This window comes from Armigeres subalbatus, chromosome 3 (assembly GCF_024139115.2).
Source record: "Armigeres subalbatus isolate Guangzhou_Male chromosome 3, GZ_Asu_2, whole genome shotgun sequence".
NCBI lineage: Eukaryota > Metazoa > Arthropoda > Insecta > Diptera > Culicidae > Armigeres > Armigeres subalbatus.
The window spans coordinates 331,516,276-331,804,633 of record NC_085141.1 but is presented as its reverse complement, the minus strand read 5'-3'; the positions used below and the strand labels follow the sequence as shown (position 1 = coordinate 331,804,633).

At 42.0% G+C, this 288,358-nt stretch overlaps 1 protein-coding gene across 5 annotated transcripts; it reads left to right on the top strand.

Moving 5' to 3' along the window:
• Positions 1 to 103,893: 103,893 nt before the first annotated feature.
• On the top strand, positions 103,894 to 280,036 carry LOC134221250 (synaptonemal complex protein 4). Of its 5 annotated transcripts, none has more exons than XR_009982290.1 (5): positions 103,894 to 105,888; positions 265,900 to 266,060; positions 278,770 to 279,094; positions 279,159 to 279,365; positions 279,509 to 280,036. XR_009982290.1 is itself a non-coding variant. In XM_062700442.1 (3 exons), the coding sequence occupies exons 1-3, from the start codon at positions 105,066 to 105,068 to the stop codon at positions 278,827 to 278,829; spliced, it is 1,044 nt and encodes a 347-aa protein (XP_062556426.1). In that variant the 5' UTR covers positions 103,894 to 105,065; the 3' UTR covers positions 278,830 to 279,462. The 5 variants fall into 5 exon arrangements, 1 of the variants encoding a protein (XP_062556426.1); XR_009982288.1 differs by having other exon boundaries at positions 279,146 to 279,365; XR_009982289.1 differs by having other exon boundaries at positions 279,143 to 279,365.
• The last annotated feature ends 8,322 nt before the right edge of the window (positions 280,037 to 288,358 follow it).

The window sequence follows — 288,358 nt, the reverse complement described above, 5'->3', positions numbered from 1 at the left end:
GCTAGGTGGATTAATCTGGGTTTTTCAGCTGTATGTCGCTTTCGGTCAAACCATTTTCGACCTGATAACAGTTTGCATCAATTCGGCTTAATGGGATTTGGTTAGATGACTTTTGGCTTGAAGGTCGGTTTCGACTTAAAAAGTAGAGAGGTTACGAAATTTCGGTCATTAGGCCAAACGGATATATATTTTTAACTAAATTACCCGTTCAGTTATTGACATTTGGCAGAATGACCTATTGGCCCAAACGATATTTTCGGCCAAATAGCCCATTCTGTCAAACGACCATTTCGACCAAACGGCATTTTCAGGCTGATGACCTTTTCGGTCAAACGATCATTTGGGCCAAACGACCTGTTAGGGTAAACGACTTTTCCAGCCAAATTACCAATTCGGTCGTATGTCGCTTTCGGCCAATGGAATTTCCCAAGAATTTCTTATGGACAATACACAAGTCGTTTGATAACTGCAACATGTTTTCGTTTCAGTTAGCACAGGCCGTTCGGTAACTGCGACGTATTCTAGACGTCAAATGATTGTCAGACGACATCAGATGCAACAGAAGTGCACCTGATTGTGCAGTGCAATGCAGCTATCATCGAATTTGAAATCGTTTTGAAGTTCAGCTGTCCGATTATTGCAAAAATGATGCAACTATCGAATTGCAGTAGCATTGCAGTTAAATGACTTCCAGTTATCGAACGTCTATTGTACAAAAAAGTAGAAGTCCAAAAAAATTGCGAACTATTTTCTGTTGAAATCCAAAGATTTTTTTTATTGAAATCTACATTTTGAGCAATCCTTCGCACAAAATTCGTAAGAAGTTTCTCTTTAACGTTCCGGAGAACTTCTCGTGAATATTCCAGAGAATTTTCCTTGAAAACTTCTTAGAGTCTCTCTCTGTTTTATTAGGCCGATACAAATATTTAAAATCTATTTTGTCTCCCCCCCTCGGATTTTTTTTGCCAAAAAATAATATTTTGAGGGGGCAACAAAATAAAATTCGGATAATTTTGAGAATTTTCAAAACATTCTTTAACAAATCCGAGGAGTTTTTTGATTTTTTTCATTTTAATATTTTTTTTTATTATCCCCCCCCCCCTTGACCTTTCGGAGACCAGTAGGACAAAAAGTAAATTAAATATTTGTAACGGCCTTATTGGCCATGTCAAACTAGTTGTCTTAATTATTCTAGACTGAGAAAGCCAACGTTAAAACATCCATTCTACCAGCCTCTCCTACAATTATGAAGAATTGTCTGTGTAAATTTCGAAGAATGCTCAACAGAATCTCAACAGGAACTTTCCGTGAATTTCCGAAGATTTTCCTGTAGAAGTTAAAAACAATTTCTCGTGGAAATTCTGAAGTTTCTCATGTAAATTGCGACGAATTTTATGTTGAAATTTCAAACAATTTTATTTAGGAATTCTAAAGAGCTTCTCTTGGATTTCTTCTTAGATTTCTCGAAACCTCAAAGTAGTTCTTTGAAAATAAAAATCTTGAAAGCATTCCGAAAAAATGCAAAAAAAAAATTTTTCTTGAGAAACGTAATAAAAAAAAATCGTGACGCCGAAAACGTCGCCGCCGCCGACCAAAATTCTGACAAACGCCGCCGCCAACGAGTATCGAACCGGCGCACACCTTTATTACAACACTATCGATTCCGCACTAAATAATTTTGTGGTCTTCGATGCAGACATTAGTTTAATCACTTAGCGTTCTCCAACATGTTCTCCATGATCAGCATCAACACTATCGATCGCACACTGGTTAAACAAATTTCTGCTACGCGAGTTAGGTTTTTTTCACTTCGCATTCTCCCGGACTAGCTGCCGTCCCACGATCGATTCCACATTCATATTGTGCAAATAGTAAAAAAAAATATCCCCAAATTTAAATTTGAATCTTGGAAACACTGAAGACGTTTTATTGAAGAAAACTACATACATATTTGTCGACCAAGAATGGGGTTATGTAGTAAGCGTTAATAGAAAAAAAATGTATAACCTAAAGTTTTGAAAACAACTTAACGATTTAGTTCAGCGGCGCAGCCAAAATTTTTGATAATATAAAGTCTGGTTTAAGTTTAAATTTGTTTCGAAATTCCGCGGAATTCCGTTATATTTCGTTAGAAGCTAGTTTTTTCTAGCGAAATTTTAGCAATTTTACGAAACGAAACGAAATCAAGAAAACAGATTTCGCCATGCTCAAATTCCGCGAAATTCCGCGGAATTTCGTTTCGAACCACCTGAAACGAAATTTTTCGAAATACCGCATATACTTATAACAGAGGATTGTTTCAATAACAGAATTGGGTATTATTAAGCTAATTTCTCCTGCTCGGGTAGCGGTATTGTGATAAATCCGGTCCAACCACCTAGGGCAATTGCGGATCAATCACACTCATCCATATTATTTTTTCTCAAGCACGTGTTTTCTGTTGTAGCTCATAGTATCGAAGTGTGTTTGTTTACCTGCCGATGATTGCTACAACGACTAAAATTGGGAGCATATGACTATTGCGTCTAAGTGTAGTAGTGATCGGCTTTGTCCCGCACACTCAAAGGACAATATGTGGCGGATCGTCGTCAAGTTCCCACCCAGTGAATATTTTTGCACATTTCACTAATATTCTATCTATCTCAAATAAAAAAAAAGAGCAATGGGTAATGTTTTTAACATAACCGCGAGTAGACGTAGGACTTGTATAATCGTAACGTATTTACATTTAACTTCTAACTTTTGGATCTATGGAGTTTGATCATAGGTATTGATATTGGAAACGACAACTTCCATGCTGTGTAGAATTATTAGCAAATTGTTTATTCAAAACTTCTGAAAATAAAACTAATAATTAAGTACATAATTAGAATGACTTTGTTTCAAACTTTTAAGCCCTTATTTGCTCAAGCAAATGTAGGGCATTTGTAGATTTCTTATTGATGATAGTATTTGAAGTTTAAAAATTCTATTAATAAAATTTTCAGACTTGGGCAAAATATGCTATTTTAGGGGAACTGTCCCATTTTACAAACAAAGAAATACAGCACCAATTTCGTTGCTTCTTTTTGCTAACACGCGTGCTTACTGCTGAAAAAAAATCACAAAAATAAGAAACAAGTCAAGGAGCAGTAACCCTACTGAAATATCCCTAGTAACATTTTGGTTTTACAATGGTTTTATAACACTCTTGTAGAGTAAATTATGGTCTTCAAGAGCGTTATAAAACTCAAAATGTTACTTAGGATAGGAGGTAATACTAATTTCTCAGAAAATGAAAAACAAAGAATAAGATAATGTTTATTTAAATATTCTTCTAGAAATTATTTTTTGCGGACTTTTTTAAAAACATTGACATGTAATACAATGAAACTTTCTAATCTAAAATGGATATTAACACTATTGCTGATTGTGCATCTTTAATTGCTAATGCCTTCTGTGAATAAATGAAAGTAATTATTTTAATCAAATTTTTATTTTTATCAGTGTAGTTAATTTTGTTGCAGGGGAAAGAACTGTTATAGTATAACAATGTTTTAATGTACGTGTCGTTTAGTACCAAGCACAACTTAACATATGGTCAGCCATATGCCATGAATGTGGCCCTCCTTAGCCGTGCGATAAGACGCGCGACTACTAAGCAAGACCAAACTGAGGGTGGCTGGTTTCGATTCCCGGTGCCGGTCTAGGCAATTTTCGGATTGGAAATTGTCTCGACTTTCCTGGGCATAAAAGTATCATCGTGTTAGCCTCATGATATACGAATGCAAAAATGGTAACCTGGCTTAGAAACTCGCAGTCAATAACTGTGGGAGTGCTTATTGAACACTAAGCTGCGAGGCGGCTCTGTCCCAGTGTGGGGATGTAATGCCAATAAGAAGAATAAGAAGAAGAAGAAGAAGAAGATGCCACGCATCGTACCCATTCCGGGATCATGTGGATTATGAAACCAATCACTTTTCGTGGATGAGCAGACCAAATCTCTCTAATTTTATTCTTCTTCATCGACCACCGCTGCCCTCGCTGCCTCCGCCATCATCGGCCTCTAGCCATGAACTCCGATGGGCGATTGCATCAATCGCAACCGACACCACTGCATTCGACCATCATCAAGCACAGAATGACAAAAAATGCGCCCACTTTTTCATGGCTGGCGACTGCATGCTGTGTAGGTAAACACAGCGAACAAACGAACGAAACGAAAAATACGCGAGCAAATCACGTCAGTACGCGCTGCTGTCACAACTTGTAATGATTCGTACACGGCAGGCACTGCTTCTTTGATACGTGAAGAAATTCTTGCGGTGGACCCAAAGCACCTATGCGACTACCACAGTATGCTGCTGGTAACAGTGTTCAAGTTGGCGCTTCGGTCGCTCGTGTGTGTGACATGTTGGATGCTTGATTTAACGAGGAGTGGAGTAAATGTTGGTCAAACTTCTTGACCGTGTGTACGCTGCATTACAATCTGAGGCTGCTCGCTACACGTTTAAACGGGATACGGGATACGGGATAGAACGTAGTAAAGTGAATATTTTTTCCGACACTTTATATGCCTAATTTTATCTACTACAATGTAGATAGTTATTAAAAATTACTTGCCATTTATTTGATGAATAAGCACCCAAAATCTGTTCTGACATTGTCCATTGAATACTGTAGAAGATGGTAGAAGGGAAGTAGAGCACCTTTGCTACCCAGAAGGTAGCGAAATCGAATCTGGAATCGGTCGAATATAATTTTCGCTGGGAAAGATTTTCAAAATCTTGGACAATAACTGCTAACTGTATTGGAAGACTGTTAGATATGCACTGGAACCCTTTTATCAATTAAGTACTAAGGGAATGCTAGCTGAAGCAAAAATCAAGCTTAAGTAGGAACGAAAAATAATGAAAAAGTGGTATGAGAAATTTAGACTCGAAAAGACGAAAAAGAGCAGCAGAAGGGAAAACTATCAGTAATGGCTAAAATTCACAATATAATGCTGCAATATAATGCTATTGTGCACACACAAACACACAGACAGAGAGACATTAGCTCTGGTCGTCGAGCTGAGTCGATTGATGCATAACATTATGGGTTTCCGAGGCGTCTATAAACATTTTATTTTCGGAGTAAATTGTTTTTACTGACTCAAACAAAATATATTTTAAGGCAGAGCTCTTTCTTTATTCAAGGTTCATCTAAGACTAAATTGCAATTCATTTTAATGCTACGAGGTTAGTTCTGGATAGGAACTGCAGTGTGGGAACAATCGGATGTTTATATGTTATTGAATTATGTCGAGTCTGTGATTTTAATGGTCTGTTGATAATTCGAGTTCAGCAATCAATATGGGTTACGAGAAAGTGATGATATGGCGTAACCCATGAATTAACGGAAATCTGGTGTGAATATGGGGTTTCGGTGATGTGGTGGCTCGTGCTTGCAGTTAATTATGAAGCGGGTCCTGTCGTTACTGATAGCCTTCCAGTACAACTTTGTTGTAAGAAAAAGGCAAAAAGATAACTTGTGCTATTCTTTACCTCGTAATTCATAGCCCTGTTCATCCTAGACAGCAAAATAAAATTTTCATAAAGAATTTGAAATTTCCATAAAAAATAGGAAATTTTCTATAAAGCAATCAGAGTGAAAGCAAAAAAATCATAAGGGTTGTGTACAAGACACGACCGCCCGACGTAAACTACGTAAAACAGTTTGGTGAAATGAAGAATCTAGTGCCAGTGCAAGAATACATATTTGCAGCAGCTCTCTACAATACGCGCTCGTTATTCTGCTACGAACGGCAACGTAATTTTTGAATTTTTCACCCGGTTTGGAAAGAAATAACATTTCCAATAGTTTGCCGTTGATAATGAATAGTTTTAATACAATTAGCAAATTGGTGGAAAGTTTCCGAATCTGTTAATAACAAAATCTCGAAAATCCGTCGAAAGATAAAGTCGCCATTACCGTTTGAAATCTTACATGATTTCGTGACGGTCCCCAATTTGGAAATTTTCATTTTGCACCCTGTATCCGAGGCTTCCCCTTAGATGTAGTTGACGTCAAAATGCGCGAACAAAAAACACGTCCGTACGTGCTGCTGTCTCGAACTGGAATGGGCCACGCGCTTTTTTTGACTTAAATTCGTTTATTTTTCAATTTTTGTATAGTACAGTATTTTAAAAACATTTCAAGTGGTTGGCCACAAGGCCCTTCAACTTTAGTCTCTTTTTTAAGGTTATTTTCAATAAAATTTCAAAAGATTATCTAGCTTGATTTACCATATCATCCTTTAGGAGGAATTGATTATTTCAGAAATTTGATAACCTAACTACTATGTACACTAATATTTACAATAAAAATTTGATAACCTAGATTGGAACTAGCGCCCTAATTGGAGCCTGATCCGAATGCAAGCAACGGACCCTAAACTTTTCTTTACACTCACCAAAGCGTTCATGTAAGGTTTTTATTCCGGCCAGACGGTGGACCTCGGATGTTCTTGTCCTGGGAGGGGTGTTGAGGATCATCCTCAGGAATTTGTTTTGGACCCGTTGAAGTTTGAGGTGGTGGGTTTTAGCGCAGCTCTCCCAGACCGGCATGCCATATTCGATCACAGGGAGGATGATTTGCTTGTAGACAGCAAGCTTATTTTTCAGGGACAATGACGACCGGCGGTTGATCAAAGGGTACAGTAGTTTCAACAAGACGTTACACTTTGTCACCGTTTTGTCAACCTGTTGCCTGAAAATAAGCTTGCTGTCGAGGGTCAAGCCAAGGTAGCCGGCCTCATTGGCCCATTCCACAGTCGTGCCATTGAGGATGATTTTACAGTCCCCAGGCGGAACAAGTTTAGGGGATTTGGAGTGGGGGAAATGATGACCTGGGTCTTCGCCGCGTTGATACAGATCTTCCAGCTGGTGAGGTACTCTGTCAGGGCATCCAGGCCTCGTTGGAGTTTTGCCACTAGCGCTCTGATCACTCTACCGTTGTAGACGATGGATGTGTCATCTGCGAACAGAGACAGAATGCCGCCTTCTGGAGGTTCTGGCATGTCGGAGGTGAACAGATTGAAAAGCAGGGGCCCGAGGATACTGCCCTGGGGAACGCCTGCGACGATGTTGTGCGCATTGGAACTCGCTCCGCTGATTGAGACCCGGAATGTCCTTGCCGACAGGTAATTGTTGATGATTTTCACCAGGTAGCTGGGAAGATTGTAGCGTTGTAGTTTGTACACCAGGCCATCATGCCATACATTGTCAAATGCCTTCTCGACATCGAGTAAGGCCATGGCGGATGTTTTCGAGACAAACTTGTTCCGTCTGAGGACGTTGGTAACTCGGGTCAGTTGGTGTACAGTTGACCTACCGCGTCGGAAATCAAACTGTTCCTCGAGCAAGATGTTGAGATTTTCAGCAGGCTCAAGTAACCGATGATGAATAGCTTTTTCGAATAGCTTGGATAACCCTGAGAGAAGGCTGATGGGTCGATAACTTTTGGGGAGGAAGGATCCTTCCCAGGCTTCCGGATGGGGATGACTTTCGCTGACTTCCAGGACGATGGGAAGTAGCTAAGCCGGAGACACTGATTAAAGATCAGCGAGAGGTGCTCAAAGAACGGAGCACTCATGTGTTTGAGCTCGAGATTCAGGATGCTGTCGAAGCCTGGGGCCTTCATGTTCTTCGACGATTTGATATAGGCCGTCAATTCGTCAGCTGAGATCTCCAACTCCTCCGAGAAGTCGTTGGGAATCAAATGGATGTTGTTAGCATGCTCGTTGACGGCTGCTTCGTGTGGACTGACGATGTTCTGCCCAAGATTGTGTGAGCTGACGAAGTGACGACCTATTTCAGCGACCTTCTCTGCAGGAGTTATCAAGCGATCCTTAGAGCCATTATTGTCTAGTGGGATCAAAGGTGGAATGGGCCGAGGCTTGGATTTTAGAATTTTGGTCATTTTCCAGAACGGCTTAGCATAATCTGGGAGAGTGCGGATCTTATTCGAGAAGTCGTTATTTTTAGGTCCACCATTCTGGCCTTGATAATTTTGTGATTCGATTGCAGCGTGCCTTAAGCCCAGGCAGTCCAGTGCGCTGAAACTGCCTGCGAGTGACATTCCGCAATCGAATCAAATCTTTGGTGAGTGTATCGATGTTTAAGGAGTTGCCTTACCTGTCGAGCCGTCGGTACGTGTTGCTCTCAGGCCGCCGTGATCGCCTCCTCGATAGCGCACAGCTGGCGGTCGATACTTTCCGGCGTCTCCGGACGCACCTCGTAGTCGACGGTGTTATCGACGCACTGCTGGAAACGCTGCCAGTTCACTCGGTGGTAGTTCCGCCGTAACTGCTGGTGCCGATTGACCGAGGAGCCCAGATCCGCCACCACCGGATAGTGATCCGAACTGAGCTCCTGGTATACAACCGGCTGCGAGACGTGGTCACTCAGGTTTGTTACGTAGAGGTCGAGCGTTGCGTGGGCACCGGACCGACTCAGCCGAGTGGGGAATCCGGGCTCAGGATCGTGTAGTGGCCTTCCGCCATGTCGTTGCTCCAGATGGTGCCGTTTCGATTGCCGCGACTGTTGCCCCAGGCTTGATGTTTGGCATTCAAGTCGCCGGCAATGATATACTGGCCTTGCCTCCGCGTCAGCTTGACGATGTCCCTCCGAAGGGCAGCCGATGATCCATCGCCGGCTTTGGCTTGCGTTGGACAGTACGCCGCGATGAGCGCGATTGTGCCGACCGAAGTGGTGATTTCGACACCGATGGCCTCAATGACACTGAGCTGGAAACTTGGAAGCAGACGACAGTTGATGTTGTAGCGAAGAGCGATGGCCACACCACCTCCCCTGGTCGGCCGGTCGAGTCGCACGATGCGGAAGTCCGGGATGTTGATGTTTACCTCCGGTTTTAGGTGCGTTTCGGTGATGAACGCCACGTCTATTTCCTTCTCCTCAAGGAAATCCTTCAGCTCGATTGTTTTGCTCTTTAGCGAGCAAGCGTTCCAGTTGACCAGGCCCACCCTAGCAGCCATTTTCAATGATGAACATGCCAAGTGTGAAGACCTGGTCGAATCAGGTTTGCAGCCGCGCAGTCGAGTGGCGAGCTGCGCGAAGATCGGCATCAGTTGCTCCGGAGTGTACAGCGGGGCAGATTCTTCCGGTGGGACGGCTTCGTTCTCCGACTGCCGACGGAACCCAGGAGGAGGAAGCGGGGGCCATTCGCTGGTGGATGGTGCCGACGATGCTGGAGCTTGAACCGATGCAGCTGCCGCTGCCAGTCGCTTGTGCGGCTGTAGCGGTGGGAGTATTGGAATCACACGACGGGGAGCCGGGATAGCTGGAAAGTTCACCTCGTTGATTACAGGAACACGGTTCTTCTTCGGAATGGTCCTGGTGGAAGCCTTCTTCCGGATTTCCAGGAACTCGGCTCGCTTTGGGCAGCCCTTTGTGGTGGCCCGATGTTTGTCGCCACAGTTGGCGCATTTGGGATCGGCCACCTCCATTTTGTCGCACTCGTCAGTCGGATGGGGTTCGCCACACTTGTTGCAGCGCGGCTTCATGCGGCAGTTCCTGGTGCCGTGCCCGAAATTGAAGCAGTTGGTGCATTGCGTGACATCGCGGTGCACTGGCCGATATCGCTCCCAGTCAACGACGGTGTAATTTATAACGCCAACCAGCTTCAGGTCCTTCCAGGTAGTGGAACCGTGCTCCAGATGGATCAGGTAAAGCTGGTCGCGATATTTCCTCGCCTTGTCGTGACGAGCGATCTTGTGGACGGCTACTGGCTTCAGTCCGCAACTTTCAAGCTCTGCTTGGAGCTCTTCCTCCTTCATGTCGTGAAGTCCTCGCAGCAAGGCCTTGAGCGGCTTCGTGCCGGGGTGGTCATGAGTGTAGTACTCATACTTGTGGACCTCGAGGAACTCCACGACGGATTGATGATGGTCCCTGTTGGCCGGCATCACTTTCACGCCCTCGCTGCAGAGCCGAAAAGTACATTTCAGCCCCTTAGCGATCAGCTGGCGAATTTTTGGTCGTAAATCCGGCGGATCGCCCTTCACAAACACGGGCGGGCACTTCTCCTTCCGCTCCGGTTGCACCTGCGGCAGCTGCGATTGCTGCTTCTTCCTCTTTTTCGGCGGATTGCCGGCGTCATCAAGCGGCAACGGCGAGAACACGTTGCTCTGCAAAAGCTGCTTGGAGGGGTTACCCGCGCCTCCAAGAGCAGTGCGCTTAGGCACTTTTCCAGCGACCGAATCGGCCACCGACTCTCCCATGACGGGTCCGGGAGAAAATAACGCCAACGCGACAAGCGAAAACGTAAACAGCGAACGAACGAGAAAAAACACTTCGAAAAAAATGCGCGAGCAAAAAACACGTCCGTACGTGTTGCTGTCTCGAACTGGAATCGCTAGCGGGGGGGGGCCACGCGCGCGCGGGAGAGCAGTTTTCTTACAATCAATAAAGATGGCTCATTAATCCCGCCTCTTTGTTGTCCGGTATGACTGCAAATATTGTGTAACCGTCACACACTCACCAAAGGGGCGTGGCTACAGGTTCAACTTTATTGATTACAAGAAAGCAGCTCTTCCGCGCGCGCGAGCCATTTCGTTCGAGAGCTCCTACCGTTCGCGGAGCTCCTACCGGAAAATTTTATTCCCGGCGAGGGTGTGGGTCGCGCGGTCGTCGTCATTAACATTAGCAGAGCTCAGTTTAAATGTTCTTGTATGATGTAGGAGGAATGACGGCTTTGGCAGGTTTTGTTCTATTATTTTGAAGGGGGGGGGATAATTGACCTAATTTTATGAAATTTGGAAACAATATTCTTTGATATGCAAAGAATGTTTAGGCCAAATTTGAGCATAATTAGCTACAGAAAACCCCCTGACAATAATAGAACAAAACCTGCCAAAGCCGTAATTTTCCTTACTAACGATTGGCTACCATCAATGAAAGTAGCTCTTAAGTCACTTGAGGCGAGATGAATTTTGGTCAAAGTAAAACTTAATTGCTTGGTGATAGCAGATTGTTTTCCGTCGGTAGTAGAATCACGAGAGCACGATTCAGAGAAAGACTTATAATTTTGGTAGATAGTCATCCATGCGAAAACATTTTTGCAGCTTCTCCGTTTTACGCGCGCTCGTGATTCTACATACATACAGTGATTCTACATACATACAGAAAACATACGATGATTCAACTCATCCATGAGTTTTTAGGTGCTGAATGCCACGCGCACGCAGGAGAGCAGTTTTCTTATAATCAATAAAGATGGCTCATTAGTCCCGCCTCTTTGTTGTCCGGTTTGACTGCAAATATTGTGTAACCGTCACACACCCCCCAAATGGGCGTGGCTACAGGTTCAACTTAATTGCTTACAAGAAAGCAGCTCTTCCGCGCGCGCGAGGCATTTGGTTCGAGATATCGCGGAGAGCAGACCGTGATACCATCTTCGGCATCGGCGGAGTTCCTACCGGAAATTTTATTCCCGGCGATGGTGTGGGTCGCGTGGTCGTCGTCATTAACATTAGCAGCGCTCAGATTAAATTTTCTTGTATGAAGTAGGAGGAATGACGGCTTTGGCAGGTTTTGTTCTATTATTGTCAGGGGGGTTTTTGTTGACCAAATTTTATTAAATTTGGCCACAATATTCTTTGATATGCAAAGAATGTTTATGTCAAATTTGAGCATAATTAGTTACAGAAAACCTCCTGACAATAATAGAACAAAACCTGCCAAAGCCGTAATTTCCCCTACTAACGATTGGCTACCATCAATGAGTCAAGTCACAACTTGCGGCGAGATGAATTTTGATCAAAGTAAAACTTAATTGCTTGGTGATAGCAGATTGTTTTCCGTCGTTAGTAGAATCACGAGAGCACGATTCAGAGAAACACTTATAATTTTGGTAGATAGTCATCCATGCGAAAACATTTTTGCAGCTTCTCCGTTTGACGCGCGCTCGTGATTCTACATACATACACAAAACATACGATGATTCAACTCATCCATGAGTTTTTAGGTGCTGAAATGTCTCGCGCGCGCGGGAGAGCAGTTTTCTTATAATCAATAAAGATGGCTCATTAGTCCCGCCTCTTTATTCTCCGGTATGGCTGCAAATATTGTGTAACCGTCACACACTCACCAAAGGGGCGTGGCTACAGGTTCAACTTTATTGATTACAAGAAAGCAGCTCTTCCGCGCGCGCGAGCTATTTCGTTCGAGATGTCGCGGAGAGCAGACCGTGATACCACCTTCGGCATCGGCGGAGCTCCTACCGGAAATTTTATTCCCGGCGATGGTGTGGGTCGCGCGGTCGTCGTCATCAACATTAGCAGCGCTCAGATTCAATTTTCTTGTCTGAAATAGGGGAATGACGGCTTTGGCAGGTTTTGTTCTATTATTGTCAGGGGGGTTTTTGTTGACCAAATTTTATTAAATTTGGCCACAATATTCTTTGATATGCTATGATATGATATGATATTTGATATGAAGTACTAACGATCAGCTACCATCAATGAAAGTGGCTCTTGGGAGCGTCCACAAATTGCGTAACGCTTAGAGGGGGAAGGGGGGTTGGGCGAAGTGTGACGACCCATACATAATTTTTAGATGCTTCATACAAAAAGTGTGACATAGGGGGGAGGGAGGGTTGAAAATGCCTAATTTTTGCGTTCCGTAATTAAAGGATCTCCCCTTAAGGTGACTCGGGGAGGCACTACACACCGTGTTATTTTTCCTATCTTTTGTCTTTTGTCTCTTTCTAACATTGTCACCTCGTAATTTTGGAGTGGCGTATTTCGGTTTTCAGTTGTTTGATGTAACTGTAAATGTATCAGCATGTAGATTTCGAGTAAGCACGCGCCGGTGATACTTTTTCAAAATCATATTTGTTGTAAGAAACAAATGTTTGCAGCTCCTCCGTTAGACGCGCGCTCGTGATTCTACATACATACAGAAAACATACGATCGTTCAACTCATCCATGAGTTTTTAGGTGCTGAAATGTCTCGCGCGCGCGGGAGAGCAGTTTTCTTATAATCAATAAAGATGGCTCATTAGTCCCGCCTCTTTGTTGTCCGGTATGGCTGCAAATATTGTGTAACCGTCACACACTCACCAAAGGGGCGTGGCTACAGGTTCAACTTTATTGATTACAAGAAAGCAGCTCTTCCGCGCGCGAGGTATTTCGTTCGTGATATCGCGGAGCGCAGACCGTGATAACACCTTCGGTATCGGCGGAGCTCCTACCGGAAATTTTATTCCCGGCGATGGTGTGGGTCGCGCGAATGTCGTCGTCAGCATCAACAACACTGAGATGGAATTTTTCTTGCGTGTTTCTCTACGATGGCGGCTATGGTGGTGTATATTTCTGTCGGTGGCGGAATCACGACCGTGCGTCAGGGACGCTACAAAAAATTTATTCGCATGGATAGCATCAATACCAGTGAAATTTCCCGTCAAGATTATAATTTTAGTAGATAGACTGTTACTTGTTTCAGGTTTAATTTCCATCCATGCGAATACATTTTCGCAGCTTCTCCTTCTGACGCACGCTCTTCGTTCCCACTGATGGCGTAGGTAGCGCTCGTAACAGGATCGTCGCGACAGAGAATCCAACGATGGCAATATGTTGCAGTGTAGCGGTAAAATCATAGAGCCAGCATCTGCATTTAAGTGAAATACTCTTGTGATATTCTGACTATCGAATGGTTGATGTTGTGTTGGTGATTAGAAATCCGCATGATCTGAAATCTGTCCTTTTCAGGGCATTAAATTTTTCATTGGAGGAATTTGGTTTGATTGAGAGTAAATTCATGAGATGGTTGCGTTAAATCGGCAGCAGTTACGCAAAAATTCATTAGATTCAATCCATCATTTTACTTCTGCAGAGTTAGTGATTAAAAATCCATCGAAAGATAAAGACGCTAATAGTTTGGAATCTATCCTAATTTCGTGACGATCTAGAATTTGAAAATTTCCATTTTACACCCCGTATCTGAGTCTTGCCCTTATCATCCTCCTAAACATAATGGTGGTCCTGAAAAGAACCGATTCATTTCCACTTATGTGCCTCAACAACACGGCGTCGATTGCCAGAATTCAAAGATGCTGTTGGGAACACGGAAGTAAAGATGTACTGCTGTTGCCACGACCGCCACCACCACCCAACGAAAAATTTCATCCGCATCATCACTCATAAAATTTAATCAACGAGCCCTCCCGTGCGAACGAAATCATCTGTGGAATGCATCACGCTTGAATTTGTAATGCTAAAACGCATCATTCCGCTCATTTGCCAAAACATCATTTTGGTTTAAAACGCATTCGAAATTATTTTGGGGCAGTTTATTGCTTATACATGAAAGAGTGTCTAATATTTTATGCGAGAAACGTCAATTCACTGTTTTTAACAAGGAGAACAAAAGAAAACATACGATGATTCAACTCATCCAGGAGTTTTAAGGTGCTGAGTTGGGTGCGTTTCAACTCACGCTTGATTAGAATCGTCCATGAGTTCTGAGTTTTTACCACCACAGACCAAACCACAGGCGTTATCGCTTGAACCGCCCTGGTCCGTTCTCCGTGACATCCAGAATGAAAATGACGCGCGCACGCGAAACACGGGGCTTTATATACACAGGGAAAACGAAGCAGTGGATCAAAAGGCCCGTACCTTACTGCAATCTGATGTCCGTGTTGGGGATTTATGAACGGAATTGAATTTTTCACCCGATTTGGAAAGAAATAACATTTTCAATAGTTTAACGTTGATAATCAATAGTATCAATAGAATTGGCAAATTGCTGGAGAGTTTCCGAATCCATTGATAAGCAAATCTCGAAAATCCATCGAAAGATAAAGACGCTATTAGCGTTTGAAATCTATCCAAATTTCGTGACGGTCTCGAATTTGGAAATTTTGGATTTACACCCTGTATCTGAGTCTTCCCCTTAGACGTAGTTTACGTCAAAAATAAAATATAAAATTTCAATGATATGGAAAAAAATTTCACTTAATAATGTAAAATTTTCATAAACAATTAAGAATTTTCCACAAAACAAAAATAAATTAGCATTTTTTAAAGCAGAAAAAGTAAGAAAAGCAGAATTAACACTTTTAAAAGCAGAAAAATAAAAAGAAATCAAAATGTTCCATTAAAAAAAATCCGTCAATAAATGAATATTGATTTTTTGTGGAAAGTTTTTTATGTTTCTGTGGAAAAAAATATTTGTTTTGTGAAAAACTTTTTTTTTTGTTTAAATTGCTAATATTGATTTATATATGGAAATTTTGTATTTTTTTTTCATTAGAACATTTTGATTTCTTAATTGTTAAAATTTTCTTTTTAGATTGCCATTCTTGCTTTTAAATGTGCTTATTTATTTTTCTTTTATGGAAATTTATTTATTGTTTATAGAAATTTTGCTTTAGTTATGGAAATTTTATATTTATTTATTGCTGATATCTCGATTTCTTTATTGGCAATAATCTATTTTTCTATGAAAAATCTCTAATTTTTTTTTTATTTCGGTGCTTTTTTTTTTAGTTGAGATGTAACAGTGAGATGGAAATGGCAACATTTCCCTTATATTAAGAAATAAAGTAGGAAAGATACGATTTCAACGCCAGTGACTGGTCCAGACGGAATGGGCATCAACCTTACCTTAATTGCACAGTCAGTCCGTGTTGGCACAAGTGGAAGAGAGCTGATCATCCGAACCCGGCGATAAAGCTTTTAGTTTTCCGGCCATCATCAAACACCGCCGGTATCCACCCAGTCCCAGTGGGTGGGTGGCTGGTGAATTGATGGAGAAAACGGGTGACTGTGTCGGCGTATCCGGCCCGGACGGACGGACCCCATGGATGATGGCAGATAAAGTTGATGGACTCAAGTGATGACACTGAAGCTGCTGATGGCGTTCACCGCCCGGGAAACAAAACGCGCAACAGATTGCCTCCTGGGACACGGTAGGAAACAAAGAAGGCGGCCGTGTTCCAGGGATGGGAAAGTCGGTGTAAAATCTCATCACGCTGTCTCATTATTCTTCATTAGGAGCCTTTTTCCTTTTGCTTTCGACGAGGCGTTTCAGTTTACTCGGACTCAAGCGTAACGGCGCTATATTGTAGGGACAAGGAGACTTCGCGGTGGGGTCTTGCTGAGAGCCGCGTAGTTTACAAGTGATTTAAACTTTTGCCTCGGTTCCACTGGAGATTGGATACTTAGGCGGGTTGGGTTGACCGAATGAGTACGTCTTGCAAAGGAGATGGGAAAATAAATTAGAATATTCTGTGGGGAATTTGAATTCGGTTTCAATTTGCCTGAGCCTAAATAAAACTCGGAACAAATCAAGTGAAATGTTGCTACGGACAACGCGACCAAATCGATTTTCGTTATTCATTCGGACTGGAGGTCTGCGTAATCACGGTTGTAGTGGTCGCAATTCTGCTAGATTCATTGTCACATGTCGTTATCCACAGGGATTTTTTTTCCATTTTTTGGTCCACATTAGTCTCTAAGCATTTTTCTTCTTGCATGAGTCAGAACATTATCTAGACCAATTTTCAACGGGTTATTGTCCGACAACCTTACTACACAACTGGCCCATCTTAGCTATCCGATTTTTGCGCTCAAGACAATGGATAGTTCTTCCAATAACGTATGTATTATTCGCCATCTCCCAGGTCCGTATTTGTGATAAACAAAAAAACACGTTCAGTATGTGCTTCCAGTTCTTTGCAAAAATCGATTTAAATATTGATTTGAATTCATTTCAAAATCTATATCAATGCCGCTTCGAATTCTTACACAGGATTGGCTTGAAATTCTACAAAGATTTGCTTTTGATTTATTTGATACACAATATTCGCTTCGAAACCTGACCAAGATTCGGTTTAAATCCAGCGCTTCGAAAATTAAAAGGAATACCTTTCGAATACTGAACGTGATTTGCTTCGAATCTGGAACGGATCCAAAAAGGTTTTTGCTTCAAACGATAAACCGGATTTATTTCGTATCATGAATCTGAAACAAAATAAAAATCCAGAACATAATTCGTTTCTGAGTAAGATTCGATCCAAATCGTACATGAGATTCACTTCAAATCCTGGGAATGATTCGCTTCCAATACTGGAATGGTAAAGAGGATTTGCCTCGAACCTTTCCCGGAATTCTTCCATAAGAAGATTATTTATATTCATATTCTGAACAGGATTCACTTCAAAACCTGAAAAGGGTTCGCTCCGATACTTGGATATTTGAATGGGACTCGTTTTGAATTTTGAACTACATTTGCATCGAAATAGAGCAGAATGCGCTTTGAAAGCAGGCTCACTCCAAATGGTGAACAACATGAACAACATCAAAGCGAACCCATTCGAATGCCATTCAGGGTGCAATGGGCGAATATTGTTCAGGAATTCTTTTCCAAGGTTTCGAAGATAATTCTGACAGAAATTGATTTTTTGTATATAGGGGGAAAGACGGCTTTGGCAGGATTTGTTCTATTATTGGCAGGGGGGTTTTTGTCGACCAAATTTTATGAAATTTGGCCACAATATTCTCTGATATGCAAAGAACGTTTAAGCCAAATTTGAGCCTAGTCAGTCATAAAAACCCTCCTGCCAATAATAGAACAAAACCTGCCAAAGCCATCATTCCCCCTAAGAGATAGAAGTTTTAAATTTAAGAATCATATGAACGTATCATAATTCGGAAAAAAAAGATATGCAAGACGAATTCCGTTCAGAATTCAAAGCAAATCTCATCCCGGACTAATTAATGGGATTCTTATGGATCTAAAATAAATCACGTTCCTAATTTTAATCGGGTTCCGTTTAGAATGCGAAATGAATCCCTTCAGAATATTTATCAAATTCAATTCAATACTGGAAGTTCAAGTTTCGCACAGCATTTAAAATGACGGTATTCGAGGCGGGTATTCCTCTGGGAATTCCTCCGGGAATTCCTCCGGAAGTTCCTCCGGAAGTTCCTCCGGGAATTCCTCCGGAAGTTCCTCCGGGAATTCCTCCGGAAGTTCCTCCGGGAATTCCTCGAGAAGTTCCTCCGAGAATTCCTCCGGAAGTTCCTCCGGGAATTCCTCCGGAAGTTCCTCCGGAAATTCCTCCGGAAGTTCCTCCGGGAATTCCTCCGGGAATTCCTCCGGAAGTTCCTCCGGAAGTTCCTCCAGGAATTCCTCCGGAAGTTCCTCCAGGAATTCCTCCGGAAGTTCCTCCGGGAATTCCTCCGGAAGTTCCTCCGGGAATTCCTCCGGAAGTTCCTCCGGAAGTTCCTCCGGAAGTTCCTCCGGGAATTCCTCCGGAAGTTCCTCCAGGAATTCCTCCGGAAGTTCCTCCAGGAATTCCTCCGGAAGTTCCTCCAGGAATTCCTGGAGGAAGTTCCTCCGGGAATTCCTGGAGGAAGTTCCTCCGGGAATTCCTCCAAAAGTTCCTCCGGGAATTCCTCCGGAAGTTCCTCCGGAAGTTCCTCCGGAAGTTCCTCCGGGAATTCCTCCGGAAGTTCCTCCGGGAATTCCTCCGGAAGTTCCTCCGGGAATTCCTCCGGAAGTTCCTCCGGGAATTCCTCCGGAAGTTCCTCCGGGAATTCCTCCGGAAATTCCTCCGGAAGTTCCTCCGGAAGTTCCTCCGGGAATTCCTCCGGAAGTTCCTCCGGGAATTCCTCCGGAAGTTCCTCCGGGAATTCCTCCGGAAGTTCCTCCGGAAGTTCCTCCGGGAATTCCTCCGGAAGTTCCTCCGGGAATTCCTCCGGAAGTCCCTCCGGAATTCCTCGGAAGTTCCTCCGGAATTCCTCCGGAAGTTCCTCCGGGAATTCCTCCGGAAGTTCCTCGGGAATTCCTCCGGAAGTTCCTCCGGAATTCCTCCAGAAGTTCCTCAGGAATTCCTCCAGAAGTTCCTACGGGAATTCCTCCGGAAGTTCCTACGAATTCCTCCGGAAGTTCCTCCAGGAATTCCTCCGGAAGTTCCTCGGAATTCCTCCGGAAGTTCCTCCGGGAATTCCTCCGGAAGTTCCTCCGGAATTCCTCGGAAGTTCCTCAGGAATTCCTCCGGAAGTTCCTCCGAATTCCTCCGGAAATTCCTCCTGGAACTCCTCCAGAAAATTCTTCCTGGAATTCCTCCGGAAGTTCCTCCGGGAATTCCTCCGGAAGTTCCTCCGAATTCCTCCGGAAGTTCCTCGGGAATTCCTCCGGAAGTTCCTCCGGGAATTCCTCTGAAGTTCCTCCGGGAATTCCTCCGGAAGTTCCTCCGGGAATTCCTCCGGAAGTTCCTCCGGGAATTCCTCCGGAAGTTCCTCCGGGAATTCCTCCGGAAGTTCCTCCGGGAATTCCTCCGGAAGTTCCTCCGGGAATTCCTCCGGAAGTTCCTCCGGTAATTCCTCCGGAAGTTCCTCCGGGAATTCCTCCGGAAGTTCCTCCGGGAATTCCTCCGGAAGTTCCTCCAGGAATTCCTCCGGAAGTTCCTCCAGGAATTCCTCCGGAAGTTCCTCCAGGAATTCCTCCGGAAGTTCCTCCGGGAATTCCTCCGGAAGTTCCTCCGGGAATTCGTCCGGAAGTTCCTACGGGAATTCCTCCGGAAGTTCCTCCGAGAATTCCTCCGGAAGTTCCTCCGAGAATTCCTCCGGAAGTTCCTCCGGAAGTTCCTCCGAAAGTTCCTTCGGTAGTTCTTCGGGAATTCCTTCGGAAGTTCCTCCGGAAATTCCTCAGGAAGTTCATGCGTGAATTCCTCCGGAAGTTCCTCCGAAAGTTCCTTCGGAAGTTTCTCCGAAAGTTCCTTCGGAAAATCCTCCGGGAATTCCTCCGGAAGTTCCTCCGGGAATTCCTCCGGAAGTTCCTCCGGGAATTCCTCCGGAAGTTCCTCCGGGAATTCCTCCGGAAGTTCCTCCAGGAATTCCTCCGGAAGTTCCTCCGGGAATTCCTCCGGAAGTTCCTCCGGAAGTTCCTCCGGGAATTCCTCCGGAAGTTCCTCCGGGAATTTCAGCGGAAGTTCCTCCGGGAATTCCTCCGGAAGTTCCTCCTTGAATTACTCAGGAAGCTCCTTAGGGAATTTTTCCGGTAGTTCTTCCGGGAGTTCCTCCGGAAGTTCCTCCGAATTCCTCCGGAAGTTCCTCCGGGAATTCCTCCGGAAGTTCCTCCGGAATTCCTCCGGAAGTTCCTCCGGAATTCCCCGGAAGTTCCTCCGGGAATTCCTCCGGAGGTTCCTCCGGAAATTCCATCGGAGGTTCCTCCGGAAATTCCTCCGGAGGTTCCTCCGGGAATTGCTCCGGAGGTTCCTCCGGGAATTGCTCCGGAGGTTCCTCCAGAGGTTCCTCCGGGAATTCCTCCGGAGGTTCCTCCGGGAATTCCTCCGGAGGTTCCTCCGGGAATTCCTCCGGAGGTTCCTCCGGGAATTCCTCCGGAGGTTCCTCCGGGAATTCCTCCGGAGGTTCCTCCGGGAATTCCTCCGGAGGTTCCTCCGGGAATTCCTCCGGAAGTTCCTCCGGGAATTCCTCCAGAAGTTCCTCCGGAAATTCCTCCGGAAGTTCCTCCGGAATTCCTCCGGAAGTTCCTCAGGAATTCCTCCGGAAGTTCCTCCGGGAATTCCTCCGGAAGTTCCTCAGGAATTCCTCCGGAAGTTCCTCAGGAATTCCTCCGGAAGTTCCTCCGGGAATTCCTCCGGAAGTTCCTCCGGGAATTCCTCCGGAAGTTCCTCCGAATTCCTCTGGAAGTTCCTCCGGGAATTCCTCCGGAAGTTCCTCCGGGAATTCCTCGGAAGTTCCTCCGGAATTCCTCCGGAAGTTCCTCCGGGAATTCCTCCGGAAGTTCCTCCGGAATTCCTCCGGAAGTTCCTCCGAATTCCTCCGGAAGTTCCTTCGGGAATTCCTCGGAAGTTCCTCCGGGAATTCCTCCGGAAGTTCCTCCGGAATTCCTCCGGGAATTCCTCGGAAGTTCCTCCGAATTCCTCCGGAAGTTCCTCCGGGAATTCCTCCGGAAGTTCCTCCGGAATTCCTCCGGAAGTTCCTCCGGGAATTCCTCCGGAAGTTCCTCCGGGAATTCCTCCGGAAGTTCCTCCGGAATTCCTCCGGAAGTTCCTCCAGGAATTCCTCCGGAAGTTCCTCCGGGAATTCCTCCGGAAGTTCCTCCGGGAATTCCTTCGGAAGTTCCTCCGAGAATTCCTCCGGAAGTTCCTCCGGGAATTCCTCCGGAAGTTCCTCCGGGAATTCCTCCGGAAGTTCCTCCGGCAATTCCTCCGGAAGTACCTCCGGCAATTCCTCCGGAAGTACCTCCGGGAATTCCTCCGGAAGTTCCTCCGGGAATTCCTCCGGAAGTTCCTCCGGGAATTCCTCCGGAAGTTCCTCCGGGAATTCCTCCGGAAGTTCCTCCGGAATTCCTCCAGGAATTCCTTCGCAAGTTCCTCCGGGAATTCCTTCTGAAGTTCCTCCGGGAATTCCTGGAGGAAGTTCCTCCGGCAATTCCTCCGGGAATTCCTCCGGAAGTTCCTCCGGGAATTCCTCCAGAAGTTCCTCCGGGAATTCCTCCGGAAGTTCCTCCAGGAATTCCTCCGGAAGTTCCTCCAGGAATTCCTCCGGAAGTTCCTCCAGGAATTCCTCCGGAAGTTCCTCCAGGAATTCCTTCGGAAGTTCCTCCAGGAATTCCTCCGGAAGTTCCTCCAGGAATTCCTCCGGAAGTTCCTCCAGGAATTACTCCAGAAGTTCCTCCGGTAATTCCTCCGGAAGTTCTTCCGAGCATTCCTCCGGAAGTTACTCCGGGAATTCCTTCGGAAGTTCCTCCGGGAATTCCTTCGGAAGTTCCTCCGGGAATTCCTTCGGAAGTTCCTCCGGGAATTCCTTCGGAAGTTCCTCCGGGAATTCCTTCGGAAGTTCCTCCGGGAGTTCCTCCGGGAATTCCTCCGGAAGTTCCTCCGGGAATTCCTCCGGAAGTTCCTCCGGAAGTTCTTCCGGGAATTCCTCCGGAAGTTTCTCCGGGAATTCCTCCGGAAGTTCCTCCGGAAATTCCTCCGGAAGTTCCTCCGGGAATTCCTTCGGAAGTTCCTCCGGGAATTCTTCTGGAAGTTTTTCGGAAAATTTGTGTAGAAATTCTTCCGGAATATCCTAATGACGAACTTCTCGAGGATTTTCTTCGAAAATTACCTCAACAATTGTCCCAGAAGTTTATTCCGAAATTTCCCAGGGAATTCCACCAGACATGCGTCTATGAACTCTTCCGTAAATTGCTTCGTATATTTGCGTTGTGTTGCGTTGCGTTGGGTTGCGTGGTAACGGAGTATTTCGTAGATTGCATACTGATAGCTGTCATGTATATTCTTTAACTTTCTTACCCCAATTGCTTATGGATTACTATTTGGGATATAATAGCAACCCAATTGGAGGTCCAAAATGATAAAGCATGAAAGCTACCATTGCCGGCCACGCCCATCTTCTCCGTTACTAGGGAAAGGAAGGAAATGATGATATGATATCTACTTAACGAGAGGCCAGCGACTCACCGATGCCCTCATAGATGTCAACGAGTTGGATGGTTGGTAGGGAATATAGTTTAGGAATATCATCATAAGCAAATGATATAAGTTTGTACAAACGTTGGGAGTGACAATGCTAAGAAATTTACGTCACTCCGTTCTCCATAGTGTTGCTTCTTCTTGGGGTGGGACAAGGTATTAGACTTGCCCTGGCTAATTAGCCTAGGATTAAGCGCCAATACTCGCTCTCTGAAACGAGAAAAAAAAAATTGCCCCACCCACCTCCCAATACATGTCAATAGTCACTTCCCTTATTGATTACAGAAGAAAGTTCGGCAAAGATAAAAATCATAATTTTTGTCAACAAAAAATACAGATGCGAATTTTAACATGATTTTTGAGCTGTACCACCAACAGGCGGTAGCGATGATTTTTTCCTAATGAATATGAATGAGTACTCTACGAGATGGACAAACACGTGCTTCCCATAAACATAATTGCCAAATAATAGTTATATTGATTATGTTTGTATAAGGGAAAACTAAGATACTAGCAAATAGTTGTGTGCCAAACCGCATCTTTCCAGTACGTATTTGTTAATGTGACCAGTTGACCGTATTTGTTAATGTGATGCGTTTCGCGGGACGCTGCATTTTTCAACTTCGTTTTACAAATTTATTACAATTCATACAGCCTTACAAATATTTTTCTAGTTTTTTGGACCAAAATCTATGCGAAATGCACTTTTTGAGGATCCATTTGCAAGCCAGTGGCGCAATCCAGATAGGCGTCCCGCGTTTCGCAGGACGCTTGCTGGTCACATTAGTATAATTTGTATAAAAGTGCAAAATTGTGAAAATATTGGCCATTAACATTTTTACGAGGGCACGGGGTGATCTCCATGGATGCTATACGGCTTATGAATCGCGGCCTTTCGTCGGACACATTATTTTGTCACTTACCTGGCATTACGCACCTCGACCCGAAACGAGCAAACCATGCAAATTGACATACGAAAGAGCTGTCGAAAGAAGATGCGCAACGACGCTTCTGGTTCTTCAGCCTGTCCATCCATTACTAAGTGCACCAGCCATTCAAGTACTCACTCGCTGACCGAATACCGAATCCGCCGCGTCCATCGACCGTCTAGATCGGCACACAATCTAACAAAACGGGCTCGCCTATTCCATTAGCTCACCGTTGATCGAATCCGACCCGCCGTAAAGGATGTATCGTGCAGTGCTGTACTCCCCTGATCGAACCGGTACCGCCTGATACACTGCTGTCCTCAACTTCTGCTAATGATGCTTGCGGTTCTCAGTATATAGGCTCCATGAAAAATCTTCCGGCTTTAATTAATACTAAGAAACACATTTTTAGCGGCAAAAAATCAGACGTCCTTCCGGAAATTGCTTCGTATATTTCTCCAGAAACTCGTTTCGAAAATTTCTCCAGAAATTCCTCAAGATCTTATACAGGAATTTCCTCCAGGAGCTGCTTTGGTAAATCTCTCTTTCAAGAAGGTTGCCTGAAGAAATTTTTATGGGGATTCCAAAGAAGTTCTTAAAAAAAATTCTAAAGCAATTCTGTGCAAAAGAATTTGCTGGTTGAGGCACCTGAAAAAATGATCGTATACATTTTCAAAGATTTTTCCGAAATAAATTTCTGGAAGATTTCTCGAAGAACTTCCTGAAAGAGTTTTTGACGTTGTCCTGGAGAAATTCTCAAAAGAGTTCCTTGTTTGAATCACCGATTTTTTTTTTTATAAATTCCTAAATTAGTTGTGTCCTAAAGCTCTACCTCCTTTACGGTTGCAAACGATAATGCATCGGTCAAAAATACGTGAACCGATGTTGTTTAAATTCTGGTTAATACTGTTACCAGTTAATGTAAAAATAGTATTTGTGTGTCAGTCAAAATTATATTTTTGTGTTCGAAACATTTTAAGACATGTATTGATCTGAGTAACTGCTGTTGCTGAAAAGGCAATATTTCTGAACGAATGAACCATCAGCTCAAAACGTCAAGCCCATATATTAACTGTCAAATGTTGAGTCAAATGCCCTGCGGTGTTTTGCTAGTGCGTTTGAATCCAAATTATACCACTTTTTCCGTACGTCAAACAAGACCGAAAATGTCACGGTAGCATTTTCAATCTATTTTTATATTACAAATTAAACAATGTTCTTTTCGACTTTTGAATAGGAACAAAATGTGACGCGTTAAGGATGATTAGCTTCAACGTTCCCTGAAAGAAAATCGAATATCAATTCTTCATTTTAGGACCCAATTTCGGCTGGATTTCCTGAAAAAATTTCAGGAGCCACTCTCGAAGGAATTTTCAAAAGGGTCTCTGAAGAAATTCCAGGCGGTGGTGCAAGGTCTATTCCAGGGTGTGAATCCATTTCAGGATTCGAAGCTATGCTCGTTCCAGAATCGAAGAGAAACCCCTTTTAGAATTTCTTCAGAATTTTCTTCTAATTTCCTTCCATTCAACGCCAATTTGGATCCAAATCCGAAGAGAGCTCGCTCTGGAATTTAGGTTATTCCCGTTTCGGATACGAAACTCATTTTGAAATTTAAGCTAATTATGTTCCGGTTTCGGAGCGAATCCATTTCCGGTTTTGAAGCGAATTCGGTTAGGAATTCGCAACAAATTCCATTTAGGATTCTCATCAAACACTTTTCATGTTGAGGATTTGGAGCGAATCTCGTTCCGGCTTCGCTATGAATCCAGTTTATGATTGAAGGTGCATCCTTTTCCGGATTCGAAGTAATGTTTTTTTTTTCTGATTTAGAGTAAATCCCGTTCAAGACTCGAAGCGAACTCAATTGATGATTCAGAGCGAATTTTGTTCAATGTGCGAGGCGATCCCGTCAGGGCGGAATTCGTTATAGATTCGAAACAAATATTATAAAGGACCTACTATTTTACTTCCTATCCTATGGAAGGCGTAATCAGACCTTTTCTCCCATCAGAAAATGTCATCGGCGCTGACTGGGAGCAACACAGTAATCGCTCAACAGTTTCAAATGCTAAACGTTTAATTCTACCCTCAAGTAATTTTTTTGAACAAGCCTGCGGTAAAATGGTTAGGACTTCCAGAGCGGGATTTTGTATTCTCCGTCGAATCGGCGTGGGAGCTTACTCAGTTCCGTGCTTGTTGCGCTCGATAACCTTCTGTTGCAAGCTTTTTCCCCGATTCTTAGCATCTGGGAAAACATAGAAAAAGCATACAATCTCCTTCCCACTCAGTTGTAAGTAGGAAGTTGCTGATGCACTACAACCCAAACGAGCGAACGCTAGTTTTCGCAGCTTTCCTCGATATTGGGCGGGTTAGATGGAGCGTTATGTGTCTGTCGTACCAGAGAAAACCTAGTCCAAAGCCAGCCCACATACAGGGAAAAGTGCTCCTTCAGCTGAAGATGTGTATGGCCATCACCTCAGCCCACAACTCATCCGGAACAATCACTATGGAACTTCGAGGGGACAGAAATGGTTGGCTAATATTTTTCATTCTTAGTTTTTTCTATTTTTTTCTTTGGGTACAGAATACTTGTGTCGAAAATTTTCCTAATGAGGGTGATTATGTGTCATAAAACTAAAATCTACCTGCACTACTATCCGTAGTGCTGCCTTTTGCATCGTTAATTCTGGTTCCGGTCTGGATGTCATCATTGAGAGTCGATTCACTGCACCTTACTTAGATCGAACCTTTTTCGCGAAAAACAAACGAGCTCATCTCGAAGAAGTAGCCGTAATGTAAATAGTGTCCAATGCGGTGCCCATAAATTGGTGCAGTTTCTAACTGGAGCCGCCGGGGATACCACAACAATGCGACCAGGAATACGGCGTGCACACACAGGATAGTTTTATTGAAGCGAAGTAGAAGTTTTGCATCCCACGCTGATGCTCCGACGTCGGTTAGAACTGAATTGACAACGGAATGGCACCGCATGCAGTAACGAAAGGGAACAAAGCTTCAGTGCAGGATGAACTTTGCTATTCAACGAAAAGTGGGTAATTCAGAGGATCAGGCAGCTTTACCGGAAGCAATTGACTAGGCGTGATGGAGACTACAGAATGCTGTTTTTCCGCTTCAGGAGAAAAAAGTTTTAACGAATTTATTCTCTTGTAAACCAAAGTGACAGTAATAACGTCGTTGAAGGTCATGTCGGTTGAGGATTGTCAATGTCGTCGTCATTAAAAAAGAACGGGTGATCCCGTTTACCATTGGATAGTGGTAGCTGGTAGACAAAAATAGTAACGAATGGAAAACATATGAAGAAAACACATCAAACGCGGATAAAAGACGGATAGGTTAAGAAATAAAAAAGCAAAAAGAGGTGGAGAAAATATTTTCCTAATATAAATCCGAAAAAAAATATTTTTTTTTGATCTTTATTAGGCCGATACAATTTTTTTTCACTTTTTGTCACCCCCCCCCCCCTTCTTAAAACAGCAAAATCTGCAGGGGGCGAAAAAAAACTCGCTTTATCAACACGTCAATCATACAGGTTTAATCACTCAATGTCCACTTCAGACAGTTAATTCAAGGTTTGCTTTCCGTTCTGAATTAGCTTCATTGCATTGTTTTGCTCTTTTGTTTTGGCAACAGAAGAAAGAGTGGATGAAAGAGAAGAGAGAAAAATAACTCAAAAGTAAGTTCAAAACTACTTAACTCTACGTACTTTTTTTTGAGACTTGAGCTACAAATAAGTTCGTCTCCATGGAGACATAAATATTCGGTTAAAGTAAACACAGCAACGATAAAACGTCAAAAGAGCAAGCTCGTGTTTGATAGCCAATGATCATGCATACTGAAGTTAGGAAATCCATATTTTGTGTGCGTCACTCATACATTCGAACGAGCTTCCTTAAGAACCAATATTTGTGTTTACATTCTCTTTTTACACTGATACGCTTGCAGTTGGTCTACTTCCTCACCTTAGTGTCATTGCTCATTGTTTCATACCATTCGGATAAGTTTGACAATCGTAAGCTTGCTGTGTGGAAAAGTTTAAAATAGTGAAAATGTCCGCAGGAGTCAACAACACCATGGTATGTGTAGTGTGCTTTAAAAAATTCACGTAAACTCAAATTCTTTTATAAAACAGGATTCCAAAACCCCCATTGCCGTGAGAGTCGAGCGTGAGGGCAAAACTTTGCTCCAGTCGGTGATATTAGTGGCCGTCGAAACCACTCTGACAGAAACGGTTGAGCAAGCCTTTGGAACGGCAACAAGCAAATTAGATGCGATCGATGTCATTTACGCTGGAAGTAAATCTTTTGACAGACAGGATTTGTTCACGGTCTCGTCCTTAATGACTATCAGAGATGCTGCTACGGCAATTGGTGCGTGTACCAAGGTTCTGTGCATTCTAAGAGCTGAAATTCCGTTGGTTAAGGCGAAAAAAACAAATGCGTTTGAGTTGCTGATGCAACGAGCATCTGTGACGACGTTTCCTGATAAAAAGACGGAGAGTGACGGTCGAGATTCCTTACACAATAAGATCGTTGACTACCTTCAGTCTCGAGGTGCTGGTTTCAAAGTTTTTCAGAAATCAGACATGGAGTTGTTTATGACCACTACGTTGTCCGTTCTATGGCGGCTTGACGGCCAGTGGTCTAAATTATTAGGAGCGGCAAAAGTGTCAAATCCTCCGGAAAACCTACACTTTCATCCAGATGACCAAGAATCCTTTCGAGTACTGTACCATGGTTCGCATAAGAAAAAGGCAGTTCCACTTCTGAAGACAGAAGATTTGATTGGAGATTTTGAAAAGCTAGATGAGCTTTGCACCAAATCATTCCTGAAATCTGATGGGTGGCAACAAGTGTTAACGGATTTGATACAACTGAAAGCTTCTTTGGCGGACTACATCCATTATCTGGGGAATGCCAATGATAAGTATATGGTTGCATCAGCGTCCACCATCAACGATAACCGTTCTCTTAAGTCAATTCCTCTGAATAGGAACCGTACAAGTCTTGTGCAATTGTTATATAAAACTCTTGAAGACCAATTGAACTCCGTGCCGGCTTACACCGAGCAAAATCTGATCTTTTTTGCACCAATTGAAAGACGTGCCAAACATAAGTACATAACAGGTTTGGTATTTGATTTTCCAATACAAATTTACAAGACATTCAAGCCAAATGCTTCGTTTGTATGGAAAACAACTCAAGAAGAGTCCGCATCTGCTGTGGTTATTTCTCGAATCGAACGTAACATTCATGAACGAGTTCCTGCCGACAAATCCGAAAGATTGTCACAGACATACGGAAACGTTTCTAGGTGGACTGCCGAAAAAGTTGGTGAGATCGTAAACGCAATTTCAGGTATCTCGTTTAATCGTTCTACTTGCTGAAATTTTAGTTTCAAATTGTATTTCAGAAGACGACGATCTCTCGCCGGAACACATTCGGGACAGCAACGAAGGGTTTCAATTTTTATTAGAGGAAGGCTTCTCTGTCCCTGAAGCAGTGCATATTGAACAACAAGCACAAGCAGCGAAGTTGAACCGATTTGCCAACTTCTGGGCCGCAGTGTCAAAGGTCCTGGCTAGCAACGATTATTCTGTCGCTGAAGAAAGGCGTCATGGCGAAACAACGTGGATATCACCGTTATGTGTTTCGATGCGGGACTTGATGTCCAAGTGCGAAACAAAAATGGAAGAAATGTTTCCTTCATCGAGCGCCAATTTTGTACCGTCTTACGAATATTTTCGTCTTCAGTTCGTCCCGAGGAACAATCACACACGAGTATCGAAACGCTACTATGGACGCTTTGACATTAAGTTTGGACTTCAAAAACGTACCTTACATAAAGCACACGTAGATCAGCATTATGGCGCTAAACAATTTGAATTTTTGAAAATTATGGCCGGTAAGAATTGATAAAATAGAACAGTGCAACCTGTACTATTTTCGATAGTCCAGATCTTTTCGTCATGGGGGATTTTCTCAAATTTTCTAAAAATTGCTTAAAAGTTTTAGTAAATTTGATTGACAAAAGCTCCCATCATACAGTGATCAAAACTACCGAAAGTACTTCCATGCACATTGCTTTTTTTATATTGTACATCCTCTCTACTCATAGGAAAATTTACTGAAGACTCCATCGTATTTTTCCTGGATGACAAAGCATCATTGGATTCGAAAATGCGCCGGTGAGCGCAACTCGGAGGCAACGACATGTCTTGATGGCAGGGCTCGATGAGAGAGGGCTCAATGCAATGGATCACGACAACATCCCACTAGCAACCCTATAACCAGAGACCGGCGGAGTGAAAAACTGTCGGAATGGCAACGTATGAAAATGCATGATATCGTGAAAATAAGACTGGCAGCGCTTGAACTTTTTGCTTGCTTCTTATGGATGCAAAAAGTAAACAAGTCGAAATGGAACCGCTTTTGACGGTTCGATTGGAAACAAGATGGCGTCTTTGCCGATCTCTCATTCTAGTATTTCTACATCCCACAGCATCTGATACCATCAGTTTCCATTAAGCTTTTTCCTCCAAAAGAGCTCTCTGAGTCTTGGTACAGCGGAAAACCGACGATTATACTGAAAGACGCAATATTTGAGGCATCCTCGGCATTCAGACATTCCGCCGAGTTGATAAAAAATATTGAAGACTCCGATACACAAAAACCCATTATGTTCATTGGAACTGATGGAGGGCCTGACCACAACGTTACATCAATTCAAGTGATGCTCAGTTACGTAGCTTTATTTCTGGAACTGGATCTTGATTTCCTTTGCACGGTCCGCACCCCTCCCAACTTCTCTGTAATAAACCCGGCTGAACGATTCATGAGTACTGCCAATATTGCCTTGGTTGGAGTGGCTTTGGCAAGGAATGATCTCGGTAAAAACGAAAGAAAAGTTCGTTCGTTGCTTTCTAAAAAGCAATGGCGTGATGCTCAAGCGAAGCATCCAGAAACGGATTACCGTCAGCTAGCAATTGATGGGACTAAAAATGCTCGTAATCTTCTCAGCACTCGTTTTGAAAGCCTGTCTTACAAAGGAGAACAAGTAAAAATCGGGGGTCTGATGTTTTGGTTGTGTTTTCGTAGTGTAGATGCAGTCTCGTTTCTTCTGCTTGTCGTTTATGAAACTGTCAGTGTGGAACGCACCTATCTCTTTCTTTCCCATGATTCTTCTTATGGCTGTCAGTGCGGAATTTCCTATGTTGGCTACGAAACGAACTGCGGTGGAGGTATACAAGTGTCAGTCCCGTGGTAAAAATGGGTTGCCCTGCCCTGCCCTGGGTGGGCATTTGTTACTTTTAGTCTTTTTGAACAGCAATAAGTCACAAAGTGATAGAAAAATAGCTTCAACCCTTATAAGGTATACGTCTGACGGTAGGGGTAAAAATTTACTTAAAAATTGAATATCTCTGGCGTTTTTGATCCGATTTGTATAAAAAAATTCTTAAAAGAACCGTTAGAACATTATGACAAGTGACTCAAAATTAGGATTGGCCACTTGATCCCGGAGTTATTCCGGATTGTACTGGGGTAGTTTTTTTTTTTACTGGGGGTACTGCCGACTGAATCTTTAGTCTATGCTGTTAAAATTACCTAATACTGTGATTTGTCAATTCGGGGATGTATATCGGACATGTTCTGCCCGTAATGGAACTTTTTCTAACCAGTCTAGGAATTATTCGCCCTTCCGGAACCGGCTATAAGGGATCTATATCCCGTGGAAGGCCGGCGAGTTAACGACTGCCCAGGGCTAACAGTGAGCGCAAGAGCCAGGCAGAGGCGGCCCGGGGAGCACCACCGACTGAACGCGATCGAGGATCGGCAAAGATTCGTCACCCGTTGGAGCAGCGACGAGCGCAGCAAAACTCCCTCGGAGGGTCCCCCAGTTACCCGGTCGCACTGGACGGCCTGAAGGGTACCCAGCAGAGGAATTGGCGTGCGGAGCGAACGAGTGTCTACTGTAGGCAAGGATGTTGTCGAGAAACGTGCGTGGTGCGGCGGCAGGTGACCGACCGCAGAAAGTGTTGTCGCTGTAGGGGGACGCCCCGACGGTATCGTGAGTACTAAACCCAATGTCTAGCTGTTAAGAAAATGTAAGAATAGAGGCATAGAGAAAAAGAAAAGTAGGAGGTAAGAAGAAAACATTTGAAGAAGGGGAAAACCCCAAATACATGTATTAAATCTAAATTTGTGGTTTTGTGATTTGTGATATTGGTGCTTTAGCCCTCCAGTTTTGTTGTTTTTAGTCGGCTTTGGTGGTTCTGTTCTACCCGCTACCGGAAACTCGCAATAAATTATTGGTGGAATCCCTGGAAGATTTTCTTGCGTGCGTGAAACACTTACAAAACGTCGTTAGCGAGAAAGTGACTAAAAACATGCTGGTGCTTTCTACCTTAATGGAGAAGATTATACCCTCAAGAATCCGGTAGTGAATTGTGCGAACGCTGGAGCATTCGTGAATTTGCTTTAGTGATTCTGAAACACTAATTATGGTAATCCTCCTAGGTTAGTGATGGAGATAACCCAAGTAAACCTCAATCATTGCGACACCCGAGTAGCAAACTTTTCATATACCAGTCACTGTGACTTATATGCGACCAAATCCAGTCACATTGAAGTTGTTGCAACACAATCAATCGGAATTGTGCTACTAGGGCACTGCTCAGCAACTGGTGTGGCAGTCTAAAACAGAATCTAACTGTGATGTCGTAATTATTCCAGTGCCTCGGTATTGAGTTCCTCACGATAACGGTACTTGGAGAGCGGATAAAGAACGGATAGCTGCGATACAAGTTATGGGCCGATATCCCATACAGGAAGTAGTCGATTGTTCACACGAGGGATTCTTAATCACCAAAATCAATGGTATATTTGTATGTAGCAGCTACGCACCTCTAGAGCGATTTCATCAGATGCTGAATATGCTCAACGACACGCTAATCGGCCGGAATCCAGTAGTTAACGCAGAAGATTTTAATACCTGGGCAGTAGAGTGGGGCAGTAGGCTAACCAACGAAAGAGGCTACAGTTTGCTGGAGGCTCTAGCAAGGCTGGAAGCTAGACTGTGAACGAAGGCAACATTAGCACATTCCACAAAGACGGTCAGGAATTTATAGTCGATATCACATTCTGTAGCTTGTGTCTGATGGGAGATTTAAACTGGAGTGTTAACGAGGATTATACTCACGGTGATCACCAGGCCATCCAGTACAGCGGCGGCCAGAGAAATCCTACGTCGATACATAGGATGAGATCTTGCGAGAGGATGTTGAAAACGAAGTACTTTGACAAGGACCTCCTAGTCGAAGCACTTCGTGCGGCAAGTGGAAACCTAAATGCAGATCAGTTAACAGAAACTGTAGCGAGGGCATGTGATGCATCAATGCCGAGAAGATTGGAACCACGCAATAGGCGACGTCCGGCTTACTGGTGGAACGAGTCACTCAGGGATCTTCGTTCTGCTTGTCTAAGGGCAAGAAGACGCGTTACGAGATCGCGAACAGAAGAGGATAGAGAACAGATAGTGGCCTTCGACTCCGTACGATGATGAAGACGACACTGTTGATACGGTGTCAGGCCATTTGGCCGAAGGTCATTAAGCCGAATGGCCATTAGGCCGAATTAGCAAAAAGAAGCAAAAAGTGACAAATGAGAAATTCTTTCTTCACCTTACCTCTTCTTCCTTCTCCCTTCTTGCATCTTCCTTCTTTTATCTGTCTTCTTTTTCGCTCTTCTTTCTTTCTTCTTCCTTCTTCTTTGTTACTTATTTCTTCTCCCTTCATCCTTATTTTTTCCTTCATTCTTCTTCTTTCTTTGTTCTTTCTTCTTCCTCTTCCTTTTTTCTTCTTCCATCTTCCTCTTCCTTCCTTTTTTTTCTTTTCCTCACCCTTCTTCTTTCCACTTTCTCCTTCTTTTTTCCTTCTTATTTCTTCTTTCTCCCTTCTTCTTTCTTTCTTCTTCTTTTTTTCTTTTATCCTTCTTTCTTTTTCTTCCTTGCTTGTTGTTTTTTTCGGCAGCTTTTTTATTTCTTCTTGTTTCATCCTTTTTTCTTCTTCCTTCTCAATTATTGCTTCTTTCTTCATTCTTCTTTCTTCTTCATTTTCCCTTCTTCGCTTGTTTCTCCCTTCTACCTTCTTCCTTTTTTCTTATTCCTTATTCTTCATTCCTTCTTCCTTCTTTCTCCTTACTTATTCTTTCTTCCTTCTTCCTTCTTCTTCCTTCTGCCTTCTTCCTTTTTCCTTCTTCTTTATTCCTTCCCCCTTCATTTTTCCTTCTTTCTTCTTCCTTTTTCCTTCTTCCTTTTTCTCTTTCCCTCTTCACACTTCCTTCTTCCTCTTCCTTCTTCCTTTTTCCTTTTTCCTTCTTCCTTCTTCCTTTTTCATTCTTCCTTCTTCCTTATTCTTTCTTCCTTCTTTTTTCTTCCTTCTTACTTCTACCTTCTTTCTTCTTTCTTCTTCCTTCTTCTTTCTTCCTCCTTCTTTCTCTCGTCTTCTTTCTTCCTTCATCTTTCTTCCTAATTTTTTTCTCCTTCTCCCTGCTTCTTTCTTTATTCTTCCTTCTTCTTTCTTCCTTCTTCTTTCTGCCTTCTTCCTTCTACCTTCTTCCTTCTTCCTCCTTTCTTCCTCCCTCTCCCTTCTTCCTTCTTCCTTCTACCTTCTTCCTTCTTCCTTTTTCCTTCTTTCTTCTTCCTTTTTCCTTTTTTGACCCAGCATCGTGGAATTCCCAATGTAACATTGACGACTGCTCTACTGGCATTCTCGGACATGTTTAGGACGGTGATGCAAAAATGCCTGGATGAAGGCAATTTTCCAGACAGATGGAATATACGGAAGCTGGTGCTGTTGCCAAAATCAACATCGTACAGGCCCATTTGCTTGTTGGACACCATCATAAAACTCTTGGAAAGGCTTATTCTCAACAGGCTATCAAAGTACACAGAAGACGAGCGTGGTCTATCTAATATGCAGTTCGGATTCCGGAAGGGTACATCGACGGTGGACGCCGTCATTCAGAGGGCCGAGATGGCCTCTAAGTAAAAAAGGAGATGTGGTCGGTACTGTGCTGTGCAATGTTGAAAACGCTGTTGACTCACTTTGCTGGCGGCACCACCAGGGAATCAATTTTAATAAGCGACAGAAGAGAACCAAAACAAAGCTTTGTTTTTTTTGGAGAAAACAATGACAAAGATCCGAAATTTGTTGTCAACAACAAAAAAGAAGACAATTTTGTTGCTAACTTTTCATCCCGTTATTTTGCATTATCGCTACAGCAAATCTCGGTTTAAGCTATCATAGTTTCTTCCTTTATGGAAATATTCGAGAATCTAACTATGATTATGAAATTAGCATCGTCTTTTTGTCTTGATGGGCTACAGCGTTTCAATGAACCTACGCCGAATGGAGTATCCTTCTCCACTGTACTCGATTCTGGGCCAATCGCTTCCAGTCGCCCTGAACATTGAGCGCCCTAAGATCCTCTTCAACTGCAAAAAAAAAACCATCGTGTACGCGGCCTATCTTCGTTTGACGTTCTTCCGGTGTCCAGACCACCGTAGTCTGCCGTGTTGTATAAGCTTAATAATATCCAGCCCTTTATACACCTGGTACAACTCGTGATTCATGCGACGCCGCCAGATACCGTTCTCCTGTTTATCGCCGAGTATTGTCCGCTGCACCTTACGCTCAAACACTCCGAAAGCTCTCCGATCAGCCTCCTTTAACGTCCATGTTTCATGGCCGTATAAAGCCACCGGAAGAATCAGAGTAGTATACAGCGCTAATTTTGTCTTCGTTTGCAAACTACGGGACTTATGCTGGTTACGAAGTCCGTAATGAGCCCTATTTGCAGCCGCAATACGCTTTGTCATCTCGCGGGTAACATCATTATCACACGTCACTAATGTTCCAAGATACACAAATGCTTCTACCACTTCAAATTTTTCACCATCCAGCACCATTTCGCTACCACCACCACTAATGAATCCACGTTGATTGCCAGCGACCATGTACTTCGTTTTGCTGGTATTGATCCTCGCTGCCTCCATCTTAGGCGCAAATCCAGATACTGTCGATATCGTCCGCAAATCCCAGGAGCATATGCGATCTTGTGATAATAGTACCGCTTCTTTGCACACCAACTCTCCTAATCGCTCCCTCGAGCGCTATATTGAACAGTAGATTCGAGAGTGCATCACTCTGCTTCAATCCATCTAAGGTAACAAATGACTTCGATATTTCATCCGCAACCCTTACACATGATTTCGATCCGTCCAACGTTATACGAATCAGCTGTATCAGTTTCGCCGGAAAACCACGTTCTAGCATAATTTGCCATAATTCATTCCGTTTCACTGAATCGTACGCCGCCTTGAAATCAATAAACAGATGATGTGTCTGCAAGTTGCACTCCCGGAATTTATCAAGGATTTGTCTCAGGGTAAGCATTTGATCCGTCGTTGATCGGCCCTCAATCTGTTGAACAGAATACGGGACATGATTTTGTACGCCGAATTAAGGAGGGTTATTCCTCGGTAATTGGCGCACTCCAGTCTGAGCCCTTTCTTGAAGAGAGGGCAAATGAGGCCGCCCAACCAGCTAGCAGGCAATTCCTCGTATTCTTGGAAATATCAGAGCATGCAACCCAAATGATACTTGTCATATTGTGTTTGAGTTCTGACAAAGGCTTGTTGCGAAGTGTGTTTGTCAATAACAAACTCTGTTGACGACAAAGCGTTTATTGTTAGGCGTTGCTCGAATATTGATTCCCTGGGCACCACCATAATTTTCTTAAAGTTCGCGGATGTTTCGACACTACCGTGGAAAACAAATTATCAACATCGATGCCACTTTACCAGAACGAAACAAAGAAAATCGAAGGCGTGTAGTTGTGTACTGCACGTGCATAATAAAGTTTATTGGCGGAAGCTCGTCGGGTTTCATAGTGCAATGTGAACTGACAAAAATCCCGTCATGGAAACGTAAGTCCCGGCCCAGCCCTGGAGCAATGAGAGAAGGCCTTGAAACGACAACGAAAATACGACAAAAGGACAAAGCTAATGATAATAATAAGAAAATAATAAAAGGACAGCAAAACGTTATCTTCTAGAAAATTAAGACATGATAAGAGCAGAATTATTAAATGAATTGATTTTGAAGACAAACATGAGAACACAATAAAAAGGACAATTTAATAACATGGGAATGCAAAAAAAAAACAGTATAGACAAAAACATATTCCCGCATCCGAACGGAGAACGGTTTCACATTTCCACTTACACGTGTGCATACTTTCATCACTTACCTTGGCTTCGAAGCGGGCTTCCACTCTATCAGCGGTAAAATTAGTCTCCTCCTGTCAAGACCACGAACCCTTCCCAGCAGCAATATGTAATCACATTTCTCGGCACACGGACGGGTAAAACCAGTTTTATCTTCCCCCACTGTTCAGAAGTGGTGTGCGGTGCGGAGATATGGTATGGCCCCGGCTTTGAGCTTGCAAATTTGTCCTCCTCATTGCATAATCCTCCGATTTCGGTGCCGGCGGATTTGGGAAAACCGAAATCGAGACGGACGCCCACCTGTCGAACAAAAGGTGAGACCGATTTCTTGTCGATGAATCTTTGCGATGTGTGTTGAGTATTCATACATTTGTGCACGTTTGATCCGGCTGGAGGAGTCTTTCATGGCTCAGCGGTAGGGAGAGGGACGACACGCCGAAGCAAACGTGGTTCGAATGTTTGTTCTTAGAATGTCACCTCACTTGGTGTTGCGAACCCGAAGCGGGATCACTGTGCTTATATTCAAATTGACTTATCAGGCTTGCAGATGATGACTATGAAAATGATCACATAAGCTCATGCTCCAGTTTAGGAACATAATACTAAGAAGAAAATAAATACGATTTTTCGGCTCATACAAACCTGAAAAGATCAAATCCTGATGATGACATTCTGCGTGGAAAATGTCATTTGAAGTAATGGGGTTTCGATTCTTCATATCGACGTCTTAAAAATAAACAAAATAAAGGAAAGCATATAAACTCGTTTCTCATTTGCTGCAAATGAGCTCACAAGGATATCGATGAGAGGGCTGCTTTACTTTTTTGTCACGAAAATGGCACCGCTCCCCTATGTCGAAAAAAGGACAGTTTGAGCCAGTTGACGATCTATCGAATGTCTTCATACACTTTGAGCAGGTGGTGCTCTTGTGGGTGGGTTTTTCAGTTCAATCAAATTACATTTTGCAGAATGCTGCAAAATGAATGATGATATGACACTCGAATGACACTTGATATGGTGTCCCAAAATGAAGCTATGGGAAAAAAGCACATGGGAGAATTAGAGCTCGTTGGTGAAAAGTTTGCCATCTATTTATTTGATTATTAAAACACTTTTTTGGAGAATTATAAATATTAACATTTTTTTATTTGATTTGAAGATTGAGTTATTGGTAGAGGGAAAAGAAATGTACTCCTCCTGGTCTCATTGCGACCATTGATTGATATGGGTACATGTTACGAAATAAAAAAGCAAATACCCTACGAAGGAAAAGCAGGCACGGCCATCTTAGGATGTCAGACAAGCGGACAAAATAACGTCGGGGATTTCAAAAACGCAATATGTGCAATTTTTGACGATTCGTGGAATTGATTGTGCTTAGCTTAGCTTAGACTGACTGTACATATCAATAGTTGCTAACCCGTGATTGGTCAGAACTGGTGCAAATTGCACTACCGTCCAAGTGAATAGTGGCTGGGATTTATCATCTATTCTTGAAGTGCACGTTTCAGCAGCTCGCAAATGTTGATCAATAACGGCGCCGGCCAAGTCCTTACAGTCAGTTGGGAAAGGAAAGGAATGTTAGTGTGTGGTTATTGTTGCTGCTAGAGACCGAGAATACCTCTGCATCTCCACAATTACCACAGGAAGGAAGTTGTGTTAGTTGGGTGGGGTAATCAGTAACATAGATCGGGATTTACCATGGAAAGTGATATGACCTATGCAACTTCTGCACAATAGTATTAGCATTTTCTTAATTTGTTCAATTGTTCATCCTTCGCGAGAATAAACAATCAATCGCTCTAAGTGAGCGATTGTTCATTTGAGTTTCGGATTAGGCGCACGCGTCTTCACTATCGTAAGGAAATTAAAATAGAAACCGAAATAAAATTGAAAATAAAGTAATATTCACGGCTGTTCAACCACATTGATAGTAATCGGAAAGCTAATTTCAATCAGCAACCTTTATTTTATCTCTATTTGAGGTTAAATAAGAATGTTCAGCCAGACATATTTTGTAAATTTACGTTTATTTTACATTACTTTCGCGCACGTGTGCGTGTCGTTTGCCGTGACCAGTATACCGTAATCAGGATTTCACTGGCATTAATCCTGATGTGCCGGTTGGCACTCGTATTGGGCTTATGCGTTTTGAACGGCACACGGTCGCTTCCCAGTCAACATAAAATCGTACGTGGTGCAATACTATGCCCTTGGACATAGTCGCTGGTGCCCGTTTTGACGATTCGTGGAATTGATTGTGACAGAAAAACAACAAAGTAAAATCCTATTAATGACTGTGTATTGTAACACTATTAAAATAAGATTTTTTTCAAACGATGATTTTGTTTGTTTTGTGGTGAAAAACAAATATAAATAATTATGCTTTTCTGACAAAATATCGTCATCCACAAAAAACAATTATGATTTCATTTCTACAAAATTTCCCAAGTGCGGTTTCTCCTACAGAGTAAGGGTATGCGATAATAAGCATATGTGGTATTTCGAAAAATTTCGTTTTAGTGCATTCGAAATGAAATTCCGCGAAATTTCGTGGAATTTGAGTATGGCTAAATCTGATTTTCTGATTTCGTTTCGGATCGGTAAATTTCAAAAATTTCGACAGAAAGATCATGCTTTCAACGAAATTAGGGTAAAATGCCCAATAGTGGACCCCCTAGTAGCGGAATTTTGCTCTTCCTGTCATAAGGCTTAAAAAATTTCAACATATAAACTCTGCTTGATATCTAACAACAAGCTCTGCATCCCCTCTTCACGATACATACATAAAATACCCAAATACACGACGTTATTCGTTGAAATTAACATTTTAAAGTCTAACTGAACTCGCCCTATAGTAGACCCCCTGGGGGTCCATAATAGGAAATTGCTTCCCTATAGTCGACACTTCATTTGATTTTCATGTCCCGTTTCGGAACGTTCTTCTTCCTTATTATGGACCGCCCAAAATATTCCTATAATGGACACTCTCGTGTTTATTTTTTATAGAATTGTAAAAAATCATCTAATTTTACTTTCCATAGCATTTCCCATGCATGTTATCAAATCATAGGACTGTAAGGTAGGTTCTCCCGATAGAATTTCATAGCAAAATGTTGACATTGTGCAGTAATAATGCAAAAATGTCTGTAGGGTCCACTATTGGTTGGGGGTCCACTATTGGGCACTTAACCCTAATCGGAATTTCAAAATGAATTTTTAATAATTCCAATTTACATATAAAAAAAATTCTGCTGCGCCGCTGAATAAAACCATTCAAACTCTACACAAAATTTTATACAAATAAATTCTTTCACTAAATATCACTACGTAATAGAATTTTGTATCTTCAACAGAAACGCATTTAGTTTTCCACTTGAAAATTTCTTCGATGTTTTGTTAAAAGTGTTCAAGTATAAAACGTAACCATATCTGTTAAATTAAAAAAAAATTGTTCAGTGAAGTAAAAATAATTTATGAATCTCATCGTTTTGGTATGCTTTATTTTTATTTATGTCAACTGATTTGTGTATGTAATATGTAATGTATTATGAAGCGATTGTTCGATTTGTGCTCTTCTAGTTGTGGAAGCTCTTCAATAAGCGAAATAATCTTCACTGGTCTACTGAGTATTGTCCGTTTTCCGTTGTCTTTTGAAAGTATTCAGTTTGAACAACAATGGTTGTATACTATTTCGCCGAAAAACATCTCGCGGAATTTTTTTTCGCGGTACGACATTTCGCGGAATGTATCAACTCTCCGAAACACATTTCGCGGAATGAAACTTTTTCCGAAAGACATTTCGCGGAATGTACCTTTTCACCGAAAATCATTCCGCGGAATGGCGGAATTCAATTAGAATAATTATCATTCAAATATTTAAGGTTTTCTGCTTAATTACATGAAATCCGGGCTAATTGTTTTTTGGATTTAATACAAAACCGAACCCAACCCCTACCCGAGAATTTTTGCATTCGTAAACCCGTACTCGACCCGAACCCATTATTATTTAATTATTTAAGCCCACACAAAAGTTTTCCCCGGAAAATTCATACTAGATTTTTTCTGGTTCTCTTTAAATTGAAAAAATGTAAGCCCAAACAACGAACTAGCCTCACAATTAACAAAACTGAATAAAATAATTTTCAGTATTTTATTTTTTAAACCCGTAACCGACACGAACCCTATATTGTACTAAATTTTCAAGCCCGAACTCGACCCAAACCCATCGGGTTCGGGTTCGATTCGGGTTGCGAGTTTCAAAATCTGAAACCCCACCATATCTACTGTCCGATATGAGGCGAAAGGAGTTCCTAATGTCTTCTTTCAAAGAACACGTCTTCCCGTTATAAGGCGAAGGGAGGGGCAACGCTTTCTTTAAATGGATGCATTTGTCCGGTAAAAGGCGAATGGAGTTGATAATGTTTTCTTTCAAAGAACGCGTCTGCCCGGCATAAGGCGAAGGGAGGGGTAACGCCTTCTTTAAATGGATGCATCTGCCTGGTATAAGGCGAAGGGAGGGTTAACGCTTTCATTAAATGGATGCATCTGCCTGGTATAAGGCGAAAGGAGTTGATAATGCCTTCTTTAAAAGAATGCGTCTGCCCGGTTTAAGGCGAAGGCAGAGGTAACGCCTTCTTTAAATGGATGCATCTGCCCTGTATAAGGCGAAGGGAGAGGTAACGCCTTCTTTAAATTGATGCATCTGCCCGCTATAAGGCGAAAGGAGTTGATAACGCCTTCTTTAAATGGATGCATCTGCCTGGTATAAGGCGAAGGGGGGGGGGGGGGGGGGGTAACGCCTTCTTTAAAAGAACGTATCTGCCCGGTATAAGCGAAAGGGAGGGGTAGCGTCTTCTATAAATTGATGCATCTGCCCGCTATAAGGCGAAATAAGTTTATAATGCCTTCTTCAAAAGAACGCGTCTGTCCGGAATAAGGCGATGGGAGGTGTAACGCCTTCTTGAAATTGATGCATCTGCCCAGTATAGAGCGAAGGCAGAGTTAACGCCTTCTTTAAATGGGTGCAGCTTCCCGGTATAAGACGAAATGAGTTGATAATACCTTATTCAAATGAACGCGCCTGCCCGGTATAAGGCGAAAGGAGGGGTAACGTCTTCTTTAAATGGGTGTATCTGCCCGGAATATGGGGCAATTGAAATTTTGAAAACAACTTCTAAATATTCAGGGAGGCCTTCCTTAGCCGTGCGGGAAGATGCGTGGCTGCCGAGCAAGACTATGCTGAAGGAGGCTGGGTTCAACTTCTGGTCCAGTGTAGGAAATATATCGAAAAAAATTGTTTCGGCTTTTTAGGTATAAAAGTTTGAACGTGTTTAACGAATGCAAAAAAAATGGTAACCTGGTTTAGAAACCTCGCAGGTAATAATTGTAGGAATGTAGAATGAACAAAGGCTATTATTATTAATATTCCGCGAAATGGTGCATTCCGCGAAATGGTACATTCCGCCAAAAGTCATTCGGCGAAAAGGTACAAACCGCCAAATGTCGTACTGCGAAAAGTTACAAACCGCTAAATGTTATTCCGTGAGATGTTCAACCGCGAAAATGAATTCCGCGAAATAGTTTTCGGTGAAATGTTATACAATCGAACAACAATTGTTTGAAAGCAATGAATTGGAGATGGTGACGTTTCAGAAGTTTTCCTAATTTAGTACATTGTTAGATCTTTGCAGATTTAAGAATGCTCCAGATTCAGGGCATTCTTTGATATCTCATTCATTTCGGATTCTGGAACTGATTCGTATCTTTCCGATTGAGATCATTGTCATGACCTAAACTTCTACCTTCAGATATTTTTAATTCCGAATATTGTGGAAATTTATAATTTGCTTACAATTTCTAATTTCTGTAGGATGATCCAGATTATTCAAATGCTTCAGAATCGTACCGGTTTTCCGTCACAATCGTGCTGGCACAGTGAGTTTTTCGTAGGGCAGTTTGAGCGCATTCCACGGATATTATCGCACCCAGCGCACCACAGAATTTGTGAAATGAAAAATGATGAAACGAAAAAAGGTTTTCATCTAGCAGTCAAGATTTTCGTTTATCTTCCAAGGCTAACTCCATACTGTACCGCTCATAAAAAAAGTCTACTCCTCCGCTTATTTTTAATCGCAACAAAAAATGAGCGCCAGATAGTCGCCTAAGAAAAACATACCGTCTGAAAAAAAGCTACTTTGATATTTTTGAAAATTTGGTTACAACGTTGTGGATTGTGGCGATGAATGCTTTGATAGCACGTGCTTTTTGTACTGTGGAGAATATTTCCCATCTATGAGAGCCTTGGAAACTGATTGCAAAAGTTGTCATTTTGTTGCAAGGCACAATAAAATAAGTGATGGATGAAAAATGCCCCTCACTATAAAAAATTAACAATGTAAAAAAATTACTCGATTAGTATTTCCAACAGACCTTTGTTAAAAAATAAGAAAAAGTCGAGTTTTGTATTGCAATCAACAGCTTTCGTACTGCTTAGATCTGCTGAAAAGACCATTTTGGAAAGTCTTACAGATTCAATAAATCTTCATGAATTTGGTCGAAAATTTACCTGGAGACTTTATTCAAGATGTTAATTGAAATGGAGGGAAGGCACTTTGAATCTGTAATACTTTTCAAAATGGTGAACAAATCTAATCAATATGAAATCTGTTGATTGCAGTTAAAAAATCGGCTTTATAATTTTCACTGAGGTCTGTTGGAAATTTTAAGTGATGAATATTTTCACGTTGTCTATCCATCGCCATCATACTTTTGAAAATGGTGGAAAGATCCAAAACGATCTGTTACTTACCTATGTACTTTTGTAAAATTAAGCTAGTTTCTCCCTATGGCATTTGGGTGACAATTATGTGGATTGAAATCAGTAGTGTTTTCAGTTTCAATTCAAATTTTCGATCACTGTTCTAGTTTGAATCTGGAGCAAAATAGAACGAACTAACCGCAAGTCGAGCACATCTGTATATGGCGGCCATATACAGATGAGCTCGACTTGCGGTTAGCAGCAGCCCAGCAGTGTACAACACATGTTTTTAAAATTTTCAAATTAATAATAATTTATTGTTGATGCCAAGAAAAGCGCCGTAATTGAAAGTGGTTTGATCCGTAGTTAAAATGACGCATTCATGCACCAAAATATTTGAAACTCGTGATTCATTCGTGGTTCAAATCTGCAGAAAATAGAACTGAGCGTTATGCCAGTTTTAAGTTTTGGACAGTTGACTGGTATAAAAAAAATCCAGAACAGCTGCTGGGCAAATAGGGTTTCTGTTCCTATATCAATAACAATAAGGCAATGTGCATATGAAGTGCATTGATTTCTCACCCATTGATCAAGAAACATGAGAATAATTATGCTCGCCTAACGTAATTTTTAATTGAAAACAATTTGGTAACTTCAAAAATTAATAGCATTTTGCTAAAAAACATCATCACCATCATGCACCTATTTCAATAACATTCAAAAACAGTTAATCCAATGCCTGTACCTATATCAATAATACTGTTTCCAACATAAAATACGCACACTATTACTTGTGTATATACGTAACGATATGATTGCAGTGATGCCGAATGGCGCAGTCGGTAGGATGTATTTTAAGTAAGTATTTTCCGTGTTATCATAAACGTACGGAATTATAAACGTTTTAAAAGCAAAACGCCCCAATCTGGATTCGAACTCGTGATCTCTGGAATGGAAAGCGGCTACTACACCACAGCACCATCAATACACATGTTGGCGAGTCTTGCGAGCGCCTGTTCAGGAGCGTTTTCGGTTACGACAATTGGCGCAGTCGGTAGCAGGTATTTCGAGTAGAGCTAATGGGTAATGTAGTATATATTGTTAGCACTTAATTATTGACAAAAAAATGTAGATGTAGTTCAGTGTGAATTTCGAACTAACTTCGAATCAATGTGGTGATGTGATGATGATGACATGAAAGCGATCAACAAAATGATTGATTGTGGTTTCCACTGTGTGTGTATTTGTACGATGCAATCAATTTGCGGATTATGTATCGTTCGAAAGAGAAGGTGGACGAAGGGTATACACTAGCGTGCATGAAATGGATTGTACCGAGCCGGTGACAAGCGTGGTGTCATCATCATCAATAGACACAGCCCGCTGTCATCATTGAAATGCAGTATGAAAAAAAATTATAGCCCGGGACATCCTGGCTACGAACTGGCGATGGGCTACACAATAGGATGGTAAGGTTATTTTTTTATAAAGTAAACAAAGTTAACGAAGAAACAAAATGCCCTATTTTATCACACTTTGTGGGCCAATGATGTTTGAAAAAATCAAACTGCTGTACCCGGCGGGCAAAATTGAAAAATCGTCTAGATAAAATGGACCCTGACTTAGTCCAACGGTACAAGTTTAGTACTAGGACACAAAATCCGGATGAAACAACGGAGGACTTCGTCTTAGCTTTGAAATTACAGGCGGAGTTTTGCGGGTTCGGTAATTTTAAAGAAATTGCTATTCTCGACCGCATTATTGCTGGTATAAATGATAAAAATTTACGACAAAGGCTTTTGGGTGAAGAAAAATTGAGTTTAACAATTGCGGAAAAGATCATTGCTACAATGCTACATGGGAGGTTGCGAGGGCAAACGCTGGAACAACTGTACACCAACATCCGATCCAGGGCCAAATTGCGGCAATTCAGAGAAGCCCGAGCGGCACATTTGGAACGACTTATGGAAAGTTGCGAAAAGTATTGGATTTAGCAGAGAAATACCAGCAGAATAATATCAATAGGGCCAGTCAAAAGCCGACTAGGGTTTAGGCCTTACGATCGTGAACAATGAGGGGTTGGCCAGCGTTCATATGGAACAAGGAACAGTGGGTACAATCAGGATGGATATAGGACGAGAATTAAACCGGATTATAAGCAAATAATTTGTAACTTCTGTGGAGTTAAGGGGCATATGAAAAAAATTGAAGAATCTTCATAGAGATACGGTCAATCTAGTGGAGTCTTACAGACCGGGGCCCAGTGCGGATCGCCATATAGCTGAGTTGATGGAACGAATGCGAACAAATGAGTCAGATGAAGAGGAAAGCGAATCAGGTGATTTGGAATGCATGGTGGTATCGTCTTTTAATAAAATTAGTGATCCTTGTTTAGTTCGGGTGGACGTGGAAGAAATTCCGATAGAAATGGAAATTGATTGTGGTTCGTCTGTATCCGTTATTAGTAAAACTCGATACTTTTCCAAATTTTCTAATCCCTTTCTAAAAAGTAAAAAGAAATGAATTGTAGTTAATGGATCAAAACTGAAAATTGAGGGTGAAGCAAAGGTCTTGGCTAAATTGAACGACAAAGAAGAGATTATGCAATTACTTTACTGAATTGCGAGAATGATTTGTATCCACTACTGAGCCGAACCGAACACAGCTCAAAACATTTTTGCGAATCTGTCTGGAAGTAAGATTTTTTGTGCCCTCGATTTGGAAGGAGCTTACACGCAATTAGAATTAACAGAAAAATCGAAAAAATTTGTGGTTATTAATACTATGAAAGGACTATACACTTATAACAGACTGCCTCAGGGAGCCTCTTCGAGCGCTTCTATCTTTCAGCAGATTATGGATAAGATATTAGAGGGAATTGAGAAGGTGTCATGCTATTTAGATGATGTGTTGATTGCCGGAAAAGACTTTGACGAATGTTACGGGAAACTTTTAGAGGTTTTGGGGAGATTAGCCAATGCTAACATAAAAGTAAATTTCCAGAAATGTAAATTCTTTGTATCAGAGCTCACGCATCTGGGTCATGTTATCAGTGAAAGAGGACTAAGACCATGTCCGGATAAAATTTCAACGATTAAAACAGCAAAGGCTCCCAAAAATGAATCCGAGTTGAAGTCATTTTTAGGGTTGTTAAATTATTATCATAAATTCATCCCACATCTATCTGCTAATTTACATCATTTGTATAACCTACTTCGAAATAATGTTAAATATGTCTGGGATGATAAATGTCAACAAGCCTTTGAGGAAAGCAAAAATTTGCTGCTAAATGCTGATTTTTTGGAATTCTTTGACCCTAAGAAGCCGATAATTATCATATCGGATGCATCCAGTTATGGTCTCGGAGGTTTTATATCACATTTAGTAAAAGACGAAGAAATATGTCAGACGAATATATGTCACTAGACTTCAAAGATTTATACTGGATTCATGGATATATGACTTTGAAATAATTTACAGACCTTCACATAAGCTGGGGAACGCGGATTTTTGTTCGATATTCCCTTTAAAGCAGGATGTTCCTGAAGAGCTTGATGCGGAGATTATCAAAAGCATCAATTTTAGCAAAAACATTCCTATTGATTTTAAAACAATAGCTGAGGGTACACAAAATGACGAAATCAAATCAAGGGATGCATGCGTAATGACTGGCCAGAAAAAATAAATAAACGATTCAGTGATGTTTATGCAAACCAACAGGATTTAGAAACAATCAACGATTGCCTACTCTATAAAAACAGAGTTATTATAGTCCCAAGAATTTATCAAAAACAAGTATTAAAGCTGCTGCATAATAATCAAGCAGGGGTAGTGAAAATTAAGCGATTATCAAGAAGTATGGTTTATTGGTTTGGGATCAATACTGACATTGAACAATTCGTAGCTTCTTGTGAGACTTGTAGTAGCATGGCGATTGTCTGTAAGCCAGAGACGTCATCTGAATGGATTAAAACCAATAGACCGTTAAGCAGACTGCAGGTGGATTTCTTTTATTTTGAACACCGTACTTATCTACTTATCGTTGACAGTTTCTCCAAATGGATTGAGATAGAAGAAATGAAACAAGGTACAGAAAGCAAGAAGGTTTTAAAAAAAATTACTCATGTCTTTGGCGCGTTTTGGTTTGCCAGATGTTTTAGTTTCCGACAACGGTCCGCCATTCAACTCCTATGAGTTTAAAACTTTTCTTGAGAGGCAAGGCATTAAGGTAATGAAAAGTCCACCGTACAATCCTTATAGTAACGGGCAGGCAGAAAGATTAGTCAGAACAGTAAAAAAAGTTTTAAAAAAGTTCCTATTGGAGCCAGAAATCATGGAGTTGGACCTGGAAGACCAGATAAACCTTTTCTTGTTCAATTTTAGAAACAACACTTTCCGTCTGAAAGGATATTTTCTTATTCACCGAAGACAATTTTAGATCTCATTAGCCCATAAAAGCATTGTAAACAACATTTAGTTGTACCACAACAAGATAATGAAGATGGAGGTTCTCTACGGACACGAGACATGGACGATGCTCGTAGAGGATCAACGCGCACTGGTAGTTGTAGAAAAGAAAGTGCTGCGTACCATCTATGGTGGTGTGCAGATGGCGGACGGTACGTGGAGGAGGCGAATGAACCACGATTTGCATCAGCTGTTGGGAGAACCATCCATCGTTCACACCGCGAAAATCGGAAGACTGCGGTGGGCCGGGCACATAGCCAGAATGTCGGACAGTAATTCGGTGAAAATGGTTCTCGACAACGATCCGACGGGAACAAGAAGGAGATGTGCACAGCGAGCAAGGTGGATCGATCAGATGGAGGACGACGTGCAGCCATAGACCGAGCTGAAAGGAGAAGACTTTTATGTGCAGAGTGGCCCTCCGGCTTTAGTCTGGTTTTGTTTTCGTGGGATGAATATCAGAGCTATGAGATGAAGTCCAGGAGCAGTAACCCTATTAAAATTACCTAAAAATGTACCATAGCAAGTAAGGATGATAGTGTTATGAAAAAAGAACGCCTAGTCTAAAAGATGAATGCATGTATTAGATAATTAGAAAATTAAATTAGTAAAAAAAAACTATTCAATGTTTTGCCGAAGTAAACGTTAATACATTTAGTTATTTTCTTGTTATCTCCCAGCGCTCCAGAGCTCCAAACTCGTATGAATAAAAATAGAACAGTCTTCTAACAACTTTATCCACATCTTAGTAGTTGTTCTGTCTCCCCGCATCGGTGCTGTGTATGTGCAACGGGTAACAAAACCAGAGAAAAGCCGTGAACAAACAAGGAACGGAACGCATCAGCAGATAGCTTCGGGCAAGAGCAGAACCAGAACGAAAGTGCCGCCGTCATCTGAATCCGCTTGGTTCGGTAGCGAAGCCAACGACAATCAGCCGAATGGTCGGTTGCTCCTTGGTTAATTCGCTGCTCCAAAGCGCGTTCTGATGTCTCCCGTATGGCATGGTAGGCAGTAGGTAGGCATGCGGAAATGGTTTCTAAAGCCACTGGCAGGCAGCAGCGCAAGGAAAAAGCACGTGGGTGTCCTTGCTGCCATTGGTGGTGGCTTGCGACGACGACGGTGACAGACCACAATTCTCCGTCGCTCACGAGTCGACGTCACTGTTTCGTCGCCGGACATGATGCTCTTTTCGTCGCTCCGGCTGAAGGAGCGCGAGAAAAGTTTTCCCAGAAAGCTTCCGAGTCTCTCTCCCGTTGGAGCCGAACGCAAACAACCCCCCATTTCGGCGGGATCGGAGCTTTCGGTGCTTACGTCAAACCTGGCAGACTTTTGCGTGCGTGGGTGGGTTTTAGGCGCACCCATCATCATCGTCATTGGCATTGCCATCCGCGTGCCAGAAGCTGGCTGCCATTCTGCCGGAACTCAAACTCCTCCAAATAGGAGAAGCGGCGGTGTGTAGGCCTTCAGAACAAATGTTTACCCCCTCGTTGGCGATGAATCGGGAAAGCTGAAGCGGGGTGGGGGTGTTGCGGAGGTGAGCACTTGTACAGAGCCGGTCAAAGACAATTTTGACGATTGTTGACAATGGAAGGCTATTTACATTTTGATGCAGTGAAATTTTAAGAACACAAACAATTATCGTTAAGGTGGAGGAGGAGTTTTCCACAGCAGCAGTAGAATCACTGTAAAGTGAAACTTTGTTCGATGATGCTGGGTTTGAATCTCGGCTCCGTCACCGTGTGCCCTCTGTCAACGAAAGATCGTATGCAATGCCCCAAAAAAGGTCAAAGTGGAGGGGATGTACATGCTTCCCCATAGAAGTTGTAAATGCATCATCTCCTGCTTAGCACCTAATGTGGTAGGCTTTGGTATCGTGTACGGTTTGATTGTTGTTCATTGTTAAAGTGATTTTATTTACATAGTTTTTATTCATACATTTTTGAGAATACCGTCTACAGGGTTGGTAGTCGGCCTGGGGGGGTGTGATTGGGCCATCGCTTTGAGTCTGTAGATCGGATAACCAAATCGTTCAAAAAGCTCTTTTAGATAGGATGGTCAAAATAACCCGGATAGCATAGCATTGTATAGTAGAGGCCTTGATAAAAGAAACGCGAATATGTATGTGCCGCCAATCGAACAGTTAAAAAACAGCAGCTAATCGAGCAAGAGACCTTATTGTAATACTGAAAACGGATAAATTCAATTTAATACCATTTATGAATGAACAAATTTTAAATGCATGTTACATTTCTTTTCAATAAATCGCATGGGTGTCTATACAATGCTCAAATGAGCAATCAACTGTATATTGTCGCAAATTGGTACTTGGAATTAATCTTCTTCTTCTTTCTTCTTCTTTTTTTGGCATTACATCCCCACACTGGGACAGAGCCACCTCGCAGCTTAGTGTTCATTAAGCACTTCCACAGTTATTAACTGCGAGGTTTCTAAGCCAGGTTACCATTTTTGCATTCGTACATCATGAGGCTAGCACGATGATACTTTTACGCCCAGGGAAGTCGAGACAATTTCCAATCCGAAAATTGCCTAGACCGGCACCGGAAATCGAACCCAGCCACCCTCAGCATGGTCTTGCTTTGTAGCCGCGCGTCTGACCGCACGGCTAAGGAGGGCCCCCCTTGGAATTAATACATTTTCCTAATACAGTAGAAGTTGTATACCTGGCCGCGTCCTTACAATCACGAAAGGAAGGAAAGGAACGTTAGTTCAACATCTACTAGTAAAGATACAGGAAACCCATACTACCTTAATAGCTGTCTCGGGAAAGACAGTTTGCGTTAGTTGGTAGGGGCCGTCCAGAAACCACGTGGTCATATATGGGGGGAGGGGGGGTGTTGCTCTCGAACCACGTGTTTTTTTTACACGAAAACTTTTGGTGAACAACAATAGCGGTGTAAAAAATACAAATCATTAAAATTTAATGATTTAATCATCAAACGCAAAGCGCATCTTAGGGCCGATGCCCACGTAGCGTCTTTTCAACTCAGCGTTAAGGTGACTCGGCGAGGCACTAAACACCGTGTTATTTCTCCTATCTTTCGTCTCTTTTTAGCATTATCACCTCGCAACTTTGGAGCGGCATATTTCGGTTTTCACTTGTTTGATGTAACTGTAAATGTATCAGCATGTAGATTGCGAGTAAGCACGCGCCGGTGATACTTTTGCAAAATCATATTTGTTGTAGAAAAAAAGTTAAGCATTCAATGATGGAAATGATGACGATTTGATGATTGTTAGTGCTTCCCGTGTCACCTTGAAAAGACGTAGGTGTGCATCGACAAAAATCGGTAACGCAGCGTCGGTCGCAACGCCGATGCATATCCGCGTTGTTTGACGTCTTAGCCTTAGATCTTATTTCCATAAAAAAAAATAAACGAAAAAGCAGGTTGCGATTTAGTCTCAATTTCCACAAAAAAAATTGGAAAGGAAAAAGGGAAAAATATTTTTAAAAAATTCCGCCGCAGATGTTTTTTTGCATCATGCCGCCGATATTTTCCATCAGCGGACTGCACCTACAATTTTGAAAAATGTTCATGTTTTTACAATAATCCAGAAAAAATCTAAAGAAAAAAACTTCAAAAGAATTTCTTGTGGATATTCAGGAAAATTCCAGTAAAGAAATTTCCTATAATGTGCTGGCATTCAGAATGATTTTTGAACAATTCTCTCTGAAAAATTTTGCTTGGAAATTTTTTACAAATTGTTGATGAAAAAAAAAACAAAACATCTCCATTTCCTTAAAACTCCGAAAAAAATTTCAAAATGTTCATATTTTCATTTTTATTTACATTCTAATGAATTTCTTCGACAAGTTCTTCCGAATCTTCACCAGAAATTCTTCTTCATTTCTAAAAGTTTTTCGAACATTTTAAGGAGTGCACTTCAAAATGTTCAGTCTCCAGTTAGCCTTGCGAGCAAAGGTGTAGGATTGCCAATCCGGAGATGACGAGTTCGATTCTCGTTCCTGTCTAGGATGTTTTCGAGTGGGAAACATTCTCGACACCCTAGGTATAGTGTATCCATCGTACTTGCTACACAAGATATATAATCGTTCAATGGCTGGCATATAAAAGCTTTCAATTTATAACTGAGGAAATGCTAATAGAATAAACTAAGTTGAAAAGCAGACCAACTTCCAGCTGGAATATGGTTCTAAATGTTTCAAGAAAAAATCTTCTAAATCAGCGATTCTCAACCTTTTTCTTGAGGGGTACCCCTTCGAACTTTTGCATTCATTGAGGTACCCCCTATTTTTTGCTGTAAATGAAAATAAGCGTAACCCATAAGATATATAAAAAAAGGAACCTGAAAACTGAAGGGAAATATGGCACTTCAAAAACTTATCTGAAATTTGAAATGAGGCTTCCGAGCCTCTTGAAAGGAGGCTTCCGGGCCTCTTGAAAGGAGGCTTCCGGGCCTCTTGAAAGGAGGCTTCCGGGCCTCTTGAAAGGAGGCTTCCGGGCCTCTTGAAAGGAGGCTTCCGGGCCTCTTGAAAGGAGGCTTCCGGGCCTCTTGAAAGGAGGCTCCCAGGCCTCTTGAAAGGAGGCTCCCAGGCCTCTTTAAAAGAGGCTTCCGGGCCTCTTGAAAGGAGGCTTCCGGGCCTCTTGAAAGGAGGCTTCCGGACCTCTTGAAAGGAGGCTTCCGGCCTCTTGACAGGAGGCTTCCGGCCTCTTGAAAGGAGGCTTCCGGGCCTCTTGAAAGGAGGCTTCCGGGCCTCTTGAAAGGAGGCTTCCGGGCCTCTTGAAAGGAGGCTTCCGGGCCTCTTGAGAGGAGGTTTTTGGGCCTTTTGAAAGGAGGCTTTCGGGCCTCTTGAAAGGAGGCGTCCTGGCCTCTTTAAAGGAGGCTTCCGGGCCGCGTTACGCATGGTAAAAATCTTTGATGCCTATCAAATGAAGTGCTTCCGATCCCTTAAATTGAAGATTTTAAATTCAGAACCATATTCTTAATATATTATTCAATATTTTGTTTCAATCAGGTAGATTGCATATGTAGTTTTTTCTGATATTTTGTCCAACAGCCCTTCATACACAGTGCTGGTTGTGGTGAGCAGGATTTAATAGGCTTTGATTTACTGATCACCGTGCATATTATACAATACAATACAAAGTTTAGGAATAATAAAATATACAATTATCAAATTTTTGTCGATAAACTTTTTTTGGATTTCTAATACATCCGCCATTACGCATTTTTGTCCTAGGTACCCCATGGTGTTGCCTGCACAAACTGATAGTCAGAATCTGGGAAACCGAACAGCTACCGGAGGAATGGAAGGAAGGGGCTATATGCCCCATCTACAAGAAAGGCGACAAACTGGAGTGTGAGAACTTTCGAGCGATCACCATCCTTAATGCCGCCTACAAAGTGATATCTCAGATCATCTTCCGTCATCTGTCACCATTAGTGAACGAGTTCGTGGGAAGTTATCAAGCCGGCTTCGTTGACGGCCGCTCGACAACGGACCATACGGCAAATCCTTCAAAAATGCCGTGAATACCAGGTCCCAACGCACCATCTGTTCGTTGATTTCAAGGCGGCATACGACAGTATAGACCGCGTAGAGCTATGGAAAATTATGGACGAGAACAGCTCCCCTGGGAAGCTTACCAGACTGATCAAAGCAACGGTGGATGGTGTGCAAAACTGTGTGAAGATTTCGGGCGAACACTCCAGTTCGTTCGAATCGCGCCGGGGACTAAGACAAGGTGATGGACTTTCGTGCCTGTTGTTCAACATTGCGCTAGAAGGTGTCATGCGGAGAGCCGGGTGTAACAGCCGAGGTACGATTTTCAACAGATCCAGTCAATTAATTTGCTTCGCGGATGACATGGACATTGTCGGCCGAACATTTGCAAAGGTGGCAGAACTGTACACCCGCCTGAAACGTGAAGCAACAAAAGTTGGACTGGTGGTGAATGCCTCAAAGACAAAGTACATGCTTGTGGGCGGAACCGAGCGCGACAGAGCCCGCCTGGGAAGCAGTGTTACGATAGACGGCGATACCTTTGAGGTGGTCGAGGAATTCGTCTACCTCGGATCCTTGCTAACGGCTGACAAAAACGTTAGTCGTGAAATACGAAGGCGAATCATCTGCGGAAGTCGGGCCTACTACGGGCTCCAGAAGAAACTGCGGCCGAAAAAGATTCGCCACCGCACCAAATGTGTCATGTACAAGACGCTTATAAGACCGGTTGTCCTCTACGGACATGGAACATGGACAATGCTCGAGGAGGACTTGCAAGCACGGGTGTTTAGGGTGCTTAGGACCATCTTTGGCGGTGTACAAGAAGACGGTGTTTGGCGGCGAAGAATGAACCATGAGCTCGCCCAACTCTACGGCGAACCCAGTATCCAGAAGGTAGCTAAAGCCGGAAGGGTACGATGGGCAGGACATGTTGCAAGAATGCCGGACAGCAACCCTGCAAAGATGGTGTTCGCTTCCGATCCGGCAGGTACGAGACGGCGTGGAGCGCAGCGAGCGAGATGGGCAGACCAGGTGCAGAACGACTTGGCGAGCGTGGGGCGTATCCGAGGATGGAGAGATGCGGCCTCGAACTGTGTATTGTGGCGTCAAATTGTTGATTCAGTGTTATCTGTTTATATGTAAACTAAATAAATGAACCCCCTGGTGTCAGCAAAGGTACCTCCAGGGGTACATGTACCCCAGGTTGAGAACCATTGACTGAAGCATATTCGAGATGTGGAATAGAAGTTCCTTGGCAAATTATTCGAAAGAACCATCAGAGTGACCGAGAAAATATTTTTAGTATGGCATCATTGGCTTCCACTAGTCGATATCAAAATAAAATTTCAATGAAGAATCAGAAATTTTGAGAGATGAGCCAGCTCTGGATTGAAAATCTCTTTAACAGAGAAAAAAAAAATTCCATAATAAAATGGGAAAATGGTAAATGCATCATGAAACAATCATGATTATCCTTAAACAATTGAAAAATGCTCCTTAAAAAAACTGATCATTTTTCCTTAAATTGTTGAACAAATTACCTTGCGATGTGCAGTTGTATGGGACGTCTGTTTGTCTGTGAGCAGTCTGGTGCACAATTTCTTTAACAATGCTTTGAATTGCTTGTAGGCTAAGATTACATTTTGTATAAGTTTATGGAGCATTTCATTTTTTTTACGGAGCACTGTTTTTAGTTTAAGGAGCATTTTCTCAGGTTAAGGAGCATTTTTTTTATTGGTTTAAGGAGTATTTCTTCTTTTTAGGGAGCATTCTCCATAGTTTTCGGAGCATTTTTCTGTTGAATAGGGTTACCAAGCAAAACAATCGGCTTCAAACTCCAGGGGCTATACAATGGTGCATAAGATTCTACTTTATGACAGCCAATTTCAAGGTACTTTTTCAACTATTTCACAATAATTCTTATATCATTATGCTGCGCAATTATCATTAGTTAAATAGCAAATCTTTGTTTTTCTAAGGAGCATTTTCAATTGTTTACGGTACATTTTTTTCGTTTCTACGGTACACTTTTCAAATGTTTACGGAGCATTTTATATATTTCAAGGTAATTTGTTCAATAATTTAAGGAAAAATGATCAGTTTTTTAAGGAGCATTTTTAAATGGAGCAGGTCAACGAGTTCCAAGATTCCCTTTACTTGGTATTCATTGACTACGAAAAAGCTTTCGACCGTCTCAATCACGAGAATATGTGGAGCGTCCGGAGACGCAAGGGGGTTCCTGAGAAAATCATCGGCTTCATCGAGGCACAGTACGAGGCCTTTTCGTGTACAGTGCTGCACAATGGGGTCCTGTCTGACCCTATCCGGGTCGTAGCTGGTGTATTCTATCACCGTTACTGTTCCTCATCGTAATCGATGAGATTCTGGTAGATGCGATTGACCGTGAACTAAACCGCGGGCTGTTATGGCAGCCTATAACCATGGAGCACCTAAACGACTTCGAATTGGCTTATGACGTTGCACTCCTCGCGCAACGGCGCTCTGATATGCAGAGTAAGCTCAACGACCTTGCCGAGCACTCCTCTTCAGCAGGCTTAGTCATCAACGTCAACAAAACCAAATCGTTGGATGTAAACACGGTGACTCCTTCCAGTTTCACAGTAGCCGGGCAACCAGTGGAGAATGTTGAAAGCTTCCAATATCTTGGTAGCCGAATGGCGTCAGACGGCGGTACCAAGATCGACATAGGCGCACGGATCAAGAAAGCAAGGGCTGGGGCAGAGGCCGAGGCCGATAGCAACAGAAATTCGGGATCGGAAGTGGGGCTGGGTCGGCCACACTCTACGTAGGGGCAGAAACGAAATCTGTAAACAAGCATTAGACTGGAACCCAGCGGGACATCGCAGCAGAGGCAGACCCAGAGGCTCATGGCGGCGAAGCCTCAACAAAGAAATAAAAGAAGTCGACCGAAATCTAACCTGGCAACAGGTTAAAGCGATAGCCGGGCCACGCTCAGGATGGAGATCTTTCAAGACGGCCCTTTGCACCACCAGAGGTGTACAGGATCCATAAGTAAGTAAGTAAATTTTTAAATTGTTTAAGGATAATTTCATCTGTTTTAATGGACAATTTTTGGGCTGCCATAATAAAATACAGAATTCCCACTACAAATAATGCAAAATTTCTATAACAAGTTGAAATTTTCCACAAAACAATAATAAATTAGCACTTGTAAAAGCAAAAATTGCAATTATGAAATAAGAATTTTCCATAAAGAAATCAAAATGTTCCATGAAAAAAATACAAAATTTTCATAAATAAATCAATATTAGCAATAAACAATTACAAAATTTTTCACAAAATAAATCTTTTTTTCCACAAAAATTTTTTTTTTTCCACAAAAACTCTACAAAATAAAAATGGGTTGAGATTTCCTTCCTGACGATTTAACTCGCGAACGGGTTGACTGATTTGCAAGATTTTTCCCTAATCGATTCGTTTTGGGATCCACAAGGTTTGTATATACAAAAAGTTGGGGAAATGTAAAAAGTCATTAAAATACAATTTTGGGTCAGCTGTTGAGGAAAACAAAACAAACGCACGGAAATTGATCTAGGGGTCGATGCTGCAATTAATAATTCATTGTGACATTTGCAACACCTGGGCAATGCTGGATTTCTTGCACATCAATCAAATTTCCATTAAATAGTAGTAAAAAGTAAAAAGCAATCAAATTGATAAAGTTTTCCATGAACGCTTTTAAAGAAGGGGTAATCTATGGAAAAATGCTCAATTCTATGCTTTTTATATTCTTTAATGGAAAATTTCTTTTTTTTAATGCTCTTTATTGATTTTCGTGGAAAGGTTTTATTTTTTTGTAAAAAAAATATTTATTTTGTAAAAAAATTTGTAATTATTTATTTCTAATATTGATTTATTTATGGAATGTTTGTATTTTTTCCGTGGAAAATTTTGATTTCTTTATGAAAAATTCTTCTTTTATATTTACAATTTTTGGTTTTAAAAGTGTTAATTTATTTTTGGTTTGCGGATTATTCTTACTTGTTTATGGAAATTTTGCATTATTTGTAGAAAATTTAATATTTTTTTATTGCTCATACCATGATTTCTTTAGTGGAAATTTCCTAATTGTTATGGAAAATTTTAAATTTTTTATAGGCTGTGTTTTTATTTCAGTCGATATCGTATCTTAGAGCATCGACTCATGGAAGGTCTATTGTAGCTTGTGAAAGTAATAAATAAAATAAATCGGCTCAATAGACCTGCTTGGATGCTTAGCGATACACGGATACATCGTTCAGGACTTGGTTGATCGGGTCGTTCCAAAACTCCAAACTGAAAATCTTCAAAAATATGACCACGTGGTTTCTGGATGGCCCCTTCCGCACGCGATGGCATATGAGCAAATCAAACCACACTGATATTATTTAATACGGGAGTTTGGCAGAAGGAAGGTCGTGCGATATATACCATCACAAATATTGCGCTTTCAAATCGACTTCTATAAAATACATTCTGCATGCTTGCCGTATCCTAACGGAACTATCAATTCTATAGGGGAAACTGGACACACATGATCCCCACTTTTTGTTTAGAATATTTCTCGAAGTAACATGCACAGATTTGCACGCTTCTTGATGGACTTGACAAAGAATTTAATAAGTTATTCAAAAACGTCATTGGAAGCAATTGTTTGTTCATGAATGTTACCAAAAAATCGATTTTGCCGAAAGATAGAAAATTTGGGATTTTCAAAACTTGCGGGAGACTTGATCCCCATTTAGGGGGAAATTGATCCCTTTATGAGCTGAACATGTTTAGGTTCTTCCAAGTCTAATGAAAGGTTGAATTGGACTAGCCTCAAATCCTAATAATTCTTCATAGTCTGCCGTAATATCAGTCGTGCGAAAATTAAATATTGTTGGTATTTAGCAAAGCAATTATTTTAATTCTCGAATAGAGTAATATTGACAGATAGAATGTCTGCTATAGCAACAAAATTGGCATGGTGATGATTATTTATCTGCTAACCATTCACTCCACTAAAAGATAGTGGTCATATCACGACAACCTTGATGTTCCCAAGAGGATCTCTCTTTGTGATTGATACAGTTATGATACCAAAAATGGTTGATCGATACATAAATATATTTAAAATTTTAGAATCTAATTATTCTATTAAATCTCTGAAAATTGGCCACACTGTAAATGCCATGGCCATCCCTGAGTAAGGTACACCGGGGCAAGTTGAAACGGTTTTTTCAAAGTTGAACTTTGAAGTGCTGTAAAAAAATCACCGTTTGATAAATTTTGAATCCGTTTGCGGTGTTTGCTAGTTTGGGCCAAAGATTATACATAAAAAAAAATAAGCAACCTTACCAAACTTTTTTATAAATATTTTGCATACTAAAATTATATATATCGGGGTAAGTTGAAACCATGCGCCGTATACATACATAAGCAAACTGTACCGTATCAAAAACAAAATATATGTACTCAAGTTACACGAGGTTGTAAAGGTGACTATACTGCCAAGATTCGCATAAGAGTCACATGTATATTTTTGACGATTTTGATTATCTTTCAGAACTTAGCTTAAAATTGTCTCCTAAAAACTGATAAAATAGTAAGCTTTGTTCTAGAAATTTGAAAATCAAATCCCACTTGTCTCATCTTTATATTTACTCGCATAAAAGTCACATTCCAGATTTTGATACTTTATACTCTTTTCTTTGAATTATACGCTTGATTATTTCGGCTGTGGCTTCTTCATAAATTCACATTAATTAACCAGCTTATCTCTCATAGACCCTCGATTGGAGAAAGGGGGGCTGGGGAAGTGAAAGGTGGAGTTAACGAAATGTTTACATGCTCTATGATTTATTTTTTGAGAGCCAGTGCTCACAGCGAGGCAGAGTAGATTAAGAATCTCAAAACTAAACCGTGCAACTTAAACATGGCCCCTTTTTATTCTATTCTTCAGTGGAGATTGTAGGAGGGACGGAATAGGCAGATATTTATTAAATTAATTTTCAGAGTTTTGGATCTTTCTATTAATTTTTGTTTTCCGAATGTATTTACGGACCATATTGAATTCTGGAAACTTTAATTGCGAGGATGACGTTTTGAATCGTTATTTCAACTTGCCCCGCACGACGCATTTCTATTTGCCCCGATGGGTTGAAAATGCGGAGCAATATCAAACTACCAAAATACAAAAATTAAAACGTATCTTCCATCGATTTTTCATAATCATTATGTTTATTCAACATTGAATGATTAATTACCGTGAAAATTTGATTAAAAAAAACACTTCCAAACATCATTTTGGGACCTGTTTCATTGGCACGTCAAAAAGTTGGTTCGAATTTTGCAAAGGGCGAAAAATAAACAATGGCAGGGATTGCTTTTAGTAGCTGCAATCTTCCGGGAATGGCTGTCAGAAGTTGCGTTTAGGGGAGTAATTTGTTGAAAAAAATAATCAGGGCATTCGGTCATTGCTGATCTAAATTACAGCTTCCGTTTCAACTTACCCCGCATTTCAACTTGCCCCGGTGTACCTTACCTGTTTTATGACCAATAAAAAAAGACTGTGATACCGCCATCGGGGGTGATAATGGGTCTGGGGTGAGAATGGGTCATCGTTCCCACCGGCAGTCTAGAGGTAGTAGAGCAAAATTGTTCGGAAAGGTCTCTTATATTTTGGTCTTCTTGCCCTCAGGTGCATTGAATCTATTCTACAAGCATTCTAAGTAGCTGAATTAGTGACCCATTCTCACCTCTATTTGACCCATTGCCTCTCTCGACGACGGTACAACGAGATCGCCAGACTACTACCAATACCACAACCGTGATCATACCAGGGTGATGACTTCATACATCAATATGGTACTATCACGCATCATCATTTTTGTAGTGCGTGTTATTATTACACAAATGCGATTTCTCTTAAATGATTGACCAAAAGATGTTGAATGAGCCTATTATTAAAAATTCTTTAAGAAGATTTACAAATAAATGGTGATTGTGAGCAAACTTCTCCTAGTTCAAACGAATAAAAATAATACCAGATCTAACAATACCGATTTTAAGCCCTGTGATTTGCTGAGTATTTTCAAAGCTTAATTAACACTCTTTTTCATTGAAAATAATGTTAAAATGCATTTAATAAAACTAATCAAAACTAAGTATGTTCAACTACACTTTGTTCTGAGTAATGAAATAAGGCTATTGAGAAATTCAAATTGCGCGTGTATTGTCTGGGTGACAAAATTGAAGAGAAATAAAATTTATTTATACTTTTTAACTACAACAGAATTTTAACAGATCAATTAGTTACAGACAATACAAGAATATGCGGTATACAACAAACGCCTTAATATATGCAATATCGGGATCAAGTGTGTCCAAACGGTGGGGGATCAAGTGTGTCCATGTTGAGTATTTATCTTGTTTTGTTTCTTGTATTCGATCGAAAATAAGCAATAGTTAATTGAATGAAATTATTCAATTCTACAATAATAAAACTTTGTCCAGTAAAAATTTGGTACGTTTTGGTTGGGCATATTCAAAGTTATTAAACTTTTCTCCTTTGAAGAAAAAAAGGATTGAGAATGCTCAAATAATAAAACCTCTCTAAAACCCATATACATAAAGTAACTAATATCAAATGTTACTCAGATTCAATAATCTATCTAACGGATTTGTTTGCACATATCACTGGTATAAAAATGAGATTAGTTTTTGAGAAAACAGGGGGGGGATCATGTGTCCCCGGGGATCATGTGTGTCCATTTCCCCTACTTTCACCTCTATTTCTATCATGAACATGTACGTCTAAGTTTGGAAAATGATATTAGCATTTCCATATCATTGTAAATCGTTTAACTTCACATAGAAGTAATACACTCAAATCATTAATTAGTGAACAATTATTTTCTTATTTCCTGGATTGGTTACGGATTCCCAGGACTTCTTAAAATAATTATGAATTCACTTCAATTAAAGTTAATGGCCTATGTTCCGGGTATGACATTAATTTGCAATGTGCCGACTTGGACAATAATTTGCAATGTTCTGAAAAATCAGATGTGAATATGTACATTATGTGGAAGATTTTGATTTGAAAAATGTATTGGGGTAACCACTTTCCCTTCGATGGGACTTTAACCCACGACCCTAAGAAAATCCACTGAATATTCTACTTGATTTTTTTTCTAAGTCGAAATAAATCCGATAGACTATTATTCAGAGTTGGATTACGTTGGCCCAACTAGATCCAATAGATCCACTACAGATTTGGAATTTTCTTGATGAAGATCATCAAATATACTGCCAAGTTGAAATTGACCGACAACCCAACTCCACAGTTTGCTTTTCTTGATCAAAATAAGAAGGCGATTCTGGCCATCGACGGTTCCCACTTCAGAAATGGATTCCGTTGTATCGGAATCAGATAGTTAGATGACCCAAATAAGTCCATTAATGTTTTCAAATTAACAAGAGATCCGCTTGAAAGTTGTTATTAATATTTTACATTTTTTTTTATAAATATTGTACAATCCACATTTACACTCCACAACTAGCTTAGTTTTTTTCAAGGTAAAATTCAAACTTTATTTATTATGCAAAATATTGCACGTTTACTTTCCAAGTAAGACAGGGGTGCCCAAAAAATCCGCCAAGGGCGCTAAGAGTCCACACTACGGCTCTGCCTGACACTAAAATAATTTTTAGATCAAATCATGCTTAGTTATTTTCGATAATCTTTTGTTTTATCGAATTGTATTGATACATATTCTGTAAAGTGATAATGTTTTTTTTTTCGAATCAACTTGCAATGCACGATGAAATGGGGTTAAAGTATACCAGTCCCAACAATATGTGCACACGGGGAAGGATCGTTTGGTCGAGAATTATTCGACCGAAAGCTAATTGGCCAAAAGTCATCCAGCTGAGTTCCATTTGGCCGAAACGATAATTGTCCCGAAGGGACATACGGCTGAAAAACATATCACATTTAGGCCCATTGTCACCCGCAATGACGTAACATGTATTTATCATTGGCCTATAAAAGGGTAATCCAACCCTGAGTACAATACACTGAATTTCTGCAAACTTTTTTCCTGCCTGAAATGTTTTACCCTCGCTATGATTGAATGAAACTTCTCAATGAATCTGAAGCCTCGTTGCAAAATCTCCCGTGCCGTGGCGTGCGATGGTGAGGGGAGGAAAGCTTCTCGACAGACACTCTATAACTAGTTTCAATAGGAATTCGAGACAAGAACGTGGGTGACGTTATTACGACTCTTTATGATGAGGAAACACAAAAAGGAACGATGTCTGAATCAGCCATCAACGAGTGTGATGGTAAGAGAAAGGAAAAACAAACCCAAGTGATTGTCGCAACATCATCAGCAACAGCAGCAGCATCGAGAAAAAAAATACGTGGGTGTACTTAAAACGGAATAATTGTAATTATCTCCAAACTTTTTGAAACAGTCTTCACGGTACAGGCAATCTGGTGGAGACTGTCTGAAATAATTCTAGGAACTTTTTTCAAATAGGCGTAACTGTATTTGACCTTGATATTTGAAGCGACTCATACTCTCTCTATTCAGCATATTTCGTTCAACTGACGTTACTACCAAATAGATCGCAATCTATTCTTTCTGTTGAATCAGTTAGGCCCATTTGAAAAAAGTTCCTAGAATTATTCCTTTGGTTGACAATGAGAACGGCTGTCTACGTTCTGGTCCGATAATGGTGGTCTGACTAAGCGTCTGCAATGCCTGGTAGGAGATTTTAACGAAAACCTCTTTTGAAATTGAAAACTAAGAGGTTATATGCTCGATAAGATTCTCGCCGTACATGGAATCAACGTTGGATCGAGTTTCGATTAATGGCTTCATTAATCTTTTGATCTTGTATCAAAAACCATTGCTTGTAACGTGCAAATCAATTGACAATTGGAAGAAAGACAATGTACGTACATGGTTGCGGGTAGAGACAGTGATAGTCCTAGTGGTGTTGGTGCTGAGGTAGTCCTAGATAGCGCTGTGTTTGAAGTTGTTGAAGAATATGTTTACCTTGGAATGTCTGTCACTATGAATGTTGCTATGAATAGGACCTTCTACGGTTTACGTAACCAGTTTAGGTCCCGCAAACTCTAAATTGTACCAGTGCAGTGGCTCTTTACGGACATGAAGTATGGACTTTAAAATAGGAGAACCGGAAAGTTTTCGTGGTTTTCAAGAAAAACTGAAAGATGCAGCCCAATGGGGTTGTACGCAAAGATGACGTAGGACTACGCAGCTGTATGTAATGAATTTATAAATCTTGCGTTGCTCGGGATCGGTACTTTTGCTTTTAAAATGTCAAATATTGCAGCACTTCACTTTACATTGATTTTAGTACAATTGGTCGGGGTTCTACCAAACCGCACCAAGCGGCTTTTTGACTGACTTGTAATATTTTGACCGTAAAAGGAAAGCCAAAACGAATGTGCACTTAAACTTTATTTTTGAACTTGAAACTAGAATAACAAACACTACGTATGAAAATTGATTAAACTAGTACACGAGATCGAAGGGTCGTGGTGCCCGTTGATTGACCGATATTGCACTAACTACCTCTCAACAAATCGATCGGTGGCTAGTGGTAATCATCTCGCATGCTGCCCACTGTGATCGGAACGAATTACTCTCCCACAGATGGTCAGCTCGTTTCCCAGCCCAGTATGAAGATGTGTAGGTAGCGACGTGAATATCGCTCTCCCTTCTATGGCTTGACCATAGTCGGTGCAGATGTGGATTTTCCCTCGTTTGTCGGGTGAAGATCACTGCGTCCAGATTTTAGGACTATTGTGATATACCCTTTTACTGTGAAATACGCAAGTTATCTCAGTAACATGTTTGTCACTAAGGTACCTTGGTATCGACTGAACTCAAGACCATCTATTATTGATGAATAGAGATCCTGAGTTACAGTATGTGACTCCCCCATTCTGGCGAGACTAGCTTTATGAAGCCAACCACGTCCTTGGGGGATAAGATCCATATGTCAGCAGGCCCTAAAAAGGGCTTGCTGAGAACTTTGAACCTACGTTGGGTGAGTGCACTGCAATAGCAGAGGATGTGTTCTGATGTTTCTCTCTCCTCGTCACAGAAGCGGCAATTTGAGGTTTGGATTGCTCCGATCTTTTGTAGATGGTATCTGCAGGGGCAGTGTCCAGTTATTAGACCGGTGTAGATGTTGAGATCCCTTTGTTGAGACCTAATAGTTGTTGGGTTTTCTTTGGGTTAATCGTTACGAGCCTTTTGGATTGGCTCGTATGGGGAAGTGCATTCCAGTTTGATGTGATTTGACTGACCATATATTTGTTCAGTTCCATTTTTACAGAGCAGTCTGAGATCCCGCAGAAGGGCTCAGGGCCAATGAACCTTTCATTAGATCCATTCCTGGCTAGTTCATCAGCAATCTCGTTTCCCTCTAGACCCGTATGTCCTGGGATCCAATATAGGTAGACTCGATTGCGTATGGATAAGTTTTTCAAAGCCAGAATGCATTCCCACACTAGCTTTGAGTTACAAGTGTAGTTATTAAGCGACTTAAGTGCCGCTTGGCTGTCAGAGAAAATACATATTTTTGCAAATCTATACTTTCTCCTCAGGCATAATAACACGCATTCTAATATTGCATATATTTCCGCCTGAAATACTGTCCTAAGTGGACAGAAATTTTTGTTGTAGGGCCATAGATTCCGGATCCTGTCAGATTATTCATTTTCGAACCATCTGTGAAGAAATTTATAGAGCCTGTTGGAACGTTGGGTCCACCTCCTTCCCACTCCTGGCGGGAAGGAATGAACACATCGTAAGGTAAGTCATAATTGACTACCGTTTCCATCCAGTCACTACAAATTCCTATTGCGGGATTTATGGCAAATTCATTTAATATGCTGAGGTGACCCGTAAGGTCTCCCGACAGCAGTGTTTTTGTTCTCTTTAACCTTAGAGCACTTTTTTCCGCTTCCAGCTTTATGAATTGATCTAACCGGGGCAGGTGAAGCATTGCGTCTAGGGCCAAAGTGGGTGTACTACGAACTGCACCAGTGATGGCTATGCAAGCGGTGCGTTGGATTTTGTTGAGCTTAGCCCTTGCAGCAGCCTCATTAGTTTTAGGCCACCAGACAAGGGAAGCGTAAGTTGTCCTGGGACGGACAATGGTTTTATATATCCACATGATCATACTTGGTTTTAGGCCCCATCTTTTACCAAGGGTTTTGGAACAAACCCAAAGTGTATTGAGACCTTTCTGCACAACTGATTGGAGATGAGAGTTCCAATTAAGCTTTGCGTCGAGTATGACACCTAGATATTTTACTTCACTTGAATAACCTAATTGTGTTTGATTCAAGAAAAGGGTTTCAGTTGTACCTTTCTCCGTTTGGTGAAAGGGATAATGGAAGTTTTTGTAGGATTTATGCCTAGTTGATACTTTTGACACCAGGAAAAAGTGTGATTTAGGGCAGATTGCATTCTTTCCACGATAACACTTTCGAATTTGCCTCGTACAATAATGACAACGTCATCAGCATATCCAACCACTTCGAAGCCTCTTCTCTCTAAGCTGTCTAGAAGCTCATCCACCACCAGTGACCACAACAAAGGAGAAAGCACTCCGCCTTGCGGACACCCCCTTGTTGCTTTAACAGTGATGTATGAACCGCTAAGCTCAGAGGAGATTTTCCGATTAGCTAGCATAGCATGTACCCAGGCAACAATGCATGGGTCGAATTTTCTCCTCAACATTGCTGACCCTATAGACGAATAAGAAGCGTTATCGAATGCGCCCTCAATATCAAGAAATGCTACAAGAGCAATTTCTTTTGCATTAAGTGTTTTTCGATTTTTTGAACTACCGTATGTAGTGCCGAGATCGTAGATTTTCCACTTTGATAAGCGAATTGGTTTTTTGACAAAGGCATTGCTTTCATAAATTTGTGATTTATGTACTCGCATAGTACCTTTTCCATAATTTTGAGCATTACAGAGGATAAACTTATCGGCCTGAATGCTTTGGGGTTGGTTTTATCTCTCTTGCCTGCCTTCGGAATGAAGACAGCCCGGATTTGACGCCAATCGTTAGGTATGTGCCCCAAAATCAGACTCGCCTTAAAAATCTCAACCAAGGGTGGAACCAGTGTTTTCTCCTCTTTTGGATTAACGCTGCAAATATTCCATCCATGCCAGGAGACTCAAATGGCTCGAAAGATCTCACAACCCTCTCAACCCTGGCCCGAGTGAAAGCTTCCTTTGAAACCTTTATTGCGTCTTTTTTTAGACCCAGAAACCCATGATTGGATCTCTTGTGGATCTGAGACAACAATTCCAGTGCCTTGGTCGCCGATCAGGGAAGTGGATCTTTAACAATTCGCTCAGTGTATCGCTAGGCTCTACAGTGAGCGAACCATCCGTCTTTCGGAGGCTACCCACACCATTGGAGTGGTCTTTTGAAAGAGTTTTTTGGAGTCTGGCCACTACGGGTGTATTCTCTATGCTTTCACACATTAGAATCCACGATTTCCGTTTGGCTGACCTTATTTCTTTGTTGTAGTTCGTCAGGGCCTTTCTGTATAGGCTCCAATCGCCGGTTCGCTTAGCACGATTGAACTCCCTACGCGCAGTTTTCCTAAGCTTCTCAAGAGTTTTATTCCACCATGGAACGTCTCTACTCGAACTAGTTGATTTAGTTGGACAGCTCTCTTGGTAGGCGTTAAGGATTTTGTTTTTAATGGATTTGGACGCATCTTCCAATTGTGTTATGGACTTGATGTGACTTTCTATGATGTACTCTTCGGATCGTAGGATAGCTGAGTAGGATTCCCAATCAGTTTTCTTAGGATCTTTAAACGTTTTTTCCATCGTTAGACCCCTTCCCATTCGAAGATGATGTGTTTATGGTCTGACATTGATATTTCTTCAGAAACATGCCAGTTTTTTATTTTATCAGAGATAGACCGACTACATAGAGTCAAGTCCAAAACTTCCTGACGAATGGAGTTTTCAAACGTGGGCTTGTCACCAACATTACAAATGTCAATGTTCTTGGAAGAGAGAAACTGTAACAGGTACTCACCTCTGGTGTTTATATTGGTACTTCCCCATACGGTGTGATGTGCATTTGCGTCGCACCCTATGACGAAGGGGATGTTGTGTCGGTGGCTGTAGGCTACGAGCGCAGCTATTTCTGGAGGAGGGATTTCGTCCACGTCACCTGGGAAGTATGCCGAGACCACCAAGATCTCTCTACTCCCTCTGGCGGAAGGTACCTCCATCCTGACCGCTACGATGTCCCTTTTTATGAATTCTGAAATTGGAAAGTATTTACAGTTGATATGTAATAAAATAGCCGCTCTAGGAGAAAGCTGGCTGTCATCATATACCAACTTACATGAGTGTTGTGGAATACCTTGTATTCTGGATTTATTGACCCATGGCTCTTGAATGAGGGCCACGGTTAAATTCTCTTTGGTGAACCTCCGACAGAGCACACCCGTGGCGCTCTCAGCATGGTGGAGGTTCACTTGCAGAACTTTAGTCGCCATTTCCGGGGTTCCCGCTTTTTTCCGGACGACGACTGTCCGGCTTTGGATGTTGCGGATCATCAGGATGTCGTTTGGTATTACAGTCTGGGTTTTCTCTCTTCCCTGTAGCAACCTGGCCCGCCAGTTTCGCCTCTGTGGTCAAACTGTCGCTTTTTGCACCCCCTTTGCCCTGTTTAGATAGATGTGGATGCCTGAGCGGGTGAATCCAGTGGATGTGTGCGATGTCCATTCGATCTTTGATGACTGCTTACTGGACGCATATGTGGAATGGTAATTACGCCAATAACCACAGACCTGAGGACAGATGCAGTATTTGCCACAAACATCCTGCCCTCCGCAGAAACAACCATTTCTGGACTTCGATAAGTACTGTATGTCGCTCCACCAGCCCTTCCTACTGATGGCAAATTATTGGACAAGTCCTCACCTGGACCCTCCGAATCGAGAGCCTTGTAAAGTGCATGTTTCGATGCCTAATGATGATGATGATTGTGGCTACGGTTGTAGCGCTTTCCGTAAGTCATCCGAACCGTCGTAGATGTTGAGCGCCAAAGTTACATGGAATAATAAAAAGACCCGGTAGCCGGCTTCTAACTGGTAAATGGTATTGGAAAGGTCCTTACCTGGACCCTTCAGACAAAAGGCCTTGAATTATAATTTCCAGCTTGACGAATCTGCTGCACAGCTACAGGAACGATGACCACGGTGATCCTTAAGGAAACCTCTAGCTCGATTGCGATGCTGCTGATGCAGCTGATTAATCGTCGACCGTTGCCGGAATTGGCAAAATACAAATTTCGCCGTGGGTCGAGTTAGCCGGACGTGGTTTGCAGAGTAACCACTCGCACTACTCCATCCTTCTCTGAATGCAGCTCCTTGACACGTGCAATAGGCCAACGCATTGGCGGCTAGTTCTCATCAACGATGATGACAAGCTTATTCGGATTGTTTAAGCAACTTACTTCGTGGCTGCAGGGATTGTAGGTACTCCACATGCCAACGTTTACAAACATCTTGGAATAATCTCTGGTTTTGCTGCCACGAGTGTAGCCATCTAGGACGGATTGAAGCGATGAACCGACGAGAAAATGATCCGGAGGGAGAGCGTGAAGGTCCGACGAATCGTCGGAGAGTTCCGTTAGAGGACGTAAATTGAGACAGGCTTCTATCTGGACGAGAAATGCCTCCATGTCGTCGAATGGTAACTTGCGATCTCCCAAAACTCTGGCAAAATGTTTCTGGGCCGTGTTGAGTGCCGAAATGATTCGGCACGCAATAATCTGCGAAGCTCGTTGGCTGCTCCCACGAAGTGGTCTGAAAAGCCTTCTGCGCACAGACCTCTGCGGGCAACAAAACGGCGGAAGTTTGAAAAAACTTAGCCGTACTTAGCTCAACGACTAGCTCCAAATGCACAGCTTTCGTGCTGAAGCAAATGAATACGGCGACGTAAACTTTTGGTGGTGACGAAGTTTAAGATAGATTGGTCCCCAGAATTCAATACCGACGATGGAAAACGGGCGAGAGGCGGTAGCTCGTTGTACTGGAAGCTCAGCCATAAATTACGACTTTTGGTTTTGCCCTGAATCATGTGACGCAACGATGGACGATGCGCCGAATAACGTTTCGGCCTCCCAGAATTCAGTATCGCAGGTGAATAGTGTATATAATAAGAAGTTGTGTCGCTGCGTGAAGCAAACGCTTGTGTTTGCATCGAACGAGAAGTGATGAAAACGTATGTGAACCTGCGAGCAGAATTTGGTGACAGGAATCGTAGGATTGTACAGAGCGACCAATTCGCCCACCGATACGAAGAACGCCATCGAAATCGATTGACGGGTTGAACCAACGTAGACGTGAGCGTGATGAGACCAACTGCTGTGCTTCAACTGCATTCAGCTTCAACTGCTCACCAGACGAATTTGATAATCGGGTGTACGCAGCGATTTACGCATCGGAGAAGAAATGCAGTTATATAGAAGTTGCCTCAGGAAGCACGACGAATCGTCCAATGCGAAGCGTGTTTAGTCGAGGGAGTTCGGTGTAATAGCTGACCCACTGTTTCTTCATCTCCTCTGGTAACTCCTTGTCCCAGTCATATTGATTATCATTCTCGTCTCTTAAGCCCCATAATGCCTGCATAAACATTTTAGCACAGACTACGACTGGCCCAACCAAACCAAGTGGGTCAAACAACTTTGCAATACAAGAGAGAGCAGAGCGTTTTGTGACGGTACCGGCTGGATCGACGATTGCTTTCGGAACGACGTATTTAAGCTGATCTGAATGGGGTTCCCAGAGCACGATTATCGTTCGGAACTCCTTGAAGAGCACTTGGAATGTTGCTGTCGGATGGTACTATTAAACCCCCAGCCAGTTCAACCCTGTATCCACATTCGAACTGCATAATGTAGAAGCAAGACGGCGACCACCATTCATCGTCCAGCTATTTTACTGTATCGCATATTGCTATCGTTGACCAGGGCGATGGATATGATGATAGCGTAGCAAAATATAAACACGGCGCTGGCACTGCGCCTACGACGATGGATCTAGCTGTGGCAGTGCGGACAAAGATGGGCTGTTCGTTTCGTTCCTAAACCGATCGCTGTGAAATGGATAAATAGGTAGTTCGTCCAAGGAGAAAACGATGACGTCACCCATTTGAACCTGCGGTGGTGATATGAGATGCTGATAACGGGAGACACATTGGAGCAGATGGGAGAATATCTGGACCCGAACGAATTCATCGCATGAAGCGATCCTGGGCTGATGATGACCTGCAGGCGAGAGGTGCTTCAGAAGATCACCAACCACTTACGAATGTGGAGACCGTGCGCGTTCTGTTTTAACCCGTTTTGTGTCTTTGTTAGAATTAAGAACCAAATGTTAGTATAAGCTTAAAAATAAATGTAGAACTGTGTGTAAAATAAATGTTTAAATGTTAGAAATGTGGAAATAAATGTGCGTAGTGTTAAAGCTAACTTCAGGAGTGTTTTGATGGCTACAAAAGGATTGTTAAATCTGGAATGTCCTGCCTAATTGTGCTTGGGGGAAATAATAGCATACATCGTACGTGGGCTAAGTGCATAACCAATATCGAGTGTTGGAGAGCTGTGGTGCTCATCTATCGAATGTTGAAGAAAGGTCAGTTCGCCAACAGTTGCTTTTCCATGTCCGTAGCTGCATTCCAGCAGTGTTGAACATTGACTCGAAGACATTGACATTCTCGAAGCTGGACTGCTTCAGCGTCTGATTTTGCTCCGGAAAAGAAATCATTCACGTAAAAATCGTCCCGGGTTGCTCTAGCTGCCAATGGATAGTTTTTCTCCTCGTCATCAGCTAGCTTCTTTATACTCGTGTGGCCAGATACGGAGCGGAAGCGGTTCCGTACGTCACTGTGAGCAGTATGTAAATTTGTATGGCATCCGAAGGTGAACCACGCCAGCAGAAAATCAAATAGAGCCGACTATCATCGGGAGAAAATGTGATTTGCCGATACATCTTGGCGACATCGGCGATGAGCATGATCGGATGTAGGCGAGAACGCATTATAATGAACCGCAAATCTTCTTGAACGACCGGTCCCATTAGCTTGACGTCATTAAAAGAAACTCCTTTCTGCAGGAAGCATCGAACACCACCCTAACTTTAGTGGTTTTGCTATCATCGCGAATGAGGGGGGACCCGTAGCGTAGTTGGCTACACGTTCGCCTTACAAGCGAATGATCATGGGTTCGATTCCCAGCCCCTCCACCAAACCCTCGTCAGTCGCCGGATGCGCAGTCCATGCGGTAGGGTATTGGGGAACGCGTCTTACCGTCACGGTTGCCTGATGACGACTGACAATTTGTTCTTCTCGGAGGCATTCCTCCAACGAACCCGGCTTTAATGGCAACTGAACAATGCAACGAACATTTCATTGGATGCACGACATGGACAAACGATCACAATGGACTCACGATGAGATGGACTGGCAACGACAACAATAATGGTAATGGAAATCTAAAAATAGATTCTGTGTGGATTCTGCTCAGCAGAATACCACAGTAGATCTCGGCACAGTAGCGGTTAAGTAACACAGAGTGCCTAACAAATAAAGAAAGGAATAAAAGAAAAAAAATATCATCGCGAACGACAGGATGATGAGAAAGAAAGTGCGCTGGTCCCAACGCTGTTTCCGATTCATCAACGCGCTTCATATGTCCATGCTTCTCATTCTCGTCCATGAACTTCCGAGATTCTGCTGCCAAATTGGGATCTCTACCTAGGCGAGCCTCGATTAGTCGGAAACGATGAAACGCTGCCCTTCTGTTGGAACCCAGTTTGTGTAACTTACTTATGGATTCTGTACACCTCCGGTGGTGCAAAGGGTCGACTTGAAAGATCTCCATCCTGAGCGATATCCAGCTATTGCTTTAACCTGTTGTTAACCGACTTCTTTTATATCTCGTTTAACTTTTCAAAAGGACCTAAGTAACATTTTTTTCATGATTTAATAATTGTGTTGGAAAATCGGGTGAAACAATGCCCTTCGCGTACCTCAAATAACTTTTGAGCTAGTTTTTGAGCTAAGCAGACCATTGTGACCTAAAGCTAGAAATTGTGCCCTAAAACGTGAAAATTGAGAGCTATTTCTTACGGCAAACTAAATAGCTGATTATTGTGAAGAAAATACTGCCGTATATGGGCAAATTTTAAGTCGGTTATTTCGCTTCCTATTCTCGGGTTGCGCCCGATAGTAGAACCAGAACAGGTACTACACAAAACCCGCTTTTCAACGTGGGTTTCTTCTTTGGTTCGGAAAATCGGCGACCACCCAATCTTGTGTGCAATAGTGAGCGGAAAACCTTTTTTGGCACACTCTAGTGCTCGAGCGGCTAGCGTGACGTTGCATACGCCCAGTAAGACCGCCATCGGAAAAATCGTGCAGACGAAACGTCGCAACCGTGCGGTGTGCAGTGTCATCGCGTCATCATCAACCGTTCGCCACCTCTGCGAATCGCCTCATTACACCGACCCCATTACACCGACCCTGCCACCTCGTGTTGAGAACCACCGTAGGGGTCGAATGACCGCAACAGGCGAATCATTGCAATAGGGGTAACGACCGAGTATTCGGCGAATGAATTTCGATCCATCGTCGCCACCGAGCTGCATGTCCGAAGTCGCGGAATCCCGACCCTCCGCAGAAATCGGCTGGTACCAGAAGCAAGGTTAGACCATTAATTTTTTTGAAAATATTGTCTAATCTATAAGATCTAAGCCGATAGGAGTGACGTCACCATAGGGACTTGTATGAATGAAAGCGTAGGCCTAACGGACAAAACCAAATTGAATACACGTAGAATGTACCATACTTATAGTTCCTATTGGCTTTGCTTGATAACGAAACCCGACCGTCATTTGAGGTGTTTTATTTAGTCGTCTATTTAAACATTCCAAAAATTCTATCCTTGCTCTCTCATTGAAGGTTCGGGTTCATTGATGAAGAACTCTTGAGGATTTAGCTACGTTTGGGATGGTGTTATTGTTCGCGTGTGTGTTTAACCCTTTCCCGCCCACGACTTTTTTCAAAGATTTCAATAGGAAGGAATCATCTTTGAGAAAAATGCTAGAACAAAAGTTATTTGGCATAGCCAAAATTAGTGGAAAACGAAAAAAAAAGTTTTTGATTGTAAATCAATAGTTAATTGATTGTTTTCAATAGTTTCACTATTTGTACTCAAAATTGATTATATTTCCAGTCTGATGGAACCATAAAGTTGTGTCAAATATTCCTTTTTGTTGTTGAAACAATTCGATGAAGGTTAGAAGGTGCAAAATTTGATGGTGCACCACAGACACCATGGGCGGGAGAGGGTTAAGCTTTCTATTAACCGCCCTTAGATAGGATCACAGCCGGGAAATTTAACAAGCCTCAGTGGTCTCTCCTGTCGGAGAGTGGCGCTTAAGCCGCTGTTGGTTGCATCGCTCAAGTTCATTCCTTTCATATGCAGAGTGTGGCCGACCCAGCTCCACTTCCGATCCCGAATTTCTGTTGCTGTCGGCCTCTGGTGACAACGACGATGCAGTTCGTGTTTTGAGATCCAGGCCACCAGGCTCGAATTATATACCGCAGGCATCTGTTGATGAACACCTGCAGCCGTTGAGTGTTCTCCACTGATGCAAACCATGTTTCGCTAGCGTATAACAGCACAGATTTCACGTTAGAGTTGAAAATTCGTATTTTGGTGCGTTCACTTATCTGCCTGTTTTTCCAGATATTTATTAAACCTGAAAAGGCAGCCCTTGCTTTTTTGATCCGTGCGCCTATGTCGATCTTGGTACCGTCGTCTGACTCCATTTGGCTACCAAGATATTGGAAGCCTTCAACATTCTCCACTGGTTGCTCGGCTACTGTGAAACTGAGAGGGGTCACCGTGTTTACATTCAACGATTTGGTTTTGTTGGCGTTGATGACTAAACCTGCCGAAGAGGAGCGCTCGGCAAGGTCGTTGAGCTCTGCATATCAGAACGCCGTTGCGCGAGTAGTGCAACGTCATCAGCCAATTCGAAGTCGTTTAAGTGCTCCATGGTTATAGGCTACCATAACAGCCCGCGGTTTGGTTCACGGTCAATCGCACCTACCAGAATCTCGTCAATTACGATGAGGAACAGTAACGGTGATAGAATACATCCTTGCCTCACACCAGCTACGACCCGGATAGGGTCGGACAAGACCCCATTGCGCAGCACTCTACACAAGAAGGCTGTGCCTCAATGAGGCCGATGATTTTCACAGGAACCCCCTTGCGTCTCAGGGCGCCCCACATATTCTCGTGATTGAGACGGTCGAAAGCTTTTCGTAGTCAATGAATACCAAGTAAAGGGACTCTTGGAATTCGTTGACCTGCTCCAGAATGATGTGGAGCGTGTCAATATGGTCCAGGTCCACACAGTATCTTCCGGCACGGAATCCGGCCTGCTGCCGCCTGAGAGTCGCATCGATCTTCTTCTGAATCCGGGCTAGGATCACTTTGCATAGAACTTTGAGAACGGTACTTTTACTTTTACTTGCTGCGATGTCCGGCTGGGTTCCAGTCTAATGCTTGTTTACAGATTTCGTTTCCGCCCCTACGTAGAGTGGGGCCGACCAAGTCCCACTTCCGATCCCGAATTTCTTTGAGAACGGTACACAGCAACATAATGCCTCGCCAGTTATCGCATACAGTCAGGTCACCATTAAGATACCTTGCATCCAGTCGACCGAGAAAGTTTCGATGTCCCAGATATTACGAAATAAACGATGCAGTAGTCGAGCGGATGTCATTTGTCATGTCAAGCTTTGAGCATCTCGGATGATATGCAATCGACCCCTGGGGCTTTTTTCGATTTCATGCTTTGGATGGCTGTTTGTGGGTTTCCAGTAGCCTTGCGAGCAAAGGCGTAGGATTGCCAATCCGGAGATGGCGAGTTCGATTCTCAGTCCGGTCGAGGATGTTCTCGGGTTGGAAACATTCTCGACACCTTGGGCATATCCTTGGGCCACACAAGATCCTAATAGAAAACTAAGTTGAAAAGCAGGCCAAGTTTCATTTGGAATGTAAAGCCATTGAAGAAGAAGAAGAAGATGGCTGATTGAATCTCTAGCAGTGATGGAGCTTCGGTATTGACGCGTGTTATAAGTCGGATCCTAGGCAGATCATGCCGAGGTGGTAGTGGTGGTGGCCTGGCTGGCAGTTGAAAAAGTTGTTCGAAGTGCTCGAACCAGTGTTTCAGCTGGTCAGTTGGGTTGGTGAATAACTGATTAATGATCATTCGCGTCTTTCGTAGGCATCGTTGCATTAATATTCGCCCCGCTGGTGGGTCGTGAGATATCGTAGAGGAGGCGAATGTCCCCGGTTGCTGCGACTCTCTCTCCTTCATCGGCCAGAGAGTCTGCCCACTAGGGTGTCCCAAAATTGGACAAAGTCTGGGATTTTGGGGGCTCAACCTTCAAATGAAAGCTTAGGGTAAAACAAAAGAAAAATTGTTCTACGACAACTCTGGGAAATGACTAATGCTAATTTCCATGTTATCGTGAAACATTGCACAGCTCACCAAACCATGAAACGATAGCTGAACCTACCTATGGGTAGTTTTGAAACCATATTCATCAATCTATTTGAGTACTCACCCAGACTAACTGAACAATTTGTAGTCAGTCATGTTACTGCTGGTCCATCGTTGGGTTTCCATTATAACACTCAAATAAGTATTAAAATAAATTTTATGCAACTCATATGAATGCTATATTGGTTATTAAAGCACTCATTTGGTTGGTATGGAAAAGTAGGCGTTTCTTTACTTAAACATGATCCAGGTATTATGATCCGAAATATCAAAAAGTCTTTTTCCAAGCTGCAGTAAATCGTGAATAACTTTTAAACGGATAGAGATAGGAGGTTGCTATTTTTAGCAAAATATTCGTTATAAAATTCCCCATCTTTCTATGTATATCTAGTTTCGAAAGCATTATGATGGATACCCGTTTTGGATGCATTAATAAAAAAATATTAAGAAAAATTTCTCATTTTTGGGCATTTAAAGCATCAGTGAAAAATATATAGACCTAAAACATGCGGTATCAAAGTTTTACCATAAAGTATAGACCCTAAGTTAAATGTAAAAAATATAAAATGGATGGGTTTCTTCGAATTTCTTTCCGATATACCGGTATTTTCGATGTTACCTATAAAAAATGCACTTTTTTCATAAAACGCGTCGGGGCCACCCCTAAACGTCATTTCCCAGAGTTGTCGTAGAACAATTTTTCTTTTGTTATACCTTAAGCTTTCATTTGAAGGTTGAGCCCCCAAAATCCCAGACTTGGTCCAATTTTGGGACACCCTACTGCCCACGCTCGCTTGTCCCGTCAACATGAGCGTTTTACTTCCTGCTCAAGAACCGAGTATCGTTGGCGGCTTTGGCTCCTCTGGTTTTAGATCGCTCTATCGCAGCTTTGGCTTCTCTTCACTCCTCTATCTTCCTGTACTATATTTCGGACCTTTTATTTAACTAATTGAAGATAAAAACATGAACTGCTCCTGGAATTCATCTCATGGCTCCTATATTCATCCCATCAAAAGCAAAGAAATGGAAAGCAATTTAATTTACTTCTTATTTATGTGATTTTTTCAGCAGTGAGCACGCATGTTGACAAAAAGAAGCGACAAAATTGGTGCTGTATTTCTTTGTTTCGCGATGAGATGAATATATGTTCAGTGAGATGGAGATCGGGACAGTTCCCCTATTTTATATTAAAACAGAAGTAATCGAAATTCATGAATAGTGCTCAAGATTGTATACGTATATTGATCCTAAGTTTGAGAGTTTGATCAATTTTCCGGTATTTGTTTCTTTTGCTCTGTTCTTCGAACGGAAAAAATGGCTTGGCATCGAGACTACTATTTTTAGCTGCATTTTTCATCAGAAATCAATGATTTAAAATAAGCTTAGTGCTGCGGATAGAGCCGCTATTCTGCTCTCAAGCGAGTAGAGGGATATTTTGAAATCAATCCCATAAGCAAAATTACTTTGCAGTTACTTGACTGTCAAACATTTCCCGCTCTTCGAATATCTCTTTCAACGCTGCATGAGGGCGCACCAATAATGCTCGAGACTCTACATGACTTTATGTAAATATTTATTTCAAAGAATACAAAACTCAAACCAAGTTTATTTTTATTTTTTCTCCAAATAAAAACAATACTTCTCGATATAGGATCTGAAACGAACATAACCACAATCTTCAATGTTTGGCTTCGGCACAATAGAGAATTTTGGCTTCAGTTTGCAAATCGATTATATTCGCTCCACCCAGATAATAAGAACATTTTACGATATCTTATGGATGCTTACTAAATCTGTATGATTGTTAAATATGCACTAAATCATTAAAAAATCTCAATAAATATTTTTTGCTTTTTCCGATTCACAAGAAAGGATTCAGCATTGCCAACTGATCTTACTTATCTAGAGTTTTATACCCACAAATTACCATAAATCCTTTTCTTAAACATTTCTCAGTAATCACTTCCATTGTATTGTGCCTCAAAGAGTCCGACAATAAGTTTTATTATCAGAATTCACTGTCCCCAATTAATAAAAAAAATGTGCCACTAAAAATCTTCTATTTATTGCTCACATGTTTCTGTGCCGAAACCCTGCATACGTTTACGTTTACGTAAATCAAATGGAGAAAAAGCCTTCGCGAACTAGCCAGACAACCTGTAATGAAGCCCAGTACTGCCGTAAACGGAAAAAGTGACGTATGCGCCAAATTACAACATACATGTTTTCCATTTTTCTGTGTGTTCGATGAGTACTACTCGCTAATACCATTTTTGGAAAATGGCGTATATGTCACTTTTAAGATTATGGCAGAGTAGCCATCATTCATAACCAGTTATGGCTCCGTTCTAGAACAACCCTACAATTCTCATTATGTGATACGGAAATGTATAATTAACTCGAAAAAAAATGTGACCACATTGTTTAATGAAGCTCGATCCGAATTGTAAGCTTGTTTATAAAACAATTTCCTCAGAAACTTACTGCTTCATCGCATAACAATCGCCCAGTTTCCACCATTGTGAAGTACTGAACTCTTTAGCAAATAGCACCGGATGCCTTATCAAAAACCACTCAACCGTCGGTGAAAAGCTCGCAATTGTCCGCAAACCGGAACCAGAGAATTCTAATCATGATGCCATCTAACAAACCAGCCCTGCCAACCGTAGCCACCTCCCGTCGGTATGGCAAAGGCCCACTCAATTCTGGGAAAAGGAACGACCACCCGGTAGTCATAAAAAGCAGTATGAACCAGTGCAGAACTTGACCATTCCATTCTCCACACCCGTGCGAGTGTACGCGTTGGGTTCGAAACGAATCTCGTTCAGCATTCGAATTAAATCATATTCAGGATTCGAAGCGAATCTATTTCAAGATTTGAAGCGAACCCTACTTAGGATTTAAAACGAACTCTGCACGGGATTCAAAGCTCATTCTGGTCGGGATTCGAAGCGAATTCTGGCCGGCATAATAAAGTGCCCAATTTGCGCGCGTCTTGTTCTAAGCTGCCGAGAATCGCATATCTGTCCCATCTTTGCTGGGTTTCCTATTCATATGGGACAAATATACGATTCACGGCAGTAAATGTCAATTTATGAGTTTTTTGCGACGCCGCACTCTAGACCAATTTTCATGCGATCGCATTGGTTTTCCTTGAACCTCATTCAAGTATTGTATTTACATGATTTTTCAACTTTCCCCGCCATATTTGCAAACTTTTTGTGTCTATAAAAACAGCAGGTCCCAAGACGACTAGGAAGGAAATCTTACAAATCAGCCCATTCGTTCATACGTTATATAGCCTCGAAGGAAATGCAAACTCGTTCTCATATAGGTATAGAGATGTTTAACTTTGGAGCTCTAGATCTCAGTTCCCGTGAATTGATTTCACTCAGCTCAGATGGACGGGGTTCAGCCAAACCGCACCAAGCGGCTTTTTAACTAACTTGTGAAATTTTGTTCGCAAAAGGAAACACGGAAAATATTGTATGTTGATTCATGCGTACATTTGTTGTAGAATATCCTCAGTTATGGCGTTGAACGATGTCCGATGCGATTTGAGATCAATTGAATGTGTTACACGATAACTTTGCCAGAAAAATTAGAAATTTTTCATTGGCGCTCGGTGCGATTTGGCAGAACCCCGACCAGATAGAATTTTAATTTCACCATGCCTGTAGGGCACTGCACGGAAAAATCTCTTCTCGTTCGTTTTTCATAAATTTTGACATTTACTGGCCTTGCTGTTTTCTAATTTCTTTGCAGCGAGAAAGAGACAAAGCAGCCCGTGCAGTGCCCTATGTTTAGACCATATTGATTCACAGGGTAGGAAAATAATGCGGAAAATAAACCAAAGTAAATTTCTTGGCAAAACATTGATTTTCAAATAGCTTAGCTTAGCTTAGACTGACTGTACATATCAATGGTTGCTATTCCGAACAAAACATTGATTTTCAAATATCTTAAAAACTACAACCCTTAGTGTACAGGTATCTATAGCAATTTTATTATTAGCACAATATACGACTTTTTGCTGAACATGTCTGAAACGTATAGAATTCAAGATATATCAAAAAAAAAATTTTTACAAAAAAACGTCTTTGTTTCATCGTTATATTTTTAAATTTTCAGTAATGTTCGATCACGGGTAATCGAGATCTAGAACTCCAAAGATGACCATTTTGTATGAAAAACGTCAAGTATTCAGGCACTTTATTATGTCGGCTGAATATTTATCAGACTCGCTTTTGGTCCTCAAACAAAAGACTGCAAACAATAACATTTCGAGAAGAAAAGGAAAGCTTTACGAGATCTTGTTCAAGCGCTGGAAAAAGACTTGTCAACGACAATATTTTGGACAAATGCATCTAGAAAAAGTTTGTACGATTTAATCTACGGTTTCTACCCTGCAATGGCAATAACACGTTTCCTACATAGGGTTATGCGCTAATTCGTCCATGGCGCTAGCATTCGTCATATCAAATTCTAAATCACTAAATACTCGCGAATCGTAAACTAAAATAATGAACCAACCATCTGGCGAGATAGAAAAAAGTGTACACTACGATCTGCATTCATTTAAATTACATTCCGGTGTTACTTACTTGAAATACAGATAAATTTAACTTTTCGGCAGTGACTTTTTCACAATTTCCTACGTTATCCGTGCGACGAAGGAAAATCCAGTTCGTTCACTGCTGTAGAAGACGCGCAACACCGTCACCAAAATCAACTTAATTCACTGCTTTTCACCGCACTTTTTCACATAAATTTCTCACTGCGCACTGAATAAAAGCAATGCTTATTGCTCAAGTGAAAAATAATTGAAAAATAACTAACGGAAGGCGTTCAAATGATCTGTTTTTTCAAACTTTAGAGCGTTTGAAATTTATTTTCTTCGTCGCCTTGTTTATAGTCGAAAAACGCGTTGCCAAACTGGCAGTTTGAACTGAAATAATCTTATGTTACACATCTGATAATACATCATGCAGTCAATAAAAGTGGGTTTTTCAATTATTTTCCGCTAGTGTAATAAAAGAAAAGTCTTCCAAATAAATATTTTTCATACACACTCGTCATTCACACTAAAATTTTCCACTATTCCAAAAGTTTGAAACAGGAGAAATAATTTCATAACAGAAATCAGTTGGCAGCACTACCCACGTACATGCTAAGCATGTGTGTTAGTTGTTTGACAGACTGAGGCATTTAACTGAATGGCAGCACAATCGAAACCATTTTTATGCGGTCGAAATGGGATTGCAATAGGAAATTTTTGTTAACTGGAACCGAAATAAACTTTTAAGTTTGACTTTCAAAATTGGCCGAAATGATAGTTATTCTGCATGAAGTCACAGATAAGTCGTCCAGTTATCCAAGAAATGGCTTGGCTTGAGCTCAGGAACAAAGATTTGCAGTCCTGTTTTAAATATGGTACATGCTCCTTGTGGTACAGAGAAAGAATACGTAGATGATCAATTTTCCGGTTTCAAATATGGTACATGCTCTCTGTAGTACAAAGAATAGAACGCGATCACTGCATATGTTCTTGGTCATCCAAGAAATCCCTGGAGTAAGGCCTTTCGATCTACACGTGTAACTGAAGATCAATTTTCCGGTTTCAAATATGGTACATGCTCTCTGTAGTACGAATAACAGAATGCCCTCACAGCATATGTGCTTGGTCATTCAAGAAATCCCTGGAGTAAGGCCTTTCGATCTACACGCGTAACTGAAGATCAATTTTCCGGTTTCAAATATGGTACATGCTCTCTGTAGTACAAAGAACAGAATGCTTTCACTGCATATGTTCTTGGTCATCCAAGAAATCCCTGGAGTAAGGCCTTTCGATCTACACGCGTAACTGAAGATCAATTTTCCGATTTCAAATATGGTACATGCTCTCTGTAGTACAAAGAACAGAATGCGTTCACTGCATATGTTCTTGGTCATCCAAGAAATCCCTGGACTAAGGCCTTTCGATCTACACGTGTAACTGAAGATCAATTTTCCGGTTTCAAATATGGTACATGCTCTCTGTAGTACGAATAACAGAATGCCCTCACAGCATATGTGCTTGGTCATTCAAGAAATCCCTAGAGTAAAGCAATTTGATCTTCACGCGTAGATGAAGATCAATGTTCCGATTTTAAATATGGTTCATGCTCTCTTCATATTGAATACATTTGTGTTGTGTATTTTAAACTTGAAAAACACACAAATAAAGGGATGATTCAAATATGACGTCCACTATTTTTTGAGATTTCTAGACCCCCTCCCTCGTCTGTCACGTTTTTTTTTGTATACCTTGTATATGCAGTGTCACAAAATCTTACAAACCCCTCCCCTCCTCAAACCTGTGACATCATTGTTGAACGACCTCAAAGAAAAAGAAACCCAACTTAGTTCACCGAATAGTGATACTGCCTTTCTCGCATTTCGTCAAGACACTAACCTTATATGTCGCTTATATGGCTCGGTTTAATGTTCCATTTTCGTAATAACTTTCAAACGCGATCAACTAGGCTTTGCCTTCTATCGAATAAAACTTGTTGCGAGAAAATCGGCTAAGGATTGCTATAAGAAAAGTTGTCTAATGTTTTTCTTAGCTTTTGTGCACACATACACAAACACATACACACATACACACATGCATACAGTTCGTTGAGTCGAATAGATTGGTATATAACACTATGGGTCTCCGAGCTTTCTACAAAAAGTTCGTTTTTGAAGTGAAATGGTAGCCTTTCGGTACAACTTTGTTGTACGAGAAAAGCAAAAATAATGGGTACATTATATATTCAAAACAAGCCTTTAGATCGTTATTTACGCGTGTCGATCTGAAATGATCCACTTCAGGTATTTCTTGGATATCCGCGAACGTCTTCCATATGCAGATTCTGTTATATGTACTACAATGGGTACATAACATTTAAAAAACAAGCCTGTAGCTCATTGGTTACGCGTGTAGACCTGAAGGTCTTCACTTCAGTTATTTTGTGGATAACCATGAAGATCTTCCATACGCAGATTTTATTATATGTACCACAATGGGTATATTGCATTTACAAAACAGGCCTGTAGATCATTGGTTACGCATGTAGATCTGAAGGCCTCCACTTCAGGTTTTTCTTGATAACCGTGAAGATCTTCCATACGCAGATTTTATTATATGTACCACAATGGGTACATAACATTTAAAAAACAAGCCTGTAGATCATTGGTTACGCGTGTAGATCTGAAGACCTCCACTTCAGGTATTTCTTGGATAACCGCGAACGTCTTCGATACGCAGATTATATCATATGTACCACAATGGATATATTACATTTACAAAACAGGCCTGTAGATCATTGGTTACGCGTGTAGATCTGAAGGCTTCCACTTCAGGTTTTTCTTGATAAGAAGTTTCGTGAAGATCTTCCATACGCAGATTCTGTTATATGTACTACAATGGGTAAACTACATTTACAAAACAGGCCTGTAGATCATCGGTTACGCGTGTAGACCTGAAGGCCTTCACTTCAGGGATTTCTTGGATAACCGTGAATATCTTCCATACGCAGATTCTGTTATATGTACCACAATGGGTATATTACATTTACAAAACAGGCCTGTAGATCATTGGATACGCGTGTAGATCTGAAGACCTCCACTTCCGGTATTTCTTGGATAACCGCGAACGTCTTCGATACGCAGATTCTGTTATATGTACCACAATGGGTACATTACATTAACAAAATAGGCCTGTAGATCATTGGTTACGCGTGTAGATCTGAAGGCCTTCACTGCCGGTATTTCTTGGTTAACCGCGAACGTCTTCCATACGCAGATGCTGTTATATGTACTACAATGGGTACATTACATTTACAAAACAGGCCTGTAGATCATTGGTTACGCGTGTAGACCTGAAGGCCTTCACTTCAGGGATTTCTTGGATAACCGTGAAGATCTTCCATACGCAGATTCTATCATATGTACCACAATGGATATATTACATTTACAAAACAGGCCTGTAGATCATTGGTTACGCGTGTAGACCTGAAGGCCTTCACTTCAGGAATTTCTTGGATAACCGTGAAGATCGTCCATACGCAGATTCTGTTATATGTACCACAATGGGTATATTACATTTACAAAACAGGCCTGTAGATCATTGGATACGCGTGTAGATCTGAAAACCTCCACTTCAGGTATTTCTTAGATAACCGCGAACGTCTTCGATACGCAGATGCTGTTATATGTACTACAATGGGTACATTACATTTACAAAATAGGCCTGTAGATCATTGGTTACGCGTGTAGACCTGAAGGCCTTCACTTCAGGGATTTCTTGGATAACCGTGAAGATCTTCCATACGCAGATTCTATCATATGTACCACAATGGATATATTACATTTACAAAACAGGCCTGTAGATCATTGGATACGCGTGTAGATCTGAAAACCTCCACTTCAGGTATTTCTTAGATAACCGCGAACGTCTTCGATACGCAGATTCTGTTATATGTACCACAATGGGTACATTACATTAACAAAATAGGCCTGTAGATCATTGGTTACGCGTGTAGATCTGAAGGCCTTCACTTCCGGTATTTCTTGGATAACCGCGAACGTCTTCCATACGCAGATTCTGTTATATATACTACAATGGAAACATTACATTTACAAAACAGGCCTGTAGATCATTGGTTACGCGTGTAGATCTGAAGACCTCCACTTCAGGTATTTCTTGGATAGCCGCGAACATCCTCCGTACACATATTCTATTCAATGTTTCGCAATGTTCACATATCATATTCAGAACAGGCCAATATTAATTGAATTTATGTTATTTTTATTTAACACGGTATGATACCGCATAAAAAACTAATTTGGTGTACTTGTAGAAATCGCACACCAATACCAACAGATTTATTTGACAGCAATCCATCGAGTTTTAGACTGGACGAATGAAAATTCTCATGGACGTAAACAGATTTTCATAAGACAAATTTGAAAAATTTGAAGGGTGTTTTTGATTGCCGATTCTCAATAAACTATGATTTGTTCAATGCGCTAATAGTACACAATGAAAACTAGGAACTCTAAAATACGTGTTGCATACAACTTAGTTAGAGTAAGTAGTTGGGCTGGCGTATAAATTAGATTTGAAAACCAAGCACTACCTACTACGACGGGAATTAGCTCACTACCCTATTCTCAAATATATTATATTAACAATATGGTTCACTTCGAGTTTTCCCATACAACGAAATGGCGAACAATTTGCCGGTGATAACAACATCATCTAGCGAGCAAAGAGGAATCTAAACATGTTTTTTTCTAGCTTGTGCTGGAAAATCCTCCTGCCATCTCACCGGAAGTAGTCATACAGTTGTTCGATGACATTTTACAGTATGGGGATGTCCATACATTTTTCAATAAATCGATTACCGGAATATCGACTTTGTTAAATGCAAACACTACTGTAAATATTTCGATGAAGCAGTGCAAAGCAGACAAACTACACCTTTGCTTCAATCGTTCAAGCTGTGAAAGCCGTTCCGCAAACATTAAAATGATTGTTCCACTGTAAACATTTCTATCATTTTCTTCAGTAAGAAATTTGATTAATTCCTTCTGAATATTATCGATATTATTCCAATGCATCATTCTTCTTCCTCTTCGGTGTCCTAAATTCCTACTGGAACTTGACACCTGCGTTTCAACTGATTATGAATTGAAAACTTTTTGCTGCCCACGATTGATTGAATGAATATGTATCTTGAGTGGAAAGCCATGAAGATGACACTCTTGATGACACTCATCCGACTGCGTTTTGTTATTGCCTGATTTTCTCAAAATTGCACGCGGCGAACCCTTCATGAAAGGTACCGCCGCGCTTTCTGCACCCCGTTTACTTGATTCTTATGGGTGAATAGCATTGCGGTGTTTGGCGCGGCCGTATCTTTCGACAGCCATTCGCCGCGTGAAGTTTTGTGCAAGTACCCATTCGGGAACATTGCAAACGCCGCGCATCCAGTAAATCTGACAATATGTCTTATCATAATGGGTATGATTATTTTGTTACATTTAGACATGGAAAGTGAATTGAACAAGTCGCTTGGATTAAACGCGTCCAAACACCATCGCTCAACTCACTTGAACGGACAGTAAGTTGAACATGTTCATGATATAGAAGGGACCATCGAGATAGGGAGAGATCGAGGAATGGAAGGAAAATTTAAATGGGTACTAGATCCAAAACAGCTTGTTGCTATGAAAACCGACAACAAAACAAATATCATTACTTATTGTTGATCTGTATTGTTATCGTCCAAATATGGTCTAGTAGCCTAAAAATTTGAATATATCGACATAAGGAGAGTGAATCCAGAACAAAATACGATTACAACACATCGGGAAAGAAAGATTTCGAGATAGGGAAGTTATCGGTATGTATACATAAGCATAGAAAGCCAAAATGTATGTAGATTGAAGGGACCGAGGAAACCATCGACATAGGGAGAGATATCGAGATATAGAACATCGAGATTTACAGAGTTGACTATATTTTGCATTCTTACTGTCAATTGTTGAGTTCATTCAGCGTCGCACTCTAGATCATTTTTAGCGCGATCGTATTGGGTTTCCTTACAACTCGCATCAAAATTGTATTTTCACAATTTCTCAACTTTCTCCTCAAAATTTAGTGATATTTTATAACACAGCAGTCCTCAAGACGAATCGATTAATGAGAAACCCGTACAAATCGGTCAACCCGATCGTGAGTTATATTGCCTCAGAGGAAATACAAACTCATTTTTATATAGAGAGATTGTACCACAAACGTAATTATGTTTGAATTGTGTTTATATCAGACTCTCATATCGGGCAGTTTGTTCACAAAAGTTCGTTTCTCTCTGTCAAATCATATTCAAAAATTGATAACAATTTGGGAATTTTCAAAAATGGGATTATGCATGCGAGTTAATTTGAAAAGAAATCATCATTGATTTCATAAAATGAAGATAATTCAACGCGGTGTGTGACAAAAAAAATGAGCATCGCTAATACTTTCACTACGTGAAAATATAGCTCTTATGGGCCAAACACAATGGATACGTTTGCGTGCGTTTTGGCAGTTTTCCCATGGGACACAAATAGCTTTTTTTTCTCCCTTAAATGGAACCTTTTAGTTGTAAAACAGTCAATTATTTACCACGTCATTACTAAATGAGTTTCCTCGATTTTTTCTTCCAATCATCATATAAAAATTAAGGAAGAATCGATTATTACCAAGTCTGAATAACTTGTTTATTGAAGCTCAAGCGTCGAAGAGCATAACGAAGCCAAACTCGATAAATGTATGTAATCCTCTGAAAATAGCTGAGAAACGCTTGGATGGAGATTATGCACTGGTTCGATATCTTTTTTACATATATACCCAATTCTTTCTCAACACCTGCCAAAATTGAAACTTGTATGCGAATGAATAAGTTTAACTGGTGTCATAAAATTATTCAAAACGATTGATCATGCTAAACAATAATCTACCATAGTAATATAAAAGCCTTCCTTAGCCATGCGGTGATTTCCCAAGCAACATTACAAGTTTTATTCCGTTCTAGGGATGGTTTTCAGGATCAATTTCATTTCATTTCATTTATTTAGTTAACATCTAAACAGATAACACTGAATCAACAATTTTACGCCACAATGCACGGTTCGAGGCCGCATCTCTCCATCCTCGGATACGCCCCGCGCTCGCCAAGTCGTTCTGCACCTGGTCTGCCCATCTCGCTCGCTGCGCTCCACGCCGTCTCGTACCTGCCGGATCGGAAGCGAACACCATCTTTGCAGGGTTGCTGTCCGGCATTCTTGCAACATGTCCTGCCCATCGTACCCTTCCGGCTTTAGCTACCTTCTGGATACTGGGTTCGCCGTAGAGTTGGGCGAGCTCATGGTTCATTCTTCGCCGCCACACACCGTCTTCTTGCACACCGCCAAAGATGGTCCTAAGCACCCGTCTCTCGAATACTCCGAGTGCTTGCAAGTCCTCCTCGAGCATTGTCCATGTTTCATGTCCGTAGAGGACAACCGGTCTTATAAGCGTCTTGTACATGACACATTTGGTGCGGTGGCGAGTCGATTTGTGACCGCAGTTTCTTCTGGAGCCCGTAGTAGGCCTGACTTCCACAGATGATGCGCCTTCGTATTTCACGACTAACGTTGTTGTCAGCCGTTAGCAAGGATCCGAGGTAGACGAATTCCTCGACCACCTCGAAGGTATCCCCGTCTATCGTAACACTGCTTCCCAGGCGGGCCCTGTCGCGCTCGGTTCCGCCCACAAGCATGTACTTTGTCTTTGACGCATTCACCACCAGTCCAACTTTTGTTGCTTCACGTTTCAGGCGGGTGTACAGTTCTGCCACCTTTGCAAATGTTCGGCTTTGAAATCAACGAACAGATGGTGCGTTGGGACCTGGTATTCACGGCATTTTTGGAGGATTTGCCGTACAGTAAAGATCTGGTCCGTTGTCGAGCGGCCGTCAACGAAGCCGGCTTGATAACTTCCCACGAACTCGTTCACTAATGGTGACAGACGACGGAAGATGATCTGGGATATCACTTTGTAGGCGGCATTAAGGATGGTGATCGCTCGAAAGTTTTCACACTCCAGTTTGTCGCCTTTCTTGTAGATGGGGCATATAACTCCTTCCTTCCACTCCTCCGGTAGCTGTTCGGTTTCCCAGATTCTGACTATCAGTTTGTGCAGGCAAGTGGCCAGCTTTTCCGGGCCCATCTTGATGAGCTCAGCTCCGATACCATCCTTACCAGCTGCTTTATTGGTCTTTAGCTGTTGAATGGCATCCTTAACTTCCCTCAAGGTGGGGGCTGGTTGGCTTCCATCGTCCGCTGAACTGACGTAGTCATCTCCTCCGCTGCCTTGACTTTCACTGCCTGTACTCTCAGCGCCATTCAGATGTTCCTCGTAGTGCTGCTTCCACCTTTCGATCACCACACGTTCGTCCGTCAAGATGCTCCCATCCTTATCCCGGCACATTTCGGCTCGCGGCACGAAGCCTTTGCGGGATGCGTTGAGCTTCTGATAGAACTTGCGTGTATCTTGAGAACGGCACAGCTGTTCCATCTCCTCGCACTCCGCTTCTTCCAGGCGGCGTTTCTTCTCCTGAAAAAGGCGGGTCTGCTGTCTCCGCTTCCGTCTATAACGTTACACGTTCTGCCGGGTACCTTGCTGCAGCGCGACCGCCCGCGCTGCGTCCTTCTCCTCCAGAATCTGTCTGCACTCTTCGTCGAACCAATCGTTCCGTCGACTTCGACCCATATACCCGACGTTGTTCTCCGCTGCGTCGTTAATGGCTGCTTTGACTGTATTCCAGCAGTCCTCAAGAGGGGCCCCATCGAGCTCACCCTCTTCCGGCAACGCTGTCTCGAGATGCTGCGCGTATGCAGTGGCGACATCAGGTTGCTTCAGTCGCTCTAGGTCGTACCGCGGCGGTCGTCGGTACCGAACATTGTTGATGACGGATAGTTTTGGGCGCAGTTTAACCATCACCAGATAGTGGTCAGAGTCGATGTTAGCGCCACGATATGTCCTGACGTCGATAATGTCGGAGAAGTGCCGTCCATCAATCAGAACGTGGTCGATTTGTGGATCAATTTATAAGATCTAATAATAAAACCCAATATTACACGACAACTTCCCGATGACCACTATAAGTGTAAAACATGACCAAGTGGCCCTCTCTAGATAACCACTATAAACCTATTATAAGAGTATTTAGGGAAAAAAGGGAATTTGGCTGCCGTAGCTGTAAAAAAAAAGCTTTAAAAAAAAAATATTAACAACACGCACTCTCAAAATAATGCAGTTTTGAGCATTCAATTTAAAATAATTGTAACAGCAAAATCCCTGATCTCCCTTGAATATATTGATATTTCTCCCTAATATATTTATAATGCAAATCAACTACCAAAAAAGTGTTTTACGTGGTGAAAACATTGTCTAATCTTGAATTATTGGAACAATTAATTGAGATGCGGTTTTCACTGAGTGAAAGCTGTTTAGTATTCCTTTTAGCTATGTAGGTTTTCTTTTAACCTGCGCTTGATGAGGAAGCGTTATTACCAGTACAACGAAAAAATAATTTTCCCCATACTAATTGGCATGCAAACTTGAAACGGCTTGTGCTAAATCAGTTTTAATCCAAATGAGCTCAAATTTTCAGAGGAGACTCAGAAAATGGTAAAGAATCAGATGAGCACTGTGGAGCAAAATCATTTTTTTTTGACAACACTAATGCTCATCTCACAAGTAGGTAAAATATTTTGATCATATCATCCTTGAAAATGTGATAAAAATCGTCACGTTTTCAAAAATCCTTAAGTCTTGAATGTCGGAATTCCATCGTTTTTCGAGCTCAAACAATCATTTTGTAAACTCTTATGCATCTATATATCTATAAATCATAAATCTATAAATCTCTACGAATTTTGTTAATTTACATTTAAATTCAAAAAGTGTAACAAAACATAGGTAAATTGATCAGGGTCACTTCCTTGCTGTTAAAAAATACCAGTGAGTTAAACCATTGCATAGCGGTAATGTTTGCTAGCCAAATGTTGAATTCAATAAATTCGGCTTCGTAAGTGTGTGTGTTTATAACGATCGTCATATGTTAATATATTATGCATCTCGAGATAAAATAGAATACTGCGGCTTCCTGCTGGTTGCTTTTCAGGTAATCACAACGGTCAATAAACACAACAGTGTCAATGAAAATCTCACCCACTGTATGCACTTGCCATGATAAACACTCTCCATGTACTCAGTGACTCCGGTTGCCTCTCACTAATACAATCGAACACTGCTGTCATTTCGCGAAAAGCACGTGGTTTTGTTTTGAGCGAGAAAATTCTGCCTATCTTTTAACACGGCGGCTATCTTGACGTTTACCTTCGCAGTCGAGCCTGCGAGTGTAAGACCGCCGCAGAATTCTAGGAAAAGATTAGCGCGACAATAGTATATTTGATAAAAGTGTTGCAGTCAAATCAGCAAACAGCAACATGGTTTGCATGGTGTGGTTCAGCAAAAGATATTTTAGTTACTAGATAAAGATTGTCGCTACTGTTCCCTTTGTTCTGCTGTCCGAAACATGTGTGGTACATACCTGTCAAATCGTATGGATTTTCCATCTTTGACATTTAGCTCCCCTATCCTCGCCAGCAAAAGATGTTCCGGACAGCGACGACAGCGACAATCTTTATCTAGTAACTAAAATATCTTTTGGTTCAGCGTGCGTCAATTTCGATATGGTGCACCGGCATGGTCCCACCGGATAAGTTCAACGAGCTATATCAAATTTATTATACATTTCCACAAAAATATGCCTACCACACTTCTACTACAACATTTGATTTTCCATTTGCATTCGATTGAACATAATCGATTAAGTTTGCAAAAAAAAACATCAAGCATCCCTATTTTTTTTTCATGATGGCATTTTGAAGTGTGTGTAAAACGATCGTCATATTTTGGGTAGTTCGATTTACGTGTGTATCGATCCTTCTGGACGCGAGTTGGCGCCACATGTGGTGTCGCCAAAATTTCGTGAGAGTGAATCATATTGTTAATATAGTATATTTGATATTCTGGATAGTGCCAATTGATATGCGTAGAATCACTATCCGCCAGACGAATTAACATTCAAAGTTTCTTTATCTTGATGTCGTTTATAGATTCAGTTGAATTCATTTCAATAGATTCTTTCAGTCATTCGTTCAATTCTGATGATTTAGGTACATATTTTTAAGAATAGTTCGTTTATATGATAGATTTAACAAGACCGACGGTGATGAACAAATGTTTAGGAAGTATGGTGATCTGGTGAAATCAATTACATCCGAATAGGGGAACTGTTCCGATCTCCATCTCACTGTACATATATCCATCTCATCGCTAAACAAAGAAATACGGCACCAAATTCGTCGCTTCTTGCCTTTCTCGTACAACTAAGTTGTACCGAAAGGCTATCATTTCACTCCAAATTCGAACTTTTGATACAAGTCCCGGAGACCCATAGTGTTATATACCATTCGACTCAGCTCGATGAGCTGAACAAATGTCTGTCTGTCCGTGTGTGCGTGTGTGTGTGTATGTGTGTGCGTGTGTGTGTGCACAAAATGCCATAAAAAACATTAGCCAAATTTTCACATAGAAACTCTTAACCGATTTTCTTGCAACAAGTTGCATCCGACAGAGACTAAAACGCTGTTGATCACTATTGAATTTCATAATAATTGAAAATTGCATCGCCCCGAGACATAGTCACATAGAACAATAATGTGTTATGAAAAATGCCTTGCATCTATGAATATTTCTCCCATTAAGAGTTTCATCGTACTATAAAGATGATCGTGTTGCACGCATTTAGGCGTAGGTATGCTCTTCGTTCAGTTTCATAGTGCTATGAAGTTGTCCGAAAGTCAAAATTCGAACATAGGAAATTCGATAAACTTTTGGCAGCGCCATCTGTCGTCTACTAGTGTAAATTTTCTATCATAACATTAGACGGTGTAACTGTTTTGCCTTTCTTGTACATTATCGAGGTGTAAGCGTAAAGGCTACATTTATTACCTTTTTGCGCGAGAAAGGCGCCATCACCGCTAGGTGGATTAATCTGGGTTTTTTGTCAACATGCGTGCTCACTGCTGAAAAAAATCACAAAACTAATAAACAAACCAAATTCCTTTCCATTGCTTTGTTTTTGATGGGATGGAAATAGGAGCTATGAGATGAAGTGGCGAACCGTTCCCCTACTTGCACGACACGTTGCAAGCTAGGATTATAAAAAAATCCAATCTAAATACTTCAATATCCTTTGGAGAACTCGGATCTGTAACCTGAAAAACCTCTAAATATGTTAATGCAACACTATATAAGGTTTGAGTCGTCATAAGCAAAGATTTAGAAACGATCAAAGTGTGTCCACATTTCCCGGAGAACTTGTATTTCGAATTGTTTCAAAATATGACAAAAAGGGAGAAATTGCACTTAGAGTACTGTTTTGACTCAAATTCCGAACACTCGCTTTTAAATTATCGTTTTGGCTTAATCGTGAATTTCTTTCCATACACGGAAGAATAAAAGTACCCAGCGTTGGGTTTTTATTTTAACTTACTTTTGAGTTATTTTTTCTCATCTCTTTCATCCACTCTTTCTTCTGTTCTGTCAAAAACAAAAGAGCGAAACAATCCAACGACGCCAGTTCAATACGGGAACCCAACTTTGAGTTTATTACCTTAACTCAAAATTGAGTAAATTAAACCTCCAGTTGGGTAAATAAATTTTCCATTGGGTAATTTTTTTAACATGGGAGTAAAGGCAAACTACTTCGATCCCATTTACTCAATTTTGGCTTCCCGTACGGATGTTCTAGGTTGGGTGAATTGAACTCACTATTGGGCAGTTTATTTCTTCCGTGTAGGATCTTGAATTCGTTTGTTTTCTTGATTCCTAATACGGCAAACCGATAACAGTTACAGTTTCAGAATGCCAAAACCTATGTGTTCGGAATATAAGTCATGTTCGGGGTTTGAGTCAAAACGGTACATTTCTATGGATCACAATTTAAGGTTCCCCCAAACACACGCGACGCGACAGTCACGATTCTGTCGCCATTGGTATGGAAGCGTAAACAGAACATTGCCTGCAGCGACCCAACGATAGAATCGCGGCGATTAGTTTTTGCCGTCACGGCGATGAAATCGCTTAGGTTTGGGGGAGCCTTTAAGGTCTAAGGGAGGGGGTTTTCCGTTAAAAAATCACTTGCACGGAAGAAAAAAAGTACCCAGCGTTGAGTTTTTTTAAAACCCATTTTTGATTTATTTTTTCTCTTCTCTTTCATCCACTCTTTCTTCTATTGTCAAAACCAAAAGAGCCAAACAATCCAACGACGCCAGTTCAATAAGAAAAGTCAATTTTGAGTTTTATTACCTGAGGTCGAAATTGAGTGAATTAAACTTACATTTGGGTAAATGAATAGTTCCTCCGGAAGTTCCTCCAGGTATTCCTCCGGAAGTTCCTCCTGGAATTCCTCCGGAAGTTCCTCCCGGAATTCCTCCGGAAGTTCCTCCCGGAAGTTCCTCCCGGAATTCCTCCGGAAGTTTCTCCCGGAATTCCTCCGGAAGTTTCTCCCGGAATTCCTCCGGAAGTTTCTCCCGGAATTCCTCCGGAAGTTTCTCCCGGAATTCCTCCGGAAGTTCCTCCCGGAATTCCTCCGGAAGTTCCTCCCGGAATTCCTCCGGAAGTTCCTCCCGGAATTCCTCCGGAAGTTCCTCCGGGAATTCCTCCGGAAGTTCCTCCGGGAATTCCTCCGGAAGTTCCTCCGGGAATTCCTCCGGAAGTTCCTCCGGGAATTCCTCCGTAAGTTCCTCCGAATTCCTCCGAAGTTCCTCCGGGAATTCCTCCGGAAGTTCCTCCGGGAATTCCTCCGGAAGTTCCTCCAGGAATTCCTCCGGAAGTTCCTCCTGGAATTCCTCCGAAGTTCCTCCAGAATTCCTCCGGAAGTTCCTCCTGGAATTCCTCCGAAGTTCCTCCCGGAATTCCTCCGGAAGTTCCTCCTGAATTCCTCCGGAAGTTCCTCCCGGAATTCCTCCGAAGTTCCTCCAGAATTCCTCCGGAAGTTCCTCCAGGAATTCCTCCGGAAGTTCCTCCCGGAATTCCTCCGAAGTTCCTCCTGAATTCCTCCGAAGTTCCTCCAGGAATTCCTCCGGAAGTTCCTCCAGGAATTCCTCCGAAGTTCCTCCAGGAATTCCTCCGGAAGTTCCTCCTGGAATTCCTCCGAAGTTCCTCCCGGAATTCCTCCGAAGTTCCTCCTGAATTCCTCCGGAAGTTCCTCCCGGAATTCCTCCGAAGTTCCTCCTGAATTCCTCCGGAAGTTCCTCCTGAATTCCTCCGGAAGTTCCTCCCGGAATTCCTCCGGAAGTTCCTCCTGAATTCCTCCGGAAGTTCCTCCTGAATTCCTCCGGAAGTTCCTCCCGGAATTCCTCCGGAAGTTCCTCCCGGAATTCCTCCGGAAGTTCCTCCGGAATTCCTCCGGAAGTTCCTCGGAATTCCTCCGGAAGTTCCTCCGGAATTCCTCCGGAAGTTCCTCCCGGAATTCCTCGGAAGTTCCTCCGGAATTCCTCCGGAAGTTCCTCCGGAATTCCTCCGGAAGTTCCTCCAGGAATTCCTCCGGAAGTTCCTCCTGAATTCCTCCGGAAGTTCCTCCCGGAATTCCTCCGGAAGTTCCTCCTGAATTCCTCCGAAGTTCCTCCAGAATTCCTCCGGAAGTTCCTCCTGAATTCCTCCGGAAGTTCCTCCGGAATTCCTCCGGAAGTTCCTCCCGGAATTCCTCCGAAGTTCCTCCTGAATTCCTCCGGAAGTTCCTCCCGGAATTCCTCCGGAAGTTCCTCCCGGAATTCCTCCGGAAGTTCCTCCTGAATTCCTCCGGAAGTTCCTCCCGGAATTCCTCCGGAAGTTCCTCCTGAATTCCTCCGGAAGTTCCTCCTGAATTCCTCCGGAAGTTCCTCCTGAATTCCTCCGAAGTTCCTCCTGAATTCCTCCGGAAGTTCCTCCCGGAATTCCTCCGGAAGTTCCTCCTGAATTCCTCCGGAAGTTCCTCCTGAATTCCTCCGGAAGTTCCTCCTGAATTCCTCCGAAGTTCCTCCGGAATTCCTCCGAAGTTCCTCCTGAATTCCTCCGGAAGTTCCTCCTGAATTCCTCCGGAAGTTCCTCCGGAATTCCTCCGAAGTTCCTCCGGGAATTCCTCCGGAAGTTCCTCCGGAATTCCTCCGGAAGTTCCTCCGGGAATTCCTCCGAAGTTCCTCCGGAATTCCTCCGGAAGTTCCTCCGGAATTCCTCCGGAAGTTCCTCCGAATTCCTCCGGAAGTTCCTCCGGGAATTCCTCCGGAAGTTCCTCCGGAATTCCTCCGAAGTTCCTCCGGAATTCCTCCGGAAGTTCCTCCGAATTCCTCCGAAGTTCCTCCGGGAATTCCTCCGGAAGTTCCTCCGGAATTCCTCCGGAAGTTCCTCCGGAATTCCTCCGGAAGTTCCTCCGGGAATTCCTCCGGAAGTTCCTCCGGAATTCCTCCGGAAGTTCCTCCGGGAATTCCTCCGAAGTTCCTCCGGGAATTCCTCCGGAAGTTCCTCCGGAATTCCTCCGGAAGTTCCTCCGAATTCCTCCGGAAGTTCCTCCGGGAATTCCTCCGAAGTTCCTCCGGGAATTCCTCCGGAAGTTCCTCCGGGAATTCCTCCGGAAGTTCCTCCGGGAATTCCTCCGGAAGTTCCTCCGGGAATTCCTCCGGAAGTTCCTCCGGGAATTCCTCCGGAAGTTCCTCCGGGAATTCCTCCGGAAGTTCCTCCGGGAATTCCTCCGGAAGTTCCTCCGGGAATTCCTCCGGAAGTTCCTCCGGGAATTCCTCCGGAAGTTCCTCCGGGAATTCCTCCGGGAATTCCTCCGGAAGTTCCTCCGGGAATTCCTCCGGAAGTTCTTCCGGGAATTCCTCCGGAAGTTCTTCCGGGAATTCTTCCGAAAGTTCCTCCGGGAATTCCTCCGGAAGTTCCTCCGGGAATTCCTCCGGAAGTTCCTCCGGGAATTCCTCCGGAAGTTCCTCCGGAAGCGCAACTTATTGCAAGTAAATTGATTATAACTTAACCCCAGACCCGATTTCAACCAAATTTGATACACACATTCCTTCAGGAGAATGTTCCGGAGGAACTTACGGAGGAATTCCCGGAGTAACTTTCGGAGGTATTCCCGGAAGAACTTGCGGAGAAATTTCCGGAGAAACTTCCGGAAGAGTTTCCGGTGGGTCTGCTGGAGGGATTCCCGGAAAGCTCCTCCAGCAACTCCTCCGGCAGTTCCTCCGGAAGTTGTTAAGATTTGATTTTTTTAATTGTCGAACAACAGCTGCATTGTTAAATCAAATTAGAATCGCGAACAAAGATTCCCTTTTTAGAAGTAGGCATTTGCCCGCAATATAGATGAATGTAATCTGTTATTTCGATGCAGGCGAATTTGGCCAGAATAAGGAAAACAGGCAACGGCAAATGCTGGGTAAAGCGTACCATTGGTACTTCGCGTACCTGAAGGAATAAAATAGACCCCATCTCGCGGTCCTTAGCCTCTTACCCAGCAACTCCTATCCCTACCTCCCCGCGGTGCTGGCCGGGATACGAGCAACCTTAGGGAAGATCGGGTAACCAACCCCGGTGGGAACTATGGTCGTATGCTGACAGGAAGGGGTTTGCCCTCTCCGGAGGTGCAAATCTTATTGAGCGTCTGTTCTCCATGTCAGGATCGGCTCACAACAGCGTCTGTTCTCCATGTTAGGGGCGGCTGATCATCGTCCGAGTGCCAGCGAGGGACTCTAAGTGAAACTGTGCACCATGGTCCACCGGAAATAAGGAGGAATGGTCCTCCGGAAATTTAGGGGTTTGGTGTCAGGCCCTGCAAGCCAGCCTTTAAAAATCATAAGCAACGAACAATCAACAAGAGAGTACGGACCGGAACCATCGGCGAAGACCACTGCGACGAAAAGGGACTAGCGATTGGAAACTCGGTTCGTGGAACTGCAAATCTCTCAACTTCATCGGGAGCACACGCATACTCGCCGATGTGCTCAAGGACCGTGGATTCGGCATCGTAGCGCTGCAGGAGGTTTGTTGGAAGGGATCAATGGTGCGAACGTTTAGAGGTAATCATACCATCTACCAGAGCTGCGGCAACACACGAGCTGGGAACAGCTTTCATAGTGATGGGCGATATGCAAAGGCGCGTGATCGGGTGGTGGCCGATCAACGAGAGAATGTGCAGGTTGAGGATCAAAGGCCGGTTCTTCAACTTCAGCATAATCAACGTCCATAGCCCACACTCCGGAAGCACTGATGATGATAAGGACGCATTCTACGCGCAGCTGGAACGTGAGTACGACAGCTGCCCAAGCAACGACGTCAAAATCATCATAGGAGATTTGAACGCTCAGGTTGGCCAAGAGGACGAGTTTAGACCGACTATTGGAAAGTTCAGCGCTCACCGGCTGACGAACGAAAACGGCCTACGACTAATTGATTTCGCCGCCTCCAAGAATATGGCCATTCGCAGCACCTACTTCCAACACAGCCTCCCGTATCGGTACACCTGGAGATCGCCACTGCAGACAGAATCACAAATCGACCACGTTCTGATTGATGGACGGCACTTCTCCGACATTATCGACGTCAGGACATATCGTGGCGCTAACATCGATTCTGACCACTATCTGGTGATGGTTAAACTGCGCCTAAAACTATCCGTCATCAACAATGTTCGGTACCGACGACCGCCGCGGTACGACCTAGAGCGACTGAAGCAACCTGATGTCGCCACTGCATACGCGCAGCATCTCGAGGCAGCGTTGCCGGAAGAGGGTGAGCTCGATGGGGCCCCTCTTGAGGACTGCTGGAATACAGTCAAAGCAGCCATTAACGACGCAGCGGAGAACAACGTCGGGTATATGGGTCGAAGTCGACGGAACGATTGGTTCGACGAAGAGTGCAGACAGATTCTGGAGGAGAAGGACGCAGCGCGGGCGGTCGTGCTGCAGCAAGGTACCCGGCAGAACGTGGAACGTTATAGACGGAAGCGGAGACAGCAGACCCGCCTTTTTCAGGAGAAGAAACGCCGCCTGGAAGAAGCGGAGTGCGAGGAGATGGAACAGCTGTGCCGTTCTCAAGATACACGCAAGTTCTATCAGAAGCTCAACGCATCCCGCAAAGGCTTCGTGCCGCGAGCCGAAATGTGCCGGGATAAGGATGGGAGCATCTTGACGGACGAACGTGTGGTGATCGAAAGGTGGAAGCAGCACTACGAGGAACATCTGAATGGCGCTGAGAGTACAGGCAGTGAAAGTCAAGGCAGCGGAGGAGATGACTACGTCAGTTCAGCGGATGATGGAAGCCAACCAGCCCCCACATTGAGGGAAGTTAAGGATGCCATTCAACAGCTAAAGACCAATAAAGCAGCTGGTAAGGATGGTATCGGAGCTGAGCTCATCAAGATGGGCCCGGAAAAGCTGGCCACTTGCCTGCACAAACTGATAGTCAGAATCTGGGAAACCGAACAGCTACCGGAGGAGTGGAAGGAAGGGGTTATATGCCCCATCTACAAGAAAGGCGACAAACTGGAGTGTGAGAACTTTCGAGCGATCACCATCCTTAATGCCGCCTACAAAGTGATATCCCAGATCATCTTCCGTCGTCTGTCACCATTAGTGAACGAGTTCGTGGGAAGTTATCAAGCCGGCTTCGTTGACGGCCGCTCGACAACGGACCAGATCTTTACTGTACGGCAAATCCTTCAAAAATGCCGTGAATACCAGGTCCCAACGCACCATCTGTTCGTTGATTTCAAGGCGGCATACGACAGTATAGACCGCGTAGAGCTATGGAAAATTATGGACGAGAACAGCTTCCCTGGAAAGCTTACCAGACTGATCAAAGCAACGGTTGATGGTGTGCAAAACTGTGTGAAGATCTCGGGCGAACACTCCAGTTCGTTCGAATCGCGCCGGGGACTAAGACAAGGTGATGGACTTTCGTGCCTGTTGTTCAACATTGCGCTAGAAGGTGTCATGCGGAGAGCCGGGTGTAACAGCCGGGTACGATTTTCAACAGATCCTGTCAATTTATTTGCTTCGCGGATGACATGGACATTGTCGGCCGAACATTTGCAAAGGTGGCAGAACTGTACACCCGCCTGAAACGTGAAGCAACAAAAGTTGGACTGGTGGTGAATGCGTCAAAGACAAAGTACATGCTTGTGGGTGGAACCGAGCGCGACAGGGTCCGCCTGGGAAGCAGTGTTACGATAGACGGGGATACCTTCGAGGTGGTCGAGGAATTCGTCTACCTCGGATCCTTGCTAACGGCTGACAACAACGTTAGTCGTGAAATACGAAGGCGCATCATCTGTGGAAGTCGGGCCTACTACGGGCTCCAGAAGAAACTGCGGTCGAAAAGATTCGTCACCGCACCAAATGTGTCATGTACAAGACGTTAATAAGACCGGTAGTCCTCTACGGACATGAAACATGGACAATGATCGAGGAGGACTTGCAAGAGAGACGGGTGCTTAGGACCATCTTTGGCGGTGTACAAGAAGACGGTGTGTGGCGGCGAAGAATGAACCACGAGCTCGCCCAGCTCTACGGCGAACTCAGTATCCAGAAGGTAGCTAAAGCCGGAAGGGTACGATGGGCAGGGCATGTTGCAAGAATGCCGGACAATAACCCTGCAAAGATGGTGTTCGCTTCCGATCCGGCAGGTACGAGACGACGTGGAGCGCAGCGAGCGAGATGGGCAGACCAGGTGCAGAACGACTTGGCGAGCGAGGGGCGTATTCGAGGATGGAGAGATGCGGCCTCGAACCGTGTATTGTGGCGTCAAATTGTTGATTCAGTGTTATCTGTATAGATGTAGACTAAATAAATGAAATGAATGAAATGAATGAAGGAAAACATATATGAGATCCCTAATAAAGCGATACGTATCGAAAGAATAATATTTCATCGAAAAACATGTTGTCGAATTCATTTTCGCGGAATAACATTTGGCGAAATGTATCTTTCGCGGTATGATACCTTTTTCGGAATGACTTTTGGCGGAATGTCGTTTTGCAGAAATTTATTATTTATGCAAATTGGCATCTTCTCACTTAAGTGTAGTCTAAAATTGCCGCAGTTTTGAAACATATAATTGTTCCATGCCAAGCCTTTATTAAACCTGCCAAGCGTGCTCCTTTAGTGAACGAATTATCTCCTCACTCCTTCCCTTATAAATAATCCTTCCCTTCATTAATAATCAATTTTCTCTTCCTTTCGCCCAACACCATTTTTTTAATAATTTCATTTTCATTTATTTAGTTTACATCTAAACAGATAACACTGAATCAACAATTTGACGCCACAATACACGGTTCGAGGCCGCATCTCTCCATCCTCGGATACGCCCCACGCTCGTCAAGTCGTTTTGCACCTGGTCTGCCCATCTCGCTCGCTGCGCTCCACGCCATCTCGTACCTGCCGGATCGGAAGCGAACACCATCTTTGCAGGGTTGCTGTCCGGCATTCTTGCAACATGCCCTGCCCATCGTACCCTTCCGGCTTTAGCTACCTTCTGGATACTGGGTTCGCCGTAGAGTTGGGCGAGCTCATGGTTCATTCTTGGCCGCCACACACCGTATTCTTGCACACCGTCAAAGATGGTCCTAAGCACCCGTCTCTCGAATACTCCGAGTGCTTGCAAGTCCTCCTCGAGCATTGTCCATGTTTCATGTCCGTAGAGGACAACCGGTCTTATAAGCGTCTTGTACATGACACATTTGGTGCGGTGGCGAATCTTTTTCGACCGCAGTTTCGCAGTTTTTTAATAAAGTCAAGTTTATTTAACATTTTTGTTTTGTACATTGGGTTTTCATGTCAAGAGTTTGGCCACTAAGCTCTTTATCTCCGGTTATAAGTATAATATTTGCTATTTTATTGTTTAGTTATTTGATTATTATAATTTAATTTCAATATAACATTTTATCAACGGGGGTCCCGTAGCGTAGTTGGCTACACGTTCGCCTTACAAGCGGATGGTCATGGGTTCAATTGCCAGCCCCTCCACCAAAACCATCGACAGTCGCCAGATGCGCAGCTCATACGGAGGCGTTTGGGGTGCGCGCCTGATGACGACTGACAACTTGTTCTTTTCGAGGGCATTCCACCAGGAACTTGCCCTGTTTTTCAACTTAGTTGTCTATTAGCATTTCCACAGTTATTAATTTCGATTAGTGCTTTCCTATGCCACCAGTTGCATGAGGCAAATACAATTAATACACTATGTTCAAGAAGCCGACCATGCTTCCCACCTGAAACCATCCTAGGCTGAACAGAGAAACGAACTCGCAATCTATAGATTGGTAATCCTTCCCCTATGCGTTCACTCGCATGGCTAACTGGATATCCATCGATTTATACCGCACTCAACAAGAGAGGGAAGCATTCGGGGAATTGTTATTCGTGGAAATTGCATTCTGGGAAATTGCATTCGGGGAATTGGTTTTCGGGGAATTGTAGTACAATCAGAATCATGACATTTTCACGATTTATGGAAATAATTTCCCAAATGTGCGTTGAAGTATTTTTTTTATTTACTGCACACATTTTTTTGTGCCAATAGAGAAAAAAATTGCGAAATGGCCATGTAATAGACAACCTGTAATGAAGCCCAGCAGCCATCATTCATAACCAGTTATGGCTCCGTTCTCGAATAATCATACAATGCTCATTATATGGCATGAAACTGCATAATTAACTCGGAAAAAATGTGACCGCATCGTTTAATGAAGCTCGGACCGAATTGCGAACTTGTTTGTGAAACAATTTCCTCGGAAACTATTACTGCTTCATCGCATAACCCTGGCAATGGTTTCCACCATTGTTAAATACCGAACGCCGCCCCGTTGCCTCTTTCGCCAGCAACACCGGATGCCAGTCAAAAACCACTCAACCGAAGGTGACAAGCTCGCAGTTCTCCGAAAACGGGAACCAGCTGATTCTAATCATGATGCCATCTAACCAGCCAGCCCTACCAACCATACCCACCGCCCATCGGTATGGCATGAGCCCTCTGAATTCTGGGAAACGCAACGAACACTCCACAGCCAAAAAAAAGCGGTATGAAAGCCCAGTGTAGGACTTACCCGTTCCACTCTCCACGCCAAACCGTGTACGGGTATATGCGTTCCATGTTGGCCTGGGATGGTGCGAATGTTTTGCGGCGAGCTTACGTCATGGCTCTTTCCCGATTCAAGAATGAAAACAGGTACCAGCCAGCAAAAGCGCCACCAAGAGACAGAGCCAGAGAAAGAGAGAGTGCGTGTGGGGGGATTTTCACCACCTGTTTATGCTTGAGAAAGCGGAAAAGTTACCTACCACAGTGGTCTCACGTCGGAGCTTTTCCGGGGGCGTTAGGGAGGTTAGGATTGGAACCGGGGTTGGAGGCCGTATGTGTAGCATCGCCCGGATGTTTTGTGACGTCGGCAGAGGAGATATAAGTATACAGAGCAAATTACGACAACGGCTACGGCTGCCGACGCCAGCCGAGATACGAGCTTCTTGATGGTGGTCCGGAGTCCTGAATGAAAATCGTTGGGCCTGCGCAGTTCCGCTGGCGAGGGGGCATCCCAACGAACGTGACGCGAGAGTGATGGTCGTGATTGAAGAAAGAGAAAGAGAAAGTGAGCGGAGAGCCAGAGCTCGCCGAAAGCTCGCGGGTGCATCCTTGGAAGGCGTTCGGTGGAAGGATTTTCTGCTGAGGCGAGGCAGGGCAAACGGGAGGAGAGGGGGTACACGACTAGGACCTAGGAAAAAGTGGCTCACGGTTGGAGTTCGCTCATTCGCGTTTCATCCCTTGACGAGGCAGTTAGTGTGTTGTACACGGTTCCCGAACGCGCGTCATGGCCAAAGCGGCCTCCCAGGGTGGTCCAACTTACCCCCTTATCATCATCATCCACAGCAACAGCAGCAACAATAATAACTACCACTGCAACAACAACAACAATTGCAACAGCTACCAAAACGGAGCCAAGTTGTGCTGAGTGATAGAAGAATAATACGGTTCGGACGTAGAAGGCCGCGGTCGAAATCAAAGCAGGCTCTCGATAAATCCGAATTCCGAACGGTCATTCGGCTTAGTTGGCAAGTGGTTCTGATCCGTTGAAATTGACTCAACGGTAATAGTTTGGTGAATGTGATGCAAAGTGTTAACTATAGAAGTGGTTATTTTCAGAATCCGTTCTGAAGTGAAAAAAAACAACACTCTGTGCTATAAAAAAAAACACCGGAATAAATTTACCAAGGCTCTCTGATGTGTGAAAACTGTAGCCACTAGGAATAAAGTTTTAGCGTTCCAGGATACTTTCCTTGTCCATAAATCCGCAACAGCATACGTGAAGCATCCCCCGGAGAGAACGAGAGACACCCGGAGTCTATTTTTATACACCGACAAGTCCAGTGTACGCACGACTTGACTGTGAGAAGAATCAAATCTTGAAGAAGATTGACGAAGCGCTGCGAAGAAGGGCTTACAAGTGTGAATGCAAAATCGCGAAAAAGTGAAACCAAGTGGAAACTGTGATCTTGGTGAAGATATTGTGATATCGGATAAAACCTATAAGTGCTTTTCGAATTCAGTCCGGATACTTCACCACGGCTAGTAGGAAAATCAGAAGCCACTGAAAACCCCAGCGCGCTCACGTTCCGTTGTCTTCACAGATTCCGCTCCGCTCACCGGCCCTCAATAGGTGAAAAGCAACGGCGAAAGGATAACAACTTACACAATCGATATCGAAAAAGGACAGTGGTGGAATCACACGGATGTGCTAAAAATAAACTGACAAAGTGAGTGTATGACTGCATACCACTGTAGTGTGAGAGTATCGAACAGCCAAGCGGAAACGGACAACCGTGGAAAAAAATAATAAAAAAGCATCCAAACAAGCCGACGAAGACGCGGTCGGACAGGTGATTTTTTTTATTTCGAACAAAGAAGGCTGTGAGGAATCAGTGAACCAAAAACCGAAGTTGGCTTTGAACCTGTTGATTATTAACTTGTTACGTGTGCGTGAGTGCGGTTTGCCCGTTTCGCCGTTTAGAAGTGCACACGCAAGGTCACCCGCGTACGTGCCACTACCTGCCACTGCTCCCCGCTATTTGTTCTCTACACCTCTCTATACTCCTTCGCGCCTTTCACTCTCTCACTATCCCTACCACCCGAACGACCTCTCAACCCCGCCAACCACAACCAACTAATAAGCTCAAAAACCACTGTACATAGTCCTTCCGGAAACACAAAACCCCGAAGCCCAAGCTTAGCCATGTTCCGTCGTCAAATCCTGCCAATCCTGGCATACATGAGCGTGCTTTCCAGCACCTATTCGCTGCACATGGCCCGCGATGCTTACATAAAAGCACCGCCTCCTCCTCCGGCTGCCGCTGCCCAGCTTCTGGAAGAATTGGACGATATGTCCGAGCTGCTGGCGGAAAACAGAATTCCCGCGGGGCCGCCACCTCCCATCGTAGTGTTGCCGCACATGAAGCAGCCCTCGCTATCTTCGGCGTCGGCTCACCATCACCAGCAGCACCAGCACCAACAGGTGCTACTTTCACCATCCCAGCAATCTCCCGAAAGGTCGCCCCATGGCGTCGGGGTCGTAATCAATCATCTAACCAGTAACGAACTGCCCGAACTGAGTTCGCCGCCGGTGCGCCATCCGGTGGGACCCTTAATCCAACCTCGCGGCCTACAGGAACTGTTCGGGGTGCAAACCAACTTCGACCTGCGCAATTCCCAACCGATGCAGAACCCCAACGTTGACGCCAACAACGACAACAACAACGATCTGGGCAGCGATGAGGATCAACCCCCGCAACAACAACAACAACAACAACAACAGCAACAGAGAAGCCCGAACAACAACAAACGATCATCGCACAGTAATAGCAACGGAGGGGGTGGTGGACGAGGAGGAAGTTCCATGGAAGCTACCGGCGGGGGCGGTGGAGGGGACAGCAGTAACAGCGGCGGCAGCAGCAGTAGTGGCGGAAGTGGCAATATGCCGTCGATTCCGCACGATATGGCCAGCCAACTGATGCTGCGCAGTGCCCGGGGCCAGCGGCAGTACGACGTCCCGCAAATCGGTGAGTGCTGTTTTTACAATTTATGTTTCTTTCCTAATTCAATAAATTATATAGGTGATAGACGAAATTAATCTCAATTATAACACGGTTTACGTAACAATTAAAGTAAATAACCTTAATGATTTTAGCGAGATAGTAATAATAATTCGCAAAATGTACAAACATTACGTTTTTTTAAACCTTACGAGGCATTCCTTGGACTTGGGGTCCATCCCGAAACACCGTGATCATTTTTTGCAGATTTTAGATCTCTTTAGACTGTAGTTATGTCGGCTTACCAGATGGTACCCTTTGGGAGGACATGTCCACATTTTCCATGTAATGTCCTCCTTTTGAGAAGGATTTACAAAGCAAAAGTATTACAGAAAAAGCTACCGCAAAAAAAATCTTCAGAATCAGTGTAATACGCTTTCTTAAGACTTCGATTCGGCCTACTACTCCCTTTACGACACTGATCTTGCTTTAAGATTGCTATAGCGAACAGTTAGGAAAAGATAATTTCCTAGTCCAATTTTGTAAAAATTATCACTTCTGAACGTTTTGGAGTTTCGTGGGTATTTTTTATTATTCTTTATTAAAGATAATTTCAGTCCAATACTGGTTAATGTCTGTTTCCTTAAGATTATTTACTGTTTGAACTCATATAAGATTCTTGTTTTTCAAAATATTCTAGTCAAATTTTATAATGCTAAAAATTCAAACCGAAAAAAAATTAAATTTCAATTCGTTAAATTTCCAATCAGTTAGAAAAACCTCAATTTCATTTTGTTCCAAAGCTTAAAAACAAATCTATGCTTCGTTTTGTTCTGATCCAACATTCGATATGAAAATGTATGGTATTACATCGGAAAATTTTACAAATATATGTAAAATATTAGGGGCCGTTAAAATATTACTTCCACAGTCTGAAGGGGGAAGGGCGTCCAAGATTTTGTGACAGTGCATACACTTGGTATACAGAAAAACGTGACAGAAGCGGGGGAGGGGGGGGGGGTTGAAAAATCTCAAAAAGTAAAGAACATCATATTTGAATCACCCCTTATAAAAAATTCTAAAATGTTAAATCACAGAATTTTTGTCCCCTTTCAACGAAAGTGACACAAAAAAACAGTAATATCTCTATTGTAGCACCCCCCTGGTGAATTTTGGGGTGATAAAATTGGGCATGTAACAAAATAGGAAAAAAAATATTTTCTATTTTTTAATTTATTTCCAAAATATGAATCAGTTTATGCCTTGGAAAGGCAAAATGCGTGAACGGTACCCTTTATTTCTAATCGAAAATGCTTACAGAAACATTTACAGGTACTCAGAAGTCATTCATAAGAAACCACAGGTGGTGAAAGTTATTTAATGAAAATCATTGTTGTTTGCGGTATTATTTACGAAAATAGAAAAAAACGACTAAAATTTTCAGAAATAAATTGGGGTGACAAAATCGGGGAGTGACAGAATCGGGTCAACACTGTAGTTACAAAATTATTAATCTCTGATTAATTTAAATTTTTCCCGAAATTATTTTCCTTTTCGGATGAAAAGTTTTAAGTTTTTCCAAAAACGTACAGATTCCGCCAGAATGGGATTCTGAATTACCATGGAAAATTGTCAAACATTTCCCAGAATGTTATTTGGAAATCCACCATAGAATTTTCCTTAATTTTTCTGAGAATTTTTTTTTATTATACCCGAGAAAATCTGAATTCCCTCGAGTATTTTTTATTCCCGAAATATTATTCTGAACTGTCATTAAACATTTTGCATTTTCACGGAATTTCTCATTTTTACCAGGAAACTTCTCATACTTCTCTCAGGGGAAGGCTACTAATTTTCTATTTTATTTTTAATGAAATTCTAAATTTCCCAAGAAAATTTAAAAAAAAATGCTCACATGAGATTTATCTGAATTTTCATTGAAATTTGTCACGTCTAAATTTACATTGAAAATTTCTATTTTTCTATCTGAATTCATTATAATTTGCACAAGAAATCGAAAAAAGTTTTTTGTTACACTCTCAGGAGCAAATGTTAACAAGATTAAGTAATAGGGAGGATATATTCCATGATAAATTCCTTTTCGGAAAGCTCCATTGCGGGGGCACTGCGCACTGGTAATGATGATACATTTCGACTTGTTTTACACTTTTACTTTATCTTTATCGTTTTCAATTGTAATTGAAACAAATTCTTCAAATTCTGCGTTTACTTCTTTGATTTGATGCTGTGATGATAAGCTGTTCTTGTAATACCTCGAATTATCTTGTTCATCAACTTAAGCGGCCACTTCATTCCACCGTCTCTTGACCTCTACATCACCCGAGTCACTCTTCAAGACTTTCTTGGCTTCGAATAATAAAGTTGGTTAAAATTTTCCGATGAGAAGCATATGAAGGCGATTTGGTGGATAGTGGCCTTTTCATTTAAATTCACCCTGTTGTCAAGATATCACTAAAGCAGTGGTCTCCAGCATGATTACTATCAATGGCCGAGCTGTTGAAGCAGGCCGCTGTATATCTGCAAAAACAAAAATCAGTTCATGTTCATATTACAAAATATTGTATATTTGAACTATATATTTTATTCCTGTGAATCTTTTTCAAATAAAATATATACTTGCAAGGACATTTCGTTCTACAGATGTTATCGCCGTAGCTGACTTTCAGTCTTCAATACACTTTGTGCAGTAGCGGACTTGACACGAAATTTCACCAAAGGATCGGCTCAGTTGGCAGAAAATATTTTATGCTGATTTACAAATGATCATATCTCGATCGATTCTGTAATTTCGATCTTATATTTTTTAATTGTTGCCGTTTATTGTGAACTGTAACTTGTCCTAGCGTCTTAGGGTCTGAGAAAAATCCCATATGGAATTCTCAGCAGCACCCGCTCGAGATTCTGTCGTTCGAGATTTTAAACAGAATCCGTATGGGATTTTGAACAGAATCCGTATGGGATTTTGAACAGAATCCGTATGGGATTCTGAACAGAATCCGTTTGGAATTCTATACAGAATCCGTTTGAGATTCTAAAAAGAATCCGTTCGTAATTCTGAACAGAAATCCGGTCGAGATTCGGAGCAGTATTCTTTCGGAAATGGTTTAGAATTTTGAATAGAGTCCGACTAGGATTCATTTTAAGATTCTGAAAACAATTCATTTGTGATTTTGAACAGAATCCGTTTGAAGGTTTTGAACAGAATCTGTTTGTGATTCTGAATAGAAATCGAATGGTATTTTGAACAGAATTCATATAATCATTTTGAGCTTTTAGTGGAATGTCTTTACTTGTTCATAAGACGGGTTCGTACAATTCCATTGAATTCCACCAGTCGAGTCAAATATGAGACACCGAAGACGGCCTTACTCTTGAGTTTGAAATACGTGTCTGCCAAAGGTACAATCAAGTGGTGGAATTTAATGGAATTGTACGAACTCGTCTTATGACAAACAAGCATAATCCATAGTTGCCAGTGGACGATCACATCTTGATGTGGATAGACGCGTGTGTTCACTCGGAGTTTAGCTTTGTTGTAGTTTTTATCGTGCGCGATATACGATACTGCCGATTACAATGTCTGGCATAGTCGCTGTGAAAAACACGCTGGCGTTTTTGTTTCCCGACGGTGCCTCTCAACCATCTTTGGCTGATATGGCCCGGTTCGTGAAAACACTGAAAAGTGATAAGCTGTCGATGGAAACAGCGTACAAAATAGCCGATGAGAAATCCGTATTTATTCGTTTCAAAAGTGCGGAGGCGATGGAATATGCTTTGCGAAACAATGATGAGATGCTACCGTTTCATTATGCCAATGGAAAGATGGTAACGGTGCATATGAACGTTGCCGGAGGAAATACTCGGTATGTGAGAGTTTTTGATCTGCCGCCGGAAATTTCGGATTCCGATTTATCATCCGTGATAGCAAGATTCGGTAAAGTTAAACGCGTAGTACGTGAGCGGTTCCCAGCAGAATATGAACTTGATATGTTCACTGGAGTCCGTGGCGTTTATATAGAAGTTGATAAGGAGATTCCGGAAATTCTATATTTTCGAAATCTGAAAGGAAGAATTTTCTACCAAGGGTTAAAACCAAAATGCTTCATTTGCAAAGCCGACTCGCATATGAGAAAGTCGTGCCCGGCGGTGCTAGAACGACGGAGCATGTTACAGCGAACGAACAAAGAGCTTGCTGATAATATAGCAAAACAAGCCACAAAAAAGGTAGAAGTTAGTGCTGTTGCAATTGATCCAGTTGCGCACGGCAGTGGAACACAAAAGACCAACAAATTGGAAAAGAATGCGAAAAAAATAATAGCAAAGCGACAACGTTCATCTGGCGCAGAGTGTGTAGATATCGAATCGAAGAGCGCAAACGAACCACCATCGAACGAGAAAACAAGCAGTTCTGTCATCGTTCCGAACGCAACGCCTGAGAGGACGAAGTGTAGAATCCCTTCATATGAATGGATAGAAGACGCAGACGAACGACGGGAGGTGATAGCATACGACAAGATCAGATTAGCCACGTTTAGGAATTTGAATGTGGATGAAATTGAATTTTATATTGATGATTAGATTAAAACGATTGTATTGTATTATTATTGTAATGCATTAGATTTGTGGCTCCGCAAAGTGTTTTGTTGCACGACTGAGCCTTTAAATAAACTACATGGTATAAAAAAAAAAATCCATAGTTGATAGTCTATGTATTTTCTGAATGTAAAATTCAGCAAAATTTGAGTTCAATTTCGCTAAAACCTAAACTGTCATATAATGCTTATCAAAGGGCCACCTGTAGTGTATTCTCAGAATTCCTTCGCGGGCGGCAGAAAAGGAAACATTTTGGGGATCACTGCACTAAAGTGTCGCTGGATCTGAGTGACAACTAGTCAAATTTAGTCAAAACTTTGCAGAACATTTGTGTGCCATGATAAATGACAGTTGTCTTTTTAGGCTTTTTTCCTTGAAGAGCTTCGAGCTGATAGACTCATTTGTTAAGAAAATTTGAGAGCATAGGCTGCAACTACAAATCACTTGTCAAATTTGTTTTCTAGCAGGCAAATCAAATTTCTAAATATTGGCGACATATGTTCAAGCCGTCACAATATAAAAAATTGCCAAACTCAACGATTTCGTAATTTTTTAAACTTAGAGCCACGTTGGAGATAATAATGATAAAATGCTGTTTCACATTTTCATTGTTGACATTGACAATAAATTCAGAAACTAGCGCATTGAAAGCTAAAATCATTGAAATGTTTCACCAGAAAAAACTTTTAAAAAATATTATTCAAATAATTCTTAATCACAGTATCTACTTTTGTTAGGTAAATTAGAAAGGGTTATTTAGGTTAATCAGGAAATAATTTTCGAGATACGATACCATTGCTCATATCGCTACTACAAAAATAATGTTCTAACAAAATTCTATACACTAGACGTTCAAGAGCTGAAATTCATTTAATTGTAATGTTTTTAAACTGCTTTTTGATAGTTGCAACAGTTTTGCAGTTATCGGACAGGGGTTCGCTAAACTTCAAAACGATCTGAAACTCAATTTCAGCTACATTGCGCTGCACATTCAACGTTTGAAGAAAGCTTTCCCAACAAACAAATTATGCTGATCAGTAGCATAGACACGGGAAAGATTTTGTTCGAACCATCTCAAATAAAAAAAATGAAATATTTGCTTTAGGCGCATTTCGAAAACTTATTAAACTATGATTGTTTTTCTGTCCCGCACTCACACAAAATGTATCTGGTCATCTGGTCATCTGGTATCAGGCCCAGGAATAAGCCTTCTCCATCTTCGGGGCCGATAACGGGATATTTTTCCGAACCGTCATCGGCCCGAGCTCGTAGAGAAGGATTCTCTCTCCCAAAAAGCCTTATTCCATGTTTACTTATGAAAAATGCCATAAACAAAGGGTCTATAAATGACAAGCAAACACTCCGGAGAAAAAATGAAAATAGACGTAAATTTTTGTTTTATCGATTTCTACAGTTTTATGGTTATTTTCGATGCAAATAGGATTATGGATGAATAAACAGGGTTGATTATGAGCTTTTAGATTTTTTTGCTGCACGAAATATCATAAACATGCGTAATGGGAATTGAAATTGTGATGCATTTTCTCGAACGGCATTTTGTCAATGTTTACGTTATGGATGTAGTCCCTTTTCACATTTTAAGCGAGATTTTATTCAATTGCAATAACGAATTAGGCCGATACAAATATTTAAAAATATTTTTACAATTACCCAAGTAACATTTTAAGTTTTATAATGCTTTTGAAGACCTTTATTTACTCTACAAGAGTGTTATAAAAATAGCATAAAACCAAAATGTTACTAGGGAATATCTGGGCTACAGTTCGTGTTTGAGTGATAAAACGGCCTACTTTTCCATACCAATGAAATGTGTGCTTTAATGACCATAATGCAACTCAAATGGGTTGCATAAAATCCATTATAGCACTCATTTGGGTGCTATAATGAAAAACCAACATCAGAATAGTAGTTACATGACCAAATATTGCTGAATCAGCCTGGGTAAGAGTACAAATAGTGTATTCTATGCGTCGTTGTTGCCGTTGAATAGTTTGATGGACATTACTTAAAAATTCTCCAAAGGCAAGTTCATCTGTCGCTTCACGGTATGTCGAGCTATGCAATGTAGCTCGATAACATGGAATCTGACTGTTCTCTGCAGCAACATGATTTATTGGCAATAATGATCATGTGAAGTAAATTAGATTGTACACTTTTGATACAAATTTATCATATTAAAGACCAATTTACGCCATTGCAAAAAAAAGCGTTTGCAACTTGTTGCAAAACTCGATTTTTTCAGCACTCGTACAACTCATGCTGAAAAAATCATCTTTTTGTCTCCCCCCCCCCCCTCGGGTTCTTTTGCCAAAAAATATTATTTTGAGAGGGCAACAAAATAAAATTCGGATAACTTTGAGGATTTTCAAAACATTCTTTAGCAAATCCGAGGAGTTTTTTGATTATTTTCATTTTAATATTTATTTTTTATTATCCCCCTCCCCCCCTTGACCTTTCGGAGACCAGTAGGACAAAATGTTAATTAAATATTTGTAACGACCTTTCTTCAAAATATAAAACTCGATGCTTGTATGTTTGTATGTATGTTCTGAATCCTTTGACTGATTTCAACCAAATTTGGAACAAATATTTTTTATCCCAAGGAAATATTATTAAAGGGATTAGGAGGTTCATTAAAAACAACACCGAAAACGAACAATTCGTTACAAGTGCGGTGTTTTTCATTTGTATCAAACAAAGCTGTATACCGTGTAACATGTGTTTGTGGGAATCGCGTGGGTCCGGCCTTGATCGATCGTTATTTCATGTTGCTGCCACGAGCCTTTCGGTCAACCATAGTATGGCTATTCTATCTAAAATTCACGATATTGTGAACGAGAATGGTCACTCTCTAGATCCCTGCCTTCTTAGCGCTCGTAATACAGGCCAGATTATCTTCAGGGTATCGACTCCTTTGACCTAGTCTGTCATTACGCTGACCGAAGGCATGACTGTTACACCATTGTCGATGGTCTTTCAGGTATTGGGTCCACAACTTTTTCTCATGTCTAGGCATACAGAAAAATGTCCAGTCCGACAGTCGCATTCCTTTGATGACAAATGAACTTCGCTCGTTAAGTAGGACTAGAAGGGACCTTCGGAAAAGGTTCACTAAATTCCGCTCACTTTCTACAGAACGCTACCATGTTAGTGTCAATTATCAGTACACAGCGCAAGCAACCAACCATGTTGTTCTTCATCAAAAAAAATATAACACCTACGACATATTATGTATCTTTCGGTTACTCTCTCATCATGATACAAAAACATCTTGCAGCAAACAATCATTGCCGGCACACCATTGTATTACGAGCATCTCATTTCATAATCGAAGAACACACTTAAACGGTGGCACACACACACACATGGGAAACTACTCTCAAGGAACTCCCGTGCAGTGGGCGTCTCGACTCGCAATTGTACTCGCAACTCGTGAACTAACATTTCATTTGTACTTCAAATCACTACCACTAATTCTACTATTTTCGAACACACGTCCAATCCACTGTGCATTTACAGTTGTGAAACAACCAGCATCAAAATCAGATTTAGTAACTAAAAAAAAACCCGTAGTAACAGCTCCAAATCATGGCTGAATATTTAATCTCAGTTAAATCAAACCTCTTGTGTACCTGTGACCTTTCGGATCCACAACGCCAAACTACTTGTAGGCCATCGACAATCGCTGAGCAAGAGACTCTTGGATGAACTGTGATCACTCCGATCCACAATAACACCGTTCTTTTTGCGGGCGTCCCACCAACGCAGAGGAAAAAACACTTGAATGCGGGCGTCCCACCACGCAGAATTGTGATCATTCACAATAACACCGTCTTTTTGCGGGCGTCCCACCAAGCAGAGAAAAAACACTTGAATGTGAACGTTCACCACGCAGAACTGTGATTCATCTACAGCTACACCAATCAAGCTCTCCTTATTGAACTCTGTCGCTCCCCGAGACAACGTACGCGAAAAGGATTCTTCTTTTTTTCATAGTTTTGTCTGTTATTCTTCTTCTTATCACAGTTGACCAACTTTTCATAGCGCTATAAGTGTTTCCAACTCACGAAAGTGTAATTTATGTTTCATAATAGTTTTCATATCGGAATAAAACACATTCATAACTATATAATATATCACGACTTTGAACGAATATTGATCAAAGGGGGGAAGTCTGCGATAATCAAAGGTAATTCAATTTTTTATTCAAGATGCTAGATGCATCTGATAGTTCTTGGTAGCGTTTGGCTGAATGCAGATGACGTTACATTTTCCCTTCGCAAGTCCCATCCCAAATTGCACCTTAAATTTTTCAAAGAATGGTTGAAAACATTCAAAAAGTACCCCGATCTTTCGAAACTTAGACAACCTCGTGGCCAACACTAGCCATTAACAAAGTGGAAAAATTCTGTAACGCATTCCAATCTATTGCACTTAGATTCAAAGAACAGTACGACTACGTGTTCTTGATAATTCAAACTATTGTTATAAAAAACATTTGAACATTATAGCATTTAATTTTAAAAATGGTCTTGTTTTGAAAATAAAAGCAGTTCTCATTGGTGTATTTAAGTCTATCGCCAATCAGTGCCATCTGTAAGTTGCATTCTGATTAATTAGGCAAATGAGTTGGATTTTTTATGTTTAAAGCATGATATTAAGCGCAAAATCGTTTCAATTTTGTAGTTCGCTTATTGTTTTCATGATTGTATCATGTTGCATTATTCAGTGGTGGGAGCGTTTTGCATCATTTTCTCCTGTACCAAACGTCAACATTCAAAATTTGCACAAACACTTTCGCAAGAGAAATAAGTATTGAGGTTATTTGACACTGAGGGACAAATTTGTCCCCCAAATAAGAGCGAGCAAACAAAACTGTTAAACCCAATGGGAAAAAATCGGTGTTGGGTCCGTGGACAACACCCTAAAAGCAGAATCCCATTCTCAAAGATACATTAATCGTCACTCTTCTTACCGATGCAAAAAGCTCCGGCTGCTTTTGCTTTTTCGGCCTCGTCCGAAATTGTTTTCTTTCACACACTTTTTCGAACTTGATGGGTGACTTCATGCGAAATATTTTTATGCACTTCTGGCAGGATCGCCAAATGTGCAATTCAACATCGCGCATATTTGTCACCCATCATTTTTGCACTGCTGCACTCGCGAGGAAGGTGGAATCGACTGACTACGAATGTGTATAAGCCATTTTACGAGACAGATTCGACCAGCTGATCGAAATTTTGAGTGGACGGCTCGGTCTTTGTTTTGGTAAATTTGCATATAAACCATCATCATCATCATTTCATTCCATTTTCGCAAATGTTCCTTGTAAAATGTAAATATTAGTGTTAGGTCTCCTGTCATCTGAGCTTTCTATAAAATGGCTTATACTCACGATTACTGACATGATCTGTCATTTGACACATGCATGCTAGGCCTGTTCATGATAATAGGCCTGTCCAATGCCACACAGTTGGAATCTCTGTTGATTTGTCTAACGTCCAGTCCACCCAGGAATGGCTCTGGTAGTGACGTGTTGATCACTGTACCAATCATGGGGTTATAATGGTATCTGAATGGCATATCGACTGTCAATTATACTTGATAGAATTTATCCACACCTATTGGTTTTTGATCACTTGAAAAACAACTAATTTGGAAGCATTTACGCATTCAAAATATATATTTTTTTAAATCACAATCTTCAAGCACTTATCATATCTTAGGTGCTATAGGTATTTAAAATCACATTCTTTTGGAAACGGAAATCCGAACAATTGGATCTGGACAAATTTTCACTAAGGGTGCCCTTTGCAAGCGACTATAAAACGAATTTGTTTCACCCCCACAATTACATAGAAAAAACCCACTAATCGATGAGCACGAAATCGTGTCGTGTTACAACTTTTTATCTACCCACCCGGGCGGCAAACGAGACTACTTCTTACACCCCTCCCCCTCCCGGAAAACATTCGCCCAAGATTTCGTTTTAATTGGGAAAACTTTCCGGGCGCGAAATTTGCAGAAAACAAGGCTTGACAGCAGCCGCGACAGCAAGCCGCATAGAAAACCCCCAGCTGATTAATCGTTACGCGGTTTCGCTTGACAACCATTAATTTCGCTACCGGCAATAGGTGCCTCGAGAGAAAATTCCACGAAATTTCGCTTGAACTCAAAAAAATAAAAAGAAAAAAATCTCAATTAGGCAACACAAACAGCGTGCGTGGAATCTCATTAGGGGTCTGTCAATTTGCCGCATGTTAGCTCGCGCGTGGGAAGTTTTCATGTAATGAAATTAATAATTAGCGTTCGACGTGCGCGCGCGCTCTTTTCAATGACAGCGGCAACTGGAATGTGTATCCTTGCCGGGAGTGACATACCGCGAACAAAGGCAGCGACGTTCCATTTGATGATGTTCTGTTCATTAGCAGGTCCTGTTTGGGCCAGGGGGTGTGCAGGGGAGTGGGATCGGCAAAAAGATGAATTGGTGACAAAGATAAGATTCTATTTCGGAAAAAGAAATTGGGGAAAGAAAATCTAGTCACTGAATCAAGTTTCATTCAAATTACAAAGGTATCGAATCTAAAAGAAATGTCTCCCCAACCTCTAGCTCTATAAATAGTAAACATTCCGAAGAAGTGCTTCAAAAATGTCCATCATTACCATCATCATCATCATCGTCAAAGATGTTCCACTTCAAAGACCAATTTCAATAGAATTGAGTTCCACGTTGCCTTATCTTTGTGCGTGTCAGGTCTGGCTAGTGGCGAACCAACGGAATTCGAAGTTAGCAAACATCGACCGTTTGTTTTGATCGTCGCCATTGGTGGCTCATTTGCGTCCTCCTCTTTGCACTGGCGTCACCAGACACTCTCCCTCAAGAAATATTCGAAATATTCTTCGGCGATTTGAAGAACACAGATATTTTGCATTGAAGCGCATCCCGGAATAATACAACTCCATTAGGGAAATAAACAACAATTTTTACTTGCTGTCAATTCTTTACTAACTTTCTACCAAAGAGGTATCGTTCCGTCCACAATCAGTAACTCAATACATCATATATACCTAGGTGATATACTAAGTGAATCTCGTTGAAAATTCGCAACGAATCCCGATCGGTTTTCAAAGCGAGCGAATCCCTTTGACGCGTTTTCGACGCGAAAGGAATTGCCTTCAAGTGTCGAAGCGATACTTATTCGGGGTTTGAAACGAATCCCCTTCATAACTCGAAGCGAATCCTGTCCAGGATTTAAAACGAAGATTTAAAGCAAATGCGGCCCAGGATTCGAAGTGAATCCGCCCAAGATTAGAAGCAAGTACGTCCCAGGTTTTGAAGCGAATTCAGCACAGGATGCGAAACAATTCCTAGTCAGGATTCGAAACAATTTTGTCCAGGTACGCAAATTATTTTAAGCTTTTAGTGGAATGTATTTACTTGTCATAATAGAGTTTGTACTATTCCAGGATTCGGGGCAAATCTGGCCAAGGATTCGATGCGACTAATGTTTTGGATTCGAAGAGAAACCAGCACTGATTACGAAATGATTTCTGGCGTTTTCTGGATTCAGATTCAGAACAATTTCTAGCCAGGTTTTAAAGAATTTTCCGACCAGGGTGCGAAGTGATTTCTGTCCAGGATTAAAAGTGAATTATAGTCAGGATTCGAAGCAAATTGTGCTCAAGATTCGAAGCGCATCCGTCTTTGGGCTTAGAGCGAATCAGACACAGGGTTTTGGAGCAAATCCGGCCACAGGATTCGAAGCGAATTCAGCCAAAGATTCGAAGCGAATCCAGCCCAGGGTTCGAAAAATGTTTGGTCAGTATTCGAAGGGAATCCGGCTTAGGATCTGAAACGAATCGGCCCCAGGATTCAAAGCGAATCAAGCCCAGGTTTCTAAACGTATTTATGCCCGATACGATGTCTGCTCAGGATTGAAAGCGAATCCGGCCCTGGATTCGAGAAAAAACGGCTCAGGATTCGAAGCGAATCCGTCTCAGAATTTGAAGCGAGTTCGGGCCGGGATTCGAAGCCAATCCTGTTCAGGATTCGAAGCGAATTCGGACCTGGTTGCGAAGCGAGTCTAGCCAGGATTGGAAACGTATTCTGTTCAAGATTTTACGCGCATTCGGCCCAAGATTCGAAACAAATCCGGCCCAGAATTCGAACTGAACTGAACGACTCAGGTCCGACTTAGAATTCGAAGCGAATCGATCCCAGGATTTGAAGCGAATTCGACTCAGAATGGTCCAGCATTCAAAACGAATTCTGTTCAGGATTTGTAGTGCATCCGGCCCAAGATTTTAAGCAAATAATGCCCAGGATTCGGAGCAAATACGATCCAGAATTCGAAACGAATCCGCCCAAGATTCGGAGCAAATACGACCCAGGATTTGAAGCGAATCCAGGTCCAGGCACAGCTTTCAAAACGATTTCTGGTCAGGATTCAAAGCAAATTTTGTCCAGGCTTCGAAGCGAATCTGGCCAAGGATTCGATGCGATTAATGTTTTGGATTTGAATCCCGCCCAGCTTAGGAAACGATTTCTGGCCAGGATTCGAAGCATTTTCTGGCCAGGATTCGAAGCAATTCAAAGTGAATTCTGTCTAGGTTTCAAAGCGACTTGTGGTCAGGATTCGGAACGAATCACGCCCAGAATTCGAAGCAAATTCTACTGAAGGATCAAAGCGCATCCATCTCTAGGTTCAAAGCGAATCAGGCACAGGATTCGAAGCGAATCCGGCCCAAGGTTCTTAGCAAATCCAGCCCAGGAATTTGAGGAATTTGAGTTTTCTAGCCAGGATTTGAAGCGATTTAAGGCCACGATTCAAAGATAATCAGGTTTCAACTCGAATCAGGCAAAGGATTCGAAGTGAATCCAGCCAGAGAACTCTGTTCAGAATTCAAGGGCGAATTATGCTCTGGATTCGTGGCAAATCCAGTCCATAATTCGAATTGAAGTAATCCAAGGATTCGAAGCATTTTCGGCCCTGTATTGGAATCGAAACCGGCCCAGATTTTGAAAAGCTTTTGCTCAGGATTCGATGCGAATCTGGTTCTGTATTCAGCCAAGAGCTCGAAGCAGATCCGGCCCAGAAGTCGAAGTGAATCCGACTCAGGATGGATGCCAAGCTAATCTGGCCCAGGATACGAAATGAATTCGGCTCAGAATTCGAAGCAAATCCTGCTCACATTTCTAAGCAAATTCATCCCAGATTTTGATACGATTTCTGCTCAGGATTGTAAGCAAATCCGGCCCAGGATTCGAAGCGAATTCGGCTCTGGATGCGAAGCGAATATAGTCATAATTCGAAACAAATTCTGTTCATGATTAAAAGCGAATCCGGCCCTGGATTCGATACGATTTTCTCTCAGGCTTGAAAGCGAATCTGGCCCAGAAAAAAACACGGCTCAGTATTCGAAATGAATCCATCCCAGAATTTGAAGCGAATTCGGACCTGGATGTGAAGATTTGTTCAGCATTTCACGCAAATCCGTCCCAGAATTTCGAAGCGAATTCGACTCAGATTCGACCGGTATTCGAAGCGAATTCATCCGTCCCAGGTTTCGAAGCAAATCTGGCCAGGATTCAGAACGAATTCTGTTCAGGATTTGACGCGAATCCGGCAAAGGATTCTTAGAAAATCCAGCCCAAGTTTCGATGCGAATCCGAGTCAGAACTCGAAGAGAATCCGTCCCAGGATTTGAAGTGAATGCAAATCAGGATTCAAAGAAGATCTGGCTTAGGATTCGAAGCGATATCGGCGAATATGGCCAGGATTCAAAGCAAATCTGGTCCAGGATTCGAAACAAATTCTGCTCAGAATTGAAAGCGAATCCGGCCCAGGATTTAAAAAAACGGCTCAGGATTCGAAGCGAATCCGTCCCAGAATTCGAAGCGAATTCGGGCCAGAATTCAAAGTAAACCCTGTTCAGGATTCGAAGCGAATTCAGACCTGGACGCGAAGCGAATCTAGCCAGGATTGGAAACGTATTCTGTTCAGTATTTCACGCGAATCCCTTGCCAGTATTCGAAACAATTCCGACCAAGAATTCGAAGCGAATGCGACTCAGGTCCGACCCGGAATTCGAAACGAATCCATCCCAGCATTTGAAGCGAATTGAACTGGATGCGAAGAGAATTTGACTAGGTTTGAAGCGAATTCTTTTTAAGATTCGAAGCAAATCTGGGCAGGAATGGAAACTAATTCTGTTTAGGATTTGATGCGAATCCGGCAAAGGATTAACAGCAAATACGGCCCAAGATACGAAGCAAATCAGGCCCAATTTTCGATGCGAATCCAGCTCAGGTCCGACTCAGAATTCGAAGCGAATCGGTCCCATTGTTTGAACCAAATGTGAATTATGATTCAAAGTAAATCCGGGTAGGGATTCGAAGCAAATCCTGCTCAGGATTCAAAGCGAATCCTGCTAAGGATACAAGGCGTATTCAGCTCTGAATTCGCTTTGAATTTGGGCCTGGATGCGGAGCTAATCAGGCCAGGATTCAAAACGAATTGTGCTCAGGACTTGAAACAAATCTGGCCACGAATTCGGATCAAATCCTGCTCAGGATTCGAAGCAAATTCGGCCCATATTTTTATACGATTTCTGCTCAGGATTGGATGTGAATCCGGTCCTGGATTCGAAGCAACGCTGGGTCCGGACACAACACGAATCTGTCCCAGAATTCAAAGCAAATCTGGCCAGGATTGGGAACGAATTCTGTACAGGGTTTGACGCGAATCCAGAAAAGGATTCGAAGCAAATCCGGGCCAAGATTCGAAGCGAATCAGTCCCAGGATTTGAAACAAATCAAACTCAGGATTCAAAGCGAATCCTGCTCTGGATTCGAAGTGAATTCGGCCCAGATTTCGATACGATTCCTGCTCAGGATTGGAAGCGAACCGGCCTGGGATTCAAAGCAAATCCGTTTCAGGACTCGATGCGAATCTGGTCAGGATTTGCGACGAATCCGACCCTGGATTCAAAATAAATCTGGCTCAGAATTCTAAGAGAATTCGGCCCAAATTTCGATACGATTTCTGCTCAGGATTGGAAGACTGAGACGGATCTCAGGATTGGAAGACTGAGACGGATCTCAGGATTCGAGGCAAATCCGGCTCAGGATTCGAGCTGGATTCGGCCCTGGATGCGAAGCGAATCTGGCAAGGATTTGAAGCAAATTTGGCCCAGAATCCGAAACGATTTCTGCTCAGGATTCGATGCGAGTCCGGTCCTGGATTCGAAGCAAACCTGGCTCAGGACTCAAAACGAATTCCAGGATTCGAAGCAAATCTGGCCAGAATTGGGAACGAATTCTGTACAGGGTTTGACGCGAATCCAGAAAAGAATTCGAACCAATCCGGGCCATATTTTGATACGATTTCTGGTCAGGATTGGAAGCGAACCGGCCTGGGATTCGAAGCTAATCAGTTGGACTCGATGCGAATCTGGTCAGGATTTGCGACGAATCCGACCATGGATTTGAAGTAAATCTGGCTCAGAATTCTAAGAGAATTCGGCCCAAATTTCGATACGATTTCTGCTCAAGATTGGAAGGGGATCCGTCTCAGGATTCGAGGCAAATCCGGCTCAGGATTAGAGCTGTATTCGGCCATGGATGCGAAGCGAATCTGGCACGGATTTGAAGCAAATTTTACCCAGCTCAGGATTCGATGCGAGTCCGGTCCTGGATTCGAAGCAAACCTGGCTCAGGACTTAAAACGAATCTGTCCCAGGATTCGAAGCAAATCTGGCCAGGATTGGCAACGAATTCTGTTCACGGTTTGACGCGAATCCAGAAAAGGATTCGAAGCAAATCCAGGCCAAGATTCGAAGCGAATCAGTCCCAGGATTTGAAACAAATCAAACTCAGGATTCAAAGCGAATCCTGCTCTGGATTCGAAGCGAATTCGGCCCATATTTCGATACGATTCCTGCTCAGGATTGGAAGCGAACCGGCCTGAGATTCGAAACAAATCCGTTTCAGGACTCGATGCGAATCTGGTTAGAATTTGAGACAAATCTGGTCATGATTTGAGACGAATCCGACCCTGGGTTCGAAATAAATCTGACTCAGAATTTGAGACGAATCCGACCCTGGGTTCGAAATAAATCTGACTAAGAGAATTTAGCCCAAATTTCTATACGGTTTCTCTTCAGGATTGGAAGCGGATCTGGTCCTGGAGTCGAAGCAAAACCGGCCCAGGATTCAAAGCAAATCCGGCTCGGGATTCGAAGCGAATATGGCAATAGCTGCGATGTGAATCTGGCCAGGATTAGAAACGAATTCTATTCACAATTTAACGTGAATCCGGGCTTGGATTCGAAGCAAATCCGGCCCAGAATTCGAAGCGAATCAGGGGCAAATTTGGCTCTGGATTCGTTACAGATTCAGTCTTGGATACGAATCTAATCTGGCCAGGATTTGAGACGAATTCTGCTCATGAGTTGAAGCAAATCCTTGCTTGAAATCGAAGCAAATTCTGCTCAGGGTTCGAAGCGAATTCGGCTCAAAATGCGAAGGGAGTTTGGCCCAGATTTTGATACGATTTCTGGTCAGGATTCGAAACGAATCGTGCCCTGGAGTGGAAGCAAATCCTGCTAAGGATTCGAGGGGATTTTGGCCGGGATTGGAACCGTATTCTGTACAGAATTTGAAGCGAATCTAGCCCAGGATTCGAAGCAAATCCGGCCCAGAACCCGAAGAGAATTAGGGCCAAGTTTCGGAGCGAATCCTACTCAGGTCCAACCCAGATTTAGAAACGAATCCATCCCAGAATTTGAAGCAAATCCGGCTAACGATTCGAAGCAAATCCGGCTCGCGATTCGAAGCGAATTTGGCCATAGCTGCGATGTGAATCTGCTCATCGTATTCTGCACAGAATTTGAAGCGAATCTAGCCCAGGATTCGAAGCAAATCCGGCCCAGAACCCGAAGAGAATTAGGGCCAAGTTTCGGAGCGAATCCTACTCAGGTCCAACCCAGATTTAGAAACAAATCCGGCTAACGATTCGAAGCAAATCCAGCCAAAATAATTTGAAAAGTTTTCTCCTCAGGATTCTAAGCAAATTCTGTTCAGGATTGAAATCCGGCCCAGAATTCGAAAAAAAAATCTGTTCAGCATTTGATGCAAATCCTACCCAGGATTTGAAGCAAATATGACCCAGATATCTAAGCGATTTAAAAGTAATTTAGCCCTGGTTTTTCAAGCAAACTATACTCACGATTCGAAACATTTCAGACGAACGTTTCGAAGCAAATCCTGCCCATAATTTGAAGTGAAACTGAACCAGGAGTCGCAACGAATCCCGCTCACAGTTCGAAGCGAATTCCGCTCAGCATTCGGAATGTTTCCTGCTCAGGGCTCGAGGCGAAGGATTTGGATTATTATTACAGAATCTGAGCAAAACTTTTCCCGGAATGTAAGCATTCTGAGCGAATCTTCAATAGGGTCCCCAAAGCATTCAAAAATACACACCTCAGAAGCTATTTACGATCAATCGTGATATTGTATCGAATGTTGTTGTACGCATCACTGATGCGAAACCTTCATTAATCCAAAATTGTTATCAATCCCTCCAGAAAATTGTTCTCTCTACACCACCGCCACTCTGCCTCATCGGAATGGCAATTTAATTAGTAAAATTGGTATTTCCCGGAAAGTGACCTGCAATGGAATGGGATCCGCGCTGTCATATTCTGCCGTAGTCACGGTGGAAGTAGGTGATTCCAATAATTCAGTGAATTTGTGACAAATTAAGTGTCAGAAAATGGTTTGTCGCGGGTAGGTGTGTTTGGCATTCGCTGTTGGCTACTGCTGCTGTGTTGTATTCGCACTGATTAGAACAAGGCATTCACCCACAGTTCCATTTGTTCGAGTGCCAGTGGGTGGACTGTTTGGGGAGGGCGATAATTGTCAGTTTGTTAATTAGGAATTTGATATATTGGATATGGGCACTTTGTGCGGGCTGGTTCGAACAATTCAACAGGTTTTAGTTCCGCTTCCGCCATTGAACTGGTGGCATTTGAGCAGGATGGAAAGAACGACACTCGATGCAGTAGACACTGTTTGTCGCCGGTGGAGGTCATCGTGGCATAATTCTCGGATATGCGCATGCCCTGAGCTGTACCAAGGCTACTCACGTCATCCCAGCCAGGACCAGTTGTTGCTGGTAGCTGGTTTCAGCTGGTGGAGCCCAGAATGCCATCAGGGTCACCGGTACCGGAAGACGTGCAGGCGACTACCCTATCGAGAGTGCGATGTGTTCTTCGGATGCTCTGCTCGCCCATATCGGAAACCTGTCCGAGCGAAAAGTTGATCGATCCCTGCGGTTTAGCCTTTGACTCTTGCACAAGTGGAAATGACAACTCGTTAATTCATTCCACTGCAGCTGCTCATCAGGATGTCAATTTGTGGAAAACTTTCCTCGAAGACTTCTCCCGTTCGGATATGCAATATTTCATACTCAGCTCCCATTTGCCGTACCGTTCAACTGCCGCAGCTGATATATGGACACATGTGTAAGGAAGATAGGGGTGTTGTGAACGATATAACCATATTGTGAATAACTTGATTCGCGTGCAAACATGTTAACTCGGCGAACTGTTTATTCAAACTTTTTATGATTATCAATTTTTATTTTTATCGAATAATCTTATTCGAACATTTTAAGTAGTGGGAGTCGACATCAACATTTATCGGCTTCAGTAGAATTGAATGTGTTTGAAAGTCAGATCCCAAAATCCGTATCCTTCTCTCGTACAAAACTTGGAAGTCACTCGATGTGTATGCCCTTAACTGTGCCACGGAATTGTGCAGTAAATTATATTGTCTCGCAGTCCTGTCAAGCGGTGTCACTCAATCAGGAAAGATGATCCTGCGGTTCATCCTCTGACCTCTTAACCAAGCCTTGTCGTCAACAACCACACCGTCAGTGGTGACAGGGTGCCATGTGTGGTCAGTTCGTCTCTTCGAGAATGCTACGCTAACATACTGATGATTGAAATAGCAACACAATCACGGAGGAACTCGTTGAAAATGCATACATTCCTGTCCGGACACGGTGATGATGATGATGATGAAACCACGACTGACTTTGACAAACACGTTTTCCGAAAAGAGCGGAATACGACAGCATCTCGCCACGTGGGTGTTTCCTCAAAACGGAATTGTGTATTTGGAAATCAGATCTGACAAATGAGATTTTGGTCTCTGCTATGAGGTCATTTTCTGTGTTAATGAATGTTTGTGGATGCTTTGCAGTCAAACCTCTACCCTCAATCAATTTCCAGATATAGGATACATGGGTCGAAGTTTCGCCTAATAGACAGCTTCGGTCATAATATCATCATAAATCATTCAAGATTTAAGTCACAAGCAATATTGTACTTTATCCTGAAGGGACGACGAAATTCTCCAAGACATTTCACAAAAATACTTGAGTTATGGTGAAGATGTTTGGATCGTAAATTATTGAATTGCGAGAGACAGACAAATGGTAGAACAATTTGACATCTTTGTAAACATGAACGAATGTTCATAAATATTGAATCTTCCTCCTATCTCCAACTTGTTGCAACGAATCGAGAATACAAGTGAGCTAAGTAGCAACTGTCTGTTTTCTGTTGAAATAAATAAAAGTAAATTAATCGACTTGAAGCAACTTTCCAGAAACGCTACAACCAACACGAAGTGGCTTGTAACCTTTAGCATTCTCTTAATAAGATTGTTGCACTTTTATCTACCGAAGCCATCTTCCTATACCTTCCATCCATCCATTCATTTATCCATCCATCCATCGGGTCTGCTGATGGATAAACTTTTCAAGTGACTTTGATAGAAAAGTACTTTGGCGAGTATCTTCTTGCTCGCAGTTCTCTTCTGCCGTTATAACCTTCCTGGGTCCCCGGTGGGACCGATTTCGACTTGATGCTCGTACTGGGGCGATTTCGAAGCCTTTCGGGGGCGGGAAGAAAATATTCATCAACAATCCTTCGAGTGTCTGCACGCGTTCCAGAACGGCACTCAAGTTCCCAGTCACCATCATCATACTCGTCGCCATGGTACCAAAGATGTGTGGGGTGGGCTGCTATGCTTTCGCCCTGGCAGCAGCGTGGGAGTTGTACACGTCGCCTGTGCCAAAAAGTCCGTAATGAAATATGGCATGGGTAATAAATTGCGAGGATAATGTGAGTGCAGAACGAGATCCAATTGCGCGCCATTATCCAGAAGGAACTTGGGACGGCCAGCAGCCGAGCGCTGCCTTCCAAAAACCTACCCGGCCATGATGCGACGACGTTGCGCTGTTGTCTGGCTGCTGCTGTTGTTGGCGCGGTGGTGTGCTATGAGCAAAAGTTTATCATTTGCTCGACATCAACGTCGTCGTTTCGGTGTGTGCTGAAGCCGTTAACATGTCGCTCAATTTCTCGGAATTCCTACAGTGGAACAGGGAGCATTTCCGTCGGTGCTCAGTGGTACAGGGATGGATTAGCTTCGGGGAATTCGCAAAAAGAAAATGACTCAGTTTTTATAAACTCATGATGTATTTGAGTGCAGTATTCTTTCGTTAATCCGACAAATTGCTCGATTGTTGGTCGCAACATGTCACTGCCTAACATCACCCAACTAGCGTAAGTTTTAATAGTAGGCCATGATGGCTTTTCTCTTCATCGTATCTGTTCGGCTTCGAAGACGTACGCGTGGAGTTGGTTGGTAAGAAAACGCCTCTAGTAGTCTAATTTGTACCTCAAAACAGCAGCTGGAGCATTTAGTGAACTTATAAAGTAGGCACAGGATTTTGTGGCCTTCTCCGAATTTTCCGTTGAAAAAAAATAAAATTATTTGAAAATACGCTTGTTTGACTTCAACTTGGTTTTGTATTCGATTTGAGAAGCAAAAGATTCTTTAAGTATTCTAGCAGCACAATTTTGACTGATTTGGTTGCAGCAACTCCTATATGACTATTTAGATTCAGTTTTATAGAGGCATAGAAAGTCATTTATGACAAGTGTGCTTCTCGGGAAGTATTAGATTGTTTTGAATGCTTCTGGGAAACCACTTACTTTGATTTTAGAAGATTACTGAATTTCGTGGACGTGATCTGAAGGTCAAGTTGAATTTATTTATGTTCACGAAATCGCATTATAGTGCTTAAATCTGTCTCGAGTTGCGATCCCGAAGATGCTCTTGAGTAACATCGGAGTTTGTTTACAATAAAGGCATGTACAAAATGCTCCAGAAGTACAAGTTTTGAAGGTTCTGGCATCCACAATTTAAAATACTCAGAGTGTGAAGCCAAAAATGTTTTGAAAGATAGAAGTTAAAAAAAATCCCTCAAAACACTAAAAATTGAATCAAAATATTTCAAAAAGTTTTCGAGATTATAGAAGTTAAGTAACAAACTGTCAATGATCAAGCAAAAAAAAAATGTCATTAAAACTTCAAATGTAACGACACTACAAATAATAAATTCTTATCAAATAATTTTGTAATTTTTTAATAAATCGGTGAAAAAATTTCAAAAATGTCATCGTTGATTTCATGATTTTGTCAAGAATTTTTATAATTTCAACAATAAATTTTAAAAACGTATTTGAACTTTTCGCAACTTTTAGTTTTAAAAACATAAACTAAAAGACCAAAAGTTTTACTTAGGACTTAAAAAAGTTCATCGAGTGTTTTATAACTTTGTTTTTCTTTGATGGTTTTCATGCTTTTAATGAAGCCGTGTTCATCCGTTAGGCAATAAGATTCACTCTTCGATTGTATGCTTTTCCATATACATACATGGACTTTTATGTATTTAATATTCTTTCGCTCATGCTTGTTTGCGCTCTAAAGAATGGCCTTCATATAGGGTAACGGTTCGGCACTTCATCTCGTAGGTCCCATTTCCATCCCATCAAATACAAAGCAATGAAAAGGAACTTGATTTGTTTTTTTATTTTTGTTATTTTTTTCAGCGGTGAACAGTGCTGAGCACGCATGTTAGCAACGAAAAGCGACATAATTGGGGCTGTATTTCTCTGTTTTGCGATGAAATGAATATATGTTCAGTGAGATGGAAAATGGAACAGTTCCCCTATGTTGCTTTCAAAACTGCTTTCGATTATCTACTCTGTCATATTTTGAGTAGCAAAAGATTCAAAGCAACAAAGGCGCAGAGTCCGAAGATGACAAGATCGATTTTCGATCCGATCTAGAATGTTTTAGGGTGGAAAACATTCTCGACACCCTGGGCATAGTGTATCCATAGTATTTGATACATACTAATGCAATGGCTGGCATAATAAGCTTTCAATTATATACTAAAGAAAAGCTAATTACTAAGTTGAAAAGCGGGCCAAGTTCCAGTTGGAAAATAAATATTGTAACACACTGGAGTTGGTTTTCACGCGGAGGATATGGGCCGCGTAAATTAAAACAACATAAAAAACTGCGTAACTCCCAAAATAGGTCTGAATAAACCGCGTAAATCCCGAAATTAGAGTGAAACAAAACGATTCGTGTAAAAAAACGCGTAAAAAACGACGTAAAAAAGAAAATTGGAAATCCATCGAGAAACGGCTGAGATATTAACGATCAAAGTCTATCATATTTTCGTGACGTTTTTCGATTTTTTGCAATCGTAAAGTGTACCCCAATATAGAAAAGACAGACGTAGTTCTACGTCAAAAAATCAACGAATTTTTTCAAAGTTTTTGCCTTTCCCGTACAGAGATCGAAGTGTGCCGCGCGCGACGGACGGACGTCAGAAGTTTTCACAGCGTGATTTTTTTCGTTTTGGCTGCCGATTACTCCCAAAAGTTAACTATAATTCTGAATTTTTTTTTAAACCGAGTTGTTTTAATGGAGAACTATGGAGAGGCATGATACCGCGAGTGGTCGTGTTTCTTGACGACATTTGTGTGTCCGGTGTTTTCCTTTAAAAATATCAGCTGGTTTGACCATTTAAGCAGCTTGCTAGTACAGAGCGGAGTGAAGAAGGGAAGATGGTAAAGCACAGCATGTTGGTCCTGCACTGAGGATAATCCGTACATATTTATTGGCGAAAACCCATAAATTTTCATTTTAAGATTTATATGTGCGCACATAACTATCCACTATCCCAGGGCGCACTTAAAACAAATAAGTGTAATATATATCATGAGCAGCTGCACATACCTTTCATTAGCGCAATACGATTTTTATTAGCCAAACAAATGAATCACAAGTGTGAAGTTAGCTGATCACATTCTATTAGTGTACAGTACACATATGTATTACGTGCAGATTATTCTGAGTGTGGGATCATTGCTCAGTGCTGGTGCTTATTTTGCGGATGTTTGGCAGGGGTGCCTCTTAGGTCCTTTATAGGGGGTTCTGATGCGGAAAACTGTTTTGATGAAAAACAGCGGATGGACCTACAAAAATTGTGAGCCGGTTCCGGTTCTTGCTTTTTAATGTATTATTATCAAAACCTATCCAGCTTTCCACGCTCGCCATAATGGCGGATGCTATAAAGAATTTGACAAGAACTGCTTCCCGACACTGAACTGAAATTTCCGTCCTAGCAAACGCTGATTTTCTTCGTTGCCTATGACTTCCATTGTATTGTTTATTATTCAACAACAAATGAACTTACGCAAAAACTCAATTTTCAGTTTCTCTTAAAATATTACATTACTAACTAACTCTTATTAATTTTAGATATTGTTATGTAAAGAAGAAAACGATGGCCATGAATTGGCTCTGTAGGTTTCTTGTGAAACGATTTCACGGCGAAAAGAAAAAAATTAAACTACGGCTGTGTATGGAAAATTTACCTTCAGAGCGGCGAATATGTAGTGGCTGTAAAGCCCCAAATCAGATTTTCGGCAGACTGGACGGGTCAGATAACGTGTATGCGACTACACTTCGAAAACATCGACAGAAGAGTCAACTTTTAACATTTTCTTGTTCGTGTTGTATGCTTTTTGAACATTAGGTTAAATTGGATTGCGAATTGTTGAATGCTCGCTTCTTATTCGATCAATTACACGTTCCCTTCTCGAAGAACAGGTCCGATTCTCTCCGCGCTCGAAATATGTTCTCATTCGACTTATCTTACCTAACTCAATTCGACTGATAAGCCTAGTCATGGAGTATCCAGGATATTTGACAAACGTTAATTAACTGAGGTTCTTGGTCCATCGTAAGACCAAAACCATAACATTTACATTATCATACAAATGGCCTGTCTGATTCTGAAGCTTCTAATGGAAACATTCAATAAGCTATGGGTTGTACTAATTTAAAATTAGTTTAACACGAAACATGACGTATACGACTCAAGGTTTTTCTTTTTTTGACGAATCGAACCATTTCATTTAATGTCTATGCAGTGTCAGAGTGTCAAATATGATCAAGATAAATAACATTCATAGATCAATTCCAATAGGTTTATGGCATTAGGGTCACTAAATGTTATCCGCTCTGACAGTAAATTTCCTATACACAGAACTAGTTCGACTTTTTTCGACTTGAAATCGTTCCACAAGAGATTCAAAAAGCCAATTCATGGCCATCGTTTTCTTCTGTATCCAACAATGCCTAAAATGAATAAGAGTTAGTTAGTAATGCAATATTTTAAAAGAAACTGAAAATTAAGTTCTTGCGTAAATTCATTTGTTGTTGAATGATAAACAACACAATGGAAGTCATAGGCAACGAAGAAAATCAGCGTTTGCTTGGACGGAAATTTCAGTTCAGTGTCGGGAAGCAGTTCTTGTCAAATTCTTTATAGCATCCGCCATTATGGCGAGCGTGGAAAGCTGGATACCCTGCATGAGACGAGTGTAGTGCTATTGACTTTGTATACCAATTTTAATACCAAATATCAAATTTAGAGCAACCGAGTCGGTCGTGTTTTCGCGTGTGGATATCGAGTATTATTTTTCGGCGTGTGTTCGGCGAATCGGATGACGGGCTTTCCGCCCCATCTCCCGGCGAGTGTGTCGGATGACTAGTGTTCCACCCATCATTTCGACAACTGTGACGGTTGTTTTCGGCGCGTGTGTGTGCGTTCCTTCGGCAGTCGGTGCTACGCCCCATCTCCCGGTATCAGTGGCCTGGTCCCGTGACGTCATTCAGCGGGGACGCCACCAGTTTCGGCCGGTAGGACGCGGTTTTTTAGAACGGTTGGACGTGCAAATTAACAAGCTTTTCCCGTGGCCAGCTTCGCTCAAAAAATGGGCGGAGCGCTAGTGGCGGTGGGCCGCATCTGGTGACCCCGGAACTGGACCAATCATCCAGCGGCGACCAGAGATCCGGAATTCTGTGTCGTCACAGGACGAGTGCGTGTTTCTCAAAACGTTTCTCTCGAACATTCACCCAGTTCGGTGGAGACGCACGGTATTTTTCGCCTCAATACCGCTCGCATTCGTGCTGATACTGGCTGTGCATGTGCTAAGACAAGACAAGACAATACCGCTGGCATTCGTGCTGCAAATTTTGTTCTGCATTGTGCGGGTTAGTAAATTAATCAGAAAGTGTAAATTTGTTTCTTGTCCAGTCGTGATTCTTCAGTAAGCAGAGTGATCGGCCGGTCGTCGAAATTTAGTTTTGCTTCGTGCGGAAAGCAAAAGGATGGGCCGGTCACCGAAATTTTGTTCTGCATGTAGTGCGTTCGGTAATTAAAATAATTAGAGTTCGTTCGATTATTTTGTTTTAAATCAAACTGCATGCTATACACGGCAGACCGTTAACCAAAACGAACCCTGCCACACTATATCCAACATCCCAGTGATTGCTCGTGGAAGTGCAGATGACTCGTCGGCTTCTAAAGCGAGTATCACGTCAACATTTTCCTACCTATTCCTCAATTGACCTGCATTCGGATACGGCCGACGCTGGTATTGCCTATTTTTGGGTCATCATTTCTTACACATTGAAGATGATGTTAGTCCCAAACTTCATCTGTTGGTTCTCTGTGTAATTACAGCTGACCTGGCAATAACGGGGTAGCAACTGTGGGCGGTCAATCATGCTCATGCTCATGCTCAGTTTTTGCCTTTCTCGTACAACTTTGGTAAACTACTACACTTTATAGAAGCCTCAACAATCAATAGTGTTACCAATATAGAAGTGTCACAGCGAGTTCAAACTCCTAACGAAAAAATAATAGAATATAGATTTTATGACAATGAAATAATTTAAAAAAATCTTTTAATAAATTAAAATATAAATTGAAAAAATGTCCTTCAAAATTTTGAAATAAAATCATCAAAATATTTAAAAAATATTATACCTACAAATTGAAGCAGTCATCAAATAAGTTCCTCCAACAATTCTTAGAATTTCATTGATAGAAATGCAGAAATTTTAGATTTATTTTTTATTTTGGGCAGTTTGAAATTTTGAAAATTTCTTCAACGTGAGGCCGATACAAATATTTAAAATCTATTTTGTCTCCCCCCCCCCTCGGATTTTGCCCGATTTGCCCAAAAATAATATTTTGAGGGGACAACAAAACAAAATTCGGATAATTTTGAGGATTTTCAAAACATTCCTCAACAAATCCGAGAAGGTTTTTGATTTTTTTCATTTTAATATTTGTTTTTCATTATCCCCCCCCCCCCCCTTGACCTTTCGGAGAGCAGTAGGACAAAAAGTTAATTAAATATTTGTAAAGGCTAAATTTGAAATCTCATTCATTTAAGGATTTCATCGATAAGTTTTAACAGTTTTTCTACTATACATATTTATAGAATTTTATGACAGCAATGCGAAGCTGTGATTACCCTCGGCGGCGGCGGTTCGGATCGGCCCGATTCAAAATTATCCTCCTACAATTTCGTCGGTGGGTGATGTTTTTTACCTTTGGAATTCTCTTGTACTAATGGTGGTAAGCAGCATTTATATTAACCCATTAACGCCCTTTTCAAAATTCTGGAAAAATCCGAATCCCTGGAAATCTTTCCAGAATTTTTAAAGCATTCATTCGAAATTTCTGGAGAACTTTTTTCATTAATTCCAGAGAATTTCTCCAAGAATCGTTCCAGGGATTCCGCAGAAATCTTTCTCTCCAGGAACTTCTTCAATAATACTTTTTAATTTCTCTAGGAATTCCTTCAGCAGTACCATGATAAGGTGCACCTAAGGTTAATTTTAAAGTTTCTTCTGGAATTTCCTTACGATTTCCTCCAGTGATTTCTCCTGGATTTCTTCATGAATTTCGTCAATGGTTTGTTCAGAATGAAAATACTAGCAATAATCCTTAATTATGCCTTCTTTAGCCTGGCATCTACGAAGCAATCCCATGCTGAAGTTGACTGGATTCAATTTATGGTACAGTAAAGGTTTTTTTTATATTTCCCTATGAGCCTATGAGCAATGAGCATCTTCGTGTTAATCTTATCGACACAGGAATGCAAAAATTGTAAATCAACTCAGAATCCTCGCAGCTAAAAATAGTGCAAGTACTTAATCAACACTAAGCTGCTATATGGCAATTTTTAGATAGTGGGTGTAAAGCCAACGAAGGAGAACAGAAGACAGAATTATAGCTGGACATACATGACAATTCTGCAATTTTAAGGAAGTGAGGAAGTGACTAAGAAATATTTCTAGGAGTTCATGAATTCTGGGAAATGTAAGAATTATTCATTCGTCAGAACTTCTGGATGAGGAAATCTTTGAAACTTTCTTAGAGCAAAGTAAAAATCTGGAAGAATAAAACCCTCCGGAATTCTTGGATTTGAATTTCACAGGAATTCTTGTAGAAGGAACTTTTTGTTGAAGGAATTCCCTAGAATACAAGGAGAAGAAATATCCTAAAATTCACGGGAAAAGATTTTATCGTAATTCGTGAGAAAGAAATTCCCCAAAGTCGTAAAAGAAAGGATTTATCTAGAATGTCTTGGCCTGAGGTGAGTAATTCTCCAGGATCCCCAGAGCAGGGATTCCTCCAAATTCCGGAATGATAATTATGGGAGGAAGATTTCCCAAAATTCGTGCGAGAGGAACTATCCTGATCTTTTGGAAGAGGAATTCCCCAGAATTCCTGAGTGAGTATTCCGAAGAATTCCTGTAGAAGAAATTCTTGAAGGAAGAATCTTCCAGAGTTTCTGAATGAGAAGTTCTCCAAAAATCCTAAAGCAAAAATATTTCACAAATATTGTAGAACAAGTTCCCAGAATTCTTGGAGAAGAATCTCCCCCAAACTATCTGGAGTGAGATATACTTCTCGAGAAAAAGAAATACCTGTGTTGAAGGGGGCGGAAGATAGGTTGAAGTCCTTTAGAATTTTTGGGGAAGGAATTACGCATAATTCCTGAAGGGGTAAGTCCTCAATTGAGGAAAGTTTTAAAACTTCTGGGAATGAAGAAAATCACCAAAATCTTTGGAAATAGAAGAACCCAGAGTACTTGGAAAATCAATTTCCCAGAATTCATGGAGCAGAAACTTCACAGAATTCCTGAGAGAGAATTTGTTCAGAATTTAAGAAAATGTCAGTCAGAAGGGGGCACAAATTCTTTAAAATCCTTGGAAGAAGAATTCTACATAACTGAAGGAGTAAATCTGCAAAGCTCCTGGGAAGAAATTATTAGAGAAGGAATAATCCTGTATTCTTGTAATATAAGCCTCCCAGAATTGCTGGTGCAAGAATTTCACAGAATTTCTGAGAAAGGATTCTCTCATAATCTAAGAAGAAGGAGGAAGCTCCCAGAATTCATGATGAAGCAATTTTTTAGATTGTCTGGAATGTGAGAACAATTTCCCAAAATTCTTAGAGGAGGAATTCTCCAGAACTCTTGGAATATTAATTCCTCAGAATTCCTGCAGAAAGAGTCACTCAGGTGGCGGATTTTTCCAAAAACTTTGTGATGGAATAACCTAGATTTATTGCAGAACAAATTTTTCAGAATTCCGTGAGAAGGTATTGCCCAGGAAAATTGTTTAATCTATATCTTCTATATAATAAAAATGAAATGGTCTGTGTTCGTATCCGCATAACTCGAAAACGGCTGTACGGATTTTCTTCATTCCTTCAGCAGTTAGGTTCGTTATAGTTTCCGACGGGTTTATATGATATTTCCTCATGCGAAAATTGAGTAAATCGTGAAAAACTAAAAAAAGGTTTGTATGAGAATTTCGTATAGGCAGTTAACAACGCCCATTTTCGCCTAATATGCAGGTCAACGTCTGCCGGGTTGACTAGTTATTATATAAAAATCACAAAGTAATCAATAAAGTTAATTAAATAAATCCCATGGAGGGCTTTATAGAAATTGTACCAGAAAAATGTTCTCTTCTTCTATTGGCCTGCTTTCATGTATCTTGTGTGGAAAGCAGGGTTTGCAGAAATCGCTCTCAATAGATAACGAACAACGATAAAAGGCTAAAACTGTTCCGAATCATAACAAGCCATGAAAACAAATTTATCAAACTTGTATACAAGTACAAAAAAACGGAAACGGATAAGCATCCCCCACCGAGAACTGATGATTCTTGCTCATTTTGTGTTGAAGACCGCACAGCTGTGTAGAACGAGTTGAAATACATCATCATAAGTAGTGCTCTCCGCGTTTAGAGCTTTTTTAAATAATTTATCATGAGGTATTGCCTCCCGAATCTTTAAACTTTAAATCAGTTTTTGGCTGATTTATTTGGAGTTTGGTTGAGCACTTTGAAATTCATTAATTGCCATGAAAACATACGCATGCAATCAAAGGTGCCTGCGATGCGTGATTTCGCGCGCACTGAAACATAAGTAACTGCACGCGCGCCACAACACATATCGCAGCTACCTTCGATTACATGCGCTTGTTTTCAAGGAAATTCATAATTTCAAAGTGCTCAACCAAACTCCAAATAAATCAGCTAAAAACTAATTTAAAGTTTATTTAATCATAGTAGAATTTTATGTGGAATTGTTCATTGGCATGTTAACTTCATTTCCTGCAAATCTGGGCTCAATTGGGCTTTTCCTTCCAATTTCCTGTACGAAATAGTAACAGAGGTGTATTTTCCCATATATTTCGGCTGAAACCCCCATATTAACTTCAAATCAATTGCGCCAGCTTATGCAATAACCAATCCGGCTGAAATTTTCAGAGAATGATTTTCTCACCCAAAGGCAAAATCCTGGGGGGTGCCCCGTAGAATCGGACGACTTTTCGTATCCTGGGCCAGTCTACTGGACATATGTGAAAATGCTAGATTCTTAACATTGTATGAGACGATGAGACCTTACAATGTTGCAAGGTTTTCTTGCGAAGGAGTACGAATTTCTCCGAATCCATGAAGAAGGAATTTTACAATAATCGTGAAAAAATAATATTTGGAGAGTTATAAGAAATTCCCAAAAATTATGTTCATGACGAATTCCCAATAATTCCTGAAGTGATAAATCTTTTGAACTCCTGAGGGAGAAATTTCGCCGAATTCCTATGAAAGGATATCCTCAGAATTTTAAAGAGTCCCCAAAACTCTTGATAGAAAAAATCCGGTAGTGGGAGAGAAATTCACCGGAATTATAGGAGGAGGATGAATTCCTCTGAATTCTTGGTGAAGGAAATCTTCTGAATGCTAAGAGAGTAATTTAAAAAAAAATCCTACTGTAAGAATTTGCTGGTAATAGAGTTTCCCAGAATCCATAGAAATGAAAAATCCCAGATTTCACGGAAATTAGTTCTCCACACGATACCACTTTCACCCTTCACAAGTCTCACTATAGTATTGCAAAAATTGTAACAAACGAGCAACCGAAGCGGCACTCAAACGGGACGTATTTGTCAATCTTGGACTTGCACAAAAAAATAGATAAGAAATGACAAATGGTTAACGAACTGATCCCCCGATCAAGATCTCATTTAATCAAATCATTTAATTTAATCCGATCAAATCAGATCTATAAAAAACGATTAGAAAAAACAAATACAATGAAAAATTTCATCGGCACGCTTAAAATTCGGTTCAAAAAATGTAACCGGTCCAAATGATGACGGCGGCGTACAGTACGTTCTATTATTGTCTGCTTTTGCTGTTACTTCTATGCTATTGGTCACATAACAGTCATTCGACTTTTAAAAACCTCCTCTGTACAGGTAAAAAAAAACATTGTAAACACAATTTAAAAAAAACGAATCCATATAAATTTCACAGATATAAAAAAATCGTTTCCTTTCGTTGAATATCGAATCAAATCAGCATTTTTTTTCGTATCGTTTCGAAGTCACGAAAGTAAATCTATACTTCGTTTCATTTCGTTTCGAACCAACTTGGAAAATTAAAATTTCGTTTCGGTTCGACTGGATACAACGTGTTATCGCATACCCTTACTCTGTAGGAGATATTATTTGATCCCTTCGGGTGCTGAAAACTTCCCGTTACTCTTAGTTAAGGCAAAGACAACCTCCTCTGTACAGGACGGTTGCTTAAGAGAAGAGGGTCTCGGACCGTTAAGGACAGAGCAGTGGTTGAGAGTCGATTACTGCTGCATATTGCGATTCTCGCCCAGAGTGGACATGAGGAACATTTACATAGCTTCCAATGTTATCCAGTGAGGCAAAATAAAAACCTTATGATTCTGCTACTTTGAAGGTTCGTCAAGAGCGACAGAGCTTTATGATGAGTCAGTGATTCCAAAATAATGTTTCCAAAAAGATCATTTCGCTTCTTTAATAACATCACGACAATTTACATGTTCTAAGGCTTGTACGCGTCAAAATCTGGACACCTTTAAACAGGTGTAACTTTTGAAATAGCTCATCAACGAGTGAAATATTTCGTAGATTGATGAATGTATGTCTGTACTTTCTGAAAATATATTTCTCATAAGTGTTACAAGTACGTAGTGAATAATGGCGTCGAAGGAATTGAAGGTTCGGAAAGAATTGTGTGCAGTCGCAATTGAAATTCGGGTCTCTCGATCCAGAAACTGACTGAAAACATTTTGTTTACATGTGAACACTGCTCAAAGCGTTTTGAAATTTATCGATGCTTGTTTGACAATATCTAAAACGTCAGAGAGTGGAACAAAAATGGATTTTATGAACCACCAGTAGGATACGAGCTCGAAACAAATTCTACTAAGGATCCCATATATTTCGGCACGTATTATTTCTTAGAAAATTCAAATGTCACCAAGTTTCGTGCATACATCGAAGCATCGATAAGGAATGAAGCCATTTGAAGTGAAAAACGTACCGAAATAAACCAACAGCAGTTTATTTTTATTTTTAAAGTTATGTGTCCAGATTTTGTCGCGATCAAGCCTTACTTACCACACCCAACCAACGATTGTTAGATTTTATAACAATTCTGTATGAGAACCTTCCAAAACCTGTATAAGAACTGGGCATATGCGAAATTGTTAGATTCTCGTACAAAAAATGAAAGCTCACAAACAAGTATTGTAAGAAAAGCTTGCAAAATTTTAAGGTATACAGAATTGTTAGAAAATCTAACAATCACCGGCTGGGTGCAGGAAATAGTTGAATTGTTCAGAAATTAACGGGTGGGAACTAAAAAATTGGAATGACTTCAAAACTTTTATATCAGAATAATAATGCTTTTATAGAAATATGATTTTATGTGAATGAATCCTTAGAGTGAATCCATAGAATTGTTGCATACACACTTTCACTCCAACAATGCTTACAAAATGCCGTGGAAACAGGAAATACAGCGGCGAGCTTTGTAATTTTTTCATGCAAACAAAGATCATGGGAAAAGTACACGGTCGAGCAATTTAAGCGTGAAAATGTTTCAAAAACTGTCATAGCATTATTTGGTCTACTCAGCTCCATTTTATGCAAAGGTGATTGTAAGCCAAAGACACGAAGCAACTCATAAGCAGGATCAAAAGCAGTATTCCGAAAATCGGTGTGGTAGAACCGTACAGCGGTCATGTTATACTAGCAAGACTAAGCTGCGGCGCACCGGCGAATTAAATGATGGATCAAATGTAAAATGGCTGTGCGAATCTCGGAAAAAGTTCAACATTTTCCTGAGATCCCGGTAAAAAATTAAGTCTGTATACCAACAACAACAATTGCAACATCCAAATTATGACAATTTTGGCCTAATTACAATTATGTTTCCTGTTGAATTTTGACGACAATCAAGATTATCATTAATCATGGTTTCCGAATTAATTTTCTGAATAATTGATAATGATTTTATTTGATAAACTGAACCTACTCCGTTCAACATGGGCCAATCCGACCCTGTCTTTTCCACCACTAAAGAAGGCGCAGCTTGCATTACCAGGCGTGGGTGTCCTGACTGACAGGCACAAAAAAGAACGGCCCAGATCGCCCAGAAGAGGAAGCTAATCATGTTAGGCTTATTTATCCAGAACACGCCGACCCGGGTCGGGTAAGACGATGCGAAGTCAGTGAACGGAGGGGAGGGGGGGAGGACACACTACGCCAGTCGAACGGATGGGAAGACAAACAGTTTCATTGACTTGGAATCCTTCTTTCAGTTCTGCCTTTTCGCACCAACCCAGGACTCCCTCGTCGGTCATCCTCGTTGGTGGCTGCAATCGCACACTTCGCGCTGACTTTCGCAGCACAATTCGTTGTTTGTTGTGTGGGCGAACACAATTTCCCATGTTGAAGCTAATTTTCGGATAAAATAATTAATATATGAATGAAGATTGATGTTCTTACGACACACAACATTACGCCCGGGCAAATGGGGGTATATCGTGTGGATGGACTGTGGAGAACAGGAGTGGAAGCAACCGAATGCTGTTTGAACCGACATGAGCCAGTCCACTAAGCGGGTGATGATGAATGTGTGACCGATTGGGGTCCTAATTGCCTAGTTTTTCGGTTAATAGAAATTCCTGGGGTTGACAGCTGGTGTCATTGATCGAAATATCACGCAATTATTTGCTTCATTAGTATTTATTGTCAATGGCTGAATGGGCCGCTTCTCATGCGAAAAAGCTAAATCGGTTTACTGCCGAAAGTTAGTTCGAAAACCACGACCCCATGTTCCAGCAACTCTCAACAGCACTTCGCCGGAAATCTGATACCCCATCATTATCCCAAGCCCAAAAGGAATGCAACAGTTCCATACCCCCCCAACTCGAATTATGTCACGTCGGAAGTTCATTTTAAAATGCTGTCACGTGTTTTCGCATTTTACATTTGACAGGAAGGAATAGAGATCCTCTCGCTATGCTGCCAAGTAGTCCGCCTCAACAACTCAAAGATGCAACAACTTTCCAACCGCATATCGCTCCCACCCACCTGTCCCAACGTCACCATCTTCGAAAAGGATATTACCCTTGTCACAATCTCGCAACAACGAACGGCAGAACAGTACCTCACAGCAATGACAAAATTGTCGGAGGCAACTGTTGGTTTTGAATTTCCGAACGGAAGGTACCGCACCCGTCCGTGCCCAAGGACGGGTAGCTTACACCGGAGTTAGTTTTGACACTGATGCTGAAATATTTTCGCACACCCTTCTACGGGAATCCGATGATCATGAAGCGAAAGTCGTATTCTTCGTAAGGTACCTACCGAAGACATCATTGCACGGGGCTTATCACATTGGCATTTATTTGACATTGCGTTTACATCGCAAGGTGGTTACACCGAGGGATATCTCGTTTCTTCGGTAATTCGGGGTTGACAATCCACCGCTGGCGCTGGTTTATGAACTGATGGTGATAAGTTTGGTGTGTTGTGGCAGAAGTCTGCCTGCGAACAAAATCTGAATCGTTTATTGGCCGTGCCCAAGCTGTTAAATTTATTGCACACCATTATTGGTGCGCACATTATTGGATTATTTTGGTACTGAGCCTTCAATGAAAAGACAATGCCTTTAGATTACGGTTGTAATTGGATGAAGACATCGTGGATTAGGTAAGAAAATTTATTGATGCTATCGTCGATCTTGCTTGTGGATTCCGATTAAGCCCAACAGGATATTTGCGTTTTGAAGTTTCTTCAAAGAACTTCAATTTCTGCACTATTTCTTGTAGTTCTACGACGCCACTACGAAGGTGCATACTATGCTTGATAACCTATAGCTTTTTATCACTAGTGATGTAAAGATTCGCTTAGAAGGATCGAAATTAAAACAAAGTTATATTAAAGAATCTTTTGGATTTGCACTCCACCACGATTTTCCAAGCTATCATTGATATCAATGCATTTATTAAAAAATACATTTATCATAAAACATTCAAGTGATTTGAATACTTCAAATTACACTTCGCAGAATTTTTGAGACAATTTCTTCAGTATTGCTGCGAAAGTGATAAAAGATTATTGGTAAAAAATTTAAGATATCTGTACAGATAGCGTTTTAGGACTTCATTCTGCAACCTTTAGTATTATAGTGGATAACTTTTCTGACCTTTCTGATTATGCCATTAATTGGTTTAGTATTGCTTCGTTCAATAAAATTCATTTTCTAAATAAAAAGTTTCCCCATTAGTGCAAGACTATAAACCGTCATTCAATGCAAACCAGACGTCACTAATGTCGTTAACAGACAGACAGGCACGTCAGCCACATAAAGTTACAACAAGTCTGTAAGTGTGGTTTGATTACACACTTTGCCGCGGTTTTCCCCGTCAGTCTTCTCTAGAGCTGCTCCTCACGTTTGTCGATTTCCGTACGCCGGTTGGCTAAAACCACAATTTAAACGCAGACCTACCCACATTTCCATCCCAGTGCCCACCACTCTCAAAACGACACGTCTTGCGGTTGAATCTTCATCCACCTCCCATTTGCGGCATACCTACGCCCAATCACCCGAGCACCGATCGATATCCGTTCCGAATTCCCGGTCTGCTTTGTGGTTCTTTCTTCCTCTCAGTCTGCATCCAATCGAATCGAAGTTACGAAAATAATCATCGGAACTGTTACACAAACCAGGAAAAAAATGCACATTTTACAAACACCACTGATCGAAAACAGGCTCATCATGGTCGGGTCTTTCCTGCTTTGCACCGTGGATGAGGGTATTTTTACCATCGAGTTTTTTTCCGCTTTATCAACGAATGCCCTGCCGTCGGCATCCCAACGAAGATTGCATTCTGTTGACTCCCAAAAGAAGCACCCTCCTAAGGAAAAGCTTCGCATGAGTTTCTCCAGTTGGTGTTCCTTTTCCAATTGCGACAACAAAACAAGGGAAATTTCCTCGATACTGCGTTGTCAACATGAAAATTCTCTCTAACTGATTTCCACTTCAAGTGATCTTTCCAAATTGGCGGAACCAACGAACTAAGAAACAATTTCGCGGATAAACAGACAACGCGTGTGTCACTGATATTCTTATTCAGAGGATTCGCACCTGCTCCAATTGTTTATTTTGTCACATTCACAACACAAACAGTTCAAAACGAAAATAATTCAACAACTGTTAGGAGAAAATGTGCGCTGCCGAAACACCCTAAACCAATTATGCCAAATTTGTATAATTACGCATCCAAAGCCACAGAACGACGACCACCCACAACCGACATGGGGATTTGTTGACAAAGTACGTGACCTGTCACGCTTGTTCCAGCAGCTGAGGTGTGCAGCGAAAAAACAAGACCGTGAGCCTCCTCCGCGGACACGTGCATTTTCAGAGTTTGGAAACTTTTCATGAGTACTGCCACCCTGGGGCTAAAATTACTGTCCCAGTTGGTGGGTAACACTTCTGGATCAACTGAAACCGAGTTGCAACTGACGATGACGATGACGACGACGATGACAACCGCAATGTGGATGGCAATGAACGCAACGGTCATTAATCTTATATTTAGTGGTGGAGCCAACCGCCGAAGCATTCGTACCACGTACTTTTGCCTCGGTAGATGCACAGAACCGAATACCAAATCAGAACAGACCAATTTTCGGAAGTCTTTAATACATGTTTTGAAATTAGGAAAATAATTAGCACCATCGTGGTGACGCTTCAATCCTTGACGTGTTATTTAGCAAAGCACAACGCGTCTTGGTAGCACAGGCTATGCACTTTATTATAATTCAAACGTGAGTTCCAGCACTGGCAAAACGGCTGCAACCAGAGTTAAAAACTAATTGGGTAAATCTGTGATTGATTCAAAAAAATAACAAACAGAAAAACAAAGGCAACAAATTGCCATTTGAACCCATAAAAGTTCTATTATGAGGGCTATTTTTCTTAAATCTTGAATACTGTCGAATCCTACGGAAAAATTACTGTCGAAGATTCACAAATAAATTCTTTAAAAGGTTATAATTTGGGTCTAAAGAAAACCTAAATTCCCATAGGGCACTGCACGGAAACATTTCTTTCTCTTTCGTTCTTCATAAATTTTGACGTTTATTACTGGCCTTGTTGTTTTCTAATTTCTTTGCAGCGAGAAAGAGACAAAGCAGTCCGTGCAGTGCCCTATTCTGTGAAAATACATAATCGGGCTTGGTGGTCATATGGCTACCGCTTCTGCCTCATACGCAGAAGGTCGTGGGTTCAATCCCAGGCCCGTTCCATTTCTTCTACTTTGTATCTTTCATATATTTCTCATGTTCTAGCAATCGCAAGAACTGGAAATGGACCTTCATACCGTTTCTATCTTCTGTCCTTATATGTACAACTTGATTAATTCTAGCAGGAGACTGTTAGAATTCGAAATGAGTGAAAAAGCTCGATTCGACATTCAGTTAGAATATACCATCCTTTCATTACTATCACATTGGCAATCCGTTAACCAAGACGAACTTCTGCCATAGAACCTATCCCCCAGATTCCAATAAAATTCCACAGGAACTCGTGGCGAGTGCAGAGGTGCTCTCGGCTTGCAGTGGCCGAGAGATTGCATCATCAATTCCTTCCCATCCCAGATAGACCGTGAGGACGTGGCCAGCGCCGTTATCGACCATAAAAAATACTAGAGCACTCGGACTGTGCCCATTGGGGTTGGAGAGTAAATCCCATGCTTCCATCCATTGGTTCCCTGTGCAATTGCGATTGTTCGGTCAATCACGGAGTAGCAATTACGAAATGCACGGTCATCATGCTCATCATGCTCATGGCAATTCTGTAAAAATGCATAATCGAAGTTTAAGAAAAGTCTTCAAAGAATTTACATTTGGATCTAACCTTCCCAGTTTCAAATGTAAATCCTTTATGGATTACAAATTCTGAAGAGATCAAAATTGAAATTCATAATAGATGGACATTCGAATCCTGAAAAGATTCAAATTGAAGTTTCACATTTCGCTCCTGAAGATCATGTGAGGATTTCCGCAACAATCCTGTGAGGATTGCCAAAAAACCCTCTGAGCATTTCCAGAAAGTGATGTGAGGAAAAATCAGTGAGATTTTCCAAAGAAATCCTATAAGGAGCTTCGCAGAAATCCTTTAAGCATTTCCATAGAAGTCCCTTGTAAGGAATTTCAAAGAAACCAGGCTGAATTACGACACAATTTCTTTGAAGATTTCAACGGAAATCCAGTGAAGATTTACACAGAAATCCTGTGAGCATTTTCACAGAAAACCTTGAGACTTTTAACAAAAATTCTGTGGTGGTTTCCACAGAAATCTTGTAAGGCTTTCGACCGAAATCCTGTGAGAAGTTCAGCAGAAATCCTTTGGGGCTTTAAACAAAAATCCTGTGAGGATTTCGACCCAAAGTTTTTGAAGATTTTCGTAGAATTGCTTTAAGGCTTTCGACAGAAATCCTGCGAGGAGCTTCACAGAAATCCTTTGGGGCTGCCATCAAAAAATTCAACAGACATCATGCGAGGATTTACTGCGAAAATCTCTGATGATTTCGACTGAAATTATGTAAGGATTTTCCCTGAAATCCTGTAAGGATCATCAAAGAAATGCTTTGGGGCTTTCAATCGAAATACGGAGAGTGTCTCCATTTTCATTAACTTCATTAACATCCTGTGCGCATTTCCACAGAAAAACTTAGAGGCTTTTAAATAAAATTCTGTGAGAATATCCATAGGAAACCGATTTCCTCAGAAATCTTGTTAGGTTTTCGACAGAAATGCTGTGAGAATTTTAGAAGAAATCCTTTGGGATTTCAACAAAAGTTCTGTGAGGAGTTTCACGAGGATCTCGACCCAAATTTTTTGAAGATTTTTACTGAAATCCGGTGAAGCTTTCAACAGAAATCCTGTGAGGTGCTTCACAGAAATCCTTTGGGGCTGACATCAAAAATCCGGTGAAAATTTCCACAGATATCATGTGAGGATTTGCACCAAAAATCTTTGAGGATTTTGACCGAAATTATGTGCGCATCAAAGCTGAAATCCTGTGAGGAGCATTAAAGAAATACTTTAATACACGGAAATCCTGTGAGGAGCTTCATTAACATCCTGTGAGTTTTTTCATTGAAAACCGTAGTGGCTTTCAGCAAACATTTTGTGAGGATTTCCTCAAAAGACCTGGGATGATTTTCTCCGAAATTCTGAAAGGATCTTCCCATATTTTGCGAGGATTTTAACCGAAATCCCGTGAAGCTTTCGACAGAAATCGTGTGTGGCCTTCGACAAAAAGCCTGTGGGACTTTCGACAGAAGTCCTGTGAAAATCCTTTGGGGCTGTCATCAAAAATCCGGTGAATATTTCCACAGATATCATGTGAGGATTTACAACGAAAATCTTTGAGGACCTCGCCCAAAATTATGTGAGGATTTTTGCTGAAATCCTGTGAGGAGCATCAAAGAAATACTTTGGGGCTTTCAATAGAAATGAGGAGAGTATTTACACAGAAATCTTGTGAGCAATTCCACAGAAAAACGGATACCCCCCCCCCCCCCCGCTTGCTTGCTGAACCAGCCTTTTTCAGCAGGAGAGCTGGCCCATGCGCTCGCCAAGTACAACGGAAACTCATCCGGGCCGAATGAGTTGGGGTATCCCATGATTAAATAATTCCCTCCGGCCGCGAAGGCCCTTTTTCTTAACCTCGTCAACAGCATTTGGGAAAACCGCACTTTTCCTGACGAGTGGAGAAAAAGCTACGTTATTCCCATCCCGTAGAACAGTGTGAACAGTCGTGATGCTTCCAAAATCAGGCCAATCTCCCTGACCTCGTGTGCATCCAAACCCGTTGAAAGGATGGTCAATCGGCGACTTAGGGAAAAACTGGAAGCTGACGGAAGGTTTGGCCATCGTCAACACGCTTTTCGCCCAGGGTATGGCACCAGCACGTACTGTGCCAACCTGGGCAGTGTGCTCCAAGAAGTGTATGAGGAAGGCAAGCATGTTGTTGACCTAGTGTCACTTGATATCGCCAAGTCTTTTAGACGGAGCACGAGAATTGGACAAGCCATCATTGATAGCCGCCTGCTCTATGGCCTAGAGCTTACATACCCTGCATTCCGAAGCCTCATCAACACTCTTTCGCCTGTTTTCGACAGCTACGTCGGAATAGCCTCCGCTATACACCCGTCTACTCCCGCTGAAGCTGCATTTGTTGACGCTGGCATCCACCTTTTTCGGCACCGTATTCTGATGGCCATTTGTCGTGAAGCCGCTTCCTTCGCTGCCACTACCCAAGGTGAAGTCAGGATCGCTCTCCTCGATAAGGCTGACCGAATCCTGAGAAGTGCAGCTGGTACTAGCTTCCCCCAGTGGCGCGGGTCCACTGGCACGGAGCGAAGGACTGACTGGCGCCTCCAGTAAGCATCGACCGCTCCATCGCTTCGCGGTTTAAAAGGGGTGATAACACAGAGGAACTCCGACGGTCTGTATCAGAACTGCTTGCAACACGCTTCCAGAACAGCGAGATCCGTTATACCGACGGTTCCGTATCCAGCCGAGGAGTCGGCTTCGGAGTCTATGGGCCCAATTTGGTCATGTCGAAGAACCTGCCACGCCAGTGCAAGATTTTTTCCGCCGAAGCCGCCGCACGTCTTTGTTGCGGCCACCCTTCCAGCGAACAAACCAATCGTGATCCTTACGGACTCCGCGAACGTAGTTTCTGCCCTCCAAAGCGAGACACCCAAGCACCCATGGATCCAGGGAATACTATCAGGGATGATCCCCGGTAGGTCATCTCAAGGCTCCGGACCGGCCACACAAGGGTCTCCCATAATTTTGGTACTTTGAGCACTTCGTCTGTCGGTGTCCCAAATACGACTACCCCCGTAATCTTTATGGAATACCGGGTAGCATTCGGGACGTACTGGCGGATGATGAAGCTGCAATGGCGGCCATCTTTTGCTTTCTGAAGGACGCCCGGCAGGCGAACGGGCATTTCCTAAATATAAATTTCACCCTCCTCCCCCCGATCGTCACTTCGATTCGGCTGGGAGGGCTTCGACCTACCCCATCCGCAACTAAACCTCGCCAAACCAACAGCTAGACACGCCAATTCGCATTCGAAACTTTTTCATTCCTTTTTCAAAGGATATCGATTAAAAGTCATCGAGCATTTTCTCAGGCTCCTTCCGAATTTTTCGGAATCTGAATACTGCCACATTTACAAAGTGGCGTTCTGATCCTTTCCTAAAAAAGAAAGGTAAAAAAATAAAGGATTTCTGGTAAATTGGCAAATTTTTGGCGAGGATTTCATGGATACGGGCCTCACCACAACTTCAATCCTTCAGAGGCAAACGTTACCACCGGAGAACAGCGCGCATCATCAGGACCACAGCAGTACATCAAGATACGGCTGAATACCGACAGGAGCCCTGAAGGCAAAGTTTCCCATCAAACCCGTGAAATTACCCCCGTGAAACCTAAACCTTGTCTCCGTCTACTTTATTTTAATTTCAACGTTTTAACAGTAGCATCGTCAATCGTCCGTATCTATATAATTGTAATCTATTACTTTCAAGTTGCGTTTTAAAGTGTTAGACTTAATTAGGCTTAAGTAAAATAAAAGCAAATTGGCGATGCCCTTGGTTGGCACGGAGGGCGGCCTCTCCGGCCGACCCTTTTATCAACTCAGCCCCTGCTGAACAATATTGGCGAGATCTAAGGCTGGCCCGCAAACTAAAAATCACTTAAATAAAACAAAAAAAATCCACACAAAAAACTACAAGGCTTTTAACAAGAATCCTGTGAGGCTTTCGACAGTAATCCTGTGGGGAGCTTCACAGAAATCCTTTGAGGCTGCCATCAAAAATTCCCACAGACATCATGTGATGATATTCACCGAAATTCTAAGCGGATTTCGACCCAAACTTTGTGAAGATTTTCATCGAAATCCTGTGAGAAGCTGCAAAGAAATACTTTGGGCTTTCAATAGAAATTCGGAGAGTATTTCCACCGGTGTAGATTTCCATAGAAATTCTGTGAGGAGCTTCATTCAAATTATGTGAGGGAATGCTCACAGCAAACCTTAGATGATTTCAACTGAAATTCTGCGTCGATTTCTACAAAAATGCTGTCTCGATTTTCACCGAAATTTTGTGAGGCTTTCCGATTTTCAAAGAAATAATTTGAGCCTATCGACAGGAATCCTGTGAGGAGTTTAGCAGAAATCACTTTTGTTCCATAAAGTACTGGAAATTTTCAACCTTTCCTCCCCCTTCATCACTCTTTGGGTATTAATCCTCACAATTTTTTTGCGGATCGTCATGCTTCTCGAAACCCTTTCTTCCCATCTAAAAGCGTAACGTACTTTATGCAACGTCCCTAAGAGACTTCCAGCAAAAAACCGGTGCGGATTTCAGCAGAAACTAGGAAAAGATTTCCATAAAAGTCCTGTGAAAGTTTTGACCGACATTCTGTCAAGATTTCGACCGAATTTCTGTGAGGATTCTTACCGAAATCCTGTGAGTATTTCCGAAGAAATCCGTGAGGGCCCAGAGCTTCGCTGTAAGTATTTCCACAGACAAACCTATGAGAATTTCTACAGAAATCCCTCCCACAGAAGGACTTTGAGCATCTTCATAAAAATCCCGTGAGGACTTAAAGCAAAAGTATGTGAGGATTTCTATCGAAATTTCGTGAGGATTTTCACCAAAAATCCTGTTGTGAATATTGCCGAAGAAATCCTGTAAGAATTTCCACAGAAATCCTTTGAGGATTTCCAAAGAAATCCTGCAATGAGCTCCACAGAAGTCCTGTAAGCATTTCCACTGCATAAACCTGTAAAGATTAACACAGAAGCTCTAAGAGGCTTCGTAAATAAAGACCAACGAAAAAGCGATCTGGTGGGGATTTCCACAGAAATTTTTTAGAACGAGATTTCCACATACGATCTACGATGTTTTACATAGTCTTATTGTAAAGATTTACGCAAAAATCATGTTCGGATGTTGCAATGATTTTCATAGAAATTTTGCGCTCATTTTCTGAGAAATCTATCGAGGATTTGCTCAAAACTGCTTCGAGGATTTTCCGCATTCTGGCAAAATGATAGCAAACTGTACGTCAGTAATTTTTGCGAATCGTAGTAAGCCATCAATAAGACTTGAAATTGAGAAAAAAAATCGTTACAAAACGTCATCATAGCAACACCGGTTACTAATCACTCGGTATATAACGACTGCATAGAAACTTGTGATTATAAAACCGGCTACTGTGATTACATTCTCTAAGTCTGATTGAATGAACCATCAATGTTAAGATGCTCTAAAGTGGTTCTCTTCAAGTTATAAGCCCAGTCACGCCATACCTAAGAGTAAAATTATGAAGTGCAGAAATTTTTCGAAGTCGTTCCCGAATTCAAGATGGCCAATGCGCAAAAAATAGAAGCGTTGTGTACCTACACGCAGGGCCGGATTTAGCCGGAGGGGGGCCCCGGGCCGACAGTTTGTGGGGGCCCCAAAATGTACAAAAATGGGCTGGTTTTGGTTCATAAGATTTGTTAGGGCCCGGGACCACTGCTGCGGTGGCTGCTGCAGTGAATTTATAATCGCCGTGGTGGCGTCTATCTATAACCATTTTGCATTGGAAAGTAAAATTTTATTGCTAGATTTTGCTTAATATTTGGAATACAGTCACCATAAGATTGTGCTTAGTAATGTGGTGAAAATTTTCCTCCATTAAACTGGCTTTTGTATATAATAGTGCACTAAGAAAAATCTGATATGAATTAAGTGAAATATTCTCGCAAGATTCGGACAATCGATTGGTTGCTGTTGGTAGTAAATGCTCAGCAAGGTCTCATGAAGACTAAATCGATTCTTCTCAGAACCCCCATTTGAAACAGAAGAGTTTATCTGAAGTGTATTTACTTTAAAGTGATATTCAATTAAATAGCATTCAACGGCAGAAAGTTGAATTTTCTCGCTAGATTCGGATAATCGTTTGGTTGCTGATATTAATTGTAAAGACACATAATTGAAAAGAAAATAAACATTTTCTGATGTATCTACTTTAGTGGATATAAGAATGCTGCATCCCGAGCGCGACTCACTGATGAAAGTGAAATTTACTCGCAAGTGTCAGACAGTTGGTTTTCACTCAAGTGACCATTTCTAGTTAGTACACGGAAATAAAAGCGTTCCCGAATTCGTGAACCAGCAAAAATACACCGTGATTTAGTTCATGGATTCGGGAACACCAGTCACGTTTTCCAGAACGTTCCAGAAAACTTGACTTTACTCCCGAATCCGTGACTGTTGTTCCTGAAAAAATATACCGTGAATTCGTTAGTTCACGAATTCATGAACGCTTTTTTTTGCGTGTAGATGTAAATTCTCAACAAAGTTCAAAACCGTAAATCGGTTCTACTTAAAACGCCCATTTGAAACGGAAAAGAGTTGGTTTGAGACGAAATTTATTTCAAGTGAAATAAAATCAAATGATTCCGTCTTTAGCGGTCCCAGCAGCATCAGTTTTCGTTGCTACCGACACCGGCTGGTACACACTCCGTGGAATCTCGACCGAAAATGACGTACTGCTGCTCCTGCTACGACCGCCATAGACGCCACCGAAGCGAACATTTTTCTCCCGCCAACGCCACCGAGCCGGTGTTCCTTGTATTGTTTCCAGGCGATCCGCTCGCCGTGAAATTTCGAACGAAAATGATGCGCGTGCGCAAGACACGGCTCTTTCCGTGCGCAGAGAAAATGAAGCGGTGGGCTTTTGACGTACCTTACTTCAATCTGATGTCCGTGTCGGGGATGCATGAACGGGGTTAGTTAGTTCTGAAATTGTTACCGGGTGTGAAAGAATTTAAATTTATTTAATAATTTTAATAAAATTAGCAAATTGTTGGAAAGTTTGGGAATTGATTGATATATAAATCTTTAAAATCCGTTCAAAGATAGAGACGCTATTAATGTTTGAAATCTTATATGATTTCATGACAGTCCCCGATTTTGAAATTTTCATTTTGCACCCTGTATCAGAGCTTTCCTTTCAAATCAGACGTAGTTTACGTAAAGAAAAAACATAAATAGTGCAGTTCGCGGGTATAAGGATATGATACGTGGAAGTTGCGAGTGGGGGCTCAATTAAGGTGACTTACGACAGAGTCCAAAAATGGCAACCACAATGGCCGTGCTAGCCCTCACCTCGCTTTTTGCTCGCACAAATGTAAATTTATAAGCGATTAGCACATTTGAAAACCGTTTTTCGTGTATGCTGCAAGTGAACAAAGGTGGAAAACGGTCTTTCGCTTTTGCCAGTCGTTTGCTTTCGGAGTTATGTACACCTGAAAACGCTATGTTGTTTTGAAATTGAATTCCAACGGGAATCACCTTAACGGTCCATGGAGTAAATGGTCCCCTTCGGAAGACCAAAAAGAAAATGAAGAATTCCAAGCGTTGCTGGTGGCGTATATCGTCCCATGCTGCCCAGACGTACATTCGGCGATCGACGGCTTTGTTGCCGTTGGGTGAAGGAACGTCACTATCGGATCATTTCCGTCGATTCGATGAGCTGGGAAGACAGCCCAAAGACACCTGGTACCACAGTTGCGGTGCTCGAGCTCAACATGAATTGTAGGTAAACTATCAAAGTTCGAATTTATCTATTTGCTATTTATTTCCTTGTCCACTTCCAGGTTCCCAAATATTTCTGTTGGGGCGACTAATATTTCATGTTCTATACATGGTCGTATATGTGCTACTGCAACTAAGTTGATCTAAATTGTGCTGGGTTCAGTCCAACGTCTTCCAGATTGGAGTGTATCAGTGGGCTCGCTTTCTTCTGTTATTCCAAACATTGTTTTAAATCGGTATTTCCTGAATTTCTTGATGTCTTGTGATGATTTTTTCAATTCCTTTTCCGGTGAGCATTTTTTGAATTTCAGCCGGGTAATTGTACCTGATTTGTTCGGGCTCCGTGATTTCGATGTAGACTGTGTTCAAGTGCTATGACTCCCTGACTTGGCTGGAATGATTCTGTTGTGGTTGAGAGCTACGTTTTGGGTTGTTTTTTATTGCTTTGTTCCTTTCACCAAACGCCTCCTCGTTTTGCAGATGTACCTTCTTTCTCATTTTACTTATTTCTAGTTACTATTTGCGGTATTACAATAATTATCCCTGATATTTATTTTTGCTTACATCGCTATATTTTTGCTATTTGTTTTCTCTTTTCTCAACTATTGTGTTCTATCTCGAGCCCGCACGCATTCCACCATATGGTTTAGTGTCCTCTGGAAAATGACTCCCTGCCGAGTTCAACCACTATTACTTTTTAGTTCCTGGTCGTGATTGGTCGAGAAACAACAAATATGCACGGCTGATCAATTGCATAGTCTTCATGGGATTGGAAAGCTATTCTCACTTTGCATTCTTTGCAGTATGGAAAGGCTGTTTGGCAAAAAGCCATTTGGGCAGATGCAAATTTGACCGCAGGCAACTAGCTCGAAAGTTGTTTGGCCACATATTTCATTTGTCGAACGAACTATTAGAGCAAAACATACCTGACCCGAAGTCATCTGGTCGAAATTGTCATTTGCTCATAATGGACATAATCCGAACTGGTCATTTGACCGAGAAAGTCGTTTGGCCGATTTGAATTTTTCGCCGACATGGTCGTTTGGCAGAAAAGGCCATTTGACCGAATGGGTCAAACGGCCGAAAATGTCGTTTGGGCGAACAGGTCATTTGATCGAAGCGGACCACGAATGACGTTTGTCGTACGGATCATGTGAACAAAAATGTATCACTGCTTATTTCTCACGTTTCACTTTTTATTGTGAGAAGTGTGAAGTGTGAAGTGAGAATTGAAAATTGAGCAACGAGAAGTGACAAGTTAGATAATTCACTTCTCACATCTCATTTCTTTCTTTCTTCTTCTCACTTCTTACCCTTTACTTCTCATTAGCAAGCGGAAAGTGAGAAAAAAGGTGATAAGTGAGAAGTAAAGAGTGAGAAATAAAAAAAGGGAAGTGAAACGCCTCAACACGCACGGCAAATTTTTCACTTCTTTTTCTCTTCTCACTGTGAGAAGTGATAATAAAAAGTGAGTTATAAGAACTAAAAAGTGAGAAGTATAAAGCGAGAAATGAGAAGTAGAAAGTGATAAGAGAAAGAATTTCTCACTTCTCACAGTAGCAAGTGCGAAGTGAGAAGTGAGATATGAAGAGTGACTCCTTATTAGACCTCTTCATGTTTTCAAAAAGTTTAAAAAATTCAACCAAACACCCAAGAATCACAATTCTTATGCTAAAATAAGTCTCCTGTCAAATTTTCAGCTAATTCGGATAAAATTTCGAGGTGCCTCAAGTCGATTTAGTGTTTTTGGGCTATTTTCAATTTTGGAAAAAATCTAACAAGAGATATAAACGTCGAAAACTATCGCAACAACCTCTATATGGAAGTTTTCGGTGTGCTCTACAAGTCCTATGAACATTGCCGTTCGTTTCGTTCACGTTTTGTCCATGTTAAAGTGATTTTCAAGCTTTTAAGTGCATAAAAATAATGTTTCCCCCAAAAGTCGGTGTTCTACAAAATTCTTGAGTTTATGACAAATGATTGTTTATTATATTTTATTCCTATTATATTATTATTCCTCTTTTTTCCCTGGAAATTTGAGTAATATAATTGCCCATGTGCGATTTACCGTTAAATTCTTAAAAATCAGAAGCTGGACATTTGTCATAAATTTGCACGCTAAGATTTCTTCAAACAAGTTGTTCGAACAAAACAAAAGCTTCCATATAGAGGTTGTTGCGATAGTTTTCGACGTTTATATCTCTTGTTAGATTTTTTCCAAAATTGAAAATAGCCCAAAAACACTAAATCGACTTGAGGCACCTCGAAATTTTATCCGAATTAGCTGAAAATTTGACAGGAGACTTATTTTAGCATAAGAATTGTGATGCTGGGCTGACCGATTGAATTTTTGATACTTTTTGAAAACATGAAGAGGTCTACTCCTTATGCAAAGTCACTCCTCATTCTCAATCCTTACTCCACATGTTTCACATTCATTATTGATCGGCCAACAGATATTTTCGGCCATATCACCCGTTTAGCAAACGACATTTACAGTCGTATGACTCGTTAGATCGATTTTTTTTGTTCAACGACCATTTCGGCCAAACGGCATTTTCGGTCAAAATGGTCGGTCCCTCTGTGTCATTTTTCTTTTCGACTTTTCCGACCAGTTCGGTCACGATGGCTGTGCTCATTTCCAAATGAAATTTTATGAAAAAAAGCAACAACCGCAAAAACCAGCACTGCAAATTTTCTTCTGTTGACGAACGAGCCGCTGAAGAATTTTTCATTCTTATTCCAAGACATTCACAATCAAACCTTATCACAATATTCACTATCGAACCTTGAGGGTTTTAACATTGGATTGCTAAAGAGATTCGACTCCGAGTCCTGAGGAAATTAACTTCACAATTCCCAGCAAAGTCAAATTCGAATGCTAAAAGCATTCTCATTCGAATTCTAATAGAATTTACATTCAAATTCTGGGCAGATTCATATTACAATACAGAGAAAACATTTTGAAGCTTTACCTTCCAATTCAGATGGAATTTATATCTATTCATATTTTGATCGTGGCAAGAGTCATATTTGAAACCTTTGCCTTATGAGAAAAGTCACATTCAATATTTGAATCCTGACAAAATTTTCATTTGAGTTCACGCGTTCAACATACATTTTTAGATCATTGCTGATGCTGACACTAAAATAGAAATTTGAAATGATGAATTCAGGTTCAGAACACCACAATTCAATGTTTGGTCAGAACTTCTCTAATCCTAATTTAGAAGACATTTAAGAAATTTAAATTACAATCCTTATCATTTGAGAATGATTCAGAATTCTATAATCAAATATTGAGCAAAATTTATTAATAATCGAGATATCGCAGAAGGGCTCTATCTCAATTTTTATTAATGCAATACTCTTTTGAGACATCTAACTACCAAAACATTTCTGCAATGATCAAAGCACAATTTGTATCCAACTTCCCCAGCTTTTGGTAAATTGGAGAAAATTCCAGATACGCCACTCGAGGCCCCTAACCATAATCCAATCGAGGAGCAAAAGTGTTTTGACTTCCACTCATCTCAAATTGTTCGATGTTTTTTTCCTACTTCCCTGAAATAATTTTATGATATAGGGGGAAGTAATACGCGCAGAAAATAGTTTTGTAGTAAAAACTCTTCTTATTTATTGTAACGTTTTGACATTCACGATTTGGAATGGAAATCCACGACTCAAAAGAACGAACCCCATTCGATTCAAAAGAATCCTTCAAACCCAAAAAAAAAGTGTCCAACTGTTCCCTACTCTCCCTTGTGCACTAAGCCGGAACTTCGGAAAGCATCATTTCACCTCTTGTCGGTGCGTTGCGTTCGCATGATGGAAACCGAACACACCATACCACACATTACGAGTGGCTCCGATTTTCCGGGAAGTTGGAGATGAAAATTGAAAATGTTTCCCATGGGGACGACACTTACCTCGTTCGTTCATAGCCACCCACCGGCTACGACAACCGGAAGCTCCAGGGGGTGAATTAAAATTAGAAATAAACGACAATATTTTATGCTTGGATACACACCGACATACTTATCTGAGCAGACATATTAAACATGCTAGCAAATACGCACCAGTAGTGGAAGGAAAACGAACCAAAGCGATAGATTTATTTTATTTATAAGCGGTACAAAGGATGGTTCCTGATTGAAATTCTTCAAATAAGAGTAAACATTCGATTTTAAACAAATGACCCAATTGCTTTGAGCACAATCTACCCTCATCTAATATGTTGGATAAACTTTCGCAGCTGCACTCGTCCTCCAATAACACGACAGATTTGAGTTGGGGGTCCTCAATTCTGCGAAATCGAACTTTGGTTGTGGTTGGGGGTGGCTCTCCTGGCAACAGATCGATCCATTTTCGGATTGCTCGGCTATGTCATGTCGTCGAAGGTTGTTTATCTGTTGGGTTGGCTGGCGGCTCCGACCTGACCAACAACAACCCACGAACGAAGGGTGTTGGTACGGGTGGCGCAATTTCAGGATTCCTTGAATGCGCTGCCGTTCGATTCCGTCGAAGAAAGTTTCAATTTTAATTAAGACGCTCAAATGAAAACTCGAAAGTTTTAACGATTCAGCTGAAGGCTGCTTTCGAGTTTTCGTTTCTTATCACAGTTTATCAGACGAGAGAAAAAAAATGCGTCTTTCGCTCGGGAGCAAGCACTCCAAATCGGTGGGAATCCGAACAAATCGCGATTCCGTCGACGTACCGAAAAGTGAAATATTAATTTCCATAACGAATGTTCACTTTTTTCACAAAGCACATCCACACAGCTCTGTTTGCTTAACTGCCTTCATGTCACGGATCGGATGCTGATGGGGGTCGAGTGAAAAGGGGTGGGACGAGGATTGAAAGCTTCGCCGAAAAATCTTTATTCAATTAGAGATGAATTTCTGTGGGCTTCGCTGCTCTATTTCCGTCGTGATTCGCATCAGCAGCCAGCAGCGTTTGAGATGGGGTGTGAGGACACGTGTGAGTCGGTGGGTGTTCGTTCCTCTCTGCGGACCGTTTAAGCGCAATCCATGGACGGATGGAAAACTCTATGAATACGCAATGCGATGGGAAGGACATGCGGCGGGGCGCACTGAATAGTCATAAATGTCGAATTCCACAGCAGCTCGTCCCATGTATGGAAAAGCCGCCTTGGATTCCAATGAGGTTTTATGGGTGCGGAGTCAATGTCTGTTTGTATATACAACAGTATTTCGAATAAATTTTGGGAAAATATTCCTTGGAGAATATTAATAAATGAAAAAATTGAAACGTAAACAAAAATTCAATTCAAGCTCCTCTCGACATTCAGCCGGGAATCCTTTCAAGATTCCGCTAAGAATCCTCTCAGGACTTCATCGGGAATCTTCTCAGGATTCTGCCGGGAATCCTCTGAAGATTCCGTTGAGAATTTTTTCAAGATTCTGTTGAGAATCCTCTCAAGCTTCCACTCGGAAGGGGAAACCTCTGATGTTATCACTGGGACTCGTATCAGCTTTCAGCCGGAAATATTCTCATAACTCCGAAGGGAACATTTCCCAGGATGTCAACGGAAATCTCTCAGAATTCCAATGAGAATTTTCTCAGGATTACGCTTGGTATCCTCTCAGGTTTATGTTGGAAAACCTCTGAAGATTCCATCGGAAATCATCTCAAGACTCTAGCGGGATTCCTCTAAGGATGATACCGGAAATCATCACAGGCTGTCACCGGAAACCCTTTCAGGGTATCCTCTTCGTATCCGTCAGGAATCCTCTCAGGATACCGCCGTCATTCCTATCAAGATTCCTTTGAAAGTCCCCTCAGGATTCTGCCGGGAATTCTCCCAAAGTTCCGTTGGGAATTCGACTAGGATTCCGCTCTGAATCTTTTCAGGATACTCCCAAGAATTCTCTCAGGATGCCGTCGAGTATCTTTTCAGATTTCATCAGGATTCTTTTCAAGTTGACGTCGGGTATCCTGTCAGAACTACACCAGGAATCCTCTCAGAATACTGTCGTCATTATTTTTTGGATTACACCGGGAATAGTTACAAGATTCTAAATGAAACTCCTGCAGAATTTCGCCAGGAATCTTCTCAGGATACCACCCGGAATATTTCCAGAATGTCACCGGGAATCCTCTCAGAATTTTGTTAGGAACCCTATCAAGATCTTATCGGAAATCCACGCCGGACTCTGCCAGAAATCCTCTCAAGATTCCTCCAGGAGTCCTCTCAGGATTCCGCCAATAATCTTCTCAGGGTACCTCCAAGAATTCTCCTAGGGTGCCGCTGGGAATCATCTCTGGATCCCACCGGGAATCCTGTCAAGACTCTGTCAGAAATATTTTCAAGATTTTGTCGGGAATCCTGTCAAAACTCGACCGAGAATCTTTTCAGGATTCTGCCGTGAGTCTTTTCAATATACCAACCGCCTCCCCCCACCCCTGGACTCCGCCGGGAAACCTTCAAGGTTTCGCCGAGAATCCTCCCAGGATGCCGTCGAGTAACTTCTCAGGATTTCAAGGAAAATCTTCACAAGACTCCACCGGGAATTCTCTCACAAAACCGCCGTCATTCCTTTTAGGATTCCACCGGGAACTGTCTCAAGTTCCCAGCTGGAACTCTCTCAGGATTCCGCAGGGAATCTTCTTAGGATACCCTCTAGGATCGCCTCAGTATTTCGTAGGGAACCAAGACTTCGCCGGGAATCTTCTTAAGATTTCTTCAGGAGACCTCTCAGGATTCCGCCTAGAAGTCCTCTCAGGATGCCGATGAGAATCTTCTTGGGATTCCACCGGAAGTCCTCCTAAGACTCCGCTTAGAATTCTCTCAAAACTCCGCCGGGGATCCTTTCAAGATTCCGCCGGGAATCCTCTCAGGATTCTACCGGAAATCCTTCCGGAGCATCTTCTCAGGATTTCATGGGAAATCCTCTCAAGATTCCGTAAGGAATCCTTTCAAAATTCCGTCGGGAATCCTCTAAGACTTCACCGAGAACCCTCTCAGGATACAGCCGTTATTCCTTTCAGGTTTCCGCCAGGAAATTCTTTAATATTCAAACGATCCCCTCTCATGATTCCACCGGGTACCTCCTCAGTATGCAGCTGGGAATCCTTTCAGGATTCCGTCAAGATTCCTCTCAAGATACTGCCGTCATCCCTCTCGAAATGCCTCCGAGTATCTCCTCAGGATGCTACCGCAAAGCCTCTTAGGACTTCGTAGGGAATCCTCTGATGATTCCGTCAGGAATCCTTTCAATATTCCGTTGGAAATCCTCACAAGGCTTCACCGGGAATCCCCTCAGGATACCGCCATAATTCCTCTGAGGATTCCGCCGGGAATGGAAAATTATAGTATTGAAGGATCTACTTCAGCGTTTTTTCGCTGTAAATTAAAATAAGCGTAACTCTCAACAAAAATAAATATGAAAACTAACGGGATATATGTTTAATCACGGACGCTTGGCTGGGAAACTGTCGGTATCTTAACCTCGACAGCGGCACCTTCCCTCTGAAGGATGCCTGGAATGAGCCACCCAGTTGGCTTGATTGGGAATGTGGACTGTATCAACGCCCTTCGGCTGAGGGGCCTCCAAACCCGTACGATAGCGACTAATGAAAACTATCTTTTAACTCTTGTAGCTTTAAAAAAGGCTGATTATTTCGGCTTGTCCAAGAAAAAAGCTTCGGGTTAAAATGTGACTACGATGTATTTCGGGTGGTGGTTCACAAACTGAATGCTCTTAAGCGAATGCACATTTTTTATACACATGATGTTGAATCCTAACTGCCTCCTGATTGATCGGCCAATCGGCGTGCGGCATGTTGCCAAGTCGTCATTGCTGTCTGTGCTCTCATCTTAGGCTTCTTCTTCTTTTTCTTCCTCGCTGCTGAAAGGAGACTTCCGGGCCTCTTTTAAGTAGACTTCTAGGCCTCTTGAAAGGAGGCTTCCGGGCATCTTGAAAGGAGGCATCCGAGCCTCTTGATAGGAGGCTTCCGAGCCTCTTGTAAGGAGGCTTCTGAGCCTCTTGAAAGGAGGCCTGAGCCTCTTGAAAGGAGGCTTCTGAGCCTCTTGAAAGGAGGCTTCTGAGCCTCTTGAAAGGAGGTTTCTGAGCCTCTTGAAAGGAGGCTTCTGGGCCTCTTGAAAGGAGGCTTCTGAGTCTCTTGAAAGGAGGCTTCTGAGCATCTTGAAAGGAGGCTTCTGAGCATCTTGAAAGGAGGCTTCTGAGCCTCTTGAAAGGAGGCTTCTGAGCCTCTTGAAAGGAGGCTTCTGAGCCTCTTGAAAGGAGGCTTCTGAGCCTCTTGAAAGGAGGCTTCTGAGCCTCTTGAAAGGAGGCTTCTGAGCCTCTTGAAAGGAGGCTTCTGAGCCTCTTGAAAGGAGGCTTCTGAGCCTCTTGAAAGGAGGCTTCTGAGCCTCTTGAAAGGAGGCTTCTGAGCCTCTTGAAAGGAGGCTTCTGAGCCTCTTGAAAGGAGGCTTCTGAGCCTCTTGAAAGGAGGCTTCTGAGCCTCTTGAAAGGAGGCTTCTGAGCCTCTTGAAAGGAGGCTTCTGAGCCTCTTGAAAGGAGGCTTCTGAGCCTCTTGAAAGGAGGCTTCCTGAGCCTCTTGAAAGGAGGCTTCTGAGCCTCTTGAAAGGAGGCTCTGAGCCTCTTGAAAGGAGGCTCTGAGCCTCTTAAAGGAGGCTTCCGAGCCTCTTGAAAGGAGGCTTCCGAGCCTCTTCAAAGGGGGCTTCTGAGCCTCTTAAAAGAAGGCTTCTGAGCCTCTTGAAAGGAGGCTTCCGAGCCTCTTGAAAGGAGGCTTCCGAGCCTCTTGAAAGGAGGCTTCCGAGCCTCTTGAAAGGAGGCTTCCGAGCCTCTTGAAAGGAGGCTTCCGAGCCTCTTGAAAGGAGGCTTCCGAGCCTCTTGAAAGGAGGCTTCCGAGCCTCTTGAAAGGAGGCTTTCGACTTACGAGCAGCTTAGAATGAGGCTTTCGAGGGACTTACAAGGAGGATTTTGAGCCTTTTCGAAGGAGGCTTAGGAGTCATTCGAAATTAGACTTCTGAGACACTTAGAAGAAGGCTTTTTCCAACGAAGGTATTGAGCTTTACGGACAAAGGCCTTCATTTCTTTCAAATAGAGACTCAAAGATTTTTCAAATTCATTTGACGTTTTGTCTTTTCGATCTTTTGTCCCACAGCTCTTTATACACTGTGCGGGCAGGATTTAAATGTCTTTGAATTACTGATTGCTATTCCTAGAATCAAAAATTATCAAAGCTTTACCAATAGGTTTTTATTGAATCAGTTCTACATCCGCCATTACGCTTTTTTGTGCTAGGTACCCCCTGGGGCCAGCGAAGATACCCTCAGGGATACATGTACCCCAGGTTGAGAACCGCTGATGTAGACGTTACAGTCAGATGAAATAAATAAATAAATTTAAAAAGCCTCAAAGGATAATCTTATCAGGAGACCATCCGTGATCCTCTCAGAATGCTACCAAGAATCCTCTAAGGATCCCGCTGGGACTTCTCTTAGGATTCCGCATGAGTGCCATGAATTTATAGTTATTTGAAATACTGTGTTGAAAACCAAAAGCACCCAAAACCGAGAATTAAAAAATATTATGTTTTTCCAAGGAAATTGGTGAAGCTGAATTGATTTCAAAGTTGAAAAAGCAGATTCCCTGGATCTGAAAGTAGTCAGAATGTTCAAAAACGACACGAGGATAAACAACATAATGTCAGCCATACTTGAAACGAATGTTCAAGGTTTTGATGATTTGATCAATAGGCAGAGAGTTGAACATCGGATGGGAATGGTTCAGAGTTGTGCAGGCCACGGATGTTATGCGCTGTTTCAATTGCTCGGAATACAATCATAAAGCTGCATCCTGCTTGTTGCCTGAGGTGTGCTGGTGGCCAATCAGGCCAATGACTGCCTTGCTGAATATTTAAAATGCAATAACTGTCATGTATTGAACACAAAATGGACTACTTCCTACGATCAGTTGCTCGGCGTCACTCACGCTACTTGGAGTATTGACTGTTCCATTTTCGCTAAACGACTAAAATCAGCGTGGCAAAGGATTGATTTTTCGACCTAGCAATTAGAAGAATATGCTACCAGTGCAAACCTTCCTGACCCCAGCCAGTACACCGCATTACTTCATCCGGCTGAAAATCTCTTCGACCGGGCACCGGGACGCAAACTTGCCACTAGCCTTGTGGAAGGTTCTTATCCGCTCATCACAGTCGAGCCAATGCAGCCAGCGATCTTCAGCCGTCCCGGTCCTGTGTTTGAGGCAAGTGAAGAGACCTTCCAACAGCTGAACATCCCCAGGACCAGAACCGGGACAGGGAAGGTTCCTATCCGCTCATCACAGTCGAATCAACCCAGCCAGCGCTCAGCAGTCGTCCCGGCCCTGTGTATGAGGCAGGTGAAGGGGCCTTCCAACAGCAATCTTCAGGCAATCGTCCCGCTGCTTTAGAATCCAGGTCTCCGGATTTAAGTAGTGCTGATGCCCGTATGCGTCCAAGAAACTTCCAGCAACCTGTTCGCAACGTTGTGTCCACTACCTCTCTGTCAAAGTTGCGGGTGTATTATCAAAATGTAAGGGGTCTTCGCACTAAGATCGACTCATTCTTTTTAGCAGCTTCGGATGCAAAATACGAGACTTGGCTTGATGATTGCATTCTATCTACACAACTTTTTGGTTACTCTTTCACGGTGTACAGAACTGATCGGAATCTGCTTAACAGTAGGAAAACTAGAGGAGAAGGTGTATTAATTGCTGTTTCGTATGCAGTGCGTTCCTGTGTTGATCCTACTCCAGTTAGCGGATGTCTTGAACAACTGTGGGTGAAAATTAAACTAAGTGACTGTGTTGGGAGTGTTGGAGTACTATATTTACCTCCCGATCGGAAAGACGATCTGCACCTTATCCAAATTGACTCCATCGAATCTATCTTGTCTGGCCTAAAACAAATCGACTTTGCTCTTCTTCTGGGTGACTACAACCAACTCGAAATGCAGTGAACTTGCTCCGAGGACGGCGGTTTCAAGATTGATACTAGCTGCTCTAGAGTCACACGATCCGGGAATGCACTATACGATGGTTTCTGTTCCAATGGTGTGACACAAACAAACTTCATAGCTAACACTAGCAACAGGATTCTTGATTTAGCACTGGTAAACGATCGGACGTTACCTGTTTGCAGCGTTTCGGAAGCAGAGGAACAAATGGTTGTTGCCGATATCGCTCATCCTCCGATCGAGGTCGACATAAGGACTGCATTTTCAACAATCTTTCGATAGAACTCAATTTGATTATCGTCGGGTCGTAACATGTGCATTTTTATCAATCGATTGGCGATTCCTGGACTCTGATTGTGAACTAGATTATATGATCACCATATTCAATCATAAAACCCGGCAAGTTGTGGAGCTCCATGTACCGCTCAAGCGTGCTCCACTAAAACCTCCTTCGACAAACAGGAATCTCTGTAAACTGAAAAGTTGTAAACAGTCCGCTCTTCGAAAAGACCGATACAATTGCAATCCGTACTTCAAGCGCTGCTTTGTATTTGCTAGCAACAGATATACAAGCTAAAATCTTCTATCGTACGCACGGTATATTGATCGAACGCAGAGGAATCTACGATCACATCTTAAACGATTTTGGTCTTTTGTTCAAACCAAACGCAAGGAAAACGGGTTGCCAAAAAGCATGTATTATGGTGATTCATCTGCCGATATCGGATCCGAAAAGTGCGTCTTATTTGCTCAGCACTTCAAAAAGGCCTTCGCAATCGCAGCACTTCTCCCACCTCGAATAGACGAAGCTCTCCAAGATATATACTCCAGCGGACCGTTTCGAGTTTGGAATTTTTGAAATTTCTGTAGGCCACGTACTACAGGCATTGCGAAAGCTCAAGTACTCCATGTCGCCCGGACCGGACGGCATTCCATCGTCCCTGCTAAAAAATGTTCTGGTGCTCTACTTTCCCACGGCGTGATAAACGTCATTCTTATCTCCGATCCATAAAAGGGAAACAGATGCGACATCGCGAACTACAGAGGAATAACATCATTGATCGCCTGCTCGAAAGTTTTCGAAATAAATACTTTTTTTTCGAAAAATGCAAAAATTACAACTGGCAATTTGTTCGACTGGCACTTCGGGACCTTTTGCCGTGATCCTATGCGTCTTCCTACGTACGAACCCCGGTGTATCTTAATTGGTCTTGATACGCTGGAAAATAGAAGATCTGCAATGTAAGCCGCCTGTTAGTTATAAAACCTTTTTCACTGGCCAGACTGAATCCACGGATCACTCGCGGAATAGCGCGTTTCGGAACTTAGCTTTAAAACTACGGATTTAACTTCACTGCGACACGACTAGGGTGGTCTAACCGGTATTACCGAAACCGGTAATACCGGTTTTACCGGCCAATTGTGGATGCCGAAAATACCGGTTTTAGAGACGGAAAATACCGGTATTTTCGGTATTTCAAATTTTACTGTCAGAATAAATAATCTCGATTAGTTTTCACCTGCATATATCAGCTAAACTGCCTGTAATCGCATATCTGTCCCATATAAATAGGAAATCCAGCATAGATGGGAGAAATATTCGATTACAAGCAGTAAAGACTCATCGTGCAAAAATAAAGCGATTGGGGACATAATTTAAACCCTCGAACCTATTCAGCTGCTATGGAACTACTCTGCCGTAAGTTCTGCACGATCTTGAATTCTGCCGGAAAGCAATTGATCCGAAACGATATTTTTGAAGAAATCCAGAACTACTTTGATTAAGCAAGCGGATGAGATCTTAAAACGTCTAATCATTCCTGATGCGATCGTTGAAACTGAGACAATGCCCATGGCTGACGATCGGTACTAAGAAGATGCCTCTGAAGGGATTCTGGATGAGTACTTGACACTAATTTTCGACGGTCTTGGAACCATTCGTCCAACTTCGGTAGAACCAGAGAGGAGATACTCATTAGTTGGCAGCATTACCAACACAATCCAATGCGGATTGGGAGATAAGTCGCTCAGTATGTTATGTCTACTTAAGTTTCGCTTTACCCAGCTCAACAACCAATGATTTTAATGAGTTAATATGATAAATGATTACAGATTCGTACTTTGTCATCACTTCACAAAAACTTTTCATTGCACGTCATGTTTTAATTGATAAAAAAAATATACCAATACAAACGATTGAGAATAACAAACAAAAACTTTGCAGGAAATTCAATATATATAATATTATTCTTCTTGTCTCATTTACAGGTATGTGCATATCAGAAATACAAGGCGATCAAAGCCGATCACAATACCAATAATATGGACTGTTGAGGTATTAGAATTTACTCATAATTTCATGTTTGTATTATATTCTTCTATAGGTATCTTATATATTGCTAACTGAAGCTAACTTTATTTCTCTTAAACCCCTTAGCGTTCTACACAAAATTTCAATTATTTATGTTCTCAAGTAGGTTACCTATTTCATTTCCCTGAAGCTAAACAAAGAATTACCTAAGGATCGTCATCGCCTAACTGTAGCAGACGACTACTGGGTGATACTGACGGGGTGGTACCAGTTAAATGACCGCTTAATAGCTACTTGTCTTTCGTCGGTCCTAAAATAACCTCAGCACGGTGTCATTTTTGGCTCTGTAACCTTGACCCGACTGGACCGTTTAATCCATAATCTAAATTTACTGTCTGGTAATGACACGGAAACGTTCGGCATTCCGTTTGGAAACGTTCTCTTTTCGGTATCCCGTGGCGTTCTGTTGGGTGAAAAGACAAAAGTGATTGACCGAAATCTGTATCAATCAGATGAAATTACCCTCTCTGCTGTTTCCATTCGCCAATGGCATGAAATTCTCGTTAAAAACGGTCCAAACAAGATTGACAGCTTAATTGGGCTTCGATTAATATCATTCTCCGTTCTTCATTTTTATTCACTGAAGATCATGTTCCGAGAGTCAATATATTAAAAATTCTGTTTGAATCGTTTATCGTTTTGTTATTTTTAACTTGAACTGTAAATCGTTCTCCAGTGACGCAAAAGCTTGCCAAAAGCTCGTTATTTATTTACGCTAGTATTTGCATGGGAAAAGAACGAAGAAAACAGAAAACTCAAACATGAACTGTGGGGCACCCAACCCCAAGTTTCCTGAGGTGGCGAAGCGGGGGCGATCCAACCCAAACGGAAAACAACATTACAATCAACGAAAGGAAAACGGAAAAACACACACCTCCTTGACTGCCCTTTGCGGGTTGACCCATTCCGGTTGATCGGGTTCGGGTCGGTTTGGTGCGCTCTGGTCCGAAGGAATAAGCCGCCCCAGCGTATATACACCTCCGACGTCTATTTTTACCTTCGCAAACAACACAAACAAACACAATCAACCAGAGCCCGCCGTTTAACCGAACTAACCCCTCCCCACCACCAGCAGCCCCACCGATCCGAAACAAATCAGTTTTCACCCGCGAGAATTCAAAACACAAAAGCGCCGCTTTTCCCCCCGGCGTTTCCACTGCCGCCGGGGCACACACAGACAGACAACCGACGGTTCTGACAACAAATAAGTTTTATTATCGCAATGACTTGTGTGCCAAAGCGGAACAGCCAAGCGCGGTGTCGGCTCGACTGAAAGACACGTATCCTGCCACAGTACTGCCAGCCGGCAGCCGCCCTCGCCCTCGGCTTTACGTAACCCACCGATAGTGGCATTGTTTTGACCTACGTCTTCCGACGAATGGCATTGCCTAAGGATTTAATGGAACTTGGTGGTGAGCTCCAGCGCATAACAACGGCAGCAGTGGGCTCGCACCGGATGGGAACACGAACAGCAGGAGAGGATAGTTGGCGCGTTCTTTCTACGGGTATAGACTATTTATTGTCACAGATTTGGATGCAGCAACTGTAAACGTTTAGCACGGAATATTCGGGTGAGCTGTCCAGGAAAACATGCAGACAAACAAAATTTTCCAATTCACCTTCACAAGAATTGGCATTATAATTTTGCTCGACTCTACACTGCTACTTAAGAAGATTAACGTTATTAATGATTTTCCATAAATAGGCTTCTGACAACTTTAATAATAACTTGGAATGAAGAAACTTGGCGTTGTTCGTAGTCAAGTCCAAAAACGAACATCGAGTAGAAAACCAATAAACAAAGATGACGTTGTGCCATCACCGAAATTCGATTGGTTACGAATGGAACGTGGATGGTAATTGATACTGGCTAATTCCCTCTAATCTGGTTATTTTCGGGCAATGTGGTGGGAAATTCGATTGCAGTCATGTGCTGGAGTGGAGAGGATGAACAACTGTGTGGCAGACGGCCAATAGGTCCAAGTGCTGATATTAATAACTGTATTAACTTGAACTTTGCTTCACTCCATCGGATAGAGTGGGCACTAACAATGCTGTTGATATCGAAGCAAATAGTATTTTGTTTTTTTTTTATTTTTACATTTGGCAATGACATTGCCATTCTATCTGATCTGCTAATATTATCTATGTTCGAAGCAATAATATTATACATCTTTAATCAAGAAGCAAATGAATAATTTTTTTGTATCTTTCAATGATGATCCTGAAAGCCAATATTACGAGTGTCAAATGTAGTAAAAAAGTCAATCAATGACAAAAATTGTACATTATTTAAAAACTCAGTTGAAGCTCGTCGATTTGAAAATCAATCCATGGATTGCGGTACCATGTCAGATAATACACGAATACGGATTATTGATTTGTGAAATTCGGAAGCTTTTTTTATCGAGACGTTTTGTAACGTGTAAAAAGTTACGGCAGTGTTTTTTCTATCTGGTATTCAACATCGTAAGGTTCTGTTCAGCTACAGTCGTTTTCTGCTTTTTCTTCTTCTTCTTCAACACATCTACGTTTAAACTGGGACTTGACCTGTCTTTCTCAATGTTCTATGTACGTATTAGCATGTTCACAGTTATTAATTGCCGTTCTCCAGACCACAAACCATTTCATTCTTCACATAATTCGTGGAAACTTTCAATATTTGTTATTAAACAACTCACCGTGTGAAATCAGCTTCTGAAATGCTATTTTTTTATGGAATTCTCGGAAAAGAAAAACCTAGAAGGACCACCAAAGTAAAGCTGTGGCTCAAAACGCCCAATTTCAACGGACACACAAGCGTTGCAACTTCCAAAGCGTAAACATTGTACAAAGTTCTATTTGAACGACAAACAATATCTCATAGATTCTGTAATGCTCAGCTGTTTGGTATTCCCGTCAATAAATTGAATGAAAAGCATTTTGGATTCTGTCAATTATAATTAGGTACAATGTCCAAAAATGGGTTGAATGCGCAAACTAGCTATTGATCAGTCTGTACGTCAATAACAAAGATAGTGAACAAATAAACAAAACGGTCTATCTGCTCTGCTCCTTGAATCCATAACATGTACCTAAATCAATACCATTCGAAAACAAATAATTGGTGCGCAAATTGCTTTATTTCTCGTTTTTGTATTTTTTTTTTCAGCAATGAACAGGCCAGATAACAATAAAGCACGATAAAATTGAGCCTAAATTGCCTGTTTCGCGAATATTATCGATATAGGAGCATATTATTAATAATGGAACAGGTACCCTACGAACTCATCGCTTCATTCAGGACTCGTTGATTAGCGTCAAAATTGAGTTAATGGAAGTTCATCGAATCGCTCCATGAGAAGCACATTCTAAGTCACATCTGCACCGCTACCTCTCGGTGCAGCGAAACTCTGAAACAATGCAACATTCTACGAGCTCGCACCTGAATCCATCATTGTCGAGAGTTCAGCGAATTATGGGAATTTTCCTCCTTCTGTCCTAGACTTAGCTTTTGGAAGAAAAATATTTATGGCCTAGATCGATCCCTTGCTTGTGAAGCAGCGAGCAGCGGACTCAGGGCGAGTCCTGAAAATCAAGAACGGACCGATCAAACCACCCACAACTTATTATATTTAATAAGATCAAATTCTGCAGATCAATTAATATCAATCACACTTCTCTCTGTTGTAAGACAACTCAGATGTAGTATTCATTTGAAAATTATCTTTTATCTTATCTTATCCTTATCTTATATTTGCATGCAAGTTCAGTTTGCCTCTTTTCCAAAGGTACGACAAATGTTTCCAGCATCCCCTGACTCAGTCGGCATATAGAAGAAATAACGCCCTGTCCTTTTTTTTTTCTAGCTTCGGTCCTATTCTTATACACTAATAGTAGCTTATACACTAGATCTGACCTTATTTACGTTTGTAGTGGTGCTTGACTCGGCGTTGACGACCTGCAAGTATTCGTGAGTCACTTACTCGAGGGCAACAAGTTGGAAAGGTGACTGGCAATTGGCTTCCAACTACCATTTTCGAGAGTTGTGGAGTTTCTCCCTGGCGTGTAGGTGCTTCGGTAGTTCACTGGCCGGACGACGAGACATACGCCTACGAGCCGTCAAGCTTCGGGATCCACCCCAAGGAGCCGTAGCGTTCGGATCCTGTCGTGACCTACAGCACGGTTCTTGGGACCGTCAGGAACCCCTTCACGTAAAGGATGTCACGGGGATGGGTTCGTCACTAGGCCGAACAAACCATTAGGCCGAAAACCATATGGCCGAAAGTCATTCATCCGAACGGGTCACTGGCCGGAAGGTTCACTTGGCCAAAAGAGTCATTTGGCCGAAATGGTCATTAGGCCGAAAGGGTAATTTGGCCGAAAGCGTCATTTGGCCGAAAGGGTCATTTGGCCGGAAGGGTCATTAGGACGAAAGGGTCGATTGGCCGAATAGGACATTTGGCCGAATAGGTCATTTGGCAGAATAGGTGATTTGAAAAGTGAGAAATTAGGAATGAGAAGAGAGACGTCTGACTTTCCTCTCTTCACTTTTCTATTCTCACTGTAAAAAGTGAGAAGCGCGAAATGAGTAGTGAGACGTCTCACTACCCACTGCGCACTACTCACTTTTCCAGTGAGAAGTGAGAAATGAGGAGCGAGAAGTGAGACGTCTCACTGTGGAGATCCAGGGGCAATGTCCGTCGAAGAAATCTTGAAAAGGGTTGATTGTTAACCCCGGAATAATTCAGTGTCCGAGAGGGAGCTGTTGAGTAAGGCTATCTTCCTCTTCCAACCTGAGTCGCCGGTGGAGATATGAAATTAGATCTTTAGTCACAAATTTGAATCTTGGCAAACCTTGAAATACCACCTTCGTTTGAGGTTTGAGGTACCGAATAAGGATAAAGTTATCGAATACGGAATTCGAGAACGGGAGCAAATGTCCAACGAAACATTCGTGACATTCATGTGAGAAATTGAACGATTGTGCCAGCAGTTAACCAAACCACTAACCGAAAGGAGAAACAGAGGTATTGGAGAACATGTGAGATTGGTACAAACAACATTTGGGCTTTATCGATACTGAGACGATAAACATAGAAACTCTGTGTAATTTATGCTACGAACTGGATAAATCTGTATATTGTTCGTATGCCAAGAGAAGTCGCCCTAACAATGTTCATTGTTTGGATGGTTACTATTATAAAACGGAACACCAGCCAGATGAACCGGAAATTAACGCACTAAGCAGAGGAAGGCCAAGAAACCCAACAAATTCGGAAGAGAAAAGAGCAGTCATTCCCGACACGTCCAACGGGTCGCAGTATTCAATACTTTGCTGGAATTGCCGTCAATTCGGGCATTACTAGAGGAATTGCAATATTTCTAGAAACTATTCTGTCATGTATGTGAACCGCCGGAAGTTGATGCGACGAACTGCCCGAACAATCATAGATATTCTCATTACGAGGCAAAAAACGCTTCAGCGCAAGGAAACTAGGGAGCGACCCCTATGGCAAATTTCCACCGATTATGACCATCAACATAAAAGAAAACCGTTGTCCGTGTGTAGCAGTCAATATACTAAGCATTGCAATTGGAAGACTTTTTGATTCGGGAGCTGCGAAACTATTGGAGTAGCATAATTACCTTCAACTAACATCCGAATTCGGACGACCGATGGAACGGCACACAATTGTGTTAGGGGCGGAAATCAACTTAGTCCATGGAACCTCGAGGAAGATATCAGTTTAGATCATCCGTCAGTTGAAACTCCTGACGATGCAAAATTGGATGAAATAATAACCGAACACTTATTTACCAAAGAATGGTCAGAACTCCTCAATATAGTCAACCACCTAAAAGGAGACGGAAGACTCTGCCGCACTTCAGTATTGATATCATGGAGCGGAAGAAACCGAAAAGGCCGGTAGTCCTCTACGGATACATTCTTTACAGCAGGCCCGCAAACATCGGTGTGCACTAGATCAATAATTGAACGGCTTTTTCTATCTACTGATTTCGCCCTTTGTCATACGGTCATGGGAAAATAGTAAGAATTTTATTGTTTTATTTTATTGTACTACGTTGAAGGAACATATTTTCTTAATAATTGCTAAATTTTAGTTTAGTTATGGATCATTATCGCGTATCAGGGTATGTTGTTGATCCTCAACTAGCAGTGCTATGGTCGCTCTTGCTCCACCCTTCCATGTGTTCGTCACCGAAGCGGCATCTTCAATGTACTTCCACAAGTCATCGCGAGTCAGCAGCATTTCCTCCTTGAACTTCCATACGGAGTAGTTGGAATTATTCAGTTTCACGATCGAAATTTTGCTTGCTTCCAGAACTTTCCAAACCGACTTTCAGAACTTTCCAAACTGACGACCAAAAAACATAATATTACATATTATATGTATCGCGCAAGGCCTACTGTAACTGGGTCCATAACCTATTGGAATCAGAGGAGCTGTTCGGAAAATTCGATTCCTTACATTGTGCTGATGAACCGTGGATCTTTTTTAAAGAACCCCAGCTCAGCAGCTCACCTAAAACTGATGACATCATTTTTATAAAGTAAAACACACGCCTATAAATTCAGTAGAAAACCGAATTATAGCCGCTAGCGAAGCTGGATTTTTCTCACAATCCATACGTTAAACCTAATTTCGGAAGTGGTGCGCTGTATAGCGCATCACCAAATGAAAACAGCGCACTACTTCCGAAGTTAGGTTTAACGTATGGATTGTGAGAAAAATCCAACTTCGTTAGCGGCTATAATTCGGTTTTCCACTGCATTGATAATACTAGGTGCGGTAGCTAACGAATTATACCATGCAAAAGATCTGAAGATCCGAACAACTCTCAGCTCATGTCGTCGTCCAGCTCGAAATTGCTGTGATATGGGGGCGAGAGCTGCGCTACCAGCTCAGAACCGTGCAACACGGATCTCGATTCGGATCAGTCGCGAACTGTTCTAGCGAACCGTGTGATTCAAACGAACCAAACTGGGAGCTGTGTCTTGCACGGAGCGGATCTTTTGCTTGCGACGAGTTATCCAGCCTCATGTGCACTTTGTTTGTAGTAGCGTGCTCTGTATTTTTTACTCTCTTGTTTTCAGTCCTCTCGCATTTCGGGAACCGATACAGATGAATGCGCTTGCTTGTATGAAAATTGCAACTACGCATAATAAGTACACCCGATTCTGTTTTTACACGGATTTTTTTTTACATGGCCGTGTAAAAAAAATTCCATACAAAATTTTTGCAAAGTTGCTCCATTTTGCATGATTCGAGAAATCATAAAACTTTTTTACACGGATTTTCAAATTTTGAACTGAAAACTTTTTTTACACGGAACGCATCCCCCGTGTAAAAAAAGAATCGGGTGGATTGGAATACGCTAGTAATGGACCCCGTGCGTATAATGGAACCCCTGAACAGAATCAAAAATTAAGCGCTGACATCGACTATTTTCTGCAAACTTCCGTCTGGTGAAGTTGCTTCATGTAACATGTAACAGGGCAGCAGTTCCAGGGAAGCAGAAATTTAGTTATATTAGAGGGTCCATTACTAGCACACAAGGGGGGTCCATTATAGGCAACAGGAACATGTGGAAATGGAACATGTAAATCAAATGGGGGGGGCCTGAATACGTATATAAACAAACTAGACGTTGCGTATTATGGACCCGGGGGTGGTAGTAAAAATAAATAGGTTGGCTAGTTTTATGTACGAAACACGATGCTGATACCTGTTGCTTGTCATCTGGTGCAGCAGAACTATAATTTGTCAAGTGGCTCGTTCTAGCGGAGCGACTGAAGTAAATTTCAGTCGTTAAGGGGTCCATTACTAGCACTCACTCCCTGGTTCACTGACTGTTCACGTTATCAAGGAGGGACTGATCACGTTGGATGAGTAGGGCGGCCAAGAGTTAGGCAAAGAAGTCACTTTCCCATGGGATATATCGATCTAGCTCGGGGCTCTTGGTATGAGACAATGAGTCCACCTGACCTTTTTCCTGCCACGAGCAACCCCACTCGCGTTGCCATCTGGATTTAGATGCCAACTTCTACCCGAGCAGCACACAAGTTGCACATCGATTACAGTAACTTATATGTAACCAGATTAAGTCACAATTAGGTTGCCCCAAACAGTTTCACTTGACTTGTGCTGCTTAGGTAGCCAACCAGGCCAATAGGTATCATGCTGCGTCTCACAAGGCTGTGCGGTAAGCAGTGTTGGGAAAATTCTCAATTCTAATCCACGATACAAATCAAACGCGAGTCAAACCCCACCGGACTCATGGCCCAGTGAATCGTTCTTGATTTAACTCGCTATTTGCTTCATTGCATGATTTCTATGAGTTCTTCGTCTTTGACTTCATTGAATTAACTTTCTTGCTTAAAACAATGTAGGGGGAATGACGGCTTTGGCAGGTTTTGTTCTATTATTGGCAGGGAAGTTTTTTTATGACTGACTAGGCTCAAATTTGGCCTAAACATTCTTTGCATATCAAAGAATATTGTGGCCAAATTTCATAAAATTTGGTCGACAAAAACCCCCCTGCCAATAATAGAAAAAACCTGCCAAAGCCGTCTTTCCCCCTATTATAAATCCATACGTAAACATAGCATACGCGTCGATTAGGTTTTGACGCTTTTTAAGCAGGGAAGGGTCGTTTGGCCGATACCCACTAGGCCGAAAGCCATTTGGCTGAATGCCACTAGGCCGAGCAAACCATTAGGCCGAAACCCATCTGGACAAAACCCATTTGACCGAACGGGTCATACGGCCGAATAGGACATTTGACCGAATAGGACATTTGGCCGAATAGGACATTTTGCTGAATAGGACATTTGGCCGAATTGGACATTTTTATCTGTTTGGTCATTTAACTGAATAGGTCATTTGGCCAAACATGTCATTTGGCCGATTAGGACATTTGACCGAATAGAAAATAGAATGAAAATTTCGACCAAATATCATGTTCAGCGAAATGTCTTATTCGGCCTAATGTCCTATTCGGCCAAATGACCTATTCGGCTAAATGACTTTCAGCCTTATAGTCTGGTCGGCCAAATGGCATTCGGCCGAACGGCCTATCCCCTTTTGAAGCGAAGTAATTTTTCGGCGGATGAGCGAAACATAGATCATTCAGAGGAATATCAGTCTGTGCGTGATCTCCGGCTTCTGTCCATTGCAGTTCGTACCAAGCGCAGTAACCCAAACCGGGCCGGTATATTTAAAGTTCTGTATTGGCACGCAACATATGTTTGCTGTAACACTATTAAAGCACGTTTGCGACAATGTGATTGCTGAGGCTGAGTTTGTCGTCTATCATTATCTCGAGTTGTTTCAGAGATCTCTGGGAGATGATCTTGCAATTGTCGATATTGACCTACGTTGTACAATCCTTCTGGATGTCACTATTTTTCTAAATTTCCACGGAATTTGTTTGGCAATTTCTACGGCATTTTTTTCCGATTTGCCGCAGGAGGTTCTTCCGATTACCCATGGAGAATTTCTCTGAATGTTCACGGGAAGCTCCTTCGAATTTCCTTTTGAAAGTTTTTCCGAATTTCCAAGTTTTCGACGAGAAATCTTTAGAATTTCCAACGATTTTTTTTCGAATTACCATGGGATGAAAAGTCTTTGAAATCACTAGAGATTCTTCTCATATTCACGGAAAATTCTTCCGATTTTCCAAAGGAATTATTTTCCGAATGTCTTCGAAAAATTCTTCCGAATTCCTACGATCAATTGTTCCAATATTCCAATGAAAAGTCTTCCAATTTTCTACAAGAAATTATTCAGAAAATTTACGAGAAATCCTTCAAAATTTTCCACGGGATTTTTTTCTGAATTACCTCTGGATTGTTTCCGAATTTTCTCTGTAAAATATTTCGCATTTCCCTCTGAAAATTCTTCCAAATATCCACGAGAGATTATTCAGGTTTTCCGCGGTATCTTTTTGCCTTACTCGTATACTAAGTATACGTAAATGCTATATGATCGCTCCAAAAACATACTCTTTATAGAAGGCTCGGAGACCCATATTATTATATACCGATCGACTCTCCCCTGAAGATGGTACTAATCAGTGCCGAAACGTAGGGACGAACATAAAATTATCGTTTTGACCGAGTTCTTGGACTGCACAGCCGAATATACCAACATAATTACCGATCGACTCAGTTCGACGAATTGAGGTGATGTCTGTATGTATGTGTGTGTCTGCGCGCACCCACGTACCAAAATGTAGCAAAAATGTCACTCATTTTTCGGGCACTTATCCTCAACCGATTTGCTCGCAATAAGTTGGATTCGACGCAGACTTCTATCCCATTATTTCTTATTGAAATTGACCAGATCGGACTATGGGATGGGAATTACTATGTCTGAAACTCGATTTATGCATATGCACAACACATGATATATTTAGTTTGGAAAAGGTATTGGAGGGTAACCACTCCCTTCGGTGGGGTTTGATCTCACGAAACCAGTACGCTAGACAGGTGCTGTCCCTACTAAGCTACATAGGAGACAGACAATACTAATTACTCTTCCTACTTTGTTAGCATTGTAAAAATACATATAAGAGAGTTAGTTCTGAAAATAGATTGTGAGAGCTCGGCTACGTGCCTAGTGCTGGGAATTTGGTTTCATCAGTACCCGCTAAGCTGCGGAGGACGACGGAGATCCTTCGTAGCTTAGTTGGGATAGCACCTGTCTGGTTACCCTCCAATACCTTTTCCGAGCTAAATCTATCACTTGTTTTGCATATAAATAAATCGAGTTTCAGACATAGTAGTTCGCTTATTTTGTTACATTACATTACAAGAAGCCGCTAGAAGCAAAAATGTTGAAAAGTTCGTTTTCTATCACTAATCATCATATAAGTATAAAACACGATATGATAAAAATAATGAGATCTATCCCCTACTAATTGCTGTTTTGACTTCTCTAACTTTTCGCGTTATATTTTATGATGATCGAGAAAGGCATCATCACCGCTAGATGGATTAATCTGGGTTTTTCGTATATTTCAAGAACACTCTTTATCATTCCCATTCTATTAAATTTCCACAGTAGTATTTTTTTCATTTTCTTGAAAAATTCTTCGGATTTTCCTCGAGAAGTTCTGTTGATTCTCCTTGGGCTATTCCACGGCATTTTCGAGGGAAATTCTCTCAAATTTTCTCAGATATTTCATTATAATTTTCACGGAAAATTCTTCGGAACTTCCACGGATAATTGATTCTTGATTCTCTTTAGAGTTTCCTTGAAATTCCTTCAGATTTTTCATTTGAATTTCTTCGCAATTCGCACGTAAAAATCTTTGGATTTTCAATGGGAAATTCTTGGAATTGACAAAGGAAAATTCCTAGAAAATACAACGAAAAACTCCTTGGAATTTTTACGATATTTTTTTCGTATTTCACACGGATTTGCATCTTACAGTGTGCAGATGATATTTAAAACGAACAGCAATTTATTTGTTCGAGGATGTTAAAAAGCTGTGATTCTTCTTCTCTCTCCCATCTGCATTAGAATTATGCCCATTGTGAGGCCATCGTAGTTAAAAAAGGAAAAAAAATGGAAAGTTCTTAAAACCCTTTCTTCAATCATCCTAGTGGTTGTAGGTATCTGCGAACATATTACTTAAAGTAATTGGCTTAAAGCTCGCTGCGAGCTTTTGACTAACTGACTGATTGACACCGGCGCACCGGTCTGTTCCCATCCAAGCGCTAGTTACCGGCAGGTACAGCTTCCACGGAATCGACGACGTGGCATGGAAATGCATTATGAACTGTGGCAACGCGCGAAGTAAAGTATCAAATGATAATGGCATCAAAATGGCTAGTTGATTGCATATAAGTCCCCGACCCCCCGAGGTAGACGGCGACCTTCTTCAATAGCACCGGGGTGGCTCGGCAGCAGAGCAGATGCATACATATTTGATAGAACTGAGCCGTTCGATGGAACCGGATTGTTGCACAACAGCCCACGACGACGTGGAACGCAAACTGACACTCGAAGTTGTCCGTTTCGGAATTGCATCGCAATTGTTGCCTACTGCAAAACTGTTCGAGTGTAGGATGGATTTCCATCTCGGTCAAAGGTCATTCCAATCTAATATTGTTGCAGCTGGGAAAGCATTGTGAGAAGCGTAAGCATTCTCTTCGCTTCAGCCCGTTGACATATGAAAGGGTAATGCATTTTAAAGTGCACCGGGAGCTTGAATTGTCCCGAGCTGTTCTTTGACATTTCAATGCCGGATATTGAGTGGTGTGGTGACAATAAGTAATATTGTTTCCTGGCTTTTAGTGCTTAGAGGGTCAAAGTAGGTAGTTGCTTTTCTCATCAATTCATTTAATTATTGATCGGTCTGATTGCTGGGCGGGCGAGCAAAAAGAGCACCATTGGAACAGTCCCAAACTTCGAACATTTTGCTTTGTTTTGAAACGCCTTGATCGATTAATTTCATATAAGTGGTTTAAACATTATATACTATTTCAATAAAAAAGAAAGCAGGAATGCATTTAAATCACATCCTCTCCAGCACTTATCTTCCTCTGTAACTAATTTTGTCCTACATACATATCTTTTTAGTCGTCACAGTCTGTGCATGCTTCAGTCGTAAAGCTCAAACCAAAACCAATGTTGAAAATGGTCTTGTTATGGAAATAAAAATAAAAAACTTTTCACCGCGCTCGGGTCAGCACTCAAAACATCTTCTGCTCCACCGCCCCGAGCTGCCCAACCGCTGGTGGTCGTAGTTGGAATCGTTCCACCACCCCGGGTATTCTACAGAAGCGAAATCTCCGTATTTGAATTTCTTGGCTTACGCCAAACGCCAGCGGCAAACACAACCAAAGGAACAACAAACGTAGGAGGCCAACAAGCGGGCAGACCTCTAAACATGGCGGAGGCGGCTATTTTTAAATCCTGGGAGCAGCAGCTGGCAAGCAGCATTCCACGAACAGTCCGACGTTGCTACCAACGAACGTGTGTGCGCCTTTGTGATTGTGGCAGCACGGCCTGGCAGCTACGTAGCTTTGCTTTGGGCTGCGATGAAGGCGGCGACAGACAGGTGAGGTGCTCCGAAGGGATATGCGCTGAATTAAGAATGAGCTGTAAAAGCACCGGCCCCGGAAGGTTTAACCCAGTAGGTAGGTGCCGTGACGAATGCCGATGTTTGTGTTGCAGGACATGGCTTGACTTGAGATGCCGAAAGGGGGTGTCTCCACCACCGAGTCGGAACGGGGTGTTTGCGTTCCATAGTGCAAAACTTTAATTAATCCTCTTCTGATGCGATGAAATGGGTGGAAATAAATTCTCTCAACAGTAAGGGACACTTGTTCCGATTTAATTTAAACAACCCCAACGAAATTTCTTTAGTGTTTCGTTCTGCCAACAACTGTTTCTAACTTAATTGGAACTAATCCAGCCAGACTTGACTACCAGTCAAGCGAAAAGTTTTGCCTCCACCTGACTGCTGGAACGGCATTTGCGATAAAACGTTTTACGGATGGGCACCGAACGGAGCACACCACCAGCTCTTTCTTTGAGTTTCGAGTCATCCGAATGGGTTTGATTGTTTGACTTGCCTTAGCACGAGAGGACTTCTAATCGACTAGGCAAATAACCGGAATGTGAATGAACACCAAGTCACGAGAAGTAATTGATGCCAACAGAACACAGCAAACCATTTGGTCATTAACTTTGAGATTGTGGACTGAATCCCAAAATATATTTCAACGATCTAAGCGTTAAGGGAAACTTGTCAAGAGCGATCCTGAAAATGCTTTTATGGTTCCCATAGGTGCAATGGATGCACTATATTAGAACTAGAGGCTACCCATTATGGGGTAGATAATGTTGGCGAAATTCCCGGAAAGTTACCATCATTGTGCCACATAATAAAATTAGCATATGAGACACACGAACGGGATCATTTGCATTGGATGGGGGTTTTAGCAGAAGAAACTTGCGTAAAGACATCCACAGTCTGTTGGTTTGAATTACATATGAGGACTTTTTTGTAAGCATCATTTTCTGTACAATTATTTCAGGACAACAAGCAAAGATTATTCAACAGATCACGGAAAACTCGGATCACTATTCCGGTTAAATGTCATTGGATAACCGAATTAACACAGATCAGAAGATTTAATGTGAACTGTCGAATATGAATTACAGATTGAATTGCGATTTGGCAGAACCCCAACCAAGTATATTAACAAAATAACAGGACACCGCCCGTTAAAAGAACCACAACCATTTTTATTTACATTTCTAATTATGTATCTAATTCAAATCAATTGCTGCAGTCGTCTGTTATTCAATCAATTTGAAAGAAAAATATTGACCTTTGTAAATGTTGGGGCTTCTTTTGATAAATCGTGAACAACTTAGGAAATTAAAACAAAAACATTCAAAACGATAATTACCGTCAAGTTTCCATTATCACCGAGAAAATCCTGCTCAGGATTTTTAGCGTATCTGGCTCAGAATCAGGAGTCCAAGCGAAACTAGCTCAGAGATCCGAGGGAATTCTACTTGGGATTAGGAGCGAATTATGCTCATGTTTTAGAGCAGATCCCTCTTCGCTTAAAATCTTGAGCAGTATTCGCTCGGAGTCTTGTGTAGAGATGTCGTAGATTAATCGATTACTTCGATTAATCGATTAATCGTTGTAATAATCGATTAATTTTGAATCGATCATTACCTAACGATTAATCGATTCAATAATCGAGAGAGATCGAGAGTAATCGATTTGTTACTAATCGATTAATCAGGATTTTACGACATCATAAGGATGTCGCAAATTAATTGATTACTTCGATTAATCGATTCATCGTTGTAATAATCGATTAATTTTGAATCGATTATTATCCAACGATCAATCGATTCAATAATCGACAGGAATTGAGAGTAATCGATTAGTTACTAATCGATTAATCGGGATTTTACGACATCTCTAGTCTTGTGTCGGATATGCACGGAATCCTGAGCTGGTTCAGATCATGATTCCGAACTAATCCAGCTCACGATAACGTACAGATCTGGCACAAGACTCCAACACAAGGTGATAATCTGACTTAGGACTCCGAGAGAATTCAGTTCAGGATTTTGATCGAACCTTGCTAAGCAATTCCGAGCGAATCCAGCTTAGAATTTGGAGCGAATTGCTCCCAAGATTTTGAGCGAATCCTGCTCAGGATCCAAGTAAATCCTGCTTAAGAATTCGAGCGAATCTTGCTCAGGTTTTCGAGCAATTTTGGCTTAGGATTCTGGACGAATCCTGCTCCGGATTTCGAACAAATCCTGCTCATGATTTTGAGCGAAACTGGCCCAAACTTTCGAGCGAATCAAGCTCAAGACTCTAAGAGAATCCGGTTCAGGACTCCAGATGAATCTAACTTAGGACTTCGAGCGCATCCGGCTCAGGACTCCAAGCGAACACAGCTCAAGACTCCGAACGAACCCGGCTCAGGATTATGAGTGCATCCGGCTATGAATGTCGAACGAATCTAGCTCACAATTCTGATTCAAGATTCAAGCAAACTCTGCTCAGGAATACAAAAAAAAATCCACTCAGAGCTCCATACGAATCCGGCTCAGGATTCAGACCGAATAATGCTGAGGACTTCAAAAAAATAAATCCTTCTCGGGATTCCTAGCGAATCCAAACAAATCTGGCGCGGGACTTCGACCGAATCCGGCTCAGTATTCCGAAGGAACCTTACTCCGGATTCCGAGCGAATCCTGCTCCTGGAGGCTGAGCAAATCCGGCTCATGCTTCCGAGCAAATCTTGCTAAAGATTCCTAGCGAAACCTGCCTAGAAGTTCACACAAATTTTCCTCGGGTAAATCATGCTCGGTATTTCGAACAAATCTGGCTCAAGATTCCATAAGAACTCAGCTCAGGATTTTGAGCAAATCCAGCTCAGAATTTTGATCGAATCTAGTTCAGAATTTCGAGTTATCTTGTTCAAGATTACAAGCGATTACAAGCGAATCCTGGCAATGACTCCCAAAAAATCTGCTCAGAATTCCAAAGAAATCTGGCTCAAGATCTAAGTGAGTCCTGTTTAGGGTTTCGAGCGAATCCGGCTTAAGATTTTGAGCAAATCCGGCTCAGGATTCCGGGAAAATTCTGCTAAGGATTTAAAGCGAGTCCAGCTCAGAATTTCGAACGAATTTTGCTACATATTCCTTGCGAAATCGTATCAGGTTTTCGAGTGAATTCTGCTCAATTTTCTGAGTGAATTCGGTTGAAGGTTCCGAGGGAATCTTGCTTAAAAATCCAAAGGAATCCAACTTAGGATTTTGATCGAATCCTGCACAGGATTTTGAGCAGAATCAGTAAACTTTCCAAGCGAATCCTGCTAAAGATTTTCGGCGAATACTGCTAAGAATTCTGAGCGAATCTGGCTCAGGATTCCGAGGAAATCCTGCTCAGGATTCTGATCAAACCCTGCTAAGGACTCTGATCGAATCCTGCCCAGGATTCCGAGCAAATCCTGCTTTATATTTCTAGCGAATCCGGCTCATGACTTCGGGAGAGTTTTGCTCCGTATTTCCATCGAATCTTGACGAGCGAAATCAATTCAGGATTATGATCGAATCCTGCTCAGGATCTCAAGCAAATCACGCTCTGGATTTCGAGCAAGTCCGGATCTGGAGGTCCCGAAAGCGAAATTTTGCTGCGTATTTTGAACAAATATTGCTCTAGATTTTAAATGAATTCGGATGTCGAGCGAGTCCAGCCATGAATTTCGGATAAATTTTGCTCCGTATTTTGATCGAATCTTGCTCTGGATTATAAGTGAATTCAACTTGTGTTTCCGAGCGAATCCTGCTCAAATTCAAATATGCTCAGGATTTCAAACGAGTCCAGCTCTGGACTTCGGAAGAATGTTGCTCTGGATCATAAGCGAACCATGCTCAGGATCTCGAGCGAAATCGGCTCAGGATTTCGAGCGAATCCTGCTCTGGATGTCAAGGGAGTTCGGCTTAGGTTTCCGAGGGTATTCTGCTGAAAATAATGATTGAATCCTTCTAATGATTTCCAGTGAGTCCAGCTCTGGATTTCGGGAGATATTTGCTCTCGATTTCGAATTAATCTTGCTTTAGGTTTTGGGCGATTCCTGCTCAGGATCTCGAACGAAATTGGCTCAACTCCGAAAAAATGCTGCGCAGGATTATGATCGATTCCTGCTCAGGCCAATGATCGAATCCTGCTCAGGATTTCGATCAAACCTGTTCAGGAGAATTTCGCTCCAGATTTCGAATGAATATTGCTATGGGTTTCGAGCCAATCCCGCTCTGGATCTTAAGCGAATCATTCACAGGATCTCGAGCGAATCTTGCTCAGGATTTCGGGCAAGTTCGACTCAGGAGTCTTTCGGGAGCATTTTGCTCCGGATTTCGATCGAATCTTGCTCTGGATTTCGATCAAATCCTCCTCAAGATTTCGAGCAAATCCTGCTCAGGATTTCGATGAAGTCAAAAGAATCTTGCTCTGGATTTCGGACGAATCCTGCTCAAGATTAGTATTCCGAACGAATTCGGCGCTTTAACCGATTCAATATGGATGGGTCATATATGACCCAAGACGAAAATCAGCTGTCAAAAATCAGTTTTAAGAGATACCCGACTAGAAGAGCATAACTAAAACTTAACACAATTTTAACATATTGTGATCTTTATAACTTATTTTGATACAATTTTGATCTTAGTAGCCATTATCTTTCAAATGTTGTAACAAGATTTTAACATAATAAGATTTAAAAAAAATGCTTAATACCGAATTGCCCAACAGTAGGCAATTAAAATAGATGTAGCAAAGTCTCCTGCCATAAATATCACAAACGCTGATATAATTTGAAAAAGATGTCTAATTTGTAATGTGTTTAGTTTCATGTTCTTGAAAAATATTCTTGTTCAGCAAGAAAACTTTTATTTCCTAATGTTGATTACAATCTGGAGACCTGTCACGACCTGTAACTGCACAGTAAACAATATATTTTGTATCTGATTCTGTTATAAATTTCTAACAAAATATGTTATTTTCATGATAAAATTGTAACAAAATTTGATAGTTTTTTGTTTCGAGTAGTGTAATTTTTGATAGAAATTTAGATATTTTAACAACATCCTGCACCATATTTCTAACACATTTTGTTATAAAAATTTTGTATAACATAATAACATATGATGATATAATTTTGATATGACCTTCTAGTCGGGTAGAGCCTTGCTTTCTTCAGCAAAAATGTTCAAAATTAATTGTTCCATCCAGGAAAAATATTGCCCAGGCCAGGTTACGGGCTTCAGGATGATCTAGAGCATCCAAACTATCCTTGAGTTTTAATTTTGATGTTCTAAGGAATCAACACCATTTTTTAACATATTCTGATTAAACAATTGGAATGGAAATGCTTCATGATAATATCCGGCGCCTGTCTAGCGATATAACAGATCTTTTGCAATATCTACGATACTTCAAACAGTTCTTGAATTCAGATCTTAATATTCAAATCGGCCAACAAAAAGATTTACGATGTCCCCACTATTTTTATGAGTTGGAACAGCTCCACGGTACGGCTTTACACCATTACAGACACACCACATAATTCGATCGACATCTACTACACTCCAAATTATCCTTGAGTACAGGTCTTGATATTAAAATCGATCAACATGAAGATCTTCGATGTCCCTACTAGTTTTATGAGGTGGAATAGCTCCACGATACCTCGTAACACCATTACAGACACACCACAGAATTTATACTACATTTACGATACTCCAAACTCCCTTTGAGCTCAGATGTTAATATTCAAATCGATCAACATGAAGATCTTCGATGTCCCCACTAGTTTTATGAGTTGGAATAGCTCCAGGGTTCCTCATTACACCATTACAGACACACTAGAGAATTCGTTCGACATCCACGACACTCCAAACTCTCCTTGAGCTCAGATCCTAATATTCAAATCGATCAACATGAAGATCTTCGATGTCCCCACTAGTTTTATGAGGTGGAATAGCTCCACGATACCTCGTAACACCATTACAGACACACCACAGAGTTCATACGACATCTACGATACTCTAAATTCTCTTTGAGCTCAAATGTTAATATTCAAATCGATCAACATGAAAATCTTCGATGTCCCCACTAGTTTTATGAGGTGGAATAGCTCCACGATACCTCGCAACACCATTTCAGACACACCACATAATTCGATCGACATCTACTACACTCCAAACTATCCTTGAGTACAGGTCTTGATATTAAAATCGATCAACATGAAAATCTTCGATGTCCCCACTAGTTTTATGAGGTGGAATAGCTCCACGATACCTCGTATCACCATTACAGACACACCACAGAGTTCATACGACATCTACGATACTCTAAACTCTCTTTGAGCTCAGATGTTAATATTCAAATCGATCAACATGATAATCTTAGATGTCCCCACTAGTTTTATGAGTTGGAATAGCTCCAGGGTTCCTTATTACACCATTACAGACACACTAGATATTTCGTTTGACATCCACGACACTCCAAACTCTTCTTGAGCTCAGATCCTAATATTCAAATTGATCAACATGAAGATCTTCGATGTCCCCACTAGTTTTATGAGGTGGAATATCTTCACGATACCTCCCAACACCATTTCAGACACACCACAGTATTCATTCGACATCTACGATACTCCAAACTCTCTTTGAACTCTGATGTTCATATTCAAATCGATCAACATGAAGATCTTCGATGTCCCCACTAGTTTTATGAGGTGGAATAGCTCCACGATACCTCGCAACACCATTTCAGACACACCCAGGGCCGGATGTAGGGGTAGTCCAGGGTGGTCGTGGCCCAGGCCACCATAAATCTTATGTACCAAAACCAACCTTTTTTGTACATTTTGGGGCCCCCACAAACTGTCGACCCCGGGGCCCCCTTCCGGCTAAATCCGGCCCTGGACACACCACAGAATTCGTTCGACATCTACGGCACTCCCAACTATCCTTGAGAACAGATCTTAATATTCAAATCGATCAACATGAAGATCTTCGATGACCCCACTCGTTTTATTAGTTGGAATAGCTCCAGGGTAAATGTTAGGCTTAGTAAAATCCACTTTAGTGCAATATTGAAACCAATTATATTGTCGATTGAATGTGTTGCAAGTTTTCTTCAGTACTAGGTACGCAATCCTCATTCATTGGATAGACTATCATCTCATGATACCCCTAGGTGGTTTCAATACTTATAGAAATGGTAAACATATCGTATAAAATATATAATATGTATAATAAGTATGAAGCAAGTAAGTATGAGAGTACCAACACCTTCGGGTGCAACTTACTCTAATTCTGATCGATTACGAAGTAGAAATAATTCTCATGTACAGCCGGTCATCAAGGGACGCTGTGATCCATGTAGACCAAGCTTTATTCTATAACACCATTGACGATAAATGGAACGAAAAAAATGTGGATGCGATGTTTGTGATCATAATAACACGTTTTGCCTTTCTCGTATACAAAGTATACGTAAAGGCTATATGTTCGCTCCAAAAACGAACTTTTTATAGGAGGCCCGGAGACCCACAGTGTTATATACCAATCGATTCAGCTCAACGAATTGGAGTGTGTCTGTGTGTATGTGTGTGTGTATGTGTGTGTATGTGTGTGTGTATGTGTGTGTATGTGTGTGTGTGCGCAAAAAGTCTAGCTCATTTTTCAGGCATTTATCCTTAACCGATTTGCTCGCAACAAATTGCATTCAACGCAGAATCTTTTCCCATTGTTTCCTATTGAAAATTGACCCGATCGGACTATGGGCTTAGAAGTTATGGCCAAAATACTTTTTTTCATATTAAAGCACGTTAAAAAGTCTAGCTCATTTTTTGGGCCATTATCCTTAACCGATTTGCTCGCAACAAGTTGCATTCGACACAAAATCCTGTTACATTGTTTCCTATTGAAAATTGACCCGATCGGACTATGGGCTTAGAAGTTATGGCCAAAATACTTTTTTGCCTTTCTTGTATACAAAGTATACGTATATGTTCGCTCCAAAAACGAACTTTTTATAGGAGGCCCAGAGACCCATAGTGTTATATACCGATCGACTCAGCTCGACGAATTGGAGTGATGTCTGTGTGTGTGTATGTGTGTGTGTGTATGTGTGTGTGTATTTCAGGCACTTATCCTTAACCGATTTGCTCGCAACAAGTTGCATTCGATGCAGAATCCTGTCCCATTGTTTCCTATTGAAAATTGACCCGATCGGACTATGGGCTTAGAAGTTATGGCCAAAATACTTGTTTTCATAAAAAAGCACATTAAAAAGTCTAGCTCACTTTTTGGGCACTTATTCTCAATCGATTTGCTCGCAACAAGTCGCATTCGATATAGAATCCTGTCCCATTGTTTCCTATCAAAAAATGACCCGATCGGACTATGGGCTTAGAAGTTATGGCCAAAATACTTTTTTTCATAAAAAAGCACATTAAAAAGTCTAGTTCACTTTTTGGGCACTTATTCTCAACCGATTTGCTCGCAACAAGTTGCATTCGATGCAGAATCCTGTCCCATTGTTTCTATCCACTCGGCTGATGATCTTCGTCCTTTCCATCTCCTGTAGCTTCCTTCTCAGTTTTTCCCTCAAAGCTAGGGCAATACGGCGGGGAGGATGTTGAACAGGAACGGCATCCGGTTTAAGCGAAAGATGACATTGTTTTGTAAATTTCCCAACTCCTTCAAATACGTTGCGATGATGCTCCACAAGATCATAAATGTTCTCACAGGCAACGGAATCAATATGAGGAGAGCAGCGTTTTATAAGCCCTAGCTGAACACATGCTGTGAGTCCCAGTATTGGTTGTTTGCTCACATCTGTAATCCAAAATTCGTCGATTAGTTCCTGGCCATTGTGAGTCAGCTTCAGCTCCACGATAGCTTTAGGCTTGTAAACTACACCTCCATATGCACGAAAAGTCAACAATGCCTTAGATTTAACACTTAGACCCATTTTGTTAAAAATATCACACGGAATAAAATTTACATCAGACCCAGTATCTAACTTAAAACTCAACACAGTGTTTTCTATTTTCAGATCAGCATACCATCTCTCCTTTCTAATATTTACCAAATTGAGCGGTGGCAGATCACGCACTATTGAGCTAACAATGACGTCATCACACTCATCTGCTGCATCGTTCCAGTCTCTCGATCTCGATGGTCGCTCAGGACTCTCCACGCGAACCTCTTGACTGCGCATGGGTCTACTTCGGCACGCCCTTTGGTAGTGGTGCATTTTCTGGCATCTTCTACACTGCTGTCCATACGCTGGACACCTTCCTTTTTTATTTGTAGTAAGACAGTACTCACATTGTGTGAGGTTTCTGTTGCCACGATCTCCTCTCTGTACTGACCGGTTGTGCATCATGTGAGTTGGCGCCGTATTTCGGTTAACCGCATCCACCCTAACGTTGCTGTTTGACGATTCCCTGATGTGCTTCAATTGTTTGCGCTTCACCTCCTCCAGCCTTGCTGCGTCTATCGCCGCCTGCAGTGTAACATCCATTGTGCAATCCTTCGTAACTAGTTTGTCCCTCAGCTCAGCACTGTAGCAACCGAAGATGATTCGATCTCGAATCATTTTGTCCTCTTCCATAGTACAGCAATCTTTCACCAACGTACGGAGATCGGTCAAAAAATGCTCAAACGGTTCATTTTCTGCCTGGCAACGAGAATAGAACTTCCAGCGCGAATAAATCTCATTGTTCCTTGGATTGCAGTAGGCATCAAATTTTTCCACAACTTCCATGTACGTTCGGCCCTCTTCTTCTTCAAACACAAACGTATTGTACACTTCGACCGCGTCATCACCAATCAGGTTGAGAAGAGTAGCGATTTTCACCTTATCCGGTTTTGTATCATATGCAATTGCTATCATGAAAATATCCAATTGCTGCTTGAATTTCTTCCAATGTTCGGCCACGTTTCCTGACAAATCCAATGTATCTGGTCGCTTGAAGCTATCCATCCTGAACGGCTCTCCACAGTGTTCCAGTAATGGTGATCGAACTGTCCCGCGCGGTCTTCCGATTGCTCGCAACGTAGCTATTCGCGCAATCTGCTCAGCCGTAATCTTCTCCAAATAACTGTTTGGTCGCAATCGTTTAAACTTAATCCGAAGATTGGGGTTGTCCGGAGCCGTTTGTTTTTTGTTTTTCATAGCTTCATAACCGGCTGCGCCATGTTGTGATATTAACCGGCTCGTCTGCGTAGACGTGTAGACAGATTGCTTGTACAATATCAACTGATTTATTAAAGACGCATACACAAAATAAGACTTACAGTAGAGGCTATAATTACATATACAACATACTCTACCATTGTTTCCTATTGAAAATTGGTCTGATCGGACTATGGGTTTGGAAGCTATGGCCAAAATACCACTTTTTTTATAGAAAAATTGAGTAAAAAAATGTCACTCATTTTTCAGACACTTATCCTTAACCGATTTACTCGCAACAAGTTGCATTCGACGCAGAATACTCTCCCATTGTTTCCTATTGAAAACTGGCCAGATCGGACTATGGGTTCAAGAGTAATGGCCAAAATACTATTTTTATAATGCACGAGAAAGGCACCATCACCGCTAGGTGGATTAATCAGGGTTTTTTTTTAATACGTGCGTACTGTGTACGTAATGATGTCCTTTGGAGCAATTCCAACTAACAAGCAAGTTTGGGAACCTATGAATCACTCTGTTATAGAATTCTGGAGTTCCAATTACGGAACTCCAGAATTCTATAACAGAGTGATTCATACTGTGAGAATACTGTGATTTTCATATAATGGTGTAATAATGTTCCATGATGGTTCTCCAACTAACACACAAGCTTCAGAATCTATGATTCACTCTGTTGGTCTTCTCCAATATCTGAATTCATTTATGGTACCGTAGATATTCTGGGAATTTATTATTTGTATATAGTGGTGTAATGATAATAATGTCCCATGGGGTTTCTACAACTGACACATACAACATGACTCAGAATCCTATGAATCACTCTGTTGGCCTCGTAGACCTCCAATATCTGAACTCAAAAATCGTTTGGAGTACCGTAGATATTCTGGGAATGTTGAACATTTCATATACTGGTGTAATGATGCCTCATGGGGTTTTTACAACTAACATATAAGCTGAGTAGCCTTTGAAACACTCTGTTGGTCTTGTAGACCCCCAAGATCTGAATTCAAGAATGATTTGGAGTACCGTAGATATTCTGCGAATATTGTATTTCGTATATACTGGTGTAATGATGATTCATGGGGCTTCTTCAACTAACACATATGCTCAGAAATCAATGAATCGCTCTGTTGGTCTTGAAGACCTCCAATATCTGAACTCAAGAATGATTTGGATTACCGCAGGAACTCTGGGAATGTTGTGATTTGCATATACTGGTGGAATGATGTCCCATGGGGTTGCTCCAACTAACATACAAGCTCAGGACCCTATGAATCACTCTGTTGGTGTTGTAGAACTTCAATATCTGAACTCAAGAATGGTTTGGAGTACCGTAGCTATTCTGGGAATGTAGATTTTTTATATATTGACTTAATCATGTCCCATGGGGTTTCTACAACTAACACACAAGCTCAGGAACCTATCAATCACTCTGTTGGTCTTGTAGGCCTCCAAGATCTGAACTCAAGAATTGTTTGGAGTGCCGTAGATATTCTGGGAATGTTGTATTTTGTATATACTGCTGTAATGATGTTCCATGGGGCTTCTCCAACTAAGACACAAGCTCGGGAACTTATGAATTACTCTGTTGATCTTGTAGACCTCCAAGATCTGAGCTCAAGAATAGTTTGGAGTACCATTGATGTTCTGGTATCACTGCGATTTTATAAAAATAGTTTAATTATGTCTCAAGTAGCATTACCAACTTCAAATTAGGATTAAAACGCTTTTTTGTTAATGTAGATCATCAAGATCTGAACTCAAGGTAGGTTTGGAAGCCCTAGAAGAACTCAAAAAAATTATTTTGCCTCATATTTCTACTGTTTCATGGCTTGCATACGTCCAAAAATGTCCAGAATGTTCAAAATTTATGTTGAAAAACAATGAAAAAAAAACCGTATTGAATCGGTTAAGCAAATTTCGAGCGAAACCTGGCCAGAACTAAGAGCAAATTCTGCTCAAGACTTTGTGCGAATCCTGCTCAGGATTCCAAGCGGATCCTGCTCTGGATTTTGAAGGAATCATTCTTAGGATCCAAATAAATCCTGCTAAGGATTCCGAGCAAATATTAGGTTTCCGAGTTACTCCAGCTCTCAGGATTTAGGTCTTAGGACTTCGAGCAAATCCGGCTCAGGGCTCCGAGTGGATCCGACCAAGAATTTCGAGCGAATCTAGCTCAGAATAATGAGTGAATCCAGCCCAAGATCCCCAGCAAACTCTGCCCAGGAACTCTAGAAAATCCCGCTCAGAGCTTCGTTCGAATCCGGCTCAAGATTCAAAGCGAATCCTGCCGAGGACTCCAAACAAACCTTGCTCGGGACATCTAGCGAATGCGACTCAGAATTCCGAACGAACCTTACTCCGGATTCTGAACGAATTTTACTCATGATTTTGAGCAAATCATGCTCAGGATTCCGAGTGAATCCGGTTCAGAACTTCGAGCGAATCCAGTTTAAGATTCCGAGCAAACTCTGCTTAGGAATTCTAGCGAATTCCGCTCAGAACTTTTTGCGGCAAAACCGGTTCAGAATTCCAAGCGAATTCCGCTAAGGACTCCAAACAAATTTGGCGCTCAGGATCCCTAGCGAATTTTACTCCGAATCCGGGATTCCTACTGAGGCGGATTCTGCGCGAACCTTACTCAGTTTTCCGAGATACTTCAGCTCAGCATTTTGAACGAACCCTGGTCAGGACTCCAGACGAATCCAGCTCTGGATTCCGAGCTCTGGATTCCAGCTTCTGGATTCCGAAAGAATTAGGTTCAAAAAGTCCGGCTTAAGAAATCCTGCTTAAGAATCCGAGCGAATCCTACTAAAGATTTCCAGCAAATCAAGGCACATTATTTTGAATAAAATCAGCTTAGTTTTCTTAGCAAATCCTGCTAAAGATTATAAGCGAATCCGGCTCAGGATTTTGAGAGAAATTTTTCACTTTCAGGTATGCCACAACGTCAACCTCCAGTCCACCGTCTTCCATTACAGATCTGACTATGACCTTGGTTCAGTTGATAATGATCTCGTATTTTTCATTGTGCATGCCCGTCTTGTGTAATTTTTAGATATGTACACTTGGCGTGAACACAGTTCAGCACATGATTCATTTGTGGCCTTAGCACCTGCTGCAGGCTCAGTGCAAGAGCATTGTGCACGAATATGTGCAAATCTTCGAACAAAGGATGGGGAAGTTTGTCAGGTCAATCCTGAATGTTCTTTTTCGTGGTTTCAATTGTGTTTCAATTATAATCTCCGACGGATTTGTAGGGTAGCTTCTCGTATGAAAATCGTGAGTAAAATTAAGGAAATGATGGAAAACTCAAATTAAGATTTGTACCTATAGAGATTTTGTAAGGGTAGTTTGCAACGCATATCCATTTTTTATTAAATCATTTCTAAGCAAACCTATAATTGCTGAGCGGGCGCAAATGTTCGTAAATGGAAGTTTCGAATAGCGCACAAAATGAAACTTCGAGAACAATAATATCACATCAAATGGGGCACGGCTGACTGATATTGATTTAATAATAACCAAAAGGCCATTGCCTCAGGACAGTGCTGTGATGGATTTACCGGAAAATAGGAAGGGACATTAAGATAAATGAATATGCCAGCATCTCACCGCGCCAGCCGAACAAAAGAACTCCCAACAACTCTTCAGTTTGTCTCATACGACTCTCGTGGGACTATCAGCGGGTGCGTTCGATTCTCATCGTCGTCGTCGTCGTCGTCACCATATTTCGTGAAAGGACGCCCTGACCTGACCACAGACAGGTATCGCACACTCGTTTTCCGCTTCACCTTATCCGCCGCACATCCACTTCCAATTTGTACGTTGACGTGACACATGACCTTCGGTAAATGAAAATTTATCGATATCGGAGCCACACACTCACCGAGAGCATCCACACCACGGGACGTGAGCGCGCACACACGAACCGTTAACAATTCAATTAATAGCCTACACGTGTGTGTCGTCATCGTCCCGGATCTGTCCGCCTGGTTCGCCGTACCGGACCGGGGACTTGACGTTGAGCGAAACTGGCACGTCCCGGCATACGGCACACAGGAAGGAAACTATCGCACCTAACGAGGATGGGGACGATGGGTCCACAAAAGAACGCGCAGGCTGCTTGTTGCTGGGCAGGGCACCTGAGGCGGCGCTGGTAATGGTTCGATTGTTACTTACGTCCATTCCCTGATCGAATGGCTGCCGTAAAACGGACTGTGGAACGGTCGTGTTGCTCGGTGCCGTTTCTCGATGGCTTGTTCCAGGAAAAGTGCAACAGTTGGTTGGGGCAGATCGAACCGTTGCGATAGGGCTTGCTGGTTTGGTTGGTAGGGTGACCAACAAGCTGATGGTCTCAGGTGAAATTTTCAGGACACCGCAACGGAACAGAGCTCAATGAATTAAGATTGAATTTCTGTTAGGGCTTATTGTAATGCCTCACAAAAGCGGATCAGCTTGGTAACCCGAAACTACTTCAAGGTTCACAACACAACGCTTCTAAACAATTAATCGCTCCATTGATTTTAAAAGGATCATCACTTTCAACAGAAAGAAAGATGATGGCTTCCGGTGCTTCAGACTCCAATCAATTGAAATGAAAAAGGAGAAAGATTTCCAGGTGTTATGGATCGAAACACTTACTGATTTCTCTGAATCGGAACACCAAGAATAAATGAATGAATGTCGATGAATGGAATGTTACTCATCACGAATCTTGTCATTAGTGTAATCCATTGTTCCAGTCGGTATTAGAAGGAAGGCATCGAAGCGAGTAGCAAATCATTCCTCACAACAATCAGCGGTCTTCCATCTTCTTTGAATAACCGTAAAGCAGGTCAGGTCAACCATAACGGACAACGTGAACTATGGAAACTTGTTTCGCTACATCCATACACACAATCGCATCATAGGTACAATGTACGTACACACAGACAAAGCCACTCGCAGAGAGGGCCATGAAACAATTCCGCACAACCGGAGCACGTTGGCCGATACAGTGGACAGAGGTGCCGGGCACGGAACGGCCACCCACACGCCATTCACTGGCGAGTGCTCATTTATCTTTCTGGCAAAGTTGCTCTGATGGGTTTCACTGAGGCCATCGTTCATTATTGGTGCGCGATGTTTTGTTGCCGTGAGGAGGTCCAGTAATCAAGGACAGGGACGGAAAAGGGTCGGTCTGCAAAGTTTTTGAAAGGCACAACAAAGTGATTGTTCTTGCTAAATTTGATTCTGGTGCTACCGGAAACACCGAATATGATGGAGGCCCAAACATGATTTGATTTCCGACTAATTTTGTGAGTCTCGTTTGATGTTCTGAACTGGATTTGCTTTACCTCTACGAGCAGTACTCGCAACGAAGTATGATCATGCTTTGATTCACATGTTGAGTAGATTCCAGTTTCCTAACCCAGAACAAGATGAGATTCAAATTCTAAGCAACATTCCGCCCTATTTCTAATCAGGATTCGTTTGAATCTCTGGGTAGGATTTGCTAGGAAAAAAAACAGGAAATATTCGCTCGGGATCCGGTGCAGCATTCGCTTCGAATGCTGAGTTGTATTCGCTCCGAAAACTGAGCTCATTTCGGATGCGATCCAAGTCCACAGAAACATGTACTTCAAATTCTTAGGAGGATGCGCTGCGCATCCTGAGTGTTATTCGTTTCGAATCTTGAGCAATACTCACACCAAACACTGAACTCAAATCCTATTAAGTTTACTTCAAATCCTACGTTGGATTTAAACTTAAGTCTGAGAAGGATTCACTCAAAATTCAGAGCAGGATTTAACCCAAAGTATGAGTAGGATTCGTTCCGATTTTGAGAAGGACTGGGTTTAAATGTCTTATAAGATTTTGCTACGGAATCTAAGCAGTATTGGCTCTGAATTCTGGGCTCAACTTTATCTGAATTCTGAGTAGGATTCACTTAAAATAAAACTCAGCACAGAATTTCATCCAAAATCATGACAAGATTCCTGAAGAGGACTAAAAGAATAAGCTCACACCAAAAAATTATGAATATTACAGGTGACGTATTTCAATAAAATGACATAAATTGAATCGTATATTTTTCAATGTCAGGTGATTTAAAATTACATGTCACGGAACCTAGACACATCACTCATTGCGACTCACCTAACGCACAAGCAGTTGATGACTTGATGCAGTGAAATACTTGTTCAGTGCAAATCGTAGAACCTGTTTTACTACGATCACCCCTCTTTCAAGAAACGAAGATAGCTGAGTGGTATCGTGTTGGGCTCTCACTCAGCGGGCTTATGTTCGATTCTCGTTCCAATCTTTTAATTTTTTTGTCAATAAAGTTGTGATGTAAAATTAAAGTATCACCTAATTTTACGTCAAAAGTGACGCTCGTATATGTCAGCGTCACAGCATCTAAAATTACATGAATATTTTTAGGTGTGTATCTAAGTAACATTTTTGGTTTTATAACGGTCTTCAAAACCAAAATTTACTCCTCTTAACTTTCATAAAACCGGCATAAGACTAAAATGTTACTGGATAAACCTTGAACAGGATTTGCTTCAAGACAATAGCAAGATTAACTCAGAATCCTTAGCACGATTCGCTTCAATTTCTGAGCAGAATTTGTTTTGTAGTCTTTTGCTATGTTCGTCCCAAATCCAGAGCTGAACTTGCTTATAATCATGGGCAGCTAATCCAAAGCATAATTTCTCGAAACAATCTGGAGGAGTCACTTCGATTCCTGGGCAGTATTAACTCCCAATTCAAGGCAGGTTTCACTTGGCGGTTTCAATTTAAATCGAATCCAGAGCAGGTTTTGCTATGAACCATGGGCAGGATTTGCTACGAATCCTGGGCAAAGTTTACTCGGAATCATGGGCGGATTCACTCGGAATCCTGGGCATGATTCGCTCCGAATCTTAACCGGAATTGGTTTCGACTATAACGAACCCTTGGCAGGATTTGATTCAAATTCTCTGCATGATTTACTTCGAATTCTAGTTTTGGTTTTGATTGTAAACAGAATTTGATTCGAATCCTGAACAGGATCTAGTTTGCGCTCAGTGCAGAATTTGGTTTGCAACCCGAGTAAAGCTTGGTTCGAAACCTGAGCAAGATTTGGTTTGAATAGTGAGCACAATTGGTTCGAATCATAAACAGGATTTTGTTCGAATTCTGAATAGGATTTGGTTCAAATCCTGAACAGGATTTGGTATGAATCCTGAGCAGACTTCTTGTTCGAGTCCTGTGAAAGATTTGGTTCGAATCATTAGCCGAATTTGTTTAATCATGAGCTGGATTTGATTAGCATCTTGTGCAGAATTTGGTTCGAAGAGTAAGCAAGATTCTAGAAAAGATTTGGGGAAGGGTCGTTTGGCCGAAACCCGTTCGGCCGAAACCCGTTCGGCCGAATGCCACTAGGTCGAACAAACCATTAGGCCGAAACCCATGTCGCCGAAAGGGTCATTAGGCCGAAAGGGTCGTTTGGCCGAAAGGATCGTTCGGCCGAAAGGGTCATTTGGCCGAATTGGACATTTGGCCGAATAAAACATTTGACCGAATAGTACATTTGGCAGGATAGGACATTTGGCGGAATAAAACATTTGGCCGAATAAGGCATTTGGCAGAATAGGACATTCGGCCGAATTGGAAATTTGACCGAAAAGGACATGTGGCCGAATAAGACATTTGGTCGAATAAGTCATTTGGCCGAATAGGGCATTCGACCGAATAGATCATTTGAAAAGTGAGAAATTAGGAGTGAGAAGAGAGACGTTTTAATTCTCATTCCTCATTTCTCACTTCTCGCTGTAAAAAGTGAGAAGCGCAAAGTGAGTAGTGAGAGGTCTCACTACTCACTTTTCACAGTTAGAAGTGAAAATGAGGAGTGAGAAGTGAGACGTCACTATAAAACATGAGATGCACGAAGTGAGTAGTGAGACGTCTCACTTTTCAATCCCCATTTCTCACTTCACACTGTAAAAAATGAGAAGCGCGACGTGAGTAGTGAGACGTCTCACTACTCACTTCGCGCTTCTCTCTTTTCACAGCGATTAGTGATAAATGAGGGGTGAGAAGTGAGACGTCTCTCTTCTCACTTCTTATTTCGCGCGAAGTCAGTAGTGCGTAGTGGGTAGTGGGATGTCTCACGAGAAGTGAGAAATGAGGAATGAGAATTGATACGTCTTTCTTTTCACTCCTAATTTCTCACTTTTAAAATGACCTTTTGACCCTTTTGGTCAAATGACCCTTTCGGCCTAATGACCTTTTCGGCCTAATGACCCTTTCGGCCAAATGAACCTTTCGGCCAGGCGGCCCTTTCGGCCAAACGGTCTGTTCGACCAAATGGTACATTCTGCCCTTTCCCAAAGATTTTGGTTAGAATGCTGAGCAGGATTTGAGTCAAACTCATGTTAGAATCTGAGCAGAATTTGGTTTAAATCCCGAACAAGAATTGATTCAAACCCTGAACATGGTTTGGTTCAAATTCTGTTTCAAATTTGGCTCGAATTATGAACAGCATTTGATTCGATTTGGGATTCAAGATTTGGTTCGAATTGTTAAGAGCATTTGGTTCTAATCCTAAACAAGATTTCCATCGCATCCTGAATAGAATTTCCATCACATCATGAATAGAATTTCCATCACATAATGAATAGGATTTGGTTCAAGTCCTGAGCTGGATTTGGTTTGAAATCTGAGCAAAACTTGGTTCGAATCATGAGCAGGATTTTGCTTGAATCCTGAATAAGATTCGTTTCGAATCCTCAACAGGATTTGTTGCAAACAAAGAGCAGGATTTGCTTCGTATACTGAGCAGAATTTGATTCGAATTGCAAAGAGTACTTGGTTCTAATTTCGAACAGGATTTCCATCGCATCATGAATAGGATTTGGTTCGGATTCTGAACAAGGTTTGGATCGAATCCTGAACAGGATTTGCTTTGAAGTCTGTGTAGGATTCGGATCGATATGTAAACAGGAGTCGATATGAATTCTGAGCACCATTTTATTCAAATCCTGATTGGAATTTGCTCAAATCCAGAGCAGCATTCGGTTAGAATCCTGAGCAGGATTTGGCTCGAATCCGATGCAGAAATTGGATCGAATTTTTAACAGGATTTGGTTCTCACTGTGAACAAAATTTGGTTGGAGTCCTGAGCAGGATTTTGTTCGAAAACTGAGCATGATTTGGTTCGAGTCCTGAGCAGAATTTGGATTCAAACCTAAGCAAAATATGAATCGATAACTAAGCAGGATTTGGTTCGAATATTAAGCGGGATTTCGTTCGAAACCTGAATAGGATTTGGTTCGAGCCCTAGGCAGAATTTGCTACACATTATAGGCAAGATTTGTTTCGAATCCAGGGCACGTTTTTCTTAGAATTTTTGACAGGATTTGCTCCGAATTTTCTTCGACACCTGGAAAGGATTAGCATTGAACATAGGGATGGCTTTACTTCGAACCCTGGGCAGGATTCGATTCAAACTTTGTGCAATCCTGAATTTTTTGCCTTTCTCGTATACAAAGTATACGTAAAGGCTATATGTTCGCTCCAAAAACGAATTTTTGATAGGAGTCCCGGAGACCCATAGTGTTATATACCGATCGACTCAGCTCGACGAATTGAAGTGATGTCTGTGTGTATGTGTGTGTGTATGTGTGTGTGTATGTGTGTGTGTGTGTGTATGTGTGTGTGTATGTGTGTGTGTATGTGTGTGCGCAAAATAATCTCACTCATTTTTCAAGCACTTATCCTTAACCGATTTGCTCGCAACAAGTTGCATTCGTCACGGAATCTTGTCCCATTGTTTCGTATTGAAAATTGGCCGAATCGGACTATGGGCTTCGGAGTTATGGCAAAAATATATTTTTTTACAACAAAAATTCTCACTCACTTTTTAGACACTTACTCTTAGCTGATTTACTCGCAACAAGTTTCATTCAACGCAGAATCTTGTCCCATTGTTTCGTATTGAAAATTGGACAGATCGGACTATGGGTTTCGAAGTTATGGCCAAAATCCACTTTTTCACATGATAAACACGTACAAAATTCTCACTCATTTTTCAGGCACTTATCCTTAACCGGTTTGTTCGCAACAAGTTTCGTTCGACGCGAAATCCTTTCCCATTGTTTCGTATTGAAAATTGGTCAAATCGAACTATGGGATTCGAAGTAATGGCCAAAATACATTTGTTGACAAGAAAAATTCTCACTTATTTTTGCCTTTCTCGTCTACAAAGTATACGTAAAGGCTATATGTTCGCTCCAAAAACGAATTTTTGATAGGAGTCCCGGAGACCCATAGTGTTATATACCGATCGACTCAGCTCGATGAATTGAGGTGATGTCTGTGTGTGCGTGTGTGTGTATGTGTGTGTGTATGTGTGTGCGCAAAATAATCTCACTCATTTTCAGGCACTTATCTTTAACGGATTTTCTCGCAACAAGTTGCATTTGACGCGGAATCTTGTCTCATTGTTTCGTATTGAAAATTGGCACAATCGGACCATGGGCTTCGGAATTATGGCCAAAATATATTTTTTATGTGAAAAATTCTCGCTCACTTTTTAGGCGCTTACTCTTAGCTGATTTACTCGCAACAAGTTTCATTCGACGTAGAATCTTGTCCAATTGTTTCCTATTGAAAATTGGCCTAATCGGATTATGGATTTCGAAGTTATGGCCAAAATTCATTGTTTTACATAAGAAACACGTACAAAATTCTCACTCATTTTTCAGGCACTTATCTTTAACGGATTTTCTCGCAACAAGTTGCATTCGACGCGGAATCTTGTCCCATTGTTTCGTAATGAAAAAAATCGCGAAATCGGACTATGGGACTCGGAGTTATGGCCAAAATTTTTCAAAATCTCTCATTTTAGTCACATATGTACCCTCAGCCGATTTGCTCGCAAGAAGTTGCATTCGATGCAGAATCCGGTCCCATTGTTTCCTGTTGAAAATTGGCCGGATCGGACTATAGGCTCAGAAGTTATGGTCACAATATTTTTTTTTCACCAAAAGTGCGTAGAAATTACTCACTCGAAAGAAACGAGAAAGGCATCATCACCGCTAGGTGGATTAATCTGGGTTTTTTTAATTGTGAACAGGATTTGATTCGAATCCTAAACAGGATCTGTTTCACGTTCTTAGGAGGATTTCGTTTGAAACGAACAGGAGTTGGTTTGACTCCTGAGCAAGATTTGTTTCGAATCCAAAGCAGCATTTCATTCAAATCCTGATTGGAATTCGCTTAAATTCTGTGCAGCATTTGATTAGAATCCTGAGCCTGACATTGGTTCGAACTGTGAACAGGATTAGGTTCTCATCCTGTGCCGGATTAGGTTTGCATCGTGAACAGAATTTTGTTGGAGTCCTGAGCAGGATTTGGTTCGAAAACTGATCAAAATATGGTTCGAATCCTGAACAGGATTTTGTTTAGTTACTGAATAGGATTCAGTTCGAACCTTGGACAGAATTCGGTTAGAATCCTGATTAGAAATTGCTCAAATCTTGAGGAGCATTTGAATCGAATCCTGAACATGATTTGGTTCGAATACTGAATAGGATTTGGTTCGAATCCTGAACAGGATTTGCTTCTAACTCTAGGCAGAATTTGCTACGCATTATAGGCAAGATTTGATTCGAATCCTGGGTAAGAATTGCGCCGAATTTTGGGTAGGATATGCTTCGAATCCGGGATAGATTTTTCTTTGTATTTTTGACAGAATTTGTTCCGAATCTTGGAAAGATTATTCTTCAAACACCTTCAACGCAAATTCTTCGTTGAATACAGGGATGGCTTCACTTCGAACCCTGGACAGGATTCAATTTGAACTATTTGCAGGGTTTACTTCGAATTCTGGATTTGGTTCGAATTGTGAACCGGATTTGATTCGAATCCTAAACAGGATCTGTTTCACGTCCTTAGCAGGATTTGGTTTGAGTCCTGAGCAAGATTTGTTTCAAATCCTGAGCAAAATTTGGTTTGATTTCTGAGCTGAGCATTACTTGAATCAAATCATCAGCAGGATTTTGTTTGAATCTAGAATAGGACATGTTTGGAATCCAAAACAGAATTTGCTTTGAAACTTGAACAGGATCTGCTTCGAATCTTGAGAAGGATTTTATTAGAACCATGGGAAGAATTTGTTTCGAACCCTGGGCAGGGTTTTCTTCGCCTACTGAGCAGGATTCAGTTGGAATCATGAGCAGGATTTTGTTCCAATCCAAATGTTTTGGTTCGGATTCTGTTTAGGATTCGGTTCGATATGTAAACAGGAGTTGATTTGAGTCCTGAGCAGAATTTTATTCGAATCCTGATTAGACTTTGCTCAAATCCTGACCATCATTTGGTTCGAATCCGTTACTGAATCGGGTTCAATTTTTGTACAGTATTTGGTTTTTATTCTGAGCAGGATTTGGTTCGACTGCTGAGCAGGATTTTGTTCCAATCCTGAATATGATTTGGTTCAAATCCTGCACAAGGTTTGAATCGAATCCGGAAAATGATTTGGTTAGATTTCTGTGCAGGATTCGGTTCGATATACAAACAGAAATTAATTTGAACCCGATGCAGGATTTGGTTCGAATTGTGAACAGGATTTGGTTCGATATGTTAGCAGGAATTGAGCAGCATTTTAATTTGCTGATTAGAATTGGCTCAAATCCTGATCTGCATTTGGTTCAAGTTTTTTGACTTAGTTTGGTTCGAATTCTGTAAAATTTGGTTCGAACCCTGTGCAAGATGTGGTTCGAATACTGAGCACAATTGGTTCGAATACTTAGCAGGATTTTGTTCGAATTCGGAATGAGATTAGTTTCAATCCCTGAACAGAATTTGGGACTAATTTGGTTCGTATCATGTCAGAATTTGTTTGATTTAGACGCGGGATTTGGCTCGAATCCATAATAGGACTTGTTTCGAATCCTGAGCAGAATTTGCTTCGAATACTGAGAAGGATTTTCTTCGAACTCGGAGAAGAATTTGTTGCGAACCGGATTTAGTTCGAATATTGAAAATAATTTTCTTAAACCCTGGGAACGATTCGAATCCTGAGAAATATTTTCTTCGAACTCGGAGAAGAATTTATTGCAAACCGGATTTGCTCCGAATCTTGAAAATAATTTGGGAACGATTTGCGTCGAACTGTGGGAAGGATTTGTTTCGAACCCTGGGCTGGGATTGGCTTCGACTACAGAGCAGATTTTTTACGAATCCTGAATAGGACTTGTTTTGAATCCTGAGCAGGATTTGCTTCGAATCCTGATAGGAATTTGCAGAAATCCTTAGCAGAATTTAGTTCGAATACGATGCAAGATTTGGTTGGAATTGTGAACAGGATTTGGTTCGAATTCAGTGCAGTATTTGGTTCGAATTGTGAGCAGGAATGGATACAAATCCTGAGCAGCATTTGATTCAAAAAATTTTACTGTGTTTGGTTCAAATTCTGTAAAATTTGGCTCGAACCCTGTGCAACATGTGGTTCAAATCCTGAGCATGATTTTGTTCGAATTCGGAATAGAATTTGTTCCAAACCCTGAACAGAATTTAGGACGAATTCTGAGCAGAATTTGGTCCGTGTCCTGAGAAGGATTTGGTTCGAATCTTGAGCAGGATTTGTTTCAACTACTGAGTGACATTTGGTTCGAATTCTGAGCAGCATTTGCTTCGAATCCTGAGAATAATTTTCTTCGAACTCACGGAAGAATTTTTTGCGAACCGGATTTGCTTCGAATATTGAAAATAATATTCATAAACCCTGAGAACGATTTGCGTCGAAGTCTGGGCAGGATTTGTTTCGAACCCAGTTTTTTTTTCCTTGTTTCGAATCCTGAGCAGGATTTACTTCGAATTTTGAGAAGGATTTTCACCGAACTCGGGGAAGAATTTGTTGCGAACCACATTTGCTTCGAAATTTGCTAAATCATGGGAACGATTTGCGTCGAGCTCTAGGAACGATTTGTTTCGAAATCTGGACAGGATTGGCTTCGAATACTGAGTAGAATTTTCTCCGAATCCTGAATAGGACTTGTTTTGAATCCTGAGAAGGATTTTCTTAGAATCCTGAGAATGACTGTTTTTGAATAATTTTCATAAACCCTGGGAACGATTTGCTTCGAACTCTGCGAAGGATTTGTTTCGAACCCTGGGAAGGATTGTCTTCGACTACTGAGCAGAATTTTCTCCGAATCCTGAATAGGACTTGTTTCGAATCCTGAGCAGGATTTGCTTCGAATCCTGAGAAGGGTTTTCTTCAAACTCGGGGAAGAATTGATTGCGAACCGGATTTGCTTCGACTATTGAAAATAATTTTCATAAACCATGGGAACGATTTGCGCCGAACTCTCAGCAGGATTTGTTATAAACCATGGGAAGGATTGGCTTTGATTACTGAGCAGATTTTTTTCAGAATCCTAAATAGGACTTGTTTCGAATTCTGAGCAGGATTTGTTTCGAATTCTGAGAATGATTTTCTTCGAACTCAAGGAAGAATTTGTTGCGAATAGAATTTGCTTCGAATCTTGAAAATTATTTTCATGAACCCTGAGAACGATTTGTGTCGAACTCTCGCTTAACTTTTCAAAAGGACCTAAGTAACATTTTTTTCATGAACTTTTTTTTTTTTTTCGAACTCGTGGAAGAATTTGTTGCGAACCGCATTTGCTTCGAATATTGGAAATAATTTTCATAAACCGTGTGAACGATTTGCGTCGAACTCTGGGAAGGATTTGTTTCGAGTCCTTAGAATGATTTTCTTCGAACTCGAGGGAGAATTTGTTGCGAATAGAATTTGCTTCGAATCTTGAAAATTATTTTCATGAACCATGGGAACGATTTGCGTCGAACTCTGGGAAGGATTTGTTTCAAACCCTGGGAAGGATTGGCTTCGACTACTGAGCAGAATTTTCTCCGAATCCTGAATAGGACTTGTTTCGAATCCTGAGCAGCATTTGCTTCGAATCCTGAGAAGGATTTTCTTCGAACTCGGGGAAGAATTTATTGCGAACCGGATTTGCTTCGAATCTTGAAAATAATTTTCATAAACCCTGGGAACGATTTGCGTCGAACTCTGGGAAGGATTTGTTTCGAACCCTGGGCAGGATTGGCTTCGACTGTAGAGCAGAATTTTCTACGAATCCTGGATAGCAACTGTTTTCAATCCTGAGCAGGATTTGCTTCGAATCCTGATTGGAATTTGCCGAAATCCTTAGTAGGATTTGGTTCTAATACGATGCAAAATTTGGTTGGAATTGTGAGCATGATTTGGTTTGAATTCAGTGCAGGATTTGGTTCGAATTGTGAGCAGGAATGGATACAAATCCTGAGCAGCATTTGATTCAAATTTTTTCACTGGGTTTGGTTCGAATTCTGTAAAATGTGGTTCAAATCCTGAGCATGATTTTGTTCGAATTCGGAATAGAATTTGTTCCAAACCCTGAACAGAATTTGGGACGAATTCTGAGCAAAATTTGATCCGTGTCCTGAGAAGGATTTGGTTCGAATCTTGAGCAGGATTTGTTTCAACTACCTAGTGGCATTTGCTTCGAATCCTGAGAATAATTTTCTTTGAACTCGAGGAAGAATTTTTTGCGAACCGGATTTGCTTCGAATATTGAAAATAATTTTCATAAACCCTGGGAACGATTTGCGTCGAACTCTGGGAAGGATTTGTTTCGAACCCAGTTTCTTTTCCTTGTTTCGAATCCTGAGCAGGATTTACTTCGAATTTTGAGAAGGATTTTCACCGAATTCGGGGAAGAATTTGTTGCGAACCACATTTGCTTCGAAATTTGCTAAATCATGGGAACGATTTGCGTCGAGCTCTAGGAACGATTTGTTTCGAATTCTGGACAGGATTGGCTTTGAATACTGAGCAGAATTTTCTCCAAATCCTGAATAGAACTTGCTTTGAATCCTGAGAAGGATTTTCTTCGAATCCTGAAAATGACTGTATTTGAATAATTTTCATAAACACTGTGAACGATTTGCTTCGAACTCTGCGAAGGATTTGTTTGGAACCCTGGGAAGGATTTTCTTCGACTATTGAGCAGAATTTTCTCCGATTCCTGAATAGGACTTGTTCCCAATCCTGAGCAGGATTTGCTTCGAATCCTGAGAAGGGTTTTCTTCAAACTCGGGGAAGAATTGGATGCGACCCGGATTTGCTTCGAATATTGAAAATGATTCTCATAGACCATGTGAACGATTTGCGCTGAACTCTCAGCAGGATTTGTTATAAACCATGGGAAGGATTGGCTTTGATTACTGAGCAGATTTTTTTCAGAATCCTAAATAGGACTTGTTTCGAATTCTGAGCAGGATTTGTTTCGAATCCTGAGAATGATTTTCTTCGAACTCAAGGAAGAATTTGTTGCGAATAGAATTTGCTTCGAATCTTGAAAATTATTTTCATGAACCCTGAGAACGATTTGTGTCGAACTCTCGCTTAACTTTTCAAAAGGACCTAAGTAACATTTTTTTCATGAATTAAATTGAGTACTGCAATCGAAAGCTTTCATGTTTTTCTGTTGATTGCGCCATTCAAATTAATTCATGAAAAAATGTTACTTAGGTCCTTTTGAAAAGTTAAGCGAGAACTCTCGGAAGGATTTGTTTTGAATCCTAGGAAGGATTGGCTACGACTACTGAGCAGAATTTTCTCCAAATCCTGAATAGGACTTGTTTCGAATCCAGAGAATGATTTTCTTCGAACTCGAGGAAGAATTTGTTGCGAACCGGATTTGCTTCGAATCTTGAAAATAATTTTCATAAACCCTGGGAAATATTTGCGTCGAACTCTGGAAAGGATTTGTTTTGAACCATGGGAAGGATTGGCTTCGACTACTGAGCAGAATTTTCTCCGAATCCTGAATAGGACTTGTTTCGAATCTGAGCAGGATTTGCTTCGAATCCTGAGAATGATTTTCTTCGAACTCGTGGAAGAATTTGTTGCGAACCGGATTTGCTTCGAATATTGAAAATAATTTTCATAAACCCTGGGAAATATTTGCGTCGAACTCTGGAAAGGATTTGTTTCGAGTCCTTAGAATGATTTTCTTCGAACTCGAGGAAGAATTTGTTGCGAATAGAATTTGCTTCGAATCTTGAAAATTATTTTCATGAACCCTGGGAACGATTTGCGTCGAACTCTGGGAAGGATTTGTTTCAAAACTCTGGGAAGGATTGGCTTCGACTACTGAGCAGAATTTTCTCCGAATCCTGAATAGGACTTGTTTCGAATCCTGAGCAGCATTTGCTTCGAATCCTGAGAAATATTTTCTTCGAACTCGGAGAAGAATTTATTGCAAACCGGATTTGCTCCGAATCTTGAAAATAATTTTCACAAACCCTGGGAACGATTTGCGTCGAACTCTGGGAAGGATTTGTTTCGAACCCTGGGCAGGATTGGCTTCGACTACTGAGCAGAATTTTCTACGAATCCTGAATAGGACTTGTTTCGAATCCTGAGCAGGATTTGCTTCGAATCCGGATTGGAATTTGCTCAAATCCTTGGCAGAATTTGGTTCGAATACGATGCAGGATTTTGTTGGAATTGTGAGCAGGATTTGGTTCGAATTCAGTGCAGGATTTGGTTCGAATTGTGAGCAGGAATGGATACAAATCATGAGCAGCATTTGATTCAAAAAATTTTACTGTGTTTGGTTCAAATTCTGTAACATGTGGTTCAAATCCTGAGCATGATTTTGTTCGAATTCGGAATAGAATTTGTTCCAAACCCTGAACAGAATTTGGGACGAATTCTGAGCAGAATTTGATCCGTGTCCTGAGAAGGATTTGGTTCGAATCTTGAGCAGGATTTGTTTCAACTACCTAGTGGCATTTGCTTCGAATCCTGAGAATAATTTTCTTTGAACTCGAGGAAGAATTTTTTGCGAACCGGATTTGCTTCGAATATTGAAAATAATTTTCATAAACCCTGGGAACGATTTGCGTCGAACTCTGGGAAGGATTTGTTTCGAACCCAGTTTCTTTTCCTTGTTTCGAATCCTGAGCAGGATTTACTTCGAATTTTGAGAAGGATTTTCACCGAACTCGGGGAAGAATTTGTTGCGAACCACATTTGCTTCGAAATTTGCTAAATCATGGGAACGATTTGCGTCGAGCTCTAGGAACGATTTGTTTCGAATTCTGGACAGGATTGGCTTCGAATACTGAGTACAATTTTCTCCGAATCCTGAATAGGACTTGCTTTGAATCCTGAATAGGATTTTCTTAGAATCCTGAGAATGACTGTCTTTGAATAATTTTCATAAACCCTGTGAACGATTTGCTTCGAACTCTGCGAAGGATTTGTTTGGAACCCTGGGAAGGATTGTCTTCGACTGCTGAGCAGAATTTTCTCCGAATCCTGAATAGGACTTGTTCCCAATCCTGAGCAGGATTTGCTTCGAATCCTGAGAAGGGTTTTCTTCAAACTCGGGGAAGAATTTGTTGCGAACGGGATTTGCTTCATATCTTGAAAATATTTTTCATAAACCATGGGAACGATTTGCCTCGAGCTTTCGGAAGGATTTGTTCTAAGCCCTGGGAAGGATTGGCTTCGACTACTGAGCAGAATTTTCTCAGAATCCTAAATAGGAATTGTTTCGAATCCTGAATAGGATTTGTTTCGAATCCTGAGAATGATTTTCTTCGAACTCGAGGAAGAATTTGTTGCGAATAGAATTTGCTTCGAATCTTGAAAATTATTTTCATGAACCCTGAGAACGATTTGCGTCGAACTCTCGCTTAACTTTTCAAAAGGACCTAAGTAACATTTTTTTCATGAATTAAATTGAGTACTGCAATCGAAAGCTTTCATGTTTCTCTGTTGATTGCGCCATTCAAATTAATTCATGAAAAAATGTTACTTAGGTCCTTTTGAAAAGTTGAGCGAGAACTCTGGAAAGGATTTGTTTTGAACCATGGGAAGGATTGGCTTCGACTACTGAGCAGAATTTTCTCCGAATCCTGAATAGGACTTGTTTCGAATCCTGAAAATGATTTTCTTCGAACTCGAGGAAGAATTTGTTCCGAACCAGATTTACTTCGAATCTTGAAAATAACTTTCACAAACCCTGGGAGCTATTTGCTTTGAATTCTTGGAAGAATTTGTTTCGAACCCTGGGAAGGATTGGCTTCGACTACTGAGCAGAATTTTCTTCGAATCCTGAATAGGACTTGTTTCGAATCCTGAGCAGAATTTGCTTCGAATCCTGAGAATGATTTTCTTCGAACTCGAGGAAGAATTTGTTGCGAACCGGATTTGCTTCGAATCTTGAAAATAATTTTCATAAACCATGGGAACGATTTATTTCGAACCCTGGACAGGATTGGCTTCGACTACAGAGCAGAATTTTCTCCGAATCCTGAATAAGACTTGTTTTGAATCCTGAGCAGGATTTATTTCGAATCCGGAGAATGATTTTCTTCGAACTCGAGTAAGAATTTGTTACGAACCGGATTAGCTTCGCATCTTGAGAATAATTTTCATAAACCCTGTAAAATATTTGCTTCGCACTCTGAGAAGGATTTGTTTGGAACCCTGGGCAGGATTTGGATTTGGTTTGAAACTTGAGCGAAATTTGGTTTGAATTATGAGCAGAATTTGTTCGAATCCTGGGTGGGATTTGATCCGCTGGCTTTGGTACGACTAGTTTGCAGGAATCTGGATTAGGCCTTGTTTCGAGTTCTGACCAGATTTGGATTGGAACTTGAGCAAAATATTGTTATATGGTTCGAATCCAAAACAAGATTTGCTTCAAATCCTGCAAAGTATTTGCTTCAAACTCTGGAAAGGATTTGTCTCGCACCCTGAGCAGGATTTGCTTCGAATCCTTGCCTAGAATTGCCTCGAATAATGAGTAGGATTTGCTTCGAATCCTGGATAGATTTTGCTTTGTATTCTTTACAGAATATGCTCCGAATAATGAAAAGAATTTTCTTCAAACCCTGGAAAGTATCTGCGTCGAACCCAGGGCAGATTTGCTTATAATTCTGTGCCGCATTTCTTCGAATCCTAAGCAGCATTAGCTTTGCAAGGCAGGATTTGCTTCGAATCCTGGTCAGAAATCGCTTCGAATCTTGGTAGGATTTGCTTTGAACCTTGGGCATGTTTTGCTTCAAATCCTAGGTAGATTTTGCTTCGTTTCCTTGGCAGGATTTGATTCCAATCTTGAGCAGATTTGCTTTGAACCCTGGGAAGGACTTTGATCCCTGGACAGGATCAGCTTCAAATCCTGGGCAGGATTTGCTTGGAACTTTGTGCGGGATTTGCTTCGATCTGTGGATACAATTTTCTTCGAACCCTGTGCAGAATTTGCTTCGATCGATCCCAAGGCAGGATTCGCTCCGCATCCTGGGCAGAATCTGCTTCGAAACTTGGGAAGGATTTTCTTGCAATCAGTGCAGGATTCGCTCCGCATCTAGAGCAGGATTGGCTTTGAATCCTGGAAGGGGTTTACTTCGCATCCTGGACTAGATTCGCCATGAATTCAGAGCAGAAATCGCTCAAAATCCCGTGCAGGATGTTTTCCACTCAAAATTCCGAGCAGGATTTGCTCAGAACCCTGAACAGCAATGACTCTGAATCCTGGGTAAAAGATTAGCTTTGAAACCTGAGCCGGATTTGCTTAGAATTCTGGCGAATTACTTTCCAAACCCGGGTTAGGGTTTGCTCCAAAACAACATCCATCCTGGACCAGATTCTCGTCGAATCCTGAAGATGATTCGATTTGAATCTACTCAAAGTGCTACGACTGTTGTGAAGACATGGCTATGAAGCCTTTTTTTTGCTTTCTTGCCATCATTCGCTACGAATCCAGAACCGCATTGGCTCCGAATCCACATACATATCATGGAAAGGATTTGTTCCAAATTGGCTTCGAATCTGGGAATAATTCAGTTCGAATCCAAGGCTGAATTCGCTTTCAATTCTGAAAATTACTCCGAATACTGATTTGTTCCGATTTTTGAACAGGCTTCGCATCCTAATTAGAAATACTTCAAATACTAAGTATGATATCTTCTCTGGATTTTAAGCAAATTCTGTTAAAGATTCGAAGCAAGATCCTGAATAGGAAGCAGAGTTTTTTTTTTAATAATTTCCATGTTTTGACACTTGAATTTATTTAAAAAAAGTCAATCCAATAGCTACATCAATCTTTTATTCATATTTTGAGTGCTTTCAGAAAATTCAACAATGCTGGTTCAACACATTTTCAAATGGTGCTTCGCTTCGCTGATTCTTATGTCGAATTTTCCGTTTGCTTGAACCATTGCAACTGACTACCCAAATGCCGCTCCTAAATGCAACAAAAATTTTCCACCGGCAAAACAACGCAGTTGCCCTCCCATTGCGGTCCATTGGTTTGAAAATAACAATAAATTTCATTACGCCAACGAGCATGATGTCGACGAAGTGTACCTTGATAGGGAAAAAAATATGATTCGTTGGATGCTCGTTCGGAGCGGAAATCAAACGGTGTGGGATTTGTGTTCCGCTCCCTGCGAGATGCGCACCGATGTCGCATCTCCGGGGACAAACAAAGACCGCACCACAAATCGCACCAGTTGGACCAGTTTGGCAGTAAATCGTCGTCGAAGCGCAGTCACCTGCATTGTTGAAATTTGCATAAATTGTTCGGTACCACGCAAATGAAAGTTATTCCGACGGACCGCGCCGCCCCGGAGTCAGAGTCAGGACGATCGGTGCCGCAGCTCGCAATTGTAAGAATGGTAATTTCAACGGGTTTTCTTCCAACCGTTTGCGGGGGCGAAATAATGATGATACCGTTCGAACGGGTGGTCTTGAACGATGATGCTCTGATGGCTTTGCCCATGATTGCTCCCAGTCATGGCATTCGACAGGCGAACTGACCCCCCAGCTGAAGAAAATTCGCCGGAATGTTATTTTTGGCAATCCTTGCTTCCAATGTGGTACTCATCTCTTCTTATCAGCATTCACCGTTCCGAACGGAAAGCATCGTCTGTTGAGGAAAATAAATTCCAATGTTCGTTTTTCCTTGTGGCGAGTAAACATAGCCTTCTAAGTATCATAAAATCCGGAGATAAATGAGATACTGACCTTTTGAACCTTCGAAAAAATCTCGATAGGTCCCGTTGACTTTCCGTTTCACTTCGAGGCAGATTTATAATTCCTTTAATGTTCTGTGGGTGTAATAAGCCTTTTGTAATTTTAAAGGTGAGACGAATCACTTCATCGAAAATCTCTTAAAAATGGAGAAGAATCGACTGAATCTAGACTCCAAAAGGTCAAAAAAGTGTCTCCCAAAAAATGTTTGGAAAACCAGGAACAATAACACCGCGTATCACCAGCATCTAATTTGGAAGATGGATTCCAAAACCCATCGCGTTGTCATGGTGGGAAGCGCGCTCCACAATCACGTTATGGCCGAGGGAAGCAGAGAGGGCACCCAAATGTGCCTGGATAGAAAATTAATCAATTTTATATCCCTGCCTGGTATTGCTACAGCTTCTCAGAACTTAGTTTGATTCACTTCTGCTGGTACCCAACTGAATGCCGCCGTCCCGGCAGACGGGCGGGAAGTGGCAGCGATGGTGAAAGCGGAGTAGACATGAATCAAACCAGTTCCAGTTCACTTTCACTAAAGTGGGCGAACACTCTGGGAATGCTTCAGTTTAGATTTTATAGATTTTTGTTTTGTTTTGAAGAAATGTTGTCATATTTTTTTTGAAGATATTTTTTTTCTTTTGTATTTCCTATTGCTGTGTCAGAAAAAATAATAAAAGCTTTGAATATGTCCTGAACATATTCTGTTCATCCACAAGGCACGAATCTTGTTTCTCACAGTGCACAATACATTCACCAGTTTCGTTCAAAGCGTCCAATCCCTATGGGAACTCCTCTGAGAAAGGGATAACAGGATTTGCTTGTGGATCCCCAGCTTGAATATCGCTTTTCTTCCAGGCAGAGCTTTGTGGTTTTGTAAGCATGGAAGGAAGGTGATCGATTATGTTTTCAGAATGAGAATCGCAATTTAATAGAAAGGCGTCCTCCATAAATTCTTGTGATAAATTACGAAGTAATTGCGAATGGAATTTGCTACCTACGTGTGAAACAATCTGCAAATAGAATGTTGTTTGGTTTCGGAGCTTTTTGACAGTGCTGATTCGTATTAATGAATTTATTATTTTCATCGATTGAAATACTCGAGGCAATATTCATTTCAGGTTCTGGGAACTTGATTGCAATTATTCATGACATAAATTCTATCCCTCGTGTATATGTCAGGACTCAATTGAAATTTGCATCGATTACGTTGAACATAATGGATCTCAATTCAAAAACTTTTTTTTCTGACATCGAACATTTGTCGCATTTAGCTTGTCATGAAAAAGTTATCACTCGGAGCACGCGTCGTCTCTGGATGGTGAACTCAATCAATTATCAACGAAGAGCAGAGTTGTTACCAGTTTACCCGAAACTTCTCCAAGAAGCAAATATTCATCCGCTGCTCAAAGTCATTTCCGCGGAATGTAATTAATTTTGTGCCCTCAATCGGAGCTCAGCAGAGTTAGGGCAGCTTTCCGCTTTGCAAATCATCACAGCAAATGTACAATCGCAAATCGAAGCCACTTCGGAGGAATGTAATCAATTTACGTTGCCCGATGTCTGCTGCGAGGAGCTAACCGATTGTCTGAAATTTGACGACTCGATTGGAGTTTCCTCCTGGTCTTTTGGAAAATTCAGGCATAGAGGGCCATCACCATAAAATTTCCAATTTGCCAAGTTTGCTGAGTGCTGTAAATAAATTGATGAAACTTCTTTGACCGTTTCTTGTGGAAAAGGTAGTCCCGTCTGTATTCATCTTTTTTTCCAGAATGAAAATTGTTAAGATTAATTTTTCCCAAGCAAAGAGATTCGTATGCGTCAAGTTATATTAAATGGCATAATAACTTTTCCCAAAACTATGATGTACCCTGGGTGCTGCGGATAGAGCCGTTTTTCTGCGCTCAAGCGAGTAGAGGGATATTTTGAAATCACTACCATAAACAAAATTATATTGCAAATTCTTGGCTGTCAAACATTTCCCGCTCTTCGAATTTCTCTTTCCATGCTGCATGAGGGCGCACAAATGCTCTAGACTTTACATGACTTTACGATTGTTTACATACATTCCTGCTCCAATCAGCTGCTGAATCTCGTGAAATTTCGTAACGAGTGCTTTTTATCTGCATTCCTACTAATTTTCCACTCGAAATATAATGTGAAAATATTTGTTACTAAAAATACAAAACTCAAACAAAGTTAATTTTAACTTTTTTCCCAAATAATAACAATACTTCTCAATAAAAGATCAGAAACGAACATAACCACAATCTTCAATGTTTGGCTCCGGCACAATAGAAAAGTTTGGCTTCAGTTTGACAACCAAATCGATTCTATTCGCACCACCCAGGATGTACCTAATCGATTTTTTTCTCCTCAACAACTGACGTTTCGGATAAATGAGTAAGACGACAAATAGCGCCAACCACCCTACCAGACGGAAACCAACGGAAGCAACGCCATCTGCAGAACTTTCCAATAAGAGCGCTTCAATGCAACGAAGAAAAGCTACAAATCTGATTCCGGAGATTAAATTTCTATCCGTGTGTTTGGTTCGAACGGAACACATCGATACTTCCAGTCGAGCCAGCCCAGCCAGCCCAGTACGGGGAAGTTCGGAAATGTGTAGCTTGACATTACCATTCCAAGCGGACAGACGGAAATCGATAACTGTTAAACCGATTTGGAAGCTGGTGGGAAGTTTTGAGAATAGTTTAGTTTCGGTTTATTTCTGGAATTTAACCAAGCGGAAGTGGTAGGTGATCAGCAGACAGATACACGATGTCAATTGGTCTGGGCGTGTAATGGCTTAATTCTGATTGCAGTCGATAACAGTTTAACTGCGATGATGGGAGCTAACCTCAATCGTTTCAGTTATAGGTAAATGTTTTGCGGCTTCTGTGGTGCGGATAATAACACGGCGTTACACGCGATCGTAACTGTACCAATAATGTGACCTATTTTATGCAATTCATCTGGTGCGTGAGTAGCGTTCCAAATTAATAAAACGATTGTTTTAGATTTTAATACACTTTTTCAATCATAACTACCACCCATTTTGTTTGAGTTATCCAAGAAAGCCAAATAAGTATTGCGTTCGATTGCGGCATTAACTTTTTAATACACACTTTTAGAAAGTGGAATTGAAGAACAAATGTTAATAGTCATTGTGATCCAGAACATCCTGTTTTAATGAGTTCGTTGCATTGGCTTATTCGTGCCGTCATAGATTCATTGATGTCCAGCCCGTTTGAGTAGAGCTCGGAAGCAACTTATTTTTCTATTTCGTCTTCATTAGTGATTTGGACTCTGAAAAATTTTTTGTTCGTTTCAGAACGAGCAGTACTCCTAAGCAGCTTTTAAAATTGTTTGAAGTTTCCATGACTGCAATGATATTGTTTTGTTATTACCGGAACAATGAAGGCTCCATTAAATTTTTGTTTATTTTGTTTGAAACTTTCGGAGTAATTTTTGTTATTTTCGGAAACACTGAAGAGTGGAACTTTTCCTAACAGGAATAGTTCAGAGGGCGAAGGCTCGTTTGGCCGAAACCCGTTCGGCCGAATGCCACTAGGCCGAACAAACCATTAGGCCGAAACCCATCTGGCCGAAAGTCATATGGCCGAAAGGGTCATTTGGCCGAAAGGGTTGGTCGGCCGAAAAGGTCATTAGCAGGGATTGCATTGAACTTATCATTTCATTATCATTTAATATTCAGCCAATAACTCATTCCAGAGGCGGAATTCCGAAAAGTGTTGTATGGCGGACTTGTAGCGCTGATTCCCCTCTACAACTTTGTCTAAGGGTACATTGCTCTATGTCTAATATTCACCGCGGAAAACGCTAGTATCATTTGATATACTAAATGATAATAACACTTATTATCATTTAGTATATTGAGTGATCCTAGCGTTTCACGCTGTTAATATTAGACATAGAGCAATGTACCCTTAGACAAAGTTGTAGAGGGGAATCAGCGCTACAAGTCCGCCATACAACACTTTTCGGAATTCCGCCTCTGGAATGCGTTATTGGCTGAATACTAAATGATAATGAAATGATAGGTTCAATCCCTGGTCATTAGGTCGAAAGGGTTATTTGGCTGAAAGCGTCGGTTGGCCGAAAGGCTTGTCCGGCCGAAAAGGTCATTAGGTCAAAAGTGTCGTTTGGCTGAAAGCGTCGGTTGGCCGAAAGAGTCGTTTGGCCGAAAAGGTCATTTGGCCGAAAAGGTCATTTGGCCAAAAGGATCATTAGGCCGAAAGGGTCATTTGGCCGAAAGGGTCGTTTGGCCGAAAAGGTCGTTTGGCCAAAAGGGTCGTGTGGCCCAAAGGGTAATTTGGCCGAATAGGACATTCGGACGAATAGCACGTTTGGCCGAATAAGACATTTGTGCCGAATAGGTCATTTGGCCGAATAGAACATTTGACCGAATATGTCATTTGAAAAATGAGAAATTAGGAGTGAGAAAAGAGACGTCTCAATTCTCATTCCTCATTTCTCACTTTTCATTGTAAAAAGTGAGAAGCGCGAAGTGAGTAGTGAGACGTTTCACTACCCACTTCGCACTACTCACTTTTCACAGTAAGAAGTGAGGAATAAGGAGTGAGAAGTGAGATGTCTGAGATGTCGTTTTCGGCCAAATGTAATATTCAGCTAAATGTCCTATTCGGTCAAATGACCCTTTCGGCCGAACGACTCTTTCGGCCAAATGACCCTTTCGGCCAAATGACCCTTTCGGCCAAACGACCCTGTCGGCCAAATGATTTTCGGTCTTATGGTCTATTCGGCCAAACAACTTTCGGTCTAGTGGCATTCGTCCAAACGGCCGAATTCCCCGTTCGGAAGGTAGGCTCTTTCTGCCTTCAGCACCCTTACCAAGTTGGAGAACTTTAAGCTTCCTCTGTTCTGACTAGCGTCGTTCTTTTTGAGCCCTTTTGATTTTTATCGTGGACCCCTTCTGAGCCCTTTGGCTCTCTTTCCACTTTTTCGTGATTTCTCTACCTCGTCGAGCCGTTTAGCTCCTGCCCCGGTCGCAACTACTCAGAAAGTGCCCGATGTTGGATTAATCCTACACGACTGGGAGTCTCCCGCCGTCGGAAGATCCCCCGCATCCGACGTCCCGGCTCAACGGGTGCCCGGACGAGTGCTAAGGTCGATCCACAGATTCCGCCCGAGCAGCACAAAATGTTGCACAAATGTTCTGTGGCCCATATAGTACAGAATTTAGCTACTTTTGAAACAGTGCTGCTAGTCTCCGGTAGTGTCCGATCAATAATGCATAACAAAATTATAACAAGGGGAGTTATTTATTTCATAAAAATATTGTACTAACATGTGTTATAAATTTGCTTGGGCATTCAGCTCCCACCTCGATCCCGGATGACTCGGATAGCCCCTGGCAGTGGATCTGAAGGGGAGATTCTCGGCGTTGAAAGCTACCCCGTAATCGATAACCCGCCTTAACGAGGGGTATAAAATCGATCCAGAGATTTCAGGTGTAGCTTCCGGCTCAATGGTGCTCCGACGACCTGAGACCGATACGTTCACGCTACTCGGACTGATCCCCGGCAGTGGATTTACTCTACTCTGATAACCAAAATTTCAGTGTCCTTGAGCCACTCAGCTTCCAACTTAGTCTATGAGCTAATCAGCTCCCGCCTCGATCGCGATTGCGAACGACTCGGATAGTCCCCGGCGGCAGATCTTGCCGACTACGATACTACCAGCCATTACATCACGATCTGCGGCTATGCGCTTATCGCAAGCAATCATATTCGACTTTGGTAACTGGCGCGTGTACACCCGGTACTTTTTTTACACGGGTGGGTTTTAGTTGATTACGACCTTTAGCGTTGATGAAACTATGAGTTAACCTCATGAAAAAATTCACAAAAAATCAAAGAAAATTCAGGTGGTAATAAAAAAGCTGTGAAAAATCAAGTTATCCGGGAAATTAAAGAATACCAACCGTGTAAAAAAAATATTGGGTGTACTCCCGATCATTATCGACATCGACATCGATCTACCGTGGAAATGTAGTCCGACTGTCATGGACCATCTTCTTCCATTGCTGCCTGTTGCTGTACCGTACTTCAACCTGGTGGTTACTCTTGCGACTGCACTTCCCTGCTCTACGTTCTGGTACATCCTTCCGATAATATTATCAATGGTAGTATCCATTCCGAATTCCTCAAACATCGCGATTAAATTAAATTCCGCCACTCCATCCGACGTGCGCTAGTGATTCCTCAATTGACGTCAACTTTCGGCCGTCGCCAATCGATTATGTTTTGTACATCAAAGAAAGTTCGTCTTTCTCTTGTATAAAATTGTGCTACACTTTGCTATTACACTTTCAGTCACTTTGAAGAAAATTCGTCTCGAATCAACTCTCTTCCGTTTAAAATGGTGGTCCTGAAAAGAACCGATTTATGCTTGATGCGCCTTTGCAACCACTAACAGCAACCAAATGATTGACCGAAAAAGTTTCACTTGCTCTCTCAGTAACGACCACTCGATGATTTATCACAGTTTTGAGAACATTGTTCTTGAGTGTTGATGAGCCTGACGATGGCCACACCATTGTTTTCAGCAAAACCCCAACAGACGCGCTACCCATGCCATCCTTCGGAATGAATTCTCAGTAGTATCCACGCCGACGACCACCGCCGAAGCCGATATTGAGACTGCTCTCTGACGACGATGGAACCACTCTCTGCAGAATGTCGAACAATATGGCTCGCGCGCTCGGGAAAGCAACTTTTTAAAATCTAATAAAGTAAGCCCATTGGCCCCGCCCCTTCATTAACCGTTAAGAGCGCACATAATATTTGCACTAATAACGATTAACAAAAGGGCGGGGCTTATGAGCAGATACATAAAAACTGCTGCGGACGCGATGCATTTTGTTCGAAATTCAGTGGAGAGTGGTCTTTGCATCGGCATCGATGGTAGCCAGATGAATAGGAAGTGAATCTTTCTTTAGACATTTGGTTGTTAATGTTTGGTTAGGTGCACTATTGAAAATAAATCGGATCTAGTTTATTGGATCGCCACGACAAACTCGGGAAAGGCGCAAAAGTAAAGTTTTAATAAGAAAAGAAAAATTTGCAAACTTCTGGTATTCTGAATTCATTTTTAATTCAGTTAATTCACTTTAAATCGAAACATTTTTCAGCTATTCTGGTGTTTGTTAAAAAAAAATATTTTCATTAATGCGCATTTTCAATCACAAACATCAACAAACCCAAAATCGGAATCTTTTGACTTGAGCATATATGATATATATGATAAAATATGACAGACTGTTGTAATTCGACACTCACATGCCATAATGCTCCGGTAAAAGCTACCGTTACCCAGATCGTACATTGCGTCATGCGCCCGGTTCGGAGACGGAAGAGAGAAACCTGGGGTGGCATTGTGCACCTTGACTCGAAACGAGCAAACCATACAAACTCTCATACAAAAGAGCTATCGAAAGGAGATGCGCAATGAGGCCGCGTGTTCTCTGCAGGCGGGCAAGTCTTCTCCCGGGAGGTTGCAAACCTCATTACCCGGCAGAAGGTTCTTTGACGATTCCACTCAATGGCAGCGGAGAGTTCGTTTTTTGCCTGAAGTTTTGCGTCAGCAGCGAAAACGAACACCTTTGCCCTATGTTGACAAAAATTTCGTCGTCTTCTTTCCCCCGGATACCACTGTGTCCGTTGTCAAGTGCTTCCAGTGTGGCTTGGATGATCGGGTATCGGTTGATCGTTGAATCCAGAGCCGCTTAAACGCTCGCCGGGTCCGTGACCTCCAAGGTGGGACCCATTTCTTTACTCCACGATTGTCTGGAAAACTTTTACAGAGAAAACCGAACAGATGTCCGGTAAGATGATGAAATATTTTCATCGGAGGTGATCCCTATTCCAACCCTTCCTCCCGCTTAAGTTCCGTCTGTGTAGCGATATAGCAAAGCCTGATATTTGTCACTGTATTGTTGCGTGAATAGGCTTTGCGTTTATTCAGCCTTTTTCAGGTCTTCTCAGCGATGAATCTTTTTTGGATTTGTCGTTGGCCAACTTTCTGTGCCGAGTTGGTAGGCGATCTTCGGTAGGTGTTGCGGGAGGTGCAACTAGACGCCGATTCTTCCAGCAGACAGACAAATAATATTGTCATTTTGGTCAGGTCCAAAGTTGTAATATACATTTATTTTATAATACACATAAATGAAAACATACTACAGCGTATTACTCACAAATTCGGTGAAATTATCACGAAGCACAATAAGCTCCTGCTTTGTTACACCTCCTAACAAGTTACAATACGTAAGTTACACATAGAGCTACTGTGGATCTAGGGATGCTTAAATTTTATAGAATTATCAAATATTGAAAGTTTTAATTTAAAATGCGTTTACGCAACAGTAGGCTCTTTTTGCAAATGAGGAGTAGTACTTCGTTGGCGTGATTGAGAAGGCCGCAGGAGTTAACCCTTGGCCTTGGTTTTCTCCAGGTAATCGACCGTTTTGCTGCATAGTGGCGAAGTGACCTTGTACCGAAAAGGCAGGGCGCCGGCTTCGGCACATGGACATAAGAAAGCAGCGCCCATGATCGGAGTCTATTCTAACCAACCGATTGTAAGTAGGCGTTTGCTCTCTCTCCTGTCACCCCATACTGTCTAGCACGCTTTGAAGTCTCCTGCTGGCGACTCACCTGATCGGATGTCAACCGCTTGGTAGGGTTTGGGTCACCGTGAACTTTTAATTCGTTAATTTGTTGATATTTTGCGGTGAAAACTAAACACACACTTTGCATAATTTTGCATAACGTTTCGGCCTACTGCTTTTCAGCCATCATCAGATCTAAAATCGAACATCGGTCGAACATCGGAGAAAACTGTTCTATCGGTCACCTTGGTGGGACATAGCAGCTGCAGTAGAATACTCCATTCATCTTCGCCATAACTGCGCCCTTCGCTCTCCCGGAATCTTCTGGTCGTACAAATCGCCGCAAATATGGATCCGTCCGCTACCCAGTGCAGGGTTCTTATATCAGGGTTCACTTACTTCTACAGTAGATGGGAGAGACTAGCGCGGGGGTGAAACATTCATTTTCAGTGCAAAACATAAACAAACTCGGTGGCTGCCCCTTATAAAAATCCAAGATGGCTGAATCATGAAACTGGCATACTGCTACACCTGTTTGTATTCACCTTGACCCAGTTACCGTTATCCGATACGGGTTCCCCAGGATAGCGATGACCGTTTTCGCTTCTGCTACCAACTGCCGTAAAATGGTTGAGGTTGAGTTGAGTTATTTTTACGGCTTCATCGTATTTTCGCTCAGCAGCCAAGCAGAGGCAACCATGGCATAGTTATGTGCCTGGTTCCTTCTCATGCATAGCGTGCACGATGGTGCTGTATCACACGTCTGCGATTTTTGACCATCTTCTCCGTAGCGCTTACACAAGTTGCTCCTGTCCAGTCCGCTGCACGCTCACGATTTGTGTCCCGCTTTGAGGCAGCGGAAGCACTTGTCGACAACCGGCGGTTGGTAGAGGCTGACTTGGCATACCGACCACCCAACTCTCATCTTACCAACCGGCCGGTAACTTTATCGTGACAATCTGCGTCCCCTGTGGTCTTCTTCACAGACGGATGGACGCCTATGCTACCACCACTCCACCTTGGTCCTTGACGGACGGAACGACCTTTTCCGCTGTCGAGAACTCGTCCAGGTGCTTATAATGGAGAGTCACCGTATTGTGTGGTGACTTTTCCTAGGTCCGCCAGCTTCTCAATGATTGTCAGTAGGTGACGTGATAGTCTCTCTCCCGTGAACCTAGTCTCGCTCATGTTCCTATACGTCGTTGGAAAATGGCTTGAAAAATCATTTATAGATTAGCTGAGTGAGCGTGATATATTTCGAGCAGCGGTGCGTCGATGCATAACTGTCATCCGCGGCAAGATGTGAAAAACTGGAAGCGTTCATCTTTATCTTGAAGTCCTTCTTCTTTCTGATGTTTCAGACAAAATATGAAAAAAATAACCAAGAGTTAAACTCTCTTAGGAATGGACAAAACAGTCTTAAAATTCTATCGCCCTGGCAATAACAACATAAATCAAGTCTTTTGTGGAAAAACAAGGATTCCCAAATGCGTTTCTAATGGACATTCGTCGAAGGCAAGCGTTGTAGAAGTTTCACGGAAAGTGTGCGTTGATGCAGTGGGCCAGCGAACAATTAAAAGACTTTGAACGGAAGCGCTACACAGAAAAAAAAACTAATTAGCGCGTAAAAACAAAACGCAGAAAATTACACTATTTTAGACATGGATATTCTCCAACAAGTTCGCCCTAAATGTATGAAATTTCCATAAGCATATAACTGTAGCATGAATAATATAAAAAGTGACATAATTCAATACATTCAGGCGATAATATCATTTAAATTTACACTCTTTTTGGCATTCCCTTTATGTGCATTACTTTTCGTGTAAAGTTGAGAAACTGTTTCTATCTGTAAAGTCAGCTAGTCAGACCTTCATTGATTCTCGCAGGACTTTCCACCTTTACGAGTCGTCATCGATCCGAAGAAGCCGGTGAAAATTCGGTTGATATGGGAGCTCCGCTGGGAGCTGGGAAACCGCTGATTCCGATTGTGTCCTGTGCCAGTTTCAGCAGAAATCAGGAAGATGTTTCTCCAAATAAAACTGCAAGCTAGCAATAGGAACACCCAGATGATCGTATATCGACATAAACCCGATATACCGGCCCAAATCTACTCCATTTAAGTCACCATGTTTGGGTCCATGTGCTCTCCGTTTTCAGCACAATTTATCAAGAATGCGAACGCCCCGCATCACGCACCACACTACACTACCCCCGAGATTCGGCGGCAATAATCGAACACCATAACGTGGACAAAGTTGCACAGGTGACAACCGGATTCAAACTAGCCCACTCCATAGGCGGGTTCGAAATCAGGAACTGTATATCGGATGAAGACGAAGTACTGAGGAGAACTGGGGAGATCGAACAAGGTTCATCACAAAGCTTTGCAGTTGTGCGAGCAGAAACTACCGGAATTCTGGATGAAATGGAACAAAGCCGAGAACGGCAGTATCTATTCTCGATGAAGACCATGTCTCGACGCAAAGTCCTGACAGTGGCCATGAGCTATTTTGATCCCTTGAGATTCCTGTCGTTATTATCAGTCCGCTTTTAGTTAAATGGGAATCGACTCCTTACGGAACAGTCAAGGGTCCCGTCTGTGCTACGAACAATTGCATTTGTACTCCAGCTATTCAATAACCTACGATGTAAATGGCGCGGTTCCCTAGCTGTACAATTTGAACAGATTTGGTTGCTGCAACTCAATTGTGACCGAATTCTGTTAAATATAGGTAACAGAAACCTCTACACCATATGAGTGCTGTTCGGGCATTGTACCACGAGTTGGAGTTCTTCGATGACACGAGTTGAATTGTGCTGAGGAAATGCTTTGGAAGATAGCACAACTAATGTCGCCACATTAACACCAGCCGAAGCTAATTACTTGGCGATTGTTTCCAGACACCGCTTAATCACTCTTCGAATTTGTAGGGGCCGATTGGCCGAAAGTCATTCGGCTAAAAACTGTTTGGCCACTAGGCCGAGAATTGTTGGGACGAATATGTCGGAGTCTTGCAGATCCATAAATGACAACACTCACTTTTTTGACACTTATAATTTTGGTTCAAAAAAGAAAAGATAAAAGTAATTAGGAAAAAAACAAAATTATAAGTGTTATGAAAACTCATATGTGAATATGTACGTTATGTGGAAGATATTGATTTGAAAAATGTATTGGAGGTAACCACTTTTCCTTCGATGGGACTCGAACGCATACTGTAGGGTCATGGGTTCGAGTCCCATCGAAGGGAAAGTGGTTACCTCCAATACATTTTTCAAATCAATATCATCCACAGAACGTACATATTCACATATGAGTTTTCATAACACTTATAATTTTGTTTTTTCCTAATTACTTTTATCTTTCCTTTTTATTTATTTCTGTCATGTTTTCACATGAACCCACTCTCACCATCATCCATCTTCAAACTGACTTTTTCCAACGCAATCAAGCTGACACTCTGTAAAGATTGATTTTCATTCTCTCTTTCTTTCGCCTTTCTTCTCGATCTCTCCAAACGTCACACTGTTATAAATATTTGAACAGATTAAGAGTAATTTATGAGTACTGTTCATGATACTAAATAATACAATATTGCGTAATTGTAATTTAATTTAACTCAATTTAAAAAAAAAACAAAAATGAAACTGTAACTGCTATAATACTATACGTGACTATAATACAATTCATCAATTTTGTGTTCCTTGCTGCGTTCTTATTGTAACATGGCATAATTCTTTTCACGAATCTGCAAAGAAAAATCGTTTATTTAAGGGTCTATTCAACTAAAATACTTACCACAAATTGTTATCTATAACAATATTATTACAAATCTGTTTCTCATACGCCTCACTATTCCGCATCCAAGTGAAAACAGAAAAAAAACTAAAAATAACTAAAATAAGTAATATAAATACAAGAATTATTGGAAAATATGACACATACCAAATGATAAAAAAATCGAATTAATATCTATTATGAAAAGATTCTTAAAACTTTAACATCGATCAAGCATCAACATAAAAAAGGCTCTAAATATCAGCCATGCATCTAAATCAGAAAAATATTCGACATGCTTCTCCACAATTTCATTCCAATGTTCTAACTTGCCGTTGCTGATTTTGGTTATGCAATCGTGGGTAGAGTTTTCCAGGCTCTAAAAGTCAGCCATGGGGGCAGCAGGGACCATGTCCAAGGGCTTGACAACCCCTCCCCAGCTGTCTGTGAGTCAGGGTGTTCTGCCTAGGAAGTGGTGGGGTTAACAGGCGCTGTTAATTCCCTCCCAAAAACCACATATCCGCAAGCAAACCCTATCAAGCGACCGTGTGCCGCTTAAAGGATACAAGCGCCTAACCCCGAATCCCAAGGTGTCAGGCTACCCGTGCCGAAGGGATGAATGGCCTGGGGGGTGAAACAATTAGCCAGGTCGTTAACGGAGCCTGTGGAGGTTCCACAGAGTGAGGGTTGCTTCGGCGGCAAGCGGGTGGCAGTGGGTGGTACCCACACAACCCCAAGTGGTGCACATGTGGTGCAAGCGAATGGGAGTTGGGGGTATTACTCGTAATACCCCCACAGAGTGAGGGACCGAGTGTATGGGTGAGCACACAAGTAAGTCTCGCATGGTACGCATGGTCGGTAGTGTTAGAATGACTGAAGTCTGGTGAGGCCTGGCAGGAGTGTCGGGGGCAGATACCTCTGCGGCACCTCAGAAGTAGGGGACACGAAAGTCTCGCTGCGTCTGGCAGGAGTGTCGGGGGGTTGATGCTTCTGCGGCACCTCAGAAATCGGAGACATGTAAGGTAAGTGGTGCCGCCCCGTTGCAGGATGGGGAGACCACCACACTGGCTGAGGACTATCTGGGCTTCGAAATGTCAATAGGTGGGTGCTGCCTGCAAAGTACCTTACGGAGACCTATTGGCAGTATCAAAGCCTGGGTAGGTGAGTGTTAGGCACGCTTGACGTGCCGGGTGTTCCACGCCCAAACGATGCACAGGAGGTGCACAGAGTGGATAAAAATGGGAGATGGGGGTATCACAACCCCCACTGAGTGAGTGACTGAATGTCAGGAGAGTGGTGCACAAGTGGTGCAAGCGATTGGGACTGAATGTATGAGCGAGCACACAAGTCAGACTCGCACGGTACGTATGGTCAGAGTGGCTGCTTAGGCAGTAGTGTGATCCGGCTGCTAGGGACGGACTGAGTGAAGTCTCGCTAGGCCTGGCAGGAGTGTCGGGGGCAGATACCTCTGCGGCACCTCAGAAGTAGGGGACACGAAAGTCTCGCTATGACTGGCAGGAGTGTCGGGGGGTTGATGCTTCTGCGGCACCTCAGAAATAGGAGACATGAAAGGGTCTGCCTCGTAGCTGAGGTAGGAGCGGCATAGGAGCCACCAACCTAGGGTCGCCTCCGGCTTGGTAGACAAGTGGTGCCACCCTGTTGCAGGACGGGGTGAACACCACACTGAGTGAGGACTGTCTATGTTGTGAGATGGCGGAGTGGGGTAACCCCCTGCAGGGTACCTGTTAGTTGGTCCATTGCAGTCAATCAAGCGGCATAGGCAGGTGAGTGTTGGGGCACATGTGGTGCCAGTATGTCTTGTGCAAATGTGTTGCATGGGGAGTGTCGAAGAGTTAAGGCGCATACGTGCACTTGTGTACGTCATGGAAGGGGCGCAATGCCCAATAGTCATCCCCCGAAGTATTGCTTAATTGCGGGCAGGGGGAATGACTGGAGAGGAAGGAGTTGGTTTTAGTGGGTCGGGAGTGGTGATCCCATCCCCACACTACCTGGGTTCGCCTCCCCAGGTGTCTGTTTGCAGATTTCCATTACCTTCGTTAATAAAAAAAAAAATATATATATATATATCAGCCATACATCAAAATAAAAAAAATTCGACTTGCTTATCCGCACTTTCCTTCCCATGTTCTAAGTTGCCGTTGCTGATCTTGGTTATGCAAACGTGAGTAGAGTTTTCCAGGCTCTAAATATCAGGCATGTATCAAAATCAGAAAAATATTCGAAAGGCTTCACCACACTTTCATTCCCCATGTTCTAACTTGCCATTGCTGATCTTAGTTATGCAATCGTGGGTAGAGTTTTCCAGGCTCTAAAAGTCAGCCATGCACCAAAATCAGAAAAATATTCAACTGGCTTCTCCACACTTTCGTTCTTATGTTCTAACTTGCCGTTGCTGATCGTGAATATACCATTCGGACGATAGCTTCTCACTCCTCATTTCACAAAAGAGACGTTTTCTCAAACAATTCAATTCTCACACTCACTCCTCATTGCTCACATCGCACTTCGTATTTATTACAGTGAGAAATTAGGAGTGAAAAGTAAGGGGGGAAATGCCTCAATTACCACTTCTCACTACTCATTTCATACGACTAACTTCTCACTTCTCACTGCGGCGTGAGAAATGAGAAATAAGGAATGAGAAAAGAGAATCTAGACGTCTTGGTTCTAACTTTTTATTTTGCACTTCTCATTCCTCTGTTTCCACTTCTCAATAATCATTAAATTTTCCACTCTTTTTATATTCACTATTGTTTGGTCACGACATTGATGGTCGTATGATAAGTTCAGCTTAATGAAATTTTCGGCCATATGACCTGTTTGTAAAAACAACATTTTCGGCTAAAGGGCCCTTTCTACCAAAAGACCATCAGGGCCAGCATGTTTGGCAAAACGACATTTCATATAACCCATTCGGCAAAATGACATTTATCGACAAACGCCCCTTTCTACCAAACGACCATTCCGGCCAATTGTCATTTTCAGCTGAATGAGTTCGGCCGTATGTCTCTTTCGGTACCTCTGATACCATCGACGTATTCTCGAGTCCCTTCGAAACCCGCTTTCGTGTCTGCTATTCAACATCGCTTTGGAGGGAGTAGTACGAAGGGCAGGGATTGACACGAGTGGTACGATTTTCACGAAGTCCGTCCAGTTATTTGGTTTCGCCGACGACATTGATATCATGGCACGTAAATTTGTGAGGATGGAGGAAGTCTACATCAGACTGAACAGCGAAGCCAAACGGATTGGACTAGTCTTTCAACACGTCGAAGACGAAGTACATGATAGGAAGAGGCTCAAGAGAGGTCAATGTAAGCCACCCACCACGGGTTTCTATCGGTGGTGACGAAATCGAGGTGGTTGAAGAATTCGTGTACTTGGGCTCACTGGTGACCGCCGATAACGATTCCAGCAGAGAAATTCGGAGACGCATCATGGCAGGAAATCGTACGTACTTTGGACTCCGCAAAACGCTCCGATCGAATAGAGTTCGCCGCCGTACCAAACTGACTATCTACAAAACGCTTATTAGACCGGTAGTTCTCTACGGACACGAGACCTGGACGATGCTCGTGGAGGACCAACGCGCACTGGGAGTTTCCGAAAGGAAAGTGCTGCGTACCATCTATGGTGGGGTGCAGATGGCGGACGGTACGTGGAGGAGGCAAATGAACCACGAGTTTCATCAGCTGTTTGGAGAACCATCCATCGTTCACACCGCGAGAATCGGAAGACTGTGGTGGGCCGGGCACGTAGCCAGAATGTCGGACAGTAATCCGGTGAAAATGGTTCTCGACAACGATCCGACGGGAACAAGAAGGCGAGGTGGACAGCGGGATCATGTGGAAGACGATTTGCGGACCCTCCGCAGACTGCGTGGTTGGCGACGTGCAGCCATGGACCGAGCTGAATGGAGAAGACTTTTATGTACCGTCGGCAAGGTCGACAATGGGTCAAATGGGGGTGAGAATGGGTCACTGTTTCAACTACTTAGAATGCTTGTAGAATAGATTTAATGTATCTAAGGGCAAGAAGACCTTTTTGAACAATTTTGCTCTACGACCTCCAGACTGCCGGTGAGAGCGCTGACCCATTCTCACCCCCCAGACCCATTGTCACCCCCGATGTCGGTATTGCATAGGCCACTCCGTTCTTAGTCTGGTAATAAATAACCATCGACGTTTCCGCCACGCCGTCTGAGGAACTGTCGTGCTTCCGGCGGCACGGTTTAAACCCCTCACACACCTATTAGGTTTCGTTGGGATAGACTATTTCTGTCCGACTTTGATCAAAGTGGAAAGGAGCCCTCTTCAATTGCCCAAAGATCCGCAACGGGGCATGATTCCAAGTTGCGAGTAAAGAACTCCTGAGAAATCAAATCGGAACGAAAAGAAGGACTGGCTTCTGCGTTTACGACTATAAAAGCTCGATGGCATTTTATTCCACCGGTAGCTCCTCATATGGGAGTCGCATAATAGCGCCTTGCTTGCTCTGCAAAGAAAGCTATACGAACTGCTGTAAAAGCTCAGCGTACAAAAAGCGACTAAGTTTTCGAGACGCTTCTGTTCGAATGAGGCGGTACTACGAGGCAGATGTAGAGTTAGGCAGGCCATAAACCAACTGTTCTGAACAAAGTGGATCAAAGAATAACGTTCCGGAAAATCCGAAGACCTTCTCAAGGAAATCCGGATGAGTTTTCCGGTCAAAATGTAGCAGAATGTTTTGTGAAATTCAGAAAAAAAATCTGTTGAAGTATGAATTTCTCTCTAAAAATCGAAGAACTTCCCATGGAATTCTCGTTGAAACTGCGAGGAATTTCAGGAGAGGTTCATGTTTAGTATTGCACACATGCAATCATCCTACAATTCGTTGAAATGGCATTCCCAGCTCATTACGTAAATTATTTCTGCAGAAGCTTTCGCGCTGTGATCACTAGAAAATTTCTCGGAACAAAAAAGAAACATTATTGGAACAACAATTTTCGAATACTATTCCTTTTACGTTGGCCGGCGATTATAATTGTTTATGGGAAGTTATCAGATTCCGATTAAACGGTGATGGCTCTCTTCCCTATTCCACCCACATTGATTGCATCCTAAATTGAAACTTCCAGACACGATCCAATATTTCCAAATTGCGCATTATTCCTGACCAAAAATAGAACCACCTTCGAATATGGCTTCTTCCGAGAATTTTGCAAAACAAACATCGGAAAAAGGTGCTCCCACCGAAAGCCACATCCCAGCCGGTGAAAGCGCAAAAAGGTACAAACCTTTCTACCTCACCGCTACAACAGCGCTGCCTGCGTTCCCCCGTGCAGAACCTTCGACTCCTTCCTCTAATGCTGTCGTGGTTTCCATCTAGTGCGAAGCAGCACGCGTTGCAAAAAGGGCGTACATAATCTACTAATATTTGTGCCATTTTCCACCGCACACGCATATACCTGTCACTCCTGCCGCGATGCCGAACGGTGACGGTGCCTGGTGCCACCGAGACCCGGAAACCGGGATTGAACATTCTGTTTTCGGTTTGCACACATTGTTGGGTTAAGGAGGAGAATCCTTCTTCGTTTCGCGCGAGCACAGATTGCTTCTGGAAGAAGACCTATCCTATCGAATCGAAGTCCTAGTCGTAGTCGTCCTCGTCGTCATCGCGCTGCCGTGAGCGGGAAAGACGAGCGGAGGCAAACGGAGGCAGTGGTGGCGCTGGAGGGGCCAGAAACCAAACCGAAAAGGCGCCACACGGTCCAGACAAATTGGGTGGCTGTATCATTCGATTTGTTTTTCTTCCACCCACCCGCAACTGTGTGAAAATGTTGGCCAAAGCAGTCGCTCGGAGCTTCTGTGTGCGCTCTGTGGCGGGGAGGGGGACTGTTCTAGGACTAGAGCGCCATTACACCCACCCGAAAAGTTCCACGGCGTGGATCGCGTGGGAAAAGCGTCGGTTCTGATTTCTCGCCAAGCTGCGGTTGGTTCGTTGGTAGAATCGGTTTGATTGGAAGGAAGTGCTGGGAGACTGCCCTGGGAGGGCTTCAGCCAGTCAGCCAGCGTCGTAAAAGATATTCATTGATCCAAAATTGTTCTCACTCCTACGCGTTCGGATTTCTTGGATTGGGCTTCCGTGGAGAGCAGCATCACACAAAATCCTTGGGTAGGGATTTGCCAGTTCTGCGTAACTGGAGATGGAACGCTGCCGTGGCGGGTTAGCGGAAGGCGATTTTTCACTTCCCACTAGCAGAATCACAATCCGAAAGACCTCTAGGAGGGGCCCTTGGATGGGAGGGTGAGAACCATCGCAAATGACACTCTCGGGTTGTGGGTGTCGCTGGTAGCAATCGGTAGGGGCGGCAGTAGCAGCGAGCAATGATTCAACTCTTTTGCAGTTTTCCCACACATAAAAATAGTTTTATGGGTTGTGAGTAGAGTATCCTGGTGATGTGTTTGCGATCAGCGAGGAGGGGAATGGAGACCATCATTGCGTTTTACCATACGGATCGAAGGAATGGGACTGAGTCGTAGAAATTGACTTGAGTGCAAATCTTACGAAACAGTTGTGAGTCACGACGAAATGCGTTTTGCGAGGAAAAATTATCGGAGCTTTTTCGAATACGCGTGATTTACCCACATCAAAGGTTTACATTTTTTTGTGAGATGAATTTTTTAAACTTATCAATACAAATAATTCAAATCTAGAAATTTCACTCAACTCGATCCAGATAGAACAAATGATTTGCGCAACATAAAATGAAAATGCCCAACAAGAAACTTTGTTTTGTTTTCAATATCGACATATAAAAAGGATTAGGACCAAAATTTCATTCAGAAGATTTTTATTACCAATTGGAAATAATATAAACTGCTATTCTAGATCTCTCTTAAAAGTCATTTAGAGCTTAATAGTGAATAAGACAAATCAGTATTATAACGACAAAAGTACAAAATGTTTTAGTAATCCAAAAACAAAGATATTGTTAATGTCAAAACTATCGGTTCGAATCCCGAACAGGATTTTATTTTAATCCTAAGCGAAATGCGGTTCAGGGTTCGGTTCAACTTCTTATTCGGTTCGAATTCAGAGCATAATTTGGTTCGAATCCTTAACAGGATTCAGAACTAATCCTTTTCAGAATTCAAACTGAATCCTGTTTAGGTTCCAAACCAAATCATTTGTACTTAACCTTGCTCAATCGAACGAAGTTCAGCGCAGAATTCAACCAAATAAAGATCCAGCCGAATCCTATTCAGGACTCCAACCGAAAGTTGTTTAGGATTTTAATCAAATCTTGTTCAGGATTTGAACCCTAGCCTGTTCAGAATTCAAATCAACTACTGCTCCTAAAAATAATAATTCAGTAAGAATTTTAAGCAGGATTCGGATGGAAACAAGATCAGTATTCGGTTGAAATCCTAAGCATAAACTGGGTTTTGAATCCTAATCAGGAGTCAATTCCAATCCTGAACAGGATTCGCTTTGAATCCCTTTGAGCAGAATTTTGTGACAATTCTAAATCGGATTTGGCTTGGATTCTGAAAAGATTCGGCTCGAAAACTTAGCAGCATTTTGTTTGAGACCTTAGCAGGATTCGATTTGAAGCAGGGTTTGGTTCAAATTATGAACAGGATTTGGTTCGAATTGTGAACAGGAATTAGTTTGAATCCAGAGCGGGATTTGGTTAAAATCCTGTGTATAATTTGATTTAAATTCTGAACAGGATTTGTCTCGAGTTCTAAGCAGGATTTTTTTTAGAATCCTGAGACAAAATTTGGTTCGAATCCTGAGCAGGGTTTGGTTCATATGTTGAGTAGAAATTGTTCGAATTCTGAGCAGGATTTAATTCGAATCGTAGAAGGAAGGTTCGTTTGGCCGAAACTCATTCGGTCGAATGCCACTTGGTCGAATAAACCATTAGGCCGAACAAACCATTAGGCTGAAACCAATTTGGCCGAAAGTCTGACTTAACGGGTCATACGGCTAAATTCGCCATTTGACCGAAAAGGTCATATGGTCGAATAGATCATTCGGCCGAATAGGTCATGTGGCCGAATAGGTAATTTGGCCGAAAAGGTCATTTGCCCGAATATATCATTTGGCCAAAAAGATCGTTTGGCAAAATGCCATTTGGCCAATTACGTTCACTGAACAGGCCATATGGACGAAAATGTCGTTTGACCAAACAGGTTGTTTGACCGAAAATGTCGTTTGCCCGTACAGGTTTTGGCCGAAAACGCCGTTTAGCATAAATGGTTGTGTGGCAGAAAATGCCAATGTAAAAAAATTAAAAGTGAGAAATGGAGAGTAAAAACTGAAGCGTCTCACTTCGATCTTCTCACTTTTCGCAGTGAGAAGTGAGACATGAGAAGTGAAAAGTGAGAAGTGAGCAATGATGAGTGAGACGTGAAACATCTCACTTCTCGCTACTCACTCCTCATCGCACAATTCTCACTGTGAGAAAGAGAAGAGCGAAGTGAGAAGTGAGACGTCTCACTCCGTGCAACTCACGTTTCCCAGTGAGAAGTTAGAAGTGAGAAATGAGAAACTCGCTAGTTCTCCCTTTTCGATCTTCACTTCTCACTTTTCGCAGTGAGAAGTGAGAAGTGAGACGTCTCTTTTCTAACTCCTCACTTCTTACACTTCTCACTTCTTACACTCCTCACTGCGAAGTGAGAAGTGAGAGATGAGGAGTGAGAAGTGAGAAGTGAGACGTCTATTTTCTCACTTCTCACTTCTCATTTCTCACTCCTCATTTCTCACTTCTCACTACTCGTCTCTCACTTCTCACTGAGAAAAAGTGAGAAATGCGAAGTGAGACGTCCCACCTCTCACTCAATATTTCGCACTTCTCCTTTCGCCGATTGTATAACATTTCACCGAAAACTATTTCGCGGAATTCATTTTCGCGGTTGAACATTTCGCGGAATAACATTTGGCGGTTTGTAACTTTTCGCGGTACGACATTTCGCGGTTTGTACCTTTTCGCCGAATAACTTTTGGCGGAATGTACCATTTCGCGGAATGCACCATTTCGCGGAATATTGATAATAATAGCTTAGTGTTCATTCAGTAGTTCCACAATTATTACCTGCTTACCTGCTAAGCCGAGTTGCATGCATAAGGAAGTCCTCCCAGAATATGTAGAATTTCAATTGCCTCTTACAAATCCTTTATTACATCTGGTAGACGGGCCAGATATAATGAAGGGATTATCTCCTCTCTTTACTTTGTTACGGATAGACGTTTTTATGAATATTCATTTATTTCTTCCTTTCACCTAATACCGAAAAATGGTAGCGTCTGCCAGCTTTGAACTGGGCATTTGTACATTTCTTCTTGATTGATTGGTTTTTTCAACTCCTTTCGCCTTATACCGGGCAGACGCATCCATTCAAAGAAAGCATTATCAACTCCTTTCGCCTTATACCGGGCAGATGCATCCATTTAAAGAAGGCGCTACCCCTCTTTTCGCCTTATACCGGGCAGATGCATCCACTTAAAGAAAGCATTACCCCTCCCTTCGCCTTATACCAAGCAGATGCATTCATTTGAAGTAGATGTTACTCTTCCCATCGCCTTATACCGGGCAGACGCGTTCTTTCAAAGAAGACATTATCAACTCCTTTCGCCTGAGCAGATGCGCCCATTTAAAGAAGGCGTTACGAGAAAGCATTATCAACCCCTTTACCCCTTCTACCGGGCAGATGCATTAAAGAAGGCGTTACCCACCCCCTTTCGCCTTATACAGGGCAGATGCATCCACTTGAAGAAAGCATTACCCATCCTTTCGCCTTATACCGGGCAGACGCATCTATTCAAAGAATGCATTTTCAACTTTTTTCGCCTTATACCGGACAGATGCATCCATTTAAAGAGGGCGTTACCCCTCCTTTCGCCTTATACCGGGCAGATGCATCCATTTAAAGAAGGCGTTACCCCTCCCTTCACCTTATACCGGGCAGACGCGTTCTTTTAAAGAAGACATTATCAACTCATTTCGCCTTATACGGGACAGACTAGAGATGGTCGGGATTCGGGTTTTGAAACCCGAAACTCGAATCTAACCCGTACCCGACGAGTTTGAGTCGGATTCAAATTTGAAAATTAGTACAATATTGGGTTTAAGAAATAAAATACTGAATATTATTTTATTCAGTTTTGTTAATTGTTAAGCTTGTTCGTTGTTTGGGCTTACATTTTTTTTTCGATTTAAAAAGAACCAGTAAATATCTAGTTTGAATTTTCCGGGCAAAACTTTAGTGCGGGCTTAAATAATTAAATTATGTCGGGTTCGGGTTAAGTACAAGTTTACGAATACGAAAATTCTCGGGTACTGGAGTGAAAACTATTCCGGGTTCGGGTCGGGTCCGGGTTTGAAGGATATTTACAAATCGGGTTCGGGTTTGCAAAATGTGAAACCCGACTATCTCTAGGGCAGACGCATCTATTCAAAGTAGGCATAACCTTTCCCTTTGCTTTATACTGGACAGATGCGTGAATCCATAAAAGGGACTACCTTATTTCGGTTCTTTAAACCGAACAAACGTGTCCATTTCAAGAAGGCATTGTTTTCTCACTTTGTGTTATATCGACCGGATGCGGTCATTCAAAGAAAGAATTATCATCTTTCATTATTTAAATCACAATTCAAAAGAATTTAGCCCGGATTGCATGTAATTAAGCAGAAATCTGTAAATATTTCAATGATAATTATTCTAACTGAATTCCGCCAAATGGCATTCCGCGAAATGACTTTCGGTGAAAAGGTACATTCCGCGAAATGTCTTTCGGAAAAAAGGTACTTTCCGCGAAATGTGTTTCGGAGAGTTGATTCATTCCGCGAAATGTCGTACCGCGTCCTAAGAACGGGAAATGATGTATAAGAAACTATGTATAGAAACTAACTTCTCAATCCTAACTTCTCACTTCTCACAGTGAAAAGATAGAAGTGCGAGGAAAGAAGAAAGATGCCGCACTCCTTATTTCTCCGCATTTGTCATTTCTCACTTTTCACAGTGGCCCTTCTGCCAAACAACCGTTTAGATCAAACAGCGTTCTCGGCCAAATAAACTATTCTGACAAGAAACATTTTCGGCCAAATGAACTGTTCGACCAAACGGCATTTTCGGGCATATGTTATGTTTGGCCAAATAACATATTCGGCCTAATGGCCTATTCGATCAAATGACCTATTCGGCCAAATGGAATCCATACCAATTCGTCGAAAGACATTTCGTGTAATGACATTTCGTCTAATAACATTTTGTCGAAAGGACATTACGTTGAATGGACATTTGGTCGATGGGAAATTTAGTCGAAAATGAATTTTTAGTCCACTACAGATAACATTTGGTCGAAATACGTCTTAAATTGTAATAAATAAAAAGTAAGTGATTTATTGCGGTATTTTCAAAAGTCACGTAATTATTGCTCCGATATTTAATGATGGTGGATGGATTTAATGATGCTCCGATTAAATGATGGAAAGAATAAATACTATAGGTAAACGGTGAATATTCCCGACCGGATATTGATTTTGGTGAAATCTTCTAACCGACTACGAAAAATCTATACCACCTGGTCAAAAGATTAGTCCAATGATGTTTCGTCAAATGACAATTGGTCGGAAAGACATTACGTCGAATAGACATTAGGTTATATGACCATTTGGTCGAAATTATATTTCCGGCCAATAATTAACGAATTATGGTTGAAAGCGAATTTTATACTGAACTAATTATTGTATAAATATTGAGTATCAATGAAAAGAATAAGAAAACCATTTCCATTCGACGACTAAACGTCTTTCGACGAAATGTCATTTGACCAAATATCATTCGACTAAATGACAACAAACGAAATGTTCAGTACCCAAAATTTTGCTCAAGGATGTTATCGATCATTTAGTAATCTGCCTTCGATCATTTAGTAGTTTGTCAATAACTCATTCCAGAGGCTAAATTTCAAAATGTGTTGTATGGTGGACATCTAGTGCAAAGTTATTTCTACAACACTGCCTAACAGTTCGTTGTTTGAATTTCACTAATAACGGAGCTATAGCGTTAGTAGCAGTAACTTAGACTAAATGATTGCATATTTTGTTATCACTTAGTATAAGTATAGAAACTAGCACCGTAACTCCTCTAATAGTGGAATTCGAACATCGACCTGTTAAGGAGAGATGTAGAAAAACCTTCGCACTAAAAGTCCACCATTCAACACATTTTGAAATTAGGCCGGTGGAATGAGTTATTGACAAGCTACTAAATGATCGAGCGCAGATTACTAAATGATCGATAACATCCTTTTTGCTATTTCTGTAGGTTTTCAATTTTTCTATAGTCCATCAGGGTCGTCAGAAGTTTCCGTTTGCTCAGATGAAAAATCCTCATTAGCTTCCGTATTCGTTTCTTCCACTGCTTTGAACTTCCTCTCGTCCACTGAATTCCTCTAATCAGTTCATCCATGTGTCTACTAAATTTCCATTCGACTAAACGTCTTTCGAACAAATGTCCGTTCGAGTAAATGTCCATTCCACTAAATGTCCCTTCGACCAACTGTCCTTTCGACTAAATGTCATTCGACCGAACGTCATTTGACAAAATGTCATTCGAAGAACAATCCCAAAGCATGGAAAATGACCGATTTGACCAAAAGATCTGTTCGGGTAAATGGCATATTTGGTCTTATAACCCGTTGGGCCAAATGAATTAAGGCCAAACAACATTCGGCCTAATGGCATTCGGCCGAATGGCATTCGGCCGAATGGCTTTCGGCCAAACGGCTCTTCCCATTCCTAAGCATACAATTTTTCTCGGACTAACGGCTTTTCAGTCTAGCGAAGGAATTGAGACGTTACGTTTTTTTTTATTTCCAACGTTTCGGCCTTCTTTAGGGAGTTGTTGCACTCCACGAGAGGCGGTACTCTTTTAACTCCCTGAAGAAGGCCAAGACGACAGGCCGAAACGTTAAAAATTTAAAAAACGTAACGTCTCAATTCCTCCGCCAGACTGAAAAGCCGTTCGTCCGAGAAAAATTCGAATCATGGACAGGAATTAGCTCGAATCTTGTTGTAAATTCTTAGCAGGATTTGTGTAGAATCCAGAGCAGAGTTTGGTTCGATTCATGAACAAGATTTGATAAGAAAATTATGTTGAGCTTTTAGTGGAATGTCTTTGCTTGTCATAAGACGAGCTCGTACAATTCTATTTAATTCCACCACTTGATTGTACCTTGACAGATACGTATTTTGGTCTTAACAATAAGGCCGTATTCAGTGTCTAAAGTCGAGTCGAGTACGAGACACTGAGGTCGAAATACGTATCTGTCAAGGTACAATCAAAGGTGGAATTAAATGGAATTATATGAACTCGTCTTATGACAAGTAACAAGATTTGGTTCGTATTCATATCAGATTTTGGCTCGAATTGTGAACAGAATTTGTTTCGAATCCTGAGCAGCATTTGGTTCCAATCTTAAGCAGCATTCACCTTGAATCCTGGGAAGAATTTGAATCGAATCCTGACCAGGATTTGGGTTGTATACTGAACAAAATTTGGTTCTTATCCTGAGGAGGATTTGGTTAGACTCTTGAGTAGTATTTATTTGAATGCTGAGCAGGATTTGGTTAAAAACTTGAGTAAAATTAGGATCGACTGCTGCACAAATCCTGGGCCAAATCCAAAACAGGATTTAGTTTTATTTGTGATCAGGATTTGGTACAAATCCTTAGCTGGATTAACTTTGATTTCTGAGCAGGACTTAGTTCGAATCCTAAGTAGAATTTGATTGAAATCCTAAAGATATTTTGCTCGAATCATGCGCAGGTTTTGATTCAAATCCTGACCAAGCCTTGATTCGAATCACGAGCAGGATTAAATTTGAATCGAGATCAATTCCTAAACAGTTTTTGGTTTGAATTCTGAACAGGATATTTATCGACTACCAGACTGGATTAAATTAAAACTCTTAGCAGGATTTGTTTCGATTCCTGAGAAAAATTTGGTTCTAATCATCCTGAACAAGATTTATTTCGGATCATGTGCAGGATTTGGTTTCATTCCAAACATTGGTTTGTACAGGATTTGATTCGAGGCTTGAACAGGATTTAGTTCAAATGGTGGACAGGATTTGGATCAAATCTTGAGTAGGGTTTGGTTCGAATCCTGAGCAGCATCTGGTTCGAATTTGGTTTGGAATTTGGTTCGAATTCTGAGCAGGATTTAATTCGAATCCTGAGCAAGATAAAATTGGCATCATTAGGAAGTTTAGGTTCGAACAATGAGTTGAATTAAATTCGAATTCTGATCAGGATTTGGTGAAATCCTGAGGATCATTTGGTTCGAATAAAATTTGATTTAAATCCTAAGCCTAATTTTGATCAAATCTTGAGCAGGAATTCGTTCGAATGTTGAGCAAGATTCATCCAAATTATGATCTAAGCTCGTTATCAATTTTTCTCGGCACTCTTTTATATTGCAAATCTTTCAATACATGATTTGATTTTTCCAAGAAACATAGATCTGATATGGTACCAGTTTTATCAAGGATATGATAGTCGAAAATCGCCGCAGTTAATTTATCAACTCGCGCATAACTCGGAGTTCCACATAAAGGTTATCAGACATGTAATTTGGTTCAGCATTTTCCGGATGGCTTCTATTAGTCACTTGGAAGCTCTTCCAATTGAAAATGCAAGACGCTGGATAAGTTGACAAGGTCATAGTTATCGGCTAAATTCCAAATTATATTTAGAATCGCCGCACTGAATGGTCGACTAAAGAATTGGATCGGTGGAGAAGTCTAAAAGAAATCCGCTTGCCGAACCTATTGAGTCAGTTCTCGGATAACCTTCCCGCTTGAGTGGATTCATACTCATCATCCTTAGTTCTTGTTTTTCTCTGATCGATTGGGCATTAAATCAATCTAAAACATGTTAATCAAGACTAATGCTAGTGCGCTGTACTACTGCATGTTCATTGCTTATTCTTCCTGACAAGGCTTTTCTTAACCTCCCAGAAAACCTTTTCCAAATACATTAATTTGTACGATAGGATAAGCTCCATTTAGATTGCAATGTCTGAAGATGGATTTCTGTCCAAAAATAATGTCTCATTAATCTCAACTTTCTCTCGCTCAATGCAGCAGCCATTTGAAGCATTATGAAAAAAAAACAGAGCTCTCATCATTGTTATTAATGGAATTTTCCTCATGACGCGTTGCCCTGTTGCGGAGAGAAATAAACTGTGTGACCCATCACCGACCTGCACCAAGCAGAAAACAAAAAACAATCACCCGCAAACGGTGACCTCCGGTCTCGTCTAATGGCTCTCCAAGAAATATTAAATTTCAATCAATGCCATGCGACGAACGCTTATCCGAAACGCTGCTTGACGATTTACCGGAAGGAAGTCGATCCACAAAAACAAAAAAAGCACCAATCTACCAGTTAAGGCTAAGCTGCTTCGCGCATTTCGTCAACCGACCGACCGTCAGCTACCGCCGCGACAAATAGCCTCCCAACACGCATCTACTTGGAGTAGCAGCCACCGCCCCCCATCCCATCCGACACAAAGGAATATAATTTTCCATTTATCGAAACAAAAAAGACCACCTTTCAACCGCACTCGGCCCCATGCACTATACGGTAGCCGCAAACACGATGGTGGAACGAAAGAAAAACATCAAAGAGGAAAAACCGGAACCCACTGCACACTTGTGACAGCCCATCAGTTTCGGGGAAGAATGACTCCCCGGAGATTCCCTCTCTGCCGGCCGCGCACGAATCGCCGGAGGATCCGGCGGATCGAATCGATGCCGTGCGCGCACACACAGCTTTTAATAGTGCCTTCATCAATTTCGATGAAAGCATCCCCCGGGGGGACGGCGTATTGCTGACCGACCACTAAATGACCGACCATTGCTTTTCGCTGGAATTTAGCGCGGTAGTAGTACTGGTAGTAGTAGGTAGGATTAATGGCGCTGGGGGCACGAAGAGCGAAAGAAGAAACATCAACAGAGGCAGGTCATGAATGCCTCACCTTTCGGAGTCATAAATTTTCATAACTTTGTGCAATGTGTGACCATATTTGCGGAAAGGTGGCTCGGAGCGGGAATTTGCTGGTTAATCCACTTGCGGTAGGGCATGGCTTTTTTGCGAATGCAAACTTGGGCTTGGCATATAAGCCAAATTTCCCGAAGGATCATGTGGTAGTAGCGGACTGTATTAAAATCATAATTATAATTATTATGATTAAAGCAAACATTATATGAAGGCAATGATGGTTTCATCATCAGCAATCGACTTTTGAATATATAGGCGCTTATTATTGTCCAAATATGAGCTCGAATGACAGAGCGAATTGAATAAAAAGAGAAGATTTTAATACGAACGTTTGGTACGTCGCCTATATATCACTTGAGCTATATGTTCTTGCTGAACACATTTGTGAGCCCATGGCAATTCATATAGGTATGCGATGAGCGCAAGCATAATTTTCGGCACGGCAAATGCTGGGTAAAGCGTACCATTGGTACTTCGCGTACCTGAAGGAATAAAATAGACCCCAACTTGCGGTCCTTAGCCTCTTACCAAGCAACTCCTATCCCTACCTCCCCGTGGGGCTGGCCGGGATACGAGCAACCTTAGGGAAGATCGGGTAATCAACCCCGGTGGGAACTACAGGTCGTATGCTGACCGAGGAGGGGGGGGGCGGTTTGCTCCTCTCCGGAGGTGCAAATCTTACTGAGCGTCTGTTCTCGATGTCAGGATCGGCTCACAACAGCGTCTGTTCTCCATGTTAGGGGCGCTGATCATCATCCGAGTGCCAGCGAGGGACTCTCAGTAAAACTGTGCACCATGGTCCTCCGGAAATTTAGGGGGTTTGGTGTCAGGCCATGCAAGCCAGCCTTTAAAAAACATAAGCAACGAACAATCAACAAGCGAGTATGGACCGGAACCATCAGCGAAGACCACTGCGACGAAAAGGGACTAGCGATTGGAAACTCGGTTCGTGGAACTGAAAATCTCTCAACTTCATCGGGAGCACACGCATACTCGCGGATGTGCTCAAGGATCGTGGATTCGACATCGTAGCGCTGCAGGAGGTTTGTTGGAAGCAGTACCGGAAAAGGTCGTGATCGTCATAGGATAGAGAGCAAAGCGCCTCTTTCTATTTCAGGCGACCAAATGAAAGAACGTGGGTTCTTTGATCAATTTCGCATGAAAGGCAGTCATGAAAGGCTGTTAAGGCTTTAATTTAAAATTAAAATTTTCTAAGGTATTTTAATTGATATATGCGAAGAATAGAGGCTAGTCGATAAATTAATCATACTCCTTTAATTCACCAAGTTGAGGGTTGTAATAAACACAAAAATAAAGCAGATATTGCACAGTTTCATGTCCTGTCACGGAACAAATATTTTTTGAGATTTTTGTAGCATGCCATTCATCCTTCGCGTTTCTATAGATATTGAAATGGGCAGATATGTTAACATCGCGTGACATCTCTAATTGAAAATGAGAAATTACAGTACTGGTTGGAAGGGATCAATGGTGCGGTAAAGGAGGTAATCATACCATCTACCAGAGCTGCGGCAACACACACGAGATGGGAACAGCTTTCATAGTGATGGGCGATATGCAGAAGCGCGCGATCGGGTGGTGGGCGATCAATGAAAGAATGTGCAGGTTGAGGATCAAAGGCCAGTTCTTCAACTTCAGCATAATCAACGTCCATAGCCCACACTCCGGAAGCACTGATGATGATAAGAACGCATTCTACGCGCAGGTGGAACATGTGGAACATGTGGTGGAACAGCTGCCCAAGCCACGACGTCAAAATTATCATAGATTTGAACGCTCAGGTTGGCCAAGAGGAGGAGTTTAGACTGACTATTTGGAAGTTCAGCGCCCACCATCTGACGATCGAAAACAGCCTACGACTAATAATTGATTTCGCTGCCTCAAAGAATATGGCCATTCGCAGCACCTACTTCCAACACAGCCTCCCGTATCGGTACACCAGGAGATCACCACTGCAGACAGAATCACAAATCGACCACGTTCTGATTGATGGACGGCACTTCTCCGACATTATCGACGTCAGGACATATCGTGGCGCTAACATCGACTCTGACCACTATCTGGTGATGGTTAAACTGCGCCCAAAACTATCCGTCATCAACAATGTTCGGTACCGACGACCGCCGCGGTACGACCTAGAGCAGCGGTTCTCAACCTTTTTCTCGAGAGGCACCCCTTCGAACTTTTCAATTCATTGAGGTACCCCCTTTTACAGTATAAATGAAAATAAGCGTAACTCATAAGATACATTAAAAAAGGTCCTGAAAACTATCGAGTCTCTTGAAAGGAGATTTCCGACCCTTTTGGAAGGAGGCTCCAAACCGCTAGGAGCCTCTTGAAAGGAGACTCCCGAGCCTCTTGGAAGGAGGCTTCCGAGCCTGTTGGAAGGAGGCTTCCGAGCCTCTTAGAAGGAGGCTTCCGAGCCTCTTGGAAGGAGGCTTCCGAGCCTCTTGGAAGGAGGCTTCCGAGCCTCTTGGAAGGAGGCTTCCGAGCCTCTTGGAAGGAGGCTTCCGAGCCTCTTGGAAGGACGCTTCCGAGCCTCTTGGAAGGAGGCTTGAGCCTCTTTGAAGGAGGCTTCCAGGCCTCTTGGAAGGAGGCTTCCGAGCCTCTTGGAAGGAGGCTTCCAGGCCTCTTGGAAGGAGGCTCTGAGCCTCTTGGAAGGAGGCTTCCTGAGCCTCTTGGAAGGAGGCTCTGAGCCTCTTGGAAGGAGGCTTGAGCCTCTTGGAAGGAGGCCTGAGCCTCTTGGAAGGAGGCTCTGAGCCTCTTGGAAGGAGGCCTGAGCCTCTTGGAAGGAGGCTTCCGAGCCTCTTGGAGGAGGCTTCCTGAGCCTCTTGGAGGAGGCTGAGCCTCTTGGAAGGAGGCTTCCAGGCCTCTTGGAAGGAGGCTTCCGGGCCTCTTGGAAGGAGGCTGAGGCCTCTTGGAAGGAGGCCTGAGCCTCTTGGAAGGAGGCTTGAGCCTCTTGGAAGGAGGCTTCTGAGCCTCTTGGAAGGAGGCTGAGCCTCTTGGAAGGAGGCTCTGAGCCTCTTGGAAGGAGGCTTCCAGGCCTCTTGGAAGGAGGCTTCTGAGCCTCTTGGAAGGAGGCTTCTGAGCCTCTTGGAAGGAGGCCTGAGCCTCTTGGAAGGAGGCCTGAGCCTCTTGGAAGGAGGCTTCCGGGCCTCTTGGAAGGAGGCTTCTGAGCCTCTTGGAAGGAGGCCTGAGCCTCTTGGAGGAGGCTTCCAGGCCTCTTGGAAGGAGGCTTCCAGGCCTCTTGGAAGGAGGCTTCTGAGCCTCTTGGAAGGAGGCTTCTGAGCCTCTTGGAAGGAGGCTTCTGAGCCTCTTGGAAGGAGGCTTCCGAGGCCTCTTGGAAGGAGGCTTGAGCCTCTTGGAAGGAGGCTGAGCCTCTTGGAAGGAGGCTTCTGAGCCTCTTGGAAGGAGGCCTGAGCCTCTTGGAAGGAGGCTTCCAGGCCTCTTGGAAGGAGGCTTCCGAGCCTCTTGGAAGGAGGCTCTGAGCCTCTTGGAAGGAGGCTTCCAGGCCTCTTGGAAGGAGGCTTCCGAGGCCTCTTGGAAGGAGGCCTGAGGCCTCTTGGAAGGAGGCTTGAGCCTCTTGAAGGAGGCTTCTGAGCCTCTTGAAAGGAGGCTTGAGCCTCTTGGAAAGGAGGCTTGAGCCTCTTGAAAGGAGGCTTCCGGGCCTCTTGAAAGGAGGCTGAGCCTCTTGAAAGGAGGCTTGAGCCTCTTGGAAAGGAGGCTTCTGAGCCTCTTGGAAGGAGGCTTCCAGGCCTCTTGGAAGGAGGCCTGAGGCCTCTTGAAGGAGGCTTCTGAGCCTCTTGGAAGGAGGCTTCTGAGGCCTCTTGGAAGGAGGCCTGAGCCTCTTGGAAGGAGGCTTCTGAGCCTCTTGGAAGGAGGCTCTGAGCCTCTTGAAAGGAGGCTTCCGAGCCTCTTGGAAGGGAGGCTTGAGCCTCTTGAAGGAGGCTTCTGAGCCTCTTGGAAGGAGGCTTCCAGGCCTCTTGGAAGGAGGCCTGAGCCTCTTGGAAGGAGGCTTCTGAGCCTCTTGGAAGGAGGCCTGAGCCTCTTGGAAGGAGGCTTCTGAGCCTCTTGGAAGGAGGCTCTGAGCCTCTTGGAAGGAGGCTTCCTGAGCCTCTTGGAAGGAGGCTTGAGCCTCTTGGAAGGAGGCCTGAGCCTCTTGGAAGGAGGCTTCCGAGCCTCTTGGAAGGAGGCTTCTGAGCCTCTTGGAAGGAGGCTTGAGCCTCTTGGAAGGAGGCTTCTGAGCCTCTTGGAAGGAGGCTTTGAGCCTCTTGGAAGGAGGCTTGAGCCTCTTGGAAGGAGGCTCCGAGCCTCTTGGAAGGAGGCCTGAGCCTCTTGGAAGGAGGCTTTGCTCTTGGAAGGAGGCTTCCAGGCCTCTTGGAAGGAGGCTTGAGCCTCTTGGAAGGAGCCTCTTGGAAGGAGGCTTCTGAGCCTCTTGGAAGGAGGCCTGAGCCTCTTGGAAGGAGGCTTGAGCCTCTTGAAGGAGGCCTGAGCCTCTTGAAAGGAGGCTCTGAGCCTCTTGAAAGGAGGCTCTGAGCCTCTTGAAAGGAGGCTTCTGAGCCTCTTGGAAGAAGGCTCTGAGCCTCTTGGAAGGAGGCTTCCAGGCCTCTTGGAAGGAGGCTCTGAGGCCTCTTGGAAGGAGGCTTCTGAGGCCTCTTGGAAGGAGGCTTCCGAGCCTCTTGGAAGGAGGCTTCCAGGCCTCTTGGAAGGAGGCTTCTGAGCCTCTTGGAAGGAGGCTTCTGAGCCTCTTGGAAGGAGGCCTGAGCCTCTTGGAAGGAGGCTTCCGAGCCTCTTGGAAGGAGGCTTCCGAGCCTCTTGGAAGGAGGCTTCCGAGCCTCTTGGAAGGAGGCTTCCGAGCCTCTTGGAAGGAGGCTTCCGAGCCTCTTGGAAGGAGGCTTCCGAGCCTCTGTGGTGGATGGTGTGCAAAACTGTATGAAGATTTCGGGCGAACAATCCAGTTCGTTCGAATCGCGCCGGGGACTAAGACAAGGTGATGGACTTTCGTGCCTGTTGTTCAACATTGCGCCAGAAGGTGTCATGCGGAGAGCCGAGTGTAACAGCCGGGGTACGATTTTCAACAGATTCAGTCAATTTATTTGCTTCTCGGATGACAAGCACTCGGAGTATTCGAGAGGCGGGTGCTTAGGACCATCTTTGGCGGTGTGCAAGAAGACGGTGTGTGCCGCGAAGAATGAACCACGAGCTTGCCCAACTCTACGGCGAACCCAGTATCCAGAAGGTAGCTAAAGCCGGAAGGGTATGATGGGCAGGACAACGAGGGAGATGGGAAGACCAGGTGCAAAACGACTTGGCGAGCGTGGGGCGTATTCGAGGATGGAGAGATGCGGCCTCGAACCGTGTATTGTGGCGTCAAATTGTTGATTCAGTGTTATCTGTTTAGATGTAGACTAAATAAATTAAATGAAATTCTACACAATGGCAACAGAAACATGTCACAAACTCTAGAATCGAATTAGTGAGACTGCATACTGGTAGTTGCGAGATGAAAATAATGCATTGTCCTTATATACGAATGGCCAAACACGTTTTAGCCGTGCTGAATCTATAAGGATATTACAAATATTTAATTTACATTATGTCCTACTGGTCTCCGAAAGGTCAAGGGGAGACAATAAAAATATATAAATATTTAAATGGAAAAAATGGATTTGTCAAAGAATGCTTTGAAATTACTCAAAATTGCACGAATAATTGTCACTTAAGTTGAAAAACGTTGGTAATGTTCTCAACATTACTCTTGGAATGGTAGTTTTCACTCTTTTGACGTAGAATTACGTCTTTCGAAAGTTTCAAATTTGTGACCGTCACGAAAAGAGGTCAGAAAGCAAGAGTCAATAACTCAGCCGTTTTTCTACGGATTCTGGAGATTTTGGTATGAATCGATCAGTTAACTCTCTAAGATTTCATACAACTATTGTTAACAATTGATTCAATGCATGATAGTGTTAAAATTTCACTTTTACTATAAATTGTCTACATTTTGGCTATACCCAATCCATCCACAATGAACATGTAAAAAATAATTGAATTTTGCATCCACTATCGAACTATACCTACGCAATTCTACGTTAAATTTGCGGTCGTGTCTTCAATACAACCTTCCACTTTTTTTGTGTGTAGAATACACCTCCAATCCTGAGCAAAACTTGGAAAAATTCGAAAAACTGCACTCACAAATTTTAGAGCAGGGTGAAACTCCGCATCTCCATTAGAAATGTGCATACCATGTAAACAGTCGTACAAAAGTACTGTCAAGTCGAGATGCGCAATGATACCCCAGTATTGCTCAGAATTATGAACAACATTGGCCCGAGATTCTACACGAGATATGCTCAAAATATAAACAAGATTGGAACTCTAAGCGAAAATCACTTCAATTTCTGTTCAAAATTGCTTCTTATTCAATTTACTGTTCGAACCGAATCCTCTGGTCCGGTTTGACCCCCCGAAGGACGACTTAGGAAGCAAACCTAACAAAGAAATTTTATCTGAATAAGCTAGTTTTCTAGGACTCCCATCCGGGCCAATAGGTTACCACGTTTTCCGTCATAGACCCGCCGAGCACCCAAACCCGGGTTTTTAGTCTCACATTTGTCACCCCTCTTCTCTTGCTGGCGGCGGTGCGAACAATGCAGGCCTTCAGCATCAGCGTCAACCGCACGGTGGAACCAGTTTCTTCTCGTCATCCTCCCTCGATTAATTGAGCTCCGTCCCCGCCAGTGGACTCTCTCTTGCCACTAGTCCCGGACTGCCCAAGGCACCTCAAGGATATAAACAGCACCAGTAAGAAACCCCCAACTTCCTTTTACCGTCTCCTTTCCCAATTCCAGCACTTCCGCTGATGGTTAAGCTTTGACTCCAGTAGAATATTACTGGTTTTTAGAATAAACTTGGAGCTGCTGATGCACCGCAGCATACTATGGATCATCGCCCTCCAAGAGCTCAAGTGTGGTGGCTTGAACCAACATCAGGAATTTCGTAGCCATAAGGGTGCTACAGGACTTCCCCTTCGATATTCTCGATATAGACGAGAATCTGCCGGTTGTTTGTGTTCGGCTACACGGAAACATGCCGATTAAAATACTCAACCTCTTCATTCCGTGCGGCGCCTTCACCACCGTCCGAAAGATTTCCCCCTGCTACTTATCGGGCACATAGATGACCAACACCTTATGTGGGGAGCTTGCCTCCAGGCACCGTTCTTTCTGAAGCGTTCCAGAAAGATGATCTCGTCACACTCACCTTCTTCAACAGGCACTCTGCCACAGCCTTCGATGTCTCGGTGATTAGTACATCCGTCCTACCGCGCTTTTGCTGGAAAGTTGGTACCGATCTGAATGGTGGCAAACACTACCCCATACAGATTTCTGCCAACGCTCGCCTCCTAACAAGAGACGCCGTTGGAAATATGGTGAAGGGGACTGGGAGGAGTACGAGCGCGCTACGTCTATTGCTTTCGCGGACCAACCTCCCTCGTCCTTCACCGATTTCAATAACGTAATCCTAGCTACTGCCTAGCAAGCCATCCTGCAGTCCAGTGGTCTCTCGGGCGTCGTACCATTATATGGTGAACTGAGCAGACGTAAGGCCTTCGCACACTAAGAAGGATTAGCGCTGATCACCATCATAAGCGAGGAACCCCTTGAATGCTACGAGGAAAATCATCGGCAACTCAGACCACTGCCGTACTGTGCGGGCAGGATTATGCAATAAGTAGTAGATCAAGGCCGGTTCCCATCCACTTTTACCATGGCAACCAAACAATCTCCACCCTAGCACATTTTGCCAACACACTCGGAGAATTTTTCTCCTCTCTGGTGGCCACATATAAGTACCCGGCCGAGATCCAACGAAACGATCGCTACTCGTGGTCCAACCCTCAGCACTTTCCTTATTCCTGCGGACGAAGCGAAAAGCTTACTGATGCCTTCCGCCAGTATTAACCACACGTGTCGTCTCCTCTTCGACACGGACGAGGCGAGAAGATCCGTTCTGGAGCCATGAACCACGCTTACGGAATCATGAGATCCGATGCACCGACGGATTCGTTTCCGACCGAAGTGTTGGTTTTGTAGTTTCCGGACCTAGCCTGTCCAGATCTGAGAGCCCAGCCCGCCAATGCACCATCTTATCGGCTGAAGCCGCCGCTGTTTTCGTTGCTGCTACACATCCGGCAAGTAAGGGGCCTTTCACAAATTACGTAACACTTTAGGGGGAGGGGATAAGACCGAACGTTACAATCCATACACAAAAATTAAACCTTCCATGCAAAAAGTGTTACGAGAGGAAGGGTGGGGACTTAAGGACAATCCTCATGAATCCAAAACTAAATGTACTCGCGTTTTCAAGGCCACACCACTAAATGCATGCGTGAAATAATAAAAATGACAGTTGTGCGTTGGTTTCGTATTGAGTGGTGTGCCCTTGAGAGCGCGACTGCATTTAATTTTGGATTCCGTGAGGATTGTCCTTAAAATCATCAAAGTTAGCGTTACAACTCCGAACGATTGACAGATGTGAATAAGTGGACAAAAAGTGTCGTCGGCCGATCTTTCTGCGGTAGATACAGGGCTCCACCGATCCTTGGAGCGACCCGGCCTCCTAAAAAGAGCAAATCGTGGTTTCCAGATTCCTTACCGGTCATACAAAACTATGGCGGAGGTCCTTTCCGGTATCACTGCGAACAAACAGTGTGTAGCATTTTGTACGTTGCAGTCCCAAATACGACCATCCCAGGAAGCTTTATGGGATATCGGGCAGTATTCGGGATGCCTTAGCTGACTATGAGGCTGCGATGGCAGCTCCCATCTGCTTCTTAAAGGATGCATGACTATGAGGTTTAGTAACTTACCCTTGGGTGCTCCGAACACTCGGTTTCGGGGATAAGTCCCCTTGCCAAAGGCGAATGGGCCTTCCACGTCCAACCTTTCCTTAGCAGATGTGGGGTATTCTGTCTCACTACTCATCATTTCCAGTCATTCGCAACATGAGGCTTGCTGACATGTCATCGAATGTTTTACATTTTTTTTTATTAAAGTTTTCGATTAAAACCTTTTTTTGTGCAAATCAGGCTCCTTCCGTTTTCAATAAATTCGAATATCGCCATAATTGAGGAACGGCGATCTGGTCCTTTCTAAATAAAAGGTCAATAAATCCACAAGGATTCACTGTACGCAGCAATACTCTGACTGGAAATTTTGATTCCAATGTTCGCCCTCAAACTAGATTTCCTTCCTTTAAGAATAAAATTAATTACCATCGAAGAACAGCGCAAAAAAAAATTTAACCAAATCGCAGTACCCGGCAGTATTTTGCTCAGGATTTGAAACAAATCTGGCTCCCAATTTCAACCAAATCCTACCTGGGTTTCGAACAAAATCCTGCAGAGGATTTAAACTAAATCCTGCTTAGTAATCGTATCAAATCCTGCTCAGAACTCGAACCAAATCCTGCTCAAGATTCGAACAATATTCTGTTCAAGAATCGAACTAAATTCTGCTGTGGATTCGAAATTGTTCGTGCTCTGGATTCTAAGCAAATCCTGCTAAGAATTGGAATAAAAACATGCTCATAATTAAAATTGATCAGGAATCGATCTAAATCTTGCATAGAATCAGGATTTGAACTAAATCCTGCTTAGGATTCGGACCAAATTGAGAATTGAAATCAAATCCTGTTCAGGATTCGAAACAAATCCTGCTTGGAATTCGCTTCAAAATCTGCTCAGGATTCGAAACAAATAATGTTAAGGATTCGAACCAAATCCAGCTTAGAACCCGAGTCAAATCCTGTTCAGGATTTGAATAAAATACTGGTCTGCTTCAAAATAAATATTTCACAGCTAGTCCTACACAGAATTCAAATAAAATTCGGATAACGATTCGTGGAGAATCATCCTCAGGATTCGAGCCAAATCCTGGGGTGGCATTGAGCATCTCGACTCGAAACGAGCAAACCATGGAAACGATCATACGAAAGAGCTGTCGAAAAGAGGTCCGCAATGAGGCCCGCCCCTGTTCAGAATTCAAAACAAAGAATTCGAACCAAATCCTGCTCACGATTTGAATGAAATCCTTCTCGAGATTCGGACCAAATGCTGTTCAGGATTCGAATGAAAACCTTCTCAGGATTCGAATTAAATCTTTCGAAAAGGATTCGAATCAAATCTTTTTCATGATTTGCATGAAATCCCGCTCAAAACTAGAATCAAATCCTTCGAAACGATTCGAAAAAGATTCTGCTCAGGATTCAAAACAAATCGTGCTCAGGATTCAAATCGAAACCTACTCAAGTTTCAAACAAAGTTTTGCTCTGAATTTGAACCAAATTTAGCTGTGAATTTGAAATTAGTCGTGCTCTGGATTCAAAACAAACTCTGGCCAGGGTTTGGAGCAAAACACTGCTCAGAGTTTGGAACAAAACACTGCTCAAAGTTTGAACCATATTCTGCTCAGAATATTAACCAAATTCTGACCAGGATTCTATCCAAATCCGGTTCAGGATTCGAACAAAATCTTGCTCAGGATGCGCATCGACTTTTGTTAACGTTTCGAACCAAATCTTGCTTTTGATTCTAGCCGAATCCTCCTGAGGATTCGAACCGAATTCTAGTGAGAATTAGAACCAAATTCTGCTCTGGTTTAGGATCGGATTCTGCTCAGAATTTGAAAACAATTTAAATCTAATCTTGCTCAAGAATCAAAGTGCATAAGGATTTCAGACAAATTAAAGCAAATACCTCGCGGGATCCATTACAAATCCTGCTTCTACATTAAATAAGAATCCTATGGCTTCAATGCAACGAGTCTAATTCCGCTCAGAATTCATGCGCGAATGTTGATGAGAATTTTAATCTGCTCAGAATTAATGTTGGATTCTGTTGAATGTTCGAGGACAATTTTTTGGAGAATTCAAGGCAAAACCTTGTTCTGCTTAGGGTTTGAAGCTGATTGCGCTGAAATTTCGAAGCAAATTATACCCTGGAGATGAAGTGAATTATGTCAAGATTTTAAGGTACATACAATTAAAAATATTTGCTCAGAATTCAACTCGTATTCTGTTCAGGAATCGAGATGAGCCGAATAAAATTGAAGTGAATACTGCTCAGCTTTATTAGCAAATTCTTTTCAGGATAGATGGCGAGCTCTGGTAAGGACTTGAAGGTATTTGTCACTTTGGAGTTGAAGCGAACCACAAGAACCTTTTCCTGTACTTCAAATATTATTTTTTATATTTCTAGCGAATTCATCTCAACCAGCACTCTGCTCAATATTTTAAATGAGCATATGAATATGAACTCTTCTCCAGCTGTTGTTTCATATTCCAGGTTCATTCTAATCTTCCACAGCATTGAAGCATGAACGAGAAGAATTCTAAATTTACAACACGATTGTCCTGAAATAGCTCCATTAATTGAGTTTCCTCCTTTCGAGTGGAAGTGTAACCTTTCAGCTCCGACCTGTAATCCAAGAAAAGCGCTAAGAAATGTTAACACCCCGCTTCCCACCAAACGAGTCGTAATCCTTTGAAGGATTACCGGGGCTTAACGTGCGGGCAAAGCGGCAATTAAGTTCATGGAAGATTCCACGACCTGCTTCTGTTGCGACTCGTCATCCAGGGTAATTAAAAGCGTACGAGCGAATGCGCTTGCAGTTGCCATCACACGGTCTAATTAACGCCCGGCGGCTGATAGAACTTCCCGGAAAATCCACACCCAGCTTAACGCAGCAGCGCTGCTGGCAGGAAGGGAAAAAAGGTAGGATGGGGATCATTTATTACAATTACTTATAATACCACCAATCAAGCATCGCCACCGCTGGGTTATGGTCGGCTACAGCAGTGGCAAATCCTCCGCTCCAACGACCTTAAGACGACCGCTTTCTGACTCTGCGGTAGTGGGATTGTGGACGTTGGCGAATGAATCCATGGGATTTAGCTTAGATTTACTCCGGGGGAAATAGCTTGTAATTATTGAATTACCCTTAATGGAGTTAAAATTGGTGGGTATCGTTTTGTTCGTCCGCTCTTCTGTTGGGGAAGGCAATTTCGGGTGGGCTTCCACAATTTGCAATCCGTAAGTGTGGAATCGATGTAATATGAGGAAATTGTGCGTCATGGATTTTTTTCTAAAGGAAGGCTTTCTCACACCTTCTGACTTCACAAATGGACACAAGATATTCAACTTTGAAATCAAGCTCATAATTGGTTAATTGTGTGATGCGAAGTATTAAAATCGTGTAACGAGCTCGGAAGCGTTTCAAAAGTTCGGTTTTGCTGGTTCAAGTATTTTCCACAATTTTCACTGTACTCATAACTGACGACCCATCTGGAAATCAAAGCTCCACCTCAAAAGCTACCAACATTCATTCGAGCCCCTACTCCATCGCAACTTTACAACCGTATACAAGTCCTTATTCCTGCGACGACAAACTAAATCTGCTTCTACTTCCCCGGCTTTCCGGGCCAAACAAAATCGCTCTCGCACAAACACACCGTCCGGAGCCGGAAACTCGTAATAAATTCAAACGACAAATTGGAAGAAAACCCCCGAAACCAAAGGAAACTGAGAGCTGAAGCAGAAGCTTTCCACCCCTGGCCGCAACAGACTTTGGCAGTCGTAACTTTCGTCGTTCTCGTCGCTGCTGGTCGAAAAACATTCTTCGTTCCGTTCCCCCCTACAATGTCGTCCCATCAACTAACTTCCAAACGGGAAAAAGTGCATTCCCATCGAGTCTCAGCTCGCTGTTTCTACTTGCTGGTTATCGGCGTCAGTCCTCGGTTGGGGTGTTTGTGGGTGACACTTTGTCCGAAAATATTTATGTGCCTTTCCGAGAGGGTGCTTTTGGGCGCGGGCGAGGCAGCGAGCATCCGACAACGAGGCAGGCGTGCTACGCATTTGCAGCTCCCGAAGAGCCCCTGCGAGCAAACGAGCGAGTTCGTAATGTAGTTATGTGTCACCATTTTTGGGACGGTCGTAAATTTTGCGTTCCACACATTCCACTTTCTCCACAGAAGCATAAGCGCGCGGCACCGTGTGGGTTCGGTTGGGTATGGCGACCCCATATGTGGAAAAGATTCGTTCCAGAGGAAAAGAATGGCGATGGAAAAGTGCTCAAGGAGCAAGGATTTTTTCTTGGAGGGCTTAGTTTCTTGCAAATAGTCTGTAAAATGTAGGATTCGCTCCTATTCGAGAATAGAAAAGATTGGACTGAATGATAAATTGAAATCGCTAACAATCCTGAATATAATTTGAATCCAAATTATAAACAGGATTTGTCCCCAATTCGAAATAGGCTTTGCTGTGAATTCTGAATCGAATATTTGGAAGATAAGCTTTAAAATCTATAAATGAATTTCGTTCAGGATTCTTTTCAAACCTTAAACACGACTTGCATCGAGTTCCCTACAAAATTCGGTTTGAAGCTAAGTCAAACTGGATTCTAATCCAAAATAAACCGTCAGCAAAAGAACCTCTATATCCTGCGCAGGATCCACCTCTAAACCTGAACAGTATTCGAGACGAACTCTGCTCAAATTCGATAAAATACCTACTTCGAGCAGAATCCTACTCAAATTCCGAGCAGAACCCTGCTCAGGACTCGAGCGGAATCATACACAAGCTTCATGACATAGACTGGTCAGAATTCGAGCAGAATCCTTTTTGGAATTCAAACAGTATCCTGCTCAGGAGGCAAGCAGAACCTGCTTAGGGCTTGATCAGAATCCTGCTAAGGATTCGAGCAGAATCCTGCTCAGAACTCGAGCAGAATCCTACTAGAGACGCAAGCAAAACTTGCTTATGATTCGACTAAATTGAATTCCGAGTAGAAATCCTGCTAAGGATTCGAATGGAAACCTACTCAGGATTCGAGCATAAAACTGCTCATCAGGACCCGAGAAAAATCCTGCTCAGGATTCAAGCAGAATCCTGCTCGGAATTCGAGCAGAATCATGGTCAGGATTCGAGCAGAATCCTGCTCAGGATTTGAGTAAAGTCCTGCTTAGGATTCGAACAGAATCCTGCTCAGGATTCGAGCAAAATCCTGCTCAGGATTCGAGCAGAATACTTCTCAGGATTCGAGCAGAATCCTGCTTAGGATTCGAGCAGAATCCTGCTAAGGATTCGAGCAGAATCCTGCTTAGGATTCAAGCAGAATCATGCTTAGGATTCGAGCAGAATCCTGATAAGGATTCGAGCAGAATCCTGCTCAGGATTCAAGCAGAATCATGCTTAGGATTCGAGCAGAATCTTGTCTAGGATTCAAGCAGAATCTTGCTTAGGAATCGAGCAGAATCCTGCTCAGGATTCGAACAGCATACTGCACAGGATTCGAGCAGAATCTTGCCCAGGATACGAGTAGAATCCTGCTCAAGATTCGCACAGAATCCTGATAAGGATTCGCACAGAATCCTGATAAGGATTCGAACAGAATCCTGATAAGGATTCGAACAGAATCCTGATAAGGATTCGAACAGAATCCTGATAAGGATTCGAAAAGAATCCTTATAAGGATCCGAACAGAACCCTGATAAAGATTCGACCAGAGTCTTAATTAGGATTCGAACAGATTCCTGATAAGGATTCGAACAGAATCCTGATAAGGATTCGAACATATTCCTTATAATAATTCTGAAAGAATCTTGATAAGGATTCGAACAGAATTCTGATAAGGATTAGATCAGAATCCTGATAAGGATTTGATCAGAAATCTCATGAATATTCGAGCAGAAACAAGGATTCGAACAGAAATCTCATAAAGATTCGAGCAGAATCCTGATAAAGATTCGAGCAGAATCCTGATAAGGATTCGAGCAGAATCCTGATAAGGATTCGAGCAGAATCCTGATAAGGATTCGAGCAGAATCCTAATAAGGATTCGAGCAGAATCCGGATAAGGATTTGAGCAGAATCCGGATAAGGATTCGAGCAGATTCCGGATAAGGATTCGAGCAGAATCCTGATAGGGATTCGAGCAGAATCCTTATGAGGATTTGAGCAGAATCCTGATAAGGATTCGAACAGAATCGTGATAAAGATTCGAACAGAATCCGGATAAGGATTCGAACAGAATCCTGATAAGGATTCGAACATAATCCTGATAAGGATTCGAACAGAATCCTTATAAGGATCCGAACAGAACCCTGATAAAGATTCGAACAGAGTCTTGATAAGGATTCGAATAGATTCCTGATAAGGATTCGAACAGAATCCTGATAAGGATTCGAACATATCCCTGATAAGAATTCTAAAAGAATCTTGATAAGGATTCGAACAGAATCCTGATAAGGATTCGAACAGAATCCTGATAAGGATTTGATCAGAAATCTCATAAGGATTCGAGCAGAAATCTCATAAGGATTCGAGCAAAATCCTGATAAAGATTCGAGCAGAATCCTGATAAAGATTCGAGCAGAATCCTGATAAGGATTCGAGCAGAATCCTGATAAGGATTCGAGCAGAATCCTGATAAGGATTCGAGCAGAATCCTGATAAGGATTCGAGCAGAATCCTAATAAGGATTCGAGCAGAATCCTAATAAGGATTCGAGCAGAATCCGGATAAGGATTTGAGCAGAATCCGGATAAGGATTCGAGCAGAATCCTGATAAGGATTCGAGCAGAATCCTGATAGGGATTCGAGCAGAATCCTTATGAGGATTTGAGCAGAACCCTGATAAGGATTCGAGCAGAATCCTGATAAGGATTCGAGCAGAATCCTGATAAGGATTCGAGCAGAATCCTGATAAGAATTCGAGCAGAATCCTGATAAGGATTCGAGCAGAATCCTGATAAGGATTCGAGCAGAATCCTGATAAGGATTCAAGCAGAATCCTGATAAGGATTCGAGCAGAATCCCGATAAGGTTTCGAACAGAATCCTGATAAGGTTTCGAACAGAATCCTGATAAGGATTCGAACAGAATCCTGATAAGGATTCGAACAGAATCCTGATAAGGATTCGAACAGAATCCTGATAAGGATTCGAACAGAATCCTGATAAGGATTCGAATAGAATCCTGATAAGGATTCGAACATATTCCTGATAAGAATTCTATAAGAATCTTGATAAGGATTCGAACAGAATCCTCATAAGGCATCGAACAGAATCCTGATAAGGATTCGAACAGAATCCTGATAAGGATTTGATCAGAAATCTCATAAGGATTCGAGCAGAAATCTCATAAGGATTCGAGCAGAAATCTCATAAGGATTCGAGCAGAAATCTCATAAGGATTCGATCAGAAACCTGATAAGGATTCGAGCAGAATCCTGATAAGGATTCGAGCAGAATCCTGATAAGGATTCGAGCAGAATCCTGATAAGGATTCGAGCAGAATCCTGATAAGGATTCGAGCAGAATCCTGATAAGGATTCTGCTCGAATCCTTATCAGGATTCTGCTCGAATTCTTATCAGGATTCTGCTCGAATCCTTATCAGGATTCTGTTCGAATCCTTATCAGGTTTCTGATCGAATCCTTATGAGATTTCTGCTCGAATCCTTGAGGTTTCTGCTCGAATCCTTATGAGATTTCTGATCAAATCCTTATCAGGATTCTGTTCGAATCCTTATCAGGATTCGATCAGGAACCTGATAAGGATTCGAGCAGAATCCTGATAAGATTTCGAGCAGAATCCTGATAAGGATTCGAGCAGAATCCTGATAAGAATTCGAACAGAATCCTGATAAGGATTCGAACAGAATCCTGATAAGGATTCGAACAGAATCCTGATAAGGATTCGAACAGAATCCTCATAAGACATCGAACAGAATCCTGATAAGGATTTGATCAGAAATCTCATAAGGATTCGAGCAGAAACCTCAAGGATTCGAGCAGAAATCTCATAAGGATTCGATCAGAAATCTCATAAGGATTCGAGCAGAAACCTGATAAGGATTCGAGCAGAATCCTGATAAGAATTCGAGCAGAATCCTGATAAGGATTCGAGCAGAATCCTGATAAGGATTCGAGCAGAATCCTGATAAGGATTCGAGCAGAATCCTGATAAGGATTCGAGCAGAATCCTGATAAGGATTCGAGCAGAATCCTGATAAGGATTCGAGCAGAATCCTGATAAGAATTCGAGCAGAATCCTGATAAGGATTCGAGCAGAATCCTGATAAGGATTCGAGCAGAATCCTGATAAGGATTCGAGCAGAATCCTAATAAGGATTCAAGCAGAATCCTGATAAGGATTCGAACAGAATCCAGATAAGGATTCGAACAGAATCCAGATAAGGATTCAAACAGAATCCTGATAAGGATTCGAACAAAATCCTGATAAGGATTCGAACAGAATCCTGATAAGGATTCGAACATAATCCTGATAAGGATTCGAAGAAAATCCTGATAAGAATTCGAAGAGAATCCTGATAAGGATTCGAACAGAACCCTGATAAAGATTCGAACAGAATCCTTATAGGAATTCGAACAGAATCCTAATAAGGATTCGAACAGAATCCTGATATGGATTCGAACAGAATCTTGATAAGGATTCGAACTGATTCCTGATAAGGATTCGAGCAGAATCCTGATAAGGATTCGAACAGAATCCTGATAAGGATTCGAACAGAATCCTGATAAGGATTCGAACAGAATCCTGATAAGGATTCGAACAGAATCCTGATAAGGATTCGAACAGAATCCTGATAAGGATTCGAACAGAATCCTGATAAGGATTCGAAATGAATCCTGATAAGGATTCGAAATGAATCCTGATAAGGATTCGAAATGAATCCTGATAAGGATTCGAACAGAATCCTGATAAGGATTCGAACAGAATCCTGATAAGGATTCGAACAGAATCCTGATAAGGATTTGAACAGAATCCTGATAAGGATTCGAACAGAATCCTGATAAGGATTCGAACAGAATCCTGATAAGGATTCGAACAGAATCCTGATAAGGATTCGAACAGAATCCTGATAAGGATTCGAACAGAATCCTGATAAGGATTCGAACAGAATCCTGATAAGGATTCGAACAGAATCCTGATAAGGACTCGAACAGAATCCTGATAAGGATTCGAACAGAATCCTGATAAAGATTCGAACAGAATCCTGATAAGGATTCGAACAGAATCCTGATAAGGATTCGAACAGAATCCTGATAAGGATTCGAACAGAATCCTGATAAGGATTCGAACAGAATCCTGATAAGGATTCGAACAGAATCCTGATAAGGATTCGAACAGAATCCTGATAAGGATTCGAACAGAATCCTGATAAGGATTCGAACAGAATCCTGATAAGGATTCGAACAGAATCCTGATAAGGATTCGAACAGAATCCTGATAAGGATTCGAACAGAATCCTGATAAGGATTCGAACAGAATCCTGATAAGGATTCGAAATCTCATAAAGATTCGAGCAGAATCCTGATAAGGATTCGAGCAGAATCCTGATAAGGATTCGAGCAGAATCCTGATAAGGATTCGAGCAGAATCCCGATAAGGATTCGAACAGAATCCTGATATGGATTCGAACAGAATCCTGATAAGGATTCTAACAGAATCCTGATAAGGATTCGAACAGAATCCTGATAAGGATTCGAACAGAATCCTGATAAGGATTCGAACAGAATCCTGATAAGGATTCGAACAGAATCCTGATAAGGATTCGAACAGAATCCTGATAAGGATTCGAACAGAATCCTGATAAGGATTCGAACAGAATCCTGATAAGGATTCGAAAAGAATCCTGATAAGGATTCGAACAGAATCCTGATAAGGATTCGAACAGAATCCTGATACGGATTCGAGCAGAATCCTAATAAGGATTCGAGCAGAATCCTGATAAGGATTCGAGCAGAATCCTGATGATGATTTGAGCAGAATCTTGATAAGGATTCGAACAGAATCCTGATAAGGATTCGAACAGATTACTGATAAGGATCCGAACAGAATCCTGATAAGGATTCGAACAGAATCCTGATAAGGATTCGAACAGAATCCTGATAAGGATTCGAACAGAATCCTGATAAGGATTCGAACAGAATCCTGATAAGGATTCGAACAGAATCCTGATAAGGATTCGAACAGAATCCTGATAAGGATTCGAACAGAATCCTGAAAAGGATTCGAACAGAATCCTGATAAGGATTCGAACAGAATCCTGATAAGGATTCGAACAGAATCCTGATAAGGATTCGAACAGAATCCTGATAAGGATTTGAACAGAATCCTGATAAGGATTCGAACAGAATCCTGATAAGGATTCGAACAGAATCCTGATAAGGATTCTAACAGAATCCTGATAAGGATTCTAACAGAATCCTGATAAGGATTCTAACAGAATCCTGATAAGGATTCTAACAGAATCCTGATAAGGATTCTAACAGAATCCTGATAAGGATTCTAACAGAATCCTGATAAGGATTCTAACAGAATCCTGATAAGGATTCTAACAGAATCCTGATAAGGATTCTAACAGAATCCTGATAAGGATTCTAACAGAATCCTGATAAGGATTCTAACAGAATCCTGATAAGGAATCCTGATAAGGATTCTAACAGAATCCTGATAAAGATTCTAACAGAATCCTGATAAGGATTCCAACAGAATCCTGATAAGGATTCTAACAGAATCCTGATAAGGATTCTAACAGAATCCTGATAAAGATTCTAACAGAATCCTGATAAGGATTCCAACAGAATCCTGATAAGGATTCGAACAAAGTCCTGTTAAGAATTCTAACAGAATCCTGTTAAGGATTCTAACAGAATCCTGTTAAGGATTCTAACAGAATCCTGATAAGGAATCCTGATAAGGATTCTAACAGAATCCTGATAAGGATTCTAACAGAATCCTGATAAGGATTCTAACAGAATCCTGATAAGGATTCCAACAGAATCCTGATAAGGATTCGAACAGAATCCTGATAAGGATTCGAACAGAATCCTGATAAGGATTCGAACAGAATACTGATAAGGATTCGAACAGAATCCTGCTAAGGATTCGAACAGAATCCTGATAAGGATTCGAACAGAATCCTGATAAGGATTCGAACAGAATCCTGATAAGGATTCGAACAGAATCCTGATAAGGATTCGAACAGAATCCTGATAAGGATTCGAACAGAATCCTGATAAGGATTCGAACAGAATCCTGATAAGGATTCGAACAGAATCCTGATAAGGATTCGAGCAGAATCCTGATAAGAATTCGAGTAGAATCCTGATAAGGATTCAAGCGGAATCCTGAAAAAGATTCTAACAGAATCCAGATAAGGATTCAAGCAGAAGCCTAATAAGGATTCGAACAGAATCCTGATAATGATTCAGTCAGAATCCTGATAAGAATTCGATCAGAATCCTGGAATGGATTCGGTCAGAATCCTCATAAGGATTTGGTCAGAATCCTCATGAGGATTTGGTCAGAATCCTGATAAGGATTCGACCAGAATCCTGATAAGGATTCGAACAGAATCCTGATAAGAATTCGAGCAAAATCCTAATAAGGATTCGAGCAGAATCCTGATAAGAATTCGAGCAGAATCTTGCTAAGGATTCGAGCGGAATCCTGATAATGATTTGAGCAGAATCCTGATAAGGATTCGAGCAGAATCCTCGTAAGGATTCAAACAGAATACTTATAAGGATTCGAGCAGAGTCCTGATAAGGATTCGAACATAATCCTTATAAGGATTCGAACAGAATCATGATAAGGATTCGATCAGAATCCTGATAAGGTTTCGAACAGAATCCTGATAAGGTTTCCAACAGAATCCTGATAAGGATTCGATCAGAATCCTGATAAGGTTTCGAACAGAATCCTGATAAGGTTTCCAACAGAATCCTGATAAGGATTCGAACAGAATCCTGATAGGGATTCGAGCAGAAGCCTGATAAGGATTCGAACAGAATCCTTATAAGGATTCGAACAGAATCCTGATAATGATTCGGTCAGAATCCTGATGGTGTCAGGCCATTAGGCCGAAGGCCTCATTCTTCCTTCTTCCTTCTGCCTTCTTCCTTCTTCCTTCTTCCTTCTTTCTTCTTCCTTCTTCCTTCTTCCTTTTTCCTTCTTACTTCTTCCTTCTTCCTTCCTTCCTCCCTTCTTCCTACTTCCTTATTCCTTCTTCTTTCTTCTTCCTTCTTCCTTCTTCCTTCTTCCTTCTTCCTTCTTCCTTCTTCCTTCTTCCTTCTTCCTTCTTCCTTCTTCCTTCTTCCTTCTTCCTTCTTCCTTCTTCCTTCTTCCTTCTTCCTTCTTCCTTCTTCCTTCTTCCTTCTTCCTTCTTCCTTCTTCCTTCTTTTTTCTTCCTTCTTCCTGCTTCCTTCTTCCTTCTATTTTCTGCCTTCTTCCTGCTTCCAGCTTCCTTTTTTTCTTACTTCTCCCTTCTTTCTTCTTTCTTCCTTCTTCCTTCTTCCTTCTTCCTTCTTCTTTCTTCCTACTTTCTTCTTCCTTCTTCCTCCTTTCTTCTTCCTTCTTCCTTCTTCCTTCTTCCTTCTTCCTACTTCCTTCTTCTTTCTTCCTTCTTCCTTCTTCCTTCTTCCTTCTTCCTTCTTCCTTCTTCCTTCTTCCTTCTTCCTTCTTCCTCCTTCCTCCTTCCTTCTTCCGCCTTCCTTCTTCCTCCTCCTTCTTCCTTCTTCCTTCTTCCTCCTTCCTTCTTCCTCCTTCCTTCTTCCTTCTTTATTCTTCTTTCTTTCTTCTTCCTTCTTCCTTCTTCCTCCTGCCTCATTCTTTCTTATTTCTTCATCCTTCTGCCTTCTTCCCTCTTCCTTCTTTCTTCTTCCTTTTCCCTTTTTCCTTCTTTCTTCTTTCTTCTTCCTCCTTGCTTCTTCCTTCTTCCTTCTTACTTTTTACTTCTTCCTCCATTTTTCTTCTTCCTTTCTACTTCTTCCTCATTGCGCACTACTCACTTCTCACTCCCCAGTTCTCATTCGGCCTAATGGCCATTCGGCCTAATGACCGTTCGGCCTAATGACCGTTCGGCCTAGTGACCATTCGGCCTAATGGCCTTCGGCCTAATGACCTTCGGCCTAATGACCCAGCATCAATTCTGATAAGAAATCGGTCAGAATCCTGGAATGGATTCGGTCAGAATCCTCATAAGAATTTGGTTAGAATCCTCATAAGGATTCAGTCAGAATCCTGATAAGGATTCGACCAGAATCTTGATAAGGATTCGACTATAATCCTGATAAGAATTCGAGCAGAATTCTTATAAGAATTCGAACAGAATCCTCATAAGGATTCTAGCAGAATCCTGATAAGGATTCGAGTAGAATCCTCATAAGAATTCGAGCAGAATCTTCATAAAGATTAGAGCAGAATCCTGATAAGGATTCGTGCAGAATCCTCATAAGAATTCGAGCAGAATCCTCATAAGGATTCGAGCAGAATCCTCATAAGGATTCGAGCAGAATCCGCATGATGATTCGAGCAGAATCCTGCTCAAGATTAAAGCCGGATCCTAAAGCTCAGGATTTGATTAGAGTCCTGCTTCGGGTTCTATGAGCTTCCTTCTAATGATTCGAGCACAATAACGTTTAGGATTTGAGCAGAATGCTGCTCAGAACTCGATCAGTATCCTGCTCATTCTTCTTCTTCTTCTTCTTGATGGCATTACATCCCCACACTGGGACAGAGCCGCCTCGCAGCTTAGTGTTCATTAAGCACTTCCACAGTTATTAACTGCGAGGTTTCTAAGCCAAGTTACCATTTTTGCATTCGTATATCATGAGGCTAACACGATGATACTTTTATGCCCAGGGAAGTCAAGACAATTTCCAATCCGAAAATTGTCTAGACCGGCACCGGGAATCGAACCCAGCCACCCTCAGCATGGTCTTGCTTTGTAGCTGTGCATCTTACCGCACGGCTAAGGAGGGCCCCATTATTCGAGACGAATCCTGCTCAGGAAAAATACTGCTTAGGGTTTAAGATGAATTCTGCTAAGGTATCGTTTCCATTCCTATTTAGAATTTTGTTTCAAATCCTGCTCAAGATTTGAATTTCAGGAGGATCTGCCTTGAAATTTGAGCATGATTGGCGTTGATTTCGGACATGGTTTGTTGGGAATTTTGAATAGATGTCGTCTTGAATACTTATTAGAATTTGTCGCGAATTCGGGTTTAGAATTCGTTACATTGCTTTTTGTGAATTTTGAATCCGAAGTAGAGTTCAATCCAAACATTGCAAATATTTCCTTTTTTTCGTATCTCTATGACAAAAATAAGACCACAACGGGAGCACGATGCCGCCACCCTCACCAATTTGAGAACGAAAATGCTCACCTCATATCGCTCATTTGTCCGTGTTAGTCAAAGGTTAGTTACGGCGAAATCTATTTATAACCATTCGGTTTCGGTATACCGTTCTTCTCTTGCATCCTGTAGCTCCGGTTCGGCACACAACTCCAGCCAGGGGTCAGCAATTGAGACGCCACACCGTGCTTTCGGTCGGTCGACGGTGAAAATAATTGCATCATCACTGGAGACGGTGGATGGCGCCCTGCGGCGAATCTGGTGGTCGCTCCCGAGAATGGGAGGTTTCCTCCTCCGCCGAAATGGATGTCGGTTTTCTCGAAAACTTTTACTCGGGGGAGATGGTACGTCGGTGTGAGCCGGGGGAGGGGTTCCGATTGCAAAAGAATGTGCAAGCCAAGCGGGAATGGTACGCTCAAATGGTGCTTGAAATGCTCACATCATCATTTGGGAGTTTGATTTGTGAGGGCCGGGAACATTTTTCAACTGACCAACCGAACGAAAACGGGTTATGGCGAAAACTCTTGAGATGGAACTCGAATAAAATCGAATGATACTGCTGTCAGGGGGACAGATGCGATATCAAGAAAATATGGACTTCGTTGCAGTTATGAGTCAAGACCTAGTGCTATCATTGTTAAGGGTTATTCAAATCAAAAAAGCAGAGTTTTCGTCCACTGGAAGAACCAGATTGACACGATTCCGAAAATATGCCCCACAATTGAATTATCCAATCAACACGAAAATAAATCATCAAAAAAACAGATTTGCATGCAATTACAATAAAAAAATCTCTCTTCGATTTTCGGAACAGCAATCCCAGTCGGGGCGATAAATTCAACCCATCTTCATGCACTCGTGCGTAGCGGCGCAATCTTTCCACATCCGATGTTCTCGTCACCCACCCCCTGCCGCAACCTAAACTCACATCGTTCCATTCTGCCGCACTATGTTGGGGATGCTCGTAGGCGCGCTCTCTTCAAATTGATTCGATCAGCTTCGCGGAAAAATGTTGCCTTTTTAGACCCTTTTTCACACAACGCCAAGTGGCGCGGTAAAAAGCGTTTACCAACGAACGAAACGACTACGTGGGACTCGCAGTCAGTCAGTCAGTCAGTCGGTGTCGCCGGGTGGCAATTTACATAACAATCCACTTGACTACAGAATGATCATTTGGCCCAGAGTTGACGCAAAATTCAGAGGCGAGATAAATAAATGTCAAGAAATAATGTGATTTTTGCTATTGGGATTGAAATCAAAATCCCGACAATTTCGAGTTAAATGTTATAATGTCAGTACCAAAGGGTCAGAGTGATCACAAAATGTGTACACACGCAAACATCGAACTTAACTGCCCTTTCTGAACCTTTCGTGGATAAATTCTGCTTTGTCATGGGCATTATTACCATTATTTCAGTTACATATTTCTGCGCCGATGTTTTTTTTATTCTGACCTGTTTGCCCTCGGCATTAGAATTTCGATGTGCGATGTGCGTCACGATTCGTCTGGTCCGGAAGCCAAATTCTCACAAGCACAACCCCTTTCCCCGGCTGATAGTAGGAGGGTACGATGGATGAAGATATTATCAGAATGACAAAAAAAGGGAGGCAGTCGGGAAGAAATTGTGAATAAAATTATATCCACATCCGGGGAAAATCGCTGCCGTTCTATTGTTTCAGCCAATCGTTGTCATTGCTGCCGCGTCGTAACGATTTGCTGGAAGACTGCTTGTTTGCCCGCTTTTGTCATTTCGATTATAATAATGATTCTTTTTCCGCCACTTGGCATCCGGGAAAAAGTTAAATCCCCTCGATCAAAGCCGGAAACTTTTAACGGCCTCTCATCATCGCCGTCATCGCCAGTTGATGAGATATCTTTTGTTTGCGAGTATGGACATGCGGTATTTCAAATTATTTGAGCTTACAAAATTCGAAAGTAATTGCAAATTCAAACTTTAATACTATACTAAATCCAAGTCAAAACATAAATATTAAATTGAATTCAGTCCTAGTCCGAAGACCTATTGCTGTTTTAATTCCTATTCCAATTCCTATTCCAATTCCTATTCCAATTCCTATTCCAATTCCTATTCCAATTCCTATTCCAATTCCTATTCCAATTCCTATTCCAATTCGTATTCCAATTCCTATTCCAATTCCTATTCCAATTCCTATTCCAATTCCTATTCCAATTCCTATTCCAATTCCTATTCCAATTCCTATTCCAATTCCTATTCCAATTCCAATTCCAATTCCTATTCCAATTCCTATTCCAATTCCTATTCCAATTCCTATTCCAATTCCTATTCCAATTCCTATTCCAATTTCTATTCCAATTCCTATTCCAATTTCTATTCCAATTCCTATTCCAATTCCAGTGATCAAATTTCTGAAACTTAAAAATCACTCTTATAAAAAAAAAAAATATTCCAATTCCTATTCCAATTCCTATTCCAATTCCTATTCCAATTCCTATTCCAATTCCTATTCCAATTCCTATTCCAATTCCTATTCCAATTCCTATTCCAATTCCTATTCCAATTCCTATTCCAATTCCTATTCCAATTCCTATTCCAATTCCTATTCCAATTCCTATTCCAATTCCTATTCCAATTCCTATTCCAATTCCTATTCCAATTCCTATTCCAATTCCTATTCCAATTCCTATTCCAATTCCTATTCCAATTCCTATTCCAATTCCTATTCCAATTCCTATTCCAATTCCTATTCCAATTCCTATTTCAATTCCTATTCCAATTCCTATTCCAATTCTAATTTCAAAATCTTGTTCCAATTCCTATTCCAATTTCTTAGAAATTACTTCGAAAAACTTCGAATCCAAGTAAATCCAAATATGAATAATTAAAAACCAAACACATTTAGCCCACTACTTCGAAACTTGCATTTGAATCTGCCTCCAGTTTTTGATTGGATTATAAATTGTTGAGTTGTAATTACTATCATTTTTACACAAACATCGCACACCCTTATTCAAGATTGATGACTTATTCGGTTCTGTAAATACCTCCTTTGTCACCCTCATGACTTCCGAAGCCGGATCGAAACTAATGATGACCGTTTTTTCCTTCTTTCCCCAGAATGTCCGCCCGCGATGGACGGCATGGAGCGATTTGCCTGCCCCACGCCCGACCGGCAGGGTCGATATCGATGTATAGACGACCACGTGCTCTGCGACGGGTTCATCGACTGTCCGGAGGGCGAGGACGAGGACCGGCAGGCGTGCATGTTCTACAAAACGGTAAGTACCTCAGCCAAATGCTGCGGCATCGGAATCCGCAATTTTCTGATTAATTTCGTTCAAAAACTTCTCCGCTATGGTATCGATCATGCAACAGTCCCCGCAGCGTGCTCTGCGGTTAGGGACACAGCGCTCGGAAAAGAATCGAAATCCCATCTTCACAATACCGTGACAGCTCTGACCTTTACACGGGTGAGAATGGAAACGAATTGAGGTAAAACACCGTAATCTGACACCGAATTGAAATTCAAAAGTATTAATCCCAACGAACAAAGTTCAATTCCCAACGTGGCGTGGGTGGGCTGTGGTGTGCGTGTGTCGAGCAACACCAAACAAAATATCCTTCACGGTGTCGTTTCCGCAAATTCGAGAACAAAACCCGCACACAGTTTAGCGCGCAACACATGTTTCACGGTTCCTATCTGCAGTACCTACTGTTTAGTTTGTTTGACCCCCTTTCACCAGCGGAAACGACTTTTGCCAATCATCAAAATGTGACGCCAGCAGCCAAGTGGATAAAGGTGTGACCAGCTTTACCGTGTTCTGGTTGATGGGTAGTGTGATGGGTTTCGCTATCCTGTGGAATGAGGATATGAACATAATATATAAGTAGGGGAACTGTTCCGTTTTCCATCTCACTGAACATATATTCATCTCATCGAAAAACAAAGAAATGCAGCATCAATATCGTCACTTCTTTTTGCTAACATGCTACTGCTGGAACAAAAATAACAAAAATAAAAAAAATCAATTTCCTTTTCATTGCTTTGTTTTTGGTGGGATGAACATGGGAGCTACGAGATGAAGTGCCGAACAATTCCCGGGCAGAAGCCATGAACAGAATAACAAAACATGATTTGGACTTGATTGATATAAGAGATAAAAGAACAGGCAACAATATCAAAAATTTACACCGAAATATCATTTAAATATCAAGATATGCAATGGATAAGAACAAACTAATGGCACATGATATTGATCACTTCTTACAAATAACACAACTTGATCTCCTCATGATAGTTCAGAGCGAAATATTGATATTGTCGTTTGTCGTTTATCTCTTATATCAATCTTGTCCATATCTCATTTTGCTGTTGACTGGAATGGAGACCTCCGACATCAACCATATCACTATCACATTCCTCTACAAGCTTAAAATAATTTTCATAACCATACCAAGTTGTTCAAAATTGTTTATAAAATTGCTCTACAAATAATTCCAAAAGCTTTTGAAGGTACGTTAACGAACAATGGAAGAAGTCCGGATTTTCCTCTATGATGACCGACAAATTATAAGAAGCCGAGACCACCAGTAACATTTGTTCCATTTTCAATTCAGTAGCGTCTTCACAAATGATAATGCCACCAGGAATGTTCCCAGTCTTCTCAGCTAAGCGATTCAGTAATATAGCAACGAGTATGGAATTAAAATTCTCCACTGGATTTAACCTAACAGTGGAAACGGAGTGAATCAATGTCGATAACTTTGTAAATATTCATGGAGTGCAGTATGGAGATGACAGAAAACAAATACAAAAACAGAATTGGCGGTCTGTTCTCAATTAAATTCTAATCACGTCTCTGGATTGAATCTTAAATGTTCGGAAATGAAATCGAAATCACTAATTATGTAGTTAAGTCTGGCTTCTTATATTCGTGTTTTGAGCAGCTTCTATATGTCGACTGGGGAGACTCGTTCCATATTCCTCATTTCCGATGTATCACGGTAGCACAGCCAAAAACATACACGGTTTTCACACAAACTTCTTAAAAAATATATGTATTTTGCTGATAGGTGACAGTCAGTAAATTGTTGTTGTTATTGATACACAATCGAGTTTATGGAGTGCTGTCAAAAATCAAATTTAAAAACGTTAGGGGGAAATTGCTCCCTCTCCAAGAACTTGCTTTGATAAAAGTAAAAAGCTATTCTCTGATTTTTTTTTTAATAGTAGTTTGTGCAACAAGTAGCAAAAATAAGATTTTTGCAACGAGTTGCACACGTTATTTTTTGCAATGACGAAAAATGTACAGACTAATTTACTCCACATGGTCATTTTTGCCAATAAATTAGTTTGATGCAGAGAGCAATCAGATTCCATATTATTGTGCCACATTGCAATCGATGAGCCGTGAAGCGATAGATATACTTGCCTTTGGAAATGTTTGATGTCATGTCCATCAAAGTATTTCATTTATTACACTATTTACTATTTCAGCGGTTCTCAACCTTTTTCTTTAGAGGTACCCCTACAAGCTTTTGCATTAATTGAGGTACTCCGGATAAAAATTTACAGTACCTTGTATGGTTTAATCCATTTGAATATTATAGATTGTATGGTGAACAATACAATCGACTGTTCATTTAATGTAGATAACTTACGGTTGAAAAACATCTATATTGTATTAACCTCAAAAGAACAATAAACCCAAATGTTACCAATCATTCTAGAATATTGTTATGGTTCGCTTATGTTAATTTAAGATTTGATCAAATTTTTAAATTAGTCCATTTCGTTGATCAAAAATCCATTTTTAAAGGCAAAAACCTGAAAAATAAGTAAATGTTTTAAGTATTTGTAATAATGAAGCAACAACGAAAACTATAAAATAACAATAGTTTCCACTGTTGAGCAAAAAAAATTGATTTTTTTTTATATAAATTATATTCCAGATCTCAAAAAATTCGCATCTCTGCAACAATTAAAATTAATAAAAAAAAGTTTTTATATTTAAATTTATTTTTTTTACTCCGTGGAAAACTAATTCTATTTAACCGTGTAATCTTTTATTTGCGATTGGGGAAAAATAAAAAATAAATCGAACGGTCAAAGTGCAAGACCGTTGCTTTCTGCTTTATTAAATTCTGCTAGTGGTTTAATAGTGAATTATTGGCTACTGTGCCTTGTCATGATGGTAAGTTCCTAAGTGCTTATAAGTGTTGTGAAAATTGTGATTAACTGACCATGCGGAAAAATCTGTAAGGGACTTCCCGGGGAGTTCTTGATTGTTATCACCACCACAGCAGTTCTGACGTTTTAGATAACATGTTGACTTGTTTCATTCAGAACTATGAAGCTTACTGGAAACCGCTGTTTGCCATTAATCGTCAACGTTTTCCATACAGAACAGCAGCTGCTATTCGTTTGTCATATCCACCGAATATAAGAGCTGATACAGGTAACTTTTCTTCATATTTTCTATGTAATTATATGTTTCCTCTCGAAGACCATTGACATTTTTTATTATGTTCATCATCCACAGGCGCATAACCAACGAAGTTCCAGAGCATGGTTAATAAGGATCAGTTCCAAAAAGGATGCCGGAATATAGCGGCCGCAACAAGCACCACAATTATTTCAATTATACTACGAACACTAGTACTCTTTACTAGCAGCAACACTTACGGCATACTCAGCGAGTAGCTTTGAAGAGCGCTCAACAACAGAATAAAATAAACTCTAAAATTATGTTAAAACTAAATTTCAAATCAAAGAAATGAAATGAATTGTAAAACCTTTGATAGTATTGTATTTCTATTGTAGTATTAGTGAGAAATGTATTCCAAATCGTATTGTATTTCTACTGTAAAACAATAAAAAAAAGTAAGAGAAAACATTTGAAACACATTGTTTTCTATGGTTTTGTCCTTTGAAATCATCCCATTGAAGAACCGTAAAATCAATTGTTTTGCTCTGAATTTTGTATGGAAAATTTTCGATTTTTTTATTGTAAACATACATAACAACCCCCATTTTTAATTGTAAAAGTCCCATTTGCCATTCACTTAATCTTGGAAAACCATTATTTCTTATGGAATTTGATTGTTTGAATTCCATCATATTCAATTGTGGTTACTATGTTTTAAATGGTGATGTAACAGTAAAATGTAAGATATTTTAATGATATTTTTTATCCGGGATCCCCTATGTTTTTTTTGCTGTAACTGAAAATAATCGTAGCTCTTTAGATATATGAAAAATAGACCTGAAAACTAACGGAATATATGGCTCTACATTAACTTTTCCGAAATTTTCATTTTCTTTGAAATTTCCCAATTCAAATTAAGTTCATTCATCCAGCTTCCTTCAAATTTTTACGACTATATTTTGGCTGTTACGCCCTTTACAAATGTTGGTCCAGTATTCCGGGCGTATTGAAAGAAGGCTTCCGAGCCTTTTGAAAGTAGAATTCCGCGCTTCTTCCGAGAGAACCTTCCGAGCCTCTTAAAGCAATGCTTCCGAGTCTCTGGAAGGCTGTTTTCAAGCCACTTAAAAGGAGGCTTCCGAGCATCTTGAAAGGACGCCTCTGCACTGCTTGAAAGTATGCTTTCAAGCCTCTTGGAAAAAGAATTCCGAGTTCCTTGAAGAGAGGGTTCCGAGTCTCATGAAAGAAGGCTTCTAAACACCTTCAAGGGAGACTTCTGAGCGTCTTGAAATTAGGCTTCCAAGCTTCTTGAAAGACCTTACAAGCCATTTTATGGAAGCCTCCGAGCCACTTGAAAGATGGCTTCTGAGTATCTTCATAGGAGGTTTTCGAGCTCTTGAAAGGAGGATTCTAAGCCTTTTGAAAAGATTCTTCCGAGCCTCTTAAATGGCGGCTTTTAGTCACTTAGAAGGAAGCATTGGAGTATTTTGAATGGACGCTTACAAGCCTCTTGAAGGAACGAATCCGAGCCTCCTAAAAGCAGGCTTTTGAAAGGAGGCTTTCGAGCTTCTTGAAAGGTACCTTCCGAGCCTTTTTAAAAGAGTTCCGAGCCTTTTAAAAAAAGGCTTCCTAGCCTATTGAAAGTAGGTTTTTGAGCCTCTTGAAAGAGGGCTTTCGAGCTTTTCAAAAGAGCCCGAGTAGTATACTTGTCATACACGAATTTATATAACTCATATACGACCAAATAGAGTCACATAAATGTTGCTGCAACCAAAGCAGTAAGATTTGTGCAGCTAGGAGATCTTCCGAGCCTTTAAAGAAGGCTTCCAAGCCATTTAAAAGGCTTCGGAGTATCTTAAATGGACACTTCCAATCCTCTTGAAAAAAAGAATTCCGAGCCTCTTAGAAGGAACCTTTCGAGACTTTTTAAAAAGAGCCTTCCGAACCTTTTGGATGAAAGGATGCTTCCAAACCACTTTAAAAGAGGTTCCTGAGCCTCTTGAAAGAAGGCTTTTGAGCAACTTAGAATGAGGCTTCTGAGTATCTTGAAAGGACGCTTCTGAGGCTACGGTTACGGTTCTAAGCCTCTTGAAAGAAAAACTCCGAGCATTGCTAAGGGAGAGCTTCCGAGCCTCTTGAAAGGAGCCTTACGAGCCTTTTGAAAAGAGCTTTCCGAGGCTTTTAAAAGAAGGAGAAAAGGAAATAAGAAAGTTTAAAGAAGAAAGCTTAAAAGAAGACTCCCAGGCCCCTATAAAGGAGGCTTTCGAATCTGTTGAAAAATGCTTTCCGAGCCCCTTGAAAAGATTCTTCCGAGGCTTTTAAAAGAAGCAGAAAAAAACAAGAAAGTTTAGAGAAAAAAAACTTAAAAGAAGGATTCTGGGCCTCTTGAAAAAAGGCTTCCGAACCTCTTAGTCCTCCGAGCTGCCTGGAAGGAGGCTTTCGAGAAGCGTATAAGGATGCTTCCAATTTTCTTGCAACGAAGCAGCTGAGCTTCTCTGGGAAAAACCTTCTTGTCTCTCAAATGGAGGCTTCTGAATCTGTAGACTTCTTCTTCTTCTTCTTCTTCTTCTTATTGGCATTACATCCCCACACTGGGACAGAGCCGCCTCGCAGCTTAGTGTTCATTAAGCACTTCCACCGTTATTAACTGCGAGGTTTCTAAGCCAAGTTACCATTTCTGCATTCGTATATCATGAGGCTAACACGATGATACTTTTATGCCCAGGGAAGTCGAGACAATTTCCAATCCTAAAATTGCCTAGACCGGCACCGGGAATCGAACCCAGCCACCCTCAGCATGGTCTTGCTTTGTAGCCGCGCGTCTTACCGCACGGCTAAGGAGGGTCCCATGACTCTGGGTTTTAATTAAGAATCATATTGTTAACATATTATTCAACATTCTGTTTTGATCAGGTAAATTGCATAGAAGATTTTTAAAATTTGTTCATTCGAGGTTTAGCCCTTTTGATATTTGGTCCCACAGTCCTTCATCCATTATACTGGTTATGGAGGGCAGGATTCAAAAGGCCATGATTTACTGATCGCCATGCACATTATTTACAAGACAAAGTTTTGAAATAAAAAAAATATAAAATTATTATAACTTCATCAATAAGCATTTATTAAAATTGTAATTCATCCGCCATTACGCATTTTTGTCCGAGGTACCCCCAGGGGTATATGTACCCCAGGTTGAGAACCGCTGCACTATTCTGTGCATTGTACACTTCCCCTAGCTTATTAAGCAAAATGAAGTCATGTAATTACTGTTCTGATGTTAGTTTTTCATTATAGCACCCAAATTAGTATTATAATGAATATTATGCAACCCATTTGAGTTGCATAATGTTTATTAAAGCACCCATTTCATTGGTGTGGAGAAGTAGGCCGTTTTTTCACTCAAAGACGAACTGAAAAACAAGATATTATGATCAGGAATTGCAAAAAATTATTTTCCTACAAAGTACGCAGATTTTCCTATTTGCTGTGCATTTTCATGAACGATTTTTTTATATGAAATTTGACAGCGCATACAATCTTAGAATTTGCATCCATTGATCCCCTTTCTATGATATCTACCCAATAAATATTTTTCCGATCCAACCCTCCATCAAATCTGTCAAATCTACACAAAAATTGCCGCCTGAAGATATTTTTTTTAATTGTGTGTTTGAGTGACAAATGAGGGATCAAGTGTCTCCATATTGACGCAACATCTTGAATTCCAAATATTCTAAAATTGTGATGGAATATTGACATTTTGACCAGTACAGATCATTTAGCATTTTTATGGCTTTGTGCTGTGAAAAACTATAGCATTTGATCATTGTTACGATAAGTAACAACTGTTGTTCATATTTTGCGTTCCTACTAAAAAAATCTTTAGGAGGATCAAAACAAACAAACCGTCCTGCAGAATCAATACGATTGTCAATCCAAAATATAATACACCACATAACGATCATACCTCTCGACTGTTTTGGTTCTCCGTAAAACAGGGGGGGTGGGTCTAGTTTGTCAATGAATCATCTCCCCCCATCTTCCCCTACCGACATCTTCAGCCCTTGGCACTCGATCATGGATTCAATCTCTATAGCAGAGAACTTACTGCTAATCAATGATCTAACTGATACATGGTCTTGTACCTTGTGGGGTTCGAAACTTCAAACAGTGGACGAGAATTCAACACTGCTTGGATCTCGCGTTATACAGTTCTCATCTTCTCGAAAGTTAGCACCAAGTTGCCTACTATTCGTTTCAGATGAGTCTTCGTCGATTTTACGGCAGCTTCCCATAAGCCCCCGAACTCTGGAGCTCCAGGTGGGATGAAGTGCCATTATATTTTCTTTGTCTGGCAGTACTGAATGATACGGTCGATGTCAGTCTGATGACGGAATAGCTCGTACAGTTGACGTCACTCGGTCTTCCCTTGGGAATTAGTTCCGTTGTCCGAATGGATTTCAGACGGTGATCCATATTGGCCGATGTATCGCCGATGCGCAGCGATGAACGCGTTGGTAGTCAGGTCAGATACCAACTCTAGATGGATGGCCTTTGTCGCTCGCTAGACACACAAAAACTGCAATCAGTGTTGTCCTTAATCATTATCAGACGATTATGATTGCAATTTTCATGTGAAAACCTTTCACGTGAAAACAGTAGGCGAGTTGTCGCCGGCGACAACTTCCCAAAATATGTACTCAAACGATAATAAACACAGAATTTTCATTCAAACCTTAATCTTTACTATGATCAGCTAATTGCCAACAGTCCTGTTATATCTTTTATTTGGCGCTATGGTTTCATGGTAGTAAAAAAAAGTGTTGTAACGGTAAGTGCTTCAAATCAAGATACGATTTTCAAACGATTCTTAATCGCTGGCGAGTTTTTATCACTTGATAATTTAAAAGTAAGATCGCGGGTGAGTTTGATCATCCTCGATTTTTTAAAAATTTCTGCAGTGTATGACTTAATCTGTTTTGGTCGGTACGATCCCTGCTTCACCAAGATAGGGACGGTTTGATTGAAGATGCTGGATCTCGTCGCCCAGCTCGATGTGTTGAATTACTCTCACGATAACCAATAACGATTGGCGAAGTTTGCAAATGGTTAACCATTTTTTCAGGTTTCGTTTAGATGTCTTCTTCTTCAAGTTAGTAACGTAGCGTAGAATCCATGCGATGATTCGTTGTTCGTTGTAGTTGCGGAAAGACTCATATTTTCCAAATACCTGGTAGTGCTTCTTCGATGATTGCTGTTGTCACTATTGTTGCTTTTAGCACGGGCAGCTTATTGTCGGAAAGTTCGTCTAGCGATTCTATCTCGATGATCGGTTCGTTGATAAGCTTGGGACCGTCCCACCACAGCCCGCTCGTGATGAGATTGATTGCTAGTTGGTTGGCCTTTCGAAATTGTGTCCGCCGGGTTGAAATGAGTTCGGACGTAGTTCCACTGGTAGCTTCCAGTTAACCTTCGTATCTCTGCTGTGCGGTTGCGAACAAAGATTTCAAGTTGGCTAGGATGCTTTTGAAGCCAAGCCAACACAATTTAACTATCCGAGCACAACGATATCTGCTGGAATCCGATGTTGATGGTTGAAGTCACCTTGTCGAATAATCTCGCTAGTAGAAGAGCGGCGCATAATTCCTTGCGTGGAATCGTCATATCATGAAGAGGTGCCACCTTTGAGTTGCTGGTTAGCAGTCTTGATGTGGCTGCGCCATCGGGGTTGATGCTTCTGATGTACAGACACACTCCATATGCTTTGGTTGTGGCGTCCGCCAATCCATGCAGCTCGAACTGCACTGCACCATCGACGCTTGCTGGGCGAGAAATAGAAAACAGTTTCAGCAAATGTTACGATTGTCGTAGCTCGATCCTTTGTTGGCTGATGATGTCGTCTACAGCAGCGGTTCTCAACCTTTTTCTTGAGAGGTACCCCTTCGAACTTTTGCATGATTTGAGGTACCCCCTCTCGAAAGTAGGCTTCCAATCCTCTTGAAAACATAATTCCGAGCCCTTTTGAAGGGAAACTCCTTTAAGCTTTTGAGTCCCTTCAGAGTAAGCTTCCGCGCCTCTTTATTAGAGGCTTCTGAGCCTCTTATAGAGAGGCTTCCGAGAGGCGGTTTTCGAGCCACTTAAAAGGAAGCTTCCGTTGCATCTTGAAAGAACGCTTCTGAGCCTCTTGATAGTATGCTTCCAAGCCTATTGAAAGAAGAATTCTGAGCTTCTTGAAGCGATGCTTCCGAGCCTCTTGAAAGAAGGCTTCCGAACCACTTGAAAGTAGACTTCCGAGCCTCTTGAAAGCAGGCTTACGAACCTCTTGAAAAAAGGCAACCTAACCATTTGAAAGGAGGCTTCCGAACCTCTTGAAAAGAGGCTTCCGAACCTCTCCAAAGGAGCCTTCCGATACTCTTGGAAAAAGGCTTCAGAGCCTTGAAAGCCTTGAAAGGAGGCTTTTGAGCCTCTTGAAAGGATCCTCCCAAGCCTCTTGGAAAGAGACGTCGGGGGCTCTTGAACGGAGGCGTCGGGGCTTCTTGAAAGGAGGCTTTTCAGCTTCTGGAAAAGAGGTTTTCGGGCCTCTTGAAAAAAGGCTTTCGAGCCTCTAGAAAGGCTCTTGAAAGGAGGCTTCCGAGCCTCTTGAAAGGAGCCTTTCGAGCCTCTTGAAAGGAGCCCTTAGAGCCTCTTGAAAGGAGCCTTTCGAGCCTCTTGAAAGGAGGCTTCCGAGCCTCTTGAAAGGAGGCTTCCGAGCCTCTTGAAAGGAGACTTCCGAGCCTCTTGAGAGGAGGCTTCCGAGCCTCTTGAGAGAAGGCTACCGAACCTCTTGAGAGGAGGCTTCTGAGCCTCTTATAAAGAGGCTTCCGAGCCTCTTGAGAGGAGGCTTCCGAGCCTCTTGAAAGGAGGCTTCCGAGCCTCTTGAAAGGAGGTATCCGAGCCTCTTGAGAGGAGGCTTCCGAGCCTCTTGAGAGAAGGCTACCGAACCTCTTGAGAGGAGGCTTCTGAGCCTCTTATAGAGAGGCTTCCGAGCCTCTTGAGAGGAGGCTTCTGAGCCTCTTATAGAGAGGCTTCCGAGCCTTTTGAAGGCGGTTTTCGAGCCACTTAAAAGGAAGCTTCCATCTTGAATGAACGCTTCTGAGCCTCTTGATAGTATGCTTCCAAGCCTATTGAAAGAAGAATTCTGAGCTTCTTGAAGCGAGGCTTCCGAACATCTTGAAAGAAGGCTTCCGTAACACTTGAAAGTAGACTTCCGAGCCTCTTGAAAGCAGGCTTACGAACTTCTTGAAAGAAGGCAACCTAACCATTTGAAAGAAGGCTTCCGAGCCTCTTGAAAGGAGGTTTTTGAGTCTCTAGAAAAAGAGGCTTTTGAGCCTCTAGAAAAGAAGGCTTTTGAGCTTCTTGAAAGGAGGCTTCCGAGCCTCTTGAAAGAAGGCTTCCAAGCCTCTTGGAAGAAGGCTTCCGAGCCTCTTGAAAGGATCCTTTCAAGCCGGAGAGGCGTCGAGGACTCTTGAAAGGAGGCTTTTGAGCCTCTTGAAGAGGCTTTCGAGCCTATAGAAAGGCTCTTGAAAGGAGGCTTCCGAGCCTCTTGAAAGAAGCCTTTCGAGCCTCTTGAAAGGAGGCTTCCGAGCCTCTTGAGAGGAGGCTTCCGAGCCTCTTGAGAGGAGGCTACCGAGCCTCTTGAGAGGAGGCTACCGAGCCTCTTGAGAGGAGGCTACCGAGCTTCTCAAGAGGAGGCTTCCGAGCTTGAGAGGAGGCTTCCGAGCTTGAGAGGAGGCTTCCGAGCCTCTTGAAAGGAGGCTTCCGAACCTCTTGAAAGGAGGCTTCCGAACCTCTTGAAAGGAAGGAGGTTTCCGAACTTCTTGAAAGGAGGTTTCCGAACTTCTTGAAAGGAGGCTTCCGAGCCTCTTGAAAGAAGGCAACCTAACCACTTGAAAGGAGGCTTCCGAACCTCTTGAAAGAAGGCGGCTCAACCACTTGAAAGGAGGCTTCCGAGCCTCTTGAAAGGAAGCCTTCGAGCAGCTTGGAAGAAGGCTTCCGAGAGGCGTAAAAGGATGCTTCTAATCCTAATCCTGGTTGTGGAAGGCAGGATTCAATTGGGATTTATTGATCGCATTACATATTATGTACAATATAATTTTTTGAAATAGAAAATACACAATCATCAAAACTTTATCAATAAATTTTGATTGAAATTGTAATATGCCCGCCATTACGCATTTTTGTCCGGGGTACCCCCTAGGGCCAGCGAAGGTACCCCCAGGGGTACATGTACCCCAGGTTGAGAACCGCTGTTCTATACCAACGGCGACAGAATCGCAGTCGTCAATGGATAGAATCGCGTCACGATTGTCGCGTCGCGTATGTTTGGGGGAACCTTAATAAAGTTCAACTTATCACACATGACTGTGATGATTTCACGACAAAAAACCAACGCGCAAAACGTACAAAATGGCAACAAACAAAGCAGTAGTGCCAGTGTATCTATTTTTGTCGCCAAGTAGAATGAAAATCCCCGATGGTTACGCAAAGAAAGACCACCCCACTCCCGGCTGACGGCTGGGCCCGCTGCTGCGGCCGGCAGGTTCCGTAATACAGTTGTCATGGCTTTATTGTGGCATCGGTTTTTTTTTCGCAGGAGCTTTCCGCGGGTGTCGTAATCGGATTAAAAATATTATTATCGCTATTATTGTGTGTTTGATTATGGTTATTATTCCGCCGCAGCGAAACGAAAAACGTAGAAGATGACGACGACGTCGGGCGGCTGTTTGCTGTTTCCGCGATGATGGCTGTGACTTCGCCGTATTCGACGTTACCTTACGGACAGCAAAGGTGATGGGTCGGGTGGCAGGCGGCGGCACGGCAGTTCCTTGTTTTATTGCTGACCGATAAGGCACGGACGGAATGGGATATGAGCCGAGTGACTGGCAAAAATTGGCTACATTGGAGTGACTACGTTGCTGGTTTTTTTTCTGCCACTTTTACGGAAACGGTACTTCGTTACGGCTTTCTGGGAATTATGTTCTGTTTTCAAAGAGTGATAACAGCAGTTTTGTACATTATGATCGCCTCGCAGTACTTTGGCGTTGGTGCAGATGTCAGAGCTGGTTTGAAGTAATTTCCGTCATAACACCTGTTAATGAAATGTCCCGGGGGAAAGTTTGGGGAAATGGTTAGCTTAATCAGAATTCTATTTTAATGCTGGCTGTAGGTTTATGAGAAGCAGAATTACGATAACGAAAGTCATTACATATTTGACCGACGGTAATCTGAGCGTTTTTAATTTGATTCCCGCGAATCCGCGATTCCAAATGGGTCATTTGACATGTGGAATGGGTTGAAGAAAAATGGATTGACGTGACACGGAATTGAAACAGAAAAGAAGAAAAACCGTTGGAAGCTGTTTTTAGTATTTATAGAATTTTAGAACGAATCCAATCAATATGACTGAAGATCAGAGAAGTTGCTTTGAATTTCCTTTCAAAATTTCACGAAATTTCCTCGAAACTAATATGTTGTTGAAACAAATGCAAATTTATAATATCCTTTTTTTCCTTTCCCATTTCAGACGAAAGCCCATCTGGACGTGCTTGCCGACGCTTTACTCAGATGGGCAAGAGGGCGTTAAGATGCGTCAACCGGCGGAAACCACCACAAATGGACTATTCAACAGACGATTACACAACACACACCTACAGACGAACATGAAGAGGCAGAGACAACCACTAATCATAGAAAACAAAAACATAAGAAGGAAGTGATCTATTTTTAAGATGGCATCAAGGAAAAATCCAGGAGCAATGGACGAGAAAGGCTGTAAATAGGACGAACGACAAATGGACAAACATACTCTACAAAAGCTACAGATTAAACTAAAAACAAATCCAAAGAAGGTATATATATACATAGATATATATTTGTTAAGGACAACACTCTTCAAGCAGGCAGCTGATGCAGACTGTTCCGTGTGTATGATGTTGTATAGAATCGGAGACGTGTATAGGCAGATTCAGAAAGGAGAGTGCGTAACTGACTAATAGATCGTCGCCCAGTGAAAACTGACAGTTAAACGATAACTTCGGGCGGCGATTCACGAAGAAACCAAAAAAACAGAACTAATCGAACGGCGCTACAGGTGTAAAACACTTGAGCAAAACCAACACTGTAAGTACATCAAAACAATGGTAGATATGTATGTGTGCGTGTATAAAAAGCGCAAGCCGAGTAGCAGCAAACATTCTCAAAGCAGTACCAGCATAAAGTGCAATTTCGTGATATTGGTTGAGATTTTGTTTTGTCAATTTTAGAATAATAAACTCGATATTTATTATCAGTCACAAGGATACCTACACTCTGGAAAAAGAAGGAGGCTAATCAGCACACTCGCAAGGCGAAGAAATACGAAACGATCAAAAACGATATTTCCAAACAGTGAAGTAATAGGCCAACTACCGGAGCCTTTTCTCACTAGCTCAGATCAAAAAAGTTTGACTTTGATTGAACGATTATTCGGGTTTAAAAAGAGGTTTCCGTTATATTTTCTCTGTTACTTTTTCTTGACAACGCGAACTGAAGTCTATCGAGGCAACTTGTAAAAAGTAAGCTAACAAATCTACAAACATCCAAGATCGTTATAAAATTAATGGAATTAAGTCAAAGACAAACAAAAAAAATCTTGCAGAAAACTATTCTCATGGACAAGGCAGCTATATTGTATAGATAAGTCACAATTTTAACAAAGTAAATGAATCCAACCTTAGTGAACTCTTAAAACAACCAATGCTATTTCACATTTAAGGGATAAGTGACACTCACATCAACACGCCATCATAAAACGATACACAAACTGAGAAGCGATACTTACAAAACAATAACAACTAACAGCACATTGTTATATCAATCTTTAAAAAATAACATCAGAGATTTAAAAGAGAAAAAAATCGTGTTACCAACTACACAAACACACAAACACGCAAGTCATCAAATGAAGAACACTACACATAAGCACGAACAAACGAATGCCAGGGGCCCAACAATACTATCATAAAACACACAACACAAACATTACCACACTTGCCAAATCCAATCAACACGGGCCCCCGTCAGCAGGCTGATAACAAGGAGAACTAATGAAATGAATATAAGATATAAAAATACAAGAAGTCCGCGAAGATCTTATTTTAGTCAAAGTTTTAGTTACTAATTCAAAGGAAGACAAATTCTGTTCCAACGTGACAGGTCGTTTTTGTACATAGGGTAAATACAGCAAAAAAAAACAAAATAAAACGTACTAACACAAACTACAATATACAAAACAAACACAATAAGCACTCTCTTGCACCACAAGCGCACTCGTGTAAAAAGACTTTTAAGAATGCACATTTACACGCACCCACACCCAGCGGAAGTAGTATCAAGAGGCCAACCAGAGAGGCAGGTCCGCGCTCCTTTCGCAGGCTCGTTGACAGGTAAACGATAAGAACGAGAAATCTCTATGTTTTTCTATTCCAATTACGCGCACACAAACACACACACACTCACACAAACACAATGCACAAACTCGCGTGTTCTGCCCTTCCGTTCCGAATCCGATTGTGTTTACTATTCACCAAAAAAAAAAGTTCGTGTCTTTCAAATCAGAGCCTATTGCGCGCGGGAAACTACGACAAGTACGCATCTCGATTGTCCGTAAAAGAAAATAAACCAAAAAAATATATATACAAATTAACTATTACAAAACTTGCGCTAGCGAAACAAATCGTGATACACCGAGTGTTGATATGAACGACGGGGCATGGGGGAGAGGGGTCTCAACCGGCAATGGATGCGGAGTGATCGAGTGAGAGCGCGAGGGAAAAAAACAGAAGCTGTTATCGGGCTCGTAGCCCCTGCCCTGCGGGGGAGACCGAGCCTTTGTTAAGATCCGGATTGTAATTTAGAACGTAAACTTAACACAAACGAACGAACGTGGAAATACACACTGTGACTGAATAATCGAAGATATTAGAATCAAGTGGTTAATGTTACTAGGGCATGTAAAATGAAAAACAAATGTTAATTAATCGTGAAAGTAAACACATACACACTACTAACTAAACACAGAAACTCCGTGAGGTAAAGGCAAGTGAACTGTGTGGTTGAGAAACATTTGTTTACATTGTTTTAGTTCGATGTGTCCGTGCTGAGAACGTGGTTCAGAAGGTGTGTACAGTTACCAGCTCCAACCGGATCAAGGAATCAATTGTAAACAGGTTTATTTTTCGCGGCCACACTCATACACAAACGTACACAGTGTTGTCAAGCAAATCATATTGGTTGTGGATAGCAGTTCTTGATTAGTTTCTGTTTGTAAAAAATGAAGATTCAAATCTCAAACCAAAGAAATACAAACATTTGCACACAATGAAAAACTCACACGCAAAACAATTATGGCAACATGTCAAAACAAAAGTATTTAAATTCAAAAACTTAAAGTCAAACAAGCCCAAGCAAACACGTGGAAAATATAAATGTCTATTTGCACAACATAACTTTACCTGGGAAAAGAAAATACAAATTTTACATTACTCGGAAACCGAAATCATTGTTATGATCACAAAAAAATAAAACACCTCAGAAAACAATCTCTCTTTAAACAAAGCAAAAGAATTCTCGAACAAAAGTGTCAGTGTGTTAATTTATACTCGTAGGGACAAGGGCCGATCGATAACAATCTTGACGTTTTCAAATTCGACTATACTTTTTCGTCTCAAATCGTGTTTACAGTGGACAAGTTAAAAACCAGGCATCTAGTGGCATAACATAAACAACTAGGAACCACACCGTTGTAAGCTTAAAAGTGCAAGATTTATTTGAATACCCACCTATAGGTTAATTTTTATCCGCTACTCAAAGTTAACATACTGGAACGGAACGGAAAACAATGATCCTAGAAGGGTCTTGCAAAAAAAAAACTGATGCAAAACAAAACAATCATACGCCAGCTTCCTGGCTGGACGACGCTGGCACAGGTTGCCAAAATAACCAAAGTGACAAGCCTAAAATCAAAACAAAATTCGATGGAAGCGAAATCACCCATCTATTGTTGTCCATTTAGCTTTTAATGTTTGATTGTTTTATTTTTTTTGAATTCAGCTTCTTTTTTAATGTCGATGCAAGCCGGCGAATGAGATGCGATGATAATGCTATTACCTCTCAATTTATTGACAGCAAAACGATAATCTTTTACCTTCCACGTGTGTCCACAAATCAATAGTCATTCCAAGAAAAATATCTTTCTTCTCAAGTTTGAAGGCAGTTTATCTTTTCGATTGCTAACAAGCGACAAATCAAACGACGACAGTTTCAGTCTCGTGCTCAATTCCACTGAGTTGTACACATCAAACGGGATGCTCAGTCCGCTTGACGGGCTCGCGAAGTATGGATGGCATCATCATTGTCAAATCCCCCCTCCAGGCAACAAAGGAAAAGAACCAAGAAACATAATCTTGAAAAATCCCCCCCGCCCCCAACAAGGTCACATCGCGGCAAACAAATAGAGCAAGTCATGTGACGGCTGTGCCTAGCGCCTGCTGCTCTCTCTCTCACTCTCGGAACCTAACCTCTTCAGCATTTGACGTCATCGCTGGATGCCCGCGATAAGAGTGTATGGCCTCATTTTCGGTCCGAGGCCGGTACTTGACAGTTTGTTATTGTGGCTCCATTGCGCTTGTTTGCTGCCATCCGGTTGCCTTTTCCTCGGAAAATAAGAAACAATTCGACAATGCGAGCGCGGTGGCGCCGCCGGGGGGGTCGAGTGAGCGACGTCGGGAAGCGGAGGCCACCACCGGGCTGCCAGCGTAATTTCGCCTGCTCTCGTCAAGCTCGTCAGCCAGCCGTCGTGTCTGTTGTTCTGTGGCACGGGTGTAAGCATCGTATCCGGAGAGTCCTATAAGGGGCCGCAGACGGATTTATGGAGCAACGGTAAAGTTTTACTCGCGACAGTACCGACTCTTTTGCCGATGTTGCGCTATAAATAAACTTTCAATTTTACTTCGCATGTCGAGGGAAAATTAGGCTCTGAATGGGAAAAGTTTCGAAATTACCCGTCAATGTTTATGGCGGTGAGCAACATCGGAGGTTTTGTTGCTGTTTTGTATCCTGGCGAATGTGGGTGCGCGTTCAACAGTTGGCGCTTACCGTGGGGTTCCGGGCAAGCATTTGCCAGGGCTGTTCACTTTTCGGGTCCGCTTGATTTCTAATCTCACTTTTGTGATCATGCATCGTCATACTGGGCTACGGAATGGAGGGCCGCTTCAGTGCTGCTGTTCGTTGTGCTGGCGAGCTACATTTGGCGCCCAACGGTGTGTCTGATCCGGTTTGATACCAAAATCCTATCAGATTACCGAGTTGAATATAATCAGTATTATGTTAAAGAAAAGCGTTCTGAATACAGGTTAAAATGGGAAAATGAATTCGAGTGGTTTATAATCTTAAGATTCGGATGAATTATATGAGTAGTAAGAGGAAGCCCTCCCGAAAAATAAATCAATAAATTGATAAAATTCAGTAAATGTGCTGGAGGCAGTCCATTTCTAACAGGTGATCAATTAGAATTGGTAATAGTAATAGCATTGACAGTTCGTTGATGAGGAATTCAAATAGCAGTGGACCTAAGTTGCTTCCTTCAGGAACTTTTCTGTAAAGAATTCCGATGATTCATAACTAATTTTAACGCTCTGCTTACGGTTGGTGAGGTAGGATTCAAACCATTACATAAGATTAGAAGAAATTCTCAACTTATCCAATTTTGTAAGAAATATCTTGTTATCTACTTGGTCAAATGCTGATTTGAGATCATAGTTTTTGCAGCATACATAACTACAGTAGCTCGTAGGTGATGACCTCGAAAACCTTTAAGCTAGTGCACGACAGTTTTCTACATTCTGGTTGAATTGTTGAACAAGATTTAGTTAGTCTGCTGATGATTGATTTTTATTTACTAATTGTCAGTCCAACAAATTTATGGCCGGACTATCGAGATTTCTCTCGTTAATACGACGATCAAATCCATACAAATGAACAAAAACAAAAATCACAGCACAAATTTGATACTTTTTGATACTTATTATTCCGGAAAATTTTGCGAGAGCCGGATTAACGGATTGTCCGGATAAGCAGGAAGATACTGTACGTCGCTGCAAGCATCTTCGTCATTCAAAGGAATAGAAATGCTGAAAGGACGTTCAAATACATTGCGAAAGCTCACATTTTTCGGGAGACGTGCTAGCGGTGTCGTTTTCTAGAAACGGTAAACCATTTTATTGCGTTTGGACTTGACAAACGTCCAGAAGTGTTTAGGATTCCGCCGAAGTTTGCTTACGATTCTTCAAAGTGCGGTCGCATAAACTTTATGTGTCCGGAAATACTTGACATACCATTCTTGCGGTTATGAGCCAGGTGACCAACACCAATGTTTATTTTTTTACTCTGACAGTATTGTTTAAGAGAACTGGGGGAGATTGCAGTTTGAACCAGCACGAAAATGTGGGATCGCAGCAAGCCATGCGCACGGATGGTTGCTTTTGAATTTGCTTCAACGCAAGAAATAGATTTGGCTGATGTTTATATTTTGCATAATGTACTAGAGGAAAAAAGTTTAAGTGATCTGAAGTATGAAATTTACGCGTTTTGTGACCTTTAATAAAATGTATTTCTTAATTGAGTGCGCGAAGTCGTTTGTGTAGTTTGTATACGGGGATGTCTGGTGAAATATGTGTGGCTGTGTGATAATATCAGAAATACATGGATCAATAACGAATTGCTCAGAATAGCTCTGGAAGAGTGAAGTGAATTGTTCGTGGACACTAGAAGTGATCTTCGCTTCCTTAGTTCATTTATCCGGAATTGGACCAATTTGGTGAGATTGTTTCAATAATTTTTTTTTATATAATTCCAAAACAAAATGCGCGCTGGATTTAAAAATCCGGAAGTTTGTTTATGGATCCGTTATCCAATTGTTAATGGTAGCATAAACAGGTGGAGATTAATGCAAGTGAAAGTGACCTCGGACTGGACGTGAGTTACCAGGCAGTCTGAAATGGGTCACTGGAGCTGCGGTAGAGCTGGCATCTTCTAACTTCCGGGCTAAAGCTGACTGTATTGAAGACAGCTTTCGTCCATAATATCACTGCCGGACAGTGGGGGTTAGATTGAAGCCACACACACAGACTGCAGTTTGAACCAGCACTCCACCACTTCGAGAATTTCAGCTGTTCAACTCGTTCGATCAGCGAACACGAATCACAACGCAGGACAGCAGAGTGCTGAGCTTAGCTTGATTGACTGTACACATCGTAGTTGCTACTCGTGATTCGGGAAAGGAATTGTTAGTTGAAAAGGTAATTCATGGGAAGTCATCTTGGCAAATGACTAAACATTTATTGTGTACGAAGTTATTTAAAAAAAACACGAAGAGGATAACTTTGTCATCTATAACACGTAGGTACTCTACGCAGCCAGAACTATTTTTTATCTTTATTAGTGAGACTTTCAGCCCAAGCCTGGCTCGTCTCGTAAAAGAACTATTTTGTTAATTTATGTTTATCTTGATGCACATATTTGGAGCATGAAAATAAATAAAAACATAAACGAACGCGCTGTAATTTTCATTCTAAATCAATTTAAATCTACATGATCGAGTGAAAATAAAGCAGATTTTATTGAAATTTGAGTTAAAATTAAACTATATGACTGTTGTAATTACATGAAATATAGTTTAACTTAATAACTTTGTTTCTGTTCACAGAATGCTCGCCCTGTGGCTTCTGATTACTGCACAGGATCGCGCTTCTTGCGCAAGCACTGATAGTTTACCTTCTTTGACGAGGAAAAACTCACAATGCTCACTCACTCGGTGGCTTCTGCATAATACAAATTAAATAAATTTCTGTCCTCGATGCCGATGTACTTTTTTTTTACTTCGCGTTCTCCTGGCTAAACTGGCGTACTCTTCAGCAATACGATCGATCGCGCACTGATTAAATAAACTTCTGCTCAGCTCTGCTCTGCAGAAATCATTTTTTCCGCTTCGCGTTCTGCTGGACGGCAGCAACATGGTCGAACGCACAACCACAATGCAGGACGCACAGGATCGCGCTTCTTGTGACCGATTCAACGCGTACTTTAAAAGCACGATCCATCAAGCACTAATAGTTTACCTTTTTCGACAAGGAAAAACTCACAATGCTCACTCGGTGGCTTCTACATACGGGTCCGCGACGTAAGGCATAAGGACTTTAGGCATAATGGACGTTAGGCATAATGTACGTTAGGCATAAAAGACGTTTGGCATAATTCTGCCTGCTTTATGTCATGGGCAGTTCTTTGGGTTATTTTATGCCTATCGTCCATTATGCCTAACGTACATTATGCCTAACGTCCGTTATGCTTAACGTCCATTATGCCTAACGTACTTATGCCTAACGGGGTATACTCCTACATACAACTAATTAAATAAATTTCTGTTCTCGATGCCGATATATCTTTTTTCACTTGGCGTTCTCCTGTACAAACTAGCTTACTCTTTAGCAACACGATCGATCGCGCACTAATTGAATAAACTTCTGCTCTGCAGAAATCAATTTTTCCGCGTCGCGTTTTGCTGGACAAACTGTCGCTTCCAGCAGCAACAAGATCGAACGCGCACCTGCAATGTATGACGCCAGGGAGCCATAAAAACTGAGCACGGGATGTTCACTCACGAAAATTTGCGGCGACAAATCGCTTTTCGGGAAAGAAAAACAGCCTGAAGATTGATAACCGTTTTTCGCTCACTTCGATTGCTGCGAAAAAATGGTTTGCTCTTTTTTTTTTCATTTCTGATCATATTCGTGCAAGAATCAATGGAAACTTTCGGTAATTCTCGCGAAAAATCAGCAGCCACATCACGATTATGGGAAATGTAAAAAAAAATCATGGATCACTAAGTTGTTAATAACTTTTTTCAAAAGGTGTTTACATTTCGGATTTTTGTATTATTATGAAATGCTCAAAGGATCCTATAGAACTTAGTCGAACAGATCATTTTTTTTAACACAAAGTGTGAGGCATAAGAATGAACTTAAAAAATATCAAGGAATGTCATGACAATAATGTCATTTGACACTAATTCGGCTCTCACGCCGCTAATTTCAGATGAAGAGCAATGACTTATAAGAAAAAGTTTTCGGACCATTTGAGGGCTACATGTTTATATACATAAAGATCACAATTATAAATAAATTGTGAAAAATAATTAATAACTAATTAGTCCCATAGTCCCATTAGTCCCAATAGACACGATTTTTGTTTGCCTCCAAGCACAAAACAGATAGGCATTATAGAACAAACTAAGAGCTTCAAAATAGGCTCTTTGTGTATCAAACGAAAGCTGTAGATTTGGGTGACCAGATTTTTCTCAGGACAATCCGGGACACCTCATGCATTATATATTTTAACGGCGTTTCAAATCGTGTCAAAAGAGATTTTGATTCTATCAACCTCCAACACCCGGTATGATGCCGGTGTTGTGCAGTTGTGAAAACTATTCGATGAGCGAAACATTCTTTATTGGTCTGGTTATTGTTCCATTTTTTTCAATTCTTGAGCGGACTCAGAAACAAAAAAAAAACCCACCTCAACAAAATGAGTAGAAGGGAAAGTTGTGGTGACTAACATGATCGTAGCGGTTTAATCAAAAGACGTGACTTAGATACACAGCAGTTGAGCTCCACTCGTAGTCGATCAAAAAAACTGGCACTGATCAGGATCAGGATGCATCATGCGGCAGGATCAGGGAATTTGTGAAGCTTTGGCTTGACGTAGGCTAGACCGATCCATGACCATCCACCATGATTCCTAAGATGGGTAAAACCATCAGCAGTACGGCGTCTATTTGCGACGAACCAAGCCTTGCTTTTGGCTGGACACGAAGATTATTTCGTCGTGACCAGTTTGCAACATGTTCAAGGACCTCATCACGCATTCTGATAAGTTCTCGTGTGCATAGAATAAGCCGGGGAATGTAAAGCATTATATCATTGGTAAACATTTGTCTGGAGTAATATTTTAGTACCATTGGTAAATCGTTGACGTGGCTGCTGAAGATTAGAGGACCCAGGACTTAGCCTTGCGGTACC

What these genes read in the sequence shown, in the direction of transcription:
- LOC134221250 (XM_062700442.1), top strand. Translation starts at nt 105,066, where the DNA reads ATGTTCCGTCGTCAAATCCTGCCAATCCTGGCATACATGAGCGTGCTT. An exon ending in GTACGACGTCCCGCAAATCG is followed by an intron (nt 105,889 to 265,899) that starts GTGAGTGCTGTT and finishes TTCTTTCCCCAG; the next exon opens with AATGTCCGCCCGCGATGGAC. An exon ending in CGTGCATGTTCTACAAAACG is followed by an intron (nt 266,061 to 278,769) that starts GTAAGTACCTCA and finishes TTCCCATTTCAG; the next exon opens with ACGAAAGCCCATCTGGACGT.